General features: G+C 50.8%; 3 protein-coding genes across 7 annotated transcripts; 2 read left to right on the top strand and 1 right to left on the bottom strand.

The window, feature by feature from the left end:
• The first annotated feature begins 13056 nt into the window (after positions 1 to 13056).
• Positions 13057 to 89451, top strand: CCDC85C (coiled-coil domain containing 85C). 3 transcript variants are annotated; one of them, XM_081047687.1, is made up of 8 exons: positions 13057 to 13988; positions 68960 to 69033; positions 75789 to 75824; positions 77894 to 77929; positions 79425 to 79532; positions 84557 to 84652; positions 85425 to 85523; positions 86238 to 89451. In XM_081047687.1, exons 1-8 carry the CDS (start codon positions 13208 to 13210, stop codon positions 86325 to 86327), a joined length of 1320 nt encoding a protein of 439 aa, XP_080903813.1. In that variant the 5' UTR covers positions 13057 to 13207; the 3' UTR covers positions 86328 to 89451. The 3 variants fall into 3 exon arrangements, with proteins under 3 accessions (XP_080903813.1, XP_080903814.1, XP_080903815.1); XM_081047688.1 differs by lacking the exon at positions 77894 to 77929; XM_081047689.1 differs by lacking the exons at positions 75789 to 75824; positions 77894 to 77929.
• A 638-nt stretch (positions 89452 to 90089) lies between these two features.
• CCNK (cyclin K) lies at positions 90090 to 111486 on the bottom strand. 2 transcript variants are annotated; one of them, XM_081047686.1, is made up of 12 exons: positions 111362 to 111486; positions 110462 to 110609; positions 103272 to 103521; positions 102733 to 102814; positions 101319 to 101450; positions 99557 to 99662; positions 99028 to 99085; positions 98126 to 98295; positions 97501 to 97769; positions 96731 to 96764; positions 93952 to 94023; positions 90090 to 91230 (listed from the first exon to the last, which is right to left on the bottom strand). In XM_081047686.1, exons 3-12 carry the CDS (start codon positions 103466 to 103468, stop codon positions 90611 to 90613), a joined length of 1740 nt encoding a protein of 579 aa, XP_080903812.1. In that variant the 5' UTR covers positions 103469 to 103521; positions 110462 to 110609; positions 111362 to 111486; the 3' UTR covers positions 90090 to 90610. The 2 variants fall into 2 exon arrangements, with proteins under 2 accessions (XP_080903812.1, XP_080903811.1); XM_081047685.1 differs by lacking the exon at positions 110462 to 110609 and having other exon boundaries at positions 111362 to 111432.
• A 415-nt stretch (positions 111487 to 111901) lies between these two features.
• SETD3 (SET domain containing 3, actin N3(tau)-histidine methyltransferase) lies at positions 111902 to 172496 on the top strand. 2 transcript variants are annotated; one of them, XM_081047683.1, is made up of 14 exons: positions 111902 to 112075; positions 121486 to 121512; positions 121629 to 121738; positions 123521 to 123613; positions 124796 to 124944; positions 126840 to 126912; positions 127219 to 127475; positions 159624 to 159682; positions 160477 to 160591; positions 164836 to 164910; positions 166024 to 166190; positions 167050 to 167135; positions 170257 to 170417; positions 171111 to 172496. In XM_081047683.1, the coding sequence occupies exons 3-14, from the start codon at positions 121636 to 121638 to the stop codon at positions 171555 to 171557; spliced, it is 1785 nt and encodes a 594-aa protein (XP_080903809.1). In that variant the 5' UTR covers positions 111902 to 112075; positions 121486 to 121512; positions 121629 to 121635; the 3' UTR covers positions 171558 to 172496. The 2 variants fall into 2 exon arrangements, with proteins under 2 accessions (XP_080903809.1, XP_080903810.1); XM_081047684.1 differs by lacking the exon at positions 121486 to 121512 and having other exon boundaries at positions 111908 to 112075.
• Positions 172497 to 251865: the final 79369 nt, after the last annotated feature.

Here is a 251865-nt window from a genome sequence, read left to right as displayed (position 1 = left end):
CTTGGCACCCCCAGCCCTTCAGAATTTCCACTCTCTCACCTGCAGGGCTGGGTAACTCAGCCGCCTCACGAGGCTGCCAAGTGGATCGAAGACAATGTGAGGCGTGCCCATCTCGTGCAGTAGGTACTCAATAAAAGTAAGTTTCCATCTTCCTTTCCCTTGATAATAAAGTGGTGTCCCTCTGCCACACAAAATATGTACATTTTAACAGAAGCCCTTTTTTTAAGAAGGGGCATGAGTGATGGTGGAATTCAATGCGTGTCAGGCTGGGCAGCAGCTAGGAAAAGTCTCCGTGTTCCTCAGATCACATGAGCAGAGGCTGCTGCCACTTGTGGCATGCCAGGGTTCTCTGTCCTCCTCCCCCACCACCTGTGGCTATCGTAATCTCAAAGGCACCACTTCCAAAAATCACCCAAATTCTCCTGGGCTGAGCTCATTTCACAATCTTGAGCTAATGGAGAAGGATTTCCCTGGACTCATACCTTAAGGAATTGTGGTTCTCAAAGCGGCCTTAAAGGGAAACGGGCATGCAAAAAAAAGTTCAGAATAAGGCTGCTCCATCCGCATTTCACCCCTGTTAAATCAGACACACAAATACTAGCAAGCACATCATTAAAATGAAAAAGCCGGTGCTGGTGGGGCTGTAGGAGATGGCTCACTCCTGGAGCCAGGGTGTTCTTCCCCAGCTCTGCTAGCTGTGGAAACAGGGAGCCCCCTTCCAGGCTCAGCATGCGCACCTCCTCTACAGGGAAGCCTGCCCAGCTCTACATGAGAACCACTGCTCCCTCCCTGCGGTTCCCACAGTGCACTGGTGGCTCTCTTTCTGTTCCCTCCTCCACTCCTAGCCAGAACGTGAACTTGAGAACAGGGACCCCTGGCTCATTCATTCAGCCAGTTAATGCCAAGGGTCCACCGTGTGCCCAGCACTTTGTACACACGGTCTGGGATCCTCACCGCAACCCTTAATGTGGTGAGGACCCTCATTTGACAAATGAGGAAACTGAGGCTCAGAGCGGTTCAGCCATTTGTCCAAGTCTGGCTGGCCCCCGAGCCTGGGCTCTTTCAACAACACAGTGTTGCCTCTGCAGGGACCCAGCTCTGGTTGGGCTCTGGGTACCCTGGGTTCCCAGGGTGTAAAGCAGGGGCTGGGCAGGTAGGCACATGTGACCAGCACAGTGCGTGTAATCCATGATCAGGGATCTGGGGGCCTGTGGGAACCTGATGGGCTGGAGGGGAGTGTGGAGAAGGACTTCACAAACCTGTGTCTTGGCAGCCAGGTGAGGAAGAGGGACAGGGTGTCTAAGACAAAGGGAACACTGTGGGCAGAGCCATGGAGTGTGACAGATAACGGTGTGTCCAAGGAGCAAGCTCTTTCTGTTGTCCTTTGGGTGGAGTGCAAATGTGTGCTGGAGAGCAGGGTGGTTAGGAGGAGAGGTCACTACTCCCTGAATAGAGGGACCTAGAGACGAGGTTTTAAAAATCAGTGCAACTGGAGTCAGAGGTCTCTAAGGGCGGGCCACAGGTCTCTGTCTTCAGCACCGTCCATTTCAATCAGCGCCTGGACAGAGGCGGAGCCTGGGAGGCTTGCTTATCAGATGTGCCAATGGCTATGCCCCACGGGAGCCTGGCGTCTACTGGAGCCTCCGTAGGTGGAACAAAGGACCGACACCAACAGAATGGAACAGAACAGGGAGAGCCAGAATAACCTGCATTCAGGTGCAAAAGGGCAATTGCACAAAATGACAAGTTATTGATGAGGTGTTTTTTCCCCCTCCCAAATTGTCTTAAAAACGGGCATCTTGTGAGGCTGAGATGGGGAAACCTGTTTCCTGGGCCTGCCCGTAGAAGGTTCTCTATCAATATTCTGTGGTCAGTGGATGGATGCCCTGCAACTACGGGTGTCCTGGCCGGGAGAGTCCTGTAGGGGAGGTGGCCAGCGCCCCGGCACCAGGAAGGGCCTGACCCCAGCAGTGTCTGTGAGGCTCCCCACCTACTCACAACAGCTGGGGTTGGCCTAACCCACATAAAAGACCCTTGTTCTATCAGGAACAGGCACTCCAGCTGCCTGGAGACTAAAGAGGGCCACAGCCATGTCAATAGCACCTTTGGGGTGGGACAGTGGTGGCAATTCCCTTCCTGTAGGAGCGACAGAGGGCAGCCCCCAGTGCCTGTGGTGAACTGTGGACAGTGGTTAGGAGAACTGGTCAAGGGGAGACTCAGCAAGCAGGAGGCCTGGCACACAGCAATCTTAATAAATGGTGATGGTTCATGAATGAGTCCACTATCGTCAAAGCTCCAGAAAAGCCACCTCAGCCCCTGCACCTCAGTTTCCTCAGCTGTTAAGTGGGTATAATATACATAGCAGGCTAAGTATTGGTCAAGTAGTGGCATAGGATGGGCTCTCAGCCTGGGAACACCCCACCCCAGGAAGCACCCCTCTCTACCTCTGAGAGACAGTCATGCTACCTTAGCTTGTTCACCTCTAGTAACAGAGACCTCACTACTTGGAGTCTGAAACAGCAAACTCTGGCCCTGCCTCAAAAAATTGATGGTCTTGTGGTAGAAGCATGCTGGTGCCAGGCTCTGGAAGCCACTGGACACTGAAAGGCTGGCCTCACAGGGCTGACGCCCCATGATCCTATTAAGGGTGTTCCCAGTGGGAGAAGGGACAGAGTGTCCTACAGGTGGGCCCTGGAGAGGCCCTGCACAGAGGCCTGGCCTACCTATCTTCTGCCTGGGGGAGAGGTCCTCTGTGTTCAGGCAGCTGTCAGGAGCCCACAAATCCTGAGACCCCAGCCTTCTTAGGGGAGCAAGGAGGCCAGAATTCCCTTAAGTTTTCTGTTCCCCAGCTCCCCCCACCCCCCTTTCCCTCTCTGCTCCCTCAGGAGAGACTGGCCTCTGGGGACTCCACCCCCCCAGTGGTGACCATCTAAAGGTGGGTTTCAGGGACAGCTGTGAGGGCTGGCCCATCCTCACCCACCTGGGTGGGGGATGGGGCTGCCTTGGGGAGGTGCCTGAGCACTGCCCCCCTCCAGTACTGAGGAGTGCTAACCTGGAACAGAAAGGGGGCTCTATGCCAGAGACCAAGGTCAGTGCAGGGGGCCTCCTTGACCCTCAGCCCCGGGAGGCCTCCTCCTCTGGTAACAGCCAGCAATTCCTGTCAGGCAGGTCAGAGGGCCCAGGGGCCAGAGGCACTTTGTCATCTGAAAGGAGGGCGGGATTGTCTGCCCCTGGGTTTCTAGGCCTCCTTTCTGGCCTTTCCCAAAGCTGCTGACAGACCTGCCTTCCTGGGGAGCTGAGGGATGGTTTTCTCACTTCCTCTGACCTCTGCAGAGAAAATCCATCACCAGCTGGCCCTGAAATCCGGGCAGGCCCCAGAAAGATGGCATTGAGTCACTCGGGCCCTGTTTGCTCTAGCAGCCCGGAACCTTGATTGGTAATTAGCTCTTACAGAAAAGGGCCGGTTCTGTCATTTCCCCACCAGAAGTGCCAGGCGGAACTTGCTGACTGCCCCTTCTTTGAGCCAAAGGAAGGCCAATCCTCATCCTGGACCAAACTAGGTTAGGTTTGGGGGCTGGTAGCGTTTGGGGACTGGGAGCGGGAACACATCCATCTTTTCACTCAGGAACCCCACTTCTGGGAAACTTGGCCAAAGAAACAATCCAGCAGGAAGACCAAGCTGTGCACAGACACGTCCCACAGGAGCTCTTTAGAACAGTGCAGCCCTGGAAACAGCCGCTGTCCAGCAGTGGGGGACCAGTCAAGTACCTGGGCTGGTTAAAATATCAAGACGATTGTGAATATAAGGCAAGTGGTGGGGAGAGTGGGGGAGGTCCTGGACCTGGTGAGTCCTGAAGCCAGCACTGGTTAAACAGATCCCAGGATTCACCAAGAGGTGGTGGGTGAGAATCTCTAGGGAAAGGATTTGGCTGTGTCCCACATGAGTCTTATCACCAGGCAGGTATGAGAAACCCTACTCATGGCTAAGACTGCAACTCAGCGATGTATTTATTTAAAACGTGCTCAGCCTTAGTTGTTGCATCTGTTAAATGGGTCTAGCACGGGGCCTGTGGGGGGGCTTACCGGGAGGGTTAGTGATATGGATGAAAAAGGGGCACTGTAATAAATCCAAGGAAAGTAATCTTGCAAGTAACAGGGTGATTTGATCACAATCCCTAACTGGGCAGGTCCTGGTGGGCAGTCAGCCCCAGGCCCATAACTCTCTTAGTATAAGGCTCATCTTTGCCTGAAGCAGCTCTGTCCATCGTTTGTGTGAATCTAGGTTCACACACCTTTGAAATGCCCAGTGATGTCTTTTGCAGACCCCTTGGAGGCATAACCACCCTCAAGGGAGCACATGATCTTGTTAATAGTCCTGTAATCCCATCCTGCCTGCTTCCTCCCACCTTCCTGCAATCTTTCTTAGTTCCAAATGTATAAAAGAAACTGCAAAACTGTCACTCTCCGGAGCATTTGAGATCTTGCTGCCTGGTAATGTCATCAGTTAGGCTCAGGTAAACTCTTACAAATTCTCTACAGGTTTGGACGTTTTTTTACCTTGTCAGTGAAATTGTGGACATCGTGGCTCCATGAGCTGCTGTCACCACTTTTACAGCCTGTGTCTCCTACTCCCCGTCTCTCCCTGTCCTATAATCACCAAAGGAGTTTGTGTCTGCACATGTCACCCGGGCCACACAGGCAGGTCTGAGGACCTCCAATGTCCTGGGAGCTGCGTGGAGGCTCGACTGACGTTTCTGCAGGGTCTTCTCCAGGGCACTCATCCAGCCGAGAGCCTCTGGACCAGAAGGGGTGTCTCCAGCTCTGAAATCCCACTGTGGCTGCTTCTCCCTGGCCCTCGGGCGGGTCCATCACCTGTCTTCATAGAAGGGTGCAGCAGCCATGGGAGCGATGCGTTGTGAACCTCCAAACACGCCCCTGAACCTCAGCTTCTGTGATCCGATGGGCGTAATTCCTGCTCCTCACAGGCCTGCTGGGCAGATAGAGGGAAGGGACTTTCACAGACTGCTCTGTAAACTGGAAATGAACACAGAAAACGTGGGGACAGACTGGGGGGCCCTCGAGCAGGAGACCTTGCATTTCTGAAAATGCTTATGTTCCATCCAGTCCCATACTTAGCTTGATTTTCTCTGTGGGCAGAGAATCCAGGCTGGAATCCTTCCTCCTCAGACTTTTAAGGCAACTGTGGCCGTGGTCTTCTAGCTTTCAGTGCTCCTAATGGGAAGTCCAATGACAGGCTTTTAAAAATATATATTAATTTAAAAACACATGCAAACCATCTCAAAAATCAAAATTATAAGGCTTATTTAAAAAAAAGTCTCCTGCCCCATGTCTCCACCCAATTTCTGCTTCTCAGAGGCAATTGTTTTCTATTCTCCTGCCTTATCTCCACATCTCCAAATAACATACTTATCCTGTTCTTCATTGACCTTCCAATGTAGGCCTTATCTCTGCCTTTCTTTTAGAGACCAGGAGGGTTTAACCCACTTATTCCTCCCTACCCCCCCACCTGCTGTCCCCTCCCCCATCCTCCTAGTATGGCTATAGGATAATATTTGGTTAAATCAACATTGTTTATATAATATACTATACAAACATTATTGCCAACAGGGCCACCATATGTCCTGTGACTCTATTTCCTTCCTTGTAGAACTTCTGCATTTACCTGGGAATTTATAATTGCCTCCTTGTTTGATTTTCTTTGTACTTACCATTTATTCACCACCAAATGCTCTGACAGCTCTAATAGTCCCCTCAAGACAACCAAGCCCCCCGGGGAATCCTTGAGTTGGGTTCCCTTGCTTGGCCAGCTCCTCCCAAAGTCCTCCCTCCCTGTTCCTTCTGCAATGATTGCTGCTGGTCCCCAAGCCCTCCCACTGCAGCCGTCCCTTACACCATCACCTTAGGGCTCCCTGTTCCCCCTATTTCATGTCTGAAAATGTCTTACCATACCCCCACATTTGATTGACTAGGTACTGAAATAATTTCTATCAGAATGTTGAAGACATTGCTTCACAGTTTTCGAGCTTCAGGAGTGGCTATTGAGAATTTCAGCGTTACTATTTCCTGCCCCTTACATGTGGCGCTCTCTCTCTCTCTCTCTCTCTCTCTCTCTCTCTCTCTCTCTCTCTCTCTGTTTCTAGGCTCTTCTCAATCCTGGTGCTCTGATGAACTTAGTATAGCCTTTTCTTTCTTTTTTCCCCACTTCTCTGCTGGCCCTATGTGTTGTTGACGTAAAAAATGTCCACACCTGTAGAGAATTGTTATAAGTTTATTTGAGCCAAACTGACGACATATGCCAGGGAGGAAGATCTCAGATGTTCCAGAAAATAAGTTTCGCAGCTTCTTTTAAGCATTGGAAATTAAGGAGAGGACAGAAGGAAGATTGGAGAAAACAAGGTGGGGATCAGATTACAGGACGGTTAACCAGATTAAGGCTCCCTTGAGCCTTAATACCCTCTTCAGGGTTATTACTTCTGGCATCTCAAAGGTCTGTTAACCTAGTTGTACAAGAACAATGGTCAGGGCTGGCTTTAAAAACTTTCTTCACTAAAGAAATTATAGGCCTGGGGCTTGACTTCCCACCATGACCATCCAGTTAGGAATTTATGATCAGATCACCCTGTGAGGTTATTTTTCCATAGAACTGTTTTTTTTCTTCCACAGTGTCCATCAGTTCCAGATAATTTTTTGGTATTATGTCTTTGATACTTTCCTTCCCTTCATTTTTACCCATTAGATACAGGGCAAAAAAAAAACACACACAAAAAACAAAAAAACAGGGTTGTTAAGTGAATACTACAGTGAACTGCAGAATCCCCAGCCCCCTTCCCTACCCCAGGCCACACAGTTGAGTATTATTTGGGGAATTTGGATAACCGTAGAGAAGGATCTCTAGATCCAGACACTTGGGGAGGGGTGTGCCCCTAGAAATGGGGTGGGTTCTTCTAACTCAGCCTGACACCAGTGCACAAAAGCCTCGTCTAACCCAGTGCTTCTCAACCCTGCCTATAAGACTCACCTTCTCCAGATATTCTGATTAAATTGGTCTGGGAATGGCCTGTGCACTTGCATTTTACCAATTTGTAGGTGATTCTGACGAGTGCTCAGGGTTGAGAACCACTGGGCTAACCTTGCTTGGAGAGCCCGACCAGATGCCTCCTTAGGCACCCAGCTCACTCACAGGGGCCCTGAGCTCTCAGGACGCAAAGGTACGTGTCCTGAGCTGGGTCATAGCCAGGCTGAGCGTCTTCTTGAGAGAAGGCTCAGCTCTGCATTTAGGCTTTCAGAGTCTGGAGAGACTCATCCAGCCTGGGCTCTCACAGGGACCCTGTGCCTTGCAGCCTTTCCCCAGCAGAGCAGAGACTCAGAGATACAGCCACTCAGAGAGGGACGTGACTTCCCCAGGGCCACCCAGTTGGCAAATATCAGACCAGAGACACAGATTCTAAGTCTAGGGCTTTTCTACGTAGCCCAGCTGCTTCGGTTATCATTCATTCATTCAACAAACACTTGTTGAGGCCTCAGGTTCTATGCCCAGAGGGAACTAGCGAGCAGCAGTGAACAAAAGGTGCACCTAATAGTCCGGTTGTTTAAGTTACTTATGTCACCACATCTGTCTGCCCAGCTGTGGGCTCAAGTGGGGGTTGGGAGGAACAACTTCATTTCAGCCCAGCCTCACTGAGAGTAGGTCACAGGAGGAATTACTGTTATTGCTGTTGTTGTGTGAAACAGGAGGGGTAAGCTGGAGGGGGCTGGGAGGGCTGGGCCTGCAGAGAGCAGAAGCCACATTAACAATTAAGGTCTTGTCGACTTTCATTCCACCCTCTGCGCATGAAATATTCAGGCAGGAGAGGAGATGGGGCTCGGATCTCTGCATTGCTGGTTGGAGACCTTGGGCCTAGGGCAGCACCCAAGACCTGTCATGCAGGGCATGGGGGCTGCTAGGGCTGGGCAGGTGTGGCCCAGAAGTATCTGATGCCCATGGTATAGATACAGCTAGCACACACCCCAAGAGCACCCCTGGGGCCAGGCCCTGAGGGTCCCAGGGAAGATCAAGTCTTTGTCGTCAAGAAGCACAGCTGGGAGGAGGCAGGTGCAAAGCGCCCATCACAGGTGGGGTGACCCACTTGGGCTTCCCCCGCCCTCCGCCCCTCGCCAGCACAGTAATGCACAGAGACACACAGCCGCGCTCCAAGACCACATGTCTGGGGCCTGGAACTTGTCACCTGCAGCAAACCCTGTAATTATCCTACGAGTAGCACAACACATGTTGCATTGTCTCTGTGTGAAAGTATCTCTCTGATAAATATAAACATTTCAAGTAAGTCACAAGTGGGGAAACTGGCTCCACTGTTTCTTCTTTTTTTTTACTGGGCACCTCATGTATGAAATTTGGCCTGGGCTTCTCTTGTGCCCTGAGAGCCCCAAGGGAGACAAAGTGGGTCGTGGAAAGTGCACCAAGGTTCACCCACCAGAGTGAAACCACCAGCCGTTGGCAAGGACAGGCAAGCCACACTCTATACCCCGCTGGCCGCAGTGTGAAGTAGCAGCACCTCTTAGAAAAGGAGCTGGCGTCGTCTGGTCACCCTGAAGCTGTGTGCACCGTGTGACCCAGCCATGCTGTGTCTCGGCACAAACGTGAGCCAAGTTCATGCTCAGGTACATTCTGATACGTGTATAAGAATATCCATGGCAGCATTGCAGGTTAAAGCAAAAAACTAGAAACACATCTTCAACAGGAGAAAAGGAAAGGTAATACGTTCGTGCAATGGGTATGAGGACAGCAGATGCTCCCCCGGGGGCCATTTGGCAAAGTATGGAGATCGTTTTGGCTTTCACAACTAGGGGTGGGGGCCATGTGAGCCTCAGTGTACCCCTTTGTAACATGGGGATAGAGAACGGCTACCTCCCGGGACCACAGTGAGTACTCAGTGAGCCCATCTGTGTAAAACCCTAGCACGTGTGGGCACACAGAAGCGCTCATTCAACACTATCCTTGTCAAAAATTATGGGCCCTTTTCCATGGGCATCGTAAACATTCAGCGTAGCACCACTCTCTGCTGGGCACACCGCTATCCTCGGCCTCTGCCCATAAGTTCACACTCGGTGATCTTAGCTTCACGGAAACAAACAACCAAGCCAACAGGAATCCATGTTCAATGCTAGAAGGGCTAAGGACAACATCTCCTAGGGCTGTTAAAACCATCACGTGAGGGCTGGTTTAGAATCAGACGGAGCATGGGCAAGTGGTAGGTGGTGGTAATTATTGACTGTGGTTGCTGTTGTTATCTATCAAAGCCCCAGCGAGAGGGTTATACTACCTCCCATGGCTCACAGAGCCCTTTGCCACCCAGCTCCACGCCTATCCTCCAGTAGTAAGGCGTGGCTGTGTCTGGGCACACACCTCACTGCTGCTCACCTTGGCCTTGGCTTGTGCTGGTCCATCCACCTGGAGTATCCTGACCCTCTCCTCCTTCCTAACAATCTGACAAACTCCTACTCATTCTTCAAGAATCAACTCCAGCGTCAGCTCCTCCAGGAAGCTGCTCCCAGTGTCTCAGATGCTTCCAAAATGATGTGCTCTGCTCATCTCTTTTGTGGTACAATTTACAACGTATATATGATCACACACACACACACACACACACACACATATACGCATTTATCTGTAAAGTCTTATGTAACATTTTTGTGTTCAGTAAAACCAGTGAATGAAATTGACCTTGGGCAATGAAAGTGACCTTCCTGGGCTCAGTTTCCTCATCTTCAAAAGGAAGGGTTCAGACTCAATGGGTCATGCGCCGAAGGGTCGCACATTCACTCAGCAAACACCAGATGGTAAGCTGCACTGGGCAGTGCCCCCGTCACGCAGGAGAGTAACAGAGCCCCTTCCCTTCCCAGTGGGGAGACAATCACTTACCACCAGTGTGGTAATTTGGGATATTTTGGAATATTTTGTGCACTCTGTGTTAGGATACTGGCTCTCACCCCAGCTAGCTCTCAAAAACATTCATGTGGCTTTAAATGGACACATACAGTCTAGGAGATTCTGGGGGGAAAATTGGGGATTTGTGGTGCATCTTTATTAAAAGGCCCACAACGCCGTTGACTGGGTGGGTATCTAGAGAATTACTGTGTTAGAGGTCCATAATCTGGCTTTACAGTTTTCATGACAAGGCAGGGCTTCTCATGTCCGAGTGGCTAAAAAGCAGACATGTGACACTTCCGAGGTCCTGGCTCGGGGTACAGGGTCTGTTGGGCTGTGAGTATTCTAGGGGACTTGGCGCCTCTTGCTGGACCCTGGGGATGTGGGCCTTTTGTGGGGCCGTGGGGCTCCGGCTTAGATGGTCCCTTTTGCTTCAGGAGCCTGTTTCAGCTCTGGGCCCTCTCAGCCTCCTGCCATCCTATCCTGCTCTGCCCAAGCCTGCCCAGCCATGGTGCGGGGAGCAGAGACTTCCTCTCAAGCCACCCAGTGGCCTCATCTCTAGCACTTTGTCTTTGCTGCCCTGGAGTGATGTTGGGGACGCTCTTGTGGAACTCTTGGCCAGGCGACTCTTGGTCCCACAGTCTGTAGATGATGCAAACAAACCTCGTCTAGATGGAAGCTTCATTTTTCTCTCAGAAAGTTCACCTAAAGCTGCCGGCGGAGGAGGATCAGGGGATGCAGGCCACAGGAACCGCGAAAAGCCACACGCAAATGGGAAGGGGGTTCCCACAAGTACAGTGTTAATCCTGCCTGAGACTTCCCTAGTGAGTCCTGCAGCGTCTGCTCACTTCTGACTCTCCCAGGAGCAGATCTGTGCCCAGGCTTCATTGGGTGGGGGGAGCCTTCAGAGAGCTGTTTAATCTGGCTTCTTGGGGTGAGAAAGACCCATGGCCTCCCCAATATGAGCTGAAACCCTTTTTCTCTCCAAACCCAAATGGCTGGGCCTGTGGAGCACAGTGCCCCAGCGGGGAGATCGGCCCCCTCCACTCAGGAGCCAGGAGCTGGCTTACCAAGGCCAGTGTCTGGGGGAATGTCAGCTCCCCTGGGCTTAATCCTCCAAGCTATGCCCCTCAGGCCCATGCTCTTCCCAACCGGTCTCCTGAACATCTCCCTGCAGAGAGGAGTGGATGGGAGTGGGGGGAAGGAGGTTCTGAATCTGGACTTCTGGGCACACTCCTCACGCCCAGTCCCTTCTCCATGTATGGCCTACAGTGAGTCTCCTAAAAGGCAAATCGGGTCATGTTGCTTCCCGCTAACTCCCCACTGCTTTCCCAGCTGCCTTAGAACCAGGCACGAGTTGGCCCCTCTGGCCTCATCTCTCAGCCCTCTTCCTTGTCTATTCCCAGCCTCACTGGCCTTCCTTGAATAGGCCACTAACAGGCCAACCCCAGGGCCTCTGCACCCTTGTCTTTGTCCTTTTCTTTCAGATCTCAGATTAGATGCACTTCCTCAGAGGTCCTCCCTGACCACGGGATCTAAAGTAACTGATTGTCACTTTCTGTGACAGCAGCTTGTCTTAATTCCCTGCCCAGCACTTATTAGAGTCTCATAGTTGTCTAATTTGTTTATCTTCTCCCGGTCTCTCCCCCGAGAGGGCCGTGGCCTCTGCTGTCGTCCCCTGCAGAAGCCCCTGGGAGTCTAGAACAGGTCTGGCCTAGAGTAGGCGCTGCGAACACGGGTGTCGGTGAATGGTTGAGCAACTGTAAACGGGGACATCAGCTGCTGCGCGGGCGCGCGCTCCAGGCTGTGGCTGCTCACGGTCGAGTGCGCGGGTTTTATCTCCTTGCAGGTCCCGGGGGACCGACACCCCCCTCCGCTCTGCTCTCAGCAGACGAGCCGTAAATGCTCTTCGGGGACACGAGGATAACGAGCCAGACTCACAGGCTGTGGGAAGGGGCGAGGCTGCCGGGTGGGGGGAGGGGGTTCTGCAGCCGGCTCGGCGCCCTGCAACCCCGGTGTTAAGGCCCCAGTGGGAGACCTTTCCCCACCGTCCCAGTGGTTTTCGCCTTGCGAATCGCGGATTCCCCCCGTTGTCCCGGGGACCGGCGGCCGGGTGTGCGGGGAGTGGAGCTTTGAGCGCCGCTCGGGGCGGGGACACGTTCCCGGCGCCCTCGTCCCCTCGGGGCAGGGACTAGGTACGGTGCTCCGGGACACAGCGGGCGAGGCCCTGGCCCTCCCCGTGCGCACGAGATAGAGCCACAGCCCCGGGCTGCAGAGGAGACGCAACCGCTCTGCGAGTTCCGGCAGGGGACCGCGGTGGAGACGGGGGTGACGGAGCAGGGGGCAGGGTAGGGGACAAAGGGCCGCCGGGAGAGCGACCCCTGTGTCACAGGCCTATTGTTCGTTGTATCTCAGACTGAGCTGGACTCTGGCGGCCCGGGAGGGAGAACGGGAGCTGTCCTCCGGGTCGTGGGTGTTTATTGGGGACGGGGAGGATGGGCGGGGGTCGAGGGCCTGGGATGGGGCTCGGCGCGCATTTCCGCACGTCTCCTTTAAGGGAAGCCCGGCCCTACCTTTCCCACCGTCGCCCTCCCCGTACTGTACCTGCATTTTAAAAGCGCCCTGTAGCCCTAGGATTGGCCCAGGCAGCGTCCTCCGGGCGCAGAAACTTGAACCGCCGGGGGGATGGGGGAGTGTTGGAAGCCCAGTGGGTGGACTGTACCATCTCTTCGGCGTCCCCCGCGTGCGCCCCGCCCCTCCCACACACCCCCGGAGAGGCCCAATCGGACGGGCGGGAGGGCGGGACCGCGGCTCGAACGCGCCTCTGGCAGGGCGCCGGGCGGGCGGGCGCACAGCGCGGGGGGACGTCGGGGCTCGGCCGCGCCTCTGCCCGCCCCCTCGCTCCCCCGGAGGCGGGGCCGGGCCGCGGCGCCCCGCCCCCGCCCCGCCCGGAGTGGGCGGGGAGGCTGGGGCTCCCGGAGCGGGGCCGGGGGCGGGCCTCCGCCTGCTTCGCCGGAGTCCGGAGAGCGCCTGGCACCGCGGCGGCGGACGCGGCAGCGGTCCCTGCTCGCCGAGCCCGGAGACGCGCGGGTTCCCGGCGGCCCCGGCAGGCGCTGCGTGAGGACGCGAGAGGCGGCGCGGGGCGGGCCGCACGCACCCCCGGCCGCCCCCCACCCGCGCGCGGACCGGCCCAGCACAGCCCGGGCGCTGGGAGCGCCGGCCCGGCGAGGGCGCGGGCGATGCCGTGGTGACGGCCCTGCCATGGCGAAGCCCCCGGCGGCGGCGGCGGCGGCGTCGGAGGAGCTGAGCCAGGTGCCGGACGAGGAGCTGCTGCGCTGGAGCAAGGAGGAGCTGGCGCGGCGGCTGCGGCGAGCCGAGGGCGAGAAGGTGGGCCTCATGCTGGAGCACGGCGGCCTGATGCGCGACGTGAACCGGCGGCTGCAGCAGCACCTGCTGGAGATCCGCGGCCTCAAGGACGTGAACCAGCGGCTGCAGGACGACAACCAGGAGCTGCGCGAGCTCTGCTGCTTCCTCGACGACGACCGGCAGAAGGGGCGCAAGCTGGCGCGCGAGTGGCAGCGCTTCGGGCGCCACGCGGCTGGCGCCGTGTGGCACGAGGTGGCCCGCTCGCAGCAGAAGCTGCGCGAGCTTGAGGCGCGCCAGGAGGCCCTGCTGCGCGAGAACCTGGAGCTGAAGGAGCTGGTGCTCCTGCTGGACGAGGAGCGCGCGGCGCTGGCGGGGGGCGCGGGCGGCGCGGGCGGCGGCGGCGCGGGGTCCCGCAGCTCCATCGACAGCCAGGCCAGCCTGAGCGGGGCGCTGGCGGGCGGCGCGGCGGGCGCCGGGGCCCGCGACGTGGGCGACGGCAGCAGCACGTCGAGCGCGGGCAGCGGCGGCAGCCCGGACCACCACCACCACGTGCCGCCCCCGCTGCTGCCTCCGGGGCCGCCCAAGGTCCCCGACAGCAAAGCCGTGGCCACGCGCAGATCCCTGGACGACCTGTCTGCGCCGCCGCACCACCGCAGCATTCCCAACGGCCTGCACGGTGAGGACAGAACCGGGGGGGGCGGGGGGGGCGGGTCACGGCCCCTGCCCCGCGGGCGGCCACGCTCCAGGCCTCTCCTCCAGCTGGCGTGCGGACTCCGGGCTGGGCGACCCCACGCACACCCGCAGGAGAGCTTTGCGTGGCCTTTTTCTGCTCAAGGGCCGGAGGCGTGTCCCAGCGTCTAAGCCGCAGCTCGGCCGGGACCCACCAGACCCCAGAAAAGTTTCTGTCTTGCAGGGTTATCAGTATGAGTGTCCGGGCAGGCAGGGCTGGCCGGGGGCGCCTCACCCCAGCCTGGAGACCCTTGTCGGGGAGCGGGAAGCTTTGCATGGGGAAAAAAACAAAAAGAAAGGCCCTTTTAGCATGCATGAATTTTCCCTCTGACGGAGCAGAGCTCCGTCCACGTGTGTGCTGGGGCTGGAATTCCACCTGAGCCTGCTCGTGCTGCCTGCGGGCTGGGAAGGAGCACAGGCAGCCGGGATGAGACCCAGAGTCCTTGGGCCACAGGATGGGGCTTAGAGCCTTCCGGGTTTGCTAATTGTCCTGCGCTTCTCAGGGGTGGGGAGACCTTTCTCAGCGGAGGCTCTAACTTTCCAGAGGGACGTTATGTGCTGGGAGTGGATCCTTGACCCCTTTTCCTCTGCGTGCCTCAGTTTCCTTGTCTGTAGAATGGAGATGGTGGTCCCTGGCTCCAGGATCTGAGGTGGAGAGAGCCTCTGAAGGAATTTGTAAACCGTTGGTCGCCTTTCAGGAAGTGTCATGGTGTTAGGTGTTAAGGGTGTGGGTGGCGGGACCTTTGGCCTCAGGGACAGCTCACGTCTTCCAGGCCAGTGCGACTGACTGTTGGGCCCAGCGCAGGGCGCCCCCAGCTTGGGTCTGGGGAGTGGAGCAGTGGCGTCCAGTCCCAACTCCCCTGATCGTTTGCCCTCCTCCCTGCTGCCTCACTCCTCTCCTACCTCCCTGTTCTTCCACATTTTTGGTGGCTTAGTTCCCAGTTCTGGTGACAATTGCTGCTACCTGAACTGTTTGCCCAAAGGTGGAGATTAAACAGCCCTTTCTGGTTCTTTTAAAGGCTTTCCTAGTTCAGAGTCAAATATATCTAGGCCTTAAATGACCGCTCTTTCCCAGAGTGACAGCCTGAGCAGGGGAGGTGGCCAAGTGGCCTGTGAAGGCGCTTTGGGGTGGGGTTTGGGGTGGGAACTGGAGGTGTGGTGATAATTAGTGTAGGACAGTTTTTCCTTTATTTACCTTTCCAGCCTGTGAGTTCAGGGCAGGACCAGGTTGAGACCGATATTTTGTTACTGATTAGCAATCTATGACTACAACTCCGGTTACTTTTTGTAACTCTGTATTCACTCCTCCCCCCCCCCCCCTTCAACCACGGACTCCTTAAGGCCAGTGGCAGTAGCTCAGAGTTAGGTGGTTTAACAGGTTGGCGTTTCAGGGTCTGGGGAATGAGGAACTCCAGTCCTAGCCTCTCTGGCCTTACCTTCTGGGGGGCCTTGGGAGAGTCAGATTTCTGGGCTTGGGTTTCCCCAAGTGCATTAATAAGGAGGGACTGCTTCAATCCTGTGGCTGGGGAATGAAATGTTTTCAGCTGCATCATTGATGACACCTGGCAGGAGTGGTTCACTGCAGGGCAATGAAGTGCTTGAGTGTTTAGCATATTTGCAGAGAAGTTCTGTCACCTTTTGGACAAGGGGACTCGAACCCTGTCTGGCTGTGTGCCAGTTGCAGCAGCCAGTGATGGCAGGAGTGGAGGACTGGGCTAGACCTCAGGGTTTCCACCCCACTGGGGCTGGATGGGGGTTGAGGTGTAGGGTTTCCTGCAGAATCATGTACCCCTCCCCCAGGTCCCCCACACACTTCAAACAGGACTGCTGCAGGCTTTGTGGTAGCAGACCTGTGCTTTGGGGTGAACTGAAAATTCAGCATCATTATTACAGATTTCAGTTGCAGACAGTGCAGCTACTGTTAGTTTTGTCTCTTAAAGTCATGGGTGGCCTTGAGCTGTTCTCCCAACAAGACAACAGGGTGCCTGGAAATAAGGAAAGGCCCTTCTCTTAGAAACGCCTTTTTGCAGGCTGTAGATAAAACAAATAATGAGCCTCAGCCTGAGTGGAGGAGAAAGTGGAGTCAGACTTGGGGCTTGTGCCTTCTGGAACTGGTCCCCGCTCATCCTCCCAGGAGCTGCGGGAAGTAGCATTATCCCCGTGCTAGAGACAAGCAAATGGACAGAGGTTTAGAGCATGGCCTGGGAAGGCAGCTGAGATTAGAAGGGTCTCCATTCCAGTTGCGTGGGTGGGGCCGGGGTCCTCCACTGCTCAGACCGAGGGCTGGCTTGCATCTCTGGCCTGTTGTCCTGTTGGCTGACGTTGTTAACCAGCAGACCCTGGTGACTTCCTATTCTTGATTCCTGACCCACGTTTCTCATTCTCCCATCCTAGGAAGTGTCGCTTCCTTCTCAGTCACCGCCGAGCAGATGGTTGAAAACCCCATTACCCAGAGGGGCCAGGCTGTGTTGGACTCAAATCCCCACTCCTCCTCTTCCTTCGGGAAGGTACTTAAGTTCCTGGAGCCTCTCTCTCTGCTGTTCTGTAAAGTGTAAATCCAGAGTGCCCCCTTTATCCACAGGAGGTCAAGGGAGGTCAGGGTCTGCACACAGTAGGTCTCAGTGGTTGTCAGAATCCTTGTGGTGAATATTTCTTCCAAGGCTCCGCTTGAAAAACTATAGGGACCTCTTTGGGGACTTGCCAAACAGCCTTTGGTGTCCATTCTCTTTACAACTTGGTTTGCTGTGTAGACAGACAGCTCATCTGAATGTTTGTGTCTGAGCCCAGGTCTGGCTGCACCTGCCAGCGTGCCTCAGGAATGGTGGCCCTGTGGTGCTTTCTTGGGAGTTGTGGGGTACCTGCACCCGCCTGGGTGCCCTGGAAGGCCCCTGGAGGCTGTGGTGGGAGGGGGCCCATCTGTATTCAAGGCAGTCTTTGGCTGGGCCATGCTGGCGGGCCTCTGACTGCGAGTGCAAATAGACCTATCTCCCTTTGATTTTGACAGAGGGCTGGACAAGGGCACTGTTTGCTCTAATCCAGTGGGGCAAACTGAGGCAGGTGAACCCCAAACACCAGAAAGTCAGGTTTGCCCCCTTGAACTGATGTGATTTTCAAACAAAAGCATTTCCAGCCGTTTCTCCCCTGCTCTTCCCCGTCCCACACACCCCTCCCCCCATGTCCTGTGCCTGTTAGTGCCCTGTCCCCTCCCCCTACCCCTGGGGCCCACGCCCCTTTAGCTAACCTAGGGAAACCAGAGCCTCCGGCAGGCCTTTGTGTGGCCCTCTTTACTTTTTCAAGTTTGGATTAAAAATTTGAGCTTTTCAAAATAAGATGGGTTTGTTCTTCGGCTAGTGTTTGTGTTTTTGTTGGTTTAAAGGGAGAATGGAGCGAGGGTGGTCTGGGCCTTTAAAAAAAGACAGAGCTGCTGGCCCTGAATAGGTCTTTCATGAGAGGCCTCCAGCTCAGGGCCTTCTGTGCAGGACTGGCTAAGAAGGAGGCTTTTCCTAAAGCCAGCCTAGCCTGGAGCAAAGGTCAGTGAAGACAATGGGCCGGGTTAGATAAGCCTTTCCATTCCCTCCCCAGCCTGACCCTGACCATCCATCAACGGCCTTGGGGTGCTGGCCTGGCACAAAAGCCCTTGGGGTGCTGGCCTGGCACAAAAGGCTGGTCGGGAGGAGGAGCTCTCGGGAAGGTAACCAGGGGCAGGGCAGGGGATGCCCAGCGCTTCAAGAGCTCCCTAGCCCCAACTCCATTCTGTTCAGAGCTCCCAAATGGTCCCATATCACAGATGGGGACACGGAGGCTTGGAGATGTGTGGTGACGCGTGGTGACATGCTCTGGGTCTTGTGGGCTGGTGGGTGGGGTCTGGGATCAGTCGTGAGTCTCCGTGTGGGAGTCGGCCAGATGCCCTGTGCCTGCCAACCCTGTGTGTCGTGACAGTGTGTCTCCGTGGGGTGGGGAGGGACTCCCACGGGAGGCCTGGTTGTCAGCAGGTGGACCTAGGACAGGTAAGGAGGGAGCTCCAGGGGTGGGACCTGTGTGACAAAGGTGTGGCACCTCTTCCTGGGAAGTGGGTCCCTGAGCCTCATCCTGGCTTCCTGTTTCCTCACAAACCCCTCAGGTAAGATAGACTAGGCAGGCGTGGTGAGGCTTCTTGCTCAGGGTGTCCTCTCTTCTCTGCCAGGCTGGCTTTCCTGGGCTGTGGGGGCCACCACACCTCTCCCCCGTGGCCTGGCCTCTGAGTTCCGAGGACAAACGTGATTTAATGTCGTCCCCAGAGTAGCACGGATAGCAAGGTACTCTTGTTGCTCGCAATCTGTGTTTCCCCGTGGGGACTTTCCACACCATGCTTGTCACGTAATCAGCACAGAGAATTGAGAGCCTGGGACTTCAGGCGAGTTCTGGAAACTGGGGCCTCTGTTTTCTCTGCAAAGTGGGAAGCCACTATCATCAGTCTGTGAGTTGAGGGGAAAGGAAGTACAGCGACGTGTGTGCACCAGCCGTCCCTCTCCTCCCAGCCGGAGCTCTCAGTGCCGGGGGAGCTTCGGGGCGCTGCAGCCTGCTGGCTAGGGCTCTGCCTTCCGTTCGGAGAGACCGGGGGGAGTCTTGCTTGGCCTTGCCACCTGCTGTGTGTACATGGCAGCTCCCTGAATGGCTAAGCCTCAGTTTCCTCATCTGTGTCCCGAGAATAATATTAATACCTTGGTCCTAGAGCCCAGCCTAAAAGGGTGGGTTCGGTGGCCTCTACTGCCACCTGGACCCCTGCAGATTTGCCTTCTCGCAGGGGGGTGGGGGACCCTCTGACACAAAATTTTGAGGGGAGCCCTTGGCCTGCCCTGTGTTGGAGCCAAAGGAGTCCTTGTCTGGTTGAAGGGCAGGTGGGAGGTCCCTGTCCATCGCCTCCTCATGACTTGTGACCTCTGAGATCAGGCAGTCCTGAGCTGCTGGGGGGCTCAGGTGAGGTAGCAACTGTGGGCAACACACTGGGGGCAGTCTCCCTCTGTACCCACTGACAGAATAGCCAGCCACGGCCGCTCTGCCCACTCCTACAACCTGCGTTCCCAGGATCAATGCCCGGATCCGTGTAGGGACAGCTCTGAGACTTCAGAGCTGGGAAATAGGTAGTTCCCGTCTCCATGGAGTGTGATGAGAGGACCCAAGTGGCTTCCCAATGGCTTGGTGACAGAGGAATAAGCTTATCTGCTAAGGGGACGTGATGCTACCTTGATCATGAAAAGTCAGGAATTGTCCCCTCCTAGCAAGTACCCAGAGCCGGTCACTGTGACAGTCGCTGTCCCTTTCCTCCTCAGGCCAGTGGGGGCTGGTGGGTGGAGGTTTCGGGGCAGGTCTGGAGCTGGGTCCCCCAGTGATGGATGCCTGCTTTTGAAGAAGCCACCGTGGATTTCCAGCTTGGGTTTTATTGTTTTGCCTGTGAGTGTCCTAGGGCTCCCCCTGCACAGATGTTTCACTGGAGGTGGGGAGCGAGGTCTCACTGAAGTGAGGCCAGTGGCCCTGGGGAGTAGGGAGGGTGTGTTCCCCTTCCTCCTTCCTGCTTCCCCATCAGCCAGAGGCCTTCCCCGTTTGTCATTTGTTGTTTCCTGAATTCAGAGATGGGCTGCTCCCTTCTCTGCTGCCGTGTGGGTACGTCTTAGAGTTGGTGTGTGTGTTTACCGGAGGGTCTCCCTTCCTTCACTCTGGAAGAGCCATTGTTACTAACTGCGTGGGCATCTGTGACTGATGTTATCTCGGAGTGGAGGAAATGCCCGGGAGAGCCGGAAATCCTCAGGAACAGTCCGGAGCCAGTGGGCACTCAGAGGAGACTTGTGAGGGAGGGGACGTACCCCAGGCCTGGCCACACGGGTGTTGGAGCCCCCAGACCACCCGCGTGGGCCCTCCATCCATTGTCTCCGTCTATCTCTGAGCTTGTGTGGCCCCGGCTCTGTCATCTGGACTTGGCAGAGGGGCAGGTTCCCAAAATGTCTTTTGGGGAGAACCAAATGTGCCTGGGCACGGCGCTGAGAGCTGCGGTGTTTTATGTCACTGCTTCTCAGAAAGGGAAGAGCCCCACTGCCCCACTGGGAACCCCGCCGGGGCTGAGGAGAAGGTGCAAGGTGGTGAGGCAGGTCCCACCAGGTCAGTGGGGTGGGAACCGGGCCTGGGGGTCCCGTCCGTGTGTCCCTGGAGTCTGCACTGCCTGCACGTACCCCGGTGACCCTCTCCTCCCAGTGTGACTGTTTGTCATGTCCCTTTCTGTCTCTGAAGTGCCCTGCTTTGTCTCTCAACCTCTTCAGGATGCTGGGAGATCAGGGGAGGGGGTGGCTGAAGTTGGGAGCTGAGGGAAGTAGGCCTCGAAGGTGGAGCAGACAGCAGGGAGGAGGCCAGGCCGGGCGCCCAGGCTCACAGTGGGCATTCGACCTGCACACCTGTCTCCGTGCAGCGCTGGTGACGGGGAGCCAGGGGTTGGGTAGTGGGCAGGGCTGGGGCAGGTGGCATCTGTGTGGCCCCTCCCACGGTACCTGTATCTCCCCTAAAGTCCCTGGGTTGGGCTTTTCTAGCTGTGGACACTTCCAGCTGTGGCTTTTTTTTCTTGTTAAAACACTTTTTAAAAATTGTTTTATACATTTAGTTTTAAATTATACTTGGTACCCACATTATATTTGTTTCAGGTGTACAGTGTAGTGGTTAGCCTCTCGTATAATTCACGAAGCGATCCCCCTGGTGAGTCCACTCAGAAACCGGATCTTTTGTACAGCCCATGCCTTCCCTTTCTCCTGCTCCCCACTGGATAAATACGCAGATGGGTTATCTGCTGGGCCCGAGAGAGGTCCCATCGGCTGGCACGTTCCCTGCATCCGAGGTTTTGTGGGTGCAGTTGGGCCACTCAGCACTGTTCTGTGGGTTGGACATAGAGACAGAACCCACCGCTTCCGTCCACTTGTGACCTGGCCTTATGCAAGTCCCTACCTCTCTCCGGGCCCTCATTTTCCCATCTCTAAAATGGGAGTCTTCCATGGACAGGGCTGAGCCTAGGCTTTTCTGGCCCCTTGATTCAGAGTTCCTACGACGGACAGAACCACAACAAAAGGGCTGCCTGCCCTGCCTATCCTGCCGCTGTTTGGTCACATTTGTAGTTAGATCTCTTGCCTGGCTTGGTCCTCAGCAGCGGAGGTCTTAGGATGGAGCAGCTGGGTGGTGGGGGTGGGGTGGCTGCCTGTGACGCACAGGTACTGCTCTGTGTGGCTCGGTGAAGGCCGAGACCCCTACCTGGCCAGCCTGTCCTTATGCGGGGCCGCACTGAGAGCCTCGGTGGAATTACCTGCCCCTGCCACCTGATCACCTCCTGTAGGACCAGGTAACAGGTTTGGCGCTAGAGGAGAGCGCTGAGCTCCAGTTCCCCGGGGTGGGGTTTGCTGGGGACAGGTCGCTTATCCTGGACCTGAAGTTCCCCCTGCCGCCCTGTCTCTTCCCCAGTCCATAACCTTCTTCAGAGCAAGGTCCAGTCTTCATGGCACGTAGTAGGTGCTTAGTAAACGCTGAGGTGAGAAATGGGTGGCCGTGAGGCACTGGGTGGCGACGTCTTCTCCCCTTCTTGTTCTTTTAAACCTGACACTGGTCAAATCACGTTGGCCACCTGCCTTTCCTTTTTCATGTGCTCCATTTGGTGCCAAATGGTCTTCAGCTACTAACAAAACAACCAAACCCAACCCCCAAGGGGGGGACTTTCACTCCCCCATCTGTTTCCCCTTAATTACTAAAAAAACACATGCCTGCTTTTATCAGTCATTCCTAACCTTGCCTATATAGTAGCTATCATTCGGGAACTGTACAAATGCCAGTGCCTGGATGGGCCCCCAGAGACTGGTCCAGTTGGTCCAGTGGTTGTAGAAGCTCCCTGGGGGTCCCTGGGGGGCAGAGCACTGTGCGAAGCTCTGGTAGAAAAGCCTCAGGGTCATCTGGGAGCAAGGACTCTGCCCCACACTGGGTGACAGCCTGGCTGGCCTGGGCTGGGAGGCTGCTGTCAGTCGACATTAGCTGTGAGGGAGAAATAGGCCATTTGTGTTGTCCCCTCCCCGACCTTTGTAGCGTGGACACCCAGGGAGGTGGCTTTGGTGCACCCAGCCTGGGTAGCCTGGCTGCAGTGGAAAGCTGGGTTTGAACTGGCCTCCCATTCTCTGAGTACCTATACCAGCCCTGGGCAAATCCGCTGGCTTCCCCCCGCCCACCTGGGAGCTGTCATAGGCTGCCAGACATTGCCACGTAGGCTATGCCACCCCATTGTGGGATGCTGGGCCACCCAGACGGGGTGGGGGCCTTTGAAGGCTGCATTCAAGGGGACAGATGCAGGTAGGGCCAATGGCACTGAGACAGCAGTTATGGAGAAGACTCGACCCATTTCCAAAAATAGCCCATCCACTGTCAGGGGAAGCGTCTCTTTGTCTCCCCCAATCTGTCTTTCCGTTGGCTCCGGGTTGTAAGGCAAGGCGGCTCCCTCTTGTCTTGGAATCAGAGGCTGGAGCGTCTTCCCCTGCCCCCCACAAGGGCCCAATTGTGTCCGGGCCCTGAATGCACCCGGTGTCACCGAGCGCTGCAGCACGGTTCCTGTCCCTAATGAGCCCGCTTGGGGAGTGGCCTTTTGTCGTGGGTTCCGGCTACACTGCCCGTGCTGGGCTCTCAGAAGGCTCGATTTCCCAGCTGCTTCACATCTCCTGTAGCTGGTAGGACAATGAGAAGCTCCAGCCTTGCCCTTTCTCCTTTTTCTGTGTTTCCCATATTTTCTGGAATGTGCACACACCAGTTTTATACGGGACAGAAAATTGAACAGCGAATTTCTCCCTCTTTCAGCGCCTGGTGTCCTGGCTGGCGAGGAGGGCTCCCCCCCACCGCCCGTCCTGTGGGACCTCCCCTACCGTTGTCTGACCTAACTCTTGGGTCTCCTGGCTGTTTCCCCTACAAATAGGCTCATGTTTCCTAGTCCAAAGCAATAAACGAAATCCTCTCCCTTCTGTCATCCTGCCCCTCAGGTTTCCTCCCTTCCCCACCCTGTTCTCCAAGGAGCACTGAGGCTGCCACCTCCTTCCCACCCATTGCTTCGTGGCCCCAGGTGGCCCTGGACCCTGGGAACTGCAGCTCTGGCATGCTCCAGAGGCCTCTTCGCGTCCTGACCTCTCGGTGGCGTTTGATGCCCACTTCAGGCTTGTCTTCTAGAAGACGGCCTCCCAATGGCGGTTTTCACCAACCTGCCCTTGGTGGGAACGTTCCCCCGTGCTAAGACTCCAGTCTCTACCTCCTGCTCCTGACCTTGAGGCCCAGTGTCTTACTGGTCACCGTCCTGCTGACTCTGTGGCCTCTGGGTTTGGGTCCCTTCCTCTCACCTGTGCTCCCGTACCCTTCACCTCACAGGTAACCAACCCTGCTCCTAGGTTTCCTGGCTCTAGCCCTGAGCTGTGTACTGGCCACGAGTGTCTGCTTTAGTTCAATTTAATTAAGATCAAGTAACATGAAAAGTTTCAGTTTCTGAGTTGTGCTAAGCCCTTGTAAGAGCTTTGCACCTTGTTGACAACGAAGCAAAGAAACAGTTCCGTCATTCCAGAGAGTTCTGTTGGGCAGCAGTGGTCTAGACAATGTCTTGCTGGGCCATGGGAGGCTGTGGGACTCCCCCTTGTCCACAGAAGGAAGCTCTGACCCCAGCGGTGTCGGGACTCCTCCCCCCGCCCGGACCTGGAGCCCCAGGCACGTGCAGACCCTTAGGGCTTCTGCTGGCAGGCACCCGCTGAAACCCCACCCTTCCTTTGAGGCTTAAGTCAGGTCAGCCCGTATTGATGGACAGTCACAGGATTGTGACCAGTCCCCCTCGCCTGCTCAGCCTCTGCAGGACTAGGCTCTTGGCGGTTACCCTATAGCCGTGGATGACACTTCTGGGGGCCTTGTGTGGGTTCACATGCGTGTGCTGGAACGCTCGCTGGGAGAGGCCTCCCCGCCACAGGGCCCAGCCCCCTGCTCCCAGACACCAACTTGTCCTCAAAATTAGGCCAAGACCTGCAGGATCAGAAAACAAAGAAAGCAGCTTTGAAAACAGTGGGGTGGGGCACTCCCTCAGCTCCCAGTGGGGCCCATCCTGGGGTGGCTGCAGACCACCCCTCCCTGACCGGCTGTACCGGCTTTGGGCTTGGCTCCCCTCCTGCCCTCTGTGCCCCGGTCCTCTGAGGAGGTGGCTGTGGCGGGTGGTGGGCCGTCTTGCCATGTCTCATCTCAGCGTTAGACCAGCTGCCTGGATCCACCTTTGGGCCATTACTCCAGCTGGTCCCTGGCAGATGAAGCCATTGCTTACCATACCTAGGACTCTGGCCCTGGGCCTGGTCCCTCTGCTCACTGTGCCCGCTGTGTGTGTGGTGATGGGGGCGTGGTGGTCAGGGTGACATCGTGAGATCCCAGCAGGGTGACGAGCCACCCCTGACCCCTGTCAAAGCCTGGGTGAGGCGCTGGCAGTGCGGGTCAGAGGAAAGCCCCTTCTCAACTGTCCTGTTCTGGAAATGCAAGGACAGTGCTGACGTGGTGGGAGCCCTGTGGTGGGAGCCACGTGGACAGGGGACCCCTGATGTCATTGCCCTGGAGGTCCCCAGCACCCCCTAAAGCCCTAGAGCCTCCTGCTCCTCCTACCGCCCCTTCCCCCTGCATTTCCTGGCCCGCGGCCGAGGGTTTCCTGTGAGCCTGCTGCCTCCTCCACTGCTGCAGCCTTTGCCCACCGTTAGAATTCTTGCTACTGATGGGGGGCACACAGCAGCTCCTGGAGTGTGGTCCAGAGGCCTGGGGGGCTCCTGCCTGCCCTCCCGCCCAGCCTCCGAGGTCCCCACCCCAGAGTGGCCTGGAGTGGGGGCGGTGGCTTTCATCTTGCTCTCCCCCTGCAAGTGCTTAATCCCCTTCCACCGAGTTAAAACCTTGTTCCCCTGAGTGCAGCCTGCCTGGTCTTGGGCAATGTGAGCTGTTCCCCAGTGCATGGGGCTGAAATGCTGTGGGAGGTGCGGGATGAAAAGACCCCTTGTTTTTGGTGCAACCCAAACTCTCTGAGCAGGAGGGAGCAGAGGGGGAGCTGTGGCACAGGCGGGGCACTGGAATCTCTGGCCTGGGGTTTTATTATGGGGGTTGTGACAGGAGACAGGCCCTGAGCTTGCCCCTCGGCGGCCCCCGCTGCCTTCCATGTCAGCTGTGCCCTTCTCTGTGCAGTGACCTGAGAGCTCCTCAGCCAGGGCGGTAGGACAGGCTTCGGGGAACCCCTGGACCCTGGAGTGACTGTGCACTCATGCATTTTTCCTGGGCTACAACCTATAGTTTTCATCAGAGGCCGAGCGGGGTCGTGGCTCAGGAAGGACCAAGAACCATAAGAGGAGGGTTAGCGAGGCTCCTCTCTGAAGCCTTTAAAACATAAAAATAAATGAACTTCATGTGTGCACGCAGGGGGAGACGTGCAGGGTGCAGGGGCGATGCGTGCCCTTTAGCTCTTCCTCCCACTTCTGGCTGAGCGTCCTGGACACCTGGCAGTCCCAGGCTGTGTCCGACGTCTGGCACATTGGAGGATAGGCTCTGCCTCACCCCCCCACCCCCCCCATCCTCAGAGGTCATACCCCTGGCGCCTCTCTCCTGAAGCTGGGTTTATGGGAGGCTTTAGGGTTGGATAGATGTTCTCATGCAAATCTGTGCTTCTTGGACTTCTCTCCATCATTTCCTTTCTGCCTCAGTCGCTCCCCACTTCCCCTGGGCCTCAGTTTACCCATCTGTGAGATGAGGCAGTTGGAAGGGCTCCAGTCCATGGGGGCTCAGGAATTTTTCCGGAAGTTGAGAACATTCCAGAAGCCTGGGTCCTCTCACCATACCAACCTTGCTCAGGTGGCTGCTCCCAGCCCAGCCCATTCTCTCATCCCCCATGCAGCCGGGCCGGACCAGGGCCTCTTGGGGTTTTGGACATTCGTGCTGCTCTGAGGCCTTCAGGACCCACAGTGGCCCAGTTTTAAACCCCAGGCCCTCACCTTTCAGGTGCTAGCCCAGGTGGGGGAGTGATCTGACCCAGAATCAGAAGGCAGCAGCCAGAAGGGATCATTTGCCACCCCCACCCCAGCCTCCCCACCCCCTAAGGCTTTGCTTTCCCAGCTTGCCCCCCCACCATTGGCCTCCTGTGCCAGCTCCCCATGGCAGCGGCAGACACTGCCAGCAGGAGCAGAATAAAAACGAGAAGTCTCCTAATTTTCTTCTTTTGAATTGCAGCCTTGATCCTTCCTCCCCACTCCTACAGACCAGGCTTCTGGTGACTTTTGAATAGGTCTGTGGGCTCCCTTCTCTCTGGCTAAATATGCATGCATTGGTGCCCTGAGGAAGCTGGCCCAGTTTGACTCTGAAAGGTGCTAATTTACTGGTGTGTTGGCTGGTGTTTCTGGCATCCTGGATGCCAGTGAGGGGAGGAGGGAGTCCTGTATCCACCTGACATGCCCTGTCTCCCCAGTGCTATCCCCACTTGCCCCTCGGTGGTTTGCAGATTGGCAGCTGGAAGAAGAAGGACGGACAGTCCCAATCAGAGAATGGCCTTGGAGGCCTGTGGGTGTGTGCAGACTGCGGCTTGGGGTGAGTGGTGGCCAGCGTGATTCAGGAGGCTGAGGGCAGAGGGAAGGTTTGCTGGGCTGGGCTAGCCTCGTTCTCCATGCTGAGGGGCACTCAGGCTCATAGGAGGCCGCTTTGTTTATTTGGTAGCAGACACTTCTGAGATTGCCGTGGGTTGGGACTCCAGGCTAGAGGGACCGCAGGCTGCCATGTGCCACTTCTGCACCTGGGAGCGCCTGTGGGGTAGGAGGGTCAGCCCACTGGAAGGACAGGAAAGGGGCTGCAGCGGGGCCAGGGCAGAGAGGCGGTTCCCACAGGCGCACTTGCTCTGCCGACCACCTCTGAAAAGCAGACCTCTGGGTCTGTGGCTGTCCACCACGCAGGGCCCACAGCTGGTCCTGTTTGGCCCGGCGAGACCCTTAGGCAGCGGAGCAGTGGATGGCAAGTCTGAGCTTGTTGAGACCCTCTCCCCTCCCCTGCCCTCCTGCAGCCCTGCTTTGTCGCCTGTGAAGCACTCTTGGGTTCGGGATCTAAAGGGCCACCTCATAGGGGGTTGGAATAAATCCATGCACGCGGTCCTTGATTTTTTTTTCTCTAATAACAAGGAAACTAACACTCTCCCTCAGAGGCCTTGAAGGGACAGTTCTGACCGTCGACATCAGGCACTGAAGCTATTTTTGGTCATGATGCATGAGAAGGTCTGCGGAGGAGAGGGCCCAGCGGTCGCGGGGGTGTGGGCCCGAGGGAGCCCTGCTCTGAACCCTTGGGCGCTGGGCACCGGTGATGCAGGCCATTCCCCACGCAGGTGGCTATGTCAGATTCACGCCCTGGCGCCCTTACTCCTGTCCTGAGATTTCTTCCTTTTAACACTCCAGATGGCTTAGGGCCTCCAGGGGACCCAGGAAGGTCCCAGTGGGGAGGCTGCCCTGTGGGGGTTGGTGGGTGGGCTTTGAGGGGCCGGTGGCACCATCCCCCAGGATCTTGGCCACCGCTTTGCGGATTCCTGTCCTGTTGGGACTGTCCCTCCCACCCCGACCCATAGGAGTGAGCAGGACCCTGGGTCAGAAAGGCAGGGGCCTTCACGAGCTCTGGAGGTTTGCCCGTGGCTGCAGGACTTGGTGTGGCATGCCAGCCCTGAGGCCGCCTGGTGTCATTTGGGGCTGTGGGGACCTGGACCAGCAGCAGCAGCAGCGGCCGTGGAAGGGGCAGCCAGTGAGCACTGGGGGCCAGGCTGGGCGTGCCGCACCACACATCACCGTCCCTCTCCGCATCCCGAGCGGCTCAGACAAGGAAGTGCTTGAGCGCGACAGTGATGAGTTGGCATCTGGAAATGATGCCTCGTTAAAGAGATTGCTTCCCCAAACGTACACATTTATCGTTAAAGGGCTTTAGGAAAAGGAGTCCTTGGGGCTGCTGGGGCCTGGGTTTGGGGGGGGGAGGTTGGTATCAGCCCGCCCATGGTAAGATGAGGAAACAAAGCCTCATGAGCCCATGGGATGTCACAGGTGTCCCCCATCCCTGTGCCTCAGTTTCCTCCTTGTATACTGGGTGGGGAATGGAGGTTTAGAAGGCCCAGCACCCCAGGCCTTCTCAGCTCTGTGCTGTACTGTCTGTAGCTGAGTGCCACAAGCTATGACGGGCGTTAGTGGCAGATGGGACCCATGGCCCTGGTGCCTGCTGACCACTGCGTCCCCACCCCCATGCCCAGGCTGCACCCTGCTTGTCTCTGCTGGGGAGACAGATGGGGTTTGGTGTCTTTCTGAGTTGGCTTCCATATGTGTGTGTGTTTCTGTAGGAGACCCAGAGCAGGTCAGGGGCCTGGTTCTGGCCCCAGCCTGTCCTGGACCTCTCCTCGGGCCTCATCTGTAAGGGACCCTGAGGTTCCCCAGCCTTGCTCATCTCTGGGCCTTAGAGTCATGTTGGCTCATTATTACTACTGGGTCTGGGAGCCACCCAAAGGCAGGCAGGGGAGACCTGGAGAGAAAGTCCTGCCCAGAGTAGGACAGCAGCTCTGTACAGGGAAGAGGAAGGAGGCTGCCAGGCGGCAGGCCTGGCCCCTGTGCCCCGAGCGGGGCCGTCTCCCAGCCTCAGGCCGGAGATTCAGGGAGAAGGGGCTTGGGCTCCAGCCCTGTCACTCACCTCCCTGCTGAGCTTGGCAAACGCCCACTCACTGGTGGGTCCCAGGAGGGATGGTGATTTGGGTACCTGGCTGGCCCTCTGAGTCTGAGCCCCCCGTGAGGGTCCAGGGGGATGGTCCTTGCACCTTAGCTGTGCTCGTGGGTGTATCTGTGTGCGCCCAGACGAGTCACGCAGACGTGCCTCACCTTCCTGCCTCCGTTAGATGGGGTGGCTCCACCTGTTCCCTCTTGTGGGCTGTTGAGGATGAACACACGCATAGTATCAATAGTAGTAACAACAGCGGCGAACAGGTACTTAGTGAGAACACTTACCATGCTCACTCAGGCATGCTTTCCCTGGTTGATGGCACGTTCTCCCCAACCGAGGCACAGAGGGTTCAAGCAGCCTGTTTATTATAGAAAATGTAGACAAATAATCACCGTGGACCTCCGCATGCAGAAGGCCTCTGTTGTGGCCAGTGTTGCAGGAACCGGTGTGTGTCCGCCCTTCCCACGGAGGGAGGACTAGCTGTTGAAATGTGTGTGTTAAGGAGACAACCCGGAGCGTCCTAGTTTCGAGGGTGATTTTCCTACTCTCTGTGGGCAGTGGGACAGTTACGTGGATGTGAAAGTTGAGCACTGGCAGAACTCTCATTCTGGAATTTCTTGGCTCCAAAGCAACCTGGGGTTTACTTTTCCCAGCGTGGCCCACGATGTGGATTTCTCCTGGTGCATCATAGGCTCCCGATGTTGTCCCTGCCTTCGGTTTGATCTGAGACCCACAGCCTCCCCCTTGCAAGCCTGAGCTCATTCAGCCTTTCTAATTTATCCTGGGTGCTCCTGACAGGGGCCCCAGGAGGCTAGAGTGCCTCCTGATGTGTGAACCCCACTGGGGGTGGGAAATAAGGTGGCCCCTGCTTTGGGCTCTGTGGGACGGGTGCATGCAGGGAGAGGGGGCGAGGATGCTCACATGTTCCCCGCGTCATTCCCAACAAACGTCCTACGAGGCTGGGGCTGGGGCACATCCCTCCAGCTGCCGTCTCACCTGGTCCTTTCAGGCCACAGACCCCAACCCCCCACCCCTATGATGTATAATTGGTGGAGATACAGAGTATTGCTCACCCCTAAATAATCCATTGCTCATCGTGCAAAGCTTGGGAGACACGGGGGGGCTTCAAAATCGAAATTTAACATCATCTGTGCTAATACTTGGTTCTGTTTCTAGAAGAGGAGTCGAAAGGGAAGTCTGTACGCATCTTCTGTTCAGTATTTATTTTGAAATAATTATAGCCTCACAAGAAATTGCAGAACTAGTACAAAGGGCTTCTTTGTGCCTTTGCCCCGCTGCCCCCTCTCCCCGTGGTGACATCTTATAGAAGTAGAATGCGTCATCAAAGCCAGGATCAGGACGTCATCAGCACGAGGACCGTGGCGTCTGCACAGCACAGTGGCTGGACGGTAGACCCCAACTCAGATGGCACCGGTCCTTTTCTGAATTCATTTCTGTGTGTGTGTAGAGTGTATGAGATCTTATCAACCGTGTAGAGTTGTGATACACACTTTTAAAAATAAATCTTGCTATTTAGACCTGTTTTTGGATTTACAGAATTATTGAGGAGATAGCACAGAGTTCCGTGACCCCTGCTCCCGGCTTCCGAGAGCAGCAGCGCACATTTGGTACAGTTAACGAGCCAACAGCGATGAATTGTATCAACTGGAGTCCACACTTTATTCCGATTTCCTCAGATTTTACCTGATGTCCTTCTTCCGTGTAGGATCCTCTCCAAGACAGGCTTCCTAAAACACAAATTTTGCCACATAGTATTTCTCTTGTTTGTAATCCCACCTTTTTCCCTGTGAGGTGTTGAGAATATCTTATCACACACATCCGTGACTGCTCTGTGACTGTGTCCGAGTGGCCCGTGGCCCACTGCTCGTTGATTCTATCATGTGGATGCCCCAAGGGGGCACCTTCAGAAGGGATGCTGTAGGGCTTTCCAAGGGGCAGGCCTGGCACTGCCTTCTGTGTGAGAGCGGGACACCTTTAGAGGCACACGGCCTCTCCCAGTGTCCCCCAGCCATCGGAGTCCGGCCCTTGCCCCCCCGGGACACCACCTGGGATGAGTGAACATGAGTGCATGTGTCTGAGACTGGACGAGGTCATGCAGGGGGCAGAGCACGGCAGCACAGTGGCCTGGGGCAGAGAAAGAGGTTAGCATCTGGCTCGGCCCAGGCACACTGGCCACGTGGTCTTGGGTGAGTGCGTCCACTTCTGGGAGCCTATGTCCTCCGGGAGAAACCGGACACACTCAGCTGTCTTTCACACCTGGTGGGAGAAGCGAATGGGGGCTTGTAAAGTGTAGTGACTTGTGACTGAGTTAGTAATGATTATTAAGGCCACTGGTTTTAGTGTTTGAGACGAAACAACCTCTTCTCTGACCATTGCTGTGTACGACCTCGCAGCCCAACCGTGCAGTTTGGAATAGTGACTCCAATCCGGGCCACTTCCAAAGGGTCGTTGCTCCATCCCCTTTGTGGCCTTACAAGGCCAGGCCATGAGCAGCAGGCCCCGCGGACAGGATGTTTGTCTGCAAGCCCATTGAGAAATCCCTCTGGAAATCCTCCTTTGGCCCTGGCGAGGGCGAGAGAATTGGAGGTAATGGGACCACGAAACAAAAGGCGCAATTGTTGGGGCCGCCTGGCAGGGTCAGTGTTGCCCAGGTTAGGGAGGCATACCCCTGAGGCAGGTAATGGGGTTTCTGCTCACCAGTGGGGTGGCTGTGAGTGTGCTATGAGGAGGGGAATTGAGGCCAGACCCCAGGCCTGCGCCTCGTGCTCTGTCTGCCTGCCTGGCAGCCCTCCCGGGATGTCGCCTTGGGATGTGACTTCAGGGGCAGTATCCTCTGCAGGGGTCCAGACCAGCTTGGCATGGTGTAATTGGTGGCCTGCTCACTGGGCTCCGTCCACTCTGCCTTGCCCAGGCCGTTGCCCCACCGATCACGGTGGTTTATGGTGAACCTGTGCCAGGGTGAGTGTGGGTCTGAACTCTTGCAGGCTGGGCTCACCGGCCTCCCCTAGCCATTCTGTGGTGGCATTTCACCTGTCCACACCCACCTGCTGCTCCAGTATTCCCGGAGCTAGCCTCCCAGCTGCTGGAACACCACGTCCTGCCCTCATTCTGTCCTTCTGGAATGTTCTTAATGCGTAGCTTCCACCCTGCGCTCAACCCCACAGGGGCCCTGAGCCTTCACATCACGTCTAGGCTCCTGGGAGCAAAGTTGCAAGTGCTCTGTGATGTGACTGGAACCCTTTTCTAGCTCTGTCTCTGCTCTGCTCGCCTATCTCTTCCGGCAGCTTCCATGACCCCAAGCCAGTAACAGTTCCTGAATGCCATCCAGGCATTTCCATACCTCCCTGCTTTGCCCTGGCTGTCTTCTTGACCTCTAGTTCACTGCCCGTTCCCTAAGCCATGGCGGAAATGCTGCCCCCTCTTTTCACAGCTCTAGCCCCCCCTCACCTCCCCGCCCCAGTGTCCACAAGTCCCTCTTGCCTTCACCCTCAGTGCTTAGTGTGGGTCTCTGGAGACGTGTTTCATTCTGTCTGAGCTGTGACAGTTTCAACGTCAGCCTCCGTCGTGAATTCCTGGGACGTGCCGTGTCTTACCTGTTGTTGGTCTGGCAGCTACTGCTTCCTGGGGGAGTGCCCATGAGTGACTGGTGGGTGCTGGGGGTGCCCTTGGCAGGACAGGCGAGGCCCCCTTGGGCCCCGTGGCCTCACCCGAAGGCCACACCCCAGCCTCCTGGCCCCTTCTTCCTCTGTGGGCCTGGAGGTCAGGCCAACTGTTTTCCTGCTGCTTCCTGTCCCAGTGGCTCTGGCCGCCTCGATGACGGGTTCCTGGAAGGTGTCTGCTCTCCAGCAGCAGCCCCAGGAATGTGAGGCTGAGACGAAGGGCTGGCCCTGCCCCAGTGACTCACTCTGGGTGTCTGGTTCGCCACAGTGGACGCTGCTGGGGTCACTCTGTGCCCTGCCTCCCAGGCTGACACACCCAGAGCTGTGAGACTGAGCCAGCTAGGGGTGGGCAAAGGAGTCTGGCCTCAGGCCACCTCAAGCAGACAGCCTGGCAGCCCTCTGTGTCTCAGTGTCCTGATTAGTAAGGTGAGGATGGAGAGTCAGGAGACGTGACACAGGTAGGAGTTGGTGTGAGCCCGTCCTTCAGCCACTCTGCACCCACGGGCCCTCAGCGTGGTGAGGGGTGGGCAGGGTCCTGAGAGTCACAAGGTGGTCGAGCCTGTCCCACTTTGGCCTCCTTCAGCCATCCCGAACCCGAGTCCTTGCCTTCCGGGGCCACCTGGTCCTGTGTTTCTTGCCCTTAGCTGTTTGGGGCGGGGTTCTGGGAAGGCTCCAAGGAGAATGGGGTGAGTTGGTCAGTGGCTCCTGGCTGACAGTGGGCATCTGGAACACCCCGGGCCCTTTGTGGGTGCCCTGTGGGTCCTGCAGGGTGAACTGGCAGGAGCTGGGTCTGGGGGCCCCCCCTGCCTTGCCGCTGAGCCCCAGTTCTTCTCAGCTGTTGAGTCAGCCACCAGCTTCTCAGATCAACGGAGCTGCAGACGACGGTACACCCTGAGGAGGGTGGCGTGTGGCCTCTCAGTGTTCACCTGACCAGTCAGGCTCCCCAAGAACAAGGAGGGCCCAGGTTCTCTGACCTGCCCTGGGCTCAGTACCTGGCCTGGGTGAGAGCGAGAATTGGGGCCTTTGATTTGTGGGGAGCTGAGGAGATGGACATGGGGAAGATGCCGTTAGATAGGAAGGCACAAGGGGTGTGAGCATGCGTGTGTCGTGTGTATGTGAGATTCTACATGTGTGTCTACATGAGAGTGTGTCCATGTGAGAGTATGTGAGTGTGTGTTTACATGTGTCTTAATGAATGTGTGTGTCTATAGGAGAGAGAAAGAGTGTGTGTGTGTGTGTGTGTGTGTGTGTCCACGTGAGGTTGTCTGTGTGAGTGTGGGAGTCCCCACCGCCCGTCCACACACCTCGCTCCCCTTGGTCACATTCAGTGGATTCAAAGCACCATCCCCACAGCTTCTATTTTTGCTTTTGACCTTTAGTTAAATGCTCACAACCGCTGGGCATTGGTGTGGTGCTAAGTTTATCACGTGTAATTGGGAGAGAGGACAGTTTTATTTCTTTTAATATCAGTGCTGCTCCCCCAGCCCCTCCCAAGGATAGAGCTGACTTCTTGAAGCTCTTTTCCGGGGTGAGTGTTTGATCAGCGAGGTGACAAGTGGATACAGTCTGTGTTGTGCTGGCATTCACACACTCACGGCGCCACCCTCCCTCCACAACGCCTGCTGACTGCATGGAGGAGAGCACGCCGAGAACACAGCCCTTCTTCTCCGTTGCTTATGAAGTCCTCCGTGCAGGTGAGGAAACAGCAATGGAGCTTACGGGAGCTGCCCGGGTCACACAGTGGAGGCCCGTTAGACCCAGGCAGCCTGAGCCCTGGAAGTGCCCCAGCCGTGTGCCTTTCCCTGTGAGGTGGTACCTGGGCGACGCCAGGCCCATGGGAGGCAGAAGCGGAGGGTCTGAATGCCCACCATGGTAGGCAGAGTCCTCGCCACGGCGTCCCCACGGCACACCCCTGGGACCTGCTCAGCCATTGGCAGAGGAGCCCTGGGGACATGCGAGGAAGCCCAGTGTGGCTTCTGCTCCTGCCACCCACTTGCTGGACAGATTGTTGCACTGCTCTGAGCCTGAGCCTCCTCGGCAGTTAAGCAGGCTCAGGGACACTCAGGTGGTGCTGTGCAGACTGGGGACCCACACTTGGGCTCAGGGACACTCAGGTGGTGCTGTGCAGGCTGGGGACCCACACTTGGGCTCAGGGACACTCAGGTGGTGCTGTGCAGACTGGGGACCCACACCTGGCACACAGCAGCTTCTCAGTGGTAGTGACAGTCTTGTTTATTTAATGTGTTTACTAAGCGCCCTGAGCAGGAGTAGTGAGCAAGATGCAGATGGGAACGAGAGCAGACAGTCCAGGAGTACTGTTTCTGTGGGTTGGAACCAGCCCAGCTTGGTACAGGGGCAGCTGCTTCCCCAGCCGATGTCTGCTGTGACACACGAGGCCCCCGGGTGGTTGCAGAGCTGACTGGGAACTGAGGAGCAGGGTTCTCTGGGGCACATGCTCATGGGTGCCCCTGTGCACCCAGGCAGCTGGGGTGGGTGGGAGTGCTCATTGGGTTGGGGGGAGGTGCTCTGAGCCCCGATTTCCTGCAGAGTGACTGATAGTTTGTCCCTTCCCCCTGAATCCAGAGGTTCATGTGGGGTGGGTGGTAGATGAGGCTGGTTTTCCCTGGGATTTCCACTGCAGCGTGAGTTCTGGATGGGAACAGAGGGGGTCATTTTGGCTTAAGGCATCTGATTTGGCCTGAGAGGCGACTCAGATTCCTAATGTCCACCACTGTCCCTAGCTTGCAGCCATGAAACACAGACCATCTGTGGGGCAGCATGCTGACCTTCGTTCTTGGGTGTCCTGGGGTGGGCTCCATATTCCAGAAGCCTCTTTCCCATTGGTTTTCTTTTATTGCTGATGGCCTATGAATGGCCAAGCTGCTCAGGGCCGGGCCAGGGAAGCCTGGAGGGGGCGAGGTCCTGGCCTGTCCCTGGCAGCCTGCTGCGTGGCCTGGAGCTTGAGTGTTCGCTGGGCATGGAGCAGGGCTCAGAGGGCTGTAAGCCAGTGTGGTGTGTGGGTCTGCCACTGTGTTGTGTCCATTTAAGGGGAAGAAAGCCTGCTGTGCAAACATTTGTGAATGATTTCCTCTGATGTTGGCAGCATGTGTTTTTGTAGTGCTCTGAGCACTGCTGAGTGAATACTGGCTGCTGGCGCCTGCCAAGCCCCACACTGGTGGGCACTTTGGTGACCTAGGAGGAGCAGGGTTGTAACATGCAGGGTGAACGGCGTGCCGGTGGGGCCCTGCTGGCAGAGGGGCTCGGGGTCTGTGCTCCTGAATTACAGGGCTTCTGTGCTTCTACCGAGATGGCTGTCACTCACTCCCCTTGCTCAGTTGGACTAATTCCGGCTGGGCATCCTAATCCCTAGTGCCAGCCAGCGGTCAGGAAGCAAGCGGGCCCCACCCGCGGCGCCTGTGTCAGGGAACTTGGGCAGAACAGGCCGGATCCGGGGAGTAGTGCCACTTAAACAGGAAGGAGGAAGCACTGACTGTCCCCTCGGAGGCTGCGACCAAGCCCCACTCGGGATGAGTTCCGAAAGGCTGTCCTCTGGCTCCCGTCCTGACCCTCCAGGAAACATTGCTGCCCTGTTGCTAGTTGAAGCCATTTGCTTGGTGACCTTGGCAGTCACTCACTTCTCTAGGGCTCCAGGTGTAAAAATGGATGGCCCATGGATGGCCAGCATCCCCACTGAGCAGCTCCCATGCCCATCCCTGGGGGAGGACCTGACCTGTGACCCCATTCAGCTCCGAATCCCTTGTGGCAGGTCTGGCTTTGCAGACGTGGAGACGGTTTTAGGGACATGCCCAGGTGACAGAGCTGTGCGTGGCGGAGTCAGGCAGGCAGACCCCAGCCCGCCCGGCTGGTCCGTCCCTCAGGGCGGGCGTGAAGACCAAGCAAATCATTTCACGTTGACAAGCTCCTCGATGTGCTTGGAAGCCAACGGGCGCTCCCCCAGCACCAGTGGCCGCCTTTCTCTGCCTTCTCTCCCTACATTCCCTAAATTCCAGGCCCAGCCTCTCTGACACCTGTCACCACATGCTGGTGACTCCCTGGTCCCCTCCATCTTTATCCCCCCACTGCTCCTGGTCTGGATGGAACTTTGCAGGGTTCCCTGTGCCTTAGCCTGGGAGGGTGGGGGCGTGTGCCGTGCCGGGTGTGTGACAGGAGGTGGGGAGAGCTGCACAGCCAGCATGTCTGCCTCCCCAATCCAGGAAAAGACCCAACTGCGTCTACTGTGGAGCACACCGCAACCCCCAGAACTGTTTCCATGTCCTGAGCTGCCCCCGGGGCAGGGCTGCGGCTGTGAGGTGTAACAGTGACTCAGGGGTTAACTCCTGTGCACAGGGGGCAGGGAGTGTGCCCTCTGTCCGTGAGGATGTCTGGACAAGATCTCGGGTTCCAAGTGGCGGCTCCTGAATGCGGCATCCGTCCCCCTCTGTCCTTCGTACTCCAGGGCGACGAGCGTGAGAATTCCAGCAAGGCAGGGTCTGGAGAGCCCCGTGGCCAGCCCCTCATTTGCTTGGGGGCTGTGGAGAGCTTGTAGAGACCGGGGTGGGGGTGGGGAGGACTCTGCAGGCCACGGATCGGAGGCTCAGCGATCAGAGGGGCTTGTTCAGGTCACCCAGCAGGTGCAGTGGGCCCTATCCAGGCCTGCCTGGGTCAATTCCCCGCCCTTCCACGGGGGCGGTGCAGAGGGAGTTGAAGGTCTCGGGTGGGGTCGAGCTGAGGGGTACATTTGGGAACAGTGGCTGTAAAGACCAAGTCCTCATCGAAGGCTGCCACCCCCCACCCCCAGGCGGCTGTGAAGGCCTGGAGACCTTGCACATGGAGCACGGTGCTGCCTGGGCTGGTCAGAGCCATGAGGCCGGCATCAGTGGGAGCTGAGTGCTGCTGCCCAGGGTGCCAGCCTGGAAGCACGTGCAGGCTCCCAGCCAAGCCCTAGGGGCTTCATCACTGACCGCCTGCTGTCAGTAAGGCCCTGTTTAGCCTGCCCTCCTATGGGGACACTGAGGCCCAGAGTAGGGGAGCAGTGACTGTCCTGGAAGGCGGTGGCCTCACTGGTGCCTGCACACTGGATCGCCGAGGGTCCTGTGCTTCCATGTGAGACCCAGAGGCCATCAGTGGTCCTCAAGACTGAACCCCTCTAAGGGCTTGGAGCAGGAGGGCCTGGGAGCAGCACCCCTTTCTTAGTCTGCTCAGGCTGCTATAACAATGCCACAGACGGGGTGCTTATAAACGACAAACGTTTATTGCTCACGATTCTGGAGGCTAGATGTCCAAGGTCAAGATGCCCCCCCAGTTGGGTCCTGGTGAGGGGCTCGCTTCCTGGTTCATAGCCAGCTCCTCATGGGGCAGGAGGGGTGAGGAAGCTCTCTGGGGTCCCTTCCATAAGGGCACTAGTCCCGTTCACGGGGCTCCGCCTTCATGGCATAAGCACTTCCCAAAGGCTGCGTCTCCTAACACCATCACCTTGGGGGTTAGGGTTTCAATATATGAATGGGGGGGGGACACAAACATTAAGACCATAGCCACTCCCAACCCCAAACCAGGCAGAGCCAGCTCCCTGGGGGCTCCTTCCTTGGAGGGAGCACCAGGGGTGTCTGCACCACTGGTGGTCACTCTGGGTGGTCGGTGAGGTATGGCAGTGGCTGGGCTGGGGGTACTTGGGACTCCAGGAGACATTAGACGGTGTGTGGGGAGTGGCCATCTGTGTTTGTTCTCTGAGTGCACCCAGAAATAGTACAACTATAGTTGTCCCCTTCAGCACCGGGCTCCGTCCTCGGCTTTGCACATGGTGTCTCTTGTGGTCACCATGATGGCCCCAGCTCTGAGGGCACTGTCATCCTATCTTATGCACAGGGAAGGTGGGGCTCAGAAGTCAAGGAGCCTGGTCAGGGTGGGCCTGAGGTCACAAGAGAAGAACTGGAACCCAGGCCTCCTGGCACCACCTCCCATTGCTGGGCCGTGTGCTCTGTTTCCGCTGTGGATGGAGCCCCTGCTTCACGATTGTTGATTGGATGTCCGTTTCCATGTTCCTGGGAGACTTCAGACTGAGGTCTTGTTAGGGAGACAAACTAGAAATCGATGGACAGGATGGTTTCATATACTGGTGAATGCCACGAAGGACAAACAACAGATGGTGGCATCTGGAAGGAGGGCCACCTGGATGGGGGCTTGGAGGGTCAGGAGCTGTCCCTGGAGGCTTTCCAGCCAGAACTGGACGTGGAGGCCAGTGGGGATAAGCGTGGTGCTTTCCAGGAGCAGGATGGAGGCCACTGTGGCTGGAGCCTAGTGACCTAGTGGGCAGAGTGGGCAGAGCTGTTGAGTTAGGATTTTATCTAAAGCCAGGCAGAGGTGACACCATCTCACTTACACTTCTTGAGCCTCTCTGGTTTCCCGGTGGAGGATGGGCTTGAGGTAGGGTGTGGGTGCCTAGGTTGGTGGCCCCTGCAGTATCCTGGTGACAAAGGCACAACTTTCAGCCTCCTCATGAAAAATTGGGGGGCGGAAATGGCAGCAATGGTGTGAACAGCCCACATTGTGGCCTTCAGACTTAACGTGTTATTTCTTGGAAACAGTTTCATTTTTGAAGGAGGTGCAGTTGTCCCCCGGGAGTGGAGGAAATCCCAGGGAGGACCTCAGCTTCGCCATTCACAACGTTGCTGGGGCCCTGCCAGGCTGGCTATGTTGGGGCCAGGGTCACAGGAAGCCTGCCCTGTGGTCCCTCGGGGCCCTGTGGACACCAGCCGGCAGGCTTGGGAGACGGTGTGGGGAATCTGGCCCTAGCTGCTGACTTCCAGAGACTTCCAGGGGCTGGGTTAGGACACCTTGTGGGGAGTGTCTGCACCTCATGCTTCTGGAGACGCCCCTCTGGGGCTAGGATGCCTACATTGAGCAGTGTCTAGCTCCGTTGCCCACATCGCTCACCCATCCCTTCAGGCCCTCTTCCTCTGGCTCTGGAAAGATAAAGGGGCAGGAAGCTGGGCATGGATAATAGTCACGGTCACTCATGCGTCAGAAGGCAGGAGGAAGGGCTGAGTGGGACTTGCTTTTCTAATCAGCCTGGTGGAGCTGCACTCATGAGGACAGTCACAGGAGCCTGCAACCTGGGATCTGCCGGCCGAAATATTTACATCCGCAGGCCCCGGACAGGCCACAAATTACCCTGTGCCTGTGATTCAATTTCCTGTCCACCTTTGTCTCTGAGGAGTTCCTGGCACCATAAACCTTTCTGCAAACAGTAGGGACGAGGAGAATCCCAGGTGCTGCAGAGTGCTCATATCCTCAGACCACGCTGATCTTCCTGGCAGCTGAGGGTCCCTGCCAGCTCCCCTCCCACACATCCTGCCAGGCCACCTGGTCACCACTGCCTCGGGGCTGCCCCTCCACTTCTGAGAGCTGCTGCTCATCTGTCAGGTGGGGCTGGCAGTGCAGCTCTGGTCTGCAAATTCAGCACCACGTGTGTACGAAAGGCCCTTGCCTTGGTACCACAGCCGTCGGACCTGGGTGTCGGTATAAATTGGTGATCATTATTGATTGCTGTAATGGCCACAGTAGACCCGGCCGGCAGACCTTGGCCAGATGCCCTGGGAGGGGTTAGACTCCGAATGGCAGTTCTGGAAAGGCTGGTCCTCGGTGCCCTCCCGGCCCCTCCCCCATGGCTGCGTCTCTGGTTGACACTGCATTTGTGGTGAGAGGGCCTGGTGGCCCCTGCCGCTGGGCTGCCTTTGTCTTCATTCCTCCTCCCGTGTACTGCGGTGAGCTCTCTGCGGGGTAGTTTGCTGGAGGGAGTGTGCCCCTGGCAGGCAGGGCTGCCTGGGCAAAGGGGGGGTGGACAGTGGGAGGCTGCGGGCTGGTCGCGCTGCTTGAAGCCCAGGAGGCGGGGGGAGGGGAGGAGCCCCTTTCCATCTGCTGGGACCCCGCAGACTCCATGCCAGCCCTGGCTGGAGCACGTGCCACCCCTCTCGTTGGTTGCGGTGGCTCCTCTATTTGTATTGAGGGCCTGGGTCTTTCTGCTCCTCCTCAGAAGGTGTGTGTATGTACCCGTAAGGCCTGTGCTTTTTGTGGTCAGTGGCCCAGAAGGTTAACATGTAGATAAGACGCATCTGGCTCCGGGTGGACCCCTCGTTCCCAGGGTCCTGCAGGGCATATCTCGAGGTCCTGGAATGTATTTCCGTGTCTCCTGCCTGGCCTGCTGGGTGATAGCCCCACACCCTCCTCTGACCCTCCCCTGCTGGCTGGTCACCACCTTAGAAAGCCCAGCCAGATATCACTGTCTCATAGCCAACGCCCCCTCCCCCCACTCAAAAAAGACAGCACGACAGCGTAAAGACGCAGCCCCCAGCCCCTGCTACCCTGGGCTCTGCCTGGGCTACTTCTGGCCCCTGCTGAGGTTCCTCATCTATAAAGTGGGATTAATGAGGAACGCATACCATTGGGTCCAGTAAAGGGTCCAGCATGCAGGTTTTCCTTACCCTCCTGAGCCTGCTGGGAGGGGGCTCTGTCCAGGGCTCCAGTGTTGGTGCCTGTGTGACCTGGGGTTGGCCGCTTAACCTAACCTCTCTGTGCCTCTTTCCTCAAGGGTCAAGTGGGAGAATGCTAGAACCTTCCTTACTGCAGGGTTGTGGTGAGGCTGGATGGGATGAGGTGTGTAAGGTGCTCCTGTGTGTAAGGAGTGAGGCCGTGACAGCTGCATGTGGATGTCACTGCCTGTAGAGGCGTTTTGGTCTCAGGAAGGCACATTTCCAGCCCCACGTCAAAAGTTCCCTCTTTGGAGCTGTCCCTGCTCACACACGAGTGGCCAGTTAAGGCGGCCCTTAGCTCAGGGTCCTTCTAACCAGCTCCAGCCTTAGCAGGTGTCCTCAGTGCGTCCACAGCTGGCTTCGGAGCCCGGCCCTGGGACAGCAGCCATCACAGGGAAGGTAATCACGTCGCCGTGTGCAGGCGCTGTGCTCAGCACCCTCGGTGCAGACCCTCGGAGGTGTGGACAGCTGACCACATGCCTCAGGCTCTAATGAGGCTGCCTAGGTGGCAGTTTGAGGTGGGAGGTGCCAGGTCCAGGTGTTGGCTCGGAGTGTCCTGGCTTTGTGGCCTTGGGCACTGGGGCCTCTGTCTTTGTCATCTCGGAGTCTCTCTGGATAGGTGGCATTGGTTTCATGGCTGTGGGCTGGCCCAGCACCAGGGGCCGGCCTGTACTGCTTCGATCCCCAGGCTGTGGGGGCGTGCTGCCGTGGGGCAGGGCCGTCCTTACAGCCCTGGGACCCGTGACATACTGCCTGGGACAGCTGAGCAAACACCCCGGCAGTATCAGCGCTTCAGAAACCAGAGCCGTGTGTGTGACTCCCAGGTTTCAGGTCCTGCTTTTAGGCTCCTTGCCGTCAGGCTGCCCCAGGAGTTAGATGAACTCAGATCTTCTTCTGTGGATAAGGCAGACGGGTCGTGTGGGTCTTTGGTTGAAGAAGGATGTTGCTCGGCTGGCGTTGGGGACAGTCTGGATGGTCAGGCCGAGAGCTTGGATCGGACGTTCACTCTCTGCCCCTGCCGCCCTGCAGCAGCCTCTCCCTGCAGCCGCCCCTTCCTGGGGTCCCCAGGGACCCTCGGGCCGCCCACCCACATGTCTGAGGCCCCTGTTCCCGCCACTGTACCAGGCACCAGCCTCCCCAGCAGAGAGGGCCCTGCCTGCCTTCCAGGAACACTTTCAAGGTGGAGGAGGGCAGGGACCCCCCAGAAGTCCAACAGGTCCCTCCTTCTCCACCCCCACTTCCTTTCCAGTTCTGTCTGGGACGCGGTAATCCTGCCCTTGGTTGACAGCCTGACTGAAGTCACATTGTATCTACCCTTCGTTAGGAGCCTGTGCCTGGCTTTTGGCCAAACCACTAGTAATGACGCGGCTCACAGTCATCCTTCTGTTTGTGGGACGGGCCGGGCCTGACCCGTTCCCCGGCCTTGTCCTCCCTGAGGGCCGCGTCCCCACCCCTCGTCCGCGGCTCGCTGTCCCTCTCAGCATTGCCATGTGGCCCAGTAGCCACTTTGGTCTTGAGCAATGTCCTCATGTCTTTGTCGGCTCCCTTCCGGCCCGTCAGGAAGGTGCTGTCTTCTGAGTGTTTGCACGTGCCCAGGGGTGACAGCAGACGCCAGGGCAGCTCTCACTGTGGCTGTGGGAGGGCAGAGGGCTGCGGGATCCCCGGGCCTCACCCTGCGCTGTGTGCCCGGTGCTCTGGGTGTTGGATGGTACAGCATGGCGGCACCTGACCTCAGCAGGCCTTGGGCGTGTTGGATTGCGTTGAAGTTCCTGCGTATTCTGCCTCTGGCTCCTTGGGGGTTGGGGATCGCAGCCATGTGGGCCCCTTCTTTTCAGTGGATGGTGAGGGACAGTGAAGTGACTGAGGAGCCCCCGAGAGCCCACCACTGCCTGCAGGAGGCAGGCACCTTAGCCAGGGTGGGGGGTGACATGAAGTGCTGGGCTGGCCTCCTGTCCAGGTGTCAGGGTGGCTGCTGGGCGTGGGCTGGAGGTTGCTCAGAGCCCTTTTTGGGTCAGTAGACGTGTGGCGGGAGGTGGGCGCCTGCCCAGACACTGCCCAGGCAGGGCGAGGGGCATTTGTGTCTTAGGGACCTTGGCACTTTGCTCACTCTCCAGGAGAGTGTGACCAGGATGTTCTACCTCCCTGGGCACAGGGAGGGGAGGCAGGAGGCCATGGGTTGGGGGTGAAGTGGCTCTGAGTGGGTCAGCCCTGGATCAAAGCCTGAGACCCACCAGGTGCCATCTGGGGTGACATGGGTACTTTACACCACCATCCAAACCTCAGTTTATCTGCCTGTAAAATGGGGTAATGATAGTGCCTACCTCATAGGTCTGCGATAATTCATGTGACATGCTTGGCACCGTGCCTGGTATGTAGTAAGTGCCAAGTCGGCTTTTGCAGTGGTGGTGACGGGCATGAGCAAGCCTTCTGTGCAGTCGGTGCTCAGGAAAGGCCAGTTTCCTTTTACAGTAACATTTAGTACGTATGCATAGTGGGGAGAGCGGGACACTCCTCGCTGCTTCCTTCTCTAACTTCCTGGGACTTTCTGTAAAGGGACCCAGGAGTTTCTCCATCAGTCTGCCTCCACCGCCAGCTGCCTTCCCGTTGCCTTGAAGGGGGGGGGGTGGCCAGCATTCCCCTCCTGCGTCATTATGCCCCCACCCACATTCCCCACCGGCCTGCTGGACGTCTGTTTATGTTTGTGGTAGTTCCGGTGTCTTTTCTGCTTGGGTTGGGCTGTCCCGTATAGACTCCTCTGTTAACAGAACAGCCAGACAATGGTTATTAAACATGGGGGGCTGGCTGGTGGGGGCTGGTGTCCTGTTGGGCTCACATGACCATCCCAGGGGAGGGGGTGGGGGGAGGGAGCTCTTCCCAGCCGCCCTGTGCAGCCTGCCCCCTCCCAGCCGGGGCCTAGGCACGCACGCCCCTCTCCGTCCATGCCTATAAAAATTGTTTTCATACATCCTGCCCTTCAGTCAATGCACATGGAGTGTCAACCGTCTAATTTTTAGGTCTTCAGTTTTTCTCTAGCTTGCATTCGTCCCAGGTTAGCACTACAGGTTTTCGATGACCTCTTGGGGAGGGTCCTAGGCTGTCTGACTTTCATGGGGAAATTGAAGGCCCTTCTCCACGTTCCTCCTTCAGCAGAGTTCAAGGCGATGCATGGCAGGCCTGGCGTCCCCCCACCGAGGGTCAGATCTCCCGCATGTCCCTGCTTCATGACCTGGGAGATCTCAGAGCCTGAGTTCTGGGCTGTGGCGGTGGAGGAGACGGCCACCTTGAGGAAGGGAACAGCACCTCGAAGCCGTGCATGTAGGCCATTGCAATGCTGTCCGGCTGGTTTGGGAAGGACAGGCTGTTGCTTATGCGTCTTTCCTGGATCTGGGAATGCCTCGCCCGGCCCAGCCCCTCAGCTGGACTCAGCCGCTCCCTCCCTCAGTTTCCTCCTCCCCACTGGGCTCCTCTGCCCCCGTGTGCCTGGGACCCCTGCTCAATAGCCTGCCTCTGGGGCCCTGGGGTTTTCTTGTTAATCAGTCCTGATTTTTAACTCCTGGGCCTGCAGTGGGGACAGAGGTGTGCGGGAGCCCTGCTCTGCTGTGCAGGCTTGTCGTGTAGTGGCAGCCTCTGTGTTAGGACATGTGATGCCCACGGTGGGGCTTGGGGACATGGGCCTACAGGCAGACTACCTGGGCACAAACCCTGGTGCCCTCATTTGCTGAGTCACCTTGGTCAGTTGTGGATTCTGTCTGAGCCTCAGTTTTTTCAATTGGAAAATGGGAGAACTTAATATAAGCTAGGGGAAACGCAAATTAACACCGCAGTGAGGTATCAGTTCACACCTGTCGTGGCCGTCACCAATAAAACAACAAACAAGTGTTGGCGAGGACATGGAGAAAAGGGAACCCTTGTTCACTGTTGGTGGGACTGCAGATTGGTGCAGCCGCTGTGGGAAACAGGGTGGAGGTTCCTCAAAAACTTAAAAATAGAACTACCGTGTGACGCAGCAATCCCGCTCCTGGGCATTTATCCGAAGAAATCCAAAACACTAATTCGAAAAGATATAAGCAATCCTATGTTTGTTGCAGCTTTATTTACAATGGCCAGGATATGGAAGCAGTTATAAAAACAGTTATGGGGATGTAAAGTACAGCACAGGGAATATAGTCAATAATAATTATGTATGGTGCCAGGGGGGTGCTATTGGGGTGATCGCTTTGTAAGTTCTATAAATATCTAACCACTATGCTGTCCAACTGAAAGTAATATATAACACTGGATGTCAGCTAAACGTGTTACCCTGAAAATAAGACCTAGCTGGACAATCAGCTCTAATCCATCTTTTGTAGTAAAAATTAATATAAATACCGGTGTTATATTGTATTATATTATACTCAGCCTTATATAAGATCCCGTCTAATAGTAAAATAAGACCGGGTCTTATATTAATTTTTGCTCCAAAAGATGCATTAGAGCTGATTGTCCAGCTAGGTCTGATTTTCGGGGAAACACAGTAATTGAAGAATTAAACAGCGAAAAAAGAGAGATAAGCTGTAAACTGAGGGGAAAAAATGTCAGCTGGTTTTAGGGTTGTTGTGAGGTGCAGTGAAGTGGTGGGTAAATGAGCTTCGTGTCTGTCATCTTCAAGCTTCCAGGAGCCACAGAACGGCCCAGCTGGGGCATGCATTCATCTGTGGGCACCTCCACCCAGGTGGTGAGCTGCTGAGGGCAGGAACCACGCATGCTTCCTCCCGGGGTGAGGGCCCGGGAAGGTGGGTGGTGCGCCTCGTCTCAGGGCTCTGGCCCCCTGTAGCAGCCCTTCTCACTGCCTGCCCAGACCCACCCCTGTACTGTGACCTCTGAATTGAGGGCTGCAGGATGCAGCGAGGCCCCTGTCAGCCGAGTGTCAGGCTCAGCTTCCCCTCAGTGACATTGTGCCTGCATGTCCTGTTCTGGGGACCTGCTCTGGTCCTGCAATGTCACCATCAAGTATGTGACCCTGAGGGCTAGTTTCTCACCCTGCAACTTGCCGTCCTGCCACCAGACTGTACGTGGTGTCTCAGCCTGGGTGGCTGTGAGGGGACCGTGGGTGGGCCGGGCCGTGGGAGGAAGTAGGGGCGTCGGGGATGAACGCAGCATGTGAGGACCAGGGACCTGGGAACAGTCTCTGAGTGGCTGCACTGTGGTTGGAGCTGCTCTCGTTTGCAGAACCAGCTGGGGACAGTGCGATCAGTGGCTGTGACTAACCCCGAGTACAGCCGCTTGGCTGCATGGTCAGAGGCCGGAGGCCACCAGGGAGGGTCTGTTGCCCCTTCTTCTTTGGGGCTGGCCCCACGTGGCCTCTGCTGCCCCCAGGATTTCTGGCAGTTCCAGAGCATTCTGTGGACAAGCACGTGTTCCCCATTGCTTGTTTTCTCCTGCATCTACTCCCTGCTGCTCCCACCCCGGTCCGATCTGCCCCTAAGCTGACTCAGTCTGTGCAGAAGGCCTCAGGTTGGCTGGATGCCCATCTTTCTGTAAGGATAATTTAATTCGGATGGTCACTGAGGGGACTTAGCAGGGTGGACATTGGTCCCGGGGTCATGAGATGGCCTTGGGTGCTGCTGCCTCAGGTTTCTGATGGCTTTAACCAGATGTCGCTACCATCAGACCCAGCCAGGCGCCACGCCACCCCCAGGAGACACATGCACACAGCAGATGAGTCCCTGCCTTCAGGCGGCTCAGAGTCAGGCGATGGATGCTGATTGGGAAGGGGCTACATGATGAGGCAAGAATCAAAAAAAGCTTGAGCTCCTGGTGCAGAGGGCATGTAGCCTCGGTGGGGGCAATCCCAAAGGCGCCTTGGAGGCGAGGAACTCAGAAAAGTGCTGACTTGTTCCTGCTGAACCTGACCCTGAGATGCAGCTGTCTAGTCTCAGGGTGAACCCAGGCAGGTGGGGTGTGTCCTGGGGGCAGCCGTCCTGGGGGGAGTGGTGGGGACGTGGGGCAGACAGGAGGTGCTTCCCAGGTAAGAGGAGGAAGCATGCAGAGCTAAAGGGCCTCCAGCCGGCGAACTCCTTCACTTCAAAGAACGAAACAGAAAACTTTCCTCAGACCTTCCAACGGAAGAAGGTGTTCTCACACCTGCTATGGGAGTGTGAATGGTGCAGCCTCCAAGAAGGGCATTTGGTAATTTTTAGAAGCTTGCGAAAGCAGCCTCCTTTGGCCCAGCAATCCCACCATTGGGAATTTATCCTGCAGGTAAACTGGCACACAGGCCACTCGCCGCAGCAGTGCTTGTGATGGCCATGTTTGCAGACAGCCCAGGGGTCCACTGCCAAAGACCGGTGCCCGCCACCTCCAGGCACTCTGGGCGCTGTCTTCAGAGGAAAGGCCACCAGTCTGGCTCATGCCCAGGAGCGGCACAGCCCACCTGCTCGTGCATGTGCCATCCACAGGCTCCCTTGCCCGCCAAGAAGCGTGCTGGGGATGCTGGCACATGGGGCCAGGGTGGCCTGTGGGAGGGGGTGATTTATGTCTGTCTGCTGGCAAGCATTGCACTGTGCCTTCTGCCAGTGTCGGGGAGCATGGTGCCGGCTTTCCCGGCCCACTCTCGTCCTCTCCGTTTCATCCTGGGGTCTTGCAGATGTTGAGTGACTACTGAATCACCTGGTGGTTTCGGCCTACTCCCTTGGGGGGACGCAGCTGCACCAGGTACACTGATGGCCCAGCCATGCCCTGAGCTGCCTGTGCCCGACGGCTGGGGACCAGGGGCGGGCAGGGCAGGGGTGAGGCAGTGCCGTCCTGCCAACAGCCCTGCTGGGGCCCGACAGGATGAGTGATTGGCTGCAAGAGGCTGCTGGCCACGCCGCGCCATCTGGCGGGGCTGTTGTGGACCACACAAAGGATGGAGCACAGTGGGGCCGGGCTGCTGAGGAGTGGACAGACACGCAGGAGGGAGGACTCGGGCCTCCTGGCTGGAGCTGGCACATGTGTTCTGTGTGACCTGGGCTTCAGAGCAGAGATCGGGTGTATTGCTTCTTGCGGGGAAACAAGGGATGACTCCCTCCCCCGAATCTTTGGCTGGAAGGCTTTAAACAACTCTGGTTCCGAGCTGATTTATTGCCCGGCTAAGATGCAAAGGCAGTTTTATGTACTGGGTAATTAAGTGGCATTATAGACGGCTGAGAGTAAGTGGCTGCTGTTTTAATAATTAAAACAAATGACCCCTTCACTGCATCCCAGCTCGATTCTGTTTTCCCTCAGTGTCAAGACCCTGGAGAGAGACGGAACGTGAGTGTGAGTGTGCACATACCTGTGGGTGTGCGTGGGTGTGGGTGTCACATGCGTGTGAGTGGGAGGTGTGCAGGGCGGAGGACGAGGTGGCTCCTTCCTGGTGTGGTTTCCGGGATAGCTCTCGGGGCGTACACACTGCCTGCGGCCGGCAGAGCCCCCTCCTGGATAAACTGTCCTTCTGCCCTTGAGGCCAGCCTCACCCACGCAGGTTTTGGACATCACCTCCCGTGTGGGGCAGCCCTGATTCCAACCCGAGCTCTGGTGCCGCGTGGTGGCAGACAGGCCGCCCCTCCTCAGAGGCTCAGGCTCAGCCCCTGTAGGATGAGGTGACCGTGCCCATCTCACACTCCCTGTGCCGGGCACCCAGGGTCACGTCAGCTCTCCTTCGATGATGGAGAGGCATGGAGTCCCAACTCTGTGTGGGCCCTGGGTGAGGGCTCGTGGAGGCAGAGATGAACCAGGTCTGCCACTGCCCTCAGGGTCTGAGTGACCAGTAGGGATGCCGGAGTGGGGGCGAGGCTATGGGCAGTGGTGACAATGGGGAGGGACCTGGCCCCCGGCCGGCCCGAGTGCCGGTGTTCTGTACGTCTGCTGCCTGCTCAGGGCTGCACAGGCCTGGGGACAGCTGGCCAGCCTGCGGGGAGTGGCATTTCTTCTGCCCTAGACTGCCATTGTTTTCTGGCCTTCCCCAAAACATGTGGATCGTGTGGCACAGTGCGTCCTCACCCTTGTGAGGCTGGCACTGGGCTGGATGCCTACCGGGCGTTCCCGGGGCAGGATGGAGTTGAAGGAAGCAAGAGGTGCAGTCAGTGGCTCTGTGCTGAGGTCCTCACGTGAGTGGCCCAGGCAGAGGGGAGAGGATGGGGACACATCGCTGGGGGTCAGGCACTGTACTAGGCTCGCCATGTACTATGGCCTGTGAATTGAATTTAATCTCACCAGTCCTGCAGCTGGTGATCCTTTCACACTTGGGAAAGTTGCAACTCAGGGCTGTTCAGGTGCCAAAGGCACAAGGGGGGGCCCCCTCTCCTGCCCTCCCTTCTTGCCGCAGCTGGGCATCCTCCGTCTGTCCTCCCCACTCGTGTTTCCTCGGCCCCAGCAGAGGCCGGGAGTGTGGTTCTTCAGGCTGGGCGACTTCACACCACCTCCTAGCCCCTGCCCGGCCGAGATTCCCACTGTTGAACTTGCAGCCTGGGAGTGCCGGTCCTCAACTGGCCTGTGTGACCAGACTGCACCTCTCTCATCCCAGGCCTCGGTTGTTCTTTCTGAAACATGGGCGTGTCCGAGGCAGCTTCTCACCTTTGCAGCGCCCAGCCGTGGCTGTGCTGTGTGTCCGTGGGATGTGGAATGTGACTGGGCGGAGCTGGGCTCCCAGGCAGAGGCACGTCTTGCCTGAAAGCAAGCCCTGCCCTTGGAGGGTGTGTGCTGCCCCCATCTGTGGGTACCCCCCACGGCCCCCTTCCCTTTGCTGTTTGTCCGCTCCCAGGGCCCCTGTCCTCAGAGTCTGACTCCAGCACGGAGGGGACACCCAATGAGTGGTGTCTGTAGGACAGCTGTGGGTCCCCGGGCTCTGTGGTGTGAAGCCTCTCCTCCCTCTGGCCCTGCAGTTCTGGTGGGCCCCCTGCGGGCCCCGGCGCCTCTTCCCTAACCGATTGTCTTTTTAAGCCTTTAAATGGAGTAATGCCAGTGTGGTTTGGTTGCCAGAGCGACTCGCCCAAGCTCGTGCCATCCCAGTGCTCAGATCCAGACATACCAAGCCTTAATGTTGCCTATCACAGCAGTGGCAGCTGTGGGAAGGTTATTCTCGGGTGCTGCTGCTTCCTGAGGTGCCCGAGGGCGCTAGGGGACACGGCGCAGCCTCCTGATGCTGCCGGAGCTGCAGGCCCGAGTCCTTCCTCCTGTGGGGGAAGAGAGGCTGGGGTGTGGGGCTGACAAGTCAGGGCCTGCTGACCCCCAGGCTGCCTGTGGACTTGCTGCCACCTGTCCCCCATCGTCCCTGTCTGTGTGATCCCTGAATTTCAGAGGCTGGGCAGTGGGGCAGGGAGCCAGGGATGGTCCTGAAGGAGAGTGCCGAGAGGTGTGAAACAAGCCTCGTTTCTTCCCTTCGCTCCCCTCGTCTCTCATGGTTGGGTGGGCTCAGACTTCGGGTCTGGGGTGGGCTGTTTTCACATCCGCCCTTTCAGAGGCCCTCTGGCCTTGCGTCCCAGGGGACCTGGGCCATCTGGGGTTGTCAGCCTGTTGGAGGCCTAGATGTGAGTGAATGCTGTGGTACCTGCCTGTCTCTGGCCTCCATCTCTGCATCTCGGTGGAGCTCACAGCAGAACCTCCACACCCAGTGGAGAGCGTGGCAGTCAGTCAGTCTTAGAGCAGCAGAGTTCCCTTCACAAGCAGCCCTCCCCCAGGAAACAGGTGACAAGGGCAGGGGACTGTCCTGGTGTCTGGCCCAGGCGTGGTCGGCTCTACCCTGGCCAGGCTGTGTGTGGGCCTCAGGCTACAAGAACTTTGCAAGGAGCCGAGAACCAGGGCAGAGGTCGTCTGGTCCAGCTCACTGTTCAAGCTGGGACAGCGAGGGGCAGCAGGCCTGGGCTCAGCCTGGCGCAGCACAGAGTGGCTGCCGATGCCCCCAGCTTGAGGGCAGGCCCACTGAGGGTGCATGCACGTGAGTGAGTTGTCCTGGCTGGACGGAGGGCTCTGGCCTGTGGCTGCAGCAGGACATGGCCAAGCAGACGTGGCTCTGTGCAGCGTGGCTGTCTCTGTGTTAAGCTCTTTGCTCTGGAACTTGGGGGAGTGGTTGGTCCTCCCAGTGCTGCTGGAATCCCCCCAGGGTTATGGTGGGCAGTGGGCAGGCCCCGGGCTGGGCGGGGGCCTGGCTTTTTATCCCAGCGCTGTGACTCCCGCTCTGGACTTTGGGTCCCTCCTGTGGAAGGGGCTTCTCAGGCTCCCATGGGCTCCAGCGTCAGGGCAGAGCTGGGCTGTGGCTGTTGATTAACCAAGGTATGCCCTTGGTGGGAGGTGTGCGACCAGCGCTGTGACTTTCTCAGCTCGGAGTTTTCCTGAGTGTGTGACCTTTCTCCAGGCCGTGGGGCAGGGGCATGCTTTGAATAGCTGAGCTCCCTCCGGGGCCCTCTGAGAGCATGCCTGTCCTTTGTACCTTCATTCAATGGCATTTGAACGTCCCCATGAAAGGGCCCTGGGTAGGACCCGCTGGACATTGCTGAGCCTCTGCTCCTCCTCTCCAGAGTGAGCCTGGCACCGGTCCTCTTGGGGGGCTGCTCCGACAGTCAGAATTAGGAGTGCTGAGTGCCTGTCCCGCATCTGGCATGGGGGGCTCTAGAGTTGCTACCTGAGGTGTTTGTCATTCTCGATCCTGCCCCGGTGGCTTTATTCAGGTGGTTTTGCCAGTACTAGTCCCTTCTCTTCGTGTGTGTGATTGTCACCATTTCACAGATGGGAAAACCGAGACTCAGAGGGGTCCTGGGCCGTCGTAGGATCTCCAGCCCAGACCCTCTTGCCTGTTCTCCATGTAGGCTGACCCCGGCTGCCGTGTCTGAGCTGATACGTGTGGACAGGTGTGAGGCCCGAGGACCCCTCTGCCTGCTCGGACAAGGGGACCGCCTTGGGTGGTATCCACTCACAGGCAGCTCTGGGCTGCGAGCTCCTGGGTCCCTGTCCCTGGTGTCTGGGGCATACCTGCCCAGGAGGCAGCTGGTATGAGCCTGTTAAGGAAAGGAATTCTGTGCTGTGGTAGTGGGACAGCGAGAGCCAGTCTCAGAGTTGATTAGTTTATTTATTTTGATTTCTAAGAGGATACATCTTCATTAGAGAAAGAAGATTTGGAAAAGTCGAAAGAAAACCGAAACACAGTTAGCTCAGCTTTCCAGGCAGGTCCTGCTCAGAAGAATTTTTTCCCCCTAAGATTGAACTGTTTGTTTTCTCCCCGTGCATGAGTGTTTTGGCTGCTGCTCATCTGTATGTTTAAGGTGGAATCTGGCTGTTTTCGCTCAGCGTTGCATCAGGTGCTTTCCCCGCCCCCCCCCCTTCGGTCGTCATGAACATCGTCAGTGGGTTAATCTCCATGTGGGCTAACCAGAATTTATGTGACAGTTGCTCTGTGGTTGGACAAACAGACTGTTTCCTGATCGTCTCTTGTCACAGCAGTGTTTTTGGTCAGTAGTGACCTCGGGCTGGTTGGAGTTTCGGTTGGTTTGGGGACTGTGGAGGCCACTCTGCCCACTACCCCAGAATGGTGCTCTGGATGGCTCATGCCGGTGGTGACACAGTGTGACTGGAATTTGGTCATCGTCTTCTCATTTCCCCACTTAAAAATCTATGAGACGTTGTGTTTGTTTCTGGTGTCTGCTGAGACAAACGACCACACACTGGGAGCCTTACAAACAACAGAAACTTACCTCTCCTAGTTGGGGAGGCCAGATGCTGAAATCAGGGTGTCGGCAGGCTTGTTCCTTCGGACTGGAGGCTCCGAGGGAGGCGGCGCCCTCCGGGGCTCTTCCAGTTCCTGGCGGCTGCCGGCCGTCCTTGCAATCCTTGGCTTGTGGTCGCCTCGCTCCATCTCTGCCTTCGGCCTCACACGCCTCTTCCTGTGTCTGTGTCACTTTCTGTCTTGTATAAGGACATTCGTGTGGAGTTAGGGCCCTTCCTAATCCAGAATGGTCTCAGCTGGAGCTCTACTTTGATTCCATGTACAGGGACCCTTATCCAAGGTCGTACTCAGGTTCCAGGTGGATGTGAATGTGGGAGGACGCGACTCAGCCCCCGTCAGGTGTGCACGACCTTTATGCCCCTGGGGAGGTGAAGGGCACGGAGGGAGATGCTCAGAGAGGTGGAGTACCGGTCGCGTTGCTGTCCTTGGTGAGAGCCGAGTGTGAAGCCGTCTGTCTCCCCACTGTCTGCGGAGCCCCAGCCAGCACTGGAGCCCTGGTTCAGGGCGTCCCTGGGAAACCACAGAGGTTTCCCGGGTTGTTCTAATAGTCTTACACAGACCTCTCAAATGGGCTCAGAGGTTGATTGTTTATTTTTCCTTAAGACTGAAACTGAAAATACATTTTTTTCTGTGATGTTTCATCTTCTTGACGTGTTATGTTTGGAAGGCATCTTCTTAGACAGAAGACGGTGACAGGAGACGGGACGGCCTGCTTGCTTGTCAGTGCAAAGAACACTTTCGCTGTCCTTTACCTCAGACACCCTGAATGGAGGGGGCGGGGGCAGGGGGCGTTCATTCAATGGGGCCATCCGCCGTTGGAGGCATCTCCCTGGCACGCCGTTGGGGTGGGTGGGAGGGAGCCCCACCCATGGGGTGGCTCTGGTGGCCCCTCTCCAGGCCAGCATCACACCCTGTGCCTGCTCACCTCTGCGCTGGCCCCAGATATGACTCAGCAAAGAGCCCCTTGCTTGCTGCTGATGTTGAAAGATGGACCCTAGATGGCCCTTGTGTTGCAGGTGGGGAAACCGAGCATAGGTAGGGAGGGGCCACTGTCCCTCGGGCAGCTGGGGGTGGCCTGTGGCCCAGCCCACAGTCTGGGCTGCAGCAGGTAGGCACCCCGGGACCGTGGCTCTGGTGGATAAGAGCAGGCCTGGGCCTTGGGCTCCCTTCCCGCTGCACCACCTCCCTCTTTGTGAGGTTCGGTGAGTCGCCTCCTTATCCGGGCCTCAGTTTCCCCAGTTGGAAGTAACCACATCTCTCAAAGTATTTCTGTGAGGATCAGATCAGATAACAAAGGCCTCCCATGAGGTTCTGGAAGTGGTGGAGAAGGTGTCTTTGTTTTTTTCTTTAAAGTGTGTTTAAAGTTACAGAACTATGGCAAGACGGTACAAGGACTCCTGCAGCTTTCCCCTAGATTTGCTAGTAGTTTTTGCCTCATTGCTTTGTCATTCTTTCTCCGAGCGAGGACTGTGTTTTTTCTTCAACCGTTTGAGAGAAGGTGGGGTTAACACACCCTTTCAGCCTTAGCCAGAACAAGGACGGTCACATAGTGATGGCACAATGCGACGCGGCGGTGAACATCAGGAATTTGGATGCCGACACCCTGCTTGTCCCATCACGATGCTTTAGAGGAAAGAGTTTCGGGTCCAGGGTCACACGCTGTACACTCTCTTTAGCTTTCTTTCACTCGGAACCGGTCTTTAGTTTTCCTTTGTCATTTCGCCGACACTTTTGAAGAGTACAGACAGCCACATGTTGGCCCTGTCTGACGGGGCCCCACAGTCGCATGCAGGCTGTGCGTTTGGGCAGGACGGGCCCAGAGGGGAGGCCGTGTAAGTGGCACGTCCTGTCACGAGGTGCCTGGTGCTGCCGGTCTTGGGAGTGAACTTGCTCCCTTGGTTTAGGAGTTTCCCACAGGTCTCCCCACTGAGAGGTTAGTAATACATCTTCGTCATGAATAAACAGCCTGTGGAGGCACTTTGAGACGGCGTGGTTGTCTTGTCCTTGCTGGACACCCCACTCTGGACCAGTGCCCACGGTTCCCTGCCCGGCCGTGGTACTGGGGGCTTTCTAACTGCCTCCGCCCTTCTAACTTAGCAGTTCACATTCTGCTGTGAGGGGCCCTTCCCTTCTCTCTCATCTGCCTGTGAGTAGACACAAGGATTCTTATTGTATCTATGGTGGTTGTAATCCCTGGCTCTCATTGTCATTGTCACCTTGCCCATGACAAACAGCTGGCTGGCCACCAGGAAGGAAAAGGGAGTTAGGCTTTGATGTGCGTCCTTGTCATGAGGGAGACCCTGCTTGCTCTGCCGTTTGTTGTACGAGGCAGCCTGCGGGGTCTCAGCTCCTGCTCCCCACATAAGAACCAAGACATGGTGAGGCCAAAAAGGGACACCCACGGAGCCACAGATAGGGAGTCACACCGCTACAGTCTCACTGGAGGCTGGATTCACACGACGTGCGACCTGCTGTCCGCTTCTCCGCCTGCCAGCCAACTGACTGATCAACCAACGTAGCCACGGCAGTTATATCAGTGGGTAATGGCTCACTGGTTACAGCTGACGGCCAACTAGCCACAGCTGATGGCCATCTACTACCGAGCCAGCACCTTTCCACGTGAGGCCCAGAGCCTGGAAACTGCTCTCTGGGACTCTGTCCCCACAGTTCTTATAGGATCATGCATGGCCGGGGCGCCTGCCCTTGTCCTGGCCGTGCCGCTGACGGCCTGCGACCTTGGATAAGTTGGCAAACACCTTGGGATCCTTGGTTCACCCCAATATTAGGAGGGATTGGGACAGGCTGACCTTCAAGGCCCTTCTGTCCCAACCCCCAGAGCCCCTTGCGGTCCCCTCCCAGGCCTTGTGCTGTCTGTCCTTCTGCTGAGACCAGGAGCTGGCTGTGAGGCACTTCTGGGGGCCAGCTGTCATGTCACCTGTGGCAGTGATGACACAAAGGGCGGCTCCGTAGCACCTCGTCCACCTCACTTCCCTGTGGCGCTTCTCCAGCAGGGCCCTTCCTTGGCAGATCCCAGGCCTGTTTGTTCTCGTTAGTAACTAAACACTGACCTCATCCTGGCACCGGCTCCCCTGACCTTCGGGTCTGTTCGCGTTCATATCTGTCTTAAGGAAACACAGCTGCGTGGGCAGGCGCGGTGGTGCGCTGCAGTGATGGGCATACGCCCGCCACGCCTGCCTGAGCCCATCTGTGCCTGAAGGGCCCCCAGAGGCTCTCAACTCACGCCGTACAGAGGGCTGTCCTGGGTCCCAGAGAGCAGACTCCGCCCAGGGTCACACAGGCCCCTGGTGCATGCATTCCAGCCCCCTCAATGGAGGTGTCTGTGTGCCCTGGATGATGACGAGCTTCACAGGTCACCTGTGAGAGCCAGAGGTGGTGTTTGATCCTGGGGAAAGAAAGGGCTAATGTCCCTGCTCTGTCCCACGGCGGGGCTTTGAGTGTCGAGTGCAGTGTGCAGGCAGCAACGTGAGGGCGGCCACGCTTCTCCAGGTGCCAGGCTTGGTGAGTGGTGCAACCCTGCAGGCACTCACAAAGGGGTATGCACACTCCAGTAGATAAGTGCTCCAGGCGCTGGGCCCAGCACACTCAGGGGAAGGGCCTCCTTGCCGGGTGGGCAGGGGCTGGGGGGCTCCCCAGCAGAGAAGGCTTGGCCAGAAGTGCCGTGGAGGGACTCAGTGTGGGGACAATCAATCACCTTCAGCTGAGAGGTGGGGGGTGAGGGCACCGAGGGGAGGGAGGAGTGAGGCTGGGAGGGCGTTGCTGGGGAGTTTAGGTGGGAAAGCCGTGGGGACAGGTTTTTGGAGCAAGTGGAGCAGGACCACTCCAGCAGGGGTGGCGGGGGAGCCATGGTTTGCCCACAGGGCTATGGTCCTGGAGCAGGGGCCCAGGGGCCCAAGGGAAGTCCCTTGGTCAAGTGCCATGGAGGGATCCGAACTCTGAGCTCGTGCTTCTGAAGGTTCTGGAAGGGCCTTGGAGAAGATTGTTAACGGCCCCCCAATTCCTGAGCTGCAGTGGCCTGGCCTGCGTATTTCAGAATCATCCCCGCAGCCCAGTGAGCAGGCATCGCCCTCCCATTACAGATGAGGACACAGAGGCTCAGGTATGTTTCGTCACCAGTGGGAGGTCACAGAGCTATGAGTACAGAGAGGCCCAGCTGACCCCAGGCCGGTTACTCCGGTTCTGTACCGCCCAGTGCATCCTCAGTGCCTGGGTGACCAAGTGTCTGGCCAGCAGGACAGTGAGCTCCTGGTGTGTTAGTCCTATTTTGGGCCACCACTGATGTCACGGGGGGAAGTGGATGGTTGTATAAGCTCTGCCCAAGGAAAGCAGGTGACCTTTGAGCCCCAGAAGTCGTGCACCCCCTCCTTAGTGGGGAGATCCGTGGGTCCAAAGGGCAACTTTAGCTGGATTTACTGGGGGAAAGGCAATTCAGAGAGCTGAGCCCACCAGTGACGGCAGGACAGGAATGGACCTGGAGTTGAAGCTGGGCTGGCAGAACCCTGCATCCCAGACACCCAGAGCCCCCCGTCAGCACCAACGCCTGCAGGGCTGCAGCCCTCCTCTGGTGGTGTGTCGTGCAGGGTGCGTGCCCTTCTGTTTGGGGTCTCCGGGAGCCCATCCATCCCCACTGTACCGAGGGGACACTGAGGCTCCACTGTGGCCATTCCTGCCCCCATGCAGCAAGCCAGCTCCCTGACTCCACCCCCAGGGGCTCTCCACAGCAGGGCGAGGATAAGCTCTGCCTGCTCCTCCCTGCCAGCTATACGAGGTCTGGCCTGGGGCAGCCCATGCCCTTCTGAGCCAGCCTCTTGGCCCCCAGTGACCTCAGGTAGATGTGCAGGGTATTGGCTTTCCGAGTGGTTGGGTCAGGGGACAAGACTGCAGTACACCCAGGGGGCAGCGAGGTCCTGCCCACCCACCCCATCCTGAGAAGCAGTGCTCTATTCTCCCAACATGCCAGGGGCGGCTGGAGGTGGTCTCAGCTTGCCTGCCCTGGACCACCCAGCTTCGGGGTGTGTTCTCACCCTTGCAGCATTCAGATCAGATCCCCAGGTGACCTGTGTGTGACCAAGGACTCCCTGCCTGCTTCTTGTCACCGTGTGGGCCTGGGGTCCGGAGAGAGGCCGGCTCAGGCCGTTTCTCTCTCGCCACTTCCTTCTTTGCTGGAACCTGCTTCCTGCCTGGATTTGGCTTGAAACGGGGTCAGTTTGCTAGGAGGCAGGAGTCTGAGCCTGGACTCAGGGCTCCGGTCTCAGCCTTTGGTCCCCTGCTCGCTCGCTCCCTCCCCACCCCCCTTACCCCCGCCCCACAGGCCAGCTGCTCTGCCCATGAACGTGGGCTGGATGGTCATCAGTCACTAGGGTCCATCTGTCCCCAGGGCTCCATGCCCTCCACGACCCTTTCTGCCTGGGCACTCTGTATGGTTGGAAGGGCTTCTCTGCCGTGTGTGGAACCAGCCTTAGTTTGTTCCCACGTCACAGCCAGCTCCGTGGTCCCAGTACCCCATACGCTACCAAAATCTCAACTTAAAATAGAGAGCGGGCATTTGCTTTACGAACAAATGACACCACGTTTGCTTCAAATGAACTTCATGTGTGACATTCCTAAATTGAATTCAGACCCCACTTTTTAAAGTTTGTGGCGAGGCTCCAGCCTTTGCCAGCTCTGAAAAGGAGGCAGGTGCTGGGCGCTCTGGGGAGCCAGGTCCCAGGTGGCAGTTACGCAGTGGAGGTGAGTGTCCCGTCTCCATGGCAAGCTGGTGCTGGGCACTCGGGGGGCCCTCAGCTTGGCTGTGTGGAAGCCTCAGCTCCCCGGTCCTCTCCATCAAGGTCATGCTGTCAGCGTGTGGGTGGTTTTCATTGAGCATCTACTAACTGTTGGGGACTTTTATAGCTGCTGCCTTTCTTGGTCCCCAAAGCAGCCTTCCAAGGTGGGTTTTTAATTTCTTTTTTAAATGAAACTGAGGCTCAGAGTGCTAGACAAGCGACCTAAAGTCACACAGCCACAACTTTTAGTTCCTGAGTTGGTTTCCTTTGGCTGCTGTCACACATTACCACGACCTTGGGGGCTTAACGAACACAGTTTATTATCTTACAGTTCCAGAGGTCAGAAGAGCGAAAATCAGTGTCAGCAGGGCTTTGCTCTTTCTGGAGGCTGGAGGGGAGAAAGATTCTCCTGCCTTTTCCAGCTAGTGGCTGTTCCTTAGCTAGTGGCCCTTCCCCCTCTTCAGAGCCAGCAACAGACCATTTCTCTGACTGTTTTTCCCTGGTCACAGCTCCCTCTGACCACAGCTGGGAAAGGCTCTCCGTTTTTAAACATTCAGGCAAGTAGGTTGGGCTCACCCAGATAGTCCAGGCCAACTTCCCACCTGAATTCCATAACCTTAATCACAACATAAAGTCTCTTGTCACGTGGGGTCCCATCGTCCCCGATTCTGGGGGTTAAGGTGTGGGCATCTTTTGGGGGGGGGGGTGAGCGGGGACAGAAATCTGCTGAGTACAGTTCACAAGCGCAGGCTGAGGAGAAGTGCCCTGGGATGTCATACGGGGAAACAGAGCCAGAGGATGTGTGGAGACCGCTGCCGGGCTTCTCTCCTGGGATACACTGTCGCTTCCTAACAGAAGTCTCTGCGGCTGTCACGGGCAGGCGCGGGGCTTCCGCTTTCACGTTCCCTGCGTCTGTTCTGCAACGTGCCCTGTGCATGAGGAGTTGCCACAGTGGGAAGAAGGTGCCTTCCTCAGGACCTCCTGGGGAATGACACCTGGAAGCTGGCTTTGTTGCTGACCCCTTGGTCAGTCGTCACCCTGCGGTGAGCTCTCTGTGAAATGGGAAGTGCAGTTTGCTGTCCCCACGCTGCGTCCGTCATTTCTGACTGGGCGCGTCCTGGCTGCCCTGCCTAATTGCAGGGACGCAGTCTTGCAGGGACTCTGAGTCGCGTTCCTGTCCTCCTCCCCCTGACGCACCTCCCTGCCTCTGCACACGGCTGGACTGTCCCCTGGTGTCCTGCCGCGTGCCTCCCCACGGTTCTTGCCTCTGCTGGACAGTTGGCCCCATCCTGGCCTAACCAGCCCCTCACGCAGGGCCTGCCTGGCACTCAGGAGAGATTTGGTTGACATCTGATGATGAACAGAAACTCCCCTTTCTCCTGAAACCAGCACAGGTCTCCCCTTTTTGCTGCTAAGGGGCTTGACACATACATTTTGGGGCACAGTAAATGTTTGCCCCCTTCCCTCCACCCCCCAGACTTCAGTCCCAGCCTCGTCACAATCCCTGACGTTCAGTTGTGTTTGCAGGAGGCCGGCCCCACCAATGAATAGTCAGGGTCAGGAGGGCATGGGGTCCCTTGGGGATGGAGCCCAAGGGGCAGACGACTGGAACACTCCCTGCTCAGCATAGATCAGGGTTTCCAGGCCCTGTGTGTATAGTAGACTCACAGGGAGGGTGTCTAAAGTGTACGTGGATGTCCAGGCCCCTAGAGTCCAATTCAGAAGAGATCAGATGTTACAAGGTACCCAGGGAGCCGGCGCGTGTCTGTGCTGCAGTGCTGACAGCCACAGGCCCGGGGTGACTCAGCCACTGTGTGTCTGTGTGTGTCCTTGCTGGGCAGGGTCTGTGGATCTGCTCTCGGCCATTATCTGCAGTTCCCGTTGGAGTATAATCAGGCTTGGTGGGGGAGGGTACATGAACAGGGCTGTCGCTCTCACCGTCACCTGCCCACACAGGTTAATTTCTGTGAGAACCGAAGACACAGGAGAAGTTCTGTTTTTCCCCCTTCTCTCTGGTTTGAAACAATGACACGGTCTCGGTTTGGCTTGTCAGGCTTCCCAAGCCTAGCAAGGAGTTTGAGTTTTTGTTTAGAGAATACCGAAGGCTGCCAGGCAGATCCAACCCGGGGCTCCTTCTAAATGAGCCGATTGGGACCCGGCTTCCTGTTTGGTCGCTCCCTCGAGATTTCAGTGCAGTTCTGGAAGCCTCATGTCTTGCCCTGGAATTAAGCGCCTGGCACCCCTGCGGCCCAGAATGGCCAAGGCGCTGATCCGTGGGGCTCCCCAGAGCTGCTCATGCAGCACACAAAGGGGCAGATGGCAGCCGGGGGACAGCCATGAACCTTATCGGGGGAGGCCGCGTGGCCGCGTGGAGAGAGCCCAGTTTTCATTAATGTAATCATTTGTTTTTCTCGGTGCCCATTAAGTTTTCCCCTCTGTGAACTCGGGATGGAGAGGGTGGGGCTCCAGTCACGGCTGTTCCATTTCATTGTTCGGTGGCATTCGAGGTTTCCATGATCCCACGTCTCTGGGCGTGGAGGTGGGAACATGGGAGGGGCGGGATGCCGGCCGTTTGGACATCTGTGAGCCAGGCAGAGTTTTCACTGTGTGACTTTGGCCTTGCTACTTAACCTGTTGGAGACTCAGGCTCCTCTCCATGAAGCAGGCACAGTAGTAGCAGGACCTACCTCATCAGCTGGAGGTGAGGATTGTCTGTGGTGACGGGAGAGTCAGGGTTTTCCTCAGGTGCCTGCTGGCACACGAAGGTGCTCAGGAAAGTTTGTGTGTGCGAATGGGAAAGAAGGTGCCCTTCTCCGTGTCCTGTGTGGATGTGAAAACTCTGTCCCCGGCCCCGGAAGTCAGCACTGAGTTGCCTGTACCACCCTGCATACCTCTGTGGGCAGCCCAGGTGGGCAGGCCAGGCTGGAGGAGGGAACAGCAGGGGCCAAAGTGCCCGGACCTGCCAACAAGCCCAGCTCAGGGCTGCCACCCCTGCACGGCGTCCTCACAGGAACCCGATGCTCCCCTGATATGCTTCCCTCCGCCCTCTTGCCTTCATCCATAAGTAATACCTGTCTCACATTCCGCCTGCACCTCCCGGAGCTGCGATGTGTGCCACGAGGCAGCTGCTCATGGCTCAGGTGTACCCGAACCTGCCTGTCACAGTCCCACCTCCGTGCCTTTGCTCACGCTGTGCCCTCATCTCGTATTTGCCTTCCATCCCCACCCCGTGTCTGCCTGTCAGAGTCCTGCTTGCTCTTCAGTGCTCAGTTCAGATGCCGCCTCCTTCAGGAAGGAGTCCCTGATTTCTCCCCATCTGCACTTGCTGTACCTCTTTACTCTTTGCCCTTCAGCAGATGTGTTTATTCCTACAGCTCTTTCATCAGGCTGAGAGACCCTCGAAGTAGGGAGCCAGGTCCTTGGACAAGCATGTGTGACACTGGTTGTGCTGGTGCCCGGCTCTGTGACCTTGGGCAGACCTGTTCACTCTCAACATCCTTTGTCTCTGCCCACCTGGCGGGGTCCCGGGGAGGCTTGGAGGGTGGCAGCGTAAGTGCATCTGCACTGAGGTCAGCAAGCAACTTCCCGTGCCCTCCTCACACCTACATTGGGAACCTTCAGTGATCCAGGGGCTCCATCCAGCAGATGATGCCTAAACAGAGGCCATTCAGCCTCTCCTTGCTTCCCCCTAGTGATGGGGAACTCACACCCCACTGATAGCCTGGATTGTCGTGAAATTGGCAGCTCTCCTTTCCAGTGCTGGGTACTGCCCTGCAAGCATTCAATGCTTTAGAACTGCCCAGGGTCCAGGGAGTTGGTGGGCCTGGGGATGGAACCTCCTGCACGTCCTTTGAGAGGACAGGACCATTTGCAGACTCTGCTGGGTCCGTGTCCTGGGCCTCGCTGAGGGAGGCCTGGACATGCTCTTGGGTTAGAGGCGAGGGCAGCAGAACGCTCAGCTCCCAGGCCTGCCGAGCCTGGCCTGTGGGCAGGGTGGGTGGGCAGCAGCTGCCAGGGGACTGAGTACCAGCCAAGGACTGGGTACTGCAGGAAGCGTGGCCTGTGCTGCCATCTCGGGCTCAGGGCTGCACTGAGCCAGCAGGAAGGAAGGCGGCCGGGAGGAGGAGGCCGCTGTCTCACGGCCTGATCCACACCACCTTCACCTCCCTGAGCCTCAGTTTCTTCATCTGTGATCCGGGGGCCGATGGCCGGCTCCCAGTGAGGAAAGATGAGGACCAGTGTGTGTGAGGGAGGAACCGCCGTTGGTGCTCACCACGTGTGCATAGTTATCAATGGTTCTTCGTTTTTTAAATTTTTAAAAATTTATTGGAGTGACAGTGGTTAATAAAATTATGGAGGTTTCAAGTGTACAATTCTATAATACATCATCTGCCCATTGCGTTGTTTACCACCCAAAGTCAAATATTCTTCCATCACCATATATTTGACCTCCTTCACCCTTCTCCACCCCTTCCCATCCCCCCTTCCCCTCTGGTAACCACCATGCTGTTTCCTGAGTCTGTGAGTTTGTTAGTTATCAATGGTCCTTGCTGGAATGGCCTGCTCTTGCTCTGTGACGGAGTCTGTTCCGGCTGCTACAACAGAATGCCACAAACTGGGGGCCTTATAAACAACAGACATTTATTTCTCATAGTGCTGGAGGCTGAGCCTCAAATCAGCACGCTGGCAGATTCAGTGCCTGGTGAGGGCCCGCTTCCTGGTTCAAGACGGTGGGAGGGATGAAAGCTCCCTGGGGGCTCTTTTTATCAGAGCACTAATCTCACTCTTGTGGACTCCACCCTGCTGACCTAATCACTTCCCAAAGGCCCCACCTCATACCATCACAGTGGGCATTAGGTTTCAACACATGGATTTTGGGGGGAAACAAACATTCCGACCATAGCAGTGTCCTTGGTGCCTGGAGCCGGTCAGAGCTCCCTATGGTTGGTCCTCAGCACTGGCTGCACCCCCTTTCTGTGCCTGTGGGGATGCCAGTGCCTCCCCGTGGTGGGGGAGGGGTCTGAGGTGACCTGTGGGAGGAGCAGCTTGCTCGTCAGGTACCACGGCGCCACCACCAGGAGTCACTGGTGCCGAGTGGGGGCGTCTCCCTGCCCTGCCCTGCTCCGTGTCGATTTCCACGACCCTCATGACCTGTAGGTATGTGCAGGCACGTCCTGCCTCTTGGGGAGGCATCCTGGACAGGGGGGAAAGGAGAGAAGTCGAGAAAGCAGATGCAGTCTGAGCCGTTTTCATTCCTGGGACAGAGAGGGCATGGACCCCGGGAATGATGAGGGTGCTTCTGTTTAATGAGGCCCTTCCACCCCCACGGAGCCATTGGCCCTGATGCCGCAGCCGGCCCCTCTTAATGAAGTGGAAAGAGAAGCGAATTTAATCAGCTGAGCAGCCTTGTGGAGGAGTCAGCCATCTCCCGGCAGAGCCCTCACGGAGGAGGCCTAAGGCGTGGTATGGCTGCGTCCTGCTAATGACCTGCCACAAAGCCCGCCTGTCCCCAAGGCCTGTCAGGGACCCTGCTCAGTGGAGGGGGCTGGAAGGGAGGCAGGGCTGGCAGGGACCCTGGACGGGGCAGTAGCTAGAGAGTCAGGCCCCGTGTGTCACTGTGTGTCACTGTGTGTCACTGGGACCCCGTCACCTCCCGTCAGCCTATACTTCTTCCTGTGCAGAGAGGGAAAATCGTACTTTCTCCTGAGCAGTGGCACTCTGTTGGCACCCTGCCCAGATCCCCGAGGAACTTACCGCTTCCGGGCCCACCACTCACTTCACCTGCCAACACCTGCAGCTCTGCCCGGGAGCTTTTCCTGTCAACGATCCAGGTGCAGGGCTACAGTATTAGTAGCACCTCCCATCGGGAGCACCCCCACCAGTGAGCCCTGGGGCAGGCGAGTCACCCTGAGACCCCAGAGCTCCCCAGTGGATTGACACCCCTCTCATTCTTCCCCACCCTGCCTCACTTGCCCACCCCCAGCTGGGCTAACCGGCTAACCCCTCCCACTAATCTGCTGGTGCTTGAGTCCTGTCTCACCCAAACTAGGATGTAAGCTCGTAGCAGGGTCTGCCCTAGACAGCGTGTGCAGAGCTGCTGAGTGGGGTCTAAGGACCCCCGTCACTGTCACAGGCTGACGCGCCTTCCTCTCATTATAGCTGAAAGCTGACTCCTTCAGGAAACTGGTCCAACCTACCCAGCAGGATGAATTCCTGCTGGGCCTCAGAGTTTTCCCAAAGACCTACTATGTGCTGAGTAGTGAGCTAGGTGTGAGCTGAGGAGTGAGACTACAGGGGTGATCAGACGTGACCTCTGGCTCCCAAATTTTTACAGTTTGGACTGAAGGTGAGGCTGGGGCAACACTGCCTAGCCAGGGAGGAAGCCAGGCCAGGAGGGGAGATGGGACCAGCCTGGCCTCACAGCTCCCGAGAAGGCAGAGTAGTCTGATGGTTAGCGCTGGCGCCAAGCACAGGGCTGCTGGGCAGGAGCCAAACAGGGCAGGAGCCCATGGGGAGGGGCTCACAGACTGCAGGCTGCTGACCACCCCCCACACCATGGGGTACACGGGATCTGCGAGGAGGGACGAAGCAAGGTCTGATATTCTGATATTCTGGGTCCCGGAAGTGAGAATGTTGCAGGGAGCGCCCCCACCCCTTCCCCCAGGTGGAAGCTGAATCGTGAGTCACCCAGAGTTGGTCTAGTGGGCCCAGGAGGGGCCAGAGGAAGGGGGAGGGGACGCCTTGGCCAGTCCAGCCTGGAGTCCCTTTCCTGGTCAGCTCCCTCGTTTTCCTCACAAGCAGTGAAGCCGGGAAATGACGCTTCCCTCCCCCTCCGCGCCTCCCCTCATTACTGCGAACCTTGGGATTAATTTAATTACACACTCATCTCCGAGAGGCTGGGGCTCAGAGGCGCCCGACGGCATCACGCGCTGCCTGAGGCTGCTGGGAGGGATCATCCTCCCTGGGAGCCAGGCCTTTCCCCAGTCTCCTGCCCTCCTGTCCCCCCTCCCACCTCTCATTCTTTCTTGCTCTGTCACACGGATGACCAGATGTCCTGCTCCCTGGGTCCTGGCAGTGTGCAGGGTCTGGTTTGGGCAGCTGAGTGTGTGGCCAGGGTCCGGCTGGCAGAGGAGGCTTCTCCGGGACTTGCAGGAGGCAGCCTCGAATCCTGATAAACTGCAGGAATGGGAGGGCTGGGGCTTGGCTGGAGCTGTGGAAAGGCCCCCAGACCAGAGCTGGGAGAAGGGGCCGGAGGGTGGCTGGTTGAGCCCACTATCTGGGCTGCCCTCCCAGCCACCCTTCTGTCTCCCTTGGCTTAAGGGCTTCAGTGATGTTAGTGGGTGGGTCTGCATTGTGAAGGCGCAATCATTTATTCTCCTTTTTTATACAAGAAAGATTTCTCCCTATTCTCAAAGTAGATTATGTGAAAATTAACAGGAAATGGTGCGAATTAAATTTTAAAAACCACCCTTCCCTCCGCGTGAGCCATGCTGCTGTCAGTATCTCCAGGTGCCCTCTCTCGACATTATTTCTATGCATCAGTTTTTAAAATGTAGCAGCAATTACACACGTAATTTCGTGTCCAGTTCTTTCCGCTGGCATTTAAGTGTTTTCCCACAGTGTTTAGCAGAGAGACTCTTCCGAAACATTTGAATGATGGCAGAGTGTCTCTCTTGTTGGACACATCGTTATTTCCAGTTTTGGCCACTGTGACACCGTCTGCATGCTCCATTATTAGAATTAATTCTTTTGGATGGATTCCGTTGGAATTACTGGACAAATTAAAATATTCTAAGACTCTCATATTATTCTTTTGAAACGCAAAAGAAAACCACACCCCCAGTGGTCTATAAAGTGTGCTTTGTTTTCTGTAGCCTCTTGGGTTTTGGGGTAAACCCAAACACAGGTGGAGCAGGGCCCAATCCTTGGTCTAGGGCCATGGACATGGCCTGTGGTCTGTACCCACGTGTGGCCCACTTGGGAGGACAGCTGGCCTGTGGGCTGTGGCCTGTGGGCCCTGAGGTCTGGCACTGGCAGTGGGCGGATGGGGGTTTTTGGGTCATTTGTGGAATGTGTGATGGCCTGGGTCCTTTCCCGGTACTGCGTCTGTCACCACTCTTCTCCTCACGGCTGTACTGGGAGCTGGGTGTTGGACCTGCTATGGCTGAGGGAAAGGCTGCCTCAGACAGGAGCAATGGCGTGTCCGGCCTGCTCGCTGCCCATTGAGGGTGCTGAGCTGGTCAGCGGGTCTGCTGACTCCATCGCGGTCTGTGGCTCCAACTGCAGTCTGAGAAGGGAAATGCTGGGAGCCCCTGACTCCTCCCACAGAAATGGCAGAGGCAACACCCTCCGCATAGCCAGGAGACTGGGTCGGCATTGTGTCCACCTTCTGAAAGGCTGAGTGTGTGAGTTAGTGACCGGACGTGGGCTGTTGTCGCACACAGTGGCTGGTCCCTGTCCTGAGTGCGGCTGGGCCTGGCGTCCTGTCCCGTGGTGGGAGCTGCGGTGAGCAGGGCTCCTGGCTTGCAGCCACCCCCAAGGATTGGGCAATAATTAACAGAGGCTTGAGCAAGTACTGCGGCTCCTTTCTGGGAGCCTCTGCCGGCCTCCCTCAATGGTGCGGTGCTGTCAGCTTTGCTCGGGGTGGCCAGGCACTTGGTGTCCTGAGTGCTGACCGTCAGGGGTGGGCCTGGCTGGTGGGGATAGGAGCAGGAAGGCTGGGCCTGGGCAAGTGGGGACCCTGCATTCCTCGTGGCCTCCTCGTCTGGAAAATGGGGACATTGCCTACTGCAGGGGCTGCCATATGTCACATGGGGTGGGGAGTGGGTCCACCCCTCCCCCACCAACCCCACCTAGAGGGAGACCACACGGGGGCCTCCTTGCCTTAACGTGTATGGATGAGAGAGCTGGGACCGTCTTTGGTTTATCTTGTCTACTGGTTCCCAGCTGGCATTCCAGGGCACCCCCCTGCTAACAGCATGCAGGGGACAGACAGGGTGGGGAGCCCCGGGCATACCCCCTCTCCTTCCCTGTGCTCAGGCGGGCCCAGCAAACCCTGGACACCGAGGCCTTTTCCATCAGGCCTGTTTGCATGGATGGGAGGTGGGGAAGGGATGGAGAACTGCTTGTCAGTTTTGGGTGACTAGTGAGTAAACTGAGGCTGGAGGCAGTTTGCACTGAAGTGACCGCGGGCCAAAGAAGGGTGTGAGCGAGGCCTTCTTACAGCTGTGGCCGCCCAGGCCTGGGCACATGGCATCTGCCCAGCGTGGCCAGTGTGCACAGGGTCCCAGTGGGGGGGGCCTTTGGAGTCACGGTCTAGGGTCCAGTCACACCTCTGCCACTGCTGGGCATTGTGCTGTAAACAAGGCACTTCACCTGGAACCTTGATTCCTCAGCTGTCAAAGGGGGCTGGCTCTCCAGAGCTGGGGTGAGGTGAGGCTGGAGTGGGGAGCCCCCAGCCCCCAGAAGGGCTCCCTGCCGAGCTGGCCTGTGATTATCAGTGTCATCCCTGGGGCTGAAGGTGGGGTAGGCTGCAGGGGGACACTGTTCTCCCTTTCTAGAAGGCTCTGCATTCCTGAGAGGTGACTGGGGTGGACTGGAATCGGGGTGTCATTCCCCAGAAGTGAGTGGTTGGGGCCAGCTGTCCCCCATTCCTTCCCAGGGCTGGGCCTCATGCTTCAAAATGCAAATGCTCGTGGGCCTGGTCTGGGACGGGCTGGGCAGGGCTCCTGAGGGTCCTTCCATATGCTCAGGAAGCAAAGTGAGGCAGGGCAGGGGGCAAACGGGGCACCCATGCAGGAAAGCTGCCTCTTATACCTGGGGGCGGCCTCGGGGACAGCCTAGCTGAGGGGCAGGAATTCCTGGGTCCGGGGCCAACCCCTGGTGCAGGAAGGTCATGCCCTGCATTCTGGGGGGAGAACTGCTGCCGCCCCAGTCCTACAGGGCACCAGTGGGGCAGGGGCACGACATCCATGCCATCCGGGAAGATGCCACGGGGTGGGGCTCATTGGGTGGTGCCAGCCGTGCGCTCGTGGTGGGCAGGCGCTTCCTTATTCCCATGAGCGCGTGGTGCTCCAGCTTCTGGCGGTTCTCATTGGTAAGAGTTGGTAGGAAGGTGGAGACTTACCTGCCACCTGTGCCCCTCCACTGACTGTTGGTAGGAGTCCCTGCATATCAGGCACGGTGCAGGCAGAGGACGTCAGGGGCTGAATCAGCATGCTTAGGAGCCTCAGTTTCTCCTGCTGGACCCTGGACCCTGGGGTGCTCTGCCCCTGGTTGCGAGGGTCCCATCAGGGGAGTATTTAAGAGGACCCGAAGCATTGAGGAGGCTGAAGGAATTGGTTCAGGACAAGCTGGCGAGGGAACCCCTCATCTCCTTCCTGCAGAGGGGGTGTGGGAGGGCAACTCTCCTACTGGAGACCCAATGTGATGGTTAATGTGTGCCCCGTCTTGTGTCATTACAGACCCCTCATCCACTTACATCAGACAACTGGAGACCAAGGTGAAGCTGCTGGAGGGGGACAAGCTCCCCGCACAGGTAGGCCAGCTGGGGGCGGACTTGGACGACGGTGCCTGTTGCATGCAAGGGCCAATATGAGCCTCCACCCACCTCTGGGTGCCACCCGTGGCTTCTGTGCCCACCCTGGCCCAGCTTACCTGGGCTCCCTTCCCCCTTCACACTCGTAACCCCCCCCCCCCGCCACTCCCATCCCAAGCCACCTCCTGGAACACAGGCACGTAAGCCTTGCTCACTGCTTCTGGGGTACCCGGCATCACGTCTTTTCACTCTGTCCCCCAGTGGTCTGCGAGGTCCTTGGGGGCCACACTGAATCTGTACCAGAGATGGTACAGACACACAATTGCTGAAGTAATAGGCCGCTTTGTTTGCCCTTCTAGCAGCTGGTGAATCAAAGCTCAGAGGTGGGCTGGCACGCGTCCCTCTGAGGGAGACCCACGCGGAGACCTCCCTGCCCCCGCCACACCCAGGCCTCTCTGGCCTGGGGTCCATCTTCCTCCCTCCCAGGCCTGACTGGTGCCCACAGACAGATGAGGCCGTGTCTCATCCTTAGCACGTCCCCAGCACGGGGACAGCGGGTTAGAGACTAGGCAATGAGGAAATGCAGAGGGCACGCAGCAGGGAGGTAGTGCAAGGTGAGAGGCAGGGCACTGCAGTGCGGCTGGAGCACGGTGGGGGCATGACTGTTGGCACAAGGGGCCTTTCCTGCTGTGGGTGGGGCAGTGATGGGGGGCTGGGGTCAGGGGGTCTGTTGGCGTGGCCGGCCCCTGTAGCCTCTCTCCCTTGTCCCCATCCCTGGCTTAATCTCCCCTGCCCCTCCCTTGCCGCACCCCTGGTCCATAAGCTGCTGGCCAGCTGGGATGCCCACAGCATTTCTCTGGGAACCAGCCCAGGGAAGGCTCAGCTGCTTGGCCCCAGTTGCTGGGCAACCAGTGGGCTTGGCGCCACTGCCCTTCTCAGGGAGCCAGAAGCACCCTCTCTGCCCGCTGGGTGGCTGCTGGCCCCCCTGGCCCCCTTGTCCCTGCTCGGCCATGTGGACAGTTCCCACAGCTCTGCAGAGTACAGGGTACAGATTTGGGTTGCCCTCATTCCTCACTCCCATGGCCGCTCCGCCCCTCCCCACCATGCTCCGGTGCAGAGCCAGGCAGGCATTGCATTATAGGGCTGGTTTTATAACTTTGTGAGGGGGTTTAAGGTCCCTCATGGTGGAATGGCTTGGCCACAAGTCTGGCTGGCTCCTTGGGGCTGGCAAGAGCCGGGAGGAGCTGGGGTCTCACCTGGCTGTGTGGGCTGGGGCTCCTTAGACCCAGCGTTCTACGTGGGCCCGACCTGGGCTGGTCGTGGTTGCTAAAGAGGGGTGTGGGCTGGGCTGGGCTGGGCTGTGGGAGCTGTGGGCGGAAGTGACATAGGGGAATGGGGGTGGCGGGGCAGCAGTAGGGCTCAGGAGCAGGTGCCCGGCCAGCGAGTAGGGGAGAGAGCCGCCCCAGCCAATGTGCAGCGGCATGAGGCCAGGCCCACGTCTGGTAGCTGAAGCCTCAGGCCGGTGGGGTCGGCGGCCGTGCGAGTCTCTCCGGTCTGCTCGTTCTCTGTCCCGTTGCTCCTGGGAGAAGCGGGATGAGAACCAAGAGCTGGTTTGGGGTGCTGACTGCAGTGATGTGCCATTGTCCATCAGAACATTGCTTGTGGCCCTGTTTCCACAAGGATGGAGTGTCCTGCTGTTCTGGACCACATTTGGGAAAACACACGCCACCCGCTCCAGGCGGTGGACTGGGGCTTGAGGAAAACGTGCACACGCATAGGTCCCAGAGTGGCAGCTCTTTCTTTTCCTTGCTGTGCACTCCCTGCCGCCCAAGGGAGCCCCCCCATCAATGTGTCCCTTTGCCCCATGCCAACATATGCAGAGGTGGATGGGGCAGTGATGGGAGGCTGTGGCCTAGGGGGATGGCAGCCGCCTGGGCACAGGTGGCTCTGCCCAGCCCCCCTGCCTCCCCAGCCTGCTCCGACTGCTCCCAGGAATCAGACTCGGGCCTCGGCCTGAAGGCAGCAGCGCTAGGGTTCTTCCCCTCCACCCCCGTGCCCATGCCTGGGCCAGGCACGCTGGGCACAGACATGGTCAGATGGGGGCAAGTGGACCCTTGCCCGGACCCAGGCTTGCTGGCTGCAGGCGATTCGGTTGGAACTTAGGGGCAAGGACATGGTTTTCTCCGTGCATTGCCAGAACAGGTGAAGTGCTGGGAATTCAGAGGCCAAACAGTATGGAAGCTTCCAGCATCTTATTTCTGTAGAGCTTTTCCTTCTCCTTGAATGAAGCCTGGTGAAGCTGAGCTGCTCTGGTGGCAGCTATGGGTGCTTGCGTGTGTCATGGGGGTAGCCACCCAGCTCTGCTTCCTCGTCTCTTCCTCAGCAGGGACTCTGCTGGTGGGCTGGGGCCTTGCCCACGGTGTCTCAGGGGGCCGGCGTCAGCTACACCCAGCATCCCAGGAAGGCGGCCGCCATGCGCTGTGCTGCGTGGGCCTGTGCATTGCAAGCCCACTGCCCTCATCTGGCACAAGCACTCAGGAGCCAGTGGCGTTGGCCAAGTGTCTCCAGGGTCACCCACTGGGCTCCTGCTGCCCTGCCACTCACTGTTGCAGGTGGGTGGGCGTTGCTGGCCTTGGAGGAGGGCACGGCTGTTCTGAGCCCTGCAGGAGGCGAGAGAGACAGAGAGACAGTGAGAGAAGGGCCACCCCTGTCCCTGGGCTTCCTGGTGACAGTTCACCAGGAACTGGACAGTTCAGATTGTGGACAGTTCACAATCCAAAGGTTGCCTTTGGATTCCTGGGGTGGCTCAGATGGCACCAGCCTCATCAGGATCCTCAAGCCACTTCCTATTGCCCAGGGTCCGTTGACTCACCTATAAAATGGACACTCACGTACTCAGTACTGTAATTGATCATTTGCTGTGTGCGTGGCTCTGGGGATCCAGGGGTGACCAGGCAGAGCCTGCCATCAGGGAGCTTGCTGTCCAGTCTCATTCTTGTCCCTGCCTGACCACCTCCTTTCCCGGCCAGCAGGACTCACGTGTACAAGGGGCTGCTGGAGGACAGCAGAGCCGGTGCAAGCCTCATGGTCAGGGCTTGGCCCATGGGGAGAGTACTGGCCTTTTTCTAGTGGAGTCCAGGGAAGATGGAGTTTGTTTAGCCTTCTTCCTCCTGGACTCTCGCAAGTCATGGGCTCCCAGCTCAGGTGTGACCTCCTGCCAACAGCCTTCTCAACCGCCCCCAAGTGGCTTTGTTCATGCTCTGTGCTCTCAGCCCCGTGGGCTGCCTGCTCTGCTGGTAGGGTAATGGGATCCTCCGTTGGGGAGCCTGGCCCTCACCCCTGCTGGACTGTCCGCTACTCAAGGACTGGGCTGCAGGGTCTCAGTGGTCAGACCTCCAATGCTCAGCATAGCTGGACTGGGTGGGTCCATCTTGGGGAGCCCCTGGCTGCCCCCCACCCAGAGTCTTAAGCCAAGAAGGGAGGCTGGTTCTTGCCCAGAATGAGGAAGGTCTGCTCAACCATTGGAGAGCTGCTTTATAAGGTAGTGAGTGTATCATATTTGGAGGTAATCAAGTGACGATGAACATATTTGGGACTCTTGAAAGGGTGAGATTCTGGCCTTGGCCTCATGAGCTCTGGCTTGTGAGATTTTTATGATTCTAGCATTTAAGTCTTGTCATTGAAATCAAATTGCACAGAAACCTCCAGCTCTGTGCAAAGTGGGGAATCTGCCTGTTGGTGAAAACTCGGGGAGAGCAGTATTATTCTTTGAACTGTCTTAAGGGGATGTGGCTGTGGGGTTTGGGTGGGAGGACTGCGGGCCTCTGCGGATGCCCGCTTCCCACTGTCCCACCTCTTCCCCCCACGGCCTCTATTTAACTCCCAAATAGCTTTAATTAAAACTGTGCCAGAATGTTCACAGACTAAGTTACTGTATTGTAGTTCGTGTTTTCTTTCTCTTGTCGGCTTTAAAAATTTCATCAGCACGGCTGCTTCCTCTGCGATGATTCATCTCAAGCCCCCATACACGTTAGTATTTTTCCTGTGGCTTCTCTGTGCCCGGCCGGGCTGGGTTGGGGGCGGCTATAATTGATGCTGGGCCTCAGCTCTGTCTTTCCCTCCGCTCACTCCCCTGCTGGGCTGATAAATGAAGCCTCTATGTGTGCCCAGAAGCCAGCTTTACAAAAGCACGCGGAGCTTGCAATGCTGTGTCACACTGGGCAAGCAGGCGGCCATCTGGGGGAGTACAGGCATTGGTCCAGGCCAGTGACTGAACAGCCCCCTGCCTGCCTGCCCGCCCCCTCCTCCTCACCCCTGTCTGCTCTTTCCCCCATCCTGCTGTGCCACAGTCGGTGGCTGAACGCTCAAGTTGGAAGTGACCCCAGGATTTACACCAAGCACATGGGGAAAACTGATGGGGAAACTGAGGCCTGGTGGAGCGGGATTTCCTGGCATGGGTGACTATTTGTTTGCAAGGGCTGCCATAACAAAGAACCACATGCTGGGCAGTTGAAACGAGTGAAATGTATTCTCTCATGGTTCCAGGGGCCAGAAGCCCAAGATGAAGGCAGGGTTGCTTTCTTCTGAGGCCTGGGAGGGAAGGGTCTGTCCTAGGCCCCTCTTCTTGGCGTGTAGACGCCCATCTCCTCCCTGTATGTAAATGTCTTCCTTCTGTATGTAGTGTCCCAGTTTTCCCTTTCTATGAGGACACCAGTCATGTTGGATTAGAGCCCACCCTGAGGACCTCACTTTCACGTGATCACGTCTGTAAAGACCCATCTCCACATAGGTCACATTCCTCGGGGTTAGGACATCAACCTACGAGTGGGGAGTGGGGACACAGTTCAGCCTGCAGCAGTGCTGTCGTTGGCCTAATGGTATAAGAAAGTGGCTTTACTGGCTGTGTGGCTTTCGGTGAAATTCCGTGTGTCCCGGTACCTCGGTTTTCTTACCTGTAAGGCAGGGATGATGGTGAGTCCACCACGCTGCGTGCGGCACTGAATGGAACCCAGCACCTGGGGAATGCTAGGCCATGGCTGACCTTCTCACCTCTGCCTGGTCCCAGGACCCGGAAAATTTCAAGGTCTGGCAGACTGTGCCCACCCAGCCAGTGTCTTGGACTGGCCCGTCCCCAAATGAACCGCTCCTGTTTGTCCTTTGTCTGAGTTTTGAACCATCCAGGCTGCTACCATCTAAGCCCATCACTGATGCCCCTATTCGCTTTCCTGAGTCCCTGAGAAAGACAGGCTGTTCTGATGGGTGGGCTCCCTTGCTCAAGCCCTCCGGACATGTTGGCCCCATGGCATTTCTTCTGTGGCAGTTCAACTTGCTGGGGTCTTCTGTGACATTTTGCCTTGGCGACAAGGTCTGGGCCGTCCCTGCTCTGCCCGTTTGGTGTCTGGGCTAGGCCGTCGTGTCCCCGCCCCCTTTGTCACGGGCATTGTGGTCTCTAGAGGGCTTTAAGTGCCTCGTTAGCAGAACCTTCGAACGGGTCCAGCCTCTCCTGCAGCCCAGGACGGAACCCTCTTTCCAGTACCCGAGCGGAAGGTCAGTCTAGCAACATGGGTGGGAATGGAGTTGTAATTCCATCCCTACCCCCTCTGCCAAAGGCTTAACCGGTGGCCTCTGTGAGCTACACACTGGGTGAGAGTCAGCAGGGCATGAGGCCAAGCCCAGGTCTCTAAGCCAGAGGGTCAGGTTCAAACCCCTGAAGGGCCATCTTACCAGCTGGGTGACATTGGGCCAGTGGCTTAGCCTCTCTGTGCCTCAATTTTCCCATGTGCAAAATGAGGACATTAGTGGTGCCTGCCCCGGGATTAAAGGGCAAATCATGGAAAATACTGAGGCCCAGGGCTGGCCAGCGGTGAGGCTTATGGGTCAGGCACCGTGATCTCGCCTGTGGGCCACCCGGCAGCCGTGTCCTTTGAGACCCCAATTTATGTGCAAGCAGAGATGTGAGAAGTGGGTGGGCTGCTCAGACCCACCCAGCCACGATGGTGTTTGCATCTGCAAGTCTGTGCCTACGTCCTTCCTCCTTGGACCGTGAGGTGCTGCGGTCATTGTGATGGACGAGGCCTGGTCCCCGTGCTACCTGTCAGTCACCGCTCCAGGCCCTGAGCCGCGCACACACCGAGCTTGAACAATGGGACTTAGGGCCAGAAATTGCGTGGGGAGTAGGGGAGCAGTGCCAGCGGTGGATGAGTGATATTGGCCACACATTAACCACACGTGGGATCTCCACTGCCTGATCGGAGGACTTATTAGGAAGAACCCACTGGGCCCATAGCCGTGTGCATAACGGCCTGCAAATGAGTTCTCTTAAAATTAAAGAGAAAGTGAATCTGGTTGGCACCGGTCTGCTCTGGTGAGGACCTTGAGGCCAGAGCAGAGGCCAGAGGGAGTGCGTCCGGACCTGGCCTCTCCCCACTGGCTGGGATCTGGGGTGTCGCCAGGCCCGTGCACCCCTCCGCGGCCTCTCAGAAGGGCTGCTTTTCTGCCGAACGACAGCTGCGTTCTGGTGAGCCTTAGGGAGGACTGCCAAGGGGGTAGTGCCCCGCGCCAGGGTGTGCAGATGCTGTCAGTCCTTGTGAAATCTGGAGTTTTAAAAATGGGGGGCTCCTGGGGGGGGTGTTTGGAACCCGCCACCCCAGTTTGAGATGTGGTGACACCACTCCGGCCAAGGTGTCCAGGGTAGGGGGACTGGTAAGGGGCGTGAGTGGCGTTTGGTGGGTGACACTGCTCGTCTTCCCTTGCAGCTGCCCCAGCCCTGCATCCAGAGAAGCTGGCTTCAGGTAGAGCCGTGGGTGGGACTGGTGTGCAGTGGTGTTTGGGGTGGGGCGGGCTGCTCTGAGTGCTGTGTGCTGCTCTGTCTGCTCGGGGTCCCCTCACGTGGGCCCTTCCCGTCCCTTTCTGGGAGCTGACCACCACCCAGGGTGCCCTGGTCCTGCCTTTAGAGTCTTCCTGGGACCTGCCCTATCTCTGAGCTGGTGTCAATTTCCAGTGTAACAAAACGACAGGAAAAGAGCAGGTTCTTCTCACCCACTGACTGGACCCGCCCCACTTGGGAGGTCAGCAGGCTTAGTCGCTGTGGTTCCCACTGTGCGGTGAGAACCCTGAGGTACAAGGTGGGAGGAGGCGTTTGCCAAGGCCGCTTGACTTAGTGGTGGCTGCTGGCTGGCCCAGGCCCCTGAGCGAGGTCCTTGGGGCTGCCTGGGGAAGGAAGAGCCCCTGGGGCTCAGTGCTCAGCTCCCTCACCCTCCCCGCAGCCCTGCCTGTTCCCCTACCCCCCCAGTAGGTAGGTGTGTTAGGGTTTTGGAAAGCAGTGCTAGTAAGTGTCACAAGCCCTGTTCTGAGACGCTCACCCCTCCCTGCATCAGGATGGCCCCCTCTGAGCGGGTGCTGCCCCTGGTCGCTGCATGCAAATCGGCCCAGGCCCTGGGCCTGACAGTTCGAGCAGACACCTGTGGGCAGGCTACTGGGCAGCAGTGTCACTGTTCAGCCTCGAGCCCCCACCTGCGGTCAGGTGCTGGGGGCAACAGTAGGTGCTTCTTGAGCAGGAAAGTGCTCCAGCAGACGTCCTATTCATGGGCCCCAAGCCCTTTGGGAGCAGGAAGGAGGGGTGGGAATGGCTGTCCCTGAGCAAACCCTGAAAGGGGGCCAGCAGGCCAGCCCACAGCTGCTGGCCCCCCAGACAAGGAGCGCCAGTGTCCAGGCCAAGGAGGTGGGTATGGCCTCCTTTTCTCCGTGTCCTGCCCTGGGCCTGTTTCTGTTCAGCACCCTCTGGCAGGTCTCCGAGCTGTACCCAGGGGTGTCCCCCAGGAAAGGTGGTGGCACGCCCATAGCACCACAGAGGCCCAGAGAGGCTGGAGTTGGCCTGTGGAATCTGTGGCCAGCCAGCTCTGAGCGTTGGTCACGGCCCAGGACAAAGCCTGGGCGTCCTAACAGTGGCCTGGGGGGCCCTGCAGCCTCCTGGGTCTCCCCTTCAGGGACTAGAACTCTCGCTGGCCTTGGGGGGTGGGGGCTGGGCAGAGTGGAAGGGCAGTGCTGTGTGTGCAGGGCCGGATCTTGTTACCTTCCCTTTTAAGGATTCGGGAAACCCTGTTTCAGCCCCGCTGTGTGTGCCAGGCCCTTCTCCTGCATTAGGTAGGGAGACTGCAGGTGGGCAGGTGTCTTCCCTGGGGAGCGGCAGTGCCCCCATGCCCCGAGGTGCAGGCCCAGCCGCCCTGAAGGCCTCGTGAGCTCCCTTCCCTCAGCAATGAAAACCTGGTGACTTCTTTCTTCCAGGGCACCAACAGGCAAACACCAGGATTTTTAATTTGGGTTTAAGTGCAATTATGGCTCCTCATTTAGCGTCATTAGTCACGTTGCCCCTAATGAGAGATTGTGTCTCCCCCCTCCCCCAGCTTTGAGGCTTGCTAATGAAGTTCTGTGGACAGGCAAATGTTTATAGATGATCCCCGAAGGCAAGGGTGGGGACTGCATGCTGCTAATTAAGAAACTCCCCTCCCCACACGCACACCTCCTCCCAGGGAGCTGTCTGGGGGAGGGAGGAGGCGACACAAAGCAGTGTTTTGGTAGCAGCCGTGGGCTGTGGGCTCTGGGCTGCCTCAGCGTCCGTTTGGTCCAGGACCAGAGAAGCTGGGAGGAGGTGACATTCAGCCCAGGGCAGAATGGTGTGTGCCTAAGAGCAGGGCAGTGCCCAGCTGTCCTGGTCCAGGGGTTGGTGGGGGAGAGCAGAGGCTCAAATCCCTGGCCTTGTGGCTGTGTGTGTGTGTGTGTGTGTGTGTGTGTGTGTGTGTGTTGGGCCTGGCTGGGCCTTCCATTTGGTCTTTTAACTTTCTCTGCCTACCTGGCACCGCAGGTAGGAGTGTTCCTGCAGAATGGTGTCAGAGAACAGGTAGGTGAGCGTTCTGTGTCACTGGGTGTGGACGTTCAGTGTGTCTGGGTTCACAACCCAGTGTACTCGCTGTTGGGGAAGGTTTTGTAGCCGTCATGGAGACCTGGCCAGGAAAATAACTTGGCTCGGGATTTTTGCCTCTTAAGGAACTGAGAGTGACCCCCCAGGAAGCACAGCAGCCCAGGAGTGGGGATGTGCATGGGGGTGGGGGGCCGAGTGAGTGCTGGGTGGGAGGGGGCAGGGGCTGCGGCCTCTTCTTCTTTTTGGTGGTAGGGGCTCACCCTGATTGGAGCCCTGGCTGGGCCAGGGGGACTGAGGTTGTGTGGGCTGTCATGCCTCCGGCTCACCCACTGGTGAGGGGCACGGCCGTCCCATGTTAAGTTCTTGGGCCGTGCCCAAGGTCTACCTGGTAAGACCTTGCCACACTTTGGGGGCCACCATGAGAGGGTGCTGAGCAGCAGGAGGGGCTCCCAGCCCAGCCCTGTCCCAGCCCCTGCCCCCCCTTACCCCTGCCCCAGCTCTGCCCCCACCCTTGCCCTGCCCCAGCTGGCCTCCTCCCCTCCAGGGTTTGTTTGGGTAACTCTATAGCCTGCTGATTTATGGGACGGACATTTCCCTGCATTTTATCTGCCCAGCAGAGTTCCCTCAGTTCCTTTGAAGTAGAAAAGTGTGCTTGTGGCTTCTAAGCTACACCAGGAGGCCTGTATGGGACTGAGTGTGACCCCTGGGTCCTCTCTGGGTGCCAGCCCCCAGCCCTAGCTTCTGGGGCTGGGGGGTTGGGTTGCTTTGCCCTGAAGGAAACCACCTAAGACCAAATCTGTGTATTCATTCATTCATTTGTTCACTCACTCACTCATTACTCATACACTCATTCACTCCTCCCTCCCTCTTCCCCCTTGCTAAGTAGCACTGGGCATTAGCTATGAGCCCAGCTTGCACTGGTTCCTGAGGAGACAGAGGGGTGAGACCCAGGGCCCACATTTCAGAGCTCTTGTCCAACGCTGGAGGCTGATGGACCCCCTGAGCAGAGCACTGTAGGGAGCCCCAGCACCCACGGGAGGTGGGGGGGCTTTCCTGTGGATATGGCCCCAGGGCAGGAGAAGGGGTGTGGGGAATCCAAGTGGGGGGTGCTGGAGCAGAGGAATGAAGGTCAAGGGGCGAGCTCCACACCCTCATTCACTCACCTGTTTTTTCAGCTCTTCAGCCAGCATGAGTACAACACAGTGGGGAGCAAAAGGAAGGCCCGTGGCTCATGGCACCCACAGGGATGGGATGGAGTGGGCTACAGCAGGGTGGGGGGAGAGAGGGAGGGTGCATGGGCGGGGTGTCCAAGCAGGTGGCAGAGCAGACCACAACCATGAGGGAGGGAGCAGCTCAGAGGCCCTGGTAGGAGTGTCTTGTTCCCCAGTGGTGGTGGGGGGCAACCGTCCCGGTCCTGACGGGGCACAGTCCTGGCCCCTCACATCTGACCTCTTGCCCCCACTCTCCTCTGCAGCAGGCAGGCTCTGGAGAGTACCGGACGCTGCGGAAAGGCTTCTCCCCGTACCACTCGGAGTCCCAGCTCGCCAGCCTGCCCCCCTCCTACCAGGACTCCCTGCAGAACGTAAGTGCCCCCATCCCAGAGCCCCAGTGCTCCCATGTGGACCTGGCACCTCTGGAATCCTTGGACCACATTTCAGTGGAAGGGTGAGGCTCAGACTGGCTAGTGACCTGCCTGGACCCGTGGACAGTCTCTGGCCAAACCAGGTTTGGGACTGTTGGTTTCTGTCACGGGAGGGCAGCAGGTCAAGGTCTGGCCTTCCTCATTTCCTTGCCTTCTTCCTCCACCCTCCCAGGAAGGGGCCTGGGCTCCTTGACTGGCCCTAAGAGACTTTTAAGGGCCCATTCTGGTGGTTAGAGGTGGAGGACCAACTCTGGCTGACGTTATGGCAGCGCAGGGCCGTGTCCGGCTGCTCAGGCCCGGCTGCCGTGCCGCTATGCGACGCTGTAGTGTCTGTCACTCCTGGGACAGGGGACAGGATGCTGGCTGGCGCTGGAGGTTAGGCTGGGGCTGCGTGTATGTACGTGGGGTCACTACCCCAGGCCTTGTAACTGAGGGTGGGGAGGAGCTCACGTTTGTGGATTGTGTGCTTCAGTTATCCACAGAGGGTTATCCTGGGCTCTGACCTGCCCTGATGGGAAAGGAAGGGCTGGCGCGGGGCCAGCTCTCTGCCACGTGGGCAGCCAGCTCCGGACTGCTCCCTGGGGGTAAATGCCTCCATCATACCTGGGTGACATGCTGTGTGGAATACATACCGTGTTTCCCCTAAAATAAGACCTAGCCGGACAATCAGCTCTAATGCGTCTTTTGGAGCAAAAATTAATATAAGACCCAGTCTTATTTTACTATAAGACCAGGTATAATGTAATGTAATGTAATGTAATGTAATATAATATAATATAATATAATATAATATAATATAATATAATATAATATAATATAATATAATATAATAGTAATATAATACCAGGTCCTACTTTACTATAAGGCCAGGTATAATATAACATAACAATATAATATAATAAAATATCAATACCAGGTCTTATATCAACTTTTGCTCCAAAAGATGCATTAGAGCTGATTGTCCAGCTAGGTCTTATTTTCGGGGAAACACGGTAGAGCTCTAGGGGCAGAGAACACACGAGTGAATGCCAGGAGCTGATGGGGGGCAGAGTGTGGAGGGATTACTAACAGGTGCGGGGTTTCTTTTGGGAGAGAAGAAAATGTTCTCTTGTGACGACAGCCCGCATCTGTGAATGTGCTAAGCACCACTGTCTGTGAGCTCTCTGAGCTCTGAGACGATTGAAACAAGAATGACCAGTGCATGGAGTGTCTGCTACATGCAGTGCTCTGCAGGACGCTCTCCACACACACCGGCCCCAGCAGGCAGGGACCCTGACTGTCCCCATGGAACAGGGCTGGCCTGAGGTCACCTGCAAGGTGGGCAGGTGGGCCTGGACTCTCGCCCCAGGGTCCTGGTCCTGCCGTCTCCCCTGCACCCCGCCAGCGAGCACGATGAGCAAAGCCTGGCCCTCGCGCTGGCAGACGTGGGTGGCGCAGCGCTGGCTGCCGGCCGAGTGTCTGTTTCTCTTCTGAGGCCCTCGCACCTTCTCTAGGAATGTAGCTGCTGACGCCGTGCACGACCCACTGACAGCAGATAATCCAAATATTTATCCAGGAGCTTGTGGCCAAATGAGGCTCCTGTTGTTTCATGAGGAAGGGCCCTGAGATGCTGGTGACGCCCGCAGGGTGGCTCCTCCATTCCTTCATTCCCCCTGCCCCCTCAGTCATTCTGGTCGCCTGTGGGAACCCTAAGGGCTAACAGCGATGGCGTGCTGTGTCCCGAAGCCCTCTCAGTGCTGTGAAGCCAGCTGGCTGCTGTGATGGGCCAGGCCCACAGGATGGGAGCAGAGGGCGCCGTGGCTCATGGGCGCGGGGTGGATTGCCAGGGTCGCCCAGCTAGTGCCTGGGGGCCAGGAGCCAGCATGAGGTTCTACTGAGGCTGGGGCAGGTCCCTGGGGAGGGTGGAGAGGGTCGGGTGTTGTGGGAGAGGCAGCCGTGAAGGCCGCTGAGGTGGCAGGGAGGGGCCAGGGCCGAGGCGGAGGCTGAGGCCAGGATGTTCCCAGGTACCACGCCTTTGCTGGGTCCTGGACAGCCTGTGTCTGGCACGTGGGTCCATAGGGAGATGAGGGCTTGTGTGGCAGGACCCTCTCTGCTTGGACCCTGCGGAGAGCATAGGCTCTTCCACACCTGGGCATGTCCTCTGTAAAGCTGCCTGTAGATCCCAGGGGGTGGCAAGGGCAGACAGTCCATGAGTCTGAGGGTCCCCAGGGGAAACAGGTGACTCTGTGATGGGGACACGCTGTCCCTGCCAGGCTGGCTGTCCCCAACATCCCCACCTCCATACCTACCCACTTCGCTCACCCCCTGCCCACCTATGTCAGAGGCTGAGTGTCTGCCCAGGCTCTCCCCAGCTTCTCCCCCACAAGGGTCCCTGGCCCAGGTGGCTGTGGGGCAGGGTACAGGGCTTCTGCCTTGGGCTGCAGGAAGACCCCGGCTGGACTCTGGACTCAGGGCCCCATGGGAGGAGCTGTCAGCAGAGGGAGGAGGTTTGTACCCATCAGCCTTCTGTGAGGAGGTCAAGGCTTTTTGACCGCTCCCCAGGGAAGCTGGTCTCCCCACTGTTTTATCAATTAACTTTATTTTTCAGCATACAATTCAGTGGTTTTTAGTGTATTCCCAGGTTTGTGCAATCATCATGAGATCATTTCATCACTCACCAAAGAAACCCCGTCCCATAAGCCATCCTTCCGCAGTCTCCCTCCTCCCAGCTCTGGCAACCGCTAGTGGACGTTCTGCCCCTACAGGTTGCCTATTCCGGACATTTCACGTACAAGGAGTCCTCGGATAAACGACCGGTGCTTTGTGGCTGGCTTCTGTCACTGTGGCAGTGTCTTCGAGGTCCATGGATCAGGGCTTCACTCCCTTTTCCTGCCGAATAATGTTGCACTGTGTGGACTCACATTTTGTTTATCCGTTCACCGTTGCTACGCATTTGGATTGTTCCCATGTTTTGTATGGGACTAGTGTGCTGTGCACAGGCCTGGACAGGTATTTGTGGGGACATAGGTTTTCAGTTCTTGGGTATATGCTGGTCTCCCCACTTTAGGCATCGACCCTAGAGTCCTACAGGCTCGGGTTCGAGGCCCAGCCCCATTGTTTACCAGGTGTTTGGCCGTGGCAAGTCATCCAGCCTCACCCTCCTCACCTGTAAAATGGGGATGTAAAAACGTAGCATCTGCCTAGAGGGTCGTGGTAACCACGCAGTGGGCAGAGGAAGCAGGAGGTGTCACTGACTACCCTGTGGCCGCCCCGCCATGAGGAGGCCTTCCGGTGAGCTCTGCTTGGGGAATGGCCATGAGGTGGCAGTCCTGACTACATGCCATTGCTCCTTGTACGTGTTATTTGTCCAGTGGTGGCTTCCTTTGCAGGATACCGTCGCCACACTCACTGGCAGCCTGGTGAGGCGGGCCAGGAAAGGGCTGTGTCGCACTGCCTTCCCCGGCCACTCCTGGCTTCCTCCTTCCTTTGCTCGGGGAGTCAGCCCCCTTACACAGCAGGTAGTTCAGGGAGCCCCAGGTACAGACAGGACAGGAGTCCAGAGGTGGCAAGGGCCAGGCACTCTGGCAGTACGTGTGTGGCTGTCGCCCCCTCCTGGCCAGTGAGGGGAGTGCAGCCTTCTGCCTCATGTAGTTGCACCTATGCGTGTGGCCCGCTTTCCACCTGCCCCCAGCTCCCCCAGATCTTTTTGGTTCCCCCACATGACATACCTGGCCTGGGCACCAGGGGCTGGGCAGCCTGGGGTGGTTAGGGGAACAGCCATTGGGCAGTGTCCCAGAGCTCTGCACACACCCTGGGACACAGGGACCCTTTCTGTTGTCCAGATGAGGGAACCCAGGGAGCGTGGTCGGGTTCCTGCCTCAAGTCACAGCCAGCAGAGCCTTGCCCAAGCCCAGCTTTCCCTGACCCCAAGGCTGTGGGGCCTGGCCTCCGTGGAGGCCCTGGAAGCAGGTGTAGGCTGGGCAGGCAGATGAGGAGGGTGCAGGGGCCTTGGCTGCTGGGCAGAAGGTTCTGGGCCATGATGGTTTCTGCACAGTGCAGCCTGGATGGGCGGGATCCTTAGCCAAGCTCACCACATCTGCCCAGACGCTGGAGGAGTCATGGGGCCCATTGATGCGAAGCAAACAGAGACTCAGAGAGGGCAGGGCCTCCGAGAACCCCGGCTTGGAGAGCTTATCCCTGATCAGTGCTCACCGGCTCGCTGGGGCACTCTGTATGTTTCTGTCCGGTTCCCCTTAGGCCCACTCCCAGCGTCTTCTGACCTGCTGGCTCCTCTTGGCCCCTGGGGTTCCACCCTCCAGGCCTCATCTGTGGGCTCCTACAGTGGGGCCCTGAGTCCCAGGGTTCCCTTGCAGCCTAAGGCACCCTGACCCTGACTTGGGCCAGTGACCCTTATGGGGAGAAACTGGAGGGCCCTGGGCAGACACTCGGCCTCTGCCGTAGGCGGGTGGGGTGCTGGGAGTCTGGCTCCCCTCCTTGCCTGGCTCGTCCTCTCCACCCCCCGACCCCAGGCTGATGTGCGAGTTACCAGTTAGAGTGTTTGCTGAATTAGGTGGCCAGGTGGCTGCACAGGGCTGGGAGGCAGGGTTCGGGCCTGGAAGAGACTCAGTCCTGGGGGTGGAGTGGAGTTGAATCACACACTGGGTGAAATGGAGAGTGTGAGGGGCTTCGGAGTCCAGCCGCCTGGCGTTTGCCGGTGACCTTTGTGTGTCTCTGCCCTGAGTGGCACGTGCTTCCTTCCATGTGTTCTATGTGAGGAGCCTGCTGGGCATGGTGGCTGGAGGCGCTGGCCCTTGGCCCTGGCCTGGCCCTCACACCTGCCCCTCTCCCCCAACACCCACCCCCATTTCCTCCTGCCTGGCCCCTGGCCCCATAGAATCAGGGACCTGGCTCAGCGCTGGTCACACCTGTGGCTGCCTCCTGAGAGCCACTCAGGGTGAGCTAAGCTGCGGAATTCCTTCCCACAGGGCCCGGCCTGCCCGGTACCTGAGCTGCCCTCGCCCCCCTCCGCCGGCTACAGCCCTTCAGGACAGAAGCCCGAGGCTGTCGTGCATGCAATGAAGGTGAGGGCCAGGCCCTGCCCACCTGCCCAGCTCCCCTGCCTCAGGAGCCCGCTCCCTGGGGCCCTGCGGGACGTGGGACCTTGGAGCCCACGTTTGCCCTCTCTGGGGGCATCTGAGCAGCAGGGTGGGGCTTTCATCTGTGTGGGGGACTGGATGGCTGTGACCGCCTGGAGCACTGTAGAGGAGGGACTCAGAGGTGCCACATGGTGGTAGCCAGTATCAAGTCTGCCATGCCTGCAACTGGGGAAACTGAGGCCTGGGGGGTGGGGGAGGGCAGGCACTCCCTCAAGGTGAGAGGCACGGCCAGGACTCGGGTTAGGACTATAGCCCAGGCCTCCCAGGCCCAGCCTGTCCTCCAGGCGCAGCTGCCTCGCCTCAGGGCCGCCAGGGGCACGTCTCGACGAGGTGGTGCTTTCTCCTGGGGCACATCTCCCTCCGCTGCGCCCCTCATCCCTTTACCTGTGTGCAGTGAAGGGTCCTCAGTCCTGCTCAGTAAGCACAAGTGGGGGCCCGGGGTTGGAGTGAGTCCAGCTGTCCGAGGGTGGTCCCAGCCGACCCATCCTCAGCTCTGCCCCCAGTGCGGCTTCCCTCGTGTGGTGTCTGCAGTGTCCCTGGGGTGAGAGGACACAGAGTGACGAAGGACGACCTGCCCTTCAGGCCTCTCCACATCCCTGACCCTGGGGCCCAGCGGCTCAGCGTCCTCGGCTCCCGTTTGCAGCAGGGCAAGGCCCACCTGGTGGCCTCTGCCCTGACCTGGACCTGTGCCTTGCAGGTTTTGGAGGTCCACGAGAACCTGGACCGGCAGCTCCAGGACCGCTGTGAGGAGGACCTCAGCGAGAAGGAGAAGGCCATCGTCCGTGAGATGTGCAACGTGAGGCACTTGGCGAGCTGGGGGCGGGGCCACGGCCTTGACCTGACCCTGGCAGAGTGGGTCAGGTGACCTGGGGGGGTGGGAGCCCCGGCCTGGACTCACCCCACTGCCAGAGAATGGGGTCCCTGGTCTCTGTCCACCCCGGGAGTGCACCCCGCGGACCCCCAGGACTGGTCTTGTTCACCCTCTGCCCCGGTCCCAGGTGTCTGGCTCCCGGCCTCCCAGCTGGCTGGTGCCCCTGGTGGGCGCACAGGTGCTCAGACTGGGGGTGCAGGCAGGACCCTCCACGCTGACAGCCTGCAAGGCTGAGGCTGCCGGGATGGGAGAACCTGCCTCTGACCCAACCCACTGACACGGGCCTCCTCTGGACCCTGGTAGGGCCAGCAGGAGAGGGTGACTCACAGGGGCTGAACCAGGGCCCCCTGTGGGGTGGGTCTTCTGAACTCCCTCATGCCCCCTCCTGAGTCCATGGGTTTCACTGGACAGCCGCAAGGCCGAGCCTGCACCCCAGGGGTGACTTGCTCAGGATGGCAGGGGTGGCCGTGAGAGTGGATGTGCAAAGACCTAGTCTGAGTGTCTCCGGGCCTCAGTTTCCCCTCCTGGCCCGTGGCTCTGGGGATGTAGTGACTTTGAAGAGCAATGAGGCAGAATGTGTGCACAGGCCAGCGGGCGGGCTCGGTGGGCCTGCCATTCACGTCTCTCCTCTGCCCGCAGGTGGTCTGGAGAAAACTGGGGGATGCCGCCAGCTCCAAGCCCTCCATCCGGCAGCACCTGTCTGGGAACCAGTTCAAGGGGCCCTTGTAGGGCTTCCTCTGTGGACGTGGACTGTCCCTGCCCGAGGTCCCCAGAGGCAGTGGCAGGCCCTGTGGCCCAGCCACTGTCTTCTTCTGTGTTATGAACTGTACATAGGACGCTGCTTGCCGTGGCCCGGCTGCCATGGGCCCGACATACTGCTGGCCGGCCTCCACCTCCCACGTCTCACACACCAGCAAACGGGAGACGAGAAGCTGCCGGCTGTTTCCTGCAGCCAAGTGGCCCGGACAGCACCATTCCCGCCCCAGGGCCCGGGCTTCAGGCTCCACTGGCGAGAACCGAAGGTTGCTCTGATGCCAGGCCCAGGAACCATGCCAGGCCATTCCCAGCCCTTGCTGGAGGGGCACCTCAGCAATCCCTCCGTCCCCTGGCTGCCACCCGCACTGGACAGAGGCCACAGGCAGCTGGAACTGACGCTGGGGACACCACTTATCCCCCACCTGCTGTGACCTGAACGTGGGCTCCCCAAGCACTGGGTCCCGGGAGGCAGACGAGAGACCCTTGTCCGTGGCCGGCCAGAGGCTCCTGAGGCTCTTCCTCTGGCCCCGCTGCCCAGTGCCCCTGCTGCCAGCTGCCACTTGTTTTCAGAGTCATGCTTCCACCCCTCCCCTCCCCCTCTGCAGTAGCGCCCCGCCCGCTGCCAGCTTGTGCCCTTTCCAGCCCCTCCTGCCCAGTGTCTGAGGCATCTTCATTTCCGTGGGTCCCATGATGGGCCAGGGACGTAGCAGGCCAAGGGCAGGGTCCCTGGGCTGAGCGCATGTGCCTCTCCCGGATGGGTAGCACTGGGCCACGGCTGGGCCCCCCAGACCCTGGTCCATCCTGGGGCACTGTGGACAGAGCCGCTGGGCCACAGTGACAAGTTCTGCCCTCCTTGGAAGGAGCCTGACCTGGCTCTGGCTTTCACTTGCTGTGTGACCTTTAGCAAGTCACTCAGCCTGTCTAGGCCCCTGGTGCAAAATGAGGTCTCAGGAGCCTCAGCGTACTCATGGTTAGAGGCCGTCAGCCGTCACCGGCCTGTGTCCTTGTTTACAGCATGTGAGCCGCTGGCGTCCACCTGCGGGAGCGGCCACGGGGTTGGGGGCTGGGGAGCTGAGGCCCCAGCTGAGTTCTGCTATTTGCTGCCTCATCGGGTGCAGTCCCTGCGCTCTGAGCCTCAGTGTCCTCTGCTGTAGAATGGGGCCATGAGGCCTTCCTTGAAGTGCTCTGGGGATCAAATGAGACCGTCAGTGTAAATGACCATGTAGAAACTGTAAAGTGCGGTATATAAACTTAAAAACATGAGGAAAATGAGGCCGAGAGGGGTTAGATCTGTGGCAGGTTACCAGAACCTGGAAGGCAGGCAGATAGGCCCCCGAGAATGCTGTCCCCTTACTGTGGAGTCCCTCGCGCAGCGGGACTGAGGGCTGCGTGCGGTCTCACGCAGCCAGCATTTGCAGAGCCCGAGGTTGTCTTTGCATTGGGCGGAGCTCGTCCAGGCCCAGCTGAGGGGTGGGGACCAGGCAGGGGACAGGAGGGGCTGCCCTGCTTCCCACCTATTTGCCATTGGCACCCTTGGGTCATCCACGCTCAGGGGAAAGCCTGTGGCCCTCCTTGTGCCCAGGGAAGGCTAAGTGGTACTGCCGACGGCGACAGGCACGTTCCCCTTGCCCTAGGTGTTACAGGATCTATGGGCCCTTTCTGGAAGGCAGCTGCCGTCGCCGCAGGTGTGATCTCCCTGTCACAGGCTGTGCACTGGCAGTGGGGTGAACATTCTTGGTCATGGCACTGGGTGATTCCTGCCCCAGTGGGCAGGGAGCTGGGGGCAGAGGCCCCCTCTGGTCTTGGAGTCCAAAGAACCACAGAGCATCTGAGGGTGGATGGATCCACTTTGGGTGGGAACCACATCTGGGAGCCCACGTGTCATGTTTGGGTCATTGGCTTTGCCACAACTGAAAATAAGCAATAAGGCAGGGCTCCTCGTATCTGCAGACCTCCTGCAAACTGACCCTGGGAAGAACAGCCTCAAAAGGACCTTCCCCACTGGAGGGAAGTGACCCTGTCCCTAAGGCTGCAGTGGTGTCCAGGGGTCTGCCAGAACCTTCCTGTCTGCCATGGAGGCAGAACGAGCCGGGAGACGGCTCCTGTCCCTGAGCCAACACTGAACAGGGATGGCTATCTAGGACACAACTGTCCCTGTGACAGTCATCTCACTAGTGTAGTAAGCTGTTAAAAAAACAAAGCCAGCAGCGCCTCTGCCTGACCCCACACAGGATACAATGCACTGTTGTGGGGGGAGCCCACAGGCTGGAGGGGTGCAGAGGGACCTCACCATGGGGGCAGTTAAAGGCCAGCTCAGGGGAGTCCCAGCTCTGCCACGAACAGGAGATGCGGAGGGTGACACTGGGTGACTCTCCTCCCCTCTGGAGCCTTAGCTCCCAAAGGTCCTGGTGGGGAGGACGTGTTGCTGGACGCGGTGTCCTTTCATAAAGGTCCCTTTCCTCCTCTGCAAATACTCTGATTCTAGCTCTTGAAGCCAGTGTGACACCTGTGCTGTGGCTTCAGTTCCCACTGTGACGCAGACCACCCTTCTAGCCTGGAATTGAAATCTGCTGAGCACATTTTCTAGGGTGGCACATTTTTATCTGATTAGCTACACATCAGTGTTTAAAGAGAAAAAAGTGACCTTTCATTTTTTTTTCCTAGAAAACTTGAGAGGAAACAAAATACTACTGATTTTTTCTTTCTTTTTCTTTTTTAAAGAAACAAACAATGCATGACTGCAGAGCGGTAGAGGTGTATATTTTTCATACTGTGGGGCCAGAATCTGCTGCTTTCTGGAATGGGCTGGAACTCTGGTCCCTGTCCCCGCCGGCAGCCATGCTCTATTTTCTGTAGGACGTGACCGCCTGAGAGCTGGGCCAGCCCCTCCCGGCTCCGGGCAGAGCTGGGGGCTGTGGACTGCTGTGCCCGTTTCTACCTTCTATTGAACCACTTTCATTTGGGGAGAGAAAAAGAAATAGAACCTTTTGATAGTGTGGTAAAAACACTGATTTGAACTATTTTAGTAAAAGGAGCACCAGAAGATTGTGATAGTGTATACTTTGCGCTAGATAAATAAAGGCTCTTTGCAAGCCTCCGTGGTGGGTGCACAGTGCTTGTCTTGGGTGGCAGGGATGCCGGGGCACAGGGCTGTGGCCCCTGCGAACGCCTCCCACGGGGAGTCAGCTGGGTGGGTGCGGTGGAGACCGCTAACGGCTAGTCGAGTGGCGTCCGCCTGGCCACGGGCCAGAGATGGAAAGAACTTCAAATGCAAACACTTGTCTAACCCCGGAACCTGTGTCTATGCAGCTACACAGCTGACAGTTCCAAAGTGGTTTGCAACTCCTGGTTCCTCTGAAGAAAGCCAAGCAGGCACAGGTCGTGGAAGGCTGGTCCACAAGGGTGCTTCCCGGGAGATGGGGGTGAGTGAGCTCTGGCCGGCGGTGAGGCCCCTGGGCAGTGTCCCCCCATGCCTCCCGTCGGCCCCGGGGCCAGAGGCAGATGTGCTTCAGGCCCCAGCCCCCTTCCGCCGCGACAGACACAGGTTTCACGACTGACTGTATTTGGACGGCCTTGTTTGTAACCAAGGTGGAATTCACAGTGTGGAGTTACATTCACACTGAAAAACTGTACCTCTGTACAGGAACCTGCGGATCATGTAAACATACATGGCTTTCCAAGTACACTTCCCCCTTCATCCCGGGGAGAAAAAGAAAAAAGCCATCCAACCAGGCAACCCCTTCAAAATAACTTTAATACAAAGGATGTAAATATCTCTAAATCAAAAAAGTGGTTCTTCTGACCTACTGGGTATCACGGGACAGATCACAGAATGAAAGCGATGACAACAGCTTGACTTCAGATGGAATTGGACTATTTAAAACGGAGCATCCAGGAAAAATAGGCACTGATCTCTAGAAGGAAATCCCCTCCTTACTGAAGCTATTCATTGAGCCAATATGGCTGGTTAACACTTTCACTAGTATAGTCACCCAGTGCAGGGCTCAGCCGACATCAGCTGCCACCAAGCACCGTGGGTGGCAATCGGTGCTGCCCAGGCTACACTGAAAGCCACTGGCCCCATTCTCCAGATGTGGAGGACTAACCACCCCGATGTCATCTGGGCCAGCCGGCCCGCTTCCTCCCATACTGCAACTGTCTAGCGTTATACAAGGTACCCTGCTGCTCACCCACTTCAGCTACTCTTCAAGATTAGAAAAACTTGTTACAAAACCAAAGGAAAAAAAGGCGTCAGGTTATCTCATCCAGGCTGCCCGTCCCAGCCCCCCCACTGGAGGCATGCCGGGTGGGGGGATGGGTGGGGGCACAGGCGGCTGTCCTCCAGGGGGCACGGATGGAGGTGGGTAGCTAGCTGGTGGCAGGCCCAGGCCTGGAGGAGGGTGAGGTGGGACGGCGTGGGTAGGGGGCAGGCGTGGGGGTGGGAAGTTGGGGTTGTAGGTGGGGGGAGGTGGAGGGTAGCCAGGAGTGGGGGGCGGGATGGCGGGTGGGGGGAAGGAGGCTGGAGGAGGCGGCACTGGCGGTGGGGGCGGGTTGGGGGGGTAGACGTGGGGGTGGTAGGGCAGGTGAGCTGGTGGCCCATAGGCGGGGGGCAGGGCGCCGTACGAGGGGCCCTCCGTCTTCATCATGGACTGCAGGCTCTGGTAGCCCTCTCCAGACATGTAGGAGCTGGTGGTGGACATCCCGGTTATGTAGCTGGAGGGCGGCGGCGGCGGCGGCCGGTGTGGCAGCGGCGGGGGCTGGTGCACGGGGGCGGGGTGGGCTGGAGGAGGAATCTGGACTTTGGGGAGGTCACTGGCATCCACAGGGCCCGGTGGCTCGGCCTCGCCCAAGGCTGCTGAGAGGGGAGGCTTCCGGTCTGCGGGAGAGAGACGGGTAGGTGTCCAGGGCTGCGGTGCAGGGCGGGTCCGTGGCTCCATAGCGGCCCTCACGGCCACCTGCCACGTTGCTGCTCCCCGAGGGACATACAGAGGAACTGCAGCAGCTATCATGTCTGAGGCCAGAGCAAGGCCAGGGCCCACATCCTGACACCATCAGCTCACTCCCTACCAGTCACACAGGCCTGCACCCCACCTCCAGCCATGCTCACTCCTAAGCACCCCAGTCCCGGCGGCCCATGGAGCCCTCCTCCCCGGCACAGACACGCGAGGGCCCCTCCGGAGACTGGGCGCAGGGCCAGGGCCACACTGCATTTCTCCTGCAGCACTGGCTTTAGCAGACGCCTAAGACTTGGTCAAATGAACGAGGCAGCAAGTAAAAAATAATGGACAAGTCACTGACACTTGCAATGTGGCCATAGAGGTGGCAATTCCGGTTCTATTCTACCAAAGAGAAGTGAGGCCAAGCCGCCCTGTCCTCTCAGAAAGCAGCGTCTGCAGAGGACGAGCGCGAGCATGAGCGCGGGCCTGTGTGGGGTCACGCATCCTGGAGACACTCCTGTCGCCGTCCCTCTTCCCTCAGGGTAGCCCGGCCACAGCTCCCGGCACTCTCCCTTCCTCCAGAGCCTCACCCCACCCTGAGACTCACTCCTCATTCACGGGCAGAGACCTGAAAAATGACACCGGACCCCCTCACCGGGGTAGCCAAACACTGAGACCTGCGTCTTTACCCAAGGCGGCCCAGGGTCAAAAACAAGTGACAGGAGCAAGACTTCCGGTCCCAGAGAACACGAACGAGGAAAAGGGCCGTGACGAGGGTTTCCAGCCCCCGCACTTTCTCTCCCATGCTCCCTGTCACTGTGCAGACACGGAGCCATAACGTGCCAGGCTTGCCCTGGGCAGTGGGAGGCCAGGGCACCGCACACAGCCACAGCCCACCGCTTTCCCACCCACAGGGCACCGCAGTGTCTGCTGTTCCCTCACTGCTGGCGCCAAAGTGAGTGCAAGGCGGATTTTAGGTCGGTGAGGACATCTTTCAGCAGCAACCATGTCCCTGGGGCCTGCCCGGCTACCAGCAGCCTACCACCCAGTTAGAAGGTGACCCGTCTCTGTGGAGACCACGCTGGGCTTCGGGGGCGCCAGGGGCCGTCTTCTGGAAGCGGAGTAGGGCACACAAAGTATGAACTGAAGGCCTGTGCAGAAAACGCAACCACCCAGGATTCCTGCACGTGGCACCCCATGGCCGCATGAGCCCACAGACGTGCTTCCATAGTTAAGAAACCACCTCTGGTAGCACGTAACTGCCGCCGCCTCCAGTCAGCAGTGCATGTGCCCTGTACTCTGTCACTCAACTTGGGACAAAAGTGCTTTCCCAGCACCTGTGCTGCTTCTCTTCACACTGCTGACACCCGACTGTCACAAGCTGCCCTCTGAAACGTCCCTGTGACTTCCTGTCAGCTCCGGCCGAGTGCCTCTTGGGAACTGTGGTTTCTGCCCCTCTCCCCTCCCCAAATCACAGACTCCTGCTTCTCCTTCTGACCCTTCATTCTGCCTGCCCCCCGCCCCCCCCCCCACAAAATAGTTCTGGGTGGCTGCAGCGAGCTCCTGCGCTGTATCACTGCCCCCTCCCTTCCTCCACCTTCACAGGCTCCGCGTGCTCCCCCAGTGGCCCTTCTGACAGCCTGGCTGGCTCCTGGCTTCCAGGCCCACCAGCCCTGTGCTGAGCGCCTGCCCTGCAGCACCCCAGTTCTTCACTGCCTGGGGTTCCCCCGGCCAGCACAGCCTCCCCACCTGCCCCACCGGAGCTGGGGACCCACTTGCCAGGACATGCTCCATAAACACTGAGTGACCAACGGCAGGAGGCTTTTCTGGCGAGCTTCACACTGCACTGGGGATTGTGGGATTTGTCCCCACGTGGGCAACGATACCTGTGCTGTCAGAGCTCGCCAACCGGCGCGACTAAGCACAAGCAGAGAAGCCTGAGCAGCAGCATGTCTGCTGCAGGCGTGCGGTTCCAGGAGCCTAAGGTGGCCTGCGGGCCAACTGAAGGGGTTGCGGCCGCTGAGGTCACAGAATTCTCTGGAACATCTACCACCCTTCAGAAAGCACACACACAACTTCCTGCCTTCTCTGCTCAACACTTCCTCTTCCAAAATGCTGCCACAGGTAAAGAATTCTTTACAACTCTGTCCTCTGCTCTTACTGATGCCGACCCGGGGGGCTCCCCAGTTCACTGTACGCCTGCGGAGAACTTTCCACTCTTAAATTTATTCTCCACGTGGCTTGGTGAGTGAGTGCTTATCCTTGAACACGTACTGAGAAGGCCTGCCAACAGGAAGGAGGTGCGAGAGCGACAGCGCCGGGGCTCTAAGACCTACAGCAGTCCCGCCAGGCTGTGGCTCGGCGCTCACACACCGGCAGGGCACGTTTTCCTAAAACTGATTCAAATTCGTTTTTCCTGGGTAGCTCAGCATTTCTGGATGTGCGAGTCACAGAACATTCAGATAGACTCGAATTTACAACACCCTCAAAGTATCGGGTTTGTGACAAAGGTTTTGAAAGATCCTTAGTCACTACTGTCTTTGAAAATTTCGGCTGCAGAAGTCCCCCTTCCGTAAGCTCTCCCCAGGGCCTCCCAAGTCTGCCTTTCAAAAGGCAGGAACAAAAGCTGGCTTTCCCGGAAGCTTCCCGCAGACACTTACCTGGCGGTGGGTGGGCCGGAGGCAATGGAGGGTGAGTGGTCTCAATTTTGGAGATTTTAGGTGGTGGTGGTTCTACAAAGAAAATGTAAATTCATGTAAACAAACATGTTATAGAGAAAAAAACAATACTGTTCAGGAATCTCTTTGGGGAAAAAGAATGGATATGACCTGGGCTTTAAGGGAACCTGAGGAAGCCCTCAGCTGAATAATCATGTACTAATTCTTTTACAAGAACAAAGCAAATTAAGTCAACACACACCCCCGCACCCCAGAAGAAAGCTAACCATCCAGCTTCTTACAGTCAGCCTCTTTCCCACAGCTACCCCGCTTCCTGGCCAACTGTTAACACAAGCCCTTCCATGGCCTGAGAGCAGTGGAGAGTACCTCGGGGACCCAGCGTGACCTATTGGAGACACACAGAACAAGAAAGCCCAGAGCACTCACAGGAGAAACCGCCTTTTTCTTCTTACTCAGGCATATTTGCAGTTGATTTTCTCTCACAAAGTTACTCCCAGGTGGCAGCACGTCAGAGCGGCACGTTACTGCACCAGGACAGACATGGTGCGAGCCGCCCTGAAAGCACAGCAGCCAGGCCCACAACGGGCGGAGGGCCCAGGCTACATGTGACAGGCATCCACAGTGACAACGCCAAGTCGCCCACACAGGCTTCCCCAGGTCCAGTGTCTTCTGTTCACAAAGGCGGAGAGTGTGCTCACTTGATCTTTTTGTCTGTCTGTCTGTCTGTTTGGCCCTTTCTTCCCGGAACCCACTTTATCCTGGCTGGTACACTGGCCTGATTCTGCTCTGGCGGAGCTGACCACTTGGTTTTGTGGTTTCCTCTGCCTCAAACAGGCTGGATTCAAGGTCTGGGGATGTCTTTCTCTTGATCATCTTCCTCGGAGACCAAATCCCGTCTCTCTACGTGGATGAGCTGTAAACCGACGTCTCTCGCTTCTCTCTTGCCCCCAAGCCCGGGCACCTGGCTTCGAGCCCCACCCCTAGACCCAGTGGCCAGCACCTCACAGCCCTTTTCCCTCCATCTCTAGTGCGTGGGGTCACTCTGACCTCAGGCGTCTCCCTCCAAGCCCCTCCCACAGCCAGCCAAGGAGAAGGGACCTAGATCAGTGCTGTCCAACAGGCCATTTTAAATTCTCTAGGAGCCATGTTACAAAGAGGTCAAATTAATTTTAATATTTAACCTTATATACATGCAATTTGATCATTTCAATGTGGAATCTATGTGGAGTTTGACTAGTAAGAGTGTTTACATTCCTTCTTCTTACTACCTCTCAGGATCTGGTGGGGGTCCTGCACGGAGGGCACACGGCCATCTCAGCGGCCCCCTGGAGCCAGTGGCACACCCTGCACCACACCGTTGAGATCCCACGTCCAGGCTGGGTCTGACCCTCCCTTCCAGCCCGGCCTGCACTCTGACTCTGCCCTCACCAGGTCTCACTCAGATGCCGGCAAGCTCTTCCCCCTTCCCAACCATTGGTGCTTTTACCGCTGCCAGAAAATTCTTTGTGAAATGAACTCGGACTTGGCCCTGCTCCTGCTCACAAACCTCCCGTGGCTCTCACTCCCACGCAAATCCCTCTTCTTCCCACAGATGCTACTGTCTGCTTCCAACCACACTTGAGGCCTCTTGAAAGCGACTCCCTTCCAACCCCTCACATTCCAGGAAGACTCCTCTCTCCCTTTCCTCCCAATTCCTTTACTCATCTGCCTTCCTCCACTAAAGGTTCCACCCCCTCAGCTCCAGGCCTCCACGGTCACCACTGGCTGTTTCCACTTTGCTTATAGACGCTGCATGTCAGCTCAGTGACAGCATCTCCACGTGGGGAGGAGCGCAGCCCACTGTATGTCTCAGTTACTGTTTGCTCAGTGCAATTTACCTGCACTGAACTTATCATTCCCCCCTAAATCCTGGGAAAAACGTAGCTTTACTGTAACTTGAAGATCTCAATAACAGTTCAATAAATAATTCACTGGGTTCCTAGCCTGGAACTAAGCAACAGAGAAACAGAAAGGAGTAAACCCAGTCTGTGCCTTCAGAGTTCAGTACAACAGGGCGCACTTCTAATTTTGTCTCCCATACTCTTTCCGATTTTGCTCACTGTTTGTCTCCAACATAGAAACAAATTAACCAACGTCGGGCTCTACTACATGTATTAGGTTGGTGCGAAAGTAATTGCGGTTTTTGCAATTATTTTTAACCTTTTAAACTGCAATTACTTTTGCACCCACCTAATACACCAGAGTCTGGAAGAGGCCTAGCTCACATTATTAGCAGCAGGTCCAGGCGTGCGGGGGCTCTCCGGGCATCGCTCCTATCCCTTCTCTGTACTACTCTGGTGCTCAGTGTTTGGTTTGGGGATGCCCAGGGCCCTTTACTCTCTTTACTGTGGTGTGTTTAATCTTTAGAAACAAATACTGCTGCAACAGTTCTGCATTCATAATTCCATTGTTATGTATGTTACTGAGTACACTGTTAATTGCCACTAATGTTTTCTGATGCCTTTAATCAGAATGTACTCTGAAAGTGTAGAGTCAGGGGATAAATGAAGACGATGCACTTTTTCTGGCAGGCAGGGTCAAGTTTTTAGTATATGTGCTGCCGAAGCGAGCACCGGGTCAAGTTTTTGATGGGCTCTAAGATTAAATTTTAAGGCCCATCTAAATCTGAAAGGAAACAATGTTGACTAAGAATTTAGTTTTGATAAGCAGACACATAAAAATAAGATATATAAAAAAAGAAAACATTAGAAAAGGAAATTACCTGCTGCTTTGTTTTCTTCTTTGGGAGAAACGACCTGTTAAAAAAACACAAAACACAGGACCGTTAACCGCCAACCAGTTAACCACGACCCTCGGAATAGGGAGGAAAGACTGCTGACCCAGGTGCTGACAAGCACAGCGCCAGACTGCGGCCTCCCAAAATCTCATGCTGATCGGACTGTACAGGGCAAGCCTGGCACCTCCATTTCTGCTTCTTTCCTTGCCCTTTTCCAAATCACACAGAAATACCCACTTTTCTCAGGAGTGAGCTCTAAGCAACACTCAGTTACCGGCCCTCTGACGCTCTGCCCTCAGGTGGAGGAGCGGTGTTGGGGATGCAGGTTGATCCTGCATGGCTTCCTCTGGGGGCTGCGTAACATCAAATGGCTTCCCCCACAGGCCACGTCGCTACTGTGGGGAGAAAGTCTTACAGATACTGTGTCACTTAGAGAACCGAACGCTATAGAGCAGAGGGAGTTGGAGACACCCATTCCAGCAGGGTACAGCGTGGAAACAACCCCCGGGCAGGTTTCAGGCCCTGCTGGAGATGACTCAGGCGGCAGTGGCGGGAGGAGGGGACAGAGCCGTCCTGGCTCCGAGGCACCGCTCCTTGGACCACGTTGGTTTTCAGACTCCCCAGGGACACGCCGTCAGACGGCGAGGTCACCCTACTTTTGGTGTTTGTGGGATCCCTTATAGATGGGCACATGCTCGGGTCGTGTGCTGCCACCCAGAAAGCCGACCACGCCCTGTGCCAATGTGGCCACTCACCGCGGCTCGCTTCACCTGGCGGGGAGGACTAGGCTGCGGGGACGGCTTCTTGGGTGGCGGGGCCGGCTGCGGCGGTGGCGGGGCTGGCGGCTGGGCGTCCTTCTGCTGGGGCTGGGGCGGCTCGGGGCCTTGAGGCAGCTGTGACTGTGGCACTTGCGGCACCGGTGGGGGGGGGTGGAGCGGCGGGGGCTGCTGCAGCTGATGGGGCGTGTGATGCGGCATCTGCTGCTTTCCTTGCGAGTACAGATCCAGGATTTGGTGGCAGATGTCTAAGGGACAGGCAACCATTACATTCACCACAAATTATTGACATTTTAAGGAAAGCTGTACCTCGGGGAAAAACCCAGCCCGCTTCCCTCTGAGCAATGATTCCCCTCCGAGGACCGGTGTATGGGAATCCCACGTGTCACCACGCCGTGTCTGCCACGCACAGTGCGGTGGGCACACGGCACCAGAACGAAGCGCTCAGACAGCGTGAACATTGTATTGGAGAACTGAAGTAAAGACGCCTCTGAGAACACTTTACACAGGCTTCTCTGGGGGGGTCCATTTTCAGGACTCAGGGTTCACAGGCAGCACCAGCTGAACATGGAGCGCCCGCCAGGAGCGCCCGGCAGCCCAATACCTTCCAGGACGTCCACAGGGACGTCCTGCACAAACTGCTCCCACCACCTCCGGTACATGGGTTTCGAGGTCCATTCTTGTATTTCAAATTTGCACAAACGTCCTGCGAGATACATCACAGCCACTGCTATGATCTCTGGCTCCCACTGCAGTGACAAGGTCGTGCACAGACTAGTTCAATGAGAAAAAGAGAGGATTGAACTTGGATGAGCAGACATTTACGATTAACTAACCCAATGGGAATTAGGTGCCACATCTAAATGTCGATTTGCTTACTCAAAATACGATCGAATAAAGTATTATAAATAAAAGAAGCATGGCTCTAGTCTCCTAAAGGTATCAAAATAAGTTACTTTAACCACAGTTACTAACTTGCCCGTCTAAAGAATCAGAAGAATTTCAGTGAATTCAAAAATTGCCAGGTCATAAAATACAAGTGAAAATGGTTTATGTTCTTCAAACTGTTGAATCCCAGCCACTGAAGTGTTCCTTCAAAAGATGGCAACTCCACTCACAGGCTCTGTTTCCTGTGTGGTACCTCGTTAGCTCCCTGGGCTCCAGAACACCCAGGCTCTACAAGGAACACCACTACAAGGGAGTATTTCTGCAGAACCAAATGGGTTCTAAGTATTTAGGCATCAAAACGGTCCAGTGTGTTGTTTCGGACTTAGATTTCAAACTGGTGATGAGATTTCGGCATCTCACACCACTGTGACGTGGCAGGGCATTCCCTCTGCTGGGAGCAGACGACCTGGCCTGCAGCTCCAGCCTTGCCATTAACTGGTTCTTCAAGCTGGGGCAAGTCAGTTTCCTCAATACAAAATAAAGAGTCTGGATAAAATGACATATGAAGTCCCTGCCAATTTAAAAACACTAAATATATCATCATTTGAACACACGTACCTGTCATTTACAAATGTCCATGCCATTTGAACCAACTTTTGAATTTTGTTTTTATCACCTAGAAATGGGGAGAAAAAGGAAAATTAGAAGTAACAGAAGAAAAGCAGCGCAAGAATCCACAAGTCCTTATTCAAAGCCCAGTGTGCCCTCAGCATCATCCCCACACACAGCAAGGACTCTGAGCAGGCCCAAGCCCCACCTCCGTGCTTTCCACACGCCCTTCCTACGCTGAACCTCCATTTATGGGAAACCTGACTCCAAGGCTGATTTTATTAGGCTATTTAAAACATTTGGACTCATTTTCCTGCCTCGTTATCACCTGGCAACTGGATGACAGAATCCGTTTATACAGAAAAGGGAACAGTAGCAACAGCCCCGGTCCTCAGCCGTCTGGGCAGCTACGGCCTGGGTCCCTCACACACTGAGCTTCCTGCTTTCCTCTTCTAAGAGGCACCATCTCAGCATCATCCCACCATTGTAACAACTTGATTTCAGAATGAAGAAGTTCTTTGAATAACTTTCTTCTCACCCTTGAGTTGTTTTGCATATTTGAGTAGGAATTGGTACGGATGTTCCACCTGCAAATCAAACTTTATAGTCTGCAGTAAGATTCTCTCCAGAACCATCACTTCTTCCTAAAGGTAGAACAAATGTCAGCACAGGGATTTACCACAGATCAGAAACATTAAGACATGAGCTTCCCTATGTGTTCGCTTCAAGTTCTGTTTTAACAATCATTTTTCATTCCTCTCTCCTCACTCCCACTCAGGCGTTAACACGCTCAGAGACAATGATAAATTCTGAAAAGCACTGGAAGTTAGAAGACGAAACAACCAGAACTAAGTTTTTAAAAACACTGGAAATAAACATTCTTAGAAATGTTATTGCATTCAATCCACGAGTCCCCTTTTACAAAACAGACCCTTACTTTATAGATAATCTAACTGAATTGTAGTTTCTTTCCAGACGTCCATCAGAAAGCTGCACTCCTTCAGGAACTTACGCTGAACACTTTGATGATGGTGGTGGTTTCGTGCAAACCCAGACTGTGCGTTAGTTGTACCAGCTGAAAACACTTATGAGTGTGTGCGTGTAAACGAGGTCACGTCACTGTCATGGTGAAACCTTTCATTTATCTAAAATAAGCTGTCCCACTGTTATTTACTGAATACATCATTTTCTTTTTATGAAACCACATCCTAAACTATCTGTGCGCACACGATCTTTTCTGTCCATTGATTTGCTGTCTGCTTCTGTATCAGGATCAAAGGGATTCAACATTTGGAAGGATCTACTCCTTTTTCAAAAAGTTTCTTGTTTTTGTGCATTTCCCTCCGAATTTTAATATCATTTTACTTAGTATCGATCTAGAAAAAAAAAAGAAAGCTACTGGTGTTCTGATTGGGAACTCACTGAATCTACAGAACAATTCAGGGAAAAGGACATATTTAATCACATTGAATCTTTCCAAAAATTTGTAAAATACAATCAAGACACCCTGTGCAGGAAGACCAATTAGAGAATCGCTTATTTGCATCAGAGAAGAAAGGGCTTGGTAGAGGATTGAAAGTCTCATCATTATCAGCTGCATAAATCCATTAACTCTGGGGAGAGAAGACAGGGAGGCAACTGGCTGCCACTTTGAAGTACGGTGCTACTTCACAGAATAGAGATGAGTCCCTCATGATTTTATTATGCAAATGGCATGGCAGAACTAAAGTTCTTCCACCCTGGTTTCCCAACCATTCTATTCTCTCAGGAAAGCTTTTTAAAATCTTAGTAACTTTCACACAATATGAAAAAAATCCTGCCGACAGTTTTCTCCCCCCCTCCATTTTTGTCACCACCTGTTTCTCAGAAGCTTCAACACATTTTCTAAATTTAGAAACACTCTTTTACTAAGTGTGCCAATCCAGTCCAGGCTGTAGCTCAGAGTATTATAAAATAGCCAAGGCCTGGCCTCTCTTTGTGTTTCAAATACTCCATTAATGGGGTAATTAGAGGTCTGTGTCTAACCTCACCCCTCAGGGCACTTCCCCTCAGCCCCAGACAGCCCCAGATGACCCGTGGCGGGGACTTGTCTGGGTTCCCAGCTTGAATGCTCTCACTGCACCTTTAAACTACAGCTCATAATCAGATACTTACATGAAGACTTGATTAAGATCTATCCCATCGCTCAACTATAACATCCATGAGCATAAACGCCACGTCGGTTTTGTTAACACAAGCACCTCCATCTTAATGTGACCATGAGGAACCGAGATTCAAAGGTAGGAAGTTATGATTCTTACCTTCGGGTCATCTCCAAACTGGCCAAACTGTACATCATTTAATAAACTACGAGCTGTTTTGATGATATCTTTACATTTTTTCGGTGTTTCTTCTACTTTCCCAGCCAGAAAGAGACAACAAGCTCCTGTGACCTAAAATGTAGACCAAAGTCCCTGAGACACCAGTGTCAGACCTCACACAGGAACAGAAGCAAGGACTCCGACCTTCTCAGCACACTGGTCCCCCCCTCTCTTCTGCCTTCCTCTTTCTCACTCACAAATACTCTGAAACTACAAGTTTGAAGGAAATTTCACACACATACCACCCCCCGCGCCAATTGGGCTTCATAAATTATTTAAAATTTAATTTTCTGAAGACATGTCATGTAAACAAAGTAGATGCCAACAAGGAAGAAAGGCATAGAAACAAACTTTCTTTTCACAGTTAGCTTTGCCACAGACACAGGGCAGAGCTAAACGCACGCCTTGTGGACCCATCTCCCCACCAGAGCCCAGGCTTGCTTTCCTTCCCCTCACTGCCTGGCTCCCCCGTAGTCCAGTTCCCACATCACCGAGGCCTTCTCAGGCTCTGTCGTCAGCGTCCTCTGCCCACGCCAATGTCTCCTGCATGTCCCTGCCTCCAGAATCCTGGTCACATTAGATGGCAGACACGGTGCCAGAGGTATAACGCTGATTCTGACACGGTCTCCTTCACCCAGAACTTGCAAAAGGAAAAATGCCAGTAGACTAACTTCCTGTTATGTCTAATTGTATCACCTTCTTTAGGAACTCGTCAGTCACCTCAGTTTACCCATTGAAGTCACACGCCCGAGCCTGGCATTCAAGGCTCCCCTCGTCTGATCCAGTCTCACCTTCCGCCCAGGGTCCCACCATCCCCTTCCTGCCCAGCCAACCTCCTGGCTCGGCTGTCGCTGCACACGTGCTTCCTCCACGTCTGTCACGCTACATTCGGTTGGACTGCTGCTCGGCCCCATCTAGCCGGCTACGCCCCACGCAGTCGAGGCTTCACTTACCGCTAGCACCTCCTCCCTGCGGACTGCCCGCGCCCCTCACAAGGTAACTAATCTTCCCCTGGAATGCTACAACCTTCCGTGTCTACCTCTGATGGCCCCCTCTCTCCCATGGGTTGTGGGTATGTCATGTCATCTACTCTGGACTGAAAGCTGTTTATCTTGGGGAAGGTGATAAGGAAGGAAACTTTCACACGAAGCGCAACAGGACTGTGGTCCAGATTTCCCTAAATAAGATTTGAATACAGTGAACTGAAAAGTTCAAACTTCATTTTGTTTATATATAGTATGTACTATGTAAAAATAAACATTTTCTGGAACTATGATAAAAAGACTACGATCAGTCCACTACACTGTGGAAATAATAATGCAATAGAGAATTACAATAAAACTCGAATACTTACATATCTTGGGAATTGCTTGAAGGAATGAAACATATAGAAGCGATGGAAATAAATTATTCCAGTTGCCAGGGTATCATAGTGGCTGTTGGTCTGGTTAAGGACTTCAGCCAAGAATTTTTACAGGTTATATTCTTAGCTACATGTGCCAAAACAATGAAGACAAACAAGCAACAGCAACAAACTCAGTGGTGAAGTCAACACTCAGTGACAGAGCAGGCAGACGGCATCTCAGGGGCTTGGAACTCGGGTACAAGACTTAGCACGGTGCAGGTTCCATACCAACGAGGCAGGCAGGGCTTCCGCCCCCGTGAGGAACGTCAACTGTGGCCACTTGTTCAATGGCTAAGTCTACAGAGTTAAATGATAACCATGGAGTAGAAACCCCCTGAAGAGCCAAGCAAATCATAACATTTAAATAGCAAAGATATTCAAGAGTTGTTTCAGGACAGAGACATCACTACACATTTTGTCAAGAGCACCTCATCTCACTCTCGGTGGTGGCGCAGCTATCTCTACAGATTCCAAAGCGAGAAGGATACAGCCCCAAACGCGTGCCCACGTCAAAGATGAACCGAGCCCCCTCTCGGCGGTACCGGGCCTCCGTGGCTGGATCGAGTCCTTCCAATTGCGAGGGTGTATGGGCCAAGTCTTTCTTATCCCAGTACCAACATGGTTTTGTGTGGTCCAGGTTTGCTGAGGTTACTGAAGGGCTTGAGTTTTCTTTATTCTCCTTCATTTATTGAAGTAGACTTGTTCTTTCCAAAAGATCCTCTGAAAATGTTAAGAATCCTAAGAAAAGAGGAAGAAGCAAAGTTGAAAAGGGACACCCCAGAGGAAGCAATCCCAGTCATTATAAATTATATCCGTAATTACAGATTGTACCTGAATTTGGATCAAAATTTCCCACAGAAATAATACTTCTGATTGGCAGTTACAAGCCCAGGTTTACCTTTAAAGCCAAGTTTACACATCTGAACGCACTGTTCTACACCGTTTTAGATAAGGGACTCGAACATCTAGGGATTTTGGAATTCTTTTGTAAGAAAAATGTGTCCTTCACCTCCATTTATTTATTTACTCAATCAATCCTTTATTTCCATTAGTGTGGACTCATCAGTATTTATTTATTCTCTGAGTCATAGTCCAACACTATCACCCAAGCTGTTCCCGCTACGGCCATTGCTAGGAGCTCTTGTAAGCCGGCTTCCGAGTCTTTTTGTAACTGACTTTGGAATCATGTAGATACTTAACATATTCATGAACTCAACTAAAAAACAAAAGAAAAGCAAATCCTAAAACTCAAAGTAAACCCCGTGTCCATCAGAGAACCTGATCACACAGGCAACCTTTACAAGTAGTTTCTGCTCTTGTTTCATCCTGAGTGAGAGGCAGTCTACAACAAAAAGAACTGCACAGAAATCTTGAACTTCTTCAGCAACGCATTATTAATAGCAGCATGAATACTGCAATTGTCAAATCACTTTCCTGTAATTGCAGGACAAAGCAAATATATAAATGTCAATGTTGTCAGGAATCAAGGCTTTCAGTGCAAAGTAAACAAATACATATACATAAAAAAATTAAGAAAAAACCTGTAGTGTTAAATTTTAATTGAAACTATCAAAACAAATGATGGTTTACATCCTTATATCTCCACCCTTCCCGGCTCTGTCCATCTCGAGTACCTAGAAGAAACAACACCCCTGTAATCAGGAACAACCTAGTACCCACATGGTACTTTCCAACACTATTACCCTCTCCAACGACTCAGGTCTCCCTTCCAGTCTGGGGCAGGGGCCTGCCTGGGACGTGCTCAGGCTAACGGAAGCTTTGCAGGAGACAGCAGCCAACAGGGTGGACTCCCACTGGACAAATTCAGGGAATTTGAATATTAAAAAGAAAAATGACTATGATTGTTATGAAAGAGTGAATAAACCATCCACGAGTCCATACTAATATTAAAAAACAACAACAACCCACTTTGCTAGCACTAGTAGTAATTATTGTGAAAAATGTACCATTTCTTTACCAAAAATGGTCCAACGTGGCATCACTAACAGGCTGAAAACCTGCCATTATGTGCCTCCCAATGTGATGCAATGTGAAATAAATGTCACCACCTATGTAGCATTCCTGCCCCCCAAAAGCGTAACCTATGTCCAGCCGAGCCTTTAGACCTAACTTCTAGTGTAAGTACCGGGAGTAGCAGAACAAGGTAAATAGTACAACAAAGAAACCATATGTCACGTTCATAAAGTGCGACTCTACAAGACAACTGACCTACCTTCTTCAAAAAAGTCAATGTCATGAAAACAAGCAAAAAAAGATGGGAGGAACTGTTCTACATTTAAAACAATTAAAGAGGTATGATTAAATTCAACGTGTGAACCTCCATTGGATCCTGGTTTTTTAAAAAAGCTATAAAGGAAATTTCGAACAATTAAGGGAAATTTTACTATGAACTGTATATTAGAGGCTACTAAGGGTATTACTACTAATTTTCTTAGGGGTAATAATGATATTGTGATTACAAAGGAGAACGTCTTTATTCTTCTGTTGAAGTATTAATTTCTGAAGGATTGTGGAATGATATAGTATCACTCTTTCCAACTGGTTTCTTTTGCTCAAATATTACGTTTTTAGGGTTAATCCTTGTTGCATAAGGCGGTATTCCTTCATTCTCATTGCTGTGTAGCAGTGGTTATCAACCAGGGGCGAATGTGCTTCCCAGGGAACACCTGGCAACGTCGGGTAGAGGCCAGGAATGTTGCTGAACATTCCACAGTGCACAGAAACCCCACACCAAGAGGTAAGCTGACCCAAATGGCAATAGTACTGAAGTCGAGAAACTCTGGGGTACAGTCAGTATTCTATTCTATGAACATATAACAATTTTCTATCCATTCTACTGTGGACGGACATTTGAAATGTTTCTGGTTCTTGATTATAGATAACAGTAATAGGCATTCATATATGTTTTTGTAGAGCAGAAAGCGACTGGCCACCTGGCTGACGGCACCAATATCTCAGCAGAGCTGTAATTTACATGGTCCACTAGCTGGGAACCTCTACTTTAAGATATAGGAACCTAACAGCTCTCCATGTACAGTACTTACTCACTGAAATATTTACTGAGCATTCACTATGAGCCAGACCTTGGTAACACAGCAGGGAACAAGAAAGGGAAGGTCTTTGACCCACCAAAAACATCCATTTGCAGAGACAAAGAGAAACACATATGTTAATATTTGTCAGAAAACGGTAGGTGCCATGAAAAATAATAAAGCATGGAAAGGGGAGAGAGAGTGATGAGAGACTGTTTAGAGACGTGCAGAAGGAAAGCCGTTAGGAGTCTACAGTAGCTCTTCTCGTAATGCCTAATGACACGCTGTCCCCACACACTGGGAGCGAGAGAAAGCAGCATTATTAACTGGCTGAGAGGCAACAACAGCAAGAGATGATTTCAAGTTTGCCTGACTGACAGAGAAGGATGATACCAAAAAGAAAAATGGGTAACGAAAAAGTTGGTTTTGATGAGGGGAGAAAAGGAAGAATGTGTTTCTAAAAGTACCAGATTTGAAGAACTTTTAAGACACTTGTGTGGAAATATCCATCAGGCAGATAAACAGCCCTGCTGAAATCTGGAAAGAACATATCTATTACACTTGGGATTCACCTACGTAGAATTGACAACTAAAGTCATGGTGACAGATGGAGAGTAAAAACAGGAAGAGGTCCGGGGACAGGACTCTGAAGAACTGCAGAAGCAGGCAGAGTCACCAACGGAGAGCAAAGGAAGGCATGGTCGGTCAGAGGTGGGGAAATGCGCACCCTTAATGCACGAGAAACCAAGAGACAGCAACTTCAAGCCAGAAGTGGTGGTCAACAGTGACAAACCTAAAGAAAAATTAAAGGACAAGGAACTGGGGAAAGGTTACTAGTATTAGTGATTGGTTATGTGAGACAATGAAAATTGATTGTGATGATTGCACAGCTCTGAATATAATAAAAACCACTGACTTGTACACTTTAAATGGGAGGCTTGTACAGTGTGTGAATTTTAGCTCAACAAAGCAGATACACACACGTATGTAAGGAGAGGAATCTTTTCAGACGTGCAGTGGGGCAGAAGGAAGACCACAAGGGGTGTAAGGAAGGAACAGGCCATGAATAGGTTAGTCTATTTTTTTCAGTGGAAAGGAGAATGAAGGATATCTAGGCAAAAGGGTAAGAGCCAGTAGAGGGGCCACTGAGGCGTTAGCTGGTCAAGGGGTAATAAAAAACATAGCAAAAATGTTAACCTGAGAAAGGAAGCTCTCTCTATGACAGAAGGGAAGGAAAAGTTTGAGGAAGATTTCTGAAAAATCTTCTAAGGGGGAGGAAGTAAATCATTAATTTTATCTCCACTTTCTTTGGGCAGTTGCGTGCCAAGACATCTGCTGAGAGGAAAGGGGCCGAGTGGAGAAAAGGGTAGGAATAACCCAGCAGGGATGAGACAGGGATGGACAAGAATCTCAGTCCACAAGTGGACAAAACACAAATATATTCAAGCCTGCTTTACTCTGCTGTCATTGATGAAACCCCACGCCAATAATCTAGTGTAGATGCCCTTAGAATCGAGGGCAAAATGAACAATACGTGAAACACAGTGGAAATAAATGTACATAAATAGAATAGAAAAAGTCCTCTAAATCATTCTACTGAAAAAGTTCTTGCCTCAGTTCTATAACCGTCCCCTATTATTCTTTATTTTTTCACAAGGCCCTAAAAAGTCATACATTTTCTCATTAGCAGTTCACAATTATTGTGAATATGACTGAGACTTATGAGCCCCACAAAGTACAAATCTCTATAAACAAAGAGCTGACTGTCAAGACAGGTTAGCAACATCTTTCAGGAATGTGCTTCAGATTATGTCATTTTACATGACGCGAGATTAAATGCATTTGCAACATTCAGAATTATGGATGCTTACAAGTTGGAAATGATAAAGGTCACCACTCAGTTTTTTTCACACAGCACATAAATTCCCTCTGAATATTAAGTACATCGGGTCACTCACTAAACTTCATTAATGGGACCTTGATAGTTTACAAAGCAGGCCTATGGCACTGCTGAGTATCAGTAACTGGTGTTCACATTAATTCTTGCATTAATTTTATATTGACTTCTATCTGTTCTATTCATCTATTATCTCTTATGTTCATCCCCTAGATCTGGTACATAGATGGCCCAGAATAATGAATGAATGAATGAATGAATTCTACCTTTCAACAACTCTCTGTTGCTCCTTGAAAATACCTTTCCCTTGTCTACTAATTGGCTTTCAAATATATAAAGACAATTTTTACATTCCCTTCTCTTCTCCAGGGCAAACAAACATCCCATTTCTACAACATGGTTTTTTAGTGTTTCAAGATCCCCCCCTAAATACTAGCAACCCAAATGGAAAACAATACTCTATGTCATCTGCATAGTATGTAGGGGAAGGGAGGTGACTAGCTCTCAGCAGCACGTCCACTGATTGCCCACTGGTCGCAGCATGTCTGCAGGCTATGTTTTCTTATCCTCACAATTTATCACTGAGAAAACGGAGCTATGGAGACAAGAAACAACTTGCCTAATCACACGGTTAGGACATGACAGAGCCACAATTTGTCATTAGACTAAGATACTGCCTTCCCTCAATCTGGACCCTACTTTGTTTCTATAAACGGAACATTACATCCTAGAATCATTTTTGTCAAGGTAGGTCTTCCTCATGTCAAACAAGGACAATAGCGTTTTTGTAAATCTAATCATTCTTGGTAAATTTGTATCTTGTTATTTGGGCCTACTATTTCAGTCTTTAAGAACTCATTGAATCCTGAGTGTCATCTAACATACTGGCTATCACTACAGGTTTTGCATGTATTTAATTTGAGAAGCCTGCCTCTTACATATTTAAAGTTGGTAATAAAAAAAAAAAATGCTAAGCAGAGTAAGAGCAAGACTAGAGCCCTGGAGCCTATCTCTAAAGACCTCTCTTCATTCAGGCTGACATCAAGTCATTAATCAACATTTTGGGTTTGGCAATCTGAATGGATATAAACCCATCTAATTAGACCTTATCCAGTGTACATGTATCTGTGTCTGCTAGGACAGGAAGAGAGATTATGTTCAATGCCCTAAGGAAACCGAAGTGAACTCAGCGCCCACACACTATCAATCTAGTACATTTATAACAAAAGGAAACATGGTTTGTGTCACCCAGCTTTTTTTGAACTGAAGCTCTGCTGGTTTGAGGGAATCAGCTCTCCTTTCCCAAATACGCACAAACGCTCTTTTTGCTCCCCCAACAAGATTCTACAATGGATTAATAACAGGTTCTAGCATCCAGGAGCCATCTAATTGCTCTGCAAAAACTGAAACATTGACCAGACTCCAGTCTTCTATCATTCACTGTGCTTTTAGGATTCCTCTAAAGCTATGAACAATGATTTTACAATCTTATCTGCAAGTTCTCTGGCATATAATTTATCTGAGCCTAAATATATAAATGAGAGTTAATCCAATTAAATGTTCTTAACAATCTCCACAATTACCTTGAACTTAATTCTTCTTGATTTGTTTGTCCTTACCCAGTTTTGGAGAAAACAAACAGAAAACATTTTTCTACCTTCTAGATACTCAGCGAACTCGTTGCTTTCCAACATAACCTGCAGAAATGAACTACAGTCCCACGCTACTGAAGGATGGGAATATGCTTTGAGAATTGTGTCGTTAGATGATTTCGTTGTGGGAACATCACAGAGTGCACTTGTACAGTCCGAGCCTACTGCACACCTAGGCTACATGGTACAGACCATGTACCTGTGCTACACGCCTGTACAGCATGCTACTGTACAAAACGCGATGAAATCGAGCACAAGAGAAAAGATGCAATCAAGATATGGGATGCAATGGAGAACACGATGGAACCAAGAGATGCAGTAAACACGGGACATATGAGACGACTACTGGCATAACAGGCATACTGTTTTACAGCAAACTTTTTTAGTAGCGTACACTCTAAAGTAGCAATAAAAAGTACAGTTTAGTAAGCACATAAACCAGTAACAGTCACTTATTATCAAGTATCATGTACTATACGGTACATAACTGTACTTGCTATACTTTCATACAACGGGCAGCACAGGCTTACACCAGCATCACAAGGCCATAACGCCTTGTGCTACCACATTACGACAGCTACGATGTCACTAGTGATAGGAATTTTTCAGTTCCACTATAATCTTATGGGACCACTGGTACACTTGGTCCATCCTTGACCGAAACGCCGTTATGTGGGTCAAACGGTAGCATGACTGCCGCTCCTGTTGCAGGCCAAAAATATGATCAATTTTTTTTCTTTATGACGTTCCATTTTCACAAATGGCATTTTAAGTTTAAGGATCTCCTTAGCAAGTACAGAATGTTTCTTTATTCCTTGTTGGTGCGAACTATGTTTTCAAAATGAAACAAGTATTAAACAGGCTTTATGCGTGAATCAAGCCATGTTTGAAAAAAGTGAATATAGTCAAAATGAGACAAAAGGAAACCCTAAAATTAGACACCTATGATGGTCCCGTTGGAAAAAACCCACACAATCGTGGAAAATTATTACATTTGCAGGCAAGATTGTTTAACAAGCAAGCATCCTAAGAACACAACCGACCAGAACGCCTACCAGTACCACGGCCAGACTCACCCCTTCCTCATTCCGCGCTGGGCGCTGGGGACACAAAAGGCACCTCCCGGAGCTTTCGCTCTGGCCATGCCACGCACACCAAGCTTTGATGGGTGCCTGCAACCGCAGGGCACGGCGCCACGCGTCTCTAAGGAGCCTCCGACGCCACCTTAGAAACAGAAAAGGCTGCCCTCGAGTCGCCGGCTCCCCGACGTGGATTCTAACGTCCGACGATTCGGCGCCAGCTCCAGGTAGCCGGCAATGCAACCCGAGGCGGCGTCCCCGACCACGCTCTGTGCCGGCAAGAGCTGAAGCTTTCCCACAACTTCCACGCTCCCGCCGCAACTCTGCGCAGAACAGCTCCTTCCGCGGCAACGCGCGCCGACCCAGCAGAGGCCGGGGGGGCGGACCGAGCCGCGGAAGTGCCGTCCCCGCACTGCCGGTCCCACCGCGTCCACGGCTCCTCGCACGCCACCCCGGGGCACGCCAGGTGCGGAACAATGATGCCCCGAGTCTCGGGTCGAAGCCCGGCGGGGGCCGAGACGCTGCACAGCAGCCGGGCAGACGCGGGCAGCGGCGGTTGTGCGGGACACCGCGCGCGCGGACGGCCCCCGCCCCGGCCCACCCCGCGCTACAAAGTCCCCGAGCTCTCGCCGCCCCTCCGAGAGCCGCTACCTGTTCCTAGCGCACGCGCCGGACTCCCTCCTCCGCTCTGGCGCCTCAAACCCTCTCCCGAAGCCCGTCCCGCAGTCCCGCCATCGCCCGCTAACTTCGATCTACACCGGGGGTAGCAGAGGGCGGCGGAATCCAGGAAGAGAGACTCCGCCAGCGGATGGAGGCAGTTGGCCAAGCCCTACTCGGACCTCCAGGTACGCGGCGGGGGGGGTGGGCGGCGCTACCAGCGGTCGGTGGGTCACTCACCCTCGCTTCAGGCAAGCCCCTTAGCTACGTCTCTCCTTGCTGACGGCGGCCATCTTGGACGTGGGATGTCGGGGAACTACGTCATCGCGCTGCGTCGGCGACGGAAACACGCGACGGGAGTCGCCTGTGAACCAATCAGAAGAAAGTAGAGCTCTCAAAGGAGGAAAGAACAGCCAGTCTCCTTTCAGCCCTTCCCCTCAGGAGGAGGAGCCTGACAGAGGGCCCCTCCCATAGGTCCCGCCTCCGGGGCAAAGGAAATTCGGAAGCAACCGAACCTGCTAACGGAACTTGGACGCGAGAGGTGGGGCCCGGGGGTGCCCACCCTCCAATCAGCGCCCGGGCGTGGCGTAGCCCCACCAATTGTAGCCCCTGAGCTGGCGGGGGCCGAGCCGGCCGCTCGGGCCCAGGAGCCCTCTGGCCCAATGGCCGGGGAGGAGCCCGAGCTGAACGGTAGGGGGGCGGGGGGGCGGGGCCGTGCCCATGCCTACGAGCCGGAGGCCAATGGGCGGCGGCGGCGGCGGCGGCCCGGGGGCGGGGCCCGGGGGCGGGCGGAGCCGGGTTGGGCCGCGGCGGCGGGCCGTCTCAGGCCGCGGTCCCGCCCCTCCCGTCCGGCCGCAGCCGCCGCCGCCGCCGCCTGGGGCTTGGTTGAAGCAGACGGAGGGTCTGGCCGGGACAGCGGTGCCGCTGCGGCTGCGCGAGGGGACCAGCGGGCAGGTGAGTGCTGGCGGGGCCTCCGCGCGCGCGGCCCGCGGGCAGGTTCGCGCCGTCGTTCCCGAGCGCCGAGAGGCTGCCCCCCGCCCGGCCGGCATCCCTCGGCCGGGGTCCGGCCCGCGCCCCGCTGGCCGCTGCGGGCCCGGGGAGTGCTCGGCGGTGGCGCCCTGGGGCCCGGGCGACCCGGTGGGGTCGGAGGGTGCCGCCCGGCCTTCGCCCTCCGGCCCTGCCGGGACGGGGCGCCCTCGCCGCTGCCCCGCGTGTGCTTCGGGAGCCCGACGCTCCGGTCCCCGCTGCGCCCGCCGCCCGAGGGGGTGGCAGGTGCCGGGAGCGCGGGGCCCCCGTCGTCCCCGCGTGGGGCCCGGGCCCCTTTCGCTGGCGCTCGTGGGCTCGGCTCGGCTCGGCTCGGCGTGCGGCCGGCTCGCGCGCTCGCTTCCTTCCTCCTCGCCGTCGTCACCCCGCTGCGCGGGGGAGGCCGCGTGCGGCTCTGTCCCTCCCCCCGACGCTCAGGGGCCCGCGGACTGGCCCCTGCTCCTCTCGCTGTCCGGTTATGAAAACAGTCCTTGAAAATAGGCCATCCTTCTGCCCACGCGCCCTGGCCGCCTGCCCCACGCTTCGTGCCCTACTAGGGAGAAGAACTCGGAGCTTTGGAGTTTGTCCTGCCGCCGGTGAACTCGCTCTCCTCGTGGCTCCAGCCCCGCGACGCGCCCCGCCTCCGCGACGGCCACTTGGGGGAACGGACAGGACGCTGTCGGGCGCCGCTGGCTGCGGGCTCACCCCGCGCTGTGCCGACACATTCAGGATCACTTGGAGGGGAAGGTTTGGCTTCTCCCAGTGAAGACGGTGATGTTTCACAAGCCCAAATACATTGATAAAGTATATGGACAGTTCAGTTTTGCTTTTACGAGGAGCCTTGGCGGAGTTCACCTTTTGGCAGTGGACCCGACGGTAGTTGGGTTGTGGTTGGTGCTGGTTACACAGCTGCCCACCTGCGTCCGAACTTAGAACTGGGCCCTGAAAAGTGTGAATTTTGTCGTACGTAAATGACACTTCTCCCTACCCCATGTTTATTCTTAAAAAATGACCCCACTGGTATTTCAGAACTGACCTAACCATTAACCTCGAAGAGGTTTTCCTTACTATTTTAAGGGAAGGCATTTACCTCAAGAATATAGCAAAACAACCACAGCTTGCCTGTCCACGGTTAAACCTTGGCAAGCCTTGCCTGAACCTCGGTGTGTTGTGTCCATAGAGGCTACGGTGCTTGCAAGTCCTGCCTTACCAGACGAGTCCCAGGGGCTGCTGTGATTGAGATTTTGGTAAAGTTCCAGCAATTTAAGGAGTTTTTCTCTGGCCCAAGAAAGTAGTTTGTAACGCCAAATTCTCAAACAAATGCAGAACAACCTCTTTATTGGGACCCCGAATAACCTTGGCTTTAGCCTTCTGCTACCCGGTCCTGTCTGCTCTCCTTTCTCTCTGTGTATTCAACATTGTGAGTTAATATCTGAAATGAAACCAGTAAAATGGTTGCTGGTTCTCATCTCCAGCATGCTAACATCTCAGTGCTTTTTTCCTGGAATACGAATGATGTTGGAGTTGATAATGCAAACTTTTATGCCTGCATGTGCTGTAGGAATGAAAGCTTCTGTTCAATTCTGTCAAGAGGGGTGCAGTACAGTTGTCAATAAGAAAGGAAACTTACTGAGCTTCTCTTCCTTGTGGTGAACATTTAAGCCATGTTTTAAATGATAATTAAACCTTTGCTTTGGAGGCCACTGGAAAAGGAGAAAACCAGAGGCCTTTCTGCAGATTTTTTCCATTCTGAAGTTCAACTGTCTTTATTTTGAGAGCTCTGATAACAGGTCACAATGGCCTCCTTAAAACTTGATGCTCTCATATTAGAAGAGAAGGACAAAGGAGATGGCAGCCGGAGGAAAGTATCAACATTAGTACAACAGAGGCTTGCTTGTAGTAAATATTTAGTAGGTAATTATTGAATTCAATGAAAACCAGGTGCCTAGTTTGTGCTGTGTGGAATTTTGGTGACAGGAGGAGTAAAAATCTTACCTCCTAGCTCAGGGTTACTCTACATTGTTTTTAACTAGATGTCAGTTTAGTTTGAGGCTTTCCAAGTCTCTTAAAACGTTTCAATTACAAACTCCTTTTTTCTTATCACCAATCTGAAGTAGCTTTTAGAAATGTAACTAATAATAGTGTGTCTTTTTTTGTGTGGTTTGATGACTATCTTTCACTGGGAAGGTTTTTATCTTTAGAAACTGGTTTGTCTGCCCCTGGCTACTGTGCATGGTGCTTCTGTTGGGGCGTGGGGAGGAAGAGTTTCAAGTGTGTTTCCTCTCCTTGGACCTAAATCCTGGGAATGGGGCCTAGATTTTGCTGCCTTTCCTTTCCCCTCTGGAATAGCAGTCGTTTATTACTATGGCGTTAAACATGTTTAACAGAAGAGTGAATATATCTTTATTATGTTATTTTGGAAGTTGCTTGTGGCCAGTTATTTTTTTCAATTAGCCAGCATTCTAATTGAGGCCAATATTTTGATTTGCTGTGAGCAACCTTTTTCTCTTGCTATAGTCATAGCAGTGTTTATCTTGGATATCTGTTCATTCTCAGTCATATTTAGCCAGTTAAGAGAACTAAGGAGTCCTTGCTTTTAAATTTTTCTAGGTTTCACTTGTGTTGCGTTTACAGGTGTACCTTACTTGGCAAAATTGACTTCTATACATTGGATTTCCTTTTATCATCTCACTTTCCGACTCATAAAGTTGGAGATGTCAGTCAAGTGTTTTTATCTGCAGATATAATTAATTTACATAATGTAAATTTACATAAAGTAAAAATAACTTTCTAACACACTATTAATATGCACACTATATTTTTCTATTATAAAGGAGTTGAGACTTGTTTTTTTTTTTTTTTCCAAGTCACTTAGTTGTCTTAAAAAGCTTAATTAGTGCAATTGGAAAGTTAGAAGTCTTGCTTTTTCTTGTGTAATTCACCTAGTAACTCAAGCCAGAGATTAGCTGTGTAGACTCCATTTCTAGGTGGGAAGTTTTCTCCAGGTTTTGGAAATAAACAGATGGTAAGACAAGAGGTACAAACACAGGCAATTTTCAACTGAAATTGACAATTTTCAACTGAAGTAAGTTTGGAAGAAAAATGACTCCAAATGATTATAAAATTCATATCCTAAAGTTAAAGCTTTGAAATTCTTTCTTACTCAAGTACTTTCCAAGTTGAAGTTAATTGATAATCAAGATAAGTCCAACCACTCTTGGCTGACAATAGAAGAGAAGACCGACTCTGGAGTTCAGATTTTGAAAGGGATCTGAGTGGTACTGTTTACCAAGCAAAGTGGCATTGTAATGTTTCACATGCCCAGGCTCAGTCATGGGGGACAGAGGGACAGAGCAGGAAGAAATTCTGTCAGCGTTTTTCAGAAAGATTAAAGAATTGTCTAGAGTATGTAGATAATTAGGTGTCTACATAGAACGTTTAATAAATATGCACTATTTTAGGCTCATTACCTATCTACAGATCCTGCATTTCACTTTCTATCTTTTTTCGGATACAACTCATTAGAACGTAAAAGGTCTCAAAAAATTCTGTGACTAAGTGGTTTTAAGGTTTCAAGCTCAGTGAGGCATGACTTCAATATCAGTAGTTTTCTGTTAAGCACAGTTAAGAGAAAGTAAGGCTTAGTGTTGAAACATACTTGTTAGTTGCTTTTACCGTAACATTGACTAATGACCAATAAAGTTTTTCGTTTGTTGATTGTAATGCTTTAGTATTGCTACAGGTCATGGTCAACTAAGTGGTTTCTGCAGTTTTGTGATGCAGGACAAAAGGATGTCCTGTTTCAAAGATGGGTGTGGGGTGTGTGGGACCGGGCGGAAGCTAATTTGAACGTTTTGATCGTGTCCCACATTGAAGCAGAGGCCACTCCTGTGTATTTGGACAAGGCCGGCAAAATGGCTCTGTGCTTTTTAAAGACCAGAGAGAGAAAACTTTCACGTTGTATGTTTTACTACTTGATGGAATACTGTTGTTTTGAACTTCGAGATGACAGCAGACCTTCAGAGCCTTCGTAGATGGGTTGGTTTTGAGCTGTGAGTCCATGAAATCTATTATCAGTCAAGTTTGCCATCAAGCTGTGCTGGGGAGGCTCTGCCTCCAACTATCGTCTTGCATAAAATTAATTAACCTCCAAACTTCAGCTTTCTCATCTGCAAAGTGGGCATAAATAATGTCTGTCTGTTGTGTAAAATGCTTACCTCCGTTCCTGATGTAGTAAATTCCCGAATGATGCCGCTGTGATGAAGACAGTCATGCTGGGGACCTGCCATCGCTCACTGGCAGGGGTCACACCGCTGCAGTAGCCTAGAAGCAAACAGCACGATGGGTAGCATGAGTAACTGTGTTTCGGTTCACACACTCAGTCTACTCCAGCTTGTCTGTCTTGCTGCAGGTCAGGGTATGTAAGGAAGGTTCCAGTTGACTGCCATCTTATCCTAAAGGCTAGGGGAGCGTGTGCACTGACTGCGTGAATGGCTTCACTTGTTCACTTGGCGTGTAGAAGATTGCACTTGGCGAGTGCAATCTTAGGTGTATTATTAGTGAAAACTCCTTGAATTGAGTTCCAGGAAGGCAGTGGTCCCTCTCAGAGCACAGCTGAAGGGTTTTGTTGACTTCGAAAAAAAAATTCCCTGCAGTGTAATGTACCGAAGTGGTTTTGTCCGTTTTTGAGAAGTACCTTGTGAGGAGCATGTTAGGTCTGGAGAAGGGAAGGCTTTGGGAGGGGGGCACAGGAAGCTGTGTTCAAAAATTTGAAGGGTTGTTTTCTCTTTTAAAGGCAGACTTGAGACAGGTCAAGGTGGATGAGGAACGTTCCAACAGTCAGGGCTCTGACCTGAAGTGACGGAGCAGCAGCTGGGGGCCGGCAGTGCGGTGTGTTGGGGAGCAGAGGTGCACCCTCAGAACTTTTGGGTTGTTCCCGCCTCTGCCACTTGGCAGCAGCCGGCCTCAGGTGGTGTCGTTGGAACCAGGGATGACAGCCCTGCCTCTCGCACGGGGTTTTCAGATGAATTGGTAGTGGATCGCAAAGCACTTTAACAGCCATGGCTGCTACATAACATTAGATGTCATTATTTTAAACGTGTGGGGTTGAGAGTTAACACAGGTAACCCCAAAGGTCTCTCCTAAACCTGAAATTCCACAATTCTACAATCTAGAATCCTTTATGGGAGGACTGTGGGTGGTTTCAAGGTAATGTGACAGACAGCTGTTCCTTCACACTTACCAGTTTTTCTTTCTTCTGTTAGAAAGATACAATAGGAAATGATTATTCATGATACCAAATTATTCTTTGCTTTATGAGAGGTTTTTTTTGCAACTCCCTTTAAATAGGAGGCTCATTTTAATTTAAGTATATTTGCAACTTAATTCAATAGCAGTTTAAAACTAAAACTATTATGTCTTGACGAGTCAATCAGAAATAGTTTAAGCACCTCTAAAATTACGGTGTAAATTAGTGGAAAAATAGCAAAAAAGCATTGTAGAAAGCAAGAAACGTCTGTTTTTTAAAAACCTCAAGTTTGTGTACATGTATATCTATATCTATCTGTACGACAGCCCAAATTGTTCTGTGTAAAGATTGAAATTTTACTTACATGCCATTTATAGGTCCACATTCATCCTCCTACTTAAGAAGCTCCTGAGTTGAAGTGAATTCCAGCTTCCGGCCTGCCTGCTTGCCTTGACTTCTTGGTCCTTTAGAGTTGTGACACATCAGGACCTCCTTTGATAGATTGGAGTGATGGGTACCAGTTAGCCTCTTGAACTGGTGTAAGTTAGTGTGGCTTGACCCTACTGCGAGGCGCTGCTCGTCTGCAGAGAAAGAGCACATGTGTGATGCACGCTGTATTTTCTGTTAACCTGGTGCCGAGCGACGCAGGCTGTGTATGCCTTTCCAGTTCTGCAGGAGAGAGACATCAGCACAGTTAATACTTTGCAGTTTGGAGTGCTTTCATTTTCCTGAGCCATCATCCCGTAACTTGTATTTTAATTCGGAACGTAGTAATCCGATCCCAGTGGCCTGCAAAGTATTTTCGTGAGATTCTTTGCTTCCTACACAAAGATCAGGCAGCCTCTCAGACTCCGTTCAAGTGCTCTGCAGCTGGGTGCCTGAGGTAGGAGGAAGCCACGGGCCGTTCTCTCCTTTAGTCAACCCAGCTGTAAAGTGGGATACATTGAAAAGCAGATGCTGGGTTTGAGCTAAGGTTTCCTGGATAAATTGCCAAATAAGTATAATCAAAAAATGTTTATTCTAGTTGGATTCAGTTGAAAGCAACTGAAGAAAAATACAAATATCCATCGTTTCCACTCAGACTTTTTGGAAAAAAAAAAACTCACGCAGCTGAGTTCCATCTCAGTCTGTTCAGTATGCGTGAAGTGCGTAAAAATTGGTCGACCGTCCATCCAACACCCTCTCTGACCACCACCCCCGCCATCAGCCAAGGTCCCTACGTGCACTTAATCTTATTTCTCCTGACCTGTTTGTCCCACCACAGAGATGATATGTAGAAGAATCACTGGATTGGTCCGAAGTGGTTGTTGATTACAGATGCCACTTGCATAGTAGTCAGCAATTTAGATAATTGAGTATGCATTTATTTTACTGTCTTCTAAAACTCATTTTATCTATTAGGTAGAGAAGTTGTTGATGGACTTGCTAAATAGTTTATGGTGTTTTAAAGAGCCACGTTTTGAGGATTCTGTAGATTTTTAAACTATCTTGATTAAGAAAAGTAGCTGTGCCAAGAAAACTCCTGGCGCACTGCTCCATCTTCAGATGCCTCTTTGAACAGCTGTAACTATTATTGTTCGTAGAATCCGTTTGTCTGGCAGTCCTCTCTTGCTTTTTTGCATATTTTCTATTTTTTTTTTAAATTGGGGAATATTGGGGAACAGTGTGTTTCTCCAGGGCCCATCAGCTCCAAGTCGTTGTTTTTCAATCTAGTTGTGGAGGGCGCAGCTCAGCTCCAAGTCCAGTCACCGTTTTCAATCTTAGTTGCAGGGGGCGCAGCCCACCATCCCATGCGGGAATTGATCCTGCAGCCTCCTTGTTGAGAGCTCGCGCTCCAACCAACTGAGCCATCCGGCCGCCCTCTACATACTTTCTTTTGTCTTAAGTGTTGTATAAATCCTTTTTATTTTCTCCAGATAATTCAATAAAAATTTGTAAATTATACCTGATTTCAATCTAAACTCTGGGAGAACTTTTATTTAGCATTGTACCTTCTGGCTAGTATTTGAAATTTCACTTGAGTGTGTGTGTATGTGTGTGTACACATACTTAATTTAGCACATCTTTATGTTTTTCTAATATACATGTTTGAGATAAATACTGAAGATAAATAACTGGTCTTTGTAGGAAGTTGGTAATTTTCTAACAGGGAGCTTTTCCCACTGAGAGCCCTGTGGATGTCCAGGATGTCTACTTGCCTGTTTCGTTTGTTGAAACTTGGAATCGAGCCCCAGATACAGCTGAAATCACAAGGAAAATTATTCATTGTGTGTAACCGATTTTTGAATCATAAATGAAAGGGGTAGGTAGTTATTTCAATTCAAATCCATAATGTAGGGCAGGGGTGTCCAAACTTTTTTCAACGTTTTTCACCAAGGGCCATATGCGGTAAAATACACAATCTGCCGGGCCACTCACTCAAGGTGAAGTACGTATTGCCTCACCTGGCTTATTTAAGTAAACTAAATATATTTTTGGAATTTGCTGCGGGCCAATTAACAATGGATCGCGGGCCGCCGTTGGCTCGCGGGCCGCAGTGCGGACACCCCTGATGGCCTGCGGGCCCCAGTGCGGACACTCCTAGTGGCCCGTGGGCCACAGTGCGGAAGCCCCTGATGGCCCGTGGGCCGCCGTGCTGACAACCTCTGATGGCCTGCGGGCCCCAGTGCTGACACCCCTGATGCAGGGACTCCGTTAGCCGAAAAAGGCCGAGGAGGTTGCATTTAGGAAACCATTCTCACTGGATTCTCCCACCTTCTCAAACTGAGTCTTAAAATTCAGTCATCCTCTTTGCCCCTTCCTGTTTAGTTTCTTGCCTTCTGAGTTTGTGGAACTCTCCTTGCCGAGTCTTGCTTCTTCACCTCCTCATGCCTGAGGCCAGGCCTTCTCCTTCACTTGGCTCCTGCATGTCTCCTGCAGTCGCCAGCATGGTCCCCGGGCGTGGTCCCCGGCGTGGACCAGAGAGCTGGTTTCAGCGAGTCCCTGCGCTTACAGCCTGCCTGTGTGCCGGACGCAACACAGGGTTTCAGGTTGAAAGCTGTGGGCTTCTGGCCAAGTCACAGCTAAGCCCCCTGATGCAGCTGCCGTCACCGGGGGCCTCTGCGGGGGTGGTGGCGGGACTTGTCTGACCAGCGAGAGCAGCACACAGATAGATGCCTGTGCCCCGGTCATCGTGCCCTCAGGGCGGCCAGCCACGTGTTGGCCGTCGCTCTTCCCTTTCCGTGGAATACACTTACCCCTGCTTTGTTGTTTTCTGACAGACCAGAAATGGCTGCTGAGAAGCGGGGGAAGGCTTTCGGAGGGCTTCCTCAGAGTCGCTGAGCACCTAACACACAGCAGGTCTGGCCCCCAGGACCGCACGGAGAGCCAGGCCAGCCCATCACCGGAGGCGGGATTCCGCAGGCGACACACACTTGGGAGTGTGATCAGAGCCCTTCTTTCCACACTTACGGCTAGTTTCCGTTACTTTTAGGTCAAGGTCAGGGGCCCTCCACAGAAGTGCCCTCGGGAGACACGGAGGGGCCTGAGATGCAGAGAAGAGCCCCTGGGGCCTCCTGTCCCTCTGTGTCATCTGTTTGTGGAATGTTCTGCTCATTGCTTATATGTTAGACCTTACAGGACTTGTGGGTGGTTGAAGTCCCAGATTGGGAGGTACTGGGAGACCTCAAGTCTGTGGTCTGCCATGGCTCCAGTGAAGCTCTGGGCGCGGGACTGTGAATTTTCCATGGAACAAAATGAAGGAGTTAGGTGACCTCTCTCTGAAGTTTCTTTGAGCTCTAACATGTCCCGGGAAATGATCCTTTTAAAGCAAAGCGTGGAGAATACAGGTGTATCGGTTTCTGTGCCCAGAGGCTAGTTTTTGATACATGTATGTATACTTTTACCTCTGTAGTATTGGGGAATAAACATTTTAGTATACACAATAAAATCTGTGTAATTTGAAAGAAGTTCTGCAGTAACATTTGCTTCTATTATAGTTTCCGTAGGTGAAAAGAAACAGTTTCTTCCAGAGACTACAAAGCAGATTTTTTTTTCGTTTGAGAGCCTCCAAATGCTAATATTTGTTAAACATTTTTTTCTTTTTTTTTGGAAGGAAACGTCAGGATATAGCACCTGTGAGGTAAGTTCTTAACATCTTAAGGCTAAGCCACTGTGGTGCCAGCTTTTATTACTTGATTTTGTTCTTTGGAAATGTAATGTGAATTTCTCTTTGTCCTTTATTCCTCTTCTCTGTAGTCAGAAAATGGGTAAGAAGAGTCGAGTAAAAACGCAAAAATCAGGCACTGGTGCTACAGCAAGTGTGTCACCGAAGGAAACCTTGAACCTGGCTAGCGAGCTGCTGCAGAGTAAGTCGCGCTCTCGGCCTTCCCGTGGGGCACGTGCCTTTTGGCTCCTGTGTCCTCACTGCTGCGTGGGATAGTCACCGTGTGGTGAGGCGTGAAGTGAGCCTGTGAGCTGGGCAAGTTAGGGAACCTCTTCCACTGCGGCGTGCTCATCCGCGTGTGGAGCTTCCGCGCCACTGTCGGTGCTGCCTGACTGAACGAGGCCTGGGTGCGATACTGAATGTAAAGTACCCATAGCGCAGGCGCCACGGCAGGGGCTTCCCTGGGCACCGGGGGACACGGACAGGCTCATCCACTTGTTAGCAGTGTGGCCTCGGAAATTACTTCCCCGCTCTGAGTCTCAGCGCTCATATCAGTAAATAAAGACGCATCTCGAGAGTGTCACGAGGGCCACGTGAGCTTCGGCACGTGAAGGTGTGTCCTGGGATGTCGAGCCCAAGGGGAGCAGACCTGGAAGGAAGTGCTCCCTCACGAGGTTGGCTCACCTTTATCCTTAGTGGTTCAGTAAGAGTTGTCCAGCTCACACTTGCTGAAGTTAGGCGTTCTTGGTTTAAGGCAATGAAATCTTTTGCTCTGGAAAGGTAGTATAAACTGGTAACTTTTTTTTGACTGGTGCTGTGTATGTTTTAAATTTAGCTGTGGTCACTCTATTAACTACTAACTACACTGGTCTCATTTTGTTTGCTCTTTATGTTTAGATTCTGTGAGTCTAAGCCCCAATACAAGTGTAGCTTTCTCTCCCTGACAAGCAGGCAGAGCGGGTCCGGGTCACTTTCCCCCTTGAGTATCCCACAGCCCCTGGACCCTCATCTGCCCCTCCTGCAAGAGCGCTGTGGGTCCCCACAGAGCCCTGATGCACTGACCGCTTACCACCTGCCTCTCCACTAGACTAGGCCGCTTTAGGACAGGCTCATCTTCCTGTCTTCCAGGGCCTCAGTCAGTGTTTGTTGATGGAAGAATGAGGTAAGACTGGTCAGCCTTAAGTAAACTAAATATATTTTTGGAATTTGGTACTTATGAGTCAGCATCTACCTGGTCATTACTGATCACATACCACGTAGACTCCGTTCCTTGGACAGCAGAGCGGGCCGAGAGGTTTAGCGGAGCGTGGGAAGGGCTCTCTCTCTAAACTGGTAGCCGTTTCAAAGGGAAGAGCTACTGCAGGCCGGGTGCCCCGTGTGCAGCCTCCCAAACGCCAGTCTCAGGTGTTGCCTGCGGGCCTGGCCTACAGCAGAATCCCCGCTGCTTTCTTAGCACTTACCCTGCTGTTTCTTTTTGCGACTCCCCCAGAGGGCTTAATATAGTGCCTTACACTTGGATATGGAATGTTTGTTGGCTAATTGTCCTCATATCCAAATTGAGGATTCCCTTAGAGAGCCATTGTTATAGGTTTAACTAGAAAGAAACATTGACTTTCAATGTTCCCGTCTCTTAGCATCTACAAGAGTTTTCAGGGCAGTGTTTTGCAGGATAGCATAGGTTTTTATGTTTTCCTGTTTGCAAGTGTGATCTGAGGACGGTGTATCAGAGCAGCAGGAATGAAGTAGATATGAGCTGGGTGTTCACACCAGGTACTGGGGCAGCAGGTGAGCACGTGACATTTGAATAGTTTCGGAGGGTTTATAGCTTGAAAATTATAGCTGACTTACACTTTTCACGTTTCTCATCATGGCTATAGTATCTTTGTCCTTTAAACCAACGGCAACAACAAAACCCAAATCCTCTTTCTGCTGAAGACTGACAGGTTAAGCTGAAAGAAATGTGTGCGTGGCTTTTATGTTACAGAATGCAGTAGTCCTGCCCCTGGCCCGGGAAAGGAATGGGAAGAATTTCTGCAGATCCGGTCTCTGGTCGAGAAAATCCGAAAAAAACAGAAAGGTACATTTTCTAGAATGCTAATCCTAGTTTAAGAAAATCATGTTGAGACTTGTCATAAGTCAAAGGTTTTGGGAGTAGTCACGCTCTCGGTGTCTTTCATGCTTCTGCAAGGTTGGGGAAGGGACTGCTAGGCCGGGAGGGATTGCCCTGGGCACCTCTCGGGAGCCCTCCCGTTGCTGAGAGGCTGCCTGCTTTGCAAGGGGTAACAGTGTTGAGCTCTGTGGAGGGGAAATGCTTGTTTCTGGGGGCTGAAATGATACGCCTTTTATCTTTATTTTAGGAAATAGTTATTTAAATCTGTTTTTCCATACTGTGTTCCCTTTAGGGTTTGAGGTCAGTCCATAGTGCTATGTGTGGTCAACACACAAGTATTTACTGATTGCTTAATGTTTCGCTGAGGTTTACAATGAACTGAAACATATTTTGATTAAGTAAGAGATGTACTTTTATTTCCGAGCTGTGTTTTTATGGGTGTATTCAGTAGATGTCGAAATGATTCTCGGCCACACTGGCAAGGGGGCCAAGTGTCAGCTGAAAAAGCCTGTTCAGTATACCTATCTTCTTTGTTCTGTAATGCACAGAAAGCAAGGATACCAATCCTTCAGGGCCACAAGGAAGGTGCAGGGGAAAACATAATAAGGAGCCTGTGCTTAAAAGGAGGAAAACCTTCTTAGACTCCTGTTTATGTATTGTCAGGAAAGTGAGTCAGAGCAGGGTTTGTTTTTTATTTGCTCCCTGAAGTAGTAGCTTTATTGCTTTCCCACAAACATCTACAGACCTGCACCTTCGGTTAGATGGTCTCAAGCCCCAGATGGTGACAGGCTCCTTTATGATGTGTTTATTGGCACTAAATGGAGACTGCTAATCCTGCCTCATCAAAAATGGGGCTGAAAAGTTTTGTGTGCCCTCAGTGTCTCCTGAGTACAGACCGTTGACTACAACTTATGCTAAAGTTAGAGATCGCGCTCGTTCTCAGTAAGTGGAGCGCAAGTTCTGTCTTTCCCGTCACTCGTTAGGAGATGTGCTGCGGCTAGCTGGTGATTCGTTTTGGTTTTTTTCAAGATTGGAGTGTTACTGGTATTTCCTATGTCAGTTACGCTCTGTGCTTTATTTCCTGGGAGTTGTGTGACTGATACGTATCCTAAAAGCAGCTCTTATTTCCTGAAACTCGGATTGATACAGGTTTGTCTGTTACTTTCGATGGAAAAAGAGAAGATTACTTTCCTGACCTAATGAAATGGGCATCTGAAAATGGCGCTTCTGTCGAGGGTTTTGAAATGGTTAGCTTCAAAGAAGAAGGCTTTGGCTTGAGAGCAACAAGAGATATCAAGGTGAGTGTATAACCTGTTGGTCTGGCCCGTCTGTGTGTCTGGACTGGGGTGTCGTGGAGCAGGCACAGGACGTGGAGACAGATGCCTTGGGCTTGTGTGCCTGTCGGCGGGGAGGCAGCGTGCCACCAGCGCTCCCTCTCCTGCCCGGCAGCCTCCTGGTAGAGCCCGTGTTCCGGGCAGCCCCTCCCGCTCGTCCTCCTCGGGAGCTGTGCTGGGGGCAGCGCTTCCCATTTCTGGGCCTCTGTTAGGCGAGGACAGAATGCGCCTCACAGGATTCTGAGATTTAAATACAGACTGGATGTGGGCTCAGGTGGTTTGCAGGGAGCGCACCCAGGGCCCGCGGTGGACGGGATGTGGGGTGGGCTGGGCTGGAGGCCGTGCAGCTTGACGATGCCACCAGTCTCTTGGGTGGAGCCACCGCTACTGAGGCAAACCCAAGGAAAGGAAGAAAAATACACATCTGCTGAAGGACAAATGCTTTTTCTCCACTCTGGTCCTTCCTTCAAGATGGAGGGAGCAGCAGCCTCTCCTAGAAAGAAGGCGGAACTTGATCTGTTTGATCATCTGGGAAAGAAGGACTGGGGCTGGCCTCTTTCTCGGTGGGAGCTCGCTGCCCATGTGCATTCATTGTGCTGTGTCCTCTGCACCCTCTGAGTTTTCCAGGGGCACGTCACACATGGGAGGCCTGTGGGGCTCCAGTGCTGCCTGTAGCCAGGTGGGAGAGTCTAATTCTGGGGTTCAGTAGGTGGTATTCCGGGTGACCATCTGGTGTCATCTTGTATCTCTCTGAGTTGCTTCAGAACCTGGGTGGAGGAGATGGGTGTTACTTAGTAGGTCCTCTTACACTTCAGCAATGTTTTCAGCCAGGTTGTAGGTATACTGACAAACCGTACACTGGTTTATTAGATACCTCGTAACCATCTAGTCTGTCAGCAGTACCTTGCTTGTTCTTATGCCTGGCTTCCAAAAGAAATCCAGGGTCTCTTCCTGCATGGTGCTTATAACCTATAGTAAGGGACAAGACACACAGAAACAATTCAGGTAGTAGATAGACCTTGGTGAAAGGCCAGAGGAAACAAGCGGTCACACGTTCTGCCCTCGCATCAGATGGTGGCGTCAGCAGCGTGCACACTGCCCCAGCCGTCCCAGCGGGGGTTTGTCTTCACTGCGTGCACGAGCTTTCTTAAGCTTTATTGATGATTGCTGATACATCAAAAGTCGCCCATATTTAATATATATATTTGATGAGTTTAAACATGACACACCCGTGACACCATCGCCACAATCAAGGTCCTAGAAGCAGCATAAATACACACACAGAACACACCGAGGAAAAGCCTCTCTTATTGCCAAAATAGGCGATAATGCTTTGGGGGAAAAACGAGTAAACCAAAGTCTGTCTTAGGGGCTTGTGCTTTTGCTGGGAACTGTTTTTAAAGACAAGTGTGGAGAGGAAGGACTGTTCCCCTAGCTTCAAACACGCAGGAGCAGACGGAGCAGCTGACTTGGATGGAATAGGGTTCTGTTGGAGGTAGAAATTTTGTTCTGTTTTTTAGCGCTTAAAAATATAAGTGCAGCAGAGAATAAAATAAACACCTTTGTGCTCCACCCCAAGTTATAGTTGCTTCAAATTACAGTTGAAAGTCCCTTTTTTTGATTCTCAGTATGTATAGTTTTTCTACTATAAACAGGATTTTAAACCAGTTTTCACTCGCTTAACCACATCGTAAGTGCTTACATTTAAAATACATTTGATAATTAAAATGAAGTACTTAACCTGCAGCCTTAAGTTGTGTTTCACGTGTCGTGGGCTTTTCGACCATAGACACTGTTGGATTGAAGACTGTAATATGTTTTGATGATTCTACTGTTTTCTTGTTTTTTTTTTCTCCTAGGCAGAAGAGTTATTTTTATGGGTTCCACGGAAATTGCTAATGACTGTTGAATCTGCTAAAAATTCAGTTTTGGGTGAGAATAATTTCTGACTGTTCAAAGCCAAGTGAAAATGACAGAAACACATAAAATGTCATTTTGTGGTGCTAAGGACCATATTTGGTTGTTTTCTCAACTAGCGAAATATTCCCCAAAATCCACATTAAGTGTTTTCCATGCTTGTCACCTGACATAGTAGAAGAGTGTCCAAACAAAGATGCATGTTACTTTAAGTGTTACAAGACTTTTCGGGTATTTCTATAACTTTAATATGTATTTCGAATGCACACTTGTGAAAGATGTTGGTGGAACTTAACGCTGTTAACTTCTGGGTTACTTCAGGGCCCTTGTATTCTCAAGACCGAATTCTTCAAGCCATGGGAAATATCACACTGGCCTTTCATCTGCTGTGTGAGCGCGCCGATCCTAACTCTTTCTGGCAGCCCTACATTCAGACCCTCCCCAGCGAGTACGATACCCCTCTCTACTTTGGGGAAGACGAAGTTCGGTACCTTCAGTCCACACAAGCCATCCACGATGTCTTCAGCCAGTATAAGAACACGGCTCGGCAGTACGCCTACTTCTATAAAGTCATTCAGGTGAGCCGCCGGGTCCTTTGTAACGGTCTGTCTGACAGGGCAGGGGGAAAAAGGAAACGGATTACATAGGTGTTCCACTTGACGTCTTAGAAAGCATGCTTAAACATTTTGCTTTTCACACGAAAATGTGTTTTCGTCCATTGTTTCCATTTTCACAGCAATATCACTGAAATATGGTTTGACGATGTTGATTTCATCAGTGTCTGTGTGAATATAAGCAGCAAGTTTTCCTAAATTATGAAAGTCACTAAGTTTTTCCGAAAACAAAATACAGTGAAAATTTAAAAGCCACAAAATGTATCTAATACAAAAAAGTGCTTTCTGTATAAATTTTCCAAGAAACTGAAGATCTGTTTGTGGGTTCTTCGTACATATTAGCAATAAAACGTTGACAATTAATTCACTAATTATAATGCTGACTTGTTTTTTAAAGTATACTGTATATTAGTCCATTTTAATTTGTTCTAAGTAGAAGTGTCGTATAAAAATCTCTCTAAGGTTGTGAACGAGGCCTCGGAGCCTGTGGCCGATAGGAACACAACTTCCTGTGAAAACGAGGGCATCGTGGCTGAAGCCACCTGGTCCAGGCAGAGTGGTGGCAGTTGAGAGGGCGGGCGCTGGGGCTCCTTGTGGAGCACTGTCCCTTTGGGCAATCTCTGTGCTTTCATTCCCGTGTCTGTAAAATGGGATAATGCAGCGTCTGACACGCAGGGCTGCTGAGCGGACGAAACGAGTTGACCTACGTGAGACCGTCTGTACAGTAGGCCTCGTTATAGAAGTGCTTGGTTTGTGTTCCTGTTTTGTGTTTTGATCCTTCAGGCCCTGTTGTTTGCTTGTTTTGTTTTTTGTTGTTTTCAGTCGCTTCTCCCCCGTCCCTGCAGTACCTTATGTTAGCATTTCTTCACCTTTTCTTCTAAGAAACTCCTAGTGGCCGACGATAGTGGAAACTTCCTGCAAGACTAGGGACTAAACCCAAAGTGACCTACCACAAGCTCAGAATGGCTTCAAAGTCTCATGTTTTTGTTGCTGCTGTTGGTGGTTTTTGGTCTCATGTTTATAAATCTTAAAAATTCATGCAAATGTTTGTTTGGTCTAGTTTTAAAATCTTGTTAAATGACATTCTGTCAAGTCTGATTGGCATTGTAGGTAAACGGCCCCATCTCTCCTGTGACCCCACATGCCACTGGGTACACTGGGGAACCCCCATTTTAGTGGGAACAGCTCAGCTGTGACCCGACCGTGGTCAGTGTGGGTGTGGTCAGTGACAGAAAACGGGACCGTCACCTAACAGTAGTAGAAACAGGCGGCAGAAGGAAATCATTACCAACTGAAAATACATCATAATGAGCTTTCGTAGAAAAGTTCTTAATCAGTGATTTAGTTTCACCATGAGATGTGCTGTGTGCCAACTAGGAAGGTGTGTGCTGTGGAGTCAAAGACTCATGCATGAGGACTCATGACAAAGAACCACGGATTTAAGCAAAACTTCTCTTTCAGAACATCATATTCTGAGTCTAGCTGCTTTTCAGCTTTGCGAATGTTCACGTTGCTTCCAGAAATTTCAGTACCAACCCTGAGTAAACATGAGTGTCAGCATCATTTGCTGCCTTTTATCAGAGCCGCGTTTTCTCCCCGCGGTACCACACCACGTATCGCTGTGCTTTTCCAGGATCCGACGGGCCTCTGCTCTGTTAGGAGGTCACTGCGTCAATGCAGTATCACTGGGGGGGGGGGGGAGAGTCTATTACGTCAGTTCATATTTGACATTTTCATCACAGTGACCTGCCCCCAGTTTGATTTTTTTAAAATTTATTTTGCATTGTGGCTCTTAACCTTTTTCAGGGTCAGGGGAATCATTTTCCCAGAGAAATAAAAGCAAATGTGTCCTATATCACAAACACTCTCATACCGTTTGAGGGGAGCGGGGCCAGATTCCAGAACTCAGTTCGCTGTTTTCAGTTGTGACTTCCCATTTAAAATCATCTTCCTAGGGTCTGCACCAAGCTATGCATCTGAACTGAAACCCGTTATTCTTCTTAGCTGACGGCTGGCTTGAGGGTCTCTTGGCCACTGTCTCCTGGAGCACCAGTGGTGTGACAGCAAGCGTGATTCGGGTCCCTGTGTCTGGTGGTGATCAGGGTCCATCCAGCCTCACAGCTTACTTTTTTCAGGCTTTAGGATTTTTATTCTAAGAGAAAAGTAGCACTAGTACTGATTTCCGGTAATTATAAATTGCTTTCGGTAGATTTTACTGCGTTGCATTTTTTATTTTAATGTTTCTCTTTCTCTCGCTCTGGTTGTCGTTGCCTCAAAGCTAGAAAAATGATTTCCTGTGTTCTTTCCTCCCAGCGTGTTTCCTTGGTCAAGGACCTTTTAGTGAGGCTACTTGTTTGTTCAAGTTACTTTCTGTCTTTAACTTGCTTTTCCAAGTTCGTTTAAAACAGTTTTTCTGAGCCTGTGCCGGTCTTCATGGACTTGGGCTGTACGGTCTTCTCTGTTTTTCCATTGTATTTACGCTGTATCCTTCTAGAGAGGTTCAGCATACAGTATGTCCTTTAGGTGTTCAGCAGATGGTTGTGTGTCACCGGAAGCCTCAGATGCAAGGAATTTGGAAAACATCTCCCAGGTCCTGGACTAACACCCTTTGATTCAGCGTCAGTTCATTATAATGTCGATGGGCGGCTGGAGGAACTTCCTCTTGTTAATAGGAATTAGCCTACAGTAAAATTGGTTTTGTCATATGTCGTTTCGCTCAAAGTTGCAGAACCCTTCGACCATGTTCCCTGAGGACTCTCTGGACCTTGTGTTAAGGTACAGCACCTGCTGGTGAAACTTCATGCTGCAGCTTAATGGTTGCATGTCAACACCCCAACTCTGGAAGCTAAATTTAGGAACGTGGCTCAGCCAAATGCTGGGGAAGGCTTGTGTGGATTGACAACCCGAAGTGGTGGTAAAACTCCTTTTCAATTTGTGAAAAGGAAAGAAACCAGGGAAGAAGAGAGCATTAATGGCAGAAAGCAGTGTAATGGCATTTAAAACTGTCTCAGATTTTTAAACCTATAAAAATACTCTCAGCAGATCAGGTCATTCCAAAATTCAGCTCCAAGGTAGATGTTTCGCCTGGAAATAGGTGGCCAGTTTTATTTAGAAATCAGTGGAAAAGTAGGATGTGGCTGAACCCATTTTTGAAGTAGTGTAATTGTGTGAAAGTGAAGTAAATTACATCAGATTTGATTTGATTTAACATAGGTGAATGATAGTCCAAATATTTCTCACCCATGTCAATGAAGGCGAATTTTAGAGACCCTGTGAGTCAGCTGTTTCAGTGGTAATCCCATGTAAGGGACCAGGCTCTGCGGTCGGAGCTGCCACCTGGCCTACGGTTGAGAGCTGTCTGAGGGACATGCACAGTTTCCTGTGTCCTGCTCTTTTAAGTAAATGCAAGTATCCAGGGGTTAACAGAACAGAGAGGCATATCTATAAAATTACCACTTTTTCCATTGATGTCATAATGTAAGTGATTTGTCCCCCTCTTCCTTACGTTTCCTTTTGGGGTCCACGAAACAGTTGGAGAGGTGCAGGGAAATGTATGGAGATGGAGAAACGCATTTGGGCCGGGAACTTGTCTCAAGGCACGCGTCCATTGCCGCAAGCTCCCACGTTTCCTGCCTTACGCTACGGGACGGAGTAAGGCAGTCAGGCTGGCTGTCTTCCTCGAACAGGCAACTTCTCCTGCCTAGCCAGAAGATTCAAGCAGCCATACTCACAACTCGCTGAAAACAGGGCCGCCAAGAGCCAGAGGAAGATGTCACTTTTGGTTCTTGGCATCTTGTGGCAGTTGTGGCTGAACACAAACAGTTGCTTCTCCCATTTTTCGTGTTCTTGTGACAGAGCCACACAAGGGTAGCACGAGATGTGAATTGCCAGAGATTCGATTTAGCCTGTGTTTTCCTAACACATCTACACATAGAAATCTACACGAGGCCTTCAGAAGCGAGCGTCAGATTGGGGCATTAGGGCATTTGCGTACTTTACAGAGCCTGCCGCTCTTAAACTCGCGGGCACTGTGTGTCAGCATCTGAAGCTGTCTGCAGACGTGTGTGGGTGCCACTGTCAGGGAGCACACCTAGATGCAAGTGTGACTTCTTCTGGTGGCAGAGGTGCTACCCCGCTCTCCCAGTGTGCGCACGGCTTGTACTCCATGTCACCCCTCCCAAGGGGCTCTCTGGAGCCAGGCCCCCCCCCCCCCCCCCCCCCCCGCTCTGCTGGCCCTTCCCTCCACCTAGAACCTGGGTTAAGTCTGCCTTCTAAGGAAAACCAGCCACCACCTCCTCCTGACCTCGGGTTTACCATCTTCTTTTTGTTTTTAGCTCATTGTGTCCTTTTGATTGTTTATGAATTCAACTAATATTTATTGAGTGTCTTTCAAGTGTGGGGTACCACACCTGGGGACAGAGACTGGTATCTCTAGGGATGCAGAGATTTGTTTTTTGATTTTGAAATAATTTTTTTCTTTTTTAGTAATAAGAGTTTTGTGAAATTATTTTTTTATTTTTCTATTAGTTTCAGGTGTACAAAACAATGTAATAGTTAGACATTGATCATTTATATCCCTCACAAAATGACAACTCCCTTCCCCCAATTGAAATACTTCTTTGGACTTACGAAAGAGTTGCAAACATAGTACAAAGCTGAGAGTGTGGCTGTGGACACTGCTTCCTAGATACCATTCTCCTGACCTCACTCCCACTTAAATATATCCCTGGAGGCAAATGTGTTCCATATGTGACATTTTTGTTCTCAGCCGACTGTCACGTCACTGACTTCTGAATAGCTACAGAAGTGAAGAAGGAAGGGACAGAGTCAGAGGTGATGGTGAGCGTGAGAGAAGGCCAGTAGAGTAGGCTGGCGGTATTGAGGTTCACGAGCAGTGAATCCAGATTCACTCCTTGGATTGTGATAACAGGAACCGGGTAGAGAGTCCAGGGCGGAGGAGGGGAAGAAGGATTTCTGTTTGCAAGTTATTCACCTGAGTTGGCCGGGGGCCTTTCTCCGTGGCGCTAGGTCCCTGTGGGGCTGAGAAGGGAGGGGTAAGGTGGCTGGGAGTGGCTCCTGGGCACCTCGGAGGGAACCCAGAGCCACAGCTGATGCCCAGTCAGTGACCCGCCCTGAGGCTGCTTTAATCCTTCCAGCCACCTGGGGAGAGAGGTGTTGGTCCTCCCTTTGCAAATGGGAATCTGAGCGGTGGAGCAGGGCATGCACACCTGGGCTGGCTCGGAGCAGCTCAGCTAGACCCCAGCCCATCCAGGCCACAGGCTGGCCAAGCCACAGTCTGTCTCTGTCGCTGCTGGGGACTTAATCTGGGGATGAACAAGTGGTCTGGTTGTAAGGGCAGAGCAGTCTTGTTTAAATCTGTGTTGGGCTGTTACTTGACACAAAGCTGGTGTGGCTTGCCCACTGTGACTCCTGTGCTCGCAGGTCCATCCCGTGAGCCTGCCTGGGGTCGGCCTGCTGGCGAAAGGTTTCTTCCAGCTCCCTGAACGAAAGCCCTCTCGCCCAGATGTAGTCTCAGCTGTGCCGAGGGCAGCTGTTCACTCTTAGAAGCCATAAGGCCCGTTTCCCCCAAAGTGGTGATGAAGCTGGAGGTCCTTTCTCTCTTTTTTATCCTTATCGATTCGACTTAGAATGATGTAAAAAATGAGAAAAGACCAGGACTCAGGCAAGTCATTCCAGACTCCCACATCTTTGGAGGGATTCCAGTTCCTGTGGGATCTTTGTTAGAGCCTCTGGCTCTCTTGCTGAAACGCCCTGCCCTGTGTCCTTGCTTGTTCCCGATAGCTGACCTTGGCTTTTATTAATCTGTGTTAAATGTATGAGTGTTGGCCTTATTTAAGTTTCTGGTTTTGTCAGTTATCCGAAACGTGTATCTGATGTTCATTGCTTTCATAAACATAGGCTGCAGATATGTCATTTGAAAAGTCGGACTTGTGTTTTTAACTGATCACTTGCTTTGCATACTGTTACAGTAATTCAGATAGAGTCAGACCTCACCTTCTGGGAATCTAGAGTTCTTTGTTTCTTCCAGCTTTTGTTTCAGCAGCCTTTGGGGGACGAAAGAAATGCAATGCTTTTTCTCTGTATTCATGGTTCTAGTTGTGGAAGCCGCGCCTGGCGTCTTGTCGGTGGCACATATTCCTGTCTCGGGGACTGAGGGACTTCAGCTGTGGGTCTGTACCAGGGGGCAGGCTTGGCAGCCGCGTGCTCTGTGCCAGTTTTTCAGGTACAGATTCCGGGCTCTCCGTCTGCTGTGTTTGCTAGTGACACGCCTGTCTCCCGTCCATGTCCCTGCCGACTCTTCCCCTGGCAGCCCTCCTGTTGAACCACAGCTTTCCTCCCCTTTCTCATTTCATTACCTGACTTGGGGTCCTGGGCGCCTTTAGAAGAATTTCCAGCTTTGCCACTCAGAGTTGGGTCAGATGTCCAACACAGCAATGCACGTGGAGTGACCCTCGTCTCCCCCTTCACGTATCACCAGGTGTCCGCATGTTAGTGGAAGCACCTGCGTGGGGAGTGCAACCAGCGCTAACGGGAGGCTCTTTCCTATGCGTCCCTGGTGGGACGCAGGAAGGGGTTAGCGTTTACGGCCATGCCTGCTGTGTGCCAAACACTGTGAGAACTTTCTCTCCTTTCATTCCTACAGTGAGGAGGCGTTGGGAACTACTACCTTCCCATAGACTCTCAGACAGAACTAACCAAATCAGATTCAGAAGAAACCGCCACTACCAGGCCCCGGTCGTTGGTGGTGAATTCGTGTCTGAAGAAGGGGCAGCAGAGGTCAGAGATGGGGCCTCCCTCGTCTGTGATGTTTATCGAGCAAATGCCCCGGAGGGCTCCTTCAGTCCTCGTTGTCACCCCGAAGCTGGGCACCCCCCCTGTTTACAGAAGTAAAGAAGTGAGGTGACAGGCTGAGGGCGAGAAAGCTGGCCAGAGCTGCTCATGGCCGCTCAGGGCTGAAGCCCCATCCGCCCCGCCCAGGGCCCAGATGCCGCTTCCCTCCGTCCCTACAGCCCCAGTCTTTTCTCATCTCGTGTCTGTCCCTCCAGCCTCTGCTTCACCAGCCCCGGGTCTTTCCCACAAGTCTCATCAGTAGGACTTTTTGTGAAAATGCCCACAAGTTTAGAAACAAGAAGCTTCAAAAAAGACTTGCTTGAAACCTGCTTTTTTCTCTTTTCTCCAGCCCCGCTAGGGTCTGTGTGGTGAGTCAGTTCCCCATCCCGTGGGATGTGATTTGGAGTTTTATTTTTGTTTTGGGCTTTTATTTTTTTGTATGCCAAAGAGGGAACTTGCTTATATTTTTGAGACCTTGGACAAGCGTCCTTCTGAGAACGTTCTTCTGAGTTAACAGTGTAACCAGCCACTCATATTAGTTGTTGGTGATGATGCCAAATTCTCTCACTTGCCTGCAAAACTGTACTGTTTCTCAATACAGAAAGTGCTGTTTCGTAATTTCTTGGGGGTCTTCCCATTTTGGGCCGCAGCCATCCCATGGTCACTTTGTGTCTGTCAAGGAGAAAAACACTTGTGACGAAAGTGTGAAAAGGAAGTAAAGACAGTAGAAGAACCTTTGTAATAGCGATTATTATATTATTAATAGACAATTTTGATCAGCAGCTGAGTGTGGAGGCGCAGTTGGCACTTTTCACGTCGCCGCATTTTAATGCCGAGTGGAAGAGTGGCCTGCGCTTAACTGTGGGTGAACTTGAGTGAATCTGTAGACTGTCTATGAGCAAGCGAGAAGGATTGCTTTGCCAGAAGTGGTAGCTTAGTGAGTCGTCCCAGGCAGGCCAAGGCGGCGTGTGGCCGTTCGTTTAAAGGTGTCGTGGCTCTGACACAACGGCCACTCCAGCCTTCCTGCTTTCCTCGGATTGGAGGCTCTTGTATTCACCGTGGCTCCCTGCTTTTCTGCAATTGCATCGCCTGTTAACCCTACCTGGGATTGATACTGCCAGACGCTCTGATTTGAATGTTTGGTGCTTCGTTCTAGCCCTGGTGGGCTCATAGCCGGTACAGGTGGACCACGTCATTGAGCGTCGTGGAAATGCAGTGTAGCAATACGTCTCTGAGGCAGATCATCCAAAATAGGGCCCGTGCTCTATCGTAGTTGATGTATCATAGTAATGGCAGGTCTTCCAGCTCCATCCTGCTGTTCACGCTGCACCCAGCCGCCAGCTTTGGCTTTTCTGCCCATGTTTCCGTGGGGTGCAGTGTACTGTGGAGGCAGGGTCCACGCCTGCTGCCTGCTGTGTAAATCTGGGCAGATCATGATGGAGTCTGAGTTCCCTTATCTGTAGGAAGGAGACTTGGGTGCTTGCCCTGCTAGGCCCTGCGTAGGTATCACTGGGCCGGGCCAATAAAGAAGTGACACCCATGCAGGGCCTAGCACGCCGGTACCAGCCCTGCCCCAGACCCAGCGGGGTCGGCCCAGCCCGCTTCCGGGACCCTCCTCTGGTCTCTGCCTGACTGTGGTCCCTGCTCACGGCCTGGTTTTGCAAGGCAGCCCTTCCCGGTGTGAGGAGATGGCGGTTAGGGAGCCACTCCGTACATGGAGGCAAAATATGCTCCCTTAGAACCTTCATCTCATCGTTTGCTTCTTGACTTTTAGAGCAAAAGAGTACATTTCATCATCTGTCACGAGTCCTGTCCCACCCCCGTCTGCTCTCCAACTGAAGCGTTCACTCAGCAAACACCTTCTCTGCGTGACGCACCTGCTTGGAATTGACGGCTCACAAAATTAACCAGAAGCTTCACATTCTGGGCATGTTTAATTAGTTCAGCAAAAAGTGATATTTAAGGGCACAGATTAAAAAACATGGGAGTTCAGAGAAGGAAGAGTGCTTTTAGCTGAGAAGCTTGAGGAGGGTTTTTGGTTTGTTTTTAAATCGGAGAAGAGGCATTTGGAGAAGATAATTACCATGTTAATTAAGTGAGAACCTACATTTGTTTCGGGCCTTTAGCTATGAACTGGGTTCCTGTCCCTCCCAGCAGTTCATCCTCACCTTCTGGCACGGGTGTGTCCTTCTTGTCCACGTAGGAGATAAGAAAGCTGATGCTCAGAGGTGGGCGCAACCTGGCCCAGGCGAATGGGGTCTTTGCCTGTTGTCTCCCTGACTGAGGAGCCTGAGAGCTCCTGTCCAGACATCTCCAGTGTCCAGACCTGCCCTGCTCCTCGTCTCAGAGACGCGCCCTGGCTTTGTACCCTCTTACCTTGCTTTCTTTTTCTCCTAAAGCTTATTAGTACCGGACAGCTGTTACAGTCTTCATTTGTTTACACTTCCTGTCACACCAGCGAGTTGCCTCCCTGCCTGTGGCTGTGCTGGGATCTGAATATACACTCCTGACCCTCTCCCCAACTGTCCTCCTCGAGGTTACTGCATGGCTTCACCTCACATACGACTGCAGCAAAATGCTCTGTGACTACTACACTTTAGACCCGAAGTCTAGTTTTGGAGAGCCATCACTTTTAGGCCCACCTGTGTTCCGTAGTCCTCGAGCTTTGTCAGATGTCAGGCTTCGGGTACTTCTGTCCTGTCACAAATCAACTTTATTCTTTTAGCTCTAAAGAAAAAGTAAGTTCTGAAAATCAGTAGTTGAAAACATAGCATGCATACTTTTTTTTTATTAAATCAAATAACTGCCTATTTAAAATATTTTCTGATAATAATGGAGTTTTACTGAGTGCTTCTCTTCCATTTCTGTGGTAGGTGCTATTAGGAGATAGAAAAGTAATGTGAGGTCCTTGCCGTCTAGAAGTTCATAGTAGAAATGGGAGAAGAACAATTGGCAGGAAATGTTGAAGAGCAAAAATGGTAAACTGAGGCAGGGTCTGCTCTCTGAGCTCTGAGATGCCTGGGGCGTCCGATGGAACCAGAGTTGGGGCTTGAAAGGCAAACTTGTCTGGTGGAGGGCAATAGTGTCATGAGGTTTGGAGTTGGGGTGAGCGGGGCAGAGATGGGGGCAGGAGGAGACAGCCGGAGCCCAGTAGAGATAGAGACCCTGGATCTGAGGGAAGTGACTACAGATTTGCGGGACCAGCTCCCCGAGTCTGACACGGGCGTCTCCCTGAGATGTTTGTGGCTTCTGGGGTTCAGGCCAGGGTGGGATGGAGCAGCTGGGGCTTTAGCAGTTCTGTTTATGTGACACTGTTCAAGTGGCTCAAACTCCCTGAGCCTCAGTGTCCACAGTTACAACCTGTCTCACTTAACAAGGGATATGAATTGTTTGTAAAATGTAAAGCACGGTGTTGACATAATGAGCCAGAAGGTGGGCCTGGCCCCTTTCAGCAGGGTCATGAAGGAGAGTTCTGGATGTACAGGCAAGAGGACAAAACGGAAAGGCCTGTTCCCAGGCGCTGGGATGGAGGGAGTGGGAGCTGGCGGGAGAGGAGGAGGGCGCCCAAACCAGCAGGAGCTGGGCCGAGGGCTTCAGCAGGCCCTGGGGTTTCTGTCCTGGGCGTGACCAGGAGCCATGGGGAGCCCACCATCAGACTGACCTGCCTGTGCCTCCTTTTGAAAGATAACCTCCCACCAGGCAGCCAGATGACCAGATAGCCTGAGGAATTTGACAAGTGTCTTAAGGTAGAATTGACAGTATCTGGTGACACTGAATGTGAAGAGTTTGGGAGTAATTAAGGATGGTCTTGAGGTTTCTGGACTAAATTGGTTTGAAGTTTATCTTTACCCCCTTGCTCCTAAACTGACTTTACCAGCCTTTCTCTAGTTCTAACCTTTATGGTTTGGAAAGGAAATTTTCAATCCTAAATTTCTGACTTATTTTAACCGAAGACACACCAAACGTAATCTTGTATCTGTGTTTTCAGTCCAGACAGGTTTATTTTGTACTTTGGGATATATATTTCAAGCAGAAATTTTTTGTATGCAGAAGTGAAGCCCGGAGCAAATTTTTATTGTGAAATTATAAGCTCGTGAAAGTGAAGGTTTTAATGGAAGTGCTCACCCAACCTTAACCATAGTGGCATACACAATAGCATGTCTGAATGAGAAGCTGTCAGACGGGCAGCTTTCAATTTAAATATATCAGTGATTTCAAGACCAACTCTAATGAGTTTTAAAGTCTTTGTGTCAGTCTCATGTTTTCCCTTAAATGCTGTGAAGTCGTTTAAAATTAATAAGCCAGTTTTTATTTGGCAGCGTTTACATCAGAAATACTACCGTCGGCTTTGGAGTCCTTGCTCTCATGTGGTCGTTTTATTATTAGTCTAACGTGTGTTAGTGGCCGTGGTTTCTAGAACCAGAAAGACATTGGCTTCCGTTAATGGGCAAGTAGACTAACCTCAGGGACAACCTAGATACAGCTGCTGTGTCTAAATGCTGACTCTTCGTCACCTGAATGGGAGCAGCATAGTGACAGGAAGTGTGTCAGTGAATGTTAATGTAGGTGTGAAATGGATTTCCTTGAGTTAGCGCAGTGTTGGACCAGGGTGTACTGAGGACTTCAGAATAGAATTCCCAAACTGAGAAAGATCCCCTGGGGAGAGGCAGTCTCTGTCATACACACGCACGTATACACACACCCTGCACGCACACATATGTGCATACACAACCCCCGTCCGCCCTCCCCCCTGCTCAGTCACACAGCAGACTCACTGCATCTAGGCCTTCCTCTTTGGCAGTTAGCCGTGTTATCCCCACTCGTGTGTCAAGAGCACTGTTCACTGTTCATCGACAGCGAGCTGACGATGCAGGGGCTGTTTTCCAGTTTTCAGTCTAGTGAAAACCAAATCCAGTAGGTGATACGATAGCAATTGGGGGAAACTAACCCAGAGGAAGGGGAAACAGCAGAAAAGTGGGGAGTCAGGAGAGGCTTCCCAGAGGTAGGAATCGCAACTGACCCTGAAGAAGGCCCAGGAGTTTGCCCCGTGAAGGGCAGAGGGCACAGCACGACCACTCATTGTGGCTGGAGTGTGGTGTGCATGGTAACAAGAGGCGGTGAGGGTGGAGACAGAGACAGAGGCTGGAAGGGAGGGAACAGAACTAGCGTGTGGTAGTACTTTACTCGGTGCCAAGATCTGCATTAAGCACAATTCCATCAAATCCTCACACTAGACCTGTCTATCCGATTGTTATTCCCATTTGACAGGTGAGGAAAGTGAGGCCTATTTCCCGGTCTGTCTGCTCCAGGACTTAAAGGCGTACCTAGTTATTGGTACATACCTAGTTATTGGTACACCAGAACTTAACTTCGTGCCTGGATCTGAAGTGTCTTCTCCACTGGATCTTACTGACTTCATCTTGTAACCAAGGCAGCTGGTCACTCATTCCATAAACATGTATTGAGTACCAGCTGCCCAGTAAATCTGATTTGTATTCCACACAAGCTGCTGATGTGTTTGAAACCGTGGGTGATGTTCTCAGGAGACCTGCAGAAGGCAGGGGTCGGCCTGTGTTGTCCAGGTGCCGAGACCTGTGAGTGCCGGCCCGGAGTTAGAACTCAGTCATCAGCTCGTGGCTGAGAACGCCATCAGCGGTGTGGCGCCACGAGAAGGTCGTGATCAGGTCACAGTGCTAACACTTACCGCCCCAATTCTGCATCTCCTTTTGGGGGGTGTGTGGGCGCTACCTTCCCGGAGGCTGCCCTAGGAATTCAAAGCACCCTAAGAACATGACAATGCACCACATCAGATTTGCATGAAGAAAACGTCACTCCAAGGCAACCTCACTGACGGTTTCCTTTTCAATCTAAAGGGGTGTTGAACCTCAGCTGTGAGAGAGAGTGCCGTGTGAATGGGGGTAGGTAGTGGGTGGCGCCAGGCTGTGGCGAGGCCTCCGGGGGCCTGTTTGCAGGCCGTCGTACTGGCCCCGTCCTGCCCGACACACTGGTCGGGACAGAGGTGAACACCTGAGAGGCCTGCGGTCAGATTTCTGGGAGACGCAGGACCGAGGAGGGCACTTCCTGTGTGGATGCGCCTCTTCACTCAGAAAGCTCTCTGACCTTGGAAGGACACACTGGGCAGGAAGTATCTGGAAGGCAGTGGGCGTGGCGGGAGGCCGATGATAGTCCGCTCTGGAGGCCTAGCCTCCGCCAGCAGCTCGTATTGTGACCGTGGACACGTCACTCAGCTGGCTGAGCCTCACTTTCCACACGTACCAGAAAAGAGAAACTGCCCTGTTCCCCTCCTGTTTCCCTTGTAGGAGTGTGAGGCTAGGTGAGAAATGGAAGGAAAGGTGGTTTTAGACATAGAGCATTTTACAAATGCAGGTTTTTTTGTCACTGCCCTCCGGGGTCCCGGAGAGGTGGTTTTCGGACACGGTGTGAACTGAGTAGGGTGACCTGTGAGAGTTCCTCCCAATTCACTGAACTGTGGAGACTGTCACCTTCAGGGCACCTGCAGTGTGAAAGGGCACAGGCTTAGCCCTGTTCTCTCCTCAGTCCCTGATGCCCAAGCTGCTTGGGGAAATTAGTCACATGGGATAAAGCTAAATGACAATAAAACATTCAAATAGAAGGATTTTGCTACTTGGTATAAGATCAACTACCAAAATTCTAGGCAAAAACTGCAAAGAGCACTTCAGAGGCAGGAAAGAATGCAGTGATTTAAGAGTTTGCCACATGAAAAATATGGTTATACTTTAAAGGCTTAGATAAAGATCAGTAATAGCTTCCAAACAGTAAAAATTATAAACTGTTTTTGTAAGATTCATCTACAGTCTCTGCAGGCATTACATGTGGCAAGTAATAGAAAAAGGTGAAAATATCTTCTGATGAATTATATCATAGTAAAAATGAATAAGCTTTTGACCATGTCAGTTCGTCTTTAAAATGGCCAATATTAATAGAGTAAATGCAGACTAGACCAGAGAGGTGAGGTGGGGGACGTCTAGTAACTCCCTGCAGTAAAGGCGAGCAGCTAGCACTGTTCGTCTGTGGGCTTCTACTTTCTTCAAATTGAGATTTAACGTATACACTTAACGTCCACATATGTTAACTATGGATTAGCTCTTATCCTAAGTGAGCACCACCAAGAGCAAGCTGCGGGACATTTCTAGCACCCCAGGATGCTCCCAGTCGGTACCCACCCCCCTTTTCAAGAGAGGACCTCTCCTCGGGCTCTGTCACCACAGGTTGTTTCTGCCTGTGCGAGCTTCCTGTAGGTAGAACCATGTAGAGGACTCCTCTGCCCCTGCCTTTTGCTCACTGTGATGACCTGTGACATCCATCCCTGTTGCCGGGTGGAGTAGTAGTTTATTTTCTTTGTAACTGCTGTATAGTTTCCCATTGTGTGCATATACCACAATCTGTCCCGCTACTGATGGGCATTTTGGTGGTTCCCAGCTTTTGGCTCTTACAAACAAAGCAGCTGTGAGTAAGCTTGTATCCGTCCTCTTGGGGACATACGTGTTCCCTCCTTCTGGGTATTCTCTTGGGAGAATTACTGGGGTATTGGGCAGTCACCTGTGTAGCTTCAGTAGACGTTGATAAACTAGTTTCCAAAGTGGCCGGGCCAGCGTACATGAACATTCTAGTTGCTCTCCGTACTCGGTCCTTGAGACATTCCTATGGGTGTGCAGTGGTGTCTTGTCTTCTGACTTTCGTTCTCTGATGACTGATGGATAGCGTTGAGCGTGTCTTCATTTTCTTATTAGCTACTTGGATATCCTCTTTAGGGGCGTGGCCAGTCAGATCTTTACTCATTTAAAACAAACTTGTGCTGATTTAACTCAATACACCCATATAATCAGTATAAAATGATTAACGGTATAGTTTACATGTTTTATAATAAGTTTCCAAACTTCAATGTGTACTTTTGGGGGCAACTTAATAATTATTAAAAGTTAATAATTATTAAGTTTTTAATTGTGGTAAAATATATGTAACAAAATTTGCCATTTTGACCATTTTTAAGTATATAATTCAGTGGCATTAGTTACATTGATAATGTTTTGCAACTATCACCACCATCATCTATCTTCAGAACTATTTTATCACCGCAAACAAACTATAAACATTGGTAAATCCTGCCGTCCTTCTCTTCCATTGCCCATGTATAATTGGGTGTTTCCTTTTGGACATGTATCCTTTATAAGACATGTTTCGTGACTATTTCCTTCCAGTCTGTGGCTTGCCTAGTCACTTTCATAACGATATCATTTGTGGAATAGAAGTTCTTCATGTTAATGAAGTTTAATTTTAATGAATTAAATGAATTTGTTTTAATGAAGTCTAATTTATTAGTTTTATTTTTTTGAAGATGATGTTTTCTGTGTCCTTTTAAAGAACGTTTTGCCTGGCTGAGGGGTTCTCAACCAAAGCAATTTGCCCCCAGGGACAGACATTTTTGGCTGTCACAGTGGGGCCAGGAATGCAAACAAAACTCAGTGCGTTGGTTATCAGGAGCTTTGTATGGAACATAGTAACTTATAGAACTAAAGTTTTGGTATTTGGTGGTTTAAAAGCAACATTTGAAGCATGAAGTAAATGGCCTGGCATTTACAGAAACCAAAGATGTTTCCTCCCTTTCCATCTGATTATTAAGAACTTAATTTAGAGTTTTTGATGTTGCTTTTTAACTTTCAGGTTACAACCATTATGAAAATCCCTGCACAAAAGATTCAGTTCATAAAATAAATTGACTGTAATGTGTGCTGTTTTTATCAGACTGTCACCTGGTTCTTTGCATATAAATGTGATAGGACATTTGCTAGACAGAAGGGAATTTGTGTTTTCCGTTGTAGTTCAGTTGTATTTCCACTTGTCAGGCCTTCCATAAAATGGACCCCTTAACTATACGAATCCTGGTAGGAGAGGTTGTGATGTTTTAGGATAGCTAGGATTCTAAGAAGGAGAACGCACTTTGAGGAGTGGTGTCCTGGGACCACACGGAAGCTGATCTTCAAGAGGATGGCAAGATGGAAACGGCGTTAGGAGAGCTTTTAGGAGAGCTTTTCTGTGCTCTGTGGTCATGGCGAGTAGATTCGTAGTATTCTTATGTTAAAATCTTACTGTATGTGAGAATTTGTGGCTGGAGAATGGTCAGATGGAGAAAAGTGTCACTGTGTCCAGCATGTGTTGTGAAATGGTCATTGCTCTGCTGCTGAGCCTGACCTGGCAAGGGGATCAGTTGATCTAGGGTTAGATGTTTACATCTCACTTTAAAATCCTTAAAAATACATGATGCTATTGTGGGGCACCACTGACTCCCCGTTTTCTGCATTTGTGTTAGGACTAGAAAGAGTGTTCGATTCGGAATCAGGACACCTGGGTTTGAGTTACAGCTCTGCTTCTAAGTAACCTAAAGGGTGGCAGGTCCCTTAACCTCAGTTTCCCCATTTGGTAATGGAGGCACCAGTCACTGCTGTATGTTGGTACTGGGCAGATTAAATGCGAAGTGTAAGAGAACTTTGTAAAGTATGAATCTTCACATAAATGGAAAGTACCTGCTGTGGGTACACCCAGTTTTAAAAAATTAACTATTATATGTATTATGTTTCTATAGAGACAGCACTTGAAGTGGTTAGGTGAATGGATTCAGAAGCTCCTCCACTTCCTAGCTGGGTGACCTGAGCCAGGTTTCTTCTGGGCGTAGTGTCTTTGTCTGTGAAGGGAGGGAGATGGTAGTACCCATCTTACAGCGTTACTGGGAGGTTTGGATTTGTTAACATCTGTAAAGTGCCTAGGACATTTCATGTACATGGCATATAGTAGGTGCTCCATGAATGTTAATTATTTTTATTGTTACCGTTAGAGTTGATTTGGATAATAGTGAAATTTAGGACCTACCTCAGTCAGACCCTTTTCCATGGAAACTGACCAGTGCTGTCAAAACATGTATGATTAGTTCTTGAAATAGGAAGTTGAGGTACCAGCACTGTGATGTGGTGGGGCTGGTGGGTCCCAGCGGCTCTGCTGTGGGAACGAAAGCAGGTCATGAGCCAGGTGCACAGCATTTACCTGTGTCTCCCCTGCTCAGCAGATCTAGAAGTTGGATCGTTCACTAATGAGTCACCTGCTTAATTTCACTCATTTCTTTATCAGGGCCAGTTTGAGTCTCTGGAGGGCTGAGAACAAACTTTCTTCAGTTTTGTTTCCGCAGCCCCCAGCCTGATGTTTGGCATGTTGAGTAAATGAATTTTTTGCAGGTCAGGTCAAAGCTTGTACTAGAGTTCTGAGAAAATGAATAATATGGCCAGAGTTAGAGATCCTGAGAAAAACATCATGTAGCTAGAGTCTTTGGCCCTGCTGTCAGAGACGTTTTTGACTTTTTCTTAAGTGAAATTATTTTTTAAATTATAAACCATACATATGTATAATACAACATATTAGAAAATACACAGTAGCTTAAGGAGGAAAATGAAAGTTTTATTCTATTTAGCAAGGGTTCAGGGACGCAGAGCCGCAAGTGGGCAGATCCGGACAAAGATGGGGCCAGAAGCCCTCGTGTGAAGTGCAGCTTCTCCCAGACTGCATTTGGCCATCATTCATATGTGTCTGTCTGCACATGTGAGGGGCAGCAGGGGTTAAATCAGATAGCACAGATCTTCGCTCTTCTATTTGGTGGGAGCTGGCACTAAACCAGTTACTGGACTCACCTCGAACGAACATAAGTCACCTGGGAGACATGTTACAAATGGTGTTTCCTGGGCTCCACTCTCGGGGTCCTTAGGTTTGACCCGAAGGCCCGGATGCAGCACACCCAGAGAACGGGGCCCTGGGTTACAGGACTTGGGAGAGCAAAGTGCTTCTTTGGAGCCTGTCCAGAATCTCTTACGATTTCCTTTATGCTTCACAATTTTCATCTGTTTCAAAGAACAGAAACAGGTGTATGGAATTGAAGAGACCAAAATAAATCCGTCAGCATATAAGGTAGGCCGTATGGAGGCCTTCAGATCGCCTGCTTTTCATAAGTCACTTTGGAAATGGAAGCGACTCAGATGGGTTTCTGTGTTGGATTGGCTGCTGCTTGAGACTAGCAGTGTAGAAGCAACTGTTCATCACGTCTTAACTAGCCAGTGTCTTTGTTCAGACTACACAGCATGTGTTTCAAAGAAGTGGAGATCTCTAAAAGCTAGAAATTTGGAACTGGCAGAGAATATCAGTTCTCAGGTGACTGGGTGAACGCTGAGCACAGTGAGGGCAACTGTACATTGTAGCAGCACATTAATGATAATCACAAAACCGACGAAATGACCAGCCTTCTCAGCAGTCTCCTGCCTCTGATCTGAAGAGAATCGAGGTGTTTTGTCCACCTTCAGTTTCCTTGGCTTCTCCGTCCTTCTCCAAATCTCCCCTTACCCATCCTCTTCACCGTTCTTTCCTTGCCTAGACCAGCCCTTGTAGCTGCGTCCTTGGTGGCACGACGCCCCCGTGCCTTGGTTCTGTCACTTACTCTCCCTCCCATGCTTGTTTTTCCTTTTTTCCTGCCAACGTGTTCATTTCCTCTGTCCTAAAAGGCAAGAAGGCGCTGACATTTGCTGACACCTGGGTCCGGGAGTTAGACGTCACGGGCAGAGGCCCAGCCAGCCCCGCCCCCAAGCTCCACTCTGTGGAGTCCTCCTTTGGTTGATTGCTTTCTCTAAAGACCACCTTCCTCATTTCCATCATTTACCAGTGTCTACCAAATTTAAATCCTTTTTCCTGCGAGGATACTAGCTCCCCAATGCCTCTCAAGTACAGCAAACGTGGTGGAGGCTCTGTCTTGTTTTACAAGTGAAGGAAATGATGGTGGGTGAGGCACTGCTGCAGAGCCCTGCCCTGTGCTTGGCCCCTTTGCAGGGCCCTGGGCGCCGGACTCACCAGCTCCCTACCTTTCCCCCCACTGCCTCCCTCCACAAAGCGCCGCCTGGGCCTCCCCAGACAAGCCTGCCCTTCTGCCCTGCCGTTTCTGGTGTTGTCTGTGGGGGACAAGCCGCCTGCCCTGCCCGCCCGCATTTAGAGAGTAACCCACAAGCCCCGCCCTCCATGTGTCATTGCCAGCTCTCCCTTCCAACAGTGTCGGTAACCTCTTCTCTGTAATTCCAATGCATGCCGTTTGGTGTGGCGTGACATATCATGTTTTGCCCATCTGGACTCCCTGCGATAGCATCATGGCTTCTTGTGAGTAGGGGACCCCCTTTTCTCTGTTGCCCCCACAGTGCCTTCCACGGAGCAGACACTCGGTAATGCGTGGTGAGTGGAGGGACGAAGCTCGGCTAGAATGCACTGAAGATGCAGAAACATGCGTGAGCACATGAGGGTGAAACGGCATTATTTTCTAGCAAATAACAGCGACTGGACTTCACTGTTCTTTTCCAAGATTGATCAAATCCTTTTTATAAAGTTTCTTAACACCTGCTCCTTTCCTGTTTTTTTGCAGGTATATTTCATCCTGTAGTTCACAGAGTGTCACAGTAAATACTATGTTTATTGCATTATGTCCTGTTTTTTATGGACATGTATTTTAAGCATAGTTAGGAGATTGAAAGATGTGATTATTTTGGCCGTCCTTATAATGGGTGCCTTTTCCCCAATAACAATCAGTGGGCGTTTTCTAGTCTAATTTCTGTGGCTGTTGAAAGGTACGTTCTCCTTGTCAGCTGAGCTCACATTAAGTGACTGAGTAATTTGAAGTACTTAGCTTTATTTTTTCCAATCAAAAGGTTAATTTGCAAAGTGACCACACTTGAGGAAGTTAGCAAGCTAATAGGAGCGTGACTGGGAAAGTGCCTGGGCCAGGCTGGTCTACCCACCACACTCAGGAATTATCCGGCCACAGTTCAGAACGAGCCACACCACCGATCAGATGGACCTGTCACCACCTACTTCTGATTGTGGGTCGCATGGTAGACGTGAGTGCGCGTGTTGGGGTGTGTTTGTGTGTGAAGGGCAAGGAGGGGTACCTACAAATGAAAAGCAGAGGGCGGCTCTGCCCGCATGGACCAGCAAGCCTGTAAATGGGCACGAGGAGGCTGGACTGACCCTGAACCTGAGATCACAGCTGGAAGTTGCCTTCCAGGTCTCGGAGGACTGTTCTTCATGTGCTAATTCAAATGTGCTTCCACCTTGGAGATGCCCCTCTGTTTGTTTTCTTTTTAAATAAAGTGCTAATTTAAAAAGAAATCTCCGCATTGGTCAGTGATCACCCAGGATGGGCAATTCTCTCACTTTTCCTCCAAACTAAGTTTACGACTTGTGGGGAACACAGGAAGCAGGCACAGTGAATGTGGGTGGGGTCTGGATGTGTCAGTATGTGTTTGACAGGTTCCGGGGGAGAGCCCCCTCTCTCCGCCAGGCCCCCCTCCCTCTCCTGACCCCTCAGGCCACTCTCCTCGCAGCTGTGCCTGTGTGTCTAGTCCCCACCGTCCACCAGACAGGAAGAAGCTATGTGAGGGCAGAAGCCAGAGCTGTCTTCCTCATTTGTTTCCAGTTCCTGGCACGGTGTGTCACTCAAGGGGGCACTCCATGAATATTTGTTGACTGAGTGGGTGGATGAACGAATGAATGCTACAAAGCAACTCAAGAGGCACTTAATATAGTATAAAATCAAGTGCTAGGTGGTATTTTGCAGACTTAGAAATTCAGAGGTCACTGGAGGTCATATAAAGGTTTGAAGGAAGAGGGATCCTAAACTAAACTGCCTGAGGGTTTGGCTAAGTGAATCAGTGAAGGGGGGGGGTCGAGTATTCTAATTTGGAAAGTAATACCAATGTTAGTTGTGAAAATTGGGGGAAAATATTTTCTACATCAGGTTTTTTCACGGATAAATAAGATTACTTCCAGATATTGCGACCTTTTTTTAGAACTTAAAGGACGAATAGAAAAAACAGTGGTCATTTTGCTGAATAGAGAGTCTTAATTGACAAAGCTAATGATCTAGGAAAACCTATGTTGGAAATGTCACTTTATTATATGTGTCTGGAAGTGCAGATGGGGAAACAGATTTTTTTCTTTTTGCAGTAGATTCATTAAGTGTTAGGAAGGGGTTCTCTTCTACACCACCTTCCCCAGCCTGAGTATTTGGAGACTAAATCTAAACTCCATTTTTGTCTCATGTCTCCTACGAAAGAGCTGACAGCTGTCCTTTGCTGACAGACTCACGTCCTCCTCACCGCCCTCTTTCCCCACTTCTGCTCCCGAGCTCAGGAGCGTCGTCAGGAGTGTCCGGGTGACCCTTAACTCCAAGATGAGGCAGACCTCAGCCTGGCCCTAGAGATGCGTCGGCACGTCTTCCTGACCTCTGGCTCATCCCCTGCGAATTGTTTCGTCTCTTCAGTACTAAGCCCCCAGGTTCCCCGATTCCTCCTTCCCTGAGAAAACTTGAGACCATGTGACCGGAACGTCTGTTCCTGTTGTCTCCATCGCAAGGCTTCTTGTGTCTTCACCTCCCTTAGTTCCTTTGAAAAAGAACCTTCCCTGCGAGCTCAGGCGAGCCCCGCGGCCAGCCGTCAGGGGCCCTGACATTGCCATGTGCGTTCTCTTCATTTCCCTGCATTTTTAGCCTTTCCTTCTGTCCTAGCTTTATCCCCTTGGTTTACAGGATGTCCCTATGCCTTTGAGATAATGTCCTGTCCATCTTATGTCTTTAACCACGATTACCAAGAATATTCCTCTCAGCCTGGGCCCCTACCACTGCCCTGCCGGTGACAAACCTTCTATGGGTCTAGGGGCCGCTCTTCACCAGTTCCGTTGGCTGTTCCCTGTGCCCAGCCACCTCGCCTTCCTTGATATTCATTCACACTTACCCTTCCAGCTCGTTCTCCCCCCGGCTTCTCCCCCACTGCCATTCCTGTCCCCTAAATGTAACTTCCCCAAGTGTCAAGACTCTGGGTTAGGCGTGAGACCTGGTTTTTAACCCAGTTCTGAAGTCTTTTCTCATCTATGACTATAATCTAAAGTCTTCTTATATCAAAATATGACTTAAGTCGATATATTGGATTTCTCGCTTTCTGTTCCCAGTGAACAATTTAATAATGATCTGTTTTATTGGTAGTGCTTAAAAGATATGCACTGATTAAACTGTTCTTTTCTTGACAGTTTGTTTCCAGATATTGACTGCTCCAACAAAATGGTATTATTCTTAGAATGTGAGGTAGTATTTCCTCTGATAAAAATGAGAGTGAAATCCATTTCATAACTATCGATCAGTGAAGCATTTAATTAAGAAAATACAAGGCAAAGCACAATTTTTATGGAAAAGGAAGTAGTCAGATTCACATTTTCTGACTTGACGGCTTGGCCATCTCTTGCTTGTTCTCATAAGATGGAAGTCAGGTAAAGCTCCGTGCGAGCCCCGCACAGGTAAAGCTCGGTGCGAGCTCTGCACAATTTGGCCCTCCCTTTCCTTCTTCTTAGTTTCAAGGTAGAATCTACCCTTAAAAACACTTTACAGAAGAAATTTTCTTTATGACTTCTTTATTATCTGTTCCTAAGAAATTTTAATGCTAATAGGGGAAATTGACAATAAAAATAGATGCCATTTTAGTGCCTGCTTTTATTTATTTCTTATTTTTATTTTTTGGGGGATAGAAGTGCTTGGAAGAGTTCTGGTACCTATGTTTGACTCTTAGTGAAATGAGAGAGGGAATTTTTTCATCAACTGAAGATGAATATAAAATAATTTTGCTTAAGGAAAAAGAAAGTGCTCGGCTACTACTACCCAAAGGCATGGACATTTTAAATTGCATTTGGTGAGTCAAGGGGCTGTCTGGACTTGCTGTGATACCATTCAATTTTCACTCTAATAAATATAGCCCTGCAATTCAGAACATTGCAGTTTTCATGGGGGTATTTTTGCCAGTAAGGTTAAAATATTGGTTTTATTTATTAAATCTCAGGATAATACATTTGAAAGTTCCCTTTCCAGGCAATACAGAAAAGGTTTGGACTTTTCTGAACCATAGCTCTTTATCAGTGACTTCGTATTACAACCAGAGAAGTGTTGCCACCTTTTGTTCAGTGGAATCTTCAGGTGGTGACGTTTTCTCGGTCGTTGGGACATTTGTAATTCTGCTCGAGCGACAGTGACCAGAGAAACAGTGTTGGGTATTTTCTCTTTGATTGGTGTGTTTCGAGCACAGGGTCAACACGGGAAGTGGAGAAAATGAAGGAGTTAAAATAGTGTGCTGAGATGGAGAAGGGACCAGCACACACACGACTGGCTGTGTCCCCAGACTCTAATGACAGACTCTGCAAGGGCCATGGAGATGCCCACTGAACCTGGAGCCTTGTTCTCAGCCACGCACCCTCACCCACTTCCCTGTGGTGGAAGTGGGGCAGCAGGAACCTTTACCCTAGATTCTATCCCTGTCATTTTCCAACGTGAACTCAGGGCAGCTGGTGACAAACTAGCAGACTGATGAATTGCTTCATGTGACGTGCCTGAAAACGTGGGCGCTCAGGAGGCTCACGCCACCGTGCGAGGCCTCCATTAGGGTGGACGTGTTACTACATCAGAGCTTGGCCCGTCCTTACCAGAATCCCAAGTCTGACATCCACTGGTTCTCGGGTTCTGTGGTGCACCCCTAGAGTTCATTTCCCACTAGTCACTCACAGACTCCCTCAACTTCCTTCAGGCTTAAAGGCACAGGATTTACAAGGCCAAGGTTCATTTCCCTAACAGCACCACAACTAGGAGAGCTGAAAGTAGCCAAAACGATGTGAGAACGTGGAGATAATGCCAGTTTAATGATTGATAAAGCTGTGGGGTGTTTAGAGGCTGTTCAGAGTTATCATGAAAATGATAGGAATTCCAGATAATAGAATATTGGAAGTTGTTGGCACACTATGGTGGCATAATTCTAGTGAAGAAAATACCAGAAAGTAAATTCCAAATGTGACTCCTGTGCTTTAAAATATAAGGAAGGAAAGGAGTGAGTATATATCTCTGTGTATTTGGTTCTGTGTTTCCTGGGACCAGGGTTCTCCATGACCAGAATGAAGGGAACTGGGTCAGGTGATCTCCAGTTACCATCCTGGTCTGAGGTTTTATGACTGTAGATAGTAATTTTTAACTGAACATGGTACCCTTCCTGGTGGTTGGGGGAATAATAGAGTCACAGTGTTAGCTTTGCTAATGTTGGCTACCTCTCAGCTTTGTAATTCCCTTTCCGATAGCTCTATTTCTAGAACTTTACTGAGAAATAATGTATTTACCGTATCAGAACTATGCTTTATTTGCAATCCTTTTTGCTTTAAACTTCAGAGATCTTTTGCTTAGGTTGTTGTCCCAGCCCCATCATTTATTAACTGGATAACCTTGGACATGCTATAAACTTCTCTGTCCTTGTATCCTCATCAGTAGAATGGGGCTAATAGTGCTTGTTTCACAGGAACCAGGATGATTAAATTACACAATACACATAAAGTTCTCAGAAGAGTTCCTTGCACAGAATGCTAGGCAGATAACAATTGCTAATATCTACCCCCTTCCTCTTCCTCTCTCAGTTTCTTTCTCTTTCATTCTCTCTCCCTGGGAGATCCAGAGAGCTTTCCTGTGTACCAAACCCTGGCAATTCCTTTTTGGGGACAAGGGTTTATGTGCATGCTCTGAGTGTCGGTCACCCCCTGAAGGAAATGGGTTTCATAATGGTGGTCATAGTGCTTTCCTCTTATAAATGCCTGGTGACTCTGAGCGTGCCAGCCTGCTTCATTTAACCAGAGCCAATTGAAGTCTAAAATAGCTGAAGTGAAAAGTAAAATACTACGAAGCCGATAATAAATAATCCTTGCCTGATTTTTTGATGAAAGTATGTTCTTGTAAAACAGTAACTGCCTTCACCATTCTGCGTATTTCTAGTTTCTCTGATAAGCTTAGGGGTTGCAAGAGTATGTACCTTATGGATAAGCATCGAACACTTGGTGGAGCCGTTGTCTTTGCAGACCAGAGAAGAGCTTTGATCATGGTTTGGGGTCCTTACATGACTCAGATTGAGATATTTTGGGCTGGGGAGTGTCAAAGGCAAAGAAAGGGTTTAAGAGCTGAAAAGAAGATAGAGGTTGCTTGTCTGACCCCCTTTTCAGATGACACCGAGACACGGGTTGGGTGATCTGAGATGACACCGGAAGTGACAGGCTCACCTTTTCCGAGGTGCATACTCTGCTGGGTGAGTGGTAGTGTGGTGGAGGGAGGCAGTGACCGCTGGTACAGAGGACTAGTGGGCTCCTTGTTGGCTTCTAAAAGGAGAGTGGAACTTTCTCAAATGAAAGTGTTGAAAGATAGGTTTGGAAAAAAAAGAGAGAAGATTCTCTGACCCCTAGATGGTGGAAAACATTCTATTCCTAGGAGATGGAAGATAGAAGAAAAGGACACTGTTTGTCTGAAGCCTGCAGGGAGTGGCTGTGCAGCAAGGGTGCCCACGCAGGTGGGCAGAGCCTCTGACGGGAATGTGGGAAGCAGACCACCGGCCTGTAATCCGATTACAGCCGTTCCTGATTACCTTGGTCCTACCTCTCTTCCCCTTTGGAGTTATGGCGGTTTAGGAAGTTGTCACTTTTATTCTTGCCTGCCTGTCGTTCAGGCCATTGTGGATCTGTAGGGAGGAAATTAGAGTCTGCCAGGTGACAGCTGTCCTCCACCGTCCAGGAACAGGGCAGAGAAGTGTTTCCTTCTTACTTGGAGGAAGATGATTTTTTTGAATGTGGCATTGGGGGTTCCCTGGTGGCCAAAACAGACGTGGTGGTCCCTGGCTCACTGAGCTTACCTGCTGGGGGAGAGAAACATGAGTCAAATGTGCACGCACGCACATACACACAGTGAGGTAGCAAACAGCTCAGCCTGGGAAAGAAGGGCCCAGGGCTGGGAGGACCTGGGTGCTTGGGGAAGGTGGCCCTGGGAGGGGGGTCTGAGCTGTAACCTGTCGTGTCATCTGTTGTGTTTTAAGTCACCACGTGACTGCTGCTAGGGAAAACCCTCCAGTGGATGTTAACACGTCTTTTCGTCCACAGGTCACATGGTACCTACAGCGTGCCTTCCACTTCAGAGACAGTACATAAAACATCTGTTGGATGAATGAATTTCTAGTCCTAACCTATTTTTGACTTTTTTCTGAGGCAGTAAATATTTGTTAAGTGAATAAATGATTGACCGTTAAAGTGTTGATTGATTATGACGCAATTTGTTTCATAGTTGATGGACATCTTCAGGGTATGCAAATAGTAACCCATAAAGTTCTGAAACACGCATATTTTTTGCAGTGTTTCAACAAATTTCAATTGAATTTAGATTGGATGTAGGTTATAGATGTCATTGTCTTCCAATGAAAACAATTCTTCCATCTTGAAGTAATTTTATAAATTTATTGAACAATGTCGACATTCCTCCACTAATCTCATTTTCTTAATTTCAATTTTTTTATTATAAGGTAACACATTTGTTATAGAAAAATTAAATATATATAAGAGAGGAGCAAACAATTTAAATTTAATGTGTATTGATATATTTATTTGATTGTATTGAGTGAATTCAAAGAACTTTATGATGAAAAATCCCAGGGTGGGATGTAATCTGTGTTTAAAAATAAAAGTCTTAAAAATTGATTTTTTTCCCTCAAGAGCCAACATGAACCATACTTTGATTCTGATTTATGGTCATCAAAACTGAATTCTAGATTCAGTAGATATTTTGCAATTTGACATTATGTTAAACTGTGTTATAGCCACTTAGAAAGTACAATAAGTAGAAGGATTGGTCGGCCTAGAAATGTGCCGCCTTACACGCAGCTTCTAAAGAGCCTTCATTGGGAAGGGGGGACATCAATGTTTTTCCTTCTGCCCCCTTTACTTTGCCTTCCCTCTAGTCTACCTACCATCTTTTGCTGTCCTGTCAGTACTCTGCTGTCTTCCTTTCATTTCCTGTCTCCCACTTCTCCTTCAGTCATCTTCCTTCAGGGGAAATCCCTCTTTCCTTCTGATCTGCCTCTGGCCCCTTGTCCTCTATGGTTGGTGCAAGCCAGGCCTCCAGCGTGGGTCCACGGAACCGCCAGGGGCCTCTCCTTTCCCCCGAGTCAGCCGGCGATCTAACGTTTGCTGAGACTCTGGACCCACACCGGGCTTAGCCAGGGTGCCACAGGGCTGTCCTGTGGAGGGAGACATTTCAGATGGCATTCAAAGCACCAACGATCTCCTGCTATGTGGGCTGGGGTTACATGTCCAAAACTTATACCTGCCAAAACTTTTATCTACCCAAAAAAGGTCAAGTCTGAGGTTCTGTAACTGATTTTACCCTTGTAGAAGTAAGAAATGGAACCATCGCCAGGGTTAGGTGTTTCCACAGCTAGTTAACCCGACTGTCCCTTTTAATATATACTTTACGAAGTAAAGCCAAATATAACCTTAGACGTATTTTAGTTAGAAAATTATAATTGCATACTATTAAATTATTTTTAATCAGAACAAACTGGGTGCAACTTCTAAATTACGTTTTGTGATTCCTGATCCTATAGAGCTGTTAATAAGAGACTGAACTACTATATGTATTTTTGAAATTAATAGTTGGTTATATACTATAGCAGGCTATAAATTCTTTAAAATACAGTATTTAGGAGTCATTTTTATGAACTGAACCACTTTTCTTAGTATATTTAAATACCTCATTGAAGACGATTATTAAATGTATGCACTTTGGTTTCCTATAAAGACGGGCTGGGTAGAGAGGAGTATTCTTGCAAAGCACAGATCTGATTTTGAGAAGAGTGTGTTTCTTAAAGGCTGTTTGTGCGTTCTAATCCTTTTATTTTTTTCTCCTTAGAGAATTTTGAATCTTTCTTTTGGTTAAATGTGTATCTTTTGAGAATTGTTTTAGGAAATACCTTTTCATATATATGGGCACATTTATCTTTATTATTTAAAAAATGCTTTTTGTTAGATGTTAAAGAAAAAAACACTTTATCTCAAATGTATCTTGTTCCTGTACAGAACTGGTAATGTTTCAAAGCTGGTTCACATACTAAAGGTTTCTGAATTAGGAATTCACATAACAAATTCTGCTTATTTTGGTTCCCACAAAGGTTTGTTGTTGGAGCTTAAAATAAGACTGCAGCTGATTCACGTGACACATATTAACTGTTTATTTAGTTTAAGTACATGTCTGTATCTCTCATTTCTGATCATCCTGAAGAATTTGCATGCTGTGCAGCAGCCATCTTCTTTTATACTTTATTAAATATCTGTCAATTATAAATATCAAGGTTTTACATTAATGTCAAGATAGTACATCAAAAATTCATGGAATATGTGACTTTTTCCAAGGGTATTTAATACTTAATGCATTTGTGTCATTTTTCTTTCCAGAGATATTGACAGGTTTTATTAAGTGTTTGTTAGGGAGATTTCATTTTTATCAAGGGACTATAAAGAGAAGCTGCATGCTAAATCAATTTTTTAAAGCCAGAATATTGTTCATTTTTTCATCTTCAAACTCATGTAATCCATAGGTTTTATGTAAATTTCTTCTTGGTTTATTTTTGTTTTATGTGAGTGATAGTCCGAGACAGAACTTTAATAAGGATCAAATATGCTGACTGTAGTGCTTTTTAATTTCCTTAAGCATAGCTGCTAGACCCAGGCAATATGGTAAATTCTTCAAAATGTCATACTTACATATTTAGCAATATTACTTCTTTTTATTGAAGCCAAACAAATGATTTTAGATATTAATCTTTCCCAAATGTAGTGATTATTTTGTACCAGGTACGATATTACTGAGCCTCATCTGGAATCTCTCCTGGAGGAGGGAGTGAAGAGTGCCGGGCTTGGCGTAGGAAAACGAGCTCCTCATTTAAAAGCGAGCTCCTCAGGGCTTCAGGTCTGATTATGAGCTGCGGCAGTTGTTCATTTTTCCAGCTTCAAATGTTTGTAATGCTCAAGAAAGGGAAAATATCAGCCACTTAAAAAATGTGCAGAAAAGCTGTGGCTGGTTTCCGAACCGATATTTAAGGGGGCCGACCCAGTGACCTGCTCCTGTTGGGCCCTGGTGCCCGGGAGACCCTGTCACTGTCTGTCACTGTCGTCTCTCTGACCTGAACCCCTCACCCAGCTTATGTGTGTCTACAACGATCACAGCTAAAACGAACTGGCCACAAAGTGTGAGTTTTCTGGTTTAATGTACAATTTTATTTTTAAAGTACAGGTCAGTCATGTGTGTCCTAGTCATGATTAACAAAACCCCTGCAGGATTTTGCTCTGTAAAATGAGGCACGTTCAGTTAGCCTCCCTATAAAGTATGAGCTTAAAGACTGCACCTAAAAACGTTTTAGTAACTTTCAGGTAACTGCAGGTTAATATTACATTTTTTACAAGACGTATTTTTAAACCTTAACTTGGTTTTCAATAGGGAAAGGCTTGGTATTTAAACCAAAAAATCATTCTGTGCAGTGTGTTGTGTTTTTTTAAATCACTCTGTCCAAAGCTTAAAGAGTGTTTGGAATACACGTTTTTCTTCTTCTTGTTCATTTTTTCAGGATATCTGAAAATATTTTTTTTCCAAGTTAAATGTTTTTCACATGCAAATCATTTTCAATCTTTGAATGTTTCAAAATCCTTGTAAAACTATTATAATTTCAAGAAGTAGGGTAGATATTTTAGAAACCAGGTTTTGCTTGAGTAAAGCTGAAGCAGCAGCCATTCTAGCTAAACCCAGTCTTGGTTTATGATAAGTTGCTGTGAAGGCCTTCCTTGCCCTGGGAAAGAATTCAAGAACTCTGCGACTGTAACCTATCTACCATGACACCAGTAGGTGGCGTTAGTGTCACAGTAGTGAGAGCTCTGTTGAAATGGCAATTATTTGCCATTCCCCATAGTGTCGCATTTTGCTTCAGTATAACTGTTAAGTGCATGTGTCTGTGGCAGAATTGCTTTTTAGATCAGAATTACGTGCATTAGGCACACCCTATTTTTTTAAGCAGATAAGAACAACTATTTCTAACATATTCTGTATATATTACATAACCCTATAGCTAAAATGATCTTAATCTGAAGAAAGCATTGGTGCATTTTTTCTTGAGCTTTCTTTACAACTTCATCAGGACTGTGAGCATGAAGTTATGTTTTCGGTCAGAAATGTATACAAGTAGTAGGAAGGGAAACACTTTGGAGAGAAGTTTTCACCTTTTTAATCTTTGAGGGGGTCGCTGTTGTTTGAATCTTTCTGTCGTGTCCAAAGCCCTTTGAAGATCTTTGGAGTGTTGGAAGATTCTTCCTCGAGTCGTTTTAGCATTCAGCATTCCAATTTCGAGAATTTTCATCTTTTCTGATATTCAAGAAGTCACGCTTTTTGGCTGAGGTGCGTGGATCAGATTTTGAATACGTCGGGGATTTCTCATTGGAATTTACCAGTTTTCAAAATACTATAGTGCATTCCACAGTTTAAATGCATTAAAGTGTTTTAAAGTAACAAAAACAACAATGCTCACTCACCTCCTAGAGTTTGAGAAAAGGTGGGATGTGAATACTCCCTAGTACCATCAGATGTGAAGTTTCGTTTAATTGTAAGTGAAAGGAAATTTTAGCAACAGAATGCTGAAGTTTTTCTGTGGTACTTTTTACCATAAAAGCAGTTTTAGGTAGAAGGACGGTTCTTGTCTGCTGAATTTGTAGTTTTTGTGAGGAAAAACCTGAATACTGTTGTGATTAGGTTTCTTAATTCAGTGGAAAGCATTTCAAGGTGCTCAGGACACAGCCGAGCATTTCATTTGTTACAAAGGAGAGGCAGTCAGTGGCCCCAGTGTCTTGGATTCTCACGTCTGACCGTGGTATCAATTATTTTTTTTAACCCCAAAGATAGGATTTCCTGATATTCCTGTAGCAGCTAGAAAACATCCCAGGGCAATATGATGTTTTATGTATTGACTTAAAAAAGTCTTTCATTTCGATTATCACAACAGTTAAAAATTAACGTGACTATGTTTTTATATGTTGACTTCTTCCAAAGGGTTAAAACTGGACGAGGATTCGAGGGGAGAAGTGGGCACCTGGGAGCTAACACCCAATTGGCAGCCTTTTGTAGTATATAATTTGCCTAAAATTGCGCACTGAGCACAAGCTTTTGTTTTCTAATTGATTTACGGTTTGAGCCACTTTTACCTCATCCCCTACTGTCCTGCACACGGTGCCAGCGAGTACATTACAGTGAGCGATGATAAATTACTGTGCACTTGTGATGCTAATGCGTCAAGAGTAAAAACTGCGTACTACGTGGGGCTTCATGCGTTAGCCGTGCGCAGACACAGGACAGCAGAATTTCATTTGTAGCTCAGGAATAACCATTTGTTCATTTGATCGCTTACTGCAATCTGTCTATCAGACTGTAATTGAAACTGAAGATTAAAATTATACTGTTACAGCTTTTAATTTCTTAATTGAGACAAAGTTTTTAAGTGCTTGAAAGGTCTAAGGTGCAGGCGGTGGGGGGAGTGTTGTGAAGACAGACTATGAAATGTATAAAATTTTCTCGTAAGTGTGAAGTTTTGGATATTTTTACCAAATGTTCTTTTGTCCAGACAAAAAGGAGTAGTCAAATTTTAAGTATGCCGATCTCTATGTTTTAAATCTGTTTGTAAAATTTATTTTGTAATTTCACAAAACTGTATTTTTCTTGATATTTCTTTTTGTCTTGGAGCCACACTTAACCATGTGTGATTCATTTACACGTATCAAGTTGATTCCCATCCAAATGATATAAGTCAAAGATAAATGAAAGAACTTTCCATTTATTCGAGTGCCGTTAATTGTCCCTTTTATTGATATCAGAAGAGATTTGAAATCTCTGCGTAAGGGATATGCAGCACGTGATGGCAGAAGACACAAAGGGAGCCCTAGTGGACACCTGACTTTGGGGGGGTTCTGGGTTTCTGTTCAGGGGGCGTGCCTAGCTTTTGTGAAATCAGTCTACCTTAAATTTTATTTTTGTGCCGTGTCTGTGGGTTCTAGTATCGAAATAGGAAGCAGCAGATTTATGGCGGCTGCTGGGCACAACAAATTAAGTTGACAGTGATGTATGAGCGCGTAATAGCATGATGATCCCTCAGTAGCACTGCTGGACCCCTCCTGCTGCATTTGGCTCTTGTTAGGATCTGTTAGGCAGCGAAAGAATGAAATTCTGCTGACTGACTTCTGTTTTCCCTTTTTCTCTTTTCACCTCTGCTTTCTAAAACTTGTAATTCCCAGACTCATCCTCATGCCAACAAACTGCCCTTGAAGGATTCTTTCACTTATGAGGACTACAGGTTGGTTGGGTGTGTGTGTGTGTGTGTTAGGGGTGGTTCCTAAGGGAATTTGGGATCTTGGAAGTGCAACATGCTTCAGGAAGAAGTGACCTGTGTGGCCATGTAAAGCCTCAAGACGGAGGTAGTCTTTCAGAAGTTACAATGGACAGCTGGGACAAGTGTCAGCATTTTAATGGCCCTGTGTTAAATTGCCATTAACCTGTAGGTAGGGGATTAGTTGAGGCAGCCAACTGATACTGGAGATTAATGTTCCTGTGGGGTGATCATGATGATTTTTTGTTCTTTTTAAATAGACAGTTTTACTGTTAAGTGAAACTTCTTTTCGAACAAAAAGACTTAATTCACTGCACAACATAATAAAAAATAGCACTCCACATTTTGTAGAGTTCTGAGAGGATTTCTGATCAGAAAGGAGTTATTATTTGTACCTTGAAAGGGGCAGAGTCAGCTTGTGGGTAAAAGAGGGTGGGGTTGGCTTGGAGGAGGGAGGGTCTGTGCCCAAGGAAGACCCTGGGGGGCCCTCCTGCCAGGTCTCTTCCTGGGAATAGCCTCCTTAGTGGCTCGCTCCTGGATGCCCTCTGGCTCCCTTTTCCTTTCATTTCCCCCTTCCTCCTCTCAAGCCTAGATTTAATTTTAAATGATGGTGAGGAAGCCCAACCATCACCGTTAGTACTTAGGAAAAGGTTTTGAAAATTTGTGAGCAGTCAGGCAAACCTCAGGTTCTGGTGGAGTTATTACAGCCATGGGCTTTTATGTGTTCCAAGTGTAATTCACCTCTTCTCTGGTTGTTCCAGGTGGGCAGTCTCCTCTGTTATGACACGACAAAACCAAATTCCCACGGAGGATGGTTCCCGAGTGACGCTGGCGCTGATTCCCTTATGGGACATGTGCAATCACACCAACGGCCTGGTAACGAGCTCCTGTGTGTGTTGGGTTTAATCGGGGAGGCTGTTGTGGTTACGCTTGAAAGTGGACATTCCACCTACAAACCATTTTCTCTGCCGGCTGCCTCCTCCAAAGGGAACAAACACCCCTCCCGCCGCCCACAAACAGAGGCTGGTATTTTTCTCTCCCTGTGTTTACTTAATCCTGAAAACCGGGAACTTGAATCTTACATCACTTTCAAAAACCACAGTGAACTGCATTTATTTGCTAAACCATAATTCCAGCCTAAACATTCATTTTCTTATCTTATTGAACCACAGACTAAACCAAACTTTCGTTTTTCTTATTCTTGTGAAAATAGTTTTATTGAAAAACCCTTTCTTCTTTCTCATTTTTCCTCATATGTTCCGTGTTTTCTTCCTTTGCTGACTGTATTTCCGGTTACACGCGGTTCTCCGATTCCTTCCCGGCCCCCCTCTCTCTACCTGACATGCTGACACATCTTGGCCCGTTTACTAACCTGCTTTTGTTCAGGAGCGGTCCGGGACTCCTGGTGTTGGGGTGGGAGGACGGTACACTTGGGCTTTCCGCCCTTGGCCTTGAGTGCAGGACTTAATTGGTAGCTCGAATGTGGGAAGCGCTGGTTGGGAGACATTAAGAAAATAGGGAAATTTTGTGATGATCGTTAAATACCCTGCGATGCCGAAAAGGAGGAAGTCTGCTCTCTGCTTCTTAGCATTCTTTGGATTCCAAGCAACAAAGGAGGTTGCCAGCTCTCTCTGCTGAGATGGTTGTCTGAGGACGATCTCCTGATAGGAGCAGTAGATCAAAGTATGACCAACTTCACAATATTTTGAATTTTTAAACATTATGCTGGTATACAGATTTGGTTAATTTTTTGTTGTTCATCTTTTCTCAGTGTTAGCTTTCTTTGTTATTATTAGCCGTATTATAAATAGACTGAGTAAATGCTGTAAATGAGTGTTTCACGACTCATTCTGCAAAGCGGCCAGCACACATGTAATGTATGCCAAACTCTTAAGGTAGAATACCCTGGCGCTCATTTGGAAAGGTCTAGCAACAAGTACACTATTAAATTGTAGAGAAAGACTAGTTCCACTTTTACAATTATATTTTAGCCTTAATTTAATATACTTCATTTAATTAGCCATTTTAAGGAATAGTACCATATTTTACCATTTATTTTCATTAGTGAATAAAATTTTACATTCTTTTTCTCTTTGTTTTTTTCCTTCAGAGCTATTTTAAGCTGATCATAAGGTTGAACTTAAAAAATGTTTCAAATAGCTTTTAACATTTGACTATAGTATTTTTCTTTCTTTCTTTTTTTTTTTTTTGGATTAGATCATTGGTTCCCAAACTTGATAGATCCTTGGGATTTATTTTTTTATTTCTAAAGTTTAACAAGTACATACTTTACTGTAAACACACAAAACCAATTAAACAACACAGAAGCCTCTGCGGAGTTTCCTCCCCCTACCCCCCAGCCATAGGGTCCCTGCCTCCCAGGTTGACGGGTTTCGGTTTCTTGCAAACCTCTCCCACCCTTTGCTGTGCATTTGAACCTTCACCTTCTCTCTCTCTCTCTCTCTCTCTCTCTCTCTCTCTCTCACACACACACACACACACACACACACTGGTTTTTGTGTTGCTTTCATGTAAATGGGATTCAGTGATTTTCTAATACTGTTGTTCATAAAGTCTTTAACTTCCACAGGCCTGGCAAAACCTCTAACCGTTAGAAGGTTTATACAAGATGTTAGTCCTTTCCTTATAGCGGTTGTTTTCCCTGCATAGTTAATGCAACCCCTTTGGGGAACTGTTTCCCCTTGTAATTACAGGACTTCATGGGAAATTTTGCCTGGTAGAATTTAAGAATCTATTTTAACACTATGAAGTTGTATATTATATGTATTAACAGTTAATCTCTTTTTTAAAATAAGGTACTTGAAGTTAAGGCTCAGCTTTTCAGACAGATTTTCTTTTGTGAGTGTGTCTATCCTGACAATTGTTGTCTGTCTATTCTGACTGTCACTGAGAGAGTAGATAGAAATTTGTAACCCGGCAACGCTGTGTGCTTCGAACAATGTCTCGAAAACCTGGTTATGGGAGTAGAATGGAAGAATCAAGTTTGTGGCAGTAATTTCAAACCAGTAGCAGTGAGAAGAAGCAGAAGGAAGTAAGAGACTAGATGACTACCTGGGCCAGAGATTCTGGTGAACGTGAACTGATTTCCAGGCCACGTGGAAAAACAAATTTAGACAAGTGTATACGACATAGTATTAAGCTGTAAGAAATAATATGTCTTTAAGTGCTGCATGACTTGTTCAAAATTAACATAAGCAGCAGGTCTCCTTTTTTGAGGTGGTTCAGTTTGCACAGAGTACACGTCTATGTAAGTAGTTTATAGGCCATTGTGTTAGTTCCAGTAGGTAAAGTGTGTTGGAATAATCGGCCCTGGTATTTGAATATGTGACTACAGTCAGGTGAAGGAGTGTTGGAAAACTCACACAGAATTAAGGGAGGCTCTTTTTCAAGGTCTTTCTGTTTGAGTATTGAAAATTTAAAAACATTTAGATTGACACGAGGCTTTCAGTCTCCAAGTAAAAGCCCAGGCTTTTACAGTAGCAGACAAGACACCCACCCAGGCTGTCCCCATTGCACACACAGGCCTTGGCCCCTGAGGTTCCTCAGACACGAGCACAGCCCACCTCAGGGCCTTTGCACATGCGGTACCCTCTGCCTGAAACATTCCTGGGATGACTTCAGGACGACTCAGACCTCTTCCAGCGAGGCCATCCTGAGCGCCCTGCACAAAATCCACGCCTCGCCTCCCATAAACCTCCTTTCCTGTCCTGTTGTCTATCCCCCGTATTTCTACCTATTTACTTTTGTGTACTGGTGGCCCTCCCCCCCACTTCCTGCCCTCTTCCCCGAACTGCTTTCTTGTCTCTTCACGCTCCTGTTGGGTCCCGGTGGAGCCACGCTGTGGAGTGCCAGACTTAGGGCTGGGTGTTGACACGCGGTTCCTATTCCATATCTTATTATCCAGGTCACGTATAGAGTCAGAAAAGTGATTTTTTTTTTTTTTTAATGTTGGGCAGGAACTTCATGGAGCTGATTTTATCAAGTGTTTAAGCTGTTCTGTGAGTGAACGTGTGCAAAATACCTGGCTTCTCGTTGCTTTCAGCTTTCTCATTGGTCTTGCAGATTAGAAGTATGAAGGATTTCTAGATGTGTGGTTAATAAAACGAACAGGCCAGTGTCATGTCAGGAGGCTGAAGGGAGGTCTGGCCCTCCTGGTAAACTGGACTTGCTCAAGAATTTGGAGCGGCACCGGAAGGTTTGAGATAGGAGGTCGACACTGTAATGTCACCAGGGATGTAGGAGCGACAGTGCTGGGTTTGGGAGGCCAGTTGGAAGCTTTTTGCAAATGCTAAGCTAGGCCAGAAAGAAGGAAGCCCTCAGTCATGCCATGGAAAGATGGGAGGAAACACCCCCAAGGATAATTTAGAAGATAAAATGTCACCAGTTGAGGTGCGAAGAGTTTCTTTGTGACTCCTGTGCCATGACCTTGAGGTTGCCTGGTGCCCACTAGGACGGGAGAGGTTAGGAGGCGATGTAGTTAGTGGATTTTTTGTATTTATTTGTAATGGGTTTAGAAACTCACAATGTAGCTCTCAGAAAATGAATAGGATACAACTATTTTGCTTTGCTTATCTGAAAGTTCTAATTTCTCTAATTTCAGAGTAATATATGTACATAATTCAGAAATAGCTTTTCTTTTTCCGTGATTCTTTATCCAAAGGAAAACCCACTTCAGTTTCTTAAAGGCCAAACATTAGATAAAGACAATATTTGCAAGTCAATTAGAGTTCTCCGTAGTCCTAAATCGGACTGTGGGGGGCAAATGCCACAGCTTTGCCTCATGGGGGCACCTCAAAGGCACTAACTTTGTAATAAACGGTTTATGTTTGGCTGAGGCCAGCAAGTGATAATCTATACAATATATTTTCCTAAGAGTACGTCCTTTACTTCAGGTATGGAATCTTCCATAAGAATTTCTGGCGTAAATAGTATTAATTAAAATAACCAAGCATTTCTTCGCTCGGTTTTATAAAGTACGCAGAATGCACCCTTTTAAGTACTTTGGATAGCTTTTATTCTCTAATTGTCAAAAAAAAAAAAAAAAAAAAGGCCTCCTGAGTGAGCGGCCCTGGACATCTTGGGTTTCTTGTCATCTCCAGATCACCACTGGTTACAACCTGGAAGATGACCGCTGTGAGTGTGTCGCCCTGCAGGACTTCCAGGCTGGAGAGCAGGTGGGTCTCGCAGTGTCTGCCCATGGGCTGGCCCGGGGGCCCTCAGTTAATACCGTGCTGGTAATTTAAAAAGGCGTTTAACTCGGGCAGAAAATCTTGGGGCTTATATTCAGGATGGTTTGGGAACACATCTTGAGACCTGAAGCTGCTATGCTTTGTGTTGGAACCTTTGGATCCACAAAGAAAAAAGATTTAAGTGGAGCCATTTGCACCATGGAGCTAATATTTGTAGTAACCTAAAATTTGTAACTGAAAATAAGCTTTGTTGTTCTAGCAGGAGAACAGATTTTTCAATTTTATTAACTGCACTGCTGTCATTTCTTTTTCTGTTGACTAGAACCTTCTTTATAAAGAAGCAGTTTATTTAAGTGGCAAAAACATAAGTGAATCGTAGCCATAAGATCTATCTCCCTGTGCTTTCACTTTAATCTGAATTTTTAATCAAATAATTTGGGCAAGGGCAAGATTAAGCGATTCGGTAAGTTTGAAAACATGCACCTTAAAGACCTGTATTCTGTCAGTCTTTTGACCGAGCAGATAATACACAATACCCAGAACTGACGTAGACCACTGACGTTCCAAATGAGACAAAATGAAAAGTCTTCCTGGAGCAAAGCACTGATCTCTTCCTGCAGACAAGTTTATAAACCCTCCTACTGGTTGCAGAGTTGCCATAGGATCTAGAAAGGAATTCCTCACAGACATTGCTTTAAGCTCTTGCTCCAGAAGACTCTCTTATACTGAAAGGAGAGGAAGAATGTGGTGAATTTTAAAGGGCACTAGAAAAGCAGTAGTCTTGCTGTTCCTCAAAAGGAAAGGCGGGAGGCCTGGGGACTCTAGGATCCCGCTTCTTTATGCACCAGGAAGGCCCCTGTGAGCAGCGGAAGTGATGGTGTTTTTCACCATCTCAGACAGTTTGGGAAGTTGGGGAAATCGCACGCCTTGCTGAAACTTCACCCTAGCCACACATGATGTCCAGAGTAGGTGTGTGGTCACTTCAGAGCTGTGTTGTCACATTAAGTATATGAGAACTGACCCATTGTCCTGCATTGTGTTAAGAATGGATGTTAAGTTTCTTTTATGTCCCTTTATTTTTTCTTCACTGCATCTCAGATTTACATTTTTTATGGCACTCGGTCCAATGCAGAGTTTGTGATCCACAGTGGTTTTTTCTTTGACAATAATTCACACGACAGAGTGAAAATAAAGCTTGGAGTGAGTAAAAGTGACAGGCTGTACGCTATGAAGGCCGAGGTCCTGGCCCGTGCAGGCATCCCCACGTAAGTGAAAACAACGGTCAGCTCTTTCCTGCGGTGCTTGAAACATTTCCAGTTGCATAATGTTTAATTGGTGTGTTAATAAAACTTCTCTACAGTGGTTTGTCTTAATCCCTTTATCCCTGTTACACAGCACATTTAAACCTTTGAGATGCGTGGTGATTGACCAGCGTTTTCAGATAAACATAATTGTGTTGCTGGGAGCCTTCACCATCCGTTCTAGGGGATGTGGCCTGAAATCCTCATTAAGTGAAATAAGTACTTTGGTATCATTAATGTCTTTCACCTTGAAAAGGTTAATAACCTGGATCAATTTGTTTCATTTAATTCTTGGCCACCATTAGTTTCTGTAATGAAGTCATGATCCTCAGTGATTTCAAGAATTTCTGGTTAAATTCTTTAAGGTTTTCTTGCATGTGAGGTGCAAAATGATAAAGAAGACAAGAATTATGACTTACTGGTTCTATGGGGAATGGAGGAACCATTCTTAATGAAAATGGATTAGCCAGGCCTTTTTTGTATTGAACTTGTCAATATTTGATTAATGATTAAATGTGAACTCAAATTATTGTGAACATTTTTTAAGGTCCACGGGCATGCTTCATTCTCGTACCGTGTTGTATACAGCCTGAGATTAAGGCTGTTAGACTGTGAGAATTGCTGGCAGAGGTGGTTACTGCCATCCTTCTGCATGTTTCAAGGACCCAAAACAGTGCTTCCATGCTTGAGATGAGCAGCTGGAGCGACTCAGGCCCACTCAGCGCTCCTTGGGGTCGGACGGGCTGTAGATTTAAGGGATGGATTTCACTTTGGAGCAAGTAGGTGACTCCAAGGTGACTGATCTCCTTCCTGCTTTTGTCAGTTCCAGTGTCTTCGCCTTGCATTTTACGGAGCCGCCCATCTCTGCCCAGCTCCTGGCTTTTCTCCGAGTATTCTGCATGACCGAAGGTAAATCATTTCAGGGGAAAAAAAAGATGTTCATTATTTTTAATTCAGGAAAATAAAAAGCATCGGGATTCAGATTAAAGATAAAATTGCTGGAAACCGAAGTACCTTTCGGGGGAGGACGTAAAATGGTGGTATTGGAGAAAAAAAAATTGATCTATCTTACCCTAGAAATGTTTTATTAAATCCTCAGTGTGTTATCAGTATTTATTTGTAATAAACAATTCTCTACTGCATTGGAAGAAAACTTAAAACATCTTGGGTTATCTAAGTGTATCACAATTCTACATTTGAAGATGGGAGTTTTTAATGTGCTTATTGCCGAAGTCTGACAGAGCCTAATTTCACTCACAGTGTACTAATATCTTTAATTTGCCTGGAGCAGTTAATGATCAGCTGACCCTGAAGTCACATGGCCAGCAGTGGCATGCATGGGCCACAGGACTTCACTTGTTAGCCAACTGTGTTCTGAATCTGAAGTTGCCAGCAGGCCTCTTAATGTTAGGCGTCCTGTTAGAGTAAATAACACTGCAAACAGAATCTGTGTAAGTCCCAAAATGTTCTTGTCTCCAGCCTCTCTTTTCAGGCACAGAAAGAGTTAAACATATGTATGGAGCACTGATTTTTGTGTTTGCTTAAGACAAGGCATTTGGGGTTTCTTCCTGAGGTTTGACCTGTTGTGATTGTGTTTTTATTTTTCATCTGAAACTGCTGCTCCTCATCCTCGGTGCTGAGGTTTCATTGTGTGAGTGTGTGTGTCTGTGCACGTGTGTTTGCTGTTGTCAACTACCTTAAATCCTGTGCAGAGCAGATAGGGTAGGAGTGAGTGGAGAGTGAGTGAGTGAGTGAGAGAGAGAGAGAGAGAGAGAGAGAGAACGCCTCCCTGAACAGAGCAGACGAGCCAGCATCCTCCCGAAGCCGCTGCCCGAGCACTGGAGAAGGGCAGTTCGGGCCGCAGCAGTAAATCATGGCCCGTGAAGGGGAGTCTGCTGGGCTCTGCGGTCCTCAGCTCCCCGACCTCATGTCTGGATCCAGGACAACTGCTGCCCAGGTCCAAGGTCTTCATCAGGAAGGAGGAAGACGAAACTTAGTCCCAAAACACAGGGAGGCAGTTTAGACACCAACTGCAGAACCCGCCGAGTGCAAGATGGTACTTGTCCCTCAGAAGCAGCCATATTGCTGCAGCCTCACCGCCACTCAGGTGAGAGCTTTTGGTGACCTGGTCCTTTGGTAGTTCATCAATTCCCTTTAACAAGCAAGAGTTCCTTGTCTTGCATGTAATATAGGGATACAGAATTGAGTGTCACAGTTCCTCTGCTGAATGGATTTATAATAAAGGGATGATGGTGACGATAACCCCTGTGATTTGTGAGCGCCTGCTGCGTGCCTCACGGCCCTCATCAGCCTGGCGAGAGATAAGGGTTCCCGTTTGACTATTTGACTGCCGTAGAAACGCCAGCTCAGAGGGATGACCCAACTTAGAGCCCTGCTCTACTAATGGCAGCGCCTTTGCCCAGACTCCCACGTAGCTTCTGCTGGTTTGCAAATCATGTAATCCATGGAAGAGATCCTAGTACTCCAGGGGATGGAGAAACCCACGTTTGACACGGAGCCAGGCTGAGGGGCGAGGGTGCCAAACGCACAATCCTGCAGTGGCCGGATAAAGGGACGAGCCCTGGTGAGGACGGGCGGACACCAGGCAGGGACTCGGTCCAGGGTTTGTCAGCTGGAGGAACGCAGGGCAAGGAAACCCACTCCGGAGCTGTTGGTTCACTTCCCCGAGAGATGCACAGTTTCACTTTAAAAGGAGCAGAGAGAGAAGGGTCTGCTTCTGCACTTCAGGTTTCAACACACGAGGGGAGAACTTGGGTAGGTCGAGGAAGAAAATGAAAACACTAACCTTAAGTATTTGGGGCTTCTAAGAAGTTTCTACCACTAAGGGAGCATTTCTTAAAATCTTCATTACCTTATACAAAGACTTCTAGAAATTGCAGGATCAAAAATTTAAAAATCCTGAATTTTATCATGACCTATTACTAACAACAGCAACATAATAAATTTCTTCTTTGAACATTAGATTAACTTCTGTTTTCTTAAAAAAAAAAAAAAAAACTGCTTGAGTCACTTTAGGGCCATCGGTGATTCGTTTCTCTTTAGTCATAGAGACAATTTGTCATGTCAAGACAATTGATGTATTCTTCGAATTACTCGAAGACTGATAAAAGTTTGGTTTTGCTGGCAACAGAAGTTCTTCAGTTTGAATTGTAAATAGTGACAGCTGTGGGGCATTTTGCTCTGAAAGAGATACTGTCTCATAATTACATAAAAAGCCTGGGTGTGTTTCTTGAGGATGAATAGGATCGGCATGTTTTGGTCTTTTGAAGCTAATGTGCCAGGAGAGAAAATGCTCAGAGCAGTTGCTGAATTCCTTCTTTCTCCTAAATATATTTGAAGGTAATTGAGATGTTACTTGGGTTTATTTGTGATTCCTATTTAAATTCCTGACAAGTGAGGGACATAAGCACATTTTTCATTAAGTGAGATTTTTATCGTCCATTTTCTTGTTTCTCTCAGTTTGTGGGTTTGTTTACTTGTTATGAGACAAATAAGTTTGTCAGGTCAACTACTGGAATGATCACCAATCAGACCTAAATTTTAGAAGGATCAGTGGAGTATTGTGCTGTTGTTCGTTTTTACCCTTTACATTGTTCACCTAAAGGTCTTTTTGACCCAGTTAGTCTGACTGAGCTCATGGCTTGTGGGAAAGGTATTGTCAAAATGTCGTTATAGATTGTCTTTCCAAAAGTATCTTGTGTCTTTCAAAAGTACCTCATGAAAACTGTCCAAAGGCTTTCAGTGTTCCTCATAAAACCATGAGAAATGGAATGTAATGCCAAAGCTTCATCTGGATAGTGGCTCAGGAAGACGGCACCTTGTTTTCCTGCCGGAAACATCTCTGACTCAACTCTGGAGTGTGTGGAAATGGCCTGGCTGACTGAGCAGGGAGAGCTTTTAGCCACAAGAAAGTGACATTGGTGGAGAAGATACTTTGTAAGGTGGATTGCTTGTTAAAGTGAGTAGTGCTTTTTCTCCCCTAACAGATGGATGTTTGTGTTTCTTGCAGAAGAATTGAAGGAACATTTGCTAGGAGATAATGCCATCGACAGAATCTTCACCCTGGGCAACTCTGAATATCCTGTGAGTTGGGACAATGAGGTCAAACTTTGGACGTTTCTTGAAGACCGAGCCTCACTTCTTTTAAAAACATACAAAACAAATATTGAGGTAATTAGATTATTAAATGAGGATTTGAGCTTTGTCATGTTTTAAAAGATGCTTAATAAGAGATTCCTTCCTAAATGTAAATTACTATAATTCTTTAGCAAAGTTGTGCATTTGACATTTTTATTCAACTTAACATTTTTCTATTTAACACATTTATACTTATTGAAAGAGTCATGTTGAGGCATTGTTGATTAGAAGATAAAATTTTTAAATTATGTAATACTTCTCTATAATTTCTAATTCATACTGAGTTTTCATTTGTACTTTCAAAGTTTGCCATTGAGTCACTGACTTGAAATACTTCTCATTCAGTCATTCACTCATTCATCCATTCATTCATTCAGCCAAGGGCTGAGCCCTGGGGCTCCGTCAGTGCACAAGACAGAATGATTTCAAGACTAAGTGAAGTTCTCTGTCATTGTTTTAGAGCACCATTTGATTTAGGCTCTTCTTTTTTGCTTTATGATAGTTTTTATCGAGGTTTAATTTACATACAGTAAAACTCACAGTTCTAAAATGTACACTTAGATGTACACATATAGTCTTGCAACCACCTCAAGTTCTAGAACCTTCTGTCACGCCCTGAATTTCCCTCATGCCTCAATTCCCAGCAACAACTGATCTGCCTTCTGTCTCTGTAGTTTTACTGATTTAGACTTTTTATAATTCATTTTGTTCTTTTTCATTTTCCAGGAAGACAAGTCCTTCTTGAAAAACCATGATCTTTCTGTCCGTGCAACAATGGCCATCAAGTTGCGCTTAGGTGAAAAAGAGATTCTGGAAAAAGCCGTGAAGAGTGCAGCTGCAAACCGGGAATACTACCGCAAGCAAATGGAGGAGGGGGCTCCACTCCCCAAGTACGAGGAGAGTAACCCAGGGCTGCTGGAAGGCGGCGTGGTGGACTCCAGGCTGCCCCTGGTCCTGAGGAACCTGGAGGAGGAGGCTGGCGTGCAGGAGGCCCTCACCCTGGTGGAGGCCGTCAGCCGGGCCAAGGCTGTGGAAAACGGGCTCGTAAACGGCGAAAACTCTGTGCCCAACGGGACCAGGTTAGAAAAGGAAGGTTTAAATCAAGAGCAAAGTAAAAGAGCGACCGAAGATGCCAAAGAACCTTCAGACAGCACTGAGGAAGTTAAAGGGTAGCTCTGGGGATGCACTGTCTGCTGGGGAATTCAGCTTCGCACCAGTCCATGGACCGTCCATTTACATTGCTGTGTTTCCGGTTCACGTTTTTGGTTTTGTTTTTCTGCAGAGAGAAAAATATGTTTTTGCTGCTTTATATAAAAATAATTTTTTTAAGTTATTTAAAAAAGATCTAGCTTCCCTTTTTAATTAAGATTGCCATCTTGCTTTTCGGCAAAGCAAACAAGTTAGCAAACCATGACAGCAAGGGGGACGAGAGGTGGCTTGGAAGATTTTGCAGACCCATTGTGGGCAAATGTATTTTCTTCCTGGGGAAGAATCCGGCTCCTCTGTCAGCTGTGCTTTTGTGGGCCTGTCAGCTTGACAACCAGAATTAAAGCCTGCTCTGCCTCCTGCCAACAGGACTGGGTGGCGGAGCTCTGGGTGTTTGTGTGCCGGTGGGGCAGTTGCACAGCAGAGAACAGGCTTGAGGTTTGGAAACTTAAGAGTCTGGGCAAAAAAAAAATTTTCCTACAACTATCACACCCCAGTACCAAAAGCAAAGTAAGGTGGCAACCTTATTTTTAATAGTTTTAAACGTTCATGATAATCCTAATTATATAAACACACACACACACACACACACGCACATATCTAGTGATTTCTAAAGATTTGTTTACTTTTGTGTTTTGTTTTACTGTATTAAGAACTTGCCCTTTCTTCTTGAATCAAAGTAGGACATGCATCATCTTCCTAATTTTAACTGTTGGCTCTGATTTTAAAGTGATGCATTTGATTTCCAGCTTCGGAGACGGACAGTTTGCAAACCCACTGGCCATAGCTCTCCAGCCAGATTCAGAGTGAGGTGGCTCCTGGCTCTTCCGGTTTTCAGAATAAGCCAGAGATTTTCAGAGCTACACTTTTGAGTAAAAGGCCTTATTAAAATGAGAACATGATTAATGCTTTTGTCTGTTCCTTTCCTTTGGCGTGGGACAGGACCTTTGCACCGAGCTTTCATGCAGACCGTCTTACTAATCCTCCCGGCAGGTTTGGAACCTCACCAGAGCTGTGCTAGTGCTGGCTGGGCTTTCAGAGAGGAATGAAAGAAAGACCCGCGGTCACCCCTCACCAGCCCTACAGGGAACCTGGTGGCAGCAGAAACACACAAAAAAGACCACTTAAGTTTGGGGGGAAGTAAAGGCTTGGCATGGTGTTCTTGTGGAGGGGGGTATCATCCATCCCCATAAAGCCACCAGTGTTCAGGTTATGGATTACCGGTCTCTCTTCTTTACCCCTTTTTACATCGAGTCTGATGTTTTACTAAGCAGATCACTCACTTTGAAAATGCTGTGTGAATGATTCGCCTGGCTGTTGGGGTGGACATTGCCACACCCAGGTCGTCTGAGGATGGTCTCAGTGTTTCTCGTTGGAGAAGACAGCTGTCCTGAGAACACCTGTCTTCTGGGGCTCAGCAGGTCAGGTTTACCTGCCACATCGGACATGATTGGGCAGGTTTCATCCTTATGGGAGGTGTGCATGAACTCACTGAGAAGAGGACTTTTGGGGCTGCCATCTCTCTTGTCTGCTTGGTACCCAAGGTGCCTCACTAAAACTAGGAAATAGTCTCTGAAGCATCTTCGTTAATTCCCAAAAGGCAAGAGCACTGTGGTACTCAAGGAGTTTCCTACTCTGGTTGTAGAAGTCCCAGAGACTAGAACTTTCATGACTAACTTGTCTGTAGATGTATTTTCTCATTGGATTAAAAGTTGTCAAATCTAATACTGAGTTTTTCCTTTAAAAAAAAAAATCATCACACAATTTAGCGATAAAATAGCGTCATGAGATGGGATAGTTTCTGGAATGTTCCCTGGAGGAGAGCTGAGTTTGATGGAGCTGGAAGAGCACTGGACTGGCGTCGGGATTCCAGCCCGAGTCATCACAGCACCACCAACGATGGCTGTTGGGGCGCTCGGGCCTCCGTTTCCTCATTTACTTGTAAGATGAAAGAATGGTACTAAATTATCAAATGTCCCTGCTTAACAATCTGGAGGCTGTTCTGTCCATGAATTCCCCATCAGCAGCATTTGTTTGTTAAGGTCATTGGATCAGAAAATGATTATGTCAGGCTCCTAATTGAGGGACATAACATTGGTGCTCATAAGAACAGGACTTTCTGATGTCGGAAGACAAGAGTATCTATTGAACAGCATTATTTCCTCAGTTGGGTAGAGTGGCCCTAGAGAGACTGTGAGGGTGGCGAGACCACAGCAAGCATTAGTCACCCCCTCAGCCCTGCTTCGTCTCGGCAGGTGGGGTGCTGCTGTACAGACACTTGGAGCCACAACTTCAGCGTTTGAAAATGGAGGAGAAGTGATGAAATTGGCATTGAAGAACCCTCATTGCCATCTGTCATGAAAATAGACCTTTCTCTCAAATCATTTTAAAGTTTACTTTCTCTTAATGCTTTTGCACACGAGGCTTTTCAGACTGGTCATTGGAAAAGTGCCAGCTTCTGCTTCTGTTTCCTTAGCTCTGTGTGTTATTTGTGTAAACAGTTAGCAATTAGATTTCACCAGCCTAGAAAAACCACTCAGTTCTTCCACGCAGCCTGGCAATTGATGGGTGATTCCTCTCATAGTTTCTAGAACAGGCTCACTACAAGATATATTTATTTTATTTTTTTTTGAGATGGCGTGAGACATTAAAAATATTTTCAGGTTCCCAATACACATGGTTATGCTAAATTAAACCTTCGTTTAAAAATGAGGGAATTTTCTGTAAGTCATCACTGTATTTATTTTTTTGGTGGTTAATATGTACACGTTGGAGTGAAAGATGAAAAAAAGACAATCCAAAGAAAGTACTTATGACTTGAGCTCAAAACTAGAATAGCACCGACTAAAGAAAATCCAGTTTCATAGTGGTGGTTGATTTGGGGGGTGAGTTTCAGAGAGACCAGATCTTAAAGTGTTCGCTGTAACCATGGCTACAGTGAGATGCTTTTTATGTGATGTATTGTGCCATGCTCATATTGATCTGGCAAAATGAATGTGTTTAATAGGGTATAGCTGATAACCTGACCCAAGAATTTTGCTCGCTTTTATTTAAATGTCAATTTCAGGTAGGTATAGAGTAGAATCCAATCACCTCATTAAGGGTGACTGGATGATTTTAATCGGCAGCACCTTATATAATATAATCCTGAAGTCCTACGTGTACATTGAATTTGAGTTATTCGAATTGTATTTAAATGTACTGGTGAATTTGTTACTTACATGAAGCCGCTGTGCTTGGGCTGTAGGAAGGAGGTCGCAGGGATTTAATTCCTGACGTCCTATATTTGAACTGCTGCATGAAGGAGGAACGGAGCTACTCAGAATGTCAGGAGGCAGCTCTCAGCCCCTGTGAGGGAACACTCTTAACGACACCAGCCGATTGGTGGGAGGGCTCTACTCACTGTTGGGACATGGACAGGCCGCCGGCCGTCAACGGTCGACTGATGTGCAGAGGGTATTGTAAATGTCCGGTGTGTTTTGATTTTGTTAGTCATTTTACACAGTGGCTGAGTGCACGTTCGGAACACCCGCCTTCTTCTTCCCTGGCCGCGGAACCAAGGGATGGACAGCCTTTGAATGTTTGCGTATCCTCCTTTAGGTTCCTTGTGCTTCCTTCCTCTAGAGGGGACCGAGAGGACCAAATGAGATCACAGATAAAAGCTTCTGGCACTAGTGCCTGCTGTGTGCTCAGCATTCAGTAAATGTTAGTTATTACTATTTTCTCAGTCTGAGCCACTCCCAGGAGGCAGACAGTGTTAGTAGGACTGGGGGCAGCAAAATTATGCCTGCTCTGCAGGCAGCAGCTCGCATCTGTGCACTGAAGCAGGAACTTCAGGCCCAGACTTAGCAACAGTTGTGTTGTTGGTGCAGTGCCAGGTTCTGTGGGGACCTCAAAGATTCCTAAGAAACCTTTGCTGCCCTAGAGGTGGTGAGTCAACCATTTGAACAAATAACCGTAACCCGGGCAGAGCGTTCACGAGCAGTGCACCCTGGGCTGTGGTGCTGAAGGGAGAAAGGACCGACCAGCGGATGTGGCAGCTGGGCATCCAGGGGTTTCTCTGTGAGCAGTGGAAAGGGGGCAGCAATGGCCAGGAAGGTCAGGCTCCTAGAGAGATCCTGCAGGAGACAGCCCTGAGCAGCACCGAGCCGGTGGGTACCACAGAGGAGAGCCCCTGGGGAGGTTTACCTAATTATTACAGGAACCAGTAGCTTCTTTACGTAGAAAATGTAGCCATTGCCAGCTCCTTTGAACACAAATGCCACCATTGGCATTTCCCCTAGAAACGAGATTAAAAGGCAGAGAAGCCGGTGTTTGTGGACTTCATAGCACGACCTGTGGAGCTGGGGACGGAAGCTCAGATTGTGACCCTCATACCAGCTCTGACTCCTAGTCTGTGTGAACTGTCTTAACGGCCTCCAACTCCTGTGGGCCACTTCCCTGGGCATGGCCTCGGGCGTGTGTGTGTGTCATACATGTATACGCAGAGATACGTGTGTATGTGTACATAGACACTAGTGTGTGTGTGTACTATGTGTGTATGTAATACTCATTGTTTCAGGCACCAGAGACGTTCCTCGGCATGCTTTAGGCCAAGCTCTACAGCAGCTGTGCTGAGCGGATGTTGGTGGCGGGGAGGCTGTTCCCCCACAGGCTCGTCTGAATGGCATCTAGTGCGTGCTCGGAAAAGGGTTCCCTCTTGATGGACCGGTCACAGCAGTGGGAGACACCCCCTCCTGGACCTGTGAATGCGCTCCTCTGGAGAAATCCCAGGTTGATTAAAATCTCGCTCCTTCCCTCTGTCTCTGTTCTCGCTTTCCTGTTTCTGCTTGTTCTAGGAGAAAAAGATCAGATTGTGGTGGAACCTCAAAGCACCCTCTTCCACCTCAACAGCATGTGCTTCAAGGAGCTACTGTTGGGCTCACAAGGTCTGCTTAAATCCCCCAAAAGCAGCTGGAGCGCATCCCGGAAAGGCTGCCCTGGGTGTCCACATGCCGCTGAGGAGGTTTGTCCCGTGCCCATTTCCTGCCTTTCTGCAAAGTGTGTCCCAGCTGCTCCCATCCTCATCTCTCCACCTGTTTTATTCACGCAGACTTGCTTTTCTGACAGAGAACTAATGAACAATTTCTCCCTCCAGTGTAGACAACTGGTAGGACTCCGCAATACTTTGAGAGTATTAGCATTTGAGTCGACAATCAGGATTGGAGCCCAGAGAAGAAACTGCTCATCCAAAAAACAGGGACTCCGAAATCAGGCAGAGCTGAAGTAGAATCCTGACCCACTGCTTTCTCCACCATGGTTTGTGACCTACAGCAAGTTTCTTAATGCACAGGGCCTGGGTTTTCTTATCTGCAAAATGGAATTACCATGTAAGATCGCTGGGAGGTGTAGCTGCAACAATATGTGTAAGTCCAGTACCTACTTCAGTCTACATTAAATGGACATTTAAGGAGGAAATGAGAGGATCCAGCCTCAGTGATAGGCCACGTCTGGGCACAGAAGCTTGTCCTGTTTCTCCTTCATCCCTGTGACAAGTTTTGTTGTTTACTGCCCAAACCGGCTTTGGCTGAAGCAGCTAGGATCTCTTCCATGAAAATTTCAGTGTCTGGAAATCCAAATGAACAAATATACCTCCCTGAAACAAATATAAAACGACTCCCGCAGGCATCCAATACTTCTCCAGGCTATCTCTAAGGAAGCCAGAATTTCCAGTGGCAATTAAATTGCATGATTGGATACAGGGAAATTTTTATAATTGCTCACAGGTAGCAATTTATTAGGATAGATGTTCCTCATGACATGTGTCAAAAAGGTCAAAGTTTATACTTCCTTGAACATTAACCTAATCTTTGAAACTCTAAAAGTTACACTTTTTGGTCATTAATTTTTTTTTACAAGCAGAGATTTTGACAATTAACCCAGTTAATAAAGGTCAAATTTCAATTTTTTTCCAATTTCTGGGGCAGTTAACTTATTCCTTTTTGAAAATGGGAAGATAGAGGATGATGAATAGTTATTAAATGAATACAAGGATGTCGCTGTGCTGTCAGGGTGATGATTATAAAAAGCTGATACTGGAAGAATAGAATTGCTGTGTATCTGATGGGAGGGAAAGCAGATTACAAGCCTAGGAAATAGAAAAATTAAGCCCAAATAATGTGTGCAGTTAGTAGGATAATATGAGTATATGCGCTTGTTAAATCATCTCAGGATTCTATTCATTCAATTATGTAGACTTCAGGCTTCAACTATTGAATCTGCACATTTTAAAATAAGTGATTTCTGCAAACTTGCAACAAAGTACAACGGTGAGTTAGGAGTCAAAGAACCCCCCCGCCCCACTAGGCTGCCTCCTGAGTCCACAGACAACAGGCAAACAGCAACAAAGCAGCTAAGTCTCCGTGACCAGAAGCCAAGGGCACCGCTGAGTGGTGGGGGCGACGCACAGCACCACCCGGAACAGCCCCCATATGGACATTGGCGGGTGCTGATGAGGAGAGTTTTATCATCTATTCACGGCGGGAGCAACGGTAGAGAAACCCCACCAAGCCTCGCTCTGCCGTCCAAACAAGACAAGCCAAACCTCCCTTCCCACCCCCCTCAAAACCAAAGCCACGTGGCCTCCCTCCAGCCCTGGGTTCCTGCTCCCGCAGGCCTTTGTGGGAGTCCTGCCGGCCCCCCCAGTCGCCCTGCTTTGCTGGTGGTGGGGCCCGATGGGATGAACCGCCAGCCGGGACGCTGCCCTCTCGCCCTGAGAGCAGGGACCTTTTCAGACCGAGCCAAGAACCTGGTCCGACAGGTGGGTTTTTGTTTGCGTGGGGTATGTTTGGGGTTTGTTGTTGCTGCTGCTGTGTCGTATAAATCAAGGCTTCTCAGTACAGATGTGCTCGACGTGAAGGAACCAACATACAAAAACCACGTTTCCGTCGCATCTATGTATCCAAGAAATACCAGCGTTGCGCTAGGACCCAGCACCCCTCGCCTCCGCCTCCCTGTGGCTGGGATGTCCTCCCCACCCGGCCTCTCTGCGCTCACACTGCGGCGCAGCCTCGCCATCCCGCCGCGCGTGGTGTGGTGGCCTGTCGTTGCCTACCATCCCGTGGGCTGCAGTTCACTTTGCGGTTGACGTCCTGTGCACCCGCTGTTCCTTGCACACAGTAGGTGCCCAGAAAATGGCGAAGAAAAGTGCAAGCTATTTAGCTCCACAAGAAGTCTTGAAACAGTGGACAATAACAGAGTCTTAAAAAATACACAATTTGGGAAATTGTTAGAATGGTGACTTTGGCTGTAATGCTTTACTCCCAACAATTCCACCAATGTTACGCCTGTGAACAGACAGGACGCATGCCTTCCTTGATGGGTAGAAAACTACAGGGGGATTACCTACTTTTAAGGAGGATAAATCACTTTCCCAAAGATTTGTAATCGGGAGACAAAAATATGAGCAAGTTTACAGCACTCCGGTTAGTAGGGTGCCCCCAGGAGCTCACATTGCAGGCAGTGGGTGCCACCTGCAAGAAGGGCCACGGAAAGGAGGGGGAGACACAGGAGAGCCCAGCAGCGTCTGCCATCCAGAAAGGTCCCTGCAGGCTGCAGACCTGTGTGAAATCAGCGCACCTGATGCCTTGAGCCCTTTATGGGGCTTGGTGGTCAAGCAGGCTGCCGTGTGTTAGCCAGGAAGCTGCAGAAAGGTGACTTTGGCCTTGCATTTTTCTTCCTTCTTACCTCCACCACTCATAGGGGACCTGCCTCCATAGTTTGCAAGATGCCGCCCTCCTGGCTTCCTCCTCTTTCCCATCCCCCTCCCTGCATCCCTCCTCTTCCCTCCCGCTTCGCAGCCTCCTCCCTCCCCATCTCCAATGCCACTCTTTGCTACTCCTTCTCTCCTCTCCCTATGTCATAATAGATTGTATCAGAGATATTTTTGCATCTACAATTTTTTCAGCATTTATGGGGGGGCTAGACTCCCCCAAGTGGATGGGATCAGGACTAGTCTGGGTACATCAGAGGGACGCGTGCCAGCATAGGGGTGCCCAGAGGAGGTGGCCTCGGAGCCTGGCCCCAGCACACAGGAAAAGTCTTCCCTAGGCAAAGGGAGGCAGGTGGTGCCAGGCTGGCCTGGGGCTGGGCTGGTGCCACGGGCAGAGGAGCCCCCTCAGAGAGGACCAAGGCCTCACAGAGCCTCCCATGTCAGGCAAAAGAAGTGTGGCTCTTTTCCTCTAGAGAGGGGCTCTCTGAATTTTGGGGAGATATTTGTAGGGCCCTACACAGTGCACTGGGGGGACCAGGCTGGAGTGAGGAGCCACTCAGGTATGGGGAGGCGAGGGGCCCCAGCCACCCAACAGCACCGGGAGGAAGGGCAGATCTGAGAGAGGTGCCTCTGGAGGAGAGGTGAGCCAGGACCACATGGCCACAGCTTGGGGACTGGAAATGCCATTACCCAAAATGGCTCTGAGGATGGGGAGCAGGTTTTCTGGGGAAGAAACAAGCCTCCCACCCTCTCCTGCTGCAAAGCTAACAGGCTGCGTGACAAGTGTGAGTCTGCAGGAAGGTGGGTTCAGTTCAGCTCTTGCAGTACTTGGCAGGGATATTTACCTGGACTCCGTTTCCCCATCTGTACAATGGGAGAGCAAAGAACATGGCAGAGCACCCACACTGAACCTAATGGCTTAGATGACCCCTTTGTGTGTGCATGGGAGGGGCACAGAACACGTGCAGTTGAACTTCACCATGAAACAAATCGATGTCTTCATGAGGTATGGGTGTCTAGCTCGACTTCAGCAAATCTACCCAAACCTAAAGTGTTCGGGGGGCCACTTGTGTGAGTCCCTTTGTGACCCTTCCCAGGCCCACAAGGAACGGGCTTGTCTTCTATTTCCAGCAGAGCCTCCACTCCCCTGCAGCTCCCGCACCCCTTGGGGTTCACATTAAAGGACTGCTCTTGGGACAGGGAAAAGGCCCTGAGTGTCTCCACGAGGTTTCTCAGGCCCTTCACATGCCCTTCACATACCCCCCCCCCCCCGCCCACCAATAAACTAAACAAACCAGGACACGGGGGATCTCTAAATGGAACAAAAGCCCAAACAATGAACCAAACCATATTACAAAAGATTGGAAGCTGCTCAAAAGTTCATAAATAGGACAGGGATTGAATAAGATTCTAGATGGATGACATCACCACCTGGAAGGGATAGGGAAGGAAAGAACTAACCCAAGGCATTTGGGACAGGAATGACTTGACTAGATTCTGCGAGGCCACAGGAGAAAGAACTGCACACAGGTGCTGTTGTGTAGTCAGTGAGTATGTTTCCCACAGCAGTTCTGAAACTACCTTCTCCAGCCATGAGGATCGAACAAACAAGTCAATTGTAATGTAGATCACAAGAGCTGGGCTTCTCACTGTTGGAGGAAAAAGTTCCGAATCAGGAAAACGGGAAGGCTAACACAAACCCTGTGGCCTTGAATGAGAAGCCCAGGGGGCACTGGACCGCATGGCAGACACGCGTCCTGGGTGTGGGGGCATGTGGCTCAGCACACAGCACGTGTGTTTGCCGGCTCTACCCGTGGGAGGGTCTGAAGCAATGGTGCCCCAGTGTCAATGAGCACACCTCGACCCCAAACTTGGTTTCTAAGCACCATCCTCCAGGACAGGCTCGGCGGAGGAAGAGACTCGTCACAGGAGGAGCTCATGGCATCTTGTGGCATCAGAAACTCAGGAAGTGCTGAAAGTGGACGCGGGCTTTTCGGGAGGACACAGGAGCCAACAGGAAGAGGCTCCCAATGGCCAAACGGGAACACTTTGTGCAACAAAAATGAGTAATGGTGGTATCGGATTATAACATGGGATAAAATAAATCTTTACGAGCCCATGTGATCTAAATCAATAAATACAGAGAAGGCACGTTTCTTCCCTACAGTCGAATTCCTGTAATTAATGTAAAAGGAAAGACGAACACAGAAAGTCACCCTTTGGCAAACATTGTAGTGTAACATTTTTCGGACAAGGTCCACTGACGGAGGCTCACGATGGGGACAAAAGCTTGAAAAACACAATTCACACGGTCGCCAAGTATCTCCCTCGAGATATTTATGAATTACAAAGGAAAGAGAGGAACTTGACAGTGGAAAAGCCTGGTAGATGCGCCCTTGACCAACTGATCAAGGTCAACATCCCCAGGGATAAGACGCGGCCACCATGGATCCCCGACAGGAAGCACTGAGCAGGACACAGCATCGTCTCTGCGGGATTCTTGCCCAAAATGCACAGCCTCGGCCCAATCCTGATGAAACGTCAGACAAACCCAGTTGAGGGACGTTCTACACAGTGACTGATCAGCACACGTCGGCAGTGCCAGGGCATGAAGGCCACGGGAAGATCGGGGACGGTTACGCACTGGAGCAGACGAAGGAGCCCTGGGCACTACAGCAACGTGGGTGGGGCCAGGGATGGGGTCCTGGAGCGGAAAACGGTCAGTAGTGGAAACCCGGCGGCTTCCGAATAAGGTCTGTGGTGTCGTCAGTAGTATTGTAGGTTGTTCAGCTCCGGGGTCTGCTAAGTGCACTGCGGTCCCCAACATGCGCACTTGCGGGGAAGCTGGGTGAGCGGTAGATGGAAAATTGTACTATTTTTACAACTTTTCTGTAAGCCTAAAATTAATTAAACAAACAAACCCCGTGTCCTGGCTGACAATGCCTGGGTGTGAACCCTGCCCTGCCACATACCACAGCGTGTCAGGGTCCCAGTCCTGCCCACGGGGACAGAGTCTCAATGAAAGAGTCCACAGAAAACTCCAAGGACAGTGCCAAGGGCCTGGGGCTGCAGGAAGCCAGCTCTGCGGCTGCACAGAGAGATTTAAACATTTGTTTTAATTTCTTTTTGAAAAGTACAGCAAGAACTACACACAAATCTGTAGCAGCACAAAAGGGTCCAAGGGGTGCCTTTTTGTTTTTCAGATGAGATGCAGAGACACTGGTGGGCCACACAGAGGAAAAAGGATGGGGTTTTCAGGCAATTTTAATTAATTAATTAGTTAATTAATTTGAATTTTTATAAGAGTTTATTTGAGCCAAACTGATGACATATGCTGGAGAGCAAGATCTCAAATTGTCCTTATCAAGGCAAGTTTTAAAGCTCAGCTGATAGCTACATGTTGGTGTTCATCTCCAGGGCAGGGGGTACCCGGCCAGCGGGGCATGGGGTGTCACCAAGCCACCGCACAGATGGGTCCTCCTGGGCCCCAGCTCCGCCTTCCCACTGGCCTGGAAGGCCCTGGAATGATCTTCCTGCCACCCCCTGCCTGCTCACCGCCCACCTGGTGAAGCCCCCTCTACCATAGCCTCCCCAACCCGAGCTCCTGAGCCCTCCCTGGCTGGGCTGAGCGTGCTCCCCACTATTGTCAGGACCTGGGTGTTGCATGGATGCTTGTTTACGGTGTCCCTCTGGGGTCGCCCGAGTCCCCTCCATGACTGGCAGAGGCGAAAGGAGGAAATAATGGAATAAATTGCCAAGTGCTGTTCCATGTTCTGGGTGCTTACCACGAGCCTCGCAGCCCCCTCGGAGGCTTCAGTGCTGTCTCCCCTGACAGCCGACGAAACCGAAGCTGGCTGAGGTTAGTGTATGTGTGTGTGTATGCATGTGTGATCGTGTGTGTGTACGCACATGTATTATGTAAAGGTGTGTGCACGGGTATATAAACGTGTGCAGTGTGACCGGGACCCAGCAGGCTGGCTGCAGAGCCTGTGCCCTCAATCCCACAACGACACCAAGCTGTGGATTACTGCCTTTCTCCAGACAAGGAACTGGACCCAGAGAAGCCTGTGACCCACCCAGGGAACAGCCAGGGGAAGGCCAAGCGGGGCTTCCCCTTAAGCGGCCTGCACTCAGCGAAGCAGCCTCTAGAGGCTTAGGAGCGGCCCTTCTGGCCTCAAACCGAAATGACCAAAAAGCATGTCACAATGACAACCGAGATCCTTTTCCTGCAGGGCCACCTCCTCAGAATCGGTGGGTCCTTCCTGCTGCCTCTCCAGTGGGCCATCTCAGTGCGCTTTCAATCATTTGTTTCTATGTCTGCCTCCGCCATTCAACTGTGAGTGCCTCAAGGTCAGAGACTCGTCAGATTCAGCTTTGCGACGTCGGTAATATATCTGAACGCTGGGTAACATCGCCCAGTGCCAGCCTGGAGCACGTTCGTTCATTTCTCCACCCAGGAGACATAAAGGCATCCTGGACCTTATGCGGTGTCCCTGAGGCCTCACGACTGGAAACCACTTGTTATCTCTCCACCAGATTACAGGGACCTCCCCACCCCCGCCCTGTGCCCTTCCAATCTCCACACCAGGGGGAAGGTCGATTTAGTACCCCGTTTTCTAGAGGAGGAAAACTGAGGCCCACTGAGGTCAAACTCCTTCTCTCCCATTTCTGGGAAGATGAAGCTGTGACTTGACCCATTCCCTTTCCACGACATTGTCACCATTGTGGAGAACTTCTTCCAGGGCTGAGCGTTTCCTGTGTCTGCCTCGAAAATTCTACCGTGAGGATGAAACTTCTCACCTCTCTTTTCTCTTATTTAAAAACAAACGAAGCTATTTTTCACCACCCCCGCGTCGCATCCAGCCATATTAAAATACTCCTTTCCTTCACACTATTTTCTGCCATCTATTTATCTTGCAAAAAGAAGTCATAATTCTAAAGAAGCTTATTCTCCATTACAGTAAAGAGCCTCAGTGTTGATCAGTCTGAGTGAGTCCACGTGACTGAAATTTATGGTGTGCACAGAAAGCTGGGACCAGTGAAGGTCCCAAGCAACAGCATAGATGAATGTTCCCGAAAACAAACAGACCTATAGAGCACCAACTGGCCGTCAGCTGGGCATTTCTTGGCTTTCAGGGAGCAGCTCAGCAGAGTGAGTGCTGGTGGGAGGCTTGTCTATGGAGGGACCCCTCCCACCAGCGTGACTTGTATCCCATCTGACCTCCAGCACAGCCCCGGGGGTGCAGGGCTCTGTCCATTTTATGGATGAGGAAACTGAGGCTCAGAGAGATGAGCTGGGACTACAATGTAGGAGTCAGGCTCCTGCCAAGCCCGGGGCCAGGTACATCCATTTCCCAGCTTGGGAGCTCCTGCACTGGGCAGAGCGGGGAGGTGGTCCTGGGTCTTTGAGGAGATCCCACTCCGGAGGGAGAATCCTACAGCAAACCAGTAAAGAGGTAAGATGGTTCCTGAGGGTGACAAGTACTAAAAGGGAAAGAGAGTCAGTAGGGAATGAGTGGCTGGGGAGGGAAGGCCGTTTACCTGCAATAGTCCAGGAAGGCCTCTCAGGGGAGGTGACATGAGAGCTGAGCTGTGACCCACAAGGAGCTGTGGCAAGTTCCCCGGGGTGGGATGGAGCCTTCGGGGGGAGGTTTAAGGGCAAGACCATCATGGTCGAGGCCAAATGAGCAAGTGGGCCAGGGCGCCAAGATGAATCGGGTTTCTGCAGCCAGGTTTCTGCCGAGCCTCTGGGTGGGTGGTGTGGAAGCCATTTACTGGGATGAGGAGGACACAGAGCGGGGAGGAGGGGCCAGGAGACCTGCTGGATGAGTGTCAGAGGTACAGCTGCAGACAGAAATGTGGGAATGTGGGAAAGGCCCCCGAGCGTTGATGGCGTGAGTTCCTGAGACATCCAGGTAAAGGCCCTGTCCTAGTTTTGCAGCATTAGGTCCAAAACAGTTCTTGGACCAGCCTGCATTAGCGTGGAGCTGCCGAGGGTGACAGACAGATGTGGAGAGGCTGGCGTCTGAGTGCCTTGTGTCCTGCTCTGCAGTCTCGTGGGTGGAGAGGAGCACAGGCTCCAGCAGGGGGCCCCGCCTGCGTCCAGCCCAGGCTTCTGTGTGGGCAGGGTTCCGCTATGCTGGCTTTGGGGAGGAGCTCATGAGTTTCTGCAGGTCCACTGGGACCCTCACTCACTCAGAAAGTATCAGCTGCAACTGTGTACCATCCAGGGGCCTAGGAACTGGCACCTCTGGCCTGGTCTGCTTGTATCCTAACCGTCTTCGTCTAAGCCCGTTACCAATGTGTTAGGTCTCTGAATGTTAGAGACCCTGACTTCATGTTAGGTCCCTGAATGTTAGGTCTCAGAGACCTTGACTTACACACAGAGCCATGTCTGCAAGAAAACAACAAAATGTCTGTTGGCCTGCGCCTGCAGACAGAGCCGAACTGGCGAGAACAGAAAATGCCACAAAACAGCTACTGGCTAGCAGGCAGTCAACATTTTCTGTTCAAACAATGCTACCCTGTCAGCACAGCCCCTACAAAACCCTCCTCATCCTCTCCTTCAGGGCTGCAAGTCTCCTTCAGGCGTGCAGCCCGGACTGCAGCGGTCTTTGCTCAGTCCGATACACTTTTCTCTCTTACAATAAAAACTGTCTTAGCTTGCCTGACCACGCGTGTTCCTTTACCGGCTGACCTATCACAGTGCTGTCAGCACGAGGACCGTGCAGGGAGGCACAGGCGGTCTGGACGGGATCCCGCTGCTGCAAGTGTGGTGGAGAAGAGGGTCCAGGACTTGGGGGCACCTTCACGGAGATGTAAATGGGTGGGAGCACGGGGCTGAGACGGAGGAGGAATGCCAGCAGGGCGCCACAGGCAGGACGAGAGAGCATCCCAGGATGTGTCGTCAGCCGTGGGGACCCAGGGGGCCGTCCTGTCAGGTAAGTGACCACTGGGTTTGCCTATGGGGAACTTATAAGGTGGGGGAGGGGCAGAGTGTGGGCCCAGCTCCGGGAATGGGGTCGCTTTGGGGATGACAAATACAGCAGACTCTCCTTAGGGGCCCAGGGAGCAGAGTGGACATCTGGGAAAGATCAAAAGGGGGGAGATGTGGTTCTGGGGGGAGGGAGAGCTGGCACTTGAAAAGATGCTCTGGGCGAGCGAGCAGGGATGTGAAGTGAAGCTGCTCGTGCGATGCCGCTCTGTTCTCCAGCCACCGTCCTCGCAGGCGTGAACAGGGAGTTTAATGCACTTGGCAAGACCCCTGCTGAGGTTTGGAGGAACGGGGTGTAATGTGGGGCTTGGGGCTCTCCCCTGAGGAGGCAGGGGAGCGATTTTGAGGGGCTGAGAAACAGGCGAGGTCTGGAGGCCCCATAACTGCAAGGGAATGGTGCTGGAGGCGGGCAGTGAGACCACAGGAAGCGAGGCCATGTCGCTGAAAAGCTGAGGGTGAGAACTCATCCCCAACGTGGCTGTAGGGTCCCTGGAGGGGCAGAGAGCTGTGTTCCAAGCAGAGTGCACTCTTTGTTCAGCAAAGACGTCTGTCGTGGATGGCTTGGCCAGCTGAAGCTTGCTGGCCCGGGGTCCCCTGGAACGAAGCCCTCTCCTTGCTGGGAGACCAAATGCTGCAACAGAGCTGGCAAGCCCAGCTGTACTGAAAACACTCAGTAATGGTTGGTAATGACCAACCAGAACGGAAGAGCAAGCTCCCCTGAAAGGTCATTTACCCGAGAGAAGAAAATGATTTCTTTCTCGGAGGCTGTCATCTTTTGCTTTAATTAATAGCAACCGGGTACACACTTAGCAGTGGCTTGAAGTGTTCGAGTGGACTTCCTGTGACTTTTTAATAAAAAAATAAAAAGTAAATCCTTGTGGGCTCCCTGAGGTATCCCTCAGAGCCTCCTGGGCTGCAGGGAGCCTCCGTGGCAGACAGGCTGGCCCAGCCAGTGGCCGAGCGAGGACTGGGTCTCGCTCTGAGGACAGACTGTGGCAGTATGGACCCTCCTGCCTGTGTCCTTGTGATTAGATTCTGGTTCTGCGTCTTTCTCAGGCACACGACAGAAGTGATGCCGTGTTCCACTCCCTGCATCCCATCAGGTGATACAGATTTCACTTTGTCCCATAGCTAGGGCGCTTGACTTTGTTCATTTCATTATGGTAAATTCTGCCAGATTTGTAACTGTAGAGTCACTCTTTTCCCTTTGTCATTAACAACATACGCAGGCATGTGTGTGTGCATGTGTGTTGGGGAAGGTGTTACCTTGTGTGTGTGTGACATGTAAATATCCCATTCCCCATCTAGTTCGATTATTATTATTATTTACCATTATTTATTTGATATTGCAGTTGTCCCTGATTCGGCCAGTGGGTTAACCTTTCAAGCTGGCCCTGGTGTCCTCATTGTTCTCCGAACCAACCTTCTTCACCTCTCTCTGCCCCAGCCCTGGATCAATGGCTCAACCACTTCTCCCAGGAGCCCTGTTTCGTGTTAGTGGAACGTGCTAGCCGCCAAGATCTGGGCACTAAGTGTGCTCACTACTATTGGGGTGTCGGTCTCCCAGGCTCTGTCAGTGGCCAGAGCTAAACACACACATGTTCACATACACTCCTTTACATCGAAATGTCTGTGTCTTTCGTCACAATTCGCACTTCCAGTTCCATTCCAGCACCACAGACAGAGTTCATGCCAGTTTTCTCCCTTCCCATGTTTCTAATGCCCTTCCCCCACAGTGAGAGTCCAGACTCCCGTTGTCATCACTTATTTACGTATAGGATCAATCCTCCAGTAGGTGACTGATCTCCCGTTGCCTGGATGACCCCCTCACTCTGCTTGGGCGCCAGTGTCCCGCCACCATCACCCAAGTGTGCAGGCACCCTCCTCTCCCGTCTCTCCCCACCACGATATCCCATTGCCCCCCTGTTCAGATGCCCTCCCACCCCACTCAGGCCTTTGGTACTCACACCACGGAGCTCCAGCATGGAAACGCTCACCCTTCCTCTCTTTGGTGTGGCCACCTAGCCTGCTCAGCCTTAGCTAATGGCTTTTGGACTGAATATTCCACAAGGAAAGAAGGCAGGCAGGCTGCATATTAAATTTTAATAGAGATTGCCAAATTGGTCTCCAAAGTGACTTTCCCCATTTGTAATCTCACCAGCAGGGTAAGAGAGAGACTATATTCTATCCGCTCTCCAACACTTGATGTTGGCAGACTTAAACTTTTGCCAATCTGATGGGAAAAAAATATGTCAATTAATTTGCATTTCCCTTTTTTTCACTAATAAGTTGAGCATCTTTTAATACGTGTAGTAACCCTTTATAGTTTCTGTTCTGCATCTTGTCTACTCATATCTTTTTCCTGTTTTCACAGTGAATGAATTCTTTATATGTTTTGGATACATTTATTACCTATGTTGTAAATATTTTTCGTCTGCCACTTCTCCTTTAACTTTATATTATCTTTCTTCATATAGAATTTTAATTCTGTAGTAAAATTTATGAATTTAAATCTGATTTAAGATTTGTAGATGTCATAAATATATCCTCATGTTTTCTTCTATTCCTCTTGCAGGTATTTTTTTTTTCTTTTTTTAAGATTTATATCTTTTTTCCTTAATTTTTATTAATGGTACGAAGAATTTTATTTTATTTTTTCCAGATAGGAAATTGTTTCAATATTTATTGAATAATCCACTTTTTCCCTACTGATTCGAAAGGCGACCTTTGTTCATATACTAAATTCCTATATACATGAGTCTGGTTTTTTTTTTTTTATCTTCTATTTTTGTTCCCAGGATCTATTTATCTATTCATGTGCTAATATCACATTATATTTATTAAAATTACTTTATAATATGCTTTGACATCTTGTCGGGCAAAATTCGCCTCTTTGTTTTCTCCTTTTTCAAGCTGTCTTGGCTATTCTCGAACATTTACTCTTCCCTCTGAATTTTACAATCAGCTTGTCAAATCCCATTAAAATCTTGATCCGTTTTGATTGGGATTGTGTTGAATTTATATAGATTTATTGAGGAGATTAAAATGGAATTAAAATATTAATTCTTAGCCTTATGATATGGCCCCGAGAAAGTATGCAGTTGTGAATGGACTCTCCACACAGGTAGGCAGCTGTGCTCTCTGGGCCACTGAGACGAGCTCCTGCCCTGGGGTTTAGGCCCTACTGTGTGCTACACAGTGTCTCTTGCCCATCACGCAGGGCCACCAGACCTCCTCCAGAGGATCCGTGGGGCCTCCCTGAGATACAAAATCCTGGCCTGAAAAGACCAATTCTAAGATCACTCACTCACCGTCATCAAATGCTCATTGAACCCCCCTGCGGCCAGGGAGGTCCAGGTACCAGGTGTGGAGATGACCCAGAGACCAGGCAACAAACTCCTGCCTGTGGAGCATGGTGTGGTAACCCCAAGGAAAGGGCCACTGCCTGCTGCCTGAAGGGAACAGCCCCTAAGGTCATCTCTGCAGGATGGGTTGGTTTTCTGGGCATCTGTGGGGCAGTGTAGGGAGAGGACACAGTGTGGAAGTCACAGCAGTGTGGACGAGGAGTGGGGTGGCCTGAGTGGGGGGTAACTGGAGTTGAAGCCCCCTTGAGTCATGTCGAGGCCTGTTCGGGCTGGGCTTGTGTGCCATGTAGGGAGGTGCCCAGGGTGGATGTGAGGTACAAGGCTGGGGACTGCAAGCAGGAGGCCTAGGGGTGTGACCCTGGGGCCAGGAGGAGACCAGAGGGCTGCCCAGGGGTAGCTGAGTCTGCGTGCTTCAGTGCCCAATGGAAGTTATTTCCATGTAGACTTGGAAGGTTGTTAAAGGGTGAGTAACACCGTGTGCTGACCCGAACTTACGTATGTCATTAAAACTCAACAATACTGGCAGCAATTGTCTAGGACTCAGACCAACAGAAAATTTTTCCCCATTATTGCTGATATTGTATAGAATTGCAGGCATGTGATGATAATAAAAAGCAGACTGACTTTTAGTCGGTTTTATTATGTTTTAAATTCTCTACAAACAGCGCACCTGGGAGTACCACTTCCAGCACTCCCACCTGCGTTCATCTCCACCCTTCCAGCTACTGCCTCCTTTCTCTACCCCCTTTCACTACAAACTCGCTTTGCTTAATTTAACAGGGAGACCAACAAAAGAGTATTTGTGCAAATGTGTACGGTATAAAGAGGAACTATACGGGAACCCTCGTGTGCCCAGCACCTAACTTAAGAAACAGGACCGCATGTCAACTTTGAAGCCCTCTGTGGACCCTCCCAGGTCCCATCCCCAGCCCGCCTTCCCGTATAGGGAATCACGCCCCGTAGTTTTTGTTTATTATTCTCTTGTTCTTTATTGTTTTACTATGTGCTTGTGTCCCAAAAGGTGACATTGTTTAGTTTTGCATGTTTTCGAACTGCATGCAATTGAGTAATTTTATGTGTATCCTTCTTCTGTCCCCTGCTTTGTTTCCCCTCAATGCCACGTTCCCAAGATCGTCCACATTGCACAGATTCCACTTCCTTCTTTTTCACTGCTGTGTAACGTTCTGTCATGAATAGACCACAGCTTGTGGATTCATTCTCCTGCTGATGAAATAGGGGTGTTTCCAGTTTTCGTTTTTTGCTATCATAACAGTACAAGGCCAGTCTTCTGATGCTCATGGGCCAGAACCCTCCAGGAGATACACCCTGGAGTGGAATTTCTGGGTCATGAGGTGTTTGTTTCTTCAACTCTATTTCATACTCTGAAAAGAAGCTTTGGTAATTTTGACTCCTGCCAGTATGAAGTTCCCTTTGTTCCACATTATTGTCAATAATTGATCTTGTCATAGCCTAGAATTTAAAAAAATTTTGGCACTCGTATATGAATGATATCATGGCCAGGTACAGGAGTCTGAGGTCACTGCCTTTCTTCCCCCTCAGTAGAATCTCAAACACTTTCAGATCGAAAGGGCACACTGAGTTTCAGGCAGGATTAGCCTGGCAAAATTCCTAAATTCCAGGGGAAACTTATTAAAGCTTTCAAAATTCCAAACAGAGGAAAACAATGTTGTTACTAAGAGAATCTAGACTAAAATGAGACTTCTCATTTGCCACCCTGAAAGTCAGAAGACAGAGGAATCATGTAATTGTTACAACAACCCCATAAGTCAGGAGTGTTATTTACCCCCACTTTACAGCTGAGGAAACAGAGAGATTGGGTAAGTTCTTTAAGGTTATGAATCTAGTAAGTAACTTATGATTCAGACTTATAGTGTCTGACTGAAGAATACACACTTTTTAACTATAATACTTTCCTAAGTAAGATGGAATATAAGAAAACTGCTTAAACAGGTAGAGGCCTTTTACCAAACTGAACAGCAGATGGAAATTCTAAAGCCAGTGTCATTAACATTAGGACCAAGAGAGGGTGCCTGTTATCACTTCTGTTATTCAACAGAAGTGGTCTAGCTGATACAATTGGAAAGGAAAACAAACAAAAACAATTTAAGTACATAAAAAGAAATGATAAAATTATCTTTTTTTTTTTTGCAGGTTATATAGTTATGTATCTGGAAAATTCAAGCATTAAATAAGGACAAAAAACAAAAAAAAAGGTAAGGTGGCTGGATGCTGGAAAAATAAGCAACAGTAAAATAGCTTTTTTTTATATTAGCAATAAACAGAAATGGAAATATTTGAAGTATTTTATTGACAATAGCATCAGAAAGAATAAAATATTTAGGAATCAATTGAACAAAAAAAGCACAGAATTTATACTCTGAAAACTACAAAACATTGTTGAAAAAAATGAAAGAATATCTAAATAAACGGAAAGACATCCCATGTTCATATATTATAAGATTTAGCATTGTCTTGTTTTTTGTTTTTTTTGGCTTTTAATTGGGGAACAGTGTGTTTCTCGAGGGCCTATCAGCTCCAAGTCGTTGTCCTTCAATCTAGTTGTGGAGGGAGCTTCTCAGCACCAAGTCTAGTTGCCGTTTTCAATCTTTACTTGCAGGGAGCGCAGCCCACCAATCCCATGTGGGAATTGAACTGGCAACCTTATTGTTGAGAGTTTGCACTCAGACCAACTGACCCATCTGACTTCCCATCTGGAAGCTCAGGTTCTGCTCATTGTCTTCAACCTAGTTGTGGATGGCACAGCTCACAGGCCCATGTGGGAATCGAACTGGCAACCCTGTTGTTCAGAGCTTGTGCTCTAACTAACTGAGCCATCTGGCTGCCCCAAGATTTAGTATTGTTAAGATGGAATACTTCCCCAAATTATCTACAGATTCAATGCAACCCCTATCAGAATCCAAGATGACTTCTTTGCAGAAATTGCCAAGATGATTTTAAAATTCATATGAATTTCAGGGGACCAGAATGGCCAAAAGAATTTGAAAAAGAGAAGTAAAGTTGGAAGACTCACATTCCTGATTTCAAAACTTACTACAAAGCAACAATAATGAAGACTGTGTGGATTGGCATAAAGATAAATGTATAAATCAGTGGAATAGAATTGAGAGTCCAGAAATAAATCCATGTGTCTATAGTAAATTTGTTTTTGACAAAGGTGCCAAGACTGTTCAGTGGGGGGAAAATAGTCTTTTCAACAAAAGGTGCTGGAACAACTGTATAGTCACATGCAAAAGAACAAAATTGGACCTTTACCTCACACCACATACAAAAATTAACTCAAAATAGGGCAAAGAGCTAAACTAAATTAAACCAAAGCTACACCACTCTTAGAAGAAAACACAAAGGTAAATATTTACGACCAGTTTTGGCAATGGGTTCTTAAATGTGACACCAAAAGCAAGAGCAACGAAAGAAAGAATAGATAAACTGAAAGAATAGATAAACTTAATTTCATCAAAACTAAAAAATTTTTTTGCTTCAAAGGACATTCTCAATAAAATGAAAAGAGAGCCCGCAGAGTGGGAGATAATATTTACAAATCATGTATCTGATAAAGGACTTGTATCTAGAAAACATAAAGAACTGGTATAACTCAATAAGAAAAAGACAACCCAATTTTAAATTGAAAAGAGGACTTGAATATAGCTATTTCTCCAAAAAAGATATACAAACGGTCAATAAGAAGCTGAAAAGATGCTCAACATCTTGTTATCAGAGAAATGCAAATCAAAACCACAATGAGATGTCCCTTCACACTCAGTAGGATGGCTAGATTAAAATGTCAAATAATAGCAAGTGACCAAGAGGATATACATAGCTGGTAGGAATGTAGAAAGGTGCAGCCATGTTTGAAAACAGTCTGGCAGTTCCTCGAATGATTAACCGTTGAGTTACTACATGGCCCAGCAATTCTACTCCTAGGCTCATGCCCAAGACAAATGAAAATATGAGTCCACACAGAAACTTGTATACAGATGTTTATTTACATGGATGGTTATTGCATCATTATTCATAATAGCCAAAAAGAGGACACAACCCAAATGTCCATCAATTAACGAATGGATGAACAAAATGTATGCGATCCATACCATGGAATGTTATTTGGCTACAGAAAGGAATGAAATACTGACACACGCTATAACATGGATAAACCTTGCAAATATTATGCTAAGTGGAAGAAGCTGCACAAAAGAGCACAGATTTATGTTACTCCATTTATATGAAGTGCCCAGAATACGAAAATCTATCTAGACAAAAAGTAGCTTGGTGGTTACTTAGGGCTGAGCAGGAGGGGCAATAAAAGGGTGAATGATAAGGGGTGACCTATAGCTGAACAATATGCAGTTTCTTTCTGAGGTGAGGTAGTGTTTGTGATGAGGATTGCACGTATCTGTGAATATACTAAAACACCATTGAAATATATGCGTTAAGTGGCTCAGCTGTGTGGTATGCAAATTACATCACAATAAGGCTGTTTTCATGTGTGTGTGTATATGTACACATATACATATATATACATATATATACATATATATGATTTTTATTAAAAATATACCTAATATATTGACTATATTCCCCATGGTGTACATTACATCCCCATGACTTATTTGTTTTATACCTGGAAATCTGAACTGCTTGTTGCCCTTCACCTTTCCCCCTTTTTAAAATTTTTCAATTACAGTTGACATTCAATATTATTTTATATTAATTTCAGGTGTACGGCATAGTGGTTAGACATTTATATAATGTAAGAAGTGATCCCCTGACTAGTCTAGTACCCACCTGGCACCATAGTTCTTACCATCCATGCCATTGACTATATTCACTATGCTGTACTTTATATCCCATGACTATTGTGTGACTTCCAATTTGTACTTCTTAATCCCTTCACCTTTTTCACCCTGCCCCCTAGCCCCTCCCATCTATCACCCCAACAAATCTAGTACCCATTTGACACCATACATGGTTATCATAATATTATTGATTATATTCCTTATGCTATACCCTACACCCCCATAACTACTTTGTAACAATCCAAATGTACCTCTTAATCTCTTCCCCTTCTTTCACCCACATCCCCAATACCCCTCTCATCTGGCAACCATCAAAATGTTTTCTGTATCTATGAGTTTGCTTCTGTTTTATTTGTTTATTTTGTTCTTCAGATTCCACATATAATGAAATCACATTGCGTCTCTCTTTGTCTGACACTCCATTCAGCACCACACCTCCAGTTCCATCCATGACACTGCAGACGGCAAGTATCCATTCCTTTCCATAGCTGAGCAATATTCTATTGCATATATATACCACCTCCTCTTTATTCATTTATCCATTGGCAGACACCCAGGCTGCCTCCACATGCTGGCCATTGTAAACAACGCTGCAATGAACATATGATACATATGTCTCCTGAAAGTAGTGTTTTTGGGTTTCTTCAGATAAATAAATACCCTGAAGTGGGATTACTGGCTCCTTCATTGTCTTTTGTTATAGAATTTTGTTTTAAAGTCTATTTGGTCTGGTATAAGTATTGCTACCCCAGATTTTTTGTTTTTGTGTATTTTTCCATTTTCATAAAATATCTTTTTCAAAACCTTTACTTTCCGTCTGTGTGTGTCTTTCAATCTGAAGTGAGTCTCTTATAGGCAGCACATGTAAGGGTCTTGTTTTCTTGTCCATTCAGCCCTTCTATGTCTTTTGATTGGAGCGTTTAATCCATTTACTTTGAAAGTAATTATTGATAGATATGTAACTATTGCCATTTTATTATTCATAATTTTGATCTTTTTTTTTTCCATCTTAAAAAATTCCCTCTAAGATTCCTTGTAATACTTGTTTGGTGGTGATGAACTCTTTCAGCTTTTTCTTGTCTGGGAAGACCTTTATCTGTCCTTGGATTCTAAATGACAGCCTTGCTGGGTAGAGTATCCTCGGTTGTAGGTCCTAACTTTTCATCACATTGAATATTTTGTGCCAATCCCTTTGGCCTGCAAAGTTTTTGTTGAGAAATCAGCTGACAATCTTATGAGAGCTCCCTTATAAGTTCCTAGTTGCCTTTCTCTTGCTGCTTTTAGGATTCTCTCTTTGTCTTTAACCTAATGTGACTTGGTGTGGGTCTTCATGTTGTTTGGGACTCTCTGCGCTTCCTGGATTTATATGTCTATTTCCTTCACCAGGTCAGGAAAGTTTTCAGTCATTATTTATTCAAATAGGTTCACAATCCCTTGCTTTCTCTCTTCTCCCCCTGGTAGCTCCATGATGTGAATGTTGTTGCACTTGATGTTGTCCCAGAGGGCTCTTAAACTCTCTGCATTTTTTTAATTATGTTTTCCTTTTGTTGTTCTGATTGGATGTTTTCTGTTACCTTGTGTTCAAATCAGCGATTCAATCCTTTGCTTCATTTAATCTACTGTTGATTCTTTCTAGTGCATTCTTCATTTCAGTTATTGTATTCTTCACTTCTGACTGGTTCTGTTTTATGGTTTCTGTGTTCTTTTTTATGCTTGCTATCTCTCTGCTGAAGTTCTCACTAAGTTCCTTAAGCATCTTTATAACCATTGTTTTGAACTTTGTCTCTTGTAGCTTGCTTGCCTCCATTTAGTTTAGTTATTTTGCTGGAATTTTCTCCTGTTCTTTCATTTGGGATGTATGTCTTTGTTTCCTCATTCTGGCTGCCTCTCTGTGTTTCTATGTATTAGGTCGATCTACTATGCCTCCTGGTCTTGGCTGGGTGGCCTTATGAAGTAGGTGCCCTGTGGGGCCCAGGGGCACAGTCTCCCTGGTTACCTGCTCTGGGTGTTCCAGGAGTGTCCTTTGTGTGGGCTCTGTATGCCCCCTTGTTTTAGTTGAGGCTGATTGCTGTTGGCACGTCAGTGTGTGGGATTGACCCTCAGGCTGATTGGCTGTGGGGTTGGCCATGTCCACAGCTTACAGGCTGCTGTGCAGGAAGCTTACCCCAGTGAGTGGGATTCACCCCAGTGGGCTCTGGTGCCTGTTGAGACTGCCCTTTTTATGTGCTGATTGTGGGGCTCACTGGGTAGTGCTCTGCTGTGGTCTGAAGTCAAGCTCCAAGTATGTTGGTTTTGGGGACTTTTGGAAGGGCCTCCAATGCAGGCCAAGGTCAGCCACTGCCTGTAACCAACTGAGCTAACCGGTCACCTGGGACCACCTGGTAGGAGCTACAAAGCCATACAGGGTTGGCCACTGCCTGTGCTGGATCTAGAGGCGTGTGGGAGAGGCCAAACTGTGAATCGAAGATGTCTGCCACCAGGAGTAGCTCCACAAAAAGCCAGGGCACCCGAGGCCTGCTGCCATCTGCTGGCTCCCTTAAGGTTCAGCCACTGATAAAACTCGTGCGGTATGTGAGTTGAGTGAGGCAGGGTCTCACTCAGGGAGTCACTAAAGTGGAAAGAGTTGTGGTCATCAGCTTAACTTACATTCTGTTTTGGTGCCAGTGCTGAGCTTGGATATACTCAGCAAAAATCTCATTGCACACTGTCACGCAGGGGACCCTGCTCGCTGCGCCATTTGTCGTGCAGGGTCTCAGCTCCCACTCCCCGCCCAAGAACGCAGGACACGGTAAGGCCAAAAAGGAACACCCATGGAGCCATAAGTAGGGGAGTCAAACCAATATATTCTCGCTGGCGGCTGGGCTGGAGACACAGGAAGCAGGATCTACATAATCTGCCTAACAGCAGTCCGCGCTTGCCAGCCACCATCCTCTTGCTAGCCCCCATTCCCTCTTGCTAGCATAGCCACAGCAGTTATATCAGTGGCCAATGGCCTACGGGTTACAGCTGACGGCCAACTAGCCACAGCTGCTGGCCATCTGATCACAGTTGATGGCCATTTACTACCCGAGCCAGCACCTTTCTATGTGAGGCCGAGAGCCTGGAAACTGTTTTTTGGGGTTTTGTCCACACACTCCACCCCTACAGGGTCTCGCCTCACAATCTACGCAACAAGCGTCTTCTGCGAGGGGCCCTGTGCAAGGAGCCTGGAGGTGAATGCACTATCCTGAACACAGCCAGGCTCTCTGGGCACAGCCAGGGTTTCTCAGGGCACCACCACAGTACTTCTGGGCACAGCCAGACATCCTGGGCTTCTTAGGGTACCACCGGTCTCCCCGGGCACAGCCAGGGTTTCTCAGGGCACCACCACAGTACTTCTGGGCACAGCCAGACTTCCTGGGCTTCTTAGGGTACCACCAGTCTCCCCGGGCACAGCCAGAGTTTCTCAGGGCACTGCCACTCTCTCTGGACACAGCCAGACTTCCTGGACACAGCCAGGGCCTCAGGGCACTGCCACTCTCTCTGGACACAGCCAGACTTCCTGGACACAGCCAGGGCCTCAGGGCACTGCCACTCTCTCTGGACACAGCCAGACTTCCTGGACACAGCCAGGGCTCTCAGGGCACTGCCACTCTCTCTGGACACAGCCAGACTTCCTGGACTCAGCCAGGGCTCTCAGGGCACTGCCACTCTCTCTGGGCCTCTCGGGGTACTGTGCTGGAACAACAGCGGCTCACATCAAGGTGCTTACATATTATCAATGGCGGCCAGTCAAGACACAAAAGCAAACATCCACCAGTCCCACTACATGATGGTATGTTCCCAAACAGTCAAGCGTCCATTAAATTAGGGATGGAAGGCAATTCCCCATAGTCCATAGTTATTCGCCAGGGCTGTCCTGGGGGTGAGGGATGACCTTGACCTCACCCTCATCTCCCACGGAGGACTCAGCAAGCGGTTCCTCCTGGGACTAAAAGTCCTGCATCCGGGCTGCCTCAGCAAGCAGTTCCCAGCCCACAGGGCAGCAACAACCTTTGCTTTCTCCGCTTTCTCCGGCCTCTGCTGGTTGGGGAACCGTCCATGTCTTCCCACCCCTCCACGGGGATCGAGCTCTCCGGCAGCTGCTCCTCCTGGTCCTCCTCAGACTGAGTTTTCATACGCACAAACTGCTCCACTGCCCTTCGGAAAGCTTTGGCCAGCACCGTATCCTGCCGACTACGCCATGTGTCACGCAGGGGACCCTGCTCGCTGCGCCATTTGTCGTGCAGGGTCTCAGCTCCCACTCCCCGCCCAAGAACGCAGGACACGGTAAGGCCAAAAAGGAACACCCATGGAGCCATAAGTAGGGGAGTCAAACCAATATATTCTCGCTGGCGGCTGGGCTGGAGACACAGGAAGCAGGATCTACATAATCTGCCTAACAGCAGTCCGCGCTTGCCAGCCACCATCGTCTTGCTAGCCCCCATTCCCTCTTGCTAGCATAGCCACAGCAGTTATATCAGTGGCCAATGGCCTACGGGTTACAGCTGACGGCCAACTAGCCACAGCTGCTGGCAATCTGATCACAGTTGATGGCCATTTACTACCCGAGCCAGCACCTTTCTATGTGAGGCCGAGAGCCTGGAAACTGTTTTTTGGGGTTTTGTCCACACACACACCAAGGCCAGTTGCCACCCACCTGGGGCCTACGGACTCCAATAGTTTTCCAAGGAAGAGTGCGATGTGGGCAGGGTGGCTGCTTTGCATAGAAAGTGCCTCAGGCATTGGGGAAGTTGGGTGGGGCGGGGCTGGAGCTCACCAGACCAATCAGATTCAGATTTGGCCACGGTGGGGCGGGCTGAACACAAAAAAGATGGCGACTGGCTGCAAGGGAGAAAGACCCACACAGGGAAAATGCCAACTGTTCTTCAGCTCTGGCTTTGAGGCCGTATACCTCAGTCGGCCCTCCTGTATGTCTCTGAGGTCCCCCAAGTCACCGTCCCTCCGCTGGAGCCCAAGGTGAGTGCCTGTGAGTGAGTCTGTGTGTGGGCTGTTTAAGAGGATGTCTGGGTTTCCTGCAGCCTCCGTCCCACCTGAACCATCAGAATCCTCACTATTTTTACAGACAGATTTGTGCAAGCTCTTCTTCCCGGCACCAGTACTCTGGACTGGGGAGCCTGGGGAGCCTGGAGGGGCTGGGGTCCCTCGTCCCTCTGAGCAGAACCTCTGTGGCCGAGATATCCCTCCTGATTCTCAACTACCACACGGAGGTTTGGGGCCAGGCTGTTTCGCGTCTCCACCCCTCCTACCAGTCTCCATGTGGTGTCTTCTTTGTATCTTTAGTTATAAAACTTTTGTTCAGCCAGACTTCAGATGGTTCTCCAGGTTGATTGTTCTGTAACTTAGTTGTAATTTTAATGTGTTCATGGAAGGATGCAGGCACGGTGTTTATCTACTCTGCCATCTTGGATCCACCTTGATATATCTGTGTTTGTTTTTCTTTTTAAAGAATAAGTTGGGGGGTGACCGGTTAGCTCACTTGGTTAGAGCGCGGTGCTAATATAACACCAAGGTTGCTGGTATGATCCCCACATGGGCCACTGTGAGCTGCGCCCTCCTTAAAAAAAACACACCAAAAAACAAACAAACAAAAAAAAACACGTTGGAACAATATATTGATGTGGAGAGATGTTTATGATAAATGCTTAAGTGAAAAAAGGAAGTTTCAGAGTGTTATAGGTTGAAATAGTTCCCCCTTTCACCCCCCAAATGTGTACATTTAAGTTTTGACTCCCAGTAAATCAGAATAAGACCTTACTTGGCAATGAGATCGTTGCAGATATAATTAATTAAGCTGTCATGAGTGGGGTGGACCCCTAATCCAAAATGACTGGAGTTCTTAGAAAAGGGGGAAATTTGGACAGGCGTTCACATGTAGGGAGAACACCACGTGAAGACTGGAGTTAAACTCTCATAAGCCAAGGAACGACCAGAGCTGGGAGAGAGGCCTGGAACACATCCTTCCCTAAGGCCTTCAGAGGGAGTATGGCAGACACCTTGATCTTGGCATTCTAGTGAGATCAGATTATTGTGAGACAATAACTTTCTGTTGTTTAAGCCACTCAATCTGTGGTACTTATTACTGTGTTTCCCTGAAAATAAGTCCTAACCGGACCATCAGTTCTAATGTGTCTTTTGGAACAAAAATTAATATAAGACCCGGTATTATATTATATTATATTAAACCCGGTCTTATATTAATTTTTGCTTCAAAAGATACATTAGTGCTGATGGTCCGGCTAGGTCTTATTTTTGGGGAAACACGGTATGACAGCCCTAGCAAATGAATACAGAGTCACAATAGAAATAGAGATTACTTTATATTAATTTAGTTTGTTCACATTGGTTCTCTTATGGGATTGGACTGGGGTGGCAGAGGCCGTTTGGATTTTAAGTATGCTTTTATTGTTTGAATTGTTATAACGGACAGGTATTTCTTTTTGCATTTAAAAAACAAGAGTTTTTGTTTTGTTTTGTTTTTTAAAGAGGACTGGGCTACAGGTTCGGGGGCTCTCTTCATTTCTTTCTTTTACCTTCCATGGTTGGACATTTTAACTCTACTCTGTAAAGGCCCTCCTCTCCAGCCCCTAAATTTGTTGGCCAAACGTATTCTCTGAAACAGTCAGGAAATTTCTACAGAACTGGGTATGGTGAAAGCAAGGCAGGCACGTGTTTCTTGCTTTTCTGACCTGGGGAATGAAGACCTTCCTGGTGAGGATGAGGATGAGACCACGATGGTGGTGGTGCAGGAGGAGGAGGAAGAGAATTAATGCTTGTTGAAATGTCTCATTTGCACTTTCCTCTTCCCCATCCAAAGGCAATATCTTCCATTTACAGATTTGGGAACTGAGGCTCAGTGAGGTCAAGTGATCTGGGTGGAGGCCCACAGCTATCATGTCATGGAGTCGGGACCCCAGCCTGTGTTAGCCTAGCTCCAATCCCATTTTCCTTCCAACTCACAGATGCTTCCACCACCACAGAGGTGGCGGGGGGCATGGTGCCCCTCCCCCACCCCAGGCCCACCCCCACCACACCCCCACCCCCACCCCACCCCCACCCCAGTCCCATCCCATGTATCAGGCCGTGTCCTTGGCCTAGTGGAACCTCCTCTAATTCAAATCAGTGATGGGTTAGGAAAAGAAATGGGGACCCCACCACCGTTTGTGTCTGCAGTTTCCCAGCAGCTCGCCTTGGTTTGTCGTGATGTAGGAGGCCTGCATTATTCAAGCCCATGGAATATTCAGGCTGTTGGGCAGAGGGATGAGCGAGTCAGGGCTGGCTGAGCTGTTCTCACAAAAGGCCCCTGTGGGCTGGAGAAGCTGCCTGAGCCCTGTGCTGGGACAGATGTGTCATCCTGGCCTGACCCAGGTTGGGGCGTGGGCTGCCTCTGCCACCTGATAGATGTCCTCATTTGGGGGAATGTATTATTGAGCACATGGGCTATCTCCAACCAGACTTCTGGACAAAAAGGCTCAGCTGTGTCCCTGCTGGTGGGAGCCCCAATGAATCCACTCCCAGCGGGAGCTCGCCCAGTGTGCCGGGCCTGTGTGCACCTTTTGGGGTAGTGAATACTTCCAGCAGGAAAATCTGAAATTCAGGACACCTGGTTTCAGTGTTGTGCCAGCCATGCAGCTATAAACATGCCGGATCCATCAGGGTGAAAACCCTGGTTCTCTGTGTGCTTTGGCTCCCATGAGGTCAGTGTGAACAGGGTCCCTAAGCAAGAGGTGGAACAGTAGGGTCCATGCTTCTAGAATCAGAGCACTCGTCCTTCCTGAACCTTTGCCTCTGAGCCCTTGGGCGTGGTTCTAGAATGGCAGAATGCCATGGTGTGTGGGTCTGGAATTCCAGAGCCACTGGCTCTAGCACCCTGATGGGCAGTTCTGGAACCTTGTGGTAGAATTTCCTGAACCTCCAAGTCGGTGGTTCTAGAACCCTGGGATGGTTCTGGAACCTGGTACTCCCTAGTCTGGAAACCTGAGCTCCAGTCACTGTGCAGAGCTTACCAGCCCCCTCCTGAAACTTGTGTTGGTTCCTGAGGTGGCCTGATAGCTGCCGTACCAATCCTGCCTGCTGTTGATGGGTTCCTCTTCCCAACGTAAAGATGTCCCATTAGGGTCACAAAAGAATAACTCAGTTATCTCCATTTTACAGAGTAAGAAACAGAGGTATAGAGAGCTTAAAAAGGTTTAAATTGTTCAAGGTCACACATCAAAACAGCAGTAGATTTAGGATCAAACGCGTATCTGTTCCTTTCAACTCTATCACAGTGTCTCCCTCATTCCTGCTGAGATGCTGAGCTCACTCAGTCATTCAACAAATATTAATTGAATACATAAACAATAGGCCCTATTCTAGATGCTGAGCAAACAGCGGTCAACAAAACAGAAAGGATCCTGGCCCTCAGCGAGCTGATATTCCAGGGGCTGGTGGGGGAGGGGTTGGAAAAGAAACACATAACCCAGCTTGGCATCAGGATGGAAGGTGAAAGAGAGGACCCATGGCTGCTCAGATGACGTCCCCACCCCAAGCTGGGCAGTCTCAGAGCTATAAGAGCCACCCCCAATAATAAGACCAGGGGACCCCTTTCACCCTGCCGCCGCAGGAAACGAGCCCAGAGAAGTGTTAGTTCTAGCTCTCTCCTCCAGTGCCTGATGCTCAATTTCCCAGAAAATAGGGCTGAGGAGCCAGGCCAGGGCGGCAACTCTGGGCAGGCCCCCTCTGGGTGCTTTTCTCTTCTCTCACATCCGTCCAACTGTGAGCAAGTGGGCGCCCAGCCTGGCTGCGCAGACCCAGACCCCCATAAATTATGCACATCACTCCCATTTCTAGATGGAGGCACTGGAGAAATTACAGCTCCCATTAAGTTACACTGCACAGGCAGCCCAGCTGTTTCTCTCGCCTGCTCCGGCCTTCCTGGGCTGGAAGGGACTGGCTTGGCGGTGGGAGGGCCGGAAACGCTTGGCTACTCCGGGCCTTAATGCGCCGCGCTTCGCTCATAACTCCTTGGCAGAGAGGAGCCTTCCGTCCACAGCAGGAATGGTGCTGGTGCCGCGCTAGCTGGTCTAATGCTTGAAACGCTAGATGGAGAGGAAATGGTCCTGGAGAGGCCGAACAGTGTGTCACAGGTGCTGCGCGCTCACTGTGTGTGCGTCTAAGGGGCTGGGGCTTCAGGCCGCCTTTCAGGGGTCTTTCCCGCCCTTCTACTAGTCCTCGAGGTCCCATGCATGCGAAATGGGTTGACCTTCTCCCAGATGTGGCAGGAACTGGCCAGAAACCAGTCGCTGTGTGTGTATATATAAGGCATCCGAACAGGGGTCGTAAGGGTGTCTGGTCCACTCAACCCATTTTGCTGGTGACAGAGGAAGTGACTCACCCAAGATCACCAGGGTGGGAGAGGGTTATGGCAACAGTCTGAGGTGACTGAGTTCCTTTGGCTGCGGGGCCTTGGCGTGGTTGCTAACCTGCCCCTCCTGAGGACAGCGACACTTACCTGCCTGTATAGCTGATTGGACCAGGGTTTGGGGGCAGAGCCATAGACAACCACAGGTTGGCTATGGCATGAGCTCTTTCCAATTGGAACACCCCATCCTAGAGTGAAACAACCTGAGCCCATCAGAGCCTCTCACGGGGACGCTATGAATACTCAGCTGGGCGGCCTGCACACCTCTGGCTGCAAGTGGGTGCCACTCTCTGTCTTCTCCAGCAGTTCAGGTGTCCTGCCAGTGCCCTGGAACTGAATTTCCAGGAACGGACCTCCCAGATGAGAGCTTGGGAGGTCCCTGGAGCAGGCCTCTGCCCACTCAGGGGGAGCCTGCCACAGGCTTTTCAGCAATGTCACCGCTACTGGATTCCAGCATCTGCAGACAGACTGTTTAAGTTATACACGGCAAAGCCCGGGGATACTGATCCGCATCAATATTTATAAAAGAGCCAGCTGTTTCCACATTGAAGGTGTCTGTCTGATAGCCCGTAAAAATATTAACTGCTAGGCCCAGGGATATCGGAGCTGAGGACCGAAACTCCCCACTTCTCAGGTAGGAAAGGCGCTCAGGCAGAAGCAGAGCCCAGCCCCTACTCAATCTTGGGCTTACCGTTTTCTTTGCATCTGAGTGACCTCTAGGGACCTTCTCCTTTCACCGATCTGTTCTGTGGGTGGCAACAATTAGAGTGCTGGCTGCTGTGTATTGAATGGGGACTGGCATATGTATCGTGCTGGACACTTTATGTAAATACTCTAAATCTGTGAAGATCTCGATGGTAAGCTTCCTCATCCTCTTTATAAAGATGGGGAAACTGAGGCCCACACAGTCAAGTTATTAACCCAAGACCACATCTCTAGAAAATGGTGGAACCGGAAACCGCAACTCAACTTCTGATTCCAAAGCTGTGTTCTCGGCTGCCTGTGTGTCCTTTGAGGTGGGTCTTGAGAAATAAGGGTGGGAAACATTCATTCACTCCTGTGTGTACTTATTCATTCAGCAAAGTCATCTCACAGTTCTAATGCTTTCCTTCTTAGGTTCATAATCTGTCCCTTTCTTGTTTGTTGCCTTGCTTTCTGTTTGTGTGCGTCTCCCTCTAGAACGTGAGCTCTATGAAGGCAGGGACGGTGTATGCTTTATTCACCCCAGTGGCCCCATACCTAGCAGAGTGTTAGTCCTCAAGAAATGTTGGCTGAATGTTGAACTAGTTATAGGAGATCAAGAAGCACAGATTTATTTAGTTGTTGACTTTGGTTGTTAAGCCCCTAGAGTTGGGTTGTTACAGCAGCAACACCTAGCCCGTCCTGACTAATGGAGTATGTGCACACAGTGTGGATACCCAGAGCAGAGTAGGTGTCCCACAAAAGGCGGCGGGCAGATTCTCCTGCTCGTCACAGTTTAGCAGGCCTTTTCTTTCCTGGATGCCAGGGACACTGTCTGGGGACAATGGAGACATATTCCTCCAGCTCTTTCCCAGTTGGCTCTGCCACAGGAAAGCAGAGAAACCCAGACATGAAGTCACCACTTGTTTTCGGCAAGAGAGCAAGAAAAAAGCCGCCGCAGTATTGTGTTTGCCTTATTAAGTCTCATTTTCTCATTACAATTTTCCCTCCTAATTGCTAATTTTTCCAGCTTCTCCAAGAGCCATTCTACTTCCGCCTCATTCCTTCCCCCCTCCAAGAGCTGCTGCTTTGAGAAGCTGCCACAGATGGGCAAAGGAGAAACACACATGCTTGTTTTTAATTTACTTGAAATCCTCTTCTCTTGGTGCTACTGGGGCGGGCAGCTGCCAGGCTCTTCTGGTCACGTAGCTGGGGACTCAGCACTGAGGACCGCCCCAGAGAGGGGGCAGTGCTGGTGCAGGTCCACGGCTCCATGCCCTTCCTGGGGGCCTGATCTTTGGTGGTACAGTGGCCCTCCCCTGGCCAGGGCTTCTGAGCCTTACGATCGTCTGTGCACGACAAGCTGAGAGGCTGGTGGTCTAAGTGCTTGGACGCCCTGAGTGCCCGATAGACATCCAGAACCTGAAGTGCTGTGGTTCCCCGTGCCAGCAGTGCATCCAGTCTCCTCAGCAGGAAGGAGCTGTGGGCACCCCATTTTCAGACGGAAAGATAGACTCAGAGAACTGAGGAGCCTCTGCTAGGTAGCAACAGCAGGAAGTTTCCCTAGGTTTGTCTGTCTGCTCCAGGGGCTCCTTCCAGATCACACACTTGCCCACATCAGCAAAGAGCCCGTTGCAGAGACAGGAACCTTTCTCTGCTCTTCCCGGAGTGGCTGTCAGACTGAGCGACCACTGCTTACTGGCCAGGGGACCCAAATAAATTCCTTCTGCCCTCAAGTTCTTGGTCCCCACTTTTGACTGAGGGGATGGGATCAGATCCTGCCTGTAGCTCTGATATTTGGGACTCTAGGCATGATACTCTCTTGAGTCTCCCAATCTTGAATCGGTGAGGATGGGGACATATGACACAGTATTACAGGTAAATCAGACGGAGTTGAGCAGTAGGTTTGGAGTTGTTAGGCTGGCTCTGCCCCTGGTGGGCTCTGTGCGTTTGGGCAAGACACCTCTCTGAGCCCTCACTTCCTCATCTATAAAAGGAAAGTAATAATCCTGCCTCCTTGGTGGGAATTAAAGCGGAAGTGTAAAGCCATTAGCCTGGGGTCTGGTAACAAGTAAACACTCCTAACACTGTAGTTATCACCATCAGTGTTGTTGTGTTTTAGAATTGGAGAAAATCACATACCAAAAAGGTCACCTGATTCAAATTCTGTTTTATACAAATTGAGAAACCAAGTCAACAGAAGAGAAATGCATGCTCAACCTGGCATCAACAGAAATGAGCAGAGCTCCGTTTTACCCTCTGCCTCCTTTCCCCACAAATGGAAAAATAAAAGCACCTGCGTTTGAGAACAGTTGCACTGACTTGTCCGGTCCCTGCGGGAATGGATCCATCAAATACAATTGCTGCTGAATGTTGTATTGTCATCAGTCAGGCCAGCCCTGTGCCCCATCGAGGTGACCCAAAGGCTGGGCAGCAGCAGAGGCCTCTAGAGTTGGGTCCTGGACGTCCATATCTGGGAGCTTTGGGGAAGGGTAATGTCATGGGCGAGAAACGGCCCCATCCATGATGTCCCGGGCCACCTGGAACGCTCAGAGGCAGCCGCTCTTCAGGGAACAAAAATCTTCCTCATTGCCACTCGTTGACTGGACTGTCCTTTTCCCCAATTATAACATTTATTGGGGTGATTGCACCTCTAGAGTCTGTCTCTTGCTGCCTTGCAAGCTCAGTACTTCATAGTCCGTACTTGGTAATTACGGTGCAAGAAATGAGCCTGAATGGAATCCTTTGCCTTTCTTCACCAGGTTTTAGTTCATGAAGTTCCTGTATGTCCATTCATCTCATTTCACCCGTCAAAGCCCAGGGTAGGGCAGGCGTCACAGTTCCATTTGTAGATTGGACAACAGAGGCTCAGAATTTGAAGCTGGGCTTGCCAGTATGGTAGCCACTTGTGGCTATTTAGATTAAAATATAGTACACCTTGAAATGTTTCATTCCTCAGTTAATTAGCATTGGCCAAATTTTCAGTGCTAAATAAATAAATAAATAAAATGAGTGGCTAGTGACAACCATACTGGCAAACACAGAAGTATAGAATATTTTTGATATTTGGCAGAAAGTTCTATCACACACTTAGTCGTTACTGGGCAGAGTGGGGCCTATGCACCCCTGTTCTCTGACTTCTAGTGCAGGAGCTTCCAGGGCCCCCTGAAAATGGAATTTGGAGTGTCAGTGTGAGGTGTGGGGGTGCTGTCTGACCTTCTCTGGCTTTGGGGTTTCTCACGGTGTGCTTTATTTCCAGGGAGCCACCTTGGGGGACGAGGGAGGCAGGTCGGCTGGCATGGGATTCAGGAACAGTCTTTCATCTCTCCAGCCTCTCCAACAAGAGCAATTTCTGTCTCCTGTTTTGCACGAAACTAGTATGAACTGCTCCAAGAACCCCAATGCAAATGTGTAGTGTTGCGTCATTTTTCTAATGAACCGGCAGCCGAGCCTCCAACAACAGGACGTCTAGGGCCTGTCCCCTGGACTCCGCCCCTCTTTCCCCAGATTTGCCCCAGCCTGGAATGCAGGTACCCTGAAAGGGGGCGCTGGCTCCTCCTCCTTCTCTGCCCAACCGGACAGAAGCTGGCTCTGAGTACTCCTGGGGTGCTTGGGGAGTGGGACCCCTGCTGGAGGGGGTGTGGCCGCCGGGGCCAGTGGCTCACGCCCAGAGGTGGGCTGTTTAAGAATGCAGCCGCCACAGGAAAGGGGATGGACACCCTGGGATCAGGGGAAGAGGGGCTGCCCCCTCCAGACCCAGCAAAGCCTCCCTCTTCGCCTGTGTGTGCATGTGGCTGTGCCCAGTGCCCACCCAGAGCCCAGAGTGTGGAAAAGGAGGCGGGAGGGGTTGAGTGGATGGGTGAGGCCAGCCCCTGGGTGGTTTCTGAGAGCCTGCTGGGAGCTAGGTGGGGCTGGGGCTTCTTTCCATATATTCTTCTTGATTTCATCTTTACACTATTCCTTCCATGTGAGTGAAGATTTGCTCAACGTCAGGCAGCTAACAAGCCAAGAACCACTGAGCACTTGGGAACTCTGAGTCTGACACTGGCACCCCCTATCCCTTACACATCAGGGGAATCAGGTGCAGATGACTTGCCTAGGAGCACACGGTTGCTGGTGGCTGAGCCTGGTTTCAAACCCCGCAGCGTTTGACTCCCTGGCTTGTGGCTCTTAAGAGAAAGGAGCCAAGGATTTTTTTTCTAACCCAGCAGCTCTGAGGGGTGGGGTGGTAGGAAGGTGGGATGGGACTTTCTCCAAATCTGGGGGTCGCATTGGAGCTGTCTTCTTGTAATTCTTGTTTCTGCTGCCCTGGAGTTCTCTCTGCCTCCGTATGTTAAAAAGAAAGAAAACAATTTAACGACAACAACACACACAAAAAAACTTAGATCATTTAAAAAAAATACAAAAAAGTCTGACTTATGTGAAATTTAATTTAATTTATTTTTATACCACCAGCTGTCAGTTCAAAGAACAACAACAAAGTAGCCATCTGTGCTTAATTTCATCAATCCACTGCTGATGGTCACGTGAGCAGGGCTTTTGGACGGAGGCAGAGCACGTGGTCACAGCTCAGCGCCCCCACCCCCATGGGGCCTCCGTCCAGGTGGGGAGCCTAGGCTCACAGCACCTGGGCACAAGAGCTGAACTTGTCGCTAACTAGGAAAACCCAGCCGTCTCTTCTCAAGACACAGTAGCCCTCTGAGTTTTCACATTTGCTTAGCCCCATGTTATTTCATCCGCCCCACATGCAGTTGTAAGTGGGCGTTTCAGCCCTGAACAGTTAGGGAAACTGAGTCTCAGAGGGGTCTCCTGCCCAGAGTCATAGGGCCGATAAACGCATTCAAACCCTGGTTTGTTACACTCCCAACCCTGTCTTCTCACTATACCCAGTGGCCTCCCGAGCTTGAAGCTACTGTGAAACTTACTGGGAACACAGGACAGAGAGCGGGGCTCTCCCCATCGCAGACCAGAGGCCCCCCTGCAGGACAGGAAGACTTCTCCTGGGTGCATCCTTCTCCTGGCCCCATGGGTGGCCACACTCATTCCTTGGGGCTTAGTGAGGAGTGTGGGTGCTGTCACGCTGCCCCATGGACAGACGGGACCAGAAGGCTGGCTCCACGTGTCAGGGACTTGCCCAAGGTCAGATGAGGAGCCTGGGCTGGAGGCAGGGTCAGCTCTTAAACACTGGAACATGGGGCTCGTCCAAACCACTAGAAAAATCCACAAGAATCCAAAACTGCAGGGTTGAGTCTCACAGCTGGTGGGCCCATAGGGACCAACATGGCCTCCTTCCTTTTGCAGCCCGAGAACCTGAGGCCCGGGAGGGAGAGGGACCTACCAGGGTGTGCAGGGTCAGCAGCAGAGCCCACCTGGGGCGGTGCAGCTTCAGGTTTCGTCTGCACTGCAAGGCCTCCTTGTGACCCCCGTCCAAGCAGCCTGTCCTCTCTGAAGTGGGCTGGGCTTGGGGGCCTTTCCAGGGCCCCGTTTCTTTGTGATTCTGGGAGCAAACCCTGCAACTGAGTGGCACCTTCCAGAGGCAGTCAGGAAGGGTGTAACCTGGCAAAACCCTCCTATACCCCCAAAAAGACCCAACCCCCCAAAGCAAAATAAAAAGAAATCCCACAGAAATCCCTGGGCAAATCGCAGCTTTATTTACTGTTGGATTAAGAGAAATAAGAGTGAGCAAGTCAGAATCATTAAAATATAGATCAAGAAAGTCACATTTTTCGATTTGCCATATTAAAGAGAAGGGGGAACACGCCAATTGGCTTGTCATCTCCTCGTTAAATAACAGATGGCCTCTGAGTCACCGCGCCCGGCAGTCCGGACGCTGCTGTCTGCCGGCTGCCTCACTGGGGCCTAGCTGCTCCGGGCTGGGGGGACGAGTGGGGGACAGAGGAGGAGGAAGCCCCACCTCTCTCCGCCTCCTCCATCCAGCCCCTTTCGCCACCACCTCGCTCCCCAAGGTCCATTCCTTGTTCACTCAACAAATAGTCTTGAGCACCCCACATGCCCTGTGCCCAGGCACTTAGGGGGGCCCCGGCTGGGGAGGGAGTTGGGAGATGGGCAAAAATGTGGCACACTGCAGTTGGGGGTATGGGAGGGGATGTCCAAGGGCTGTGGGGACCCAGGAGAGGTGCCTGACCAGCCTGGGGAAACAGGACCAGGTCCCACATTGAACTTGGGGAGGGGGTCCTCTCTAAGGAATACCGAGGCAGCCATCCCATGGCCCCCGCTGCCCTAGGGGTCTGAGTCTCCTTGCCTGGAGTGTTCTTCCTACTGACAGCCATGCTCCTGGGGGCCCTTTCTCTTCTTCTCCCCTCAGCATCCTTCCAACTAGCCCTCCTCCAGCCCCCACCACATAAGCTTATTGAGCAGCTGCACCTGCCTGGCCTGTGGGTGGGCACAGAGGAGCATAGGGCCTTCCTCCAGGAGCCGCTCCTGGCCACAGACAGTCATTCACGTGACCCTGTCCCTGACCGGCTGGCTCCCATTATTGCTGCTTTTGGAAACTCCAGAGCAGACCCCACCACGTCAACGTCTTGACTCTATGTTTCAGATGCTGTCCCCATGGAGCTCTTGGTGGTCCCAGTAGAGCAGCAGCCATGACTGGAGTGTCACCTGGGACGTGGGAGAGGGGCTGTGATGGGCTGGTGACTTATAATGAGTCTTTTCAATGAGCAATTTGGGCCAATTGGAATTTTGGTAGGAACTGCATTATACTATTTATAGATGGCTTGCGCATGGATGGATTTTTCAACAAGATTGATTCTTCTGATCCACGATCACGGGGTGTCTTTCCATTTGTGTCTTCTTCAAGTTCTTTCATCAAAGTCTTATAGTTTTCAGTGTACAGATCTTCCCCTGCCTTGGTAAAATTTATTCCTAGATATTTTATTGTTTTTGATGCTATTGCGAAAGGGACGGTTTTATTTCCTTTTCAAATGTTTCATTGTATAGACACGCAACTGTTTTTTGTATGTTGATTTTATATCCTGGAACGTTACTGAATTGGTTGATTAGTTCCAACAGTTTTTTGGTTGAGCTTTAGGATTTTCTCTATGTAAGGTCCTATTATCTGCAAGTAACGACAATTTTACTTCTTTCTTCCCGATTTAGATGCCTTCTATGTCTTTGTCTTGCCTGATTGCTCTAAGCGAGGACTTCCAGTGCCATGTTGAATAGCAGTGGTGTCTTGGAGGTATCTTGTCTTGTTTCTGATCTTAGAGGAAAAGCTTTCAACCTTTCACCGTTGAGTGTGGCATTAGCTGTGCACTTGTCACATATGGCCTTTATTATGTTGAGATATGTTCCTCCTACACCCAGCTTTTTGAGGGTTTTTATTCTGAAAGGATATTGTATTTTGTCAAGTGCTTTTTCTGCATCTATTGAGCAAATCACATGATTTTTCTGTGATTCTATTTATGTGATGTATCACATTGATTGATTTGTGCATGTTGAACCATCCTTGCGTCCCAGAGATAAATCCCACTTGGTCATGGTAAATGATCCTTTTCATGTATAATCGAGGATTGCGGCCAATGGGGAATCCCAGCTCTCATTCCTTGCACTCTCCGTATACATGTCACAGGCTCAACTTGAATCCAGGCCCCACAAGCCCAGAGGCCTTTATTTTCCAGGACACGAGATCAAGTTCATTTGATATCCAGTCTTAACTCCAGAGGTGGTATGGAAATGGGTTCTGCTGGGTCCCAGCCATGGGAACTGAGTAAATTCCTTCCTCCTTTGCCCCACCCCCGGGCAAATGGCAGGAGGAGTCCCTAGGCCTGGTTGTGGTGAGGACTCCACCACATGGCATGGGCCTGCCCAGGAGAGAGCCCGGTCTCCGGGAGGGGCCCCACAATACCAACACTGGGTTTTTAGGACAAAGTGCACCAGAGGAAGGGTAGTCCGAATGTTCGGGTCTGGAGGCTCCCTCATTAGCCAGTCTCTGGGACACTTGGATCAAGATGTTGCTTCTATTCCGTGCTGGTGTCTTGGCCCTCAGTGCATGTGTATGGAGGTGTGTGTCTGATATCACCTGGCATGAATTGGTAACGGGCGGTCCCACTCACCACCCCCACTCCCCTGAGAGTTCCCATCTGACCTGCTCCTCCAGGCGGCCTGCCCCAACTTTAACAGGCTCCTCTTGTCTGCGGATAAATTATGAAATTCCTTGCATTTTTGTGCAGCAACATCTGGTCTCGTGGATCCACAACTCCTGATGAAGGGGTGTTGAGGTCCTTTTCCCGTCTACCTTCGCCGGCTGGTATTTTCCACCTGTTTGAAATCAATATCGTCTGGTGTCAGTTGTGACATGCCCTCTGAACTATGCCATGGTCCGGCTCTGTCTAGACAGCTCTCAGTGCAGACATTGGCTGGCAGGCGCACGCCCTGATGGTGGGTCTATAAAATGACTTCCGGGCTCTCGACCGGCAACTGGGCCCAGCGTTGGTGGGCATTCTCTTCTCACCTGATGTCCCCCAACACCGACAATTTAGCACATCCAAAAACCTCTCACATCCCCTCTCACTCCACATTGGCTCCTCTTGGCTTTCTGATCTCTGTGAAGGACCCCAGTCACCCAACCAAGAAACCTGCATGCCTATAACCCCGTTAACAAATTTTATCGAGTTATATCCTAAAATGACCTAGAACCCGGCCTCTTGTTTCCTGTTTGTAAATGCTGGTGAATAACTCTGATTTTTCAGCCTCCAATCTTGTTCCTGTCTACGCCATCTTCCAACAACCACGAGTAACCTTTCTATGACACACATCTAATAGTCTCGCTCTCCTTCTGGTTCTCTTTTGTCTTAAAGATGAGGCCCGGGGTCCCGGACATTGTGTGCAAAGCCCCCTTGCTTAGGCCCTGCCTTCCTGTCTGCTGTATCTCCCGCTCACTCCTTGTCCTCTGGCTCTCGGTTACGAATTCTCCTTCCTCTTGCCTCTGAGAGACTTCCGTGATTCTCTCAAAACCTCAGCCTTTCCCAGACTTAACCGGTACTTAATCTGTGCCTTATGAATACTTGCGGTCATTTCCCTATCACCTGTCTGCAGCAGAGGCCGGTGTTCATCAAAGTTCAGCTCCCTGCCTCTGTGGGGAGCGTGGCTGGAATGGACTTAGCCAGGTCCCTCTGCATCTTGGTGGAACTTGGTGACTGGTTCTCACCCATGGGACCCGAGGGGAAGGGATGTGCCAGTTCTAGGCAAGGTGCCTGAGAGGCCCGTCTCCGTCTTCTCTTTAGTCCTTTCACGGGCTAAATTGATGTACACACGTTGAAAATGTTGGCAACACCAGGTGGCAGGAGCTTGGAGGTCTGAGTCAAAATTTAGAGAAAAGACGCCCACCGACCATAAATCAATGTATAGCAGCAGCTAACACTGCCCTAAAGCAAGGGTCAGCAAACCATCGCCAAGGGCTGGTCTGGCCTACCACCTGTCTTTATAAATAGAGTTTCATTGGCTCTGTATAGACCTCCCAGATCCTGTGCTTCCCTGGGGAACACCAGTTCTGTTCTTCCCTGGGGTACCTGGCCTTGGCTTGGCCAATTCTGACCTCAGCATGCCAGCGCCTGCATCTACCATATCCCACGCCTGGTCTTCTTGGTTTTTCCATCCAGTTCCATGTGGGACCTAGTGGGAGCGCTCCCCAATTTGTGGAATAGTTGGTGATTCCCCACCAGCCTTCCCAGAACACCACCAGGGTTTCTGAGAATCCCACAAACGTCACCCAGATTACTGCATAGAACCCCATCATATTCCATGTGACAATTCCGGATCTTATGAAACTCTGGCAAAATTCCACAGTATTCTACAAAATCATTTCTTTTCTTTGTTTCGTATACTTAGAGGATAGTCCTCAGGGGTTAAAAATATTACACTGCTTAAATGGGGTGATGGAGCCAAAATGAAAGGATGGCATAGGATTCACTTCTTTCCATCTTCCTAAAATGGTTTACAACTCAAGCAGCCAAGATGGACACAGAAGTGAGCTTAAAAAGCCCAGATAAGCAAGACAGAGGCCTCCTCTGGGAACGTTTATTCATCAACATGGCACTTAGAGTCGAATAAAACACAAATGTAATAACTTCGTGGGCAGGCAGTTCTAAATGTGACCATGCAAGCAAACCCTCTTCTGCCTCCCCAATGACGTGGCGGTGGAGACGGAGAGGTGGCCACATCAGCATGTCCCCAAGCTCCGTGCAGCCTCTGGAATATGAGCACAGAGGAATCCAGTGCGGTCCTACCTACCTCCTAGGGCATTTGAGACGCAGGTGAGACAATACCTGGTTCATAGAAAAGACAACATATGAGCGCGTGGAGATTTAGGGTCCATGCAGTGGCCAGCCTACCCTTGGGAAAAATGAGAGAAAAGGGGCTCATCCAAGACCACAAGACCAGAGTCTACGTCTCTCCATTCTGCATCCAATTAACTAAAATAGAAGTTAAAAATGCCCACCTGTGCTTGTGTTTCGTGTCTGACAGTTGGCAAAGCGTTATGCCTCGATCCTAACAACAATCCTGTGAGGTAGTCAGGGCAGGGCTTTTGGATTTCATTTTGCTGATGAGGAAATCGAGGCACGGAGAGGAGAAATGGCTACCTAGAGATTGAAATTTACATTCAGATACAGATTCCCAGATGCTCTCCTCCCTGTCTTCCCTCTCTATTCTCTCCCTCCGCCCCCTCCCTGCCCCATCTGTGCTTCCCCCACTAGGCCTATTATGCCTGTTGCAGCTGACCTCCCTGAAGACGGCTGCGATGGCCCTTTGCGATCAGTTAGTCCAGAGGCATTGCTTCACGGATGAGGGCACAGAGGTCAGGGACACCACGTGAGCTGCCCCAAATTCCTCAGGTGTCCAAGGTCAGGTCCTTGGGTGCTGGTCCACTGTCCTTTCCATCAGTTTGCTTATCCAGTTCCATCTCGGGTCCCTCAGGACAGACAAGGAGGATTTGGGGACACTTGGTTTGGCACATTTTCAGGACACACTGATTTGCCTTGTAGTCACAGGTGGTCCCACTTTGTCATGCCCCTCTACTTGGGAAGCGGGCCGGCCATGTTTGTGTCTCTGCAGATTTCCCCGTTTGCTAAATTCCGAGCTGGGCTCCAGGGGTTGGGGCCAGCCTCATGCCGTGATGGTCATCAGGGAGCCCCTTGATGGGCCACACTTCCTTGGGGACTGGCTTCGGGAAGAATCATCTCCCGCCATCTGCCCCATCAAAGGGCAAACAGAGTTAATTTCCCCATAGTGGCTCTGAGGCCGTCTCCTCATACTTATCTCCCTCTCGGCTTATCTCCTGGTACGGAGGCCTTGTTCCTCCTCTGTAAAGGAAGTCTGTGTATGTGAGTGTGTGTGTGCATGTGTGTGCACGCGTGTAACCTGTAAGTGCCCTTCCAGGCTCCACACTTTATGGTACTGGCTCTTTTTATCTAGGATCAAAGTGTTATGCTAATGGCAGGCACACATGCAAATCTGTTTCAGTTTGCCCCATCAATCCCTCCTGCTTTTATACCTGAGGATCCCCCAGCAAAAAAGGAGCTCAGGTCCCATCAAGATTCAGCCCAAACTTTGCAGGCAACAGATAACTTTCAGCAGCTTGGGATACAAAATAAACACACATCGCTTTTAATATTCAAATTAGTCAGACCCAGAGCCCCTCATCTCTGTGCATCCTGGAGTGAAATGTCATGCTTCCCTGCCTGAGGTTTCCTCTGTCATGATTCAGGAACTCCAGGTGTGGACTCAGCAAAGGGTTTGGTCCCTGTGTCCCCACTGAAACCTGACTCAGACACTCCCCCTGGAGGCTGCAGGTCTTCTTAACAGCCACTAGGGAAGCACAATCCTACAATAGGTTGGCGGGGATGCCCAGTATGGCTTTTTAGATTTTCCTTTTTGTGCCAGGGTGGCTGAATCAGACCATGTTCCAGCAACAATAACCTCCCACCTAAACACACACACACACACACACACACACACACACACACACACACCCAAGGTTACCTGGCAAAAACCCAAGGTTACCTGGCAAACTCTCTTGTTCTTCACAATGTTTTCCCCTTCAGGAGTCCCTGGAATCATCTACCAGCTGACCTTAAGTGGGGCCATCTCAGTACTTTGATTTTTAGCTCTCACATTGCTACTCATCAGGAGACTGTGTGCCAGTTTCCCTTGCAGCTAAGTGAATAATTTATGGCCAACGAAGTATAAACAGAAATGTCCTGTGGGACTTCCAGGAATTCGTCTTCAAGTTAGGAGCATAGCTTTTTTCAATTCTTCCTCTGTACTGCTGTCTGGAACATGGATGTGATGGCTGGAACTCCAGCAGCTATCTTAGATTGTGAGGCTCCCATTTTTGTAAGTTAGAATGAGCCCAGGTTCCTGATGTCCCTGTGTCCCTTATATCAGTCCTATATTTCCTATTTCTGGATCACTTTAATGTGAAAAAGAAATAAATTTCTCTTGTGTCTGAGTCTCTGTTATTTTGGGTTTGCAGTCACACATAGCTGAACATGACTGAACATGATCCTAACTGATACACAAAGCAAGCTTGATTTCTAAACAAAGAGGAACTCTGAGGGTATTTGTGGACCTCACATGTTCCCTTTCCTGTGGCAGCTACCGAGCCTGTCTTCTGTGAGGGGACACACAGATCCTGGTGTACCTTGCTCAAGAACAAGAGACAATAGTTACAATCTGTTAATCCCATCTGTTTTCCATGAGAGGGGGGGAAATGGTTACATGGTGATGACAGAAATTCTCAGGCCGGTGGGGAGTCTCCTATAACAGGGACATAAGGGATGGAGGGACACAAAGAAGAGACATTTATGGAGCCAACCCCAAGGGATTTCTTCTCTGGCATTGACAGAGTTTGTCATTTCCAAAGCCCGTTTTCATTCATTACAACCAGGTTAACTCCTGCTTCTCTTTCTCCTTCCAAATCTCCCAATGACAACATTATTATCCTCACTTTACAGATGGTAAATCTGAGGCTCAAAGGGTGGTGTGGCTTGCCCGATAGGGAATGGTTTAGCAGGTCTGCCTGGCTCTGTTTTGTTATACTCTCTCTTAGTGGAGGGAGAATAATCTAGCAACTCCTATCCTAGACTTTCCAGAAAAGTTCCAAGATGATTAAGTATTTTTTTTTTCTCCCAGAGCACATTTGTTCCAGACAGATCACTCACACTGAGTTTTGGTTTGGAAAATATATTGGTCACTGGGAAACACCTTTAAAAATCACCCTCCAAAGTAGCAAGTGTTTCAGAGAAAGATGGAGCAAGTACTAGGAGTTCAGAGGAAATCAGAGAAGACTTCCTGGAGGAGGTAGCCTTTGATCAAGGTGTGGACATAATACTGAACTGGATGGAGGAATATGCTCCAGAGATAATTAGGGTTCCAAAGAGGAGGTGGCGAGGAGGAGATGGTCGTGGAAGGTAAGAACATTCTGGAAGAGGGAAGAGCACATGAAACATAAAGACCTAAGCGCTCCCTCCGGTGAAGCCTCAGGGAGCTGTGAGGCACGTGATGTACATGGAGTGAGCATGAGGGGAGCAAAGCAGATGAGACAAGGCAGTGGTCCCTGTGAGAGGCGGGGTGACCTCGTCTAGGACAGGGGCAGTGGGAAAGGAGAGGAAGAGACCTCAAGGAGGCCAACTGGACAGGACAGGACTTCCCGCTGATCAGATGTGGGCCGGCATGAGGGAGGAGATGAGAATTCCCGGGTGTCCAGCCACGTGAAATGACAGATTCCTTTTTTCTCAATTGTGAGGCATGAGGTCATCACTCCCAGGTTAGTAACCAGTGTTGTGCCCCCACCCTCATAGTCTTTAAATATTTGCTTAAAATTAATGTTATGAGTTCAAGGAGAAAGTAATTTTATATTAATAAAAACTGTGTTCAGGAACAGGTTCACTCACTAATTCTCTTCCAAATAGCTGAAAAAATTTAACCAAACATTTCCTATACTTTTTTGTTTGTATTTCCTGTTCTCAGTTCAGCTTTGAATGTATGGTTTTCTCACATAGGGGAAAAAAATCAAAAAGATGTACACCAAAGTATTAACAGTCTTATCTACGTTTGGTGTGATTATAGGTGATCAGTTACTTTTCTTTGTGTTTCCCAAGTTGTCTTCACTGAGCAAAGAGATATTTGAAAACAGGTTTACCTCTAAAGAAAGAGAAAACAGGCTTACTCCAGATTTCTCCTCTGAAGACTACACACAAGAAGCAAAGAAAGTCTCTCTTCAGAATTCGAGGGGACAAGTTTGTGGGCCAAGAGTTAGTTACCAGCCAAGTGTCTTCAAGGGAAATATCCTTGGATAGGCCAAGACTAAGAGAAATATGGCTCACGTCACCTTCCTGGAAAAAAATTACCCTAGGATGTACAGCCAACGGAGAGGTGAATTAGAAGGAAGACCTCAAGATTGGAAAGCAGCCGTGGAAAAGGGGCTGGTGAAAAGCATCCAAGCCAACCAAACATGGAGGCGCAGGTAGAAATGATGCTATAAGCAGGTCAACACAGCAGAGTGGGGAAAAAAATCATGAAGAAAAGATTTAGAAAATAAAAAAATTGTCTGCAAAAAGAAGCTGGATTTATAACCCCAAATTGAAACGAAGACTTGGGGGCGGGGGCAGGCAAGAAGGAAAGCATCATGAGTAATGAAAAATACATGGAAATCAATCAAGCCTTATTATATTTTTCTCGATTTTGGCAAAATACAGAAATATAAGCCCGAGTGTGCTTTTGATGAACTTAAAGGAAGGAGATCCCTAACAGAACTAAAACTACGCACCAACATATATTAGATGAAAAGCCATGCAGAAGAGCTTATACATTTGTGTAAGAAAGATGAAGATACATACCTGTAATGTGTAAACCTGTAATGTTACAGTTGTGTAAACCTGTAATGTCTGCACAAAGTAGATTACTGCTAGGGAGGGCACCTGGGCTCCCAAGTGGGTGATTTCTAGTGAGAATGCAAATTTTTTAGAGCAAAATGGCACGCATTTTTAAAAACAGCTTTATTGAGATATACTAGACATAAACTGCACATATCTCCATGTACAATTTCACACGTTTTGGCATAGGTGAATACCTGTGTCCATTACTACATTCCAGATAGTGAATAAATCCATCACCCCCAAACATTTGCTCCTCTCTCCTCAGCAGAACAGATAAAAATGAGCAACACTTTACATAGACAGCAAGGAATGGGAACAAAGAACGGTAAGGGCACTAAAAAACACAAAGCATAAATCAAGACAACAGAAACAAGGCTGTAAGTGAGTTAAGTAATTTCATAAAATACAAAGATTCTCAGAAAAACAATATCAATAAAGTGTCTCTCTTTGTACGCACAAGTGACAAATTCACCTTATTTTCAAGAGTCCATGGGACATCAACCAGAGCTGAGGATATGCTAGGTCATAAAAATCTTATTGTGTTACAAACGATGTATATTTCACAGGTCACATTTTCTGATCAAAACAACATTAAACCATAAGTAACTGTAATTACAAAAAATTCTTCTTAGTAATGATTGGAACATACAGGAATAAAATACATTTACAGAATACTTGGAAAATAATAAAAAAAACAGCACTCTACCTGATAAGAATAAAGCTGTTCTCCAAGGCAGATTCATAGTATTAAATGCATTGTTTATCATAAATGAGAGCTAAAATGTGTATAATGTAGGCAGTCAATTCAATAAATTAGAAAAGGAGGAAAAAGCAGCGCCAGTAAAATAAAAAAGACAAAGCCAAACTTAATGCAGTGAGAAACAAAGCTGACAGAAAAATGTGGGTTGACTTCAAAAATAAACTTCAGTAATCTGGTGACTCTAATTAAGTAGAAAGATACAAAATACAAACAATCTGACAAAGGATTTAATTGCAGAGAGGTGGTTTACAAAAAGAATTACATGTAATTATGCGAAGTCTCTCAAAACCTCAATGATCAGGAATTATCTGGAAAACTATCGCAAACTTAATAAGTATAGCATACATTGAAAGTTTTGTAAAAATATTTTCAAAAGAAGGTTGCAGTTCAGGTAGTTTTATATGTTAAGTTATTTAGAATATTTAAGAAACAGATGTAAAACTCCTCCAAAGCACAGAAAAGACTCAAAGCTCCCCAAATACTCTCACAAAATTAAAATAATCTCATCACTAAAAAATCTATCAAAGCTAACCTCAAAATGAAGCGATTGACCTTTCTCACTTATGAACACAGATGGAAAAATGCTAAAATAAAATACAAGTCAAATTCAATAATGTGTTAATTATTCATCAAAGTCCTAAGTAGACTTTGTCCCAAGAATGTAAGCATGGTTTAATGTTAAGGTGAATCTGTTAGGATAAAAAGTGTCATCAACAGGTTGCATAAGAAAAGACATAGAGGGTTATCTCAATACATGCCTAAAAGGCATTTGACCCAAATGAACATTTATTCCATTCTTAAATGCTATATTTAATGTAGACTAGTTTTCACTATGTACTGGCCACCTTGCTAAGTATATGACTGGTTTATGTTATTAAACACCCATAATAGCATCCGGAGATGGAACCCTGTCCTACCTAGGGCCGATCCCTCCCCCTTTGTACCTCACGTCCTCTCCTCCTCTTCTCAGGAACCTAATACAATCAATCACCCCTCCCCCACTTCTGGCTCCCTTCCATCAATATTTAAACAAGCTCAAAATCTTTAAAAGAAAACAAAACTCCCTTAACCCTGTGTGACCCTCCAATGAAGACTTCCGGAAGTAATTGTCTGTTTTCTCAAGTTCCACCTGGAGCCCCCTCCAGGCTGCTTTCTGCCCCTTTCACTCCCTCCAAACAGCTTTCCCAGATGACTTGCTCGCTAGGCTGCCCAGCCCACTGGTCACTTTTCAGTCACATCACGTAGGCAATGATGCTCTCAGGAGTGAAACTCTGTCCTGTGCAGTGACTAACAAAGGGGCTTGTGCGGACTGGGGTGATGGCTGGGCTGTGCTAACAAGGTGCCTCCCAAATCCAGTGTCTCATGCAGACAGGACGGGGGCTGGGGTGGTGATGGCCTACTTTCGGGCATCGCCTGCCGGGGTGAGCAGCCTCCTCTGCTCCTGGTGGTGACTCAGGCATTCAGGTTCCCCCTTCGTCCTGTCTGGTATTCAGGAAAGCAGTCATCCCTCCGGTACAGATGGTGTTTTTCACTTTACAAAGCAAAGGACCCCTGCGGGCTACTGATTTTTATCCCAGTTTTGTGGATAATGAGACTGAAGCTCATAGGCCCTCAGCAAGCAGACAAGCATCCCACAACGTGAAAGATGTGGAGGCAGGTCACAATGCTTCTGATGGGAGATCGCCTTTTACGGATTCACAGCCCTGCCTCCCTCTAACCCGGGGCCAGGGCGAGCCTGCCAGTAGGTGCTTCCCTTAGATTAGAGGCTCAGAAAGTCCCCTGCGCTTCTGGAAGTCTCTTCTCTCCCCTGTTGAAGTTTTCTCAGTGGGCCCAGCAGCTCCCTCCCATATGCATTTGGGGTCCTGCCAAGAGCCTTTCAAATGTTCCCCAAGAAAAGGCCAGACCTGTTCATTGGGCTCCACGGTTGGCCAGACACCACCCTCTTATGTGCTGCTTAGAAATAAAACACAGAGGTGACAAGCAGCTTGGAGGAGTTGAAATGTCAGCGCGACACCCTGACATCTCCTTGGAGCATGTAGCTCGGAGATGGTAAAGGTTGCCCAGAAAGCAAACTGTTAGCGAGGAAACGTGGGGAGTCCCTCCTCTGGGCTCTTGGAGCCAGCAGCTCCAGAAGAGAGGGTGTTGATGCCAGGAGCCCACCCTGACTCTCCGGCAGGCCGTTGGCAAGTACCAGCAAGCCGCTCCGTCGCTCAGTGCTCTCACTGTGCCAAACCACTTGTAGCTCCTGGAAGCTGTCCCTGTCCCCTCACCTCCAGCACCCCCTTCCTGGGTGGGCCTCCTGCCCTCTGCTCTGCTCCGCCAGGGCAGTCACCTCCTTTCCCGCCAGACCTGGAGCTCTTCAGAGGCAGAGACTGCGTCTTCCATTTCCTTACCTGGGGGGCTTGCTGGGGGCCTGGCACAGAGGTTGGCCAATGAACACATGACACTTCCCGGAGCTCAGCACTTGGAGTGAAAGAGCAGCCAAGCTCCGAGGTCCTTCCCATCATCTGCTGGCACACAGGAGGAAAGGCCACCTGCGTCCGGGCACCAGAGGCAAGGACATTGGACATGGAAAGAGGGCCAGCCCAGAGGCAGGCCTCCCACTTGCTCCCAACTGGGCCTCAATTTTCTCATTTGCACAGTGATGGGGGTGGATGACCTCTAGGTTCCCCTCAGGACCAGCTCTGTGCTCAGATGCACAGCAGTTTGAATTCCTCCTTCTCGTGCATGTTGTTGCAAAGTAGCCCTGCCGTGACCTGACCCCCAGGCTTGACTTTGATGCTCCCGGACGCCCACCCATCTCTGCTCCTGCCAGACCTTAGAAGCGCCTGCAAGTAAGGAGCCCTGAAGCCCGAGCTTCGCCCACTTCACAGAAAATCCACCTGAGAAGAGGCTTATGTATGTATATCTGCGTGCTGATGTGTGCTGGTACATGCGTCAACATCTTAGGTAACAGAGGAGGTGCGAGGTGTGTGTCGGTGTGTGTCTTTGTGTGTCACCTCATAGATTTGATTAGAGGCAGATGAGAATCAAGAGGGGTAGCTGGGGAAATGGACGTGGGGTCAGGCTGGGCATCACCCTGAGGAGAGAGTGGCGTGTACATGTGCATGGGTGCAGGCACACGGGACACCTGCCACGCGTCTGACCAGTGGCTGTGCCTGTGGCAGTTGAGAATATCCCCTTGGGCCTGTTCAGAAGTGAGAAGAGATGTCCTGGCAGGCAGGTGGAGGCCTTGGGAAGCAGACATCCTGTTGGCACCACTGCTCACCTTTCCTTTTTTATCCATCTTTAAGTATTGATTGTCACGTCTAAAAATGCTGGCATGGCAGCTGCTGCTCTGGGAGCCAAAGTGCCGTGTGAACTGTGAAAACTGTCTACCCCGTGTGGGAGGCAGAAACGGGTTCCTATTTTAATCCTCTCTGAGACGCCAAAGGTTAGTGGTTTCTGCAGATCGAACCACAGGGGCATGTGCCTGAGCCCCTCACAGATGATTCTGGAGGCTGCTGGCCGGATAGAGAGACCCCTTTCCCGAGTGCGTGGTGCAGGGACGTCCTCCTGCAGCAGAGCCTCGGAGCTGTAGGCACCTCAGAACTCATGTAGTTGAACCTTCCCATTACAGCTGGGGTCAGGTCAGTGAGTGAGAGGGACTTGTCCAAGGTCACACAGAACAGACATTTAAACCCTGTGTGTCCAGGCCCACGGAGCGCAGAGAGCAGGCGCAGGACATGGTGGCCGAGGACGGAGGTGGGGCTCTCCCACGAGCTGTTGGAGCCATGGGTGGTTTTTGAGCAGGAGGGGCACATGCTCTCTGACACATTTTCGGGAACATGTGGTGCAGGGCAGAGTATTGGATGAACAGGAGACAGAAGCGGGAAGGCCCCTGGGGCTCCCGGGGAGCCTGCCCTGAGGCCAGATGTGCTGGAGAGCACGGGAAGGAAAAGCAGGCAGGCCTTCAGCAGATGGAAAAGGGCAAGGAGGGCAGAAGAAACAGCAGGTGCGGAGGCAGTGACAGGCACGTCCTAGACGGGCAGCTAAGCGTTCTGGTGTCACTTCGGGGTCCCCGTCAATAGCGGCAGTGGTTGAAACTGAGGAGCCTGGCAGGAGAGTCTTGAACTCTCTCCTGAGGTTCTTGAAGAGCCATTGGGGGCTTGGGACCAGCCCTACCAGAGATCCGTTTTCGGAAGGACAGCCCTGAAACAGAAGGGGTGGATTATCGGGGGCGGGGAGTAGCATAGGCGGGGGTGAATCTGGGGAGTGGGCGTCCTTCCAGTGGTGCTTTGGGCTAGGACAGCAAGGCGGGAGAGGAGAGAGGTGAGACCCTGACGTGGGAAGCAGCGGCAGGTAGGGAGGTGGTCCAAGGCTGGGCCTTTATGTGTGCTTGTCTTCCGCCATCCTCCACTCCTCCCACCCCCAACCCTCTAAGCTGTCTTAGGACGTGCCATGGGGTGAGAGAGATGGCCATGTGGAGAGAGCTCAACCGCTCTCTGAAAAGTCCACCCCTCCCTGCAAAGTGCAGGTGGTGTGGGGGAGGGGCAATGAGTGCTGCTGTCCTCCAAAGGAGCTGGGGACTGTGAGTACCCGGCACAAGGTCAGAGGGCTCGGGTCCAAGCACTGAATTCTTCTGAATGTGAAAGACCTTTTCTGTGGACACTCAGGGTGTGGGTGGCAGTGTCTGTGCAAATCCCCTCCCCTCCCAAATCCTGTGCAGGTGGCCGACCCCACTCCACCCCCATCTGCTGTTCCCTGTCCCTCTCAGATGGTCCCGAGCATGCTGGGTCTCGTCTGAGAACTATCAGTGCACATGTCCTGGTCCTACTGAATTGCCAAGGAAGTCACCTTTGCAGGCTCAGCCCTGGGTACATCTCTACCTGGCTCCCTTTCTCACCTCCTTTCAAGGAAGGTGAGAAATCTGCATTCTGCAAATGAGGAGCCCAGAGCCCAGAGCGGTGTCACTTGCTGAAACAGCACAGCTGACAAGAGGCAGATCTGGGACCCACAGACACCTACCTGAGGGTCCCTGAGCCAGATGGCCCGAGTTCAAACCCCACCTCCCCCACCCCCCGCAAGCCACCAGCTGACCTCTGTCCTCCTCTCTGAGTAGAGGGCCGTTCTAGTGCCTGCCTCGCAGGGGCAGGTGAGTAAACACAGAATGAATTAGAGGATGTCTGCTCCCTAAAAGCACTCACCCTTCTTCCTAGGAAACAAAACGCTAGCACATAGCTCACGGCTGTGTGCACCAATTCCACCAAACCCTTGCCCACATCTGTGTTCATTTGCTAAGGCTGCTGTAAGAGAAAACCACACTCTGGGTGGCTTACACAACAGAAATGGACTGTCTCACAGTTCTGGAGGCTGGCAGTGCAAGAGCAAGGTGTCCGCTGAGCTGGTTCCTTCTGAGGATGGCGGAGGTGGCGTGGGGTGGGAATCCGGGCCTCTCCCCTAGCTTGTGGTGGTGGTTGTCAATCTTGTGGCATTCCTTGACTTGCAGATGCGTTGCTCTGATTTCTGCCTTCATCTTCACACGGTGTCATCACTGGTGTATGTCTATGTCCTAATTTCTCCCTTTACAAGAACATTAGTCATATTGGATCAGGGCTGCCCTCATGACCTCATCTTAACTTGACCCTCTTCTGTGTTGGCCTCTAACGGTGAGCTTCACGGTCTGGTGGAGGGGGATTAGACTCGTGCAAAGCAGGTGCAAGATGGGGTGATGTGTGCCCTGAAAGGGGAGTGCAGAGCATGGCTGTACTCAGTTCTGGGGCCCTCCTGGCCAGTCCCTTGGCACAGAAGGTGCTTACTGCCTCTTGGTGGATGGATGAGTGAATGAGAACAGATGACGGGATGGCACAGAGATGCCACGTCCCAGGAGCACCTGAAGCCACTTAGAGGCAGGAAGAAATTTCTCGCCTCAGGCTCCACCTCCTTGGGTGTTGAAAGATCAAATTCCTGGAATTCATCTCAACTATTTGGGCCATCCCTTTATCAAGCACAGAGACCTGGGGAGATGCTGGCAGCATGTTAGGGCTTGACAGAGGGTGTTAGCTGGGCTCCACGTGCAGTCTGGATTCCAGGAGCCTCCAAAGCCAGCTCCATGTACGTGTGGTCCCGGCACAGAGCGTTTCCATCATCCAATGGTCCTGGTCTAAAAACCGGAGGGAGAGCCCCTTTGAAATCAAAGCCTGGTTTTCTGGAGCCACCCTGCGAATGTAAAAGCCCCCACGTGGCCCAAAGTAGGGCAGACGGACCGACATAGCTTTGCTGGCTGTAGAAATGCTGCCTTTGCTTTTCTTACTCTGTAGAAGCTGGTGTCTTGGCTTTCAGGGGCAGGAGTCCATGATGGGGCCACAGAATGCTTTTACGATCTCTTCAGTTGGTTCAGTGACCAGAGTAGGGGGTCCTCTATCAGCCACCCCACCCACCTCTGCAAGCCACTTTCTCTTTTGGAGCCTCAGTTTCCCCATCTGTACCACAAGGACTAAGATAGTGGGTAGAGGTGATTTATTGGAATTATCCCAGTTTGAAGTTTAATGACTTATTACTATTGGGGAGGGTCTGAAGACCTTATAAGCTGTTTTTATGGGGAAACTGACAGTAATAATCTGTCATTTGGGGGGAAACTTGGCAGCACCAAATGATGTTGAACTTCACAGCGGGTGGGGGGAGAGGATCATGGACCCATTTGCTGCCTGCCCGGCAAAGATTTGCTTCGTGTTCCGTATGGTACAGACCGCACAGAGGAGGGTCAGCAGGTTCCCGTTGCCATCCCTCATTCTTCTGTCAGTTTCCTCTGAGCACAAGATGAATAAAATGGGGAAGTTTGGGCTCCCGCCAATGTCAAGATCGACCAGCTCCTTCTGGTATTAGCCGGAGAGGCTTGGCCAACGTCTCGTCTTGGAAGACCAAACCGCTCTTCCCAATATTTTGCCACTGAGCTGGCATTCCTGGAAGTCAGCATTTGTGAGCATTTCAAGTGTGTGGGTGATTCCAAGTGCCAAGTTCCAAGTGCCACCAATGAACAAACTTTTCCTGTTTGTTAAACAAATGAATGAATGTTTATTCTGGGGCTGATTGAATATTGGTTGAGCCCCTCTGTCCTGCTCATTTTGACACTAGTCAGATTATCTCCTTTACCCATACACAGAATCACAGAATTCTGTGTGGAACAGCAAACTTGAGATTGACAAGCAGGACTCTGGCGAGGAGGAAACAAGCTTGAAAGGGGAAGTGGGTCGCTCAAGGTGGCACCACGGCCTTCCATGGGAGGTGGGCCCAGATCCCCCCACCCTCAGTCCAGGACACTCACCTCTATGACTGGTCAGGCACAGGCCAGGAAAGTACATCTGATGGTGTACTTTTTACTGATGGAAAGTACATCTGGTCCAAAAAGGGGAGAGACAGAGTCCCGTTGGGGGACGGCTGAGGCTGGAAGCCACGGGGCGCCTGCCCTCAGAGTGGGGCCGCACCGAGGGTGATTCATGCAGCAGGTAGGGCAGGGTGGGGATGCTGGCCCCATTCCTCGTGTTGGGTTCATTCCCTCAACCTGAAGGAAATGAAGAAATCAGAATAAAGGAAAGACAAAGGTAGGAAAGTAGTATGAAGCCATGAGTGAAGGACACAAAATAAATGCAAATACTGCATGGGGCCTACTTATACTGGAACAATTGGTCATCATTTCTCTGGAATTCACATTGAACCACAGGGCACCCTGTGGTTTTATTTGCTAAGTGTGGCACTGACACCTGAGGAGATGGGGTGATGGGGCTGCTAGCACCCCCACCAGGAACCTTCCCAGCAGCTTCTTAGATTGTCTTCAAGGTGGATGGGGCATAAGGTCAAAGTGCAGCCCAACCAGGCCCAGTCTGTTGGTCCAGGCAAGCACGTGCTCTGATGCTGAGCTCCTACATGGGCTCTTGGCACTGTGGTGGTTAATCTTAGGTGTCAACTTGACTGGGCCATGCGGTGCCCAGATAGTGGGCCCCACGAGATTCGGGGTGTACCTGTGAGATTGACGTTTAGATCTGTAGACTGACTAAAGCAGATTTCCCTCCGCACCCAATCAGCTGACAGCGTGAATACAACAAAAGGTAGGCTCCCCCCGACCCCCACCCCACGAGTAAGAGAAACTCCTGCTGCCTGACTGCTTTGACCTGGGACACAGGCTTTTCCTGACTTTGAACTTGAACATCCTTTCTTCCTGGGTCGTGAACATGCCTGCCTTCCCATGGGACCCACACCATCGGCTCTCCGGGGTCTCCAGCTTGCCGACCACAGATCATGGGTCTTGTCAGCCTTCATTATCACGTGAGCCAGTTCCTTATAATATATATATATATATATTCTCCTGGCCTGCCTGTCTGGGGAAGTTATGATGACAGTGAGTTCAAAGCCCTGTTCCCATTACCCCCTTAAGCCACTCCCTTGGCAGGGACCATGTGCCTCAGTGTGCGAGGGGCTGGGCTGAGCACAGGCGGCCTTGGCCTTGCTGCGGACAGCCGGGGCACTGGATGGACCTGGCACAGGCCACCATGGGAGACCTTTGTCGCTTGCCTGCTTGAAGACGGAGGGTGCTTCGAGTGACTTCCAAGAGGAACATACAGACTTTTCAGAAGGGAGACGTGCTCTTTTTTCCTTCTCAAACTCACTGGGATGGCACAAATCTGCTCTTTAAAAGCAAGGGAAATGTCATCCCAGGAAGGAAGATGGGAGGAGCCATTTATTAAGTGCTTTCAAGGAGCCAGGCTCCCTACAGACATCATTTCATTCTGTTTTAATTCTTGTGAGGACCTCAGGAGCACAGGAGCGGGTCAGTATGGTCCTTGGTTTATGCCACATACTCCTGACTGACCCAGTATGTTTCTATTCTATGTATGGAAATCATAAACCCCATGCACCCACCATTCAATACGGAACAACTTGGCTTCTTCCCCAGGGCCTCTGCTCTCCCCAAGTCCAGCTGACCACACTCCTGAATCTTGGGTTTGAAATTAAAAAAGAAAATTACATAATTTTCACAGAAAAGTATTAGAAAAATTATATTGTTTAGTTTTACTTTTCTAAAACTTCATAAAAAGGTATCTCTTTTCTTGAACGTCCCTGGAACTACGTGGAGCCAGGCTTGCTGGCCCATTTCACAGATGGACAAGCAGAGTTCCGGCACAGTGAGTGGCCCAGCTGGGATCTGACCCTGAGCCTTGCAGTTGGTTCCAAGGCCGTGCTCCTTGAGCTCCGGCAGCTGGCCCCTAAGGGGTTGTCATCTCCCATGGGCAGGTCTGGGAATCTGCCTTATTCAGCACAGCGTCCCCAGGGGCTGTGATGTTTGTTGAGTAACCAAACACTATCCTTCTTGATGTGTCCACATGGAGAAAAGAGCACTGTGGTGACCATCCTTAGGCACAGAGGGGTGGGAGGTGGGTTGGCTCGTCCTCATCCGAGCTCACCTTGAATTTCCCAATGAACAAATCCATTCCCTAAGACCAGGGGCACAAACAGAACTAGGATTCAAGAGCCAGGCGAGATTTTGCAGATAGACTATCTATGTGCACAGGTATGCGTGTGTGTGCGTGCGTGTGCACAGGCACACTCCTGCGTGTATGCTGGGAGGAGGCCTGTGGAATGTTCTCGAACACCCCAGTGGTCAGCCCTTCTCCTCTCTGGGCTGCAAAGCCAGGGGATACATGAGGCACTAAGGACCCTGGTGGGGATGGGGGAGGACTCTCGTTGCCCCTTCTGACTCCTGCTCTGAGGATGGGCCAGGCAACTCGGTGTCTGAGCTGATCATGTGTTTTGGAGTCAGACCAACTGGGGTCTGAATTCAGACTCTCCCACTGTCACCAGGTACTACGGTCTGAATGTTTGTGTCCCGCCCCATCCCCCAAATTCATGTTGTGGCTCTAACCCTCCGCGTCGCTGTATTTGGAGACGGGGCCCGTAAGGACGTCATTAAGGTTAAATGGTGCCATAAGGGTGGGCTCCTGAGTCCACAGAATTACAGTCCTTGTAAGACGAGACACCAGAACTCTCTCTCTATTTCTCTCTTCCTCACTGTCTCCCCACACACACTGAGGAAAGGCCACGTGAGCACACAAGTGAGATGGCGGCCACCTACAAGCCAAAAGACGAGGCCTCAGCATGAAACCAACCCTGGTGGCACCTTGATCTTGGACTTCCAGCCTCCAGAACTGTGAGAAGTAAATGTCTGGGACCCCTGCCTGTGGTGTTCTGCTGTGAAAGCCCAAGCAGGCCAAGACACGAGGACAGCTGGTTTTCAGAGCTAATGTGTGCATTTTCTCATCTTAATAATATCTCTGAGAAGACTTCTTCCCGAGGGCTTTGCACCATCCAGGAAGCCAAGGCCCTCAGTAGCTGAGATAGAGTGGCAGGGCCCTCCTAGGGGCCTCCTAGGATGCCTGCCTACCCTCTGGTTTCAGCGGCCAAGACAGGCTCGGTAAGCTCCATCGTGAGGGCTGGGTTGAGCTTTCTTGCTGCCCTGGAATCGGTACCCTGAGCATCTGAATCAAACTATAGACACATAAGGCAGCTCACCTCAGGGTCATGTCTCCTGGCCACTGCCTGCAGGGTCCCGGAAGGAATGCCCAAACTCACAGGAAGAGCCCCAGAGCAGACAGGCCTGTGGGCAGCCGAAATCGCCTACGTCGCCACAGATGGCCCAGGATAGAGATTCCAGGAGGTTACAACCAAATGGGGCCATCTTCAAGGAAGACAGATGGAAGAGGAAGAGGCCTGCGAGCTCAGGCTTCATTCTCTTAGTTGCCGTTTATGAAACACTTGCCATGTGTTGGGTACCGGGCTGAGGACTCAGGTGCGTTCCTCTCTGAGCCCGTAGCGCAATCTGGAAGGTGGCACCCATTTTATCCCCATTGTACAGATGAGGAAACTGAGGCTGAGAGTGGCAAAGTGATTTGCAGCTGAAAGGGGAGACAGACCTCCCCTGACCCCTGAGGCTGAGATATCCCAAGCAAACCTCTTGTTGGTTTGGTTGGCGTATGAGCACGTTGCCATGTGGGCACAACCGCTTTTTGCCCTCAGAGGTTGGGAAGATAAGAAATTAAGAGAGAGAAGGAATATGAGGAGGATCTGGCAGTTTGGTGATGATGCTCGGTTATCCCTGAGACTGGGAAAAACAGGAAGTCTTCCTAGAGGAGGGGGCACTAGAGTGGAGAAAGAGGAGAAAGGGTGGCCCAGGCTGGGCCTGGCCAGAGTCACGGTGCAGGCATGTGCAAGGGAACAGAAGCTGCATGGTGGGAGGGATGGGGATGGGTGTATGCGCTCACTTGAGCTTCCACAGCTCTCCCTGTGTCAGGGCTACTGTCCCCATTCTGCAGATGAGAACACTGAGGCCCAGTTTCTATGGTGATGTAACAGGCCATGCTCATACCTCAATGTCCTGGTTTGTGGCCTGCTTTCTTCACGCCAACAGGATGGTTGGCAAGGCCAGAGCAGCTGAGCAGGAACACTGGACACTTTGGCTCTGAGGAGAGGAGGCCTGGTTCCAGCTGAGGTGGGATTCATACAGGCCGTAGGAGCAGTCCATGGACCAGGGGCTGGGGTCAGAGCTGAAGCAGGTGAGAGATTCGAGCGGGTACAGACATGGTGTGACCCGCGGGAGCAGGTCAGGAGCCAAGAGTCAGGTACCAGTCCTAGGGAGGTGGAGGGTTGGGATGCCAGCGGCCAAAGCCAGGGCCAGCCAAACCTTTGGATGGGGCCAGCCTCCTAGGACAAGGCCAGATCAGGGACTCTTCGCTCAGGCCACCTGGCCCCTTCCCAGACCTCCTTTCCAGTGCTTTCTGCTCCCTTGGAGAACTGAGGCAGGAATTGGGGTGCCCGGGAGGGAGAACAATCTTGGGAAGGGGAGCCCCCTTCACAGAGTCCCCAGGATCCACATTTCGTTGGGCAGGAAGACACCTCCTGGAGCCTGGGGAGGAACAGAAAAGCATGGAGTCCTGGGTTGATGCCAAACCCAAAGTTTGCTCCCAGGCATGTGGTGCAGGAGGGAGAGCAACATATGGAAAACCAGCATCTTTCACATTGCAGGAGAGGCAGCCGCCCCTCCACAGCCTGCCATCCCCATTTCCTTTCTGCTCCCTCCGGTGCCTTCCAGGGACAGTGACTGGGGTCTCTACAGCCTGGCTCTATGTGGCCTCCAAAAATGGGCACCAGGGTCACAGCAGCCCCTGCCTTCAGGTAGTCACAGTGTGTAGGGGGAGACACAGGAACAGGAGATGATGGGAGGACGTGGCCAGTGGGGAAGGCACTGACTGCCTGGGGAGATCAAAGAGGGCTTCCAGGAAGAAGTGGCTTCCAGGAAGAAGTGGCGGGAGTAGGAGAGGTATTGGAGGTGTGTTTCCACATATGCATGTATTTGAGATGTTGAAACACAATGAAGTAGAAGCTCAGAAGTGCTGGGTGAAAAGTGCTGCAATAAACATAGGAGTGCATACAGATTTTTGAATTGGAGTTTTGGATTTCTCCGGGTAGATGCCTAGGAGTGGAATTACTGGATCATAGGGTAGTTCCATTTTCAGATTCCTGAGATACCTCCATACTGTTTTCCATAGTGGCTGCACTAATCTGCAGTCCCACCAACAGTGCACTAGCGTTCCCTTTTCTCCACATCCGCGCCAGCATTTGTTGTTTGTTAATAGCCAAGATATGGAAACAACCAAAATGCCCATCGGTAGATGACTGGATTAAGAAGCTGTGGTACATTTATACAATGGAGTATTACGCAGCCATAAAGAAGAAAGAAATCTTATCATTTGCAGCAACATGGATGGATCTAGAGAACATTATGTTAAGTGAAATAAGTCAGAAAGAGAAAGACAAGTACCATATGATCTCACTTATATATGGAATCTAAAGAAAAGACTATGTGAATAAACTAATCAGAGTCAGTTTTGGGGACGCAGAGAAAAAACCGAGAGTGGTTAGATGGGTGTGTGGGAGGGGGTTGGGGATAAGGGGAAAGGTGAAGGGATTTGGAAGCAGCTGGTAACCACAAGATGGCCTCAGGGTTTTTCTTTTGAAAATTAATTTGGGGAAGGTATTCTATAATGTTGTAAAGATTTTGTTGGGTATCCGATGGACATGCGTCCTATTTGGGAGACCACCTCAGGGATACTGTGGATACCTGATCATGGCATTGTACATCAGAAGCTAAACATTAATGAATGCCAACTATAATTTTATATATATAATGTGATGGTTCAGTGTGAGGTCGGAGGGATAGTGGATGGGGGGAGGGGGGTTCACAGTATGAGGGATATAAATGATGAACGTCTAAGTATTACCTTGTTTTGTACACCTGAAACTAATAAATAAATTAATTAACAAAAAAAAAAAAAAAAAAAAAAAAAAAAGAAGTGCTGGGTGAGATTTTCTCAAGACCATACAGGAAGCAACAGGTGGGTGTGGCCAGGATTGACCAGCCCACCAGCCCCAGGCCTGGGTCTGTGTCCAGTCACACGGATCCACCTTGATTCCTGGAAGCTTCTCCCGTCACCAGGCCAGGTGACAAGGGAGGTAGCTGGGAAAGAAGTGTGGCTTGCTCATGCTGGAGTGTGAACTGAGGAGTGGGTCTTGGGACTGAGAGAGGAAGGGACATCCCCTGTCATCATGGGCTGGGCTAGGAGAAGTGAGTAGAAGGGGTGGGAGAGAGAGGGAGAAGGGAGAGCTGGAGTTCCAGATACATCATGCAGCAGGGCCTAGAAAGCCTGGAGACTCTTCCTCCTCGAAGCTCTCAGGGTGCCCCTCAGTGTGAGTGTGTAATGCACATGCAAGTGTGTATTGTGGTCATGAGTGTGAGGATGTGTGTGTCTACATGCCTGTGTAAGTATGCATGCGTGTGCATGTCTGTGTGTGTCTGAGTGTGTGTGTGCATGTGCACACAACGTTCTCATTAACCAGTGGTGCATGAGCTGGGGCCTGACGGGACCAGCCTTGGTGGTGCCCAGGAAGTGTCCAGACGCAGATTTCGAGTGTGTAGCTGCTCTCTAGGCAGCCAGCCGGCCGGCCGTGTGTCCAGGTCTTGGTGGCAGCGTGGGCCCTGCAAACTGCTAATCACGCTGGAGTGGGCGAGGATGGCATGTGGGCCACCAGACACCTGTGGGTGTCTCGGGTTCTCTGGTCTGTCTTCTGAGAAAACCGGGGCAGAGCAGGACAGGAGCAGCGGAGGAGGTGGCGGAGGTCTTGGCCTCACGGTGGCAGCGAGCCCCAGGGAACCAGGAAAGTCTCTCCACCCTCGGCTGGTGGGGAGCTGGCACCCTGTACTCGGAAATGAACAGGACGGCGACCACCTGTCGAGCCCATCTGACGTGTCTGGTCAGGGAGAGTGTGCTCTCTGTCCTGGGTACCCTCCTAGGGGTACCGACAGTGACCCCCAGGCTCAAATGACTGAGGACAGTCCGGGGAGGAAGTGGACAGAGGGCCACAGGGGTGGGTGGAGGTGAGAACCCAGCTGATGCTCAGCTCCGGGGTGTTTTCTCACCCCGGCCACAAAGGCCCTGGGCCCAGGCTCTGACTCCGGAAGGTCATTGTTCTGCGGCCTCAGGCCCCGCAGCACTTAGGGAGGGGACAGCTCTTGGGCCACACCAGCAGCTTTCCTGAGCCTCTCTGGGCCTGAGACGCCTCCTGACCTCCTGGCACTGACCACTTCCTGCCCATCCGCTGCCCGGTCTATCCAGCAGCCCAGCCATCGGGGCGAGTTCCCCTGCAGCCCCTCTGGGGGGTCTCCACCCAGCTCAAGGCAGCTGGCGCACCGGGCGCGGGTCTATGCGAGCGCCAGGGTCAGCGGCCCGCGGGCAGCGTGGACCGGGCTTACCAGTCGGCGTGGCGCCCCCTGGTGGCAAGCGCCGAACACAGTTTGCGGTGCCCTCGGCCCCACCCACGTGGAAATGGTGTGAGCTGCTGAGGGGCGTTCAAATGGGTGTGCGGGGGGGCTTTTGCCTTAATTCCACTGCTGTCACTCTGAGACTTCATCCGTGTCGTTACATCAGGCTTCAGCAAGTTCTTCTGATCTGGGTTTCCATCAAATGCAATTCACCTGGATGTTGTTTTGCTCTTTTATTTAAAAATCGCAGCTCAAAAATATTTATTAAAAAGATAAAAACTGTATTCCTTTGTCCAGCAAATACTTCCCAAGGGTCCACCATGTCAAGCTTTACCCACTGAGTGGGGGCATCAAGGTAAACAGGGCAGGTCTGTGCCCTCAGGGGCCCAAGGCCCATTGGGGGAGACAGATGTTCAGAGACACTCCATTTCTGAAGCCTTCTGGACACTGCGCCCCTTAATCCTCAATCTGAGACAGTCATGTTTGTGTCATGAGCCCATCTTATAGGTGAGGAAACTGAGGCCCAGAGAGATGCAGCAAGGGCGGCACTGGGGCTGTTGTGAGAATTAAATGAGATAACGTATGTAGAAGGACTTTGCAGTGCTTGACATCACGCACAGGCGTGCGTTAACTGTTTAAAACTGGAGACGTGCAGAACTACACATCCCAGTCTTCTGGCTCTAGAGTTTGAAGTCTTCCCCCTTCTGTGTGGTGCTCTCCTTACTGCGGACTCTGCTGCAGGTACGAGATAGGATGTCGTGTGACTCAGCTATACCGCTGCACTGGTAACACTAAGAATGCGGCTTTGCTTTTCTCCACTCTCTGGCCCCGTCTGGACGATGTCTCGTCACCCCAGACCCCTTGGGCAAAATCCAGTGCAGCTGAGAATTCTAGTCTCATGCTCAGGGCAGGGCTCCCCTCCCACGTGATGGGACACTTGATGTCCCCTGGGTGGCCAACCAGACGCTGGCTCTCGGGTGTGTGTGTGCGTGCGCGTGTGTGTGGGTGCCGGGGAGGTGTGAGCACAGGGGCTGTCCCACACACAACATGTCCGAGCTGGTTCTCTTTAATCTTGTTCTGTTCACAGCTGGCCCCTGGCAGCAGGTTGTCCCATGGCCTCTGGTTGCTCGCCAGCGTCCCTTCTCCTCCAAAGTGGCCATCTCAGGGAGGGGGCAGCAAGCGCTCAGAACCCTCGTTTTGCTCTGTGTCCTCTTGGCCTTTGGGAGACTTGTACATGCCTTGAGATGCCAAATGGCGCACCCTCAGCCTCTCTGCTGCTGTCTGGGTCTTGTTCTCTTTCGACTCCCCAGGGAGGCCAGCTAGGGCAGGGCAGCCAACCCACCACTCAGAGAGGGGACCGACCAGGAGAGACTCTGGAGGGTAGGAGGGGGAGGGAGTTCACCTTCTGTAGTTACCTGGGGTGATGGTCAAGGTAACTGCGCTGCCACCAGCCTCAGCCTCTCTAAGGGTGTGCTTGGTTTTTGTCCAGCCAGGGTCCTGCAGTAAGCAGAACCCCAGGAAGGACGGGACAGTGACACAGACACCTTTTACAGATGTGTGAACTGGGTTGAAGGAGCCAACAGGGACGTTGCCACCCCCAAGCCAGCAGCAGCGGGAGGCTCTGAGTTCCAGCTGTGTGGGGGAAGGTGCACCTGACAAAAGCTGCCGTCATGTGCGGATAAAGCTGAGAAAGCCAAGAAATACCCCCATCTTTCCCTCCAGCTGCCCTGCTATCCACATGGGGCTTCCCATGGGCTGGACTGGACAGGAAACCTGAGGGTAAAGCTGCCCAGGAAGTGTAGGCTTTTGGCCTGGTCCACAGAGCAGGACAGAGGAGGGTGGAGGATGGATAGGAGGGGGTGGGCAGGTGGTGGCACTTGGAGAACGGTAGCAGAGTCAGTCACCTAACCTCCAGTGGCTCTGGGCCCTGGCTGCCATTGCCAGGGCATCAGGAAGAGCCCCACTCCATACCCATGACATTCCCTCCTGTTTCAGAAAGACCCTAGACAGAGGGCCCCGAGGCAGCCGTGCCCCCGGCCTCTGAGGTGCTGTGAGGGCCCGCAGCGCTCCGCCCTCAGCTGGAGCCGCTGTGGGAGGCCCGGCCTTGGCCTCGTAGCAAATGCAGTGATGATGGATCCAGAGTCCTGAGGGAGGGGAAGGGCAGGGCGGTGAGTAGAGCCCCTGAGATTGGACACCTGCACATGGCCCCAGACAGTGAGGCACATCTCACAGGCCTGTTGCAAGAATTACGATCAATAATAATAACATTCACCTTTTATCGTTTTGGATGCTGCTAAGTTGTTCCCAAAACTGCCCGAAGCACCCGTGATGGTAAGCGTCAGTTCCCCTTTCCAGGGAGGCCCTTGCAGTCCAGTGACAGTTTGTGCTACAAAGGATGACCCCTGACAGCCTGCACCGTCCCAAGGGAGTGGACTCGTCCAGTCGCACGTGGACCATCACCTGTGCAGAGGCTGCCCTGGCCCAGAAGAGACCATGTGTCATCAGAAACATCCGGGGCCATGAGGCCCTGGGAGGGGAGCTGACAGGCCCAGGACCTTCCAGCCTGGGGTAGAGCCGTGAGGAGCCCCTCCAGCCTGGGCTTCCCTTTCCCGATGGCTCGGTTCCCACTGTGACCAGCACAGCTGTCGTTTCTGAGGCCAGTGGTGGACTCTGGATGATCATTTACAGACCTGGAGGGGGAGATAAGGCTGTCATTGAGGCCTGTTTATGTGCCCTTTATGGGTCATAAAGAGATGGCACCACTAGGGGCCACGCTCCTGTGCCAAACCCGCCCCCCACTGTCTCTTTCTGCCTATCTTTTATTGTCCACTCTTATCTTTCTCCCTCCCCACTCCCTACCCTGACAGCAGATCCCAAGACCATAACCTTCTTCAAACTGCTGCTGGCTTTTCCTGACCTTCTGCCCTAGGCACAGAAGGGAACTTTATTAGCTGAGCTGGTGAGGGCTTGGTTGGGGCCCCAGCCAAGGAATGGCCAGAAAGGGGAGAATTCTGCCAGCACCGCAGAGACCCGGAGCTGCCCAGCTTTGTGAGGGCAAGGCAGTGAGGATTCCGGTCCAGCATAATGACATCCTGTCTCCCGCTGGCGTATTTCCCCCTGTCCACAGCTGCTGCCCTTGGGCGTGGGGATGGGGTTGCATTTCACCTTGTCTGTCCTTTCCTTGCACACACAGTGACAACTGGTCTTCCCAGAGAGCGAGGCCCCTGACAGGGAAAGCAGGGGCCTCGCTCTGCTTTCCAGGGGCCATTAGGGGATCCCTGGGTCTCTGTCTTTGCACCTTAAAATGTATTCAGGCCCTGGCTCTGTGTCTAAAGCTTCTCACCACGGTGACAAGAATAGTTGCCCATGGACATGGCAGCCGGTCTCAGTTAGAGAGGACGTAAGAGGACATGGGATCAAACGATTCTGGCTTCAACCGGAAACCGCCCCTCACTTGCAGGGGACTGAGCCTCAGTGTCTTCATCTGCCACATAGAGTCATGACCCCGACCTCACGGCCGCCATGGACTGGATCACGACCTGTTTGCTGGGAGGGCTCTCCATGTGTGGCTGCGTGGAAAGTGGACAATATTGGAATCACGCGGACGTGGGTTCAGATGTTGCTGTCGCCATTGGGAAGTCCACCTCTCTGCACTTGTTCCCTGTTTGCAAAATGGGGACAGTGAGGCCCATTTCTGGATATGGTGAGAATAGAAGCAAAGCATGCCCTTGGTGGAGGGAAGTGCTCAGTCAATGGCAGCAGGCAGGAACAATGCTAAGAGGGGATGTCAGTGTCCCTATTTCACAGGTGAGGCTCCAGGAAGATGGTCAGATGAATGATGGGGCTGCGTCAGCCCAGCCGGTCTGATGCCCAGGAACCCCATTGCCACTCAGACCCTTTCCCTCCAGGGCTCAGTGGAAGTGTCAGCTTCTGGAGAAGCCCATCCAGCCTTGCATGTGTCGCTCCATGGGCCTGTCTCAGCCACAGGCTGGAGGTGAGCATAGATGGTATGGCATCTGTCCTCTTTCCCTGGACCTGCAGGGACAAGCTAACAGCCATTCCCCAAGGGAGAGGTATTGATGGCATTCCAGTGGTACGTCTCGGGCGTGTGTCCTCCAGCATTCGGACCAGATTTGTGGGTTGCGGGTGTTGGGAGGGCATGGTGGGGTTCAGGGCTGAACTGACTCCCTCCAGCCCTGGTTCACTTGAATCACACTACTCTGGTGCCCAACCCATGTTTGTTTTGTCTTTCTGGGTTTCAGCCCTTTGGCCAGTGGAAGGTTAAAGATTACTGAGGCAGCTGACAATAAAAGTGCCCGGCACACTGGCCTTTGACCACCCATTAGAAGGCAGTGGGATCACATTCTATGCAACTGCCACAACGGTGAAAGTGGCGAGGGTGTGGGCGAGGGGCACACCCTCCTTGTATTAATATTAAGGGACAATCGCTCCTGCCTGGCAATCGGGCCAAGTTTCTCTTTTATCTGAAGCCAGGGCCACAATGTGGCATTGTTCTCCGTCTCAAAGGCCACCATGCGGCCCCAAGTGGACCCAGACGGACTCCACCTGGCAGAGTAAACACCCACCCAGAGGTGGCCGGTGACAACAGGGAGTGGAGCTTTCTTTTTCTCCAGGAAGAGATGTTTTTTCCTCCAAGTGAGTTTGGGAATCACAGACCTCAAGGTGTTGTTAAACCCCCTTTCTGGGCCTTGGTTTCCTCAACTGGACCATAGTGGTCAGCTTACACTCCACGCCCCAGCAAGGTTCTTAATATTTTCTGTGGTGTGGTGCTGGGGATGTGGAACGACCCCCTTCTCAGAGCCATGTTTCCTAAATGCATACAGTAAAACCAGAAGATTACAAAGGAAACTGATTATATTGATATGCAGTCATCAAAATATTTAAAAAGAAATTTGAGACCTAGAAATACATGTGCTTCTTTATGAATGCATTGAAGAATAAGATTACTAGCCAACTACTTTATCTACCAACTACTATGATTTCAAAGTAGTGATAAGTGAAAATTATATTGCAAGATTTGTACAACAAGCAAGTCGCAGGCACTACCTGTAACGCTGAGGGTGTTTTTGGCCTATACTTCTTTTTTTAAAAATTAATATTTTGAAATAATTATAGACTCACCAGAAATTGCAGAAATAATAGAGACGTCCCATTTACTTATCCCCCAGCTTTCTCCAACAGCAAATCTGACATAATTACGTACATAATTACATACGTCATCAACACCAGGAAATTGGTCGGCACAATATGATGAGTTACAGGGGAAATCTTAACTCAGACTTCACCAGGGTTTGCGTGCACTGGTCTTTGGGTCATGTTTTTCTGTCTAGCCCGATGGTGTGTTATCACATGTGTAGATTTGTGTCACCACCATCACACCAAGATGAAGAACTCTTCTCTCATGACACAGGAACCTCCTCATGCTGCCCCTTTATAGTCCTACCCACCTGCCTTTCCTAAAACTCCCTCATCCCATTAATCTGGTCTCCGTCCTTTACAAACAGTAATAGTTAACTTGCACCAGGCACTGACCAAGCACTTTCCCATGCTCGGAGAGGTTGCGTAGTTACCTGAGGTCACCCAGCAGTAAATGGGAGAATGGGTGCCACCTGCACCTAGGTCTTCTCGTCTCAGCCTCACACACAAACCTCACGGTCTCCAGAAGGAAAACCCTAGGTGCAAACTGGGAAGCCTGAGCTCAGTTTCCAGTTCCCACTCCTGATAGCTGTCTGACTTGGGGCACATTCTGAATGTCTCTGAGCTTACATGTCTTCACCTCAAAGACGAAGGTTTCAGTGCCTGGGCAACTCAAGGGGAAGGCATGACAACTCACTGAGATGAGGATAGCTGAGGGATGGGCTTGGAGAGGAAGGCTTCACACTTTGGTGGAGCTCCAGGCATCTCCTCAGGGTGAGCTGCCATTACCCAGGTGGTGCGTGCATGTGTGTGTGTACATATATATATATATATGCGTTTTTAATTCCAAATTTTATATATATATATACGTAAAATTATATATTTATAATTTATATAATTTATACATTAAATTATATAAATTATACATTTATATAATTTAAGAGTTATCCCCCTGACTGGTCTAATATATATATATATATATATATATATATATATATATATATATATATATATAAAATTTGGAATTAAAAACGCAACAGACAGATTTAATAGTAGTTTAGACAAAGCTTAAGAGAGAATTCTAAAAAATAGAGTGAGGAGTTCAAATATAGCCTAGTAGCAGCAGCAAAAGGAAAGGGGAAGAGAAAAGAAGAGAGAGGGGGAAGAATGAAGGGGCAGGGGGAGGGGAGGGAACGGAACAAAGCCAATAACATGAAGAGAAAATGGCTGAGAACTTTCCAGAATTGAGAAAAGAACAATTCTCAAAAGCCCCCAAAATTCCAAGCAGGTTAAATTAAAAGAAAAACACAGCACAATGAAACTGCAGCGCACCAAAAACAAAGAAAATATTTTACAAGCAGGAGCAAAAAGATGGATTATATGTAAAGGAGGGACAGGCTGACAGTTGACTTCTCAACAGAAACAATGGGATTCCGAAGACTGTGGAATGGTATCTTAAATGTGTTGAGAAAAAACACTTGTCAACCTGGAATTCTATACCCAGTGGAAATATCTTTTGTCAATAGGGATTCAATGTATTTTTAAAGACAAACAAAACCAGAAGATTTGCCACCAATAGACCCGCACTAAAAATATTCTTTTTTGAATATGCATAATACATTTTATTCAATGTGGTAAATCCAAAACATTATTATTTCAACACGTAATCAAGATAAAAATTATTTGAGACATTTTGCATTCTTTTTTTGCACTAAGACTTTGACATCTCATGTATGTGTTACCGTTACAGCATATTTGAATTCATACTAGCTACCTTTCAAGTGCTCAATAGCCCCATGTAGCTAATGGCTACCATATTGGACAGCCCAGGTGGGAGAGTTCTGAGGGCATAAGTAGCTGTAGGACTGTTAGGCAAAGGGGAAGCTAATCTAGAGGAAACAGCCATATTTCTGAGGGCTGTGCTATAGGATTAAGAGTAGAAATTTAGGTCTGATGCTCTTGTGCTAACATCCTGGTTCTGGCACATTTTCACTATGTGGCCTTGAACACATCACTCCTCCGTATATGAGCAGCCACTTATTCGTTCATTGAACGGAAATGGAAACATTATATTATATCCCAGAATCTAATTCCTTATATCTCAGGTCACACTTCCTTTTAATGCCCAAGTTATAATGGCACAGACCCCTATTCTAATTTTTTAACATATTCCTCTCTGCTACATATCACCTCCGTCAATTTAAAGACCATCTTTCCTCAAGCTACTGGTTCTTTATTACAGTGCCACCCTAAGGAAGGCCAGGAATTTTCCACAATGCTCTACATTGATACTTGAGTACAACTTTTTAAGCTATATTCCCGGAAGTCTTTGTACAACAAAGGTAAGAGTTAACACACAAAGAATCACTTCAACTCCTGCTATGTATGTGTTTCCTTAAGAACCCCAAGTATATTGTACAGGCATTACATTCCCTGCCTGCTATAGATATTTACCAAACTCCTAAAGGTCCAGCTTACCTTCCCACAGTTAAAGTCCTCTCTTCATTGTCTCCTCACAGAGAGAAGAGAAAGTGTCTTTCTCACCTAAGTTTAAGGTCTTCTTTTGAATCCTCATTTCTTTTCTTTCTTTTTTTTTTGACATTCAATATTATTTTATATTAATTTTTCAAGTGTACAGCATAGTGGTTAGACATTTATATAATTTAAGAGTTATCCCCCTGACTGGTCTAGTACCCACATAGCATTATACATAGTTATTACTGTATCATTGACTATATTCCCTATGCTTTACATCCCCATGGCTATTTTGTAACTACCAATTGGTACTTTTTAATCTCTTTACATCGTCACCCTGCCCCAACCCCCTCCCATCTACAACCCTAACAAATCTAGCTCTGTTCTGACACCATACATAGTTATTATAATATTATTGACTGTGTTCCGTATGCTATACCCTAAATTCACATAACTACTTTGTAATAACAAATTTGTACTTCTTAATCCCTTTCCCTTTTTTCAACCACACCCCAATCCCCCTCCCATCTAGTAACCTTCAATGTTTTCTGTATCTATGAACTTGTTTGTTCTGTTTGTTAATTTTGTTCTTTAGATTCTCTATCTAAATGAAATCACATTGCATCTGTCTTTCTCTGTCTGACATACTCCACCCAGCACAATACCCTCCAAGTCCATCCATGCCACTGCAGATGGCAAGAACCCATTCCCTTCCATGCCTGAGCAATATATACCACCTCCTCTTTATCCATTCTTCCATCAACAGACACCCAGGCTGCCTCCATGTCTTGGACATTGTAAACAATGCTGCCGTGAACATATGGGTGCACACGTCCCCTCAAAGTAGTGTTTTGGGTTTCTTCAGATGGATACCCAAAAGTGGGATTACTGGGTCCTTCATTGTCTCTTCTTATAGCCTTTGTTTTAAAGTCTATTTTGTCTGGTATAAATATTGCTATCCCAGCTTTTTTTTTTTTTCTCATTTTCATGAAATATCTTTTTTTTCATCTCTTTATTTTCTGTCTTTCAATCTGAAGTGAGTCTTTTGTAGGCATCATATATAAGGATTTTGTTTTTTATCCATTTAGCCCTTCTATGTCTTATGATTGGAGCATTTAATCCATTTACATTGAAAGTAATTGTTGATAGATTAGCTATTGCCATTTTATTATTCATAATTTTTTTTTTCCATCTTAAAGATGTCCCTCTAACATTCTTTGTAATACTGGTTTGGTGGTGATGAACTCCTTTAGCTTTTTCTTGTCTGGGAAGCTCTTGTCTGTCCTTCAATTTTAAATGATAGCCTTGCTGGGTAGAGAAATCTTGGTTGAAGGTCCTTACTTTTCATCACATTGAATATTTTGTGCCAATCCCTTCTGGCTTACAAAGTTTCTGTTGAGAAATCAGCTGACAGTCTTATGGGAACTCCCTTATAAGTTACTACCGTGTTTCCCTGAAAATAAGACCTAGCTGGACCATCAGCTCTAATGCATCTTTTGGAGCAAAAATTAATATAAGACCTAGTATATTATATTATATTATATTATATTATATTATATTATATTATATTATATTATATTATGACATGGTCTTATATTATAATAAAATAAGACTGGGTTTTATATTAATTTTTTCTCCAAAAGATGCATTAGAGCTGATGGTCCAGCTAGGTCTTATTTTTGGGGAAACAGTGTAGTTGCCTTTCTCTTGCTGCTTTTAAGATTTTCCCTTTGTCTTTAACTTTTGTCATTTTAATCATAATGTGTCTAGCTGTGGGCTTGTTTGGGACTCTTTGCACTTACTGGACTTGTATGTCTATTTCCTTTGCCAGGTTAGGAAAGTTTTCAGTCATTATTTCTTCAAATAGGTTCTTAATTTCTTGCTTTCTCTCTTTTCCTTCATCCCTATGATGTGAATGTTGTTACACTCAATGTTGTCCCAGAGGTCTCTTAAACTATCTTAATTTTTTAAAAAAATCTTTTTTCTTTTTGCTGTTCTGATTGGGTGTTTTCTGCTATCTTGTCTTCAAATCAGTGATTCGATCCTCTGCTTCATTGAATCTGCTGTTGATTCCTTCTAGTGCATTCTTCATTTCAGTTATTGTATTCTTCACTTCTGACTGGTTCTTTTCTACGTCCTTTTTATGCTTGCTATCTCTTTGTTGAAGTTCTCACTGAGTTCCTTGAACATTCTTATAACTATTGTTTTGAACTCTGTCTCTGGTAGGTTGCTTGCCTCCATTTGGCTTAATTCTTTTTATTTATTTATTTAAATATTTTATTGGGGAAGGGGAACAGGACTTTATTGGGGAACAGTGTGTACTTCCAGAACTTTTTCCAAGTCAAGTTGTTGTTCTTTCAATCTTAGTTGTGGGGGACGCAGCTCAGCTCCAGATCCAGTTGCTGTTGTTAATTGCAGGGGGCGCAGCCCACCATTCCTTGCAGGAGTTGAACTGGCAAGCTTGTAGTTGAGAGCCCACTGGCCCATGTGGGAATTGAATTGGCAACCTTCGGTGTTAGGAGTACAGAACTCCAACCACCTGAGCCACCCGGCCGGCACTGGTTTAGTTCTTTTTCTGGATTTTTCTCCTGTTCTTTTGTTTGGGATGTATGTCTTTGTTTCCTCATTTTGTCTGCTTCTCTGTGTTTGTTTCTATGTATTAGGTGGGGCTGCTATGTCTCCCATTCTTGGCCAGGTGGCCTTATGTAGTAGGTGTCCTGTGGGGCCAGTGTCCCTGGTCACCTGAGCCAGGTGCTCCAGGAGTGTCCCTGGTGTGGGTGGGGTGTGCCCTGCTGTTATAGTTGAGCCTTATTGCTATTGGCAGGTCAGTGGGTGGGATTAATCCTCAGGCTGATTGGCTGTGGGGTGTGGTCACATCCATAGCTTATGGGCTGCTGTGCGGCAGGGCTTACCACACAGAGTTGGATTCAGCCAAGTGGGCTCATGCCTGTTGAGACCACCCTTTGTATGTCCTGATTCTGGGGCTCCTTGGGCAGTGCTCTGCTGTGGTCTGAAGCCAAAATCCAAGTATATTAGTTCTGGGGCCTTTTGGGAGAGGCTCTGGTGCAGGCCCAGGTCAGCCACTGCCTGTGACTGGCTGGGCACTACCTGGTAGGAGCTATCAAATGATCTGCTGTTGTCCGCTGCCTGTGCTAAACATGAAAGCACGTGGGAGAGGCCTTGCTGTGAACTGATGTCAGCTGTCAGCAGTACCAGGCCTGGGGAAGGTCTGCAAAAAGCCAGGACACCTGGAGGTCTGCTGCCACCTCCCTTAAGGTTCAGTCACAGATAAAGCCTCTTGGCGGTTTGCTAGTTGGGTGAAGGAAGGTCCCAGCTGAATCAGTAGGGCGAAGCAGCAGAACTCACCAGGCCAATCAGATTCAGATTTGTCCTGTGGGGGTGTCGTGCGGGGTGTCCGGCGGGGTGGCCTGTGGGGTCTCTGTTCCCGCTCCCCACATAAGAACGCAGGACATGGTGAGGCCAAAAAGGAACACCCACGGAGCCATAGGTAGGGAAGTCATACCACTATGGTCTCACTGGAGGCTGGGTTTACATGACGTGCGACCTGCTGTCCACTTTGCTGCCAACCGACCAACTCTCCTCGACTCTCCTTACTCTCCTTCAGTCTCCTCCTTCACTCTCCTCGGCTCCCCTCCGTAGCCAAGGCAGTTATATCAGTGACCAATGGCTTAATGGCTACAGCTGACGGCCAACCAGCCACAGCTGACGGCCATCCACTATCTGAGCCAGCACCTCTCCACATGAGGCCGAGAGCCTGGAAACTGCTTTCTGGGGCTCTGTCCCCACAGGGGGGCAGGCTCAACAAAGGCAAGAGGGCATCCATCTGTGGGCTGCACAAAAGGAGGACTCCTCACAGGGAAAATGCTGACTGTTCTTCAGTCCTCCCCCTGAGGCCACACACCTCCGTCTGCCCCGTCATCTCCCGTGTGTCTTTGAGGTCCCCCAAGTCACCGCCCCTCCACTGGAACCTAAGGTGAGTGCCTGCGAGTGAGTCTGTGCACGGGCTGTTTTCGAGGACATCTGGGTTTCCTGCAGCCTTCCGTCCTACCGAAATGGTTGGAATCCTTACTGTTTTTCACAGCCTGATGTTTTGGGAGTTCTTCTGGCATTACTACTCTAGGCTGGGGAAGCTGGTATGGGGCTGGAGTCTCTTGCCCCTCCAGGGGGAACTTCCATGGCCGAGATAGCTCTCCTGATTTTCAACCTCCACTTGAGGTTTGGGGCCTGTTCCACATCTCCGCCCCTCCTACCAGTATCGACGTGGCTTCTTCTTTATACTTTTAATTATAGGACTTCTGTGCAGCCAGATTTCAGATGGTTCTCCAGGTTGGTTGTTCTATAATTTAGTTGTAATTTTAATGAGTTCCTGGAAGAATGCTGGCACAGGGTTTATCTATTCTGCCATCTTGGATCTCTCAAAATATTCTAAAAAGAATGTACTTTAAACAGATGGAAAATGATTCCAGGTCAGAGGTGTGAGGTGCAAGAAGGAATGAATAACGAGGAAAGTGACACAATGTGGGCAAAAAATTGTTTTATAAGGAGTATAAATTGTTTTATATGGAGTATATCAAAGTATGGCATCACGTGGCCTGTGCATACTGAGTAGGTGCTCAGAAATGGTGGTGTTGGTGGTGATGATGATGATGTTGCCAGTGATGAACACAAGTTCCAGGTAGTTATATAGAAAGAGTGGGATTAATAACAGAAAAACTTAGGTTTGATGGTAAAACTTCCATTTATTAGCTGAATGAATTTGAGAAAATTACTTCAACTCTCTGTAGTTTTGTAATATATTAGGTAGGGATTTAAATAGTGTTCATGGAGTTTTTTGTGAGAAATAAAATAGATATTGTGTATAAATCACTGATCACAGGGCTTGGCACATAGTTGGAGCTTTCATCTGAATGTGAATCTAAACTTCTCGAAGTCTGGAAATGGAGGGATAAGAGTTTGAGAAAGGTGGGTAGGGGCCCGATTGTCTAAGGATGTTAATAACAAAAGCTACCATACATTGAGCATCTACTATACACTAGGTACTATAGCATGAACTTTGTATACATTTTTTAAATTGAATCTTACAGTATCCCTGTGAAATAGTAGCATTTATGGTGCATTTAACATCTGAAGCAGATGATTCTTTTTAATACTTTCCCTTCTCAATATAAGAAAATTACTTTCAGTAACAATCATACAATAATCATTATTTTATTGATTGTTATTTAGTTCTAAAACAATTGACAATTTAAAAAATATCAATGTTAAATATATTTAAATTCAGCATATTTTATTTATGAGTTAAAATTTTTCTTCTATTAAAGAAAAATACTACACTTCTCAGTTTGCAAGTTTGCACAGTTCTCAACCATTATGAACTTACCTTCCAAATGAACACATGAAACTGAGTTCATGTGTTTTGGGTGCAAACCATTTAACTGGAAGTTTTTTGAATTAACTTCCATGTAGGATACAGTATTCAATAAAAGGTAAGTGATAAAAATGTGCTAGTTTGAAACTTGCCTACATATTATTAATATTCAAATGTAATAGCAGCAATTATTTAGAAGCTAGACCAACAAAAGATTTTTTTTTCCAGGAGGAGTATTTTATTACTAGCATTATTTAGAATGGTCAAATGCGTGGTATTAATAAAAAACAGATCAACTTTTAATTAGTTTTATTATTGTTTTAAAATTATCTATAGATAGTTGCCTGCATACAGGGTGGGCTACTCTCATGAGCCTGTACTTGACACACAATGATATGCCATTGACTTAGATGTTTCCTTTGAAAATTTTCATTTTGGTTGGGACTGTCACTTTTTAATTTCACATTTATTACATCTTCGTGCTTCATTCAAAACTATTAGTTTAATATCTTTTTATCCATCCATCTAAAATGGGTGTGTATAAACGCACACTTGAATGTATAATAAACAGATCATTCTAAAATTTAATATCATGCTATGTGATTAAAAAATTTTCCCTTAAGGTGTCTTGAAGAGATTTTCAAATTATATATAGGGAAAATTATCTCATTAAAAATGGCTACATGGCATTTTATAGTGTAGATGCACTATAATTTTTTAAGTACTTTAAAAAATTGAGTGTAACATACATACAAAAACATACACAAGACCATAATCATATAAATTAATATAAATTACTTGAAAGCCAACCCATTTGTATAACTACCACATATATCAAGAAATAGAAAATTATTGGCACCCTGGAAGCTCCTTTATATCCCCATGCGGTCATGGCTTTCCTCAAATGTAACCTCTATAGTGACTTCCATCACCATGGCTTATTTTGCTTGTTTTTCGAGCTTTATATAAATGGGCTCATACAGTATGTAGGCTTTGTGAAATTTGTATCTGGCTTTGTGAAATTTGTCCGTATTGTTGCATATATAAATAGTTCAATTTTTTTCTCTTTCACCTATAGTATTCCATTTTATGCCCATACCACGATTTATTTATTCATTCTACTATTGAGAGATATTTGGGTTGTTTCCAGTTTGGGGTTATAATGAATAAAGCAGCTATGCACAATCTTAAACCTGTCTTTTGGTACCTGTATATTCGCATTTCTGTTGAGGAGGGAATGACAGGGTAGGCTCATATTCCATTTTTGTCAACATTCTTGGCTTGTTCCTAACCTTGAAGGGAAAGCATTTGGTCTTTTACCATTCAGTATGTTAGCTAGAGTTTTTTGTAGAAACTCTTTATCAGGATGATAGTTTGCTGAGTTTTTACTCTGAATGAGTGTTGAATTTTTTCAAAAGCTTTTCCTGCATTTCTTGAAATGATCATGTGGGTTTTCTCTTTTATTCTATTAATATGGTAAATTACGTTGATTTTCAAATCTTAAACCACCTTTTCATTTCATTTCAAATCAAACTCTACTTAGTTATGATGTATGGTCATTTTTATGTATTGCTAGATTTGATTTGCTAATATTTGTCAAGAATTTTGTATGTTTTTATAAGGGATTTGGTTTATACTGTCCTTTTCTTATGTCTTTTTCTGATTTTGGTATCAGGGCCTCAGATAATAAATTAGGAAGTATTTCTTTCCTGTGTCTGAGAATTTGTGTAGGATTGGTATTATTTATTCCTTAAACGTCTGATAGAAATCATCAGAAAGTTGTATTTGCCTGGACATTTTTTTTTGTGTGAGAGGATTTTTAAATTATAAATTCAAGTTCTTTAACAGTTACTGGTCTACTACTTGTTTTGTGTTTTGATTTTGAGTTAGTATTGGTAACTCATGTCTTTCAAAAATTTGCTTATTTCACCTAAATTGTTGAATTTACTAGAATAAAGATATTTGCAGTATTTTGGTAAGGATTTTTATATTTAATTTTGTGAGGACTATTGATGTATGAAGCCAGCTCTTGAAGACTCACAGGGTCTATTGTGAACATCTCTTTTGAGCTGTGCACTCAGTGACATCACATTGACTATACAAAGCAGCCATGGTGGCAGTATTCACAACATGGAAATTGACAAACACTACAAATAAACAGTTTTTCCCTGCCAGAGAGAGCTCATTTACCAGCATGATGCTGTTTATAGGTATTAATGTCTATGGGACCTGTGGTAGTGTCCCCTTTTTCATTCCTGAAAACGATAATTGTTTTTCTTGATTACTCTGGCTAGAAGTTTATCAATTTTATTGATCTTATCAAAGAACCATCTTTTAGTTTCACTTATTTTCTCTATTGTTTTATCTTCCACTGATTTCTGCTCTTTATTATTTCTTTGCTTCTGCTTACTTTTATTTTGATTTTTAAAAGTTTCTTAGTATAGTAGCTTATAGCACAGATTTGAGGCCTTTCCTCTTTTCTACTATGTGCATTTAGTAATCTTGTTAATGTTACTTATGAATTTTAATAGTTCACCTGTGGATTATTTGGATTTTATATATAGGCTGCTGTATTGTCTGAGAAAATGAGTTTATTTCATCTTTTCCATGTCTTATGAGGTGTGATCAGAAAATATGGTGAATGTTTTAAATTAAAAAATGTATTACAGTGAAAGACACATTGCTATTAATCCACCTCAAAATACTCCCCCTCGCTTCGAACACACTTATCCCAATATTCTTGCCATTTTCTGAAGCAGTTCTGGAAGTCCTCTTTCGTGAGTGTCTTTAGTTGTGCTGTCATGGCTGCCTCAATATCCTGAATCATTTTGACTTTGCGGAAGAGCCAGAAGTGGCACGGTGCCAGATCTAGTGAATAAGGTGGATGAAGACACACTATAATGTTTTTATTTGACAGAAATTGCTGTACCAAGAAGTGATGTGTGACACAGTGCCTTTCCATTGTGATCACAAAATACGGTGAATGCTACTGCCAAGTGCCAGCCAACAGAAAGGCAGGGAGGGATCTTCAATATGGGAAGTGGCACATTGAACTTTAGTAACAGTGTGTGACAAGTTTCAACTTGTTTGATGTAGTCAGTTAGGTGTGAGCTACGGTTGAGAGAAGGTGTGTTCTAAAGTGTGCCATAAATCATTCTCCATCATGACAACGCTCCATGTCACATGTGGCTTCTGGTACAGCAATTTCTGTCAAATAAAAACATTTCAGTGTGTCCTCATTCTCCTTATTCACTGGATCTGGCACCGTGTGACTTCTGGCTCTTCCCCGAAGTCAAAATGATTCAGGACATCGAGGCAGCCATGACAGCACAACTGAAGACACTCACAAAAGAGGACTTCCAGAACTGCTTCAGGAAGTGGCAGGAACGATGGGATAAGTGTGTTCGAAGCGAGGGGGAGTATTTTGAGGTGGATTAATGGCAATATGTCTTTCACGGTAATAATGTTTTTATTTAAACATTCATCGTATTGTTTGATCACACCTCGTATATTCTTTATTTTTCATTTTTTATCATACTGTCCAGGATCTTCAAAACAATGTTGATATAAATGGCAGTAGTAGGATCCTTGTCTTCTTTTCTATGTCAAGAGGAAAGGACAGAGCATGAAAGTTAATTTCTATTCTGGGTTTGCTAAGAATTTTTTTTTTTTTTAGAAAAGAATG

This window comes from Rhinolophus hipposideros (genome assembly GCF_964194185.1).
Source record: "Rhinolophus hipposideros genome assembly, chromosome: 5".
Taxonomy (NCBI): domain Eukaryota; kingdom Metazoa; phylum Chordata; class Mammalia; order Chiroptera; family Rhinolophidae; genus Rhinolophus; species Rhinolophus hipposideros.
This window is presented reverse-complemented; position numbering and strand designations above follow the sequence as displayed.

Excerpts from the sequence above, each read along its gene's own strand:
- CCDC85C (XM_081047687.1), top strand. The coding sequence starts at position 13,208 with ATGGCGAAGCCCCCGGCGGCGGCGGCGGCGGCGTCGGAGGAGCTGAGC. Across the intron at positions 79,533-84,556 it reads ACCAGGACTCCCTGCAGAAC|GGCCCGGCCTGCCCGGTACC; the intron begins GTAAGTGCCCCC and ends TCCTTCCCACAG. Across the intron at positions 84,653-85,424 it reads CTGTCGTGCATGCAATGAAG|GTTTTGGAGGTCCACGAGAA; the intron begins GTGAGGGCCAGG and ends TGTGCCTTGCAG.
- SETD3 (XM_081047683.1), top strand. The coding sequence starts at position 121,636 with ATGGGTAAGAAGAGTCGAGTAAAAACGCAAAAATCAGGCACTGGTGCT. Across the intron at positions 159,683-160,476 it reads TTCACTTATGAGGACTACAG|GTGGGCAGTCTCCTCTGTTA; the intron begins GTTGGTTGGGTG and ends TGGTTGTTCCAG. Across the intron at positions 166,191-167,049 it reads GCCCGTGCAGGCATCCCCAC|TTCCAGTGTCTTCGCCTTGC; the intron begins GTAAGTGAAAAC and ends TGCTTTTGTCAG.
- CCNK (XM_081047686.1), bottom strand. The coding sequence starts at position 103,468 with ATGAAGGAGAATAAAGAAAACTCAAGCCCTTCAGTAACCTCAGCAAAC. Across the intron at positions 102,815-103,271 it reads GTGGGCACGCGTTTGGGGCT|CCACTATGATACCCTGGCAA; the intron begins GTATCCTTCTCG and ends CCAGACCAACAG. Across the intron at positions 101,451-102,732 it reads TCAAGCAATTCCCAAGATAT|GTCACAGGAGCTTGTTGTCT; the intron begins GTAAGTATTCGA and ends TCTACATTTTAG.